The sequence below is a fragment of the Somniosus microcephalus genome, chromosome 13, assembly GCF_052327205.1.
Source record: "Somniosus microcephalus isolate GS21.2 chromosome 13, FLI_Smic_1.0, whole genome shotgun sequence".
Classification (NCBI taxonomy): domain Eukaryota; kingdom Metazoa; phylum Chordata; class Chondrichthyes; order Squaliformes; family Somniosidae; genus Somniosus; species Somniosus microcephalus.
This window is the reverse complement of record NC_140999.1, coordinates 26,492,970-26,781,327: the sequence shown is the minus strand read 5'-3', so window position 1 is coordinate 26,781,327 and position 288,358 is coordinate 26,492,970. Positions and strand designations below refer to the sequence as shown.

Genomic DNA, 288,358 nt, shown 5'->3' with positions numbered 1-288,358 from the left:
TTCTCTGCACCCTCTCCCATGCAGCTACATCCTTTTTATAATATGGCGACCAGGACTGTATGCAGTACTCTAAGTGTGGTCTAACCAAGGTTCGATACAGGTTTAGCATAACTTCCCTACTTTTCAATTCTATCCCTCGAGAAATAAAACCTAGTGCTTGGTTTGCTTTTTTTATGGCCTTGCTAACCTGTGTCGCAACTTTTAGTGATTTGTGTATTTGCACTCCGAGATCCCACCTAGGCTCACATCCTCCAAGTAATAAGTGACCTCCCTATTCTTCCTACCAAAATGTAATACCTCACATTTATCTGTGTTGAACTTCATTTGCCAATTATATGCCCATTCTGCAAGTTTATTAATGTCCTCCTGTAATTTGTTGCAGTCCTCCTCAGTATTGACTATCCCCTTCAATTTGGTGTCATCTGCAAATTTAGAAATTGTGTTTTTGATTCCAAAGTCTAAATCGTTAATATAAATTGTGAACAACAGTGGTCCCAGCACTGATCCTTGTGGAACACCACTACCCACCTTCTGCCACTGTGAATAGCTACCTTTTACCCCTACTCTCTGCTTTCTGTCTTGAAGCCATCTAGCTATCCATTTTATCTATTTTATTTTATTTCCAGTTTTGAAGAAGGGTTTCGACCCGAAACGTCAACTTAAATTTCTCTCCACGGATGTTGCCTGACCTGCTGAGTTTTTCCAGCATTTTCTGTTGTTTTTTAGCTATCCATTCTGCTACTTGTCCCCTGACTCCGCATCTCTGACCTTGTTCATCAGTCTATTACGGGGTACCTTATCGAAGGCCTTTTGAAAATCTAGATAAATTATATCTACTGCATTACCATTGTATACTCTCTCTGTTACCTCTTCAAAAAATTCAATGAGTTTGGTCAAGCAAGACTTGCCCTTTTGAAATCCATGCTGTCTATTCATTACTATGTTTTTGGTTTCTAGATATTCTTCTATTTTCTCCTTTAGTAGAGATTCCATTATTTTTCCTACCACCGATGTTAAGCTGACTGGTCTATAATCCCCTGGACATGTTCTATCCCCCTTCTTAAATATAGGTATTACATTAGCTATCCGCCAGTCCTCTGGCACTACACCTTTTTCTAACAAATTATTAAATATTTGTAGTAATGCCTCTGCTATCTCTTCCCTAGATTCTTTTAAAATGCATGGATGCAATCCATCCAGCCCAGGGGTTTTATCCTCTTTGAGTTTGTTTAGTTTATTTAATAAATATCCCCTCTTTTTATTTTAAATGCACTTATCTCATTACTAATCTCATCACGCAATGTCATGTCCATCTGTTCTATCTCCCTGGTAAATGCTGAAGCAAAATAATGATTTAATATTTCTGCCATCTCTCTATCGTTACCTGTGGTATTACCCTGTTCATCCCTTAATGGCCCTATTCCCATCCCAACCTTCCTTTTTTATTGATGTGCCTGTAAAATATTTTACTATTTTGTTGGATGTTCCTTGATAATTTAGTTTCATAGTTCCTCTTTGCCTTCCTAATTGTTGTTTTGACTTCGCTCCTAATCTCTTCATATTCTCCCTTATCATGCACTCCCCTGCTGTCTATGTACTTAATGTATGCCTCTTTCCTGACCCTCAATTGTTCCCAAATGGCTTTATTCATCCATGGAGTCTCATTAGTGTTTAGTTTGTTCTTTCCTTTTAGTAGAATATATTGTTCCTGGACTCTGTTGAACACCGTTTTAAATGTTTTCCATTGCTGTTCTACATTGTTGTTTGCCAATATTGTTGCACATTTTATTTTCCCAAGTTCTATTCTCAGCTCCTCAAAAACAGCTTTTCTCCAATCTATTACCCTGGTTTTTGTCATACTTATGTCCTTCTCAATTATCATCTTAAAGTGTATTATATTATGGTCACTAGATGTTTCCCTACTTTTACTTCTCTTATCTGCCCTGATTCATTCCCCATTACTAGATCCAATAACGAATACTCCCTTGTTGGGCTTTTTACATATTGTGTTAGAAAGAAGTCCAGTACATGTTAAGTCTGTGTGTTCCAGTTGTATTAAGATTAATTACTGACACAGACTACAAGAATAAAGTTCAACAGGTCTTTACTAGTTGGAGGGCAGGACTATACTAAGTACAATATCATTACACAGTACTTATATACCGGTGGTCACCACCGGTATTACGTATACAGTAGTCAGAGAAAGTAGTACATCTCTTAAGGTGGAACAGGCTTAAGTTCTCTTAAGGTGGAACAGGTTACATACACCACAATCCTCCCTTTTTAGCTTAACAGTCATATCCCCATTTAACATAACATAATAACATATATATACATATATAACTTCAGGTATAAACAGTTCAAAGGTTCAGTCTCTCAGGAGGCCTTCTGATTCGGTTTGGATAACGCCTTTCAGTGGTCTCTGATTCTTGTTGCTGAGGTGACTCTTCTTGTTGGTTTCCTATGTATTGGACGTCATCATCAGGTACAGTCCCTGCCGAGGTAGATGCTTCAGGTTCATTAACGTCTTCCACAGTTGTCTCTGTCGCAACCATGGGTTCGACCCTTGCTCTTGATCCGCATGACGCCTTATCACATTGTTACCAATATCTACTGTGTACATCAGAGGTCCTTGTCTGGCCCGAATTGTTCCGGACTGCCATTTTTCGTTTCCATAGCCCCTTGCCAACACTGGTTGTCCTACGTCGAAACTTCGAGTGGACTTGTTATTAATATGCCGGAACTGTTTGTTTTCCACTTCCCTCCGCACATTTGGTTTTAACAAGTCCAACCTGGCCCGCAACCTCCTGTTATAAAACATCATGGCAGGACTTTGGTTAGTCACTGCATGAGCGGCGTTTCGATATGCCATTAGGAAATTGTCCACCTTGTGTTGTAATGGAATCTGATCATCGTTCATGGCCTTTATTGCCTTTTTGAATGTTTGGACAAATCTCTCGGCCAACCCGTTTGTCGCCGGATGATATGGGGCAGAGGTATAATGTTTCACCCCATTCTTCTTTAAGAATTTTTGGAATTCTTCCGACACGAACTGTGGTCCGTTGTCCAAACATATCTGTTCTGGCAATCCGTTCCTTGCGAATATTGTTCTTAACACCGCAATTGTCTTTTCTGAAGTAGTGGTATTCATCTTGATCACTTCTGGCCATTTGGAATGTGCGTCCACCGCAATTAGGAACATGGAGTCCATGAATGGACCAGCAAAGTCAATATGTATGCGTTGCCATGGGGCTGAAGGCCATTCCCATGGGTGTAGCGGTGCGATCGGAGGTGCATTTTGCACTTTTTGGCACCCAGCGCAGCTTTTTGTCAACTCCTCTATCTGTTGGTCAATGCCCGGCCACCATACATAAGCCCTAGCAAGACTTTTCATCTTAACTCCCCCCAGATGACCTTCATGCAGTTCCTTTAGAACTCTTTCCCGTAACTTGGGAGGAATAATCACTCTTGTCCCGTACATCAAAGTACCATGGCAGACGGACAGCTGGTCTCGCCTTGCCGAGAATGCTGGTAACAGAGGATCACCATGTGTTGGCCATCCCTTCACTGTCACCTCGTAAACTCGGGACAGTGTCGGGTCGTTCCTGGTTTCTCTTTCAATACTTGCATTGGTGAATGGTAAACACTCGATGATGGTCGAATGAAATAACTCAACAGGGTCAACTTTCGTCGTCTCTTCTGCTTCAGGTAGTGGCAGGCGCGACAGCCCATCAGCATTGCCATGCTGCTTTGTACCTTTGAATTCTATTTGATATTGATGTGCCCCTAGGAAAAGGGACCATCTCTGGAGTCGCTGTGCTGTCATCACCGAAACACCCTTCTTAGGGTTAAAAATGGATACCAACGGCTGATGGTCTGTCAGAAGTGTGAATTTTTGGCCCTGCAGGTAATGATTAAACTTCTTCACTCCCCATACAAGGCTGAGAGCCTCCCTATCGATCTGCGCATAGTTGCGCTCAGCGGAGGTCAATGATCTGGATGCAAACGCGACTGGCCTTTCCGTGCCATTTGGCAACTTGTGTGAGAGTACTGCCCCAATATCATATGGAGAAGCATCACAAGCCAACTGAATAGGCAGTGTCGGGTTGAAGTGAGCCAACACTTCCTCTGAGGTGATCAATTCTTTGCTTTTGCGAAATGCCTTCTTACAGTTTTCGTTCCATTCCCATGGTACCCCCTTCTGTAAAGGAGCGTTCAGCGGGTGCAGTACCGTGGATAGATTCAGTAGAAACTTATGGTAATAGTTAATCAATCCCAGAAACGACCTCAACTGAGAGACATTATCCAGAGCGGGAGCCTTTACAACTGCCGCTATCTTGTCAGGAGACTTATGAAGCCCCTCCCGGTCAATGACATGACCACAGTACGAGATCCGCTTCTGAAAGAACTCACATTTCTGCCGATTAACTCTAAGTCCATACTCTTTCAGTCTGTTGAGCACCAGTTCCAAGTTTGCGAGGTGTTCTTCACCACCATCACCTGTAATCAGAATATCGTCCAGGTAACATTGTGTGCCTGGAATTCCCTGTAATACCTGCTCCATGGCCCTCTGCCAAATTGCCGAAGCCGATGCCACTCCAAAAACCAGCCTATTATACCGGTACAAACCTCTATGCGTGTTGATCGTGAGGTACTGGCGTGACTCTTCTTCAACCTCCATCTGCAAGTACGCCTGTGCCAGGTCTATCTTGGTGAAGTGTTTCCCGCCAGACAACGAAGCAAAAATATCCTCAATCCGTGGAAGCGGATACTGCACCATGTGAAGCACCGGATTAACGGTGATCTTGAAATCTCCACAGATGCGAACCTTCCCTGGTTCTCCTGGCTTGTTGCTCGAAGGACGTTTCATAACGGGAACAATGGGCGTAGCCCACTCACTCCAATCTACCTTAGACAGTACACCTGAACGTTCTAGCGCTCCAGTTCCGCTTCTACAGTAGGTCGTATTGCATAGGGTACCGGTCTGGCTTTGAAAAACTTTGGTTGTGCATGTTCATCAATCTTGATGTTTGCCGTAATTCCTTTCAGTGTTCCCAGTCCTTGCTGGAACACCTCTTTAGCATCATCCAATATTTTGGACAATCGTTTAGGTTTGACATCTGTTTCCCCGGAATCTACCGTTAGTGCTTTTAAGGAGTGCCAGTCCATATTCATTTTCCTAATCCACTCCCGTCCCAGTAGTGGTGGACCTCCTTCAGGTAGCACATATAAGTCCATTACTTGGCTTTCTTCGCCCTTGTGGACCACTTTTACCTCTATCTTTCCGATGGGGTACACTCTTTGCCCCGTGTATGTTTTCAATATAATCTCCGTATCCCATAGGGGAATATGTTGGAATAACCTTTTGTAATCTTTCTTATTCATGACCGTCAATGCCGATCCAGTGTCCAATTCCATCTTTACTTGGACTCCTGCTATCTGGAGAGTGACCCAAATTGTCTGGAGATCTGCATCCTTACCAACGTTGTGTACTCTTAAGCTACCCAGTTCATTACTGCTAGCGTCTGAATCTGACTTCTGTTCATTCGAACTGGTCTTTGTCACCTTGTGCACCTTTATGTATTTTCCTTGCGGTGACTTTTTGTTGCTGGTCTTCCTTCCTGACCGGCATACTTTAGCTATGTGGCCAAGCCTGCCACACGTTCTGCATTCTTGGTTTTTAAACCAACACTGGTTCTGATCGTGTGTTGTCTTTCCACAACGATAACATTTTACAGTACTCAAACCCAATTTATTTGTACTGAGTTCCGCTGACCGTAGCTGCATTACTGCCGTGCCTCTCGCTGCGGCTTCGTGTGCTGCTGCCATAGTGACCGCTTTCTCAAGCGTCAGCTCATTCTCCTCGAGCAGTCGCTTTTGTGTATCTTCTTTTAATAATCCACACACAAATTTATCTCTTAGCGCTTCTGTTAGTCCCGTTCCAAACTGACAGTACTTTGCTAGCTTACGCAATTCCATTAAATATTCAGCATTGCTTTCATCCTTCAGCTGCCTTCTGCTGTAAAATTTAAATCGTTCCGCTAGCATCAGCGGCGTGGGGTTTAGATGATTTTTCAGGACAGTAACAATCTCCTCGAACGTCTTATCCGCTGGTTCATCTGGTGATAAAAGGTGTTTCAATTGCCCGTATGTCTTCGCACCCATTAAGTTTAATAAAGTTAGTGCTTTCTCTGCATCTGGGATTTTATTTGCTTTACAATAATTTTGTATGCGTTCTACATACATGGCCCAATCTTCGATGTCGCTATCAAAGGTATTAATGTTCCCATGTTTAGGCATCGTTGCAATTTATTTTATCCCAAGATGGCGGCTTCCCGCTCTTGTCTTCGTCCTCCGCCTACAAAATGGCGGTTTTCCCGCGCTTGGCAGTCTTCACCCACTGGCTGCAATGGCATTTGGCGTGCCGCTGCTGCTCCCCTTTCCCAGCGGTTAGTAACTCCCCCGACGCTGTCTCCGCTTCACCGCGGCTCCCTCGGGCATTTGCGCTTCCCCGATGTCGCGCCTCGCAGCCCTTCTTGCAGCCCGGTTATTAGCACCGGCTGCGTTCGCCTTCACCGCGGCTCTCGCGCCTTCAGTCGCCCCAGACGCTGCGCCTTTTTGGCCCGAAAGCGGCCCGGCCCTTATCTCCGGTCGCGATCGATCTCACCGCCCTTATTCCTCCATCTTCCTCCCCCCCGTCTGTACAGCCAACGCGGCCGACTTTCTGCTCGCGTCGCTGACCGGCTTACCCACCACCGAGGTAGAAAGAAGATAGCTGACTGCCGCTGATGGAGGCTTCGAGTTCAGGATGTCTTCTGCACTCCGGGTTCTCGATGCCTGCCGCGCGACGTGTCTTCCAGCAGGGTGATGAGGGTGGATGCCTCTCTTCGACGCCCATTCTGTGGACGAAGCCGCCGTGGATATAAACTGCCGCAGGGTAAGAATCGGACTCGTCGCCACTGTTAAGTCTGTGTGTTCCAGTTGTATTAAGATTAATTACTGACACAGACTACAAGAATAAAGTTCAACAGGTCTTTACTAGTTGGAGGGCAGGACTATACTAAATACAATATCACTACACAGTACTTATATACCGGTGGTCACCACCGGTATTACGTATACAGCAGCCAGAGAAAGTAGTACATCTCTTAAGGTGGAACAGGCTTAAGTTCTCTTAAGGTGGAACAGGTTACATACACCACAGTACACATTGTAGGAACTCCATTCTCTTATCCCCTTTACCTACCTCTTCTGTCCAATTAATATCTGGGTAGTTGAAATCCCCCTTGATTATTATTCTATGTTTTTTTACTAATTTCCCTAATTTGTCTGCCTATTTCTTCCTCCACCTCCCTTCCACTATTAGGTGGTCTGTAGACTACACCTATTAGTGTGATTGATCCTTTATTACCTTTTATCTCTATCCATATGGATTCTATTTTTGTCTTGCTAATAGCTGTGTCACTTTTTTCTACTGCCATTATGTTATCCCTAATAAGTACAGCTACTCCACCTTCCCTTTTACCCTCTACTTTTTCTAAATATGTTACACCCTGCAATGTTTAATTCCCAGTCCTGATTTTTCTGTAGCCATGTCTCAGTAATCCCTACTATGTCTGGTTCCTCACAACTCATGATCAGCTCCAGTTCCCCTGTTTTATTATGGACACTGTGTGCATTGCTGTACAGAGAGTTTAACTCATTTTTAATAGGATTTCCTCTCACTTTATGTTTATCCATCTTTTTCACAGAATCACAGAAACCCCACAGTGCAGATAGAGGCCATTTCGGCCCATCGAGCCTGCACCGACACATATCCCACCCAATCCCCGTAACCCCTACACCAACACATATCCCACCCTATCCCCGTAACCCCATGTATTTAATCCCCCTAACACTAAGGGTCAATTTATCATAGCCAATCAACCTAACCTGCACATCTTTGGACTGTGGGAGGAAACCGGAGCACCCGGAGAAAACCCACGCAAACACGGGGAGAATGTGCAAACTCCACACACAGTCGCCCGAGGCCGGATTCGAACCCGGGTCCCTGGCGCTGTGAGGCAACAGTGCTAACCACTATGCCACCGTGCTGCCCTGTTTTTTAGACTCCTGTTCTATAACTCTATTTATTCCCTTGCCATCAATGTCCGACCTTACTTTATTCTTTCCTATGCTCTCTTTTCCTGTTTTGTTTACAATTAGGCTGGTTACATTTCTTGTAGATCCTCCCCCCAGCTTACTAGTTTAAAGCCTTTGCCAACTCCCTATTTACCCTTTCTGCTAGGACATGGGTCCCATCCCAGTTCAGGTGGAGCCCGACTCATCAGTACAGCTCCTTCCTGTCCCAGAACTGGTGCCAGTGTCCCATGAAAATGAACCCCTCTATCCCACACCAGCCCTTTAGACACGTGTTAATTCTCCTGATCTGTCTGCTCCTATGCCAATTTGCACATGGCTCGGGCAATAATCCAGAGATTATTACCCTCGAGGTCCTGCTTTTTAATTTAGAGCCTAACTCCTGATAACGTTTCAGCAGGACCTCCTCCCTGTTCCTACCTATGTCATTTGTTCCAACATGGACCACAACAACTGGATTTACCCCCTCCCTTTCCAAGTTCCTCTCCAGCCACCGTGAGATATCCCTTACCCTGGCAACACACCCTTCAGGATTCTCGTTCTTGGCTGCAGAGGACGCTATCTATCCCCCTAATTATAGAGTCCCCTATCACTACCACATTTCTATTCTGCTCTCACCCCCCCCCCCACAGCCTTCTGAGCCACGGTGCCTTGGTCTGCATTGTGGCTGTCCTCCCTGCAGTCTTTCTCCTTGTCCTCACAGGTATAGAGTACGAGTGGAAAGTGGTAAGAAATATTAAGGGGCTAAGCTAATATTAACTCTGATTAATAAGCTTCGATATTTGATATCTCAGCCCATGCAGACTGCCCTTTATTCATGTGATGGGTTGTAGAGAACACATGAACCAGGACATCTTTGCGTCTTTTGGTGGGATTGCTGGATTGTTCTGAGTGAATAATTTACTCGGTATCTCGAAAACGACGCCGTAAACAAAAGTTTGGAGTTTTGACGAGCTCTGACATTTATATATGAATAAAAACAATCGACTGCGTTACCCCTGGGTCTTTAATTTAATGTTACAAGTCGGTAACAAAATAATGACCACTGTTGAAGGGCCTGTACCTGAGGATTTAACCCATCTGTTCCCCCCTTTTCAGAGGCTGGTGGACCTGCTCTATATTTGCAGCATTTTCGGTTTTATTTCTGGCAAATTGCAAAGCGCGACCTGCTCTGTGTGGTCACAGTGACAAGCGACGCTCTCGCCTCGAAAGTAGCCGCTGTAAATAGGGGCGAGCGCCTGCGGTTGAGGACTTTCTGAGACAGTCTCCTGGTGTCTATGACAGTGGGTTCTTCCTCCGCCCTGTCTACTGAGAAGGACGACACCTGACTCGCTCCTTGGTTTCAAGTGGAGAGAGGGGGGGATGCAACAACAACCAAAAAAAAATGTACAACTATCTGGGGAATGTTTCCCGGAAAAGTACCGGCCGACCCCTCAGGAAATACGTGGGGTGGAAACTGACGTCTTATAAAAGGCTCGGCACAGATGGGGAATTAAACTCTGGCACAAACCTCCTCGGATGCACATAGTCTGCAGGGACGAGGCTGGAACTCGGAAAGAGTCTCATAAACCAGTGAGAGAAAGGTAACAGTGTTCGTCTTTTCTGTTTGTTTGGGTGCGAAGATCACATTGGGAATTTTAGAGTTCCCAGTTAGCTGTGTATTGAGAACCTTGGAGGCTGAATGTGTTGGTCACTCGCCTCAACCTCTGTACCATAACATTTGAGGCTAGTCGGTTAGTCTCTGGGCATCATTCTTGTATTAGATGTTAAATGTTGGTCGACATAATTTATATGTGAAGATCTACTTCATTTTCATATGAAAACGATTATTTTATAAATACATAATATTTGCGTATACCGTCGAATTGCAGCGAATTTTGAAAATTGGGCTGATGTAACGTGCAATGATATTTACAAGACGTTTCATTTACAATATATGTTTAGAGTGCTGGGGTTCAGCAGCTAATTATTTTACACATTCTGTGTATTTTTAGCTGGGACTGTTTGGCCAGGGTGGAGATTCAAATTATTTCCAAGGGTCCATCACGGTTTATTTGCCAACAAGGTACAGGCAGAATTGACTATAAAAGTGCTTCAAAAAAAATAACAGGATGCGGGAGGGGGTATATAAGAACTGTTATTACTCCGGAAATATTGAAGTAGTTGGAAGCTCATTAATCAGTTTTTACATCGAGCAAAAGCTAAAGGTAATGCATTGAATCGCAGAGGTACAAGTGACAGACCTAACTGTAGACTAAGGTGAGTTAGAAATTTTGAGCAGAATTATAATAATTGAAATGGAAACAGGGAGTGGGATCGATTTGTTTGTTTATGATGACAGTTCCCGTGTTATGAGTTTTTTTTTTACTGTGGAGGGGTTAAGTGAATGGAATTATCCTTTCTTCAATCAAATGTTATGGCCATTACGTACTTGCTTGGGTTTAAGGGATTTCTATGTTGTTAATACTGTTAAAATGTTAAAATAGGCGGTTCATTACCATTTGTACATCAGTGGGAGTGACTGAGTATCAATACCTTGGACCATTCAGTTGGTAATTGGCATAATGGTACACTACATTCCAGAAAAGCTTCTAATAATCAGTAAGGGCTAGGTTTGTAGGAAAGTGAAAGTTTACATCTAATAATGTTTCCTTAATGAATGAATGAGACTCTGAGGTTGACCTAATTTAAGTTTTTTTTAAGACTAGGTAGGGAAATTGTAAAGCTGACCCAACAAATTGTTTACTGTGGTGAAGGATTCAAATGCCAGGGACACAAGTTAAAAATGAGGTAGAGCTAAAAAGTAAAGTTAGGATGAGCTCTCAAAGTTGGAGCATAAGATGTCATGGAAGGCCATTGAAGTGTAAGAAAGCGGAGCTGGAATCCCACCTTGGCAAGTTGTGCAAATGAATTCAACAAATCTGGTAATTTGTAGCTAGCACCCGAAAATGATTATGAAAGCTGATGAACAGCCATTAAAAGCCCAAGTAGTTCACTAATGTCTTTCAGGAAAGGGACCCTGACACTCTTACCCAGTCTGGCTTACATGTGACTCCAGTCCCACGCTATATTGACTATTAATGCCTTCAGGGCCACCAAAGAATGGGCAATAAATGCTGCTATGCCAGTGTCACCCCATCCCAAGAACAGTTTTTTTTTTAAACTGCTTTTGAAAAAAGGTTGAGGAATATGTTTAGGAGGCAGGCCAATGGGGTTCAGCTCTCTTAATGGGTTGCTTGTTCTTATGGCCTTTTCCTTCTTCCTGGAACTTCTTAAGTTCTTGTGAATGCCTTAATGCCATCAAACTACATAATTGCAAGAAAATTGAAGACTCTGAGACTCTGTTTTCTCTTCTAAGTAAAAAAATAGATTCTAATGTCCTAAGATAATTGGGGGGAAAAATTCAGTATCGCCCCGTTTGGGGCGCCATTATCGGCCATGCGCAAAGTTTAGCGCCTGGCGCTAATTATCGCCTCCGACAGCAAACTTGGCTTCTATCGACCCTGGAGGTGATTGGAGCGCTAAATCAGGTGCTTCACACCTGTCTTAAGGCGCAAAGGCCGAGGAGCGAGGCGCTACCTCAGAGCGCTGGCGAAGCAAGGAAGGGCAAATCAAAATGAACCTGCAAAGTGCTGCTCAGTACCCAAAACTCGTTCACACAGCGTTGAATCTCTCCAGAAGTCTCTCAGAATGCGTGGTGCAAAAATGTCACCAACAAAAAAAGGCAGGAAGCGGTCGCCTTTAAATAACACTCCCCCAGTCCCTTCCTGACTACAAAACGCTCCCCTCAACCTGTCGTTGCTAGTGGCAGGCGGTAAGGCAGGGAGCGCCACTCAATATCCGGTCCAGGGCGCTACCGAGGCGTTGCGCACTCAACTGACGTCACGATCTGCCGGCGCAGGAGATCGTGGTGGTTGTGTTTAGCGCCACCGCAAAATGTCTAGTTAATTTCACGAGCGGCGCAAACATTGCCGTGCCCGGGTGCTAGTTGCTTTGCGCCCTATTAACGCCCACTTAAGGTGCTAACGGGAGGCGCAAACAACTGAATTTTTCCCCCTAGCTGTCTTAACCATTTAAAGTCAGTTTGATGTCCTGGAGCCATCTCAAGTACTCTTGATATAGCTTTGAATTTGCAGTGTAATGCTATTTGCAAGAATACTAATACTGACAGTTTTTCTGCACGGCATTTTAAATGTGACGTGAAAATATATTAGTGAACGACCTGCAAATCTGATCTCTGTGAAGAAAATGTCTTGCCACTTTTCCGGATTGAAAATCATAAAAGGCACAAAATCATACTTTGCACCTCCAGTCCTTCTTCTCCACCCATATCAAAGCGATATGGTATTTACCAGCCTAGCTAGGAGAATTGTTTAAGAATCATAAACAATTTTACATTTTATGAACAATTCACTAAAAATGATAACGTATTTATACTTAAAGAAAAACTTAAAATAGTGGAAATCAGCCCCAACATTTGAATTAAATTAGCTATACAGTCTCCATCGCTTATACCAGGTCTCTTCGTGCAAACGCGATTTGTCCGCTATAAGTGATGGCTGCTATAACGTGGTAGCTTTAATAAAATTATAAACATTCGAAAAGTGGACTGGTAAGGAGTTAAGTTTCCTATTTCCCGACTGTCTGAATTTTGGAGATATAATACTCTACATGGTGATTCATTACAGAGGGACTGAACAAGAAATGGAACTGGCAACAACACTTAACTAAGTGTATCAGAGAGCACAGTGGATATTTAAAGCTTTAGGTAATATGAACTTAAAACAATAACAGAGTCAGCACAGGCATAATGGGCTGAATGGTCTCCTTCTGTGCTGTATGATTCTAATTGCTGAAAATATATGGCAGGGCCTTCAGCACCATTGCCCTTTTCAGACGTTGACGGACTTGCTGTCTATTTCTAGAATGTTGTGTTATTATTTCAATGTTTCAGAGTTTGCCATTTTTTTCTTTATATCTCTAGATTAATATGAGCTGTTAACAACCTTCATTGATTTTTGATTTCTTTTTTTTTTCCTCAACATCTGAGGATTATATCTGAACACAAAAGGACATTGAGAACATTGGCCCACGTGGTGAACCAATCTGTATTTTGAGGGCAATTACTGGAAAACATTGCTGTGGAATTAAATCATCATTGAGCTATTTAACTTGCATTACAAACAGGATTCAGTCACCCATTCTGTTCCTGCAAGGCAAGGCGTATTATTTTTGAGATTGAAGGGGTAATTTTCCAATTTTCCACCTCTGGTCTGCTGCCAACGCATAATGAAAATTTGGCCATTTGTTGAAATTAGATTTTATGATAATTTAAGTTAGTGATTGGAAAATGATTAAGAAAGACTTGCATTTATATAGTGCCTTTCATGACCACCAGACGTTTCAAAGCGCTTTACAGCCAATGAAGTACTTTTGGAGTGTAGTCACTGTTGTAATGTGGGAAACGTGGCAGCCAATTTGCGCACAGCAAGCTCCCACAAACAGCAATGTGATAATGACCAGATAATCTGTTTTTGTTATGTTGATTGAGGGATAAATATTGGCCAGGACACCGAGGATAACTCCCTTGTTCTTATTCAAAATAGTGCCATGGGATCTTTTATGTCCACTTGAGAGAGCAGACAGGGCCTCGGTTTAACATCTGGTCCGAAAGACGGCAACTATATTAGCGGGTTCCTCAAATGAGGCCATATGGGTAGAACTTAAAAACAAAAAGGGGGCAAGCACTTTGCTGGGAGTGTACTATAGGCCCCCAAACAGGGGGAGATAGAGGAACAGATATGTAGGCAAATCTCCGAGAAGTGCGAAAATAATAGGGTAATAATAGTGGGGGATTTCAACTTCCCCAATATAAATTGGGACAGTCAGAGTGTGAAAGGCTTAGAGGGTGCAGAATTCTTAAAGTGCATCCAGGAGAGCTTTTTGAGCCAACATGTAGAAAGTCCTACAAGAGAGGGGGCGGTACTGGACCTAATTCTGGGGAATGTAGCCGGGCAAGTGGTGGAAGTGTCAGTAGGAGAGCATTTTGGCGACAGTGACCATAATTCGGTGAGATTTAAGGTGGTCATGGAAAAAGACAAAGACGGCCCGGAAATAAGGGTTCTAAATTGGGGGAAGGCCGATTTTAATATGATAAGGCAGGATCTGGCCAAAGTGGACTGGGAGCAGCTGCTTATAGGAAAATCCACATCAAAACAGTGGGAGACTTTCAGAAGGGAAATAGAGAGAGTACAACACCAACATGTTCCTGTAAAGGTCAAGGGTGGGACCAACAAGCAAAGGGAACCTTGGATGACAAGGGATATACAGAAATGCATTAGAAATAAGAGGGGGGCTTTTGGCAGTTACAAAAGACTAAAGACAGAAGAAGCCCTAGAGGAGTATAAAAAGTGCAGGGGCATACTTAAAAAAGAAATTAGGAGGGCGAGGAGGGGCCATGAAATAACACTGGCGAGCAAAATAAAGGAAAATCCTAAGATGTTTTATAAGTATATTAAGGGCAAGAGGATAACCAGGGAAAGGGTAGGGCCCATTAGGGACCAAAGTGGCAATCTGTGTGTAGAGCCAGAGGATGTAGGCGGGGTTTTAAATGAATTTTTTGCATCTGTGTTCACTATGGAGAAAGACGATGCAGACATAGAAATCGGGCAAGGGGACTGTGACATACTTGAACATATTAGCATCGAGAGGGAGGAGGTGCTAGCGGTTTTAGCGGGCCAAAAAGTGGATAAATCCCCAGGCCCGGACGAGATGTATCCCAGGCTGCTGTGGGAGGCAAGGGAGGAGATTGCAGGGGCTCTGACACTAATTTTCAGAACCTCTCTGGCCACAGGGGATGTACCAGAGGACTGGAGAACAGCTAACGTAGTACCATTATTCAAGAAGGGTAGCAGGGATAAACCAGGGAATTACAGGCCAGTGAGTCTAACATCTGTGGTGGGGAAATTATTGGAAAAAATTCTGAGGGACAAAATTAATCTCCACTTGGAGAGGCAAGGATTAATCGGGGATAGTCAGCATGGCTTTGTCAAGGGTAAATCATGTCTAACAAATCTGATCGAATTTTTCGAGGGGGTGACTAGTGGGGTGGATGAGGGAAATGCTGTGGATGTGGTGTACATGGACTTCAGTAAAGCTTTTGACAAAGTCCCGCATAGGAGACTGGTCAAGAAGGTAAGAGCCCATGGGATCCAGGGTGCCTTGGCGCATTGGATCCTAAACTGGCTGAGTGGCAGGAGGCAGAGGGTGATGGTCGAAGGTTGCTTTTGTGACTGGAAGCCTGTGTCCAGTGGGGTACCTCGGGGATCGGTGCTGGGTCCCTTATTGTTTGTGATCTACATAAATGATTTGGATGAAAATGTAAAAGGTATGATCAGTAAGTTCGCAGATGACACGAAAATTGGTGGGGTGGTAAATTGCGAGGAGGAAAGCCTCCGGCTACAGGACGATATAAACGGGTTGGTCAGATGGGCGGAAAAGTGGCAAATGGAATTTAACCCTGAAAAGTGCGAGGTGATGCATTTTGGACGGACAAATAAGGCAAGGGAATACACAATGAGTGGTAGGACCCTAGGAAGTACAGAGGGTCAGAGGGACCTTGGTGTACATGTACATAGATCCCTGAAGGCAGCGGAGCAGGTAGATAAGGTGGTTAAAAAGGCATATGGGATACTTGCCTTCATTAGCCGAGGCATAGAATATAAGAGCAGGGAGGTTATGATGGAGCTGTACAAAACGCTGGTGAGGCCACAGCTGGAGTACTGTGTGCAGTTCTGGTCGCCTCACTATAGGAAGGATGTGATTGCTTTGGAGAGGGTGCAGAGAAGATTCACCAGGATGTTACCTGGGATGGAACGCCTCAGCTATGAAGAGAGGCTGGACAGGCTGGGGTTGTTTTCCTTGGAGCAGAGAAGGCTGAGGGGGGACCTGATTGAGGTGTACAAAATAATGAGGGGCATAGATAGGGTAGATAAAGAGGAACTTTTCCCCTTAGTGGGGGGGTCAATAACAAGGGGGCATAGATTCAGGGTAAGGGGCAGGAGATTTAGAGGGGATTTGAGGAGGAACTTTTTCACCCAGAGGGTGGTTGGAATGTGGAACTCAATGCCTGAAAGGGTGGTGGAGGCAGGAACCCTCACAACATTCAAGAAGCATTTGGATGAGCACTTGAAATGCCATTGCATACAAGGCTATGGACCAAATGCTGGAAAATGGGATTAGACTGGACAGGGATGGATGGGCGGCGCAGACACGATGGGCCGAAGGGCCTCTTTCTGTGCTGTAAAACTCTATGACTCTATGACTAACTCCGACAGTGCAGTGCTCCACTGGAGTGTCAGCCTAGATTTTTGTGCTCAAGTCCCTGGAGTGGGACTTGAAACCACAGCCTTCTGACTCAGAGGCCACAATCTCCCTTAGAGAGCCTTCCTGCTATCGCGGTTTCTCCAGTAGTGCCACTCCCTTTAGCCTCATCTCCACTGCTGACTCTTGCTTCCCGTTTCTTCTCTCTCTGGGGCAATGGCGCATCTGCACCTATCTTGCTCCCTTTTGGCTTCTTTGTTTCCCAACTCCCGTCCTACTGCCCCTTTAAGGCTCCTGCCTCTTGCACCCTCTCCTTGTCTTGCCCCCTCCTGCTGCCCAAGATGTCCAATTCCCCGCCTTTCTTTGGAGTACTTACACTTACCCCACACCCGTCTGCCGCCTCCTCTCCCCCCGCGGACACCAGATTCTTTAGGGAGAGCCGAGCTGGCTCGACTCTGCCCTCGACCTGTGCTGCTTACTGCTGTCTTTGTCCTTTTCCACCGTATTTGGTGTGTTTTCCACCATTTCCATCCTGTTCTCTTCTCCGCAATTTTCTGCGTCTTCCTGTGCTCTTTTCTCCTTCCATTCATCAGCTGTGTCCTCCACCTGCCCCGCTCCTCCAGCTGCTACACTCGCACCTAATAAGAACATAAGAAATAGGAGCAGGAATAGACCACTTGGCCCCTCGAGCCTGCTCCGCCATTCAATATGATCATGGCTGATCTTGGAATTCCCCGCCCGCTCCCCATAACCCTTCACTCCCTTATCTTGCAAAAATCTGTCTATCTCCACCTTAAATGTATTTAATGACCCAGCCTCCACAGCTCTCTGGGGCAGAGAATTCCACAGATTTACGACCCTCTGAGAGAAGAAATTCCTCCTCATCTCAGCTCTAAAAGGGCAACCCTTTATTCTGAAACTATGCCCCCGAGTTCTAGATTTTCCCATGAGGAGAAACATCCTCTCTGCATCTACCTCGTCGAGCCCCCTGTGTTTCAATAAGATCACCTCTCATTCTTCTAAATTCCAATGAGTATAGGCCCGACCTGCTCAACCTTTCTTCATAAGTCAACCCCCTCACCTCTGGAATTAACCTAGTGAATCATCTCTGAACTGCCTCCAATGCAAGTATATCCTTCCTTAAATAAAGAGACCAAAATTATACGCAGTACTCAAGGTGTGGTCTCACCAATACCCTGTACAGTTGTAGCAAGACTTCCCTGCTTTTATACTCCAGCCCCCTTGCAATAAAGGCCAACATTCCATTTGCCTTTTTGATTACTTGCTGTACCTGCATGCAAACTTTTTGTGTTTCATGCACAAGGACCCCCAGGTTCCTCTGAACTGTAGCATTTTATAATCTCCATTTAAATAATAATTTGCTTTTATATTTTTCCTGCCAAAGTGTATAACCTCGCACTTTCCCACATTATACTCCATCTGCCAAATGTTTGCCCACTCACTTAGCCTGTCTATATCCCTTTGCAAATTCTTTGGCCTAGAAATTCAGTTGGGCGCCGTTTGGGGCGCCAAGCTCACCTGGGCGCCGGAATTACCGCTGCGAGCGGAGCCACTTGCGCCATCCCGATATTCAGTTTCAGCGCCCCAAACGGAAGCGGGCCGCTACTCGAGGCTCCCCGCGCCCCGCTTGGGGCGCTCACACTGAATATCGCCGCGCTAAGGGCCACAGCGCCACACGCTGCAGCACGGCACGCTGCGGTACTGCAGGCCTTCCTCCCACTGTTAAGGGGGAGGTGCCTGCAACAGCGCGATCCCCACTCGCGAGTGCCGGCAAATGAGCCCGGCACCAAGGAGAAGTGCCGGGCTCTCGGGAAACAGCCGGCAATGCCGCGGGGGGGGGTGGTTTAGGAGGCTGGGGACGGAGGTGCTGGCAGGCGGCCGCCGAAAAAGCGGCCGCCCCGCACCTCCACCTTAACTTGCGCCACTACCGCCACAGGTAGGCCCTGTGAACCGGTCGCGATTTGCGTCCGGCGTTAAAGAGGCGGGCGCGACCAAATATGGTGATGGGAGCGGGGCACTGCGCACACCGATGACGTCATCGGTGGTGGCGCAGCGCTACAGGCTAACGCCGCCATTAGCGCCCCGCTAAATATCGCGGGAGGTGTGGCCAGTGGCGCTAAAGCCACTAAGTGCCCTCTTTGGGCGCTAACTGGTGGCGCAGCCCACTGAATTTCTAGGCCTTTGAGTCCTCTGCACAACTTGCTTTCCCACTCATCTTTGTATCATCTGCAAACGTGGCTACATTACACTCGGTCCCTTCATCCAAGTCATTAATGTAGATTGTAAATAGTTGAGGCCCCAGCACCGATCCCTGTGGCACCCCACTAGTTACCGTTTGCCAACCGGAAAATGACCCATTTATCCCAACTCTCTACTTTCTGTTAGTTAGCCAATTCTCTATCCATGCTAATATATTATCCCCAACTCTGTGAGCTCTTACCTTATGCAGTAACCTTTTATGTGGCACCCTATCAAATGCCTTCTGGAAATCCAAATACACCACATCCACTGGTTCACCTTTGTCCACCCTGCTCGTTACATCCTCAAAGAACTCCAGCAAATTTGTTAAACATGATTTCCCTTTCATAAAACCATGCTGACTCTGCTTGACTGCATTATGATTTTCCAAATGCCCTGCTACTGCTTCCTTAATGAAGGACTCCAGCATTTTCCCAACGACAGATGTTAGGCTAACTGGTCTTTGGTTCCTGCTTTCTGTCTCCCTCCTTTCTTAAATAGGGGTGTTACATTTGCAGTTTTCTAATCCACTGGGACCTCTCCAGAGTCCAGGGAATTTTGGTATATTGCAACCAATGCATCCACTATCTCTGCAGCCACATCTTTTAAGACCCTGGGATGCAGGCCACCTGGTCCAGGGGACTTGTCATCTTTTAGTCCCATTATTTTACCAAGTACTTTTTCCTTAGTGATAGTGATTGTCTTTAGATCCCCCCTCCCCGTGGCCCCTTGATTATCCATTATTTGGATGTTGTTAGTGTCTTCTACCGTGAAGACAGATGCAAAATATTTGTTCAGTGTCTCTGCCATTTCCCCGTTCCCCATTATTAATTCCTCAGTCTCATCCTCTAAGGGACAAACGTTTACTTTAGCTACTCTCTTCCTTTTTATATACCTATAGAAGCTCTTACTATCTGTTTTAATATTTCTTGCCAGTTTACTCTCATAATTCATCTTCTCTTCTCCCATCTCCTCACCACTCAAGGGGCCTCCTTCTGCCTCACACTCACAGCGGGTGGGGCCTTTGTGACACACCCCACAGTTCTCTGCCTTGCAGCTCCGAGCGATGTGTCCAGACTCACCGCAGTTATAATAGTACAAGTCTGGACAGCTTCTTACAAGATGGTCGTGTCCAAGACAATAATAACAAACCTTCACTTGGTTATCATGCAGTACTCGGAAGTACTGCACCCCTTCCATTTTCTCGAATTTCATGCTGTACAGCAATGACTTCACCCCCTCTGGGAACCGCACCTTTACATAACGGGTTCCATCTGCTACTCACGTTCCTGGATAATATCTGCTCTTTATTGCTGAGCAAATTTTAATGTCCCATGACTCCAACTTTTTTATTAGCACATCATTCTCAATATAAACCGGCAGGTTTAAGAATGAGACCACTACCTCTTCAGAATATAGCAGAGTTACTTCCAAGAACTTATCTCCACCCTTCAAGCTCAGTAAAAGTCTTTCCACTGCCTCTCGGCCACTGACCATCACCTCAAACCCAACGTTCGGCTTTGGTCGGCAGGCAAAGCAGCTGCCCTCACCGCAGTCCTCATGTATCGCCTGGATAATATCCCAAGCTCGTATCTCCTTATCCTCACACTGAACCACCACTGTGTTTTCTTTTCCAAACATCCAGGGGTCCCGGCTCAAATCTTTGGGCCTCTTTTTTTCTCCCCTCCCCCAACATTTTCTCCCCTGATTAAATTCATCTTGGGAACATTGTCCTCTGAGGGGCCCAGCCCTCCATCCCCCTCAGCAGCCATCTGGCTGCTGTTTAAGGACCAAAAAGGCCCTAAAACCTGAAAAAAACCCACCACCAACTTGTCACAAACTCACTCCAACTTCCTGCAGCAATCAAGCACCCAGCAGCACCTGCTCCCTCCTCGCCCCTCCCACCTAGAGAGTGCTACACACTGAGCCACAGCTGACACAATGCAGAGAGCATCCAAATTTGCAATGTGTTCTAACTATTGGCAGAGTCTCTTGTTGGAAAATTATTTCTTTAGTTTATATAAATTGATATAATGGGGCAGGATGGCATGTCACACTGGTGCAGCAACTTATGAGTGCTCTAATGTGTTGTGCCATCCAGTGGTAGGACATAGATCATGAAAATGGCTTCCCAAAACACCAATTTCTTCATCTCAACTGTGGTGTTGGAAGAAAGTAAGGAATTTCTCATGGAGCAAAGAGAGATTGGTGGTGAATTTCTTGTGTCACAAACATCATATACCGCCACGTAACCTGATGAAGAGCAGTGTGATAGGAAGCCAACCACTGATAGAATAGGTTAACACACTGTCTTTCCCCCTCTGGGATTTTGGTTCACTTCTAGCCGATAAGGTCAAAATTACTGTCTGGTGGCTGTGCAAGCCCAGTGTGAAGTGAGTTTGTCCGGTCTCAATCCAGCTCCCAGTGGGCACGGAACCACAGTACAAAACTACCCCAATATGGCACCAAATTGGAAATCTTACTCAGAGGCCACAAGGATGGCTGGTATGGGAAATAAAATTGTTACAACTGGTGTAGTGAGGGAGATCTTTAGAGGTTGGGACTAAGGCAAGTTGCTCAGGATAGAATAGAGCAATTTATTTTTTCATTTTCTGCCAATTGTCACCCCTCTCCTTTTCTCAAATTGTTGACCCCTTGCTAGGGGCACTGGTCTCCCTGTGGCGCCTTGCCTTCATGTGTGAACCTTGACAGCGAATGTTGTCAGGCTATTCAAACATGGACAGCATCACTCAATGCCTACACACGTTTATTTCCTTCGAAGGTCACCGGACAGCAATCAGGAGCAGGAAACCTGGAAGAGTGTAAAGATACAAAAAACAATATTTCACATTTCGCATACATGGTGCTTGCAGGTTAAATGTAATGATACATCCAGGTTTCTTGCCATGAATGTGCCTTCATTAGTAGCTATGCGGGTCAGTGAGTTGCGATAACGGCCCAGGTTTTAACTTCCACTGCCTGGTGGAAACCAGACGAGGGTCAGTTGAAATGGAGTGGTGGACTTACCCATTCCATTACCGCCCCAATCAGACTGCCCACAATTTAAAAATGCAGGCGGCGAGAACACCCGCCCCAAGCCGGCAGGGTCCTCTTCAGATATGCAGGTTGAGCTCCAAAGATGTCATTGGGCCCGATCTGCTATCTCAACTTGAGGGCTGAGCAGGGAAACAGTGATTGCTTCCCCATCTGGCCAAACCTGCTGAGAGCTGGATCGTGGGCCAGAAGAGGCCCAGGCAGGTAAGTTATTTTAACATTTTTTAGGTTTTCTTGTGGGCCAGGAGGAACAGGAGTGCTCCTCCAGACCCCAGAAGGAAACCTTGGACCTCCCTTGCCCCGAGCTTCCACTACCCCCCCCCCCCTTCCCCAAACGTGATCGCCCCCCTCTTCACCATTTTCCTGACTGCTGGGGACCATTACAGCGGGTCACTGGCAATAGCCTCCTTCCGCCCAAATGTACGCTTCCACCCGCCAGCCAGATAGTTACTTCTGCCTGGAATCGGGCGGGCGCTGGCCTGGATATGGAAATGAGGCCTGTGACTTAAAATCCTGCTGTACATCGGCATGCCAGCTCACTGCTCCCCAGGCCCCTCGCACGGAAGGATCCCGCCCAGCAATAAAATCGGAGCCTACATCTTTGGTTATGGTTTCTGGAAATTGGCAATCTTAAGAAGACCTATTTGCCTAGACAACAACTGTTGTGGGGTGGTGGGGTAGATCTTTTCGGTAAATTTCCCGCTGTAACTTTTGCAAAAGTTTGGCAGAACCTCCGTTTCCGTGGGTAACAGGATTTCCGCTGTAGTTATGGCGACACAGCGGGAGGTCCCGAGCAAATTCATCCCCTGGATTAATTAAAAATATCACAATTCATGGTATTCTACACCATGGAATTCTTGTATAAATAAATATAATTTAAAATCTTCACCATCTCGTTCCTAGTTCTACTTCAGTCTAGAATGGAAATCATTGGTGGGAAATGTACAAAATTAGCTCTAAACACAGCCTGATATAAATAAACCCACTTGTACAACCAGTCCTGTGTAGCCCACCTGCGAAGCATGTTTAACTTCAGTAACGGTGATTAATACAACACCTTTAAGTACATCCAAATCACACAGTGATTTTTTTAAATGTCTGTTTCATTAAAGGGAGTTTATGATTTTACAAATGGACTCAGTTGAGAAGCGTAACCAGTAAAATACTTTTCAGCTACAGACTTAAAAAAAAGTGTAACTCAGCAAGATTTTCCATGTAATGCTTTATTCATCAGTAAGGAGTTTATTTTCATGTGAGAACAGCTACAGGACTCAAAGTTGTCAAATTTCTTTCTTCTCCGCGGTCTTCGGTATTTCTTCAACAGCATTATTTCACTCACACTGACCTTTGCAACTTGAGGTAAAATGATCTGATCAGAAAAAGATGAAAGGTTACAAGTATAAACACAGCATTGCTTTGTGTCTGACTGTTGAACAGACAATGCTATTGCGTCAATATTTTGGCATGGGTGAGCTGCTGTCAAAGTACTGAACAACTATCATCAAATCCCATAGAATAATGGGCATGACACTTAGGATTGCAATGACTTCAATGATGATGGTAATACAGTGATTCATGCTGCATTTGAATGCAAAACAGATGGAGCGTGTGTGTTATGAATTTGAATATTTATAGGGTTTTAAGGTCAGTAACCAGTAGGCACTTGGCTGATATTTTACGTTGCTTTGAAATTGAGTGCAACCCTCTAAAAGTTGCTTTTAGAATCATAGAATAGTACAGCACAGAAGGAGACCATTCAGCCCATCAAGCCTGTACCGGCTCTTTCGAAGAGCAATCCAGTCAGTCCCACTCCCCCGCTCTTTCCCCATATCCCTGCAATTTTTCTTCCTTTAAGTATTTATCCAGTTCCCTTTTGAAGGCTACTTATTGGGCTGGATTTTGTGAATGGAGGCGAGTTGGAGGCAGGACTGCTGCTTGTCGTGTCAATGTCCCGCCTCTATCCTCGCCTGACCATTCAGAGGGATTTTCCCCTGATTGAGCTTGTTAAGCTTGCCCTGTGGGCTCAGCAGGCCAATTAGGGAGGAAGACAGATCACGTCAACATCAGACGTGCTATCTGTCAGGACTTCTTGAAAGAAGAAATGACAGCGTTTGACAGCTCTGTGAAGCTGTCAAACACTGACATTCTCTTTAGTTTGATGAGACTTTGTGGTGAGGACTCATCATACCTTTTAACTTTGTAAATTTCACATGTCTGTAGGATCGGAGGATCCAACAGCCATTATGTGAAATTGGCAAGGAGAATGTCGGCTCTCCCCATCCAGCGTGGCTAAAGGCTGCAGAAAAAAACAAGGTAAGTGCACACTTTTTTAACCTTATCACTCACCACTCCACACTTGCACCCATCACTCACCTCTGCACCTTACTTCCAGGTGCCCCCGACCGCCGCAGACCTTCTCCATGTCTCCTCCAACCCGATGGGGTTCTCCGAGGTCGGGAAGCCTTCACCTGTGAAGGTAAAATGGCACTAATCCTTTTTTCTGCCTGTTAACTACCTGTTAACAGGCAGTTAAAAGGATTAAATGCCTTTCCCGCCTCCAGGAGACAGGACCCGAAGCTGCACACCCTCCCGCCTCCTGGCTTTGCCATCCGCCCCCACTTTCTCCGAGTTTACCAGCTGTCCCACCTCCATGCCCGCCTCCTCGGGGCTTGGAAAATCCAGCCCATTGACTCTGTATCCACTACCCTTTCAGGCAGTGCATCCCAAACCCTAACCACTCGTTGCATAAAAATGTTTCCCTCATGTCGCCTCTGGTCCTTTAGCCATCTTAAATCTGTGCCCTCTGGTTAACGACCCTTCAGCCATTGGAAACAGTTTCTCTTTATTTACTCTATCTAAATCCTTCATGATTTTAAACACCTCTATCAAATTTCATCTTCACTTTCTCTGCTTGTCTGTGTACTTAAATAAGGTCTGTACATATCTCCAATTATTCACACATAGCAAACTCTGTTTAGTGGTTGGTTGCTCTGGTTAGTGGAGCTGTAGTAAATATCCTCCATTCCAACATGATCATCATCCTGATCTCCAACTTCCCCATCGTTGTCATCCTCCTCATCTAGATCATTGTGCTGAATCAAAGTCAATGTTGGAGAAGCTCAGTTTGAGGTCTCAGCTTTGAGTTCATCTCTTACATCTCAGTCACTTGAGCTATTGCCAGAGGGGATCAACATCTCCCTGTGACCCCAATGACCTGATGACTTTTAAAGCATCTGAAAGGACTTTGACTCATTTTCATCAAACTTTTACTTTCAAATCATTTCCAGATGGAGCTTAAGTTGTCAATGAAGTCTAGTTAAATCATATCACTTTTTCGCAATTCATCTATTACAGTGTTAAAGTCAGATGGACATGGTAGTATTTTAGAAATCTTATATATGTCTACAAAATTGGAAACACAGTCTATGTTTTGGGTGCCTACCCTTCTTCAGAACCCTGCTTGAGTTCTGAAAATTGGCAAGCACATGAAATAGAGAATGCCTCTTCAATCCACAGATGCCGATTGGCTGGCTGTGTGTTTCAAGCTTTTTCTGTTTTTCTTTCAGAATTCCAGCATCAGCAGTATTTTTCTTTTTATATTTTTTTATCATTCATTCTCGTGATATGGGCATCGCCAGCAAGGCCAGCATTTATTGTCTATCCCTAATTGCCCTCGAGAAGGTGCTGGTGAGTCTTCTTGAACCCATGCAGTCCATGTGTGAAGGTACTCCCACAGTTCTGTTAGGGAGAGAGTTCCAGGATTTTGAACCAGCGACAATGAAGGAACGGCGATATATTTCTAAGTCAGGATGGTGTGTGACTTGGAGCGGAACTTGGAGATTGATGTTGTTCCCGTGCACCTGCTGCCCTTGTCCTTCTAGGTGATGGGGTACAAAATGGTAACAACAAGAACCAATTTCAGGGACCTACACCCTGCACTCCAAGGATGCCTGAAAAATGCCCGTCCCAAAATTGGGTTGGGCCATTTTTCAGGTGCCCTGGTGGCCACCTAAAACTGGCGTTAGGTGCCTTACAGATGTAAATGAAGGGACTAATGACTGTTTTAGGCCACATTACGGAAATTGGTCTGCAATGAGTGGGGCAGGGTTCGGGCCTTCCCCACTCAGATTCTTCAGTGGCCACTGCGGCCTAAGTACTGGCAGTCAACACAAGCGTTTTTTTTAATCCTAAAAATGTTGCTGTGGGGACAGAAGGAGCAGGAGTTCTCCCCCGACTCCATAATAGTCACAACTTTGTTGTCATATTATGGCCATAAAACAGACCCAATGATGTTAAATTTAGACCCCAGTGTTTTTCTTCACTGAGTTCATGCAAGATAATGTCAAAATTGGAGCACAATAAAACTTTAATTAAACAAAATCTGATCAAGTTTTTTTTTCCTAGCCATGTTCCAGGATACAGCCATTGATCACTGTCATTGTATGTGACCTGAATGGTAGTCCAAAGTTGGATCCCTGCCAGTTTTCCCTTCCATCCATCTTCAGTCTGTTCTGCCCCAGATAATTAATTGAATTGGGACTTTTTTTTAATTAGTTCCCGGGATTTGGATGTCGCTGGCGAGGCCAGCATTTTTATTGCCCATCCCTAATTGCTCTTGCGAGGGTGGTGGTGAGCCGTCTTCTTGAACCACTGCAGTCCGTGTGGTGAAGGTACTCCCACAGTGCTGTTAGGGAGGGAATTCCAGGATTTTGACTCAGCGACGATGAAGGAACGACGATATATTTCCAAGTCGGTGGTGTGTGACTTGGAGGGAAAGTTGGAGGTGGTGGTGTTCCCATGCGCCTGCTGCCCTTGTCCTTCTAGGTGGTAGAGGTCACGGGTTTGGGAGGTGCTGCCGAAGAAGCCTTGGCGAGTTGCTGCAGTGCATCTTGTAGATGGTACACATTGCAGCCATAGTGCGCCGGTGGTGGAGGGGGTGAATGTTTAAGGTGGTGGGTGGGGTGTCAATCAAGCGGGCTGCTTTGTCCTGGATGGTGTCGAGCTTCTTGAGTGTTGTTGGAGCTGCACTCATCCAGGCAAGTGGAGAGTATTCCATCACACTCCTTACTTGTGCCTTGTAGATGGTGGAAAGGCTTTGGGGAATCAGGAGGTGAGACACTCGCCGCAGAATACCTAGCCTCTGACCTGCTCTTGTTGCCACAGTATTTATGTGGCAACTCACTAACTTGGCAGCGGAACAAAATTACTTTCTGGATTATTTAGGTTTCATCTAAACGCTGATTGCTGGATTCCGCCAGAATTCCTTTTTGCAACAGCATTCCCATTTTAAATCACAGATGTGTTGTTGCTTTCCCCTTCCTCACGCCCCATTACAGCTTTAATCTTTCCTGGGAGCTCTAATCCTTCCCAGACACACTGGCCTAGAAATTAGGTATGGCCCCGCCAGCTCAGTTGCGCCCAAAAGTTTGCGCAGCGCCCGGAGCCCGTTGCGCCCGCCAGAAATTCACTTTTAACGCCCCAAGTCGGAACCGGGCGCTGTTCCAGGGTGTGCCCGCCTCCGCTTGGGGCGCTGAAAGTGAATTTCAGCGCTCCAGCTGCCGCTGCGCCACCCGATGCGGTGCAGCAGGCTGGGGTACTGCAGGCCTCCTCCTTCTCTTAAGGAGGAGCTGCTTGCAGCCGTGAGATCGCCGCTGGATTCTGCCGGCAAATGAGCCCGGCACCACGGAGAAGTGCCGGGCTTGCGGGAATCAGCCACCAATGCCGCGGGGGGGTGGTGGTGTAGGAGGCCGGGGAGGGAGGTGCGGGCAGGCGGCCGCCAAAAAAGCGGCCGGCCGCACCTCCACCTTTATGCGCCCCACTAACGCTGCATGAAGGCCGTGTTTCACGAACGTTGTTTGCGGCCGCTGCGGAAGAGGCGGCCGCAACTGAATATGGGCGTCGGGCCGGCATCGGGGCGGAACCGGGGCGCTGCGCACACCGATGACGTCATCGGTGCTGGCGCAGCACTACCAGCTACCGCCGCCATTAACGCTGCACTCAATTTCCGCGCTACCAACCCCGCCGGCGCAGAAGACCTCTTTAGGCGCTAAGTGGGCGCAAGGCCCACTGAATTTCTAGGCCACTATCCCCACAACTCACAGAAAAAAACCTACCACAGAGATTCCTTGTTTACCCCAACTGACTCTCATTTTTAATTTTGTTTTTCGCCATGCCTTTCCCCTTGCATAAAAATATTTAACCAACATGCTTTTTCTTTTTTTCGAAGGGCAGGGCCTACAAATATGTAAATAAATTGGTTACGCTATAAGCATACAGCTTTGAAATATGAGCCACGAAATTACTGTGGTGATATTAACGTGTGATCGCTTAATGGGAAATTCTTCTGCCCATTTTTTTAATTGAGCTATTTTAGATGGGTTAATAACGCCACTAAAACAGCCCACAGAGGAATATCATACAAACCCGTTAAACAGGCATACACTAACATTTCCATCAATAATTTCTTGGCTATTTATTTCTACGGCACTGATTTTAAATATTTAGCATACTTTGAATTTCAGTATTATATGATTTAACCTTTTTCGTGTTTATGTCAGATATCTCCTTATTTGGTGTTTCATGAGAGTTAGAATATTGAAATTATTCTCATGACATTCTGTTGGCTGCAAATTCCACCACAGTTGTTCACAGTGTGCTGCTGGTTGCAATGGATCATTTATTCCTTTTTTCAAAAGGTGTCCCTACAAAAATGGAAATAAGCACATAGATTTGCTAAATTACTACCGGAGGGAAATCAATTTCACAGACTTGTATTATATAGTAATAATTGGGTTGTTATTTGCTACCAGCCTCTCAGTTTTGTGTCTGTATCCATTAAAAGACTAGTGTGATTGTCATTACGCTTTAACAGACTTCAAAGCCAGCACAAAAAAAACATGGTTGGTCAAAGTTTATATCAAGTAAACAAATTGTCTCCCGAGATTTGTAAAACTCTGTAATTTATCCACATACTTCAATACTTCTGTAGTATACAAATAAAAAGCATTGCTGTCTGGTGATATCATGCTGTTAGCCTCTGTCTGACTAGGTTAAAGCATAATGACAATCACACTAGTCTTTTAACGGATTGACAGGGTAAATGCTGAGAGACTGTTTCCACTGGCCGGGGAGTCTCGAACTAGGGATCACAGTCTCAGGATAAGGGGTCGGCCATTTAGGACTGAGATGAGGAGAAGCTTCTTCACTCAAAAGGTTGTGAATCTTTGGAATTCTCTACCCCAGAGGGCTGTGGATGCTCAGTCGTTGAGTATATTCAAGACAAAGATCAATAGATTTTTGGACACTAAGGGAATCAAGGGATATGGGGATCGGGTGGGAAGGTGGATTTGAGGTCGAAGATCAGCCATGATCTCATTGAATGGCGGAGCAGGCTCGAAGGGCCGAATGGCCTACTCCTGCTCCTATTTCTTATGTTCTTATGTTCCAAGCTTTTTATGGTCTTTCATGAAAGTTGGGTCCATTTCAGGCTAGTTTGTTATCTGTTCTGAGCACAGGAAAAGGTGAGAAAAGACCATCAGACCCATAAATGCTCATGCTATCCACTAGATGGTGCAGCCTTGAGGAATAAAGAACAAAAAGGGACAAGGCCCAGAAAAAAAAATAAAAACACAGTAAGAAATAGTAAAATGCAACAAGAAATGAAGGAGAGACAGAAAGACAGAAATACCTTCAGGTATCAGCACAGGGTTTCAGACTATGCTTCAGAAATTATCTCCCAGAAGAGGATTCATTCCTGATGCAGACTATTGCAGTGGAGAAATGAATCGGCCAGTAACAGAAATTTGCACTTTTAGACCCCTTGGAAAGCACAGTCAGAGATGTAAATTTTGTGGACATAATGAAAGAATTGATAGAGGAAGCATTGTGAAGAGCTTTAGGAAGAGAATTCCAGAGAGCATGGACATAATGGCTGAAGGTTCTATCACCAACAGTGAAATGGAGGGATAGGGCATGCACAGTAATCCAGAACAGAATCAGAGGGACATAGAGGGTGATTTTCTCAATGGGGAGCTTTTAGAGGCGGGTCTCCCACTTGTCGGGTTTCAGTCCCGCCTCCATCAACTTCTGGCTAACCCACGCTATTTTCCCTTGATTGACCAGCGGACTTAGCAGGCCAATTAAGGGGAAGCCGGTTGCAGAGAACGTCAACGTATGACGTTTCATCTGTCAAAAAGCATTTTCTGTAGTTTGATGAGGTCTTGAAGACCTCATCAAACTTCTTTCTTTTGCAGAAATGAGATGGTTGTTGCATTGGAGAATGCAACGGCCATCTGTCATCTCCAACACGGAGATGCGAGACTCTCCGCATACACACCGACTGAAGCCTGCAGGAAGAAACAAAGGTAAGTACACTTTTACTAACACTTTGCACTTACCTCAGATACTCACCTCTCCACTCTTGCACCCATCACTTACCTTCACAGCACACTTTTGGACCCCCCCAACCCCCGCAGACCCAGTACTCACCTCGCTGATCTGGCGGGTTTCGGAGCCTTTGGGAAGCTCGCACTTGTGAGGGCAAAAAGGGAATAATCCTATTTTCTGCCAGTTAACTATCTGTTAACAAGCAGTTAATAGGCTTTAATACATTCCCGCCTCCAAAGAGATGGGAACCGGCGCGGGACGGCTACCCGCCTCCTTTAAAGATGGCATGGAGGCGGGTTGGGCACCCGCCCCCAAATTCTGCCATTTTCCCGGCAGTCCTGCCTCCATACCCGCCTCCCCAGGGCTGGCAAGATCGCGCCCATAGAGTTGAAAAAGATTGCATAGGTTGGGTGGGAGAACACGGTCTGGTTTGAAAATGAGGACAAAAAGGCAACATGCTGGGAGAATGGGGAGCAAACTCAGAAAAATGTAAGGATCAGAGTGGTAGAGGTATGGGACTTAGTGGAGTGTAGAATTGCGGCAGAGTTTCAGATAAATTGGCATTTATGTAAGGAAGAATTCAGGAGGTCAGTGAGAAGGGAGTTGGAGAAATCAGGCTGGGAGGTGGAGAAGTTATTGATTAAGGGTTTTATCAGTAGGGGCGGTGCAAAAACCACTTAGGTGTATAACATTGCATAGGTGGAAGAAGGAAACTTGGTGACGGACTGGATGGAAGCTGAACTCAAAGTCAAGCAGGGCACAGAGACTGCACACTATTAGGCTCAGCTTGAGGAAGCAGTGAGGAAGAGGCCTGAAATAGGAGCTGAGGTTTGCAGTTTCTAGCAGGAGCTGAGTAGGATTGCTCCAGTCTTGATGATGTTCAGCTGGAGAAAGTTCTGGCTCATCCATGACACACTGCCAGACAGACAGTTGGAAGGCACAGTGATGGTTATGGAATCAAGGGAGGTGGTGGAGAGATAAAGTTGCACGCCATTGGCATACATATGGCAGCTTGCCCCATGCTTCCAGATAATGTCACCAGGGAGCAGCATGTAAATGAGGAAAGGAATGGCCAAGGATGGGTCTTAGAGCACACTAGGGATGACCATGTTGGCATGAGAGGAGAATCATTGGTGATTTGTGGCTTTGTTGGTAAAAGTCCAAATGGAATCAGAATATTACACGAGGAGAGGTGATGAAGGAGGATGGAGTGATTGACCGTATTGAAAGCTACAGGGAGACTAAGCAGGAATGGCATGTTGCTGTCACATAGGACATCTTTACTCACTGACATAATCCTCTACCATTCCTCTATGTGAACATTTGTTCTGGAAAATTGCCACGCTGCTGCTTATCGCCCTAAGGATCAGGTCACCACTGGTGTTAATCATTGCCACACTGGTTCCCTCAGCTGGAAGGGCAGGAAGTCTGTGTCTTCTGCACAGTGGGTGTCACCAGCCACCATCACTGCTGTTGAATTTTGATTGAAGATTGCATCTGTGGGGTCGAGGCTGGTTTTGTAGTAGCAGCCATAAGAGAAAGAACACTCAGAGTAAAGGAGTATTCTATAAAGGAGTTTGGCCAAGGTCCAGTAAAACGTATGTATTGAGAATTGAGTGACAATCAAGCTTGAGACTTGAACTTTTACCCTTTGAATGGGAGTCTAGAACTGTAGAACCGCTCCAAGTGACAGCATTCCTTTTTCCTCGACAGTTTGCTGCCAAAACATTAAAGTTTCAAGGCACTCAAATACTGTACTTCATTTTCTTCAGTTGGTTGAGTTCTCAATCTAATAACTGGATTGAAAGCCATGAAGAAGCAGGGTAGCCCAGCTAGTGGCTGAAAGGAGACATTAACCCCAGCCTCCACCCCCAATTCAGTCTGTTTGGATCATGTCTCTTTGTCTGCCAATCACAATGTTAACTACCTTGCCTCTCTAGATAGTAAATTTATTGTGGCAAAAGAACAAAGCTAGGAAAGGAGTAAAAAAGGTTACCGCAAGATATTTTGGGGTAAAAATTGGGTTGATTTGCACCTTCCTTTAGCGCCACCGGGGGGCGCTAATGGGGCGCAAAGCTCCTAGCGCCAGGTGTGGCGCCACTAACGCCTCCCGCGAAATTCAGCAGGAGGTTAGCGGCGGCAGTAGGCAGTAGTGCCCCGCAGCGCTGCGTCGCTGGCGATGACGTCATCGCCGTGCTCAGTGCCCCGCTCGCGCCCCGGCTGCAAACTTGGGTTGTACCCCTTGACCTACCGCCGGACGATATGTCCGACAGGGTCCGGGCAGCGCATTTGCATCCGCGGCGAAGCTACTTAAAGGGCAGGTGTCAGGCGGCCATTTTTATTTGGCCAACTGCCAGCACCTTCCCCTTTTCTCTTCAGGGTGCCGGCTGCGATTGGTTTTCCTGGCACCCCGCTCCCCGGTGCACGCAGCATTAGGCCCCTCCCCTTTAATCAGGGGAGGGAGGCCTGCAATGATGCGGCGCACGTGGCGCTGTTGCACATAGCGCCGAGAAATTCACTGGTAGTGCCCCAAGAAGGAGGTGGAGCACTTCCAGTAGCTACTACTGAATTTATAGCGCAGGGGCGCTAACTTTTTCAGGGCGCTAAACTTAGAGTCCCGGTGACGTTCGCACCCCAGTGAATTTTTCCCCCTTTGAAACCAATTTTAAATAATGCCTCGCACCTAGATTTTAAAAGAAGTACGGTGCAATACCTTACCATAATCTTCAGCAGGAGCCAGAGCATCTTCTGATTCTGAAAATTGGCAGTGTTCTCAAATGGTTTTGATTGCAACAAAACAAACCCTATGGGAAGTAGCTTGCTCGAGGTTTGTGCTGATGCTATTAAAGTTTATCATTGCTGAAAGCGGCCCTGCCCAACATATTTTTATTTTATACTTTAGTAATATTCATTAAAATAATGAGCTTCTGAAAGGAATTGCCCCAAAATGACTTTGTTTTAAAGATAACGTAAAATGATAAAACACAATTACTTTTTACATTTGGATCGATTGGTCACACCCATCTTGGACATATACATGACATCATGTATATGAATGAAAGGGCTCAGTCACCACCTCCGTCCTCACTGGTCTACACCTGGCTCTTTGCCTCACAGAATATTGAAGTTAAAATCTTCAGCCTCATCTTCAAATCCATCCACTGCCTTATTCAAGCTGCCCTCCAGCCTCCTCCAGCCTTGCATCTCTTCCCACACCATTCAATTCTTTGATTCTTTGCTTTCATAGGCTTACAGCACGGAAGGAGGCCATTTGGCTCATCGTGCCTGTGCAAGCCCTTTAAAAGAGCTCTCCAATTAGTCCCACTCCCCTGTCCTTTCCCCATAGCCCTGCAATTTATTTCCTTTCAACTATATATCCAATTCCCTTTTGAAAGTTACTATTTCATCTGCTTCCACCACCCTTTCAAGCATTTTGTTCAAGATCGTAACACCATTGGTGGCAGAGCCTTCAACTGTCTCAGGCCCACTTTTTGGAACTCCTTCCCTGAACTCATCCGACTCGCTACTTCTGTCTTTATCTTTGAAAGCTTTCTTCAAGCCCATCTTTTCGGCTAAGCTTTCAGCCACCTCACCTCTCCTAACTTTCCTTCGCTGGCTCAATATATGAAGCGCTAGTTTGTTGGATTATCTATTTCCCCTCTGTAAAATACCTTGTGACATTTTATAGGTTAAAGGTGCTATATAAGTTCAAGTTGTTGTTGTTTCACAGTTGAAAGGGGAATCTCCAGTACCTGTGTACCTGGGTGTAATATTATTCATTTAGGGCACGGGTGATAAATCAATCTGGAAATGAAAATAGCATATTATAAAATCTTATTTTTCATGTAAAACAATGTGATTCTAAATTTAAACTCCAGGAGACTGTTGTATAATTCTGCTAGAAATTAAACTGGAGCCTTTTGGTCTCCTTACCTAAGAAAGGATATACTTGCCATAGAGGGAGTGCAGCGAAGGTTCACCAGACTGATTCCTGGGATGGCAGGACTGTCGTATGAGGAGAGGTTGGGCCGACTAGGCCTGTATTCACTAGAGTTTAGAAGAATGAGAGGGGATCTCATTGAAACGTATAAAATTCTGACAGGGCTAGACAGACTGGATGCAGGGAGGATGTTTCCCCTGGCTGGGGGGGGGCCTAGAACGAGGGGTCACAGCCTCAGGATACATTTAGGACTGAGATGAGGAGAAATTTCTTCACGCAAAGGGTTTTGAATCTTTGGAATTCTCTACCACAGGAGGCTGTGGAGGCCAAGTCACTGAATATATTTAAGAAGGAGATAGATAGATTTCTAGACACAAAAGGCATCAAGGGAGGAGAGCGGGAATATGGTATTGAGATAGAGGATCAGCCATGATCATATTTGTAATGTATACAACATTGAAGGGACTACTTTGTTTTGCGGATGTACATCCTTAGTTGCGAGCGTATATAACAGACGTGTATCGATTTGTATGTTCAGTGCCGAAGTTCCAGTTACCCAGTAAAGATCACTTGAAGTTACACTCAGTCTCAGCTGCTTTATTATTTTATGTAGTTGTGTATAGCGGTACAAACACAACAAATTGGCGACGAGAATTATGAACCTACGTCTTCCTATTCTGGCATCGCATCCAGAGGACACCGAAATTCGGAAGAAAGGAGCGAGAAGGTAGAGAAAACGGAGCACGCTTGCTAAGCTAGGCAGGGGATACGTAAGTCAAGTGAAAAGTGCACAGGACTTGCATGACACTAGCTAACTAGTAAAGAAAGAAAAACGGGTTTGGAAAAAAATGGCGATGATTGGCACTATTGCAGCATTTGATAGCAGCATTGAAGACTGGGCAACTTACATTGAAAGAGTGGAGTTGTACTGTGAGGCTAACGGATTGAAGGTAGAAAAGAAAGCCACTGTTTTGCTGAGTGTTATGGGCGCAAAGACATACGGGCTGCTACGTAGTTTATTAACCCCTGAAAAGCCAGCAAACAAAACATTCAAACAAATAGTGGACACACTCCAAGACCATTTAAGCCCCAAACCACTGCTCATAGCCGAAAGATTTAAATTCCATAAACGGAACCAGAGCAAAAATGAAAGCATTTCTGAATATTTGGCAAAGTTGCGCAAATGATCAGAACATTGCCAATTTGGAGTGGGCTTATCAGACGCATTGAGGGACAGATTTGTGTGTGGCATGCAAAGTGAAAGCACACAAAAGAAGCTCCTGTCTGAAAAAGACCTCACATTGGAGAAGGCTCTGAGTATTGCAATATCAATGGAAGCAGCAGCACTTGGCGCTTTAGAAATTCAACAAAAATCCCTGGAATATTCAACTAATAAAATGTTACTGAAACAAGAAAAGAAGTGCTATCGCTGTGGCAAAATGTCACATGACCACAATGATTTTGGTTTAAAGATAAAGGCCTAGAAATTCACTATGGCCCCGCCAGCTGGCTAACGGCCAAAAGTTAGCGCTGGGTGCGGAGCCATGTGCGACCGTCCGATATTCACTTTTTGCGCCCCAAGTCGGAACCGGCCGCTATTCCAGGGTGTGCCCGCCCCCGCTTGGGGCGTTGAAACTGAATTTCTGCGCTGTAGGCCCCACTGCGCCACCCGCTGCGGAGCGGCAGGCTGCGGTACTGCAGGCCTCCTCCTTCTCAAGGGGGAGGTGCCTGCAACAGCGAGATCGCCGCTGGATTGTGCCGGCAAATAAGCCCGGCACCACGGAGAAGTGCCGGGCTCGCGGAAAGCAGCCGGCAATGCCGCGGGGGGGGGGGGTGGAGGAGGCCGGGGAAGGAGGTGCGGGCTGGCGGCCGCCGTAAAAGCGGCCGGCCGCACCTCCACCTTAAAGCGCCCCAGTAGCGCAGCAGTACGGCCCCGTTTTTCAATCGCTGTTTGCGGCCGCTGCAGAAGAGGCGGCCGCAACTAAATATGGGGTTTGGGCCGGAAGCGGGGTGGAACCGGGGCACTGCGCACACCAATGACGTCATCGGTGTCGGCGCAGCGCTACCGGCTACCGCCGCCATTACCGCAGCGCTGAATATCAGCGCACCCTCTTACACTGGCGCAGAAACCCTATTTGGGCGGTAACTGGGCGCAAAGCCCACTGAATTTCTAGCCCAAAGACTGCAGACAATGTGGCAGATGAGGGCACATTGAAAGAGTCTGCAAAGCAAATAAGAAGCCGAAAACTGATACAATACAAAGTAACAAAAAGGTACATCAAGTGACTGAAAACAAGAAACCTTTCAAAGATAGATACAAGAAGGTACACTACGTGACTGGAGACAGTTCAGATAAAGAAAAAAGTGACAGTGTGAAAGAGACAGGGGATCACAGAATAATATGGGTTACTCCAGAAGTGGCAGGAGTTAGGCTGAAAATGGAGTTGGACACAGGCTCAGCTTTAACAGTGACCTCGGTACATGACTACAAACGACTGTTTTCACACATACCGCTAAGGCTTACTAAAGTACTGTTAAAGACATACACAGGACAAAGAGTGTGCCCCAAAGGTAAAATAAAAGTGACAGTGACATACAAAGAAAAAAAAATACCGCAATTGAACCTCTATGTAGTGGAAAATGGAGGACCACCATTGCTGGGACGCGAATGGCTCAGGAAAATACAGTTGGATTGGCACACCATCCAAGCACTGTTTGTGTCAGCAAAGGAGGACAGCAACGCCACTCCTGAGAGACTGTCACAAATACTCTCTGACTCTTAGGAAGTGTTCAAGAAGGGAATAGGAACACTTAAGGGCATGAAAGCAAAAATTAAGATTGAGGAGAACGCAAATCCAAAGTTCCGCAAGGCCAGACCAGTGTCTTATGCAATTCGCCCTTCAGTAGAAGCAGAGCTGGAGAACTTGGAGCAGTTAGGGGTCCTGTCCAAGGTGGATTGGAGTGAATGGGCCACACCTATAGTTCCAGTGATGAAGAAAACCTCCAGCACAAAACCAGGAAAGCCAAGAAAAGTGCGCATCTGTGGAGACTTTAAAGTGACTGTTAACCCAGTCCTCCACACAGTACAGTACCCATTGCCTCGCATTGAGGACATCTTTGCTTCCCTGCCAAGAGGGGAACGCTTCACAAAGATTGACTTGGCCCAGGCCTATCTCCAAATGGAAATTGATGATGCATCAAAGAAGTACCTGACAATAAATACGCACGAAGGCCTTTACCAGTACAATCGGCTGGTATTCGGAATAGCATCAGCTCCTGCAATCTGGCAAAGGGCAATGGACCAAGTCCTGCAGGGGATCCCAGGTACTCAGTGTTATCTTGATGACATCATCATTACTGGCAAGAATGACAACGACCACCTTTCCAACCTCGAACAGGTGCTCATCAGGTTATGGGAGTATGGGCTCCGAGCGAACCGAGACAAGTGTGAGTTTTTCAAAAAGAAAATCTCATACTGTGGACATGTGATTGACAAGGACGGTTTACACAAGTCTCCAGACAAGATTGAAGCTGTGATTAATGCACCAACACCTGAAAATGTGTCTCAGTTGAGATCATATCTTGGACTGGTGAACTACTATCACAAGTTCTTGCCCAACCTATCCACAGTGTTACATCCACTAAATGCACTGCTACAGACAGGGTCACAATGGAAGTGGAGTGACAGATGTGAACAAGCTTTTCAAGAGAGTAAAAGACTCATTACTTCAGAAGAGGTGCTAGCTCACTTTGACCCATCCTTACCTATTCGACTGGCATGTGATGCTTCACCCCATGGCATTAGTGCCGTGTTGTCACATAAGTTCCCAGATGGCTCAGAAAGACCAATAGCCTTTGCCTCAAGATCATTGACTACAGCTGAACGCAATTATGCACAGATTGGCCGAGGGGCCCTCAGCCTTGTGTGGGGAGTCAAGAAATTCAACCACTACTTGTATGGTCAACAGTTTACACTGTTAACTGACCACCAGCCTCTCATTTCAATCTTCAACCCAAGGAAGGGCGTTCCAGTGATGACGGCACAACGGCTACAACGATGGTCACTCTTCCTAGGGGCTCACCTGTATGACATTGAATACAAGGGGACCAAGCAACATGGCAACGCCAATGGTTTGTCACGTTTACCACTGCCGGCCTCAGAGAGAACTACAACAGTTGACTCAGCAGAGGTATTTCACACAACAATAGTTGAGCAGCTACCAGTGACAAACTCCCTCATTGAAAGAGAAACATGCAATGACCCTACATTGTCAAAAGTTTATGACATCACTGTGAAGGGATGGCCAGCGCATGGTGACTCATTGTTTCCAGCATTCTCAGCTAGGAGGGAGCAGTTATCAGTGTGTTGGGGAACACTGATATGCGGCTCACGAGTTGTGATTCCTCCCAAGCTTCGTAACCGAATGCTAGATGAACTGCATGAAGGCCACTTAGGTATGGTAAAGATGAAAAGCCTTGCCCGTGTTTACGTGTGGTGGCCGGGAATTGACAAACAGATCAAGGACCTGACAAAGAGCTGCTCAGGATGTCAAAAGATCCAGAACGCACCACCACAAGCCCCTCTCCATCCATGGGAATGACCCTCATCACCATGGCAACGTGTGCACATCGACTTTGCTGGACCGTTCATGGACTCCATGTTCTTGATTGCAGTCGATGCACATTCCAAATGGCCCGAGGTCATTAAAATGAAATTAACCACATCTGAAAAGACCATTTCAGTTCTGAGGACCATGTTCGCTAGAAATGGCCTACCAGAACAAATCTGCACAGACAATGGACGACAGTTTGTCTCTGACGAATTCCAAGGTTTCATGAGGAAAAATGGAATCAAGCACTACACATCTGCCCGTACCATCCAGCTACAAATGGCTTGGCAGAAAGATTCGTACAGACTTTCAAGAAAGCCATCAAAGCAATGTACAGTGAGAGTCTACCACTGCAACACAAGATAGACAATTTCCTCTTTGCTTATCGGAACGCAGTACACGCAGCCACTAATCAGACTCCAGCGATGATGTTTTTCTGAACAGGAACCTGAGATCTCGCATGGACCTTCTTAAACCGAATGTACGTCGTGATGTAGAGAACAAACAGTTCAAACATTTGAATGCTAAGCCAACAAGAAGCTTCAGTGTGGGACAGTCAGTTCTTGCTCGTGATTTCCGGATGGAAAAGTGGCAACCAGGGACAATATCCACAAGAGAGGGACCACTGATGTATACTGTGGATGTGGGAGAGAACGTTTTGAGACGTCATGTGGACCAAATTCTGGATGTTCAGGTGGAAAACACCCCTATACCTTGCCCAGACTCACCTGACATGGAAACAGACACTCCTGATTCATCAGCATCAGCACCAGCCTCATCCACAGCTGAGAGCTCTACCTGTGCTGATAGCTCACCTGATGCACCTGTACCTGTACAGTCTCATTCCCCAAAGCAAAAGAGTCTGGAGAGACGTTACCCAGAGAGGCAGAGGAAGCCTCCCCAGAGACTTGACTTGTAAAAGGACTGTTGACAAAATAAAATGTTATGTTGGAATTTGAATTTTGTTACTTTTAAGAAAACAAAAAGGTTACTGTAAAGACAGGCTCTGTATGTTAATTATAGAAATTTTGCGTTAATTAAACTAAAGGGGGAGGAAGTGTAATGTATACAACATTGAAGGGACTACTTTGTTTTGCGGATGTATATTCTTAGTTGCGAGCGTATATAACAGACGCGTATCGATTTGTATAGTCAGTGCCGAAGTTCCAGTTACCCAGTAAAGATCACTTGAAGTTACTCTCAGTCTCTGCTGCTTTATTATTTTATGTAGTTGTGGATAGCGGTACAAACACAACAATATTGAATGGCGAAGCAGGCTCGAAGGGCCGAATGGCCTACTCCTGCTCCTATTTTTCTATGTTTCTATGTTCGTACAGCTTTAAGAGTGTTATTTTTTGTTTAACAAAATGATATAATAATTTTAAACAGCTGATTTTCTTGCCTCTTGCTGGAGGCCAATTTTAAGCTGTCACAAAATATATAAAGGATGTGTCATTGCCAGTTGTGAGATAAGATAAATGTTTGCAAGTTAAACAGGCTGGCTAAGTCAAGTCATGTCAAACATACGAGAGAGCTATGGCCAACCTCACCAGAAGTAATGTTAGTCCTGTCTCAGTGCTGGTTATAACCTCAGGAGCTCAGCTACTTCTCCTGCCACATGTTAATATTGTCTGATGGAAAAATGTTACTCAAATTTTTTTTTGACGTCAGAAATCTTGTATACAAAACATCTCTCAACAATATGCAAGTGCTGATGTCTGATGTATTTACTTTATTAATCAAGCGGCCGCAAACCATTCGTAACATATCAAACCGTGCAGCTTATCAGAGTGCTTCATTAGAAAGTGTTAATGCGTGACGTTTTCAAATGTGTTGAGTATCTTGTACTAATGACAAGCCAGAAAAGGATTAATAATAGAATGTGATTATGCGGAATAACTAACGTGAATGGAGATAAACAGATACTTAACCTATCAGGAAGAAAAAATTAGAGACACAAAACAATATATTATTAAGGTTGAGTTGCATAATTTGAAGTTATTTTCAATGGAGCTAAAAATGATGATGATCTACTTTGGTTCACAGTCAGCATGGAATAATACCACATTTTTCAACCAGCACAACAATGAGCTGAATAATATATTCTGTGGATGGTTTGCTTCTCTGTCATATCTTAAGCTATCATTCATAGAATCAAATGGTTACAGCACAGAAGGAGGCCATTTGGCCCGTCGAGCCCGTGCCGGCTCTCTGCAAGAGCACTTCAGCTAGTCCCACTCCCCCGCCCTTTTCACCGTAGCCCTGCAGATTTCTTTCCTTCAGTTACTTATCGAATTCCCTTTTGAAAGCCACGATTGAGTCTGCCTCCACCACCCTTTCAGGCAGTGCATTCCAGATCATAACCACTCGCTGCGTAAAAAAGCTTTTCCTCATGTCGCCTTTGGATCTTCTGCCAATCACCTTAAATCTGCGTCCTCTGGTTCTCGGCCCTTCTGCCAATGGGAACAATTTCTCTCTATCTACTCTGTCTAGACCCCAAATGATTTTGAACACCTCTAAGAAATCTCCTCTCAATCTTCTCTGCTCTAGGTGTTTCACTGAGTGCTTCTTCGTAGTTAGCACCTGACATGATCAATATTTGTAAATTAAGCTCACAATTGAGTCACAATTCAGGAAAGTGAAAGGGAGGTGTGTCAGTCTCATAAGTGTTTATATTTACCCTATCTCACGGCTCTCGACAGTTAATAACAGCGCGGGAATGGTAGAGATCTGCCTGCCCTCTCAGCCATTGTATGAGGCAAGGGTGCTTAAAGAGGGAAAAATGATTTAAAATATTTCTAAGAATCACAATTGAAATTAACAATTTACTTTTAAAAGTAAATAGAAAAATATATTTGCAGTTTCTTTCATTACTGTGTATGGAGTAGCAATGCAAAAATGACTGCCTTATTTTAACCTCCGCGTATGTATCCTGCATTTGTCTAGGACAGGTCTGATCAATCAATCAATATTTAAAAAGTAATTGTGTTCTATAATTTTAAGATATCTTTAAAACAAAGTTATTTTGGGACAATTCCTTTCAGAAGCTCATTATTTTAATGAATATTCCTAAAGTATAACGAAAAAATAAGCGGGGAGAAAAAAGACATTTGACACTTTTAAAAGTTTTATATAGCATAACTGACAGGATGGTGGGTAGTAAACCATCAGTTCTGAAGAATATTATTGAGATTAGCTGTAATTCAGCCTAAATTTTGCATTGGCCAGTTAGTGCAAAAGAATAATTTAGGCTCAAAGAGATAAATGAACCACTTCTGTATGTGAGAAGGTGCATGGCCAATAAACAACAATTCATTGACCAAAATAGATTTCTAAGTGTATTGATTGGCTGAGAACCTAACGTATATCCTCTTATACAGCAGTTTGCATCCTGCAACCCTTATTTAAAATTTTAGGAATCTAGATAGGGTGGAACCTAAGGGGGGAGTTTTTCGGGGGGTCAGCCAGCGTGTTTTTGACAACAGGTAAGCAACCACGCTAGTTTCCCAGATGTCGGGTCTGTCATCGCAGAACAGACCCAACACTCAGCGGTGGGGGAGGCAATTTAGATTATGAAGAGCTAGTTAACAGGCATTTTAAAACTATTTTAAGCTCACTTTTAGGTTTTAAGAGTTTGCCCACGGCTTTCCCGCTGCTCGGGGATCACGTCAGTTAAGGAGGTCGGGAGTTGTGTCAGCTTGGGATGATTTCATAACTTGACAGCTGCAAATGGTCTATAAAAGCTCCTATTTCATAGCTGTTCACTTTCCAAGATTTAGAAGCTATTGCTTACTGCATTTGGAAGACAGATTGAGCTTTATGCAGCTTGTAAAGTGTTTGGAGTAAATTATCTATCCAGTGTCGCCTCATTGGAACAACCTCTCTCACCCTTGACAGATCGCTTCTGTCATCTCAACCTCACCTGCCATCTATTCCATCAGCATCAGTGCTCTTGAAACGATCTTACCTTGGTCCTCATAATCCCAACATGCTCAGCCCCAACACCAGCAGCACCAACAACAACACCAATCTTCTCCGCAATCACCTGATGCTGCACAGGACACAGGGCATTAGCACCTGACCACATTGCTGCCTAGGACGCCAGGAATGGCCTCACCATAGCCAGATTTACTTCACTTGACGCTGTACACCCTGGCTGCCACATGATGCGCCAGGTTGGCACCACCCCACACCGACACATAAAGCATCCCTACAATGCCCAAGCCATTCCTTTCACACTCATCGCCATTGCAGGGCGTACCATTATGTCTCACCATTCACTGCAACTCACTAAGCCATTTCCAAAGGTGCACACAAATCTGTCCAAGAATGCAAAGTGCTGAAAATAAAGGTTTCAATGTTCAACAGCACATTAGCAGAAACTTCACATGAACATTGGCTAAAACATCCAAGTGCCTACCCTTGTGTGTTACTTGGTATGATTGGACTAGGATGAGGGTGAGTGTGAGGGGTGGCTAGTGAGATGGGGAAGTGATAATGTAGATAGAGAGGGATGGGTGGAGGTGCAAGGTAAGTTGGTGTCAGTAAGGATGTGCAGGAGTAGGGTAGGGAAGGCAGAGTGATGGGGATGTGATGAATGGCACAGCAGGATGAGGTTGAGTGTGGCTTTGCAGTAACGTTTCATGATCTACTGAGATCGTTGAAAGGTTTGTACCACTGCAGCCTGGTCCTCCTGCCCACATCCCTGCTTGTGTCCTCCTGTGCAATGTGCAACCAGGCTGCGTTGATCTCCTGGGGAGGTCTCTTCTGCCCACTGAAAGGGAAGAGGACCTCCCTGCGTGCTGTGACTCCATAAGCATATGGAAGGAGTCATGGAAAAGCCTGGGTGCAGCCACGCACCTCTGTGCAGTGCTTGTCAGTGTTTGCAGCACCTCAGTGCTGTAGAACACTGACAGCACAAATGTCAAAATCAATTTGGACATGATCCCTTTAAGGAAACCGGCTAATGACGCGTCATCAAGTGACGTCATCAGACCCGCTTCTTTCAATTGGCCGGGAAACATGCTAGGCGGGCTTCACAAGCCCAATCAGCGTAAAATCGCTTTGGACAGCGGGCTGGAGCCAGCAGCGGAGTCGCAACCCGCCACCACGCCAGCCGCACCAGACCCGCCAAGGTAGGGGAAATCATGGCCTAAGCTATGAATAACGTAAGCTGTGCTGTAATTAGGAAAATATGGACCATCTGAGCTGGAACAAAGATAATACCAAATGCAAAGAGGATGTTATGCTCAGAATTAGCAGGCTGAACCCATCCTATCACAGTTCTGGCACAAACTCTTGAGTAGCCTATAACAGTGTCACTCTTAATACCATTCCATATATTTAAAATGTTTTCCATTCTTACTGACAATAAAATGTTACTATTAACATATCTCTGATGTTGGTAGCTCTGTATCCTGGTCCAAACTAAATGTAGCTCGGACTTAATTCGGAGTGAGGCGTTTTACCAAGATGGAGATTTGTTAGAATTGCTATTCCAGTTTAGCAGCAGAAGCACCTATATTTACGTATGCTAAATTAACTCTCTTTTCTTGTAGGAGTCCTGAAAGTAAATCGTCTAGTGCACAGCTCAGAAAAAATAAACCCAGTCTTCAACACCATGAGTGAAGCCACTGTGGAACCACCTATGTGCAATTTTACGATGCTGAGTCAAAACATCAGTTCTAAAAGCAGTACACATGCCTCGCCTTGGTTCTCAACCATATTTTCAGCTGTTGGACTTATCTCTAATCTGGTTGCATTTGTTGTGCTAATAAATGCTTACAGAAAAGCAAAAAGCAGGTCAAGATCTTCCTTCTTGATTTTCCTATGTGGCTTGGTGGTGACAGATTTTTTAGGCCTTGCTACAACTGCATCTATCGTTCTTACTTATCATCATACAGCTTTCAGCTGGGCAGAAGTCGATCCTCAGTGCCACCTTTGTGAATTTTTGGGATATTCAATGGTGTTCTTTGGACTCAGCCCTCTGCTGCTGGGGGCTACCATGGCAGTGGAGCGGTTTTTAGGAATAAACAAGCCATTCCTGCGTACTACCACTTCCTCAAAACGATGTGCTTGGGGTACCGTCTTTCTTGTTTGGCTGTTTTCTTTTTGTATTGGAATGTTGCCTATTTGTGGACTCGGACATTATACACACCAGTGGCCTAATTCCTGGTGTTTCTTTAACATGACAAACAGCACAAGCGATGTTGCATTTTCATTATTGTTTTCTAGTGTGGGATTGTTATCTCTTGCAATGTCTGTTTTCCTGAATACAATCAGTGTGGTTACGCTGTTCAAAGTGTGCTTTAAACGATTAAGTGTTCAAAGGAGCAGAGACCATGAAGTAGAAATGATGGTACAACTGTTGGGTATAATGGTTATTGCAACAGTCTGCTGGGCTCCATTGTTGGTAAGTACCAGTCAATTCTGACTCTGGTTTAACACTTTAATTATTGGATAAATTGCTAATTGACCTTTCCAATACCATTTACAAGTTAATAATAGCAGGCGCCTATATAGTGAGGTGTAGGTAAATGTTATTGAGCACATGTTTCAGCTACTCAGATTAACTGCTAACCTCATTGTGTAGCTCTTTAAAGAATGACGTCCAAGTGGTCACAAGGTATTGGCCTTCCCCTGCTCTTTCTTTCCATCAGACTTTAAAATGTGGGTTTAAGAACATAAGAACATAAGAACATAAGAAATAGGAGCAGGAGTAGGCCAATCGGCCCCTCGAGCCTGCTCCACCATTCAATAAGATCATGGCTGATCTGATCCTAACCTCAAATCTTCTATCACTCTGCATCCACCCGAACCCATGTGATCTCCCGGGAGAGGCGAAAAACCAGATAAAGACCCAATGGCCAATTTGGGAGAAAAAAATCTGGGAAATTCCTCTCCGACCCATCTAGGCGATCGAAATTCTTCCAGGAGATCACTCTGTCCCTATATTTTCTACAGTACTTACCTTCTGTAAAGGCGATCTCCACCCCAGCCAGGAACAGGAATAAAACCATCTCCTGAAATCTAACAGAATTAGAACACAGTAGGAGCAGAACAAGGCTACACGGCCCCTGGGCCCGCTCCACTACCCACAGGGCCATGACCATTCCGAACCCAGACTCATGTCCAATTTCCTGCCCGCTCCCCGTAACCCTTTATTCCCTTTACTTCTAGGAAACTATCTATTTCTGTTTTAAATTTATTTAATGATGTAGCTTCCACAGCTTTCTGGGGCAGCAAATTCCACAAACCTACCACCCTCTGAGTGAAGAAGTTTCTCCTCATCTCAGTTTTGAATGAGCAGCCCCTTATTTTAAGATTATGCCCCCTAGTTCTAGTTTCACCCATCATTGGGAACATCCTCACCGCATCCACCCGATCAAGCCCCTTCACAATCTTATATGTTTCAATAAGATCGCCTCTCATTCTTCTGAACTCCAATGAGTAGAGTCCCAATCTACTCAACCTCTCCTCATATGACCACCCCCTCATCCCCGGGATTAACCGAGTGAACCTTCTTTGTACTGACTCGAGAGCAAGTATGTCTTTTCTTAAGTATGGACACCAAAACTGTATGCAGTATTCCAGGTGCGGCCTCACCAATACCTTGTACAACTGCAGCAATACCTCCCTGTTTTTATATTCCAACCCCCTAGCAATAAAAGCCAACATTCCATTGGCCTTCTTAATCACTTGCTGCACCTGCATACTAACTTTTTGAGTTTCGTGCACCAGGACCCCCAGATCCCTTTGTACTACAGTACTTTCCAGTTTCTTGCCATTAAGATAATAACTTGCTCTATGATTTTTCCTGCCAAAGTGCATAACCTCACACTTTCCAGTATTGTATTCCATCTGCCAAATCTCTGCCCACTTACTTAGCCTATCTATGTCCCTTTGAAGGTTTTTTATGTCCTCCTCACTCACTACTTTCCCTCCCATCTTTGTATCATCTGCAAACTTTGATATGTTACACTCGGTCCCCTCCTCCAAATCGTTAATATAGATTGTAAAGAGTTGGGGACCCAGCACTGACCCCTGCGGAACACCACTAGTTACTGGTTGCCAATCTGAGAACGAACCATTTATCCCAACTCTCTGCTTTCTGTTAGAGAGCCAATCCTCCACCCACGCCAGAATATTACCCCCAATCCCGTGATTTTTTATCTTGAGCGATAATCTTTTGTGTGGCACCTTGTCAAATGCCTTTTGGAAGTCTAAATACACTACGTCCACTGGTTCCCCTTTATCCACCCTGTATGTTACTTCCTCAAAAAACTCAAGCAAATTTGTTAAACATGACTTCCCCTTCATGAAACCATGCTGAGTTTGCCCTATTAAATTATGTTTATCCAAATGTCCCGTTACTGTCTCCTTAATAATGGACTCTAACATTTTACCAACCACAGATGTTAGGCTAACAGGTCTATAGTTTCCAGCCTTCTGCCTACTACCCTTTTTAAATAAGGGTGTTACATTAGCAGTTTTCCAATCTGCTGGGACCTTTGCTGAGTCCAGTGAGTTTTGGAAAATTATTACCAATGCATCCACAATCCCTACCGCTACTTCCCTCAAGACCCTGGGATGCAAGCCATCAGGTCCAGGGGATTTATCCGCCTTGAGTCCCATTATTTTACCAAGTACCACTTCCTTAGTGATTTTAATTGTATTTAGTTCCTCCCCCCCTAGAGCCCCCTGTTTGTCCAGTGTTGGGATATTCTTAGTGTCCTCTACTGTAAAGACTGATACAAAATAATTGTTCAGTGTTTTTGCCATCTCCATGTTTCCCACCATTAATTTCCCGGTCTCATCCTCTAAGGGACCAACATTTACTTTAGCCACCCTTTTTCTTTTTATATAACTATAGAAACTTTTACTGTCTGTTTTTATATTTTTTGCTAATTTACTTTCATAATCTATCTTCCCTTTCTTAATCAATCTTTTTGTTATTTTTTGCTGTCTTTTAAAGACTTCCCAATCTTCCATCCTCCCACTAGATTTGGCTACCTTATATGCCCTTGTTTTTAGTCGGATACTATCCTTAATTACTTTACTTAGCCACGGATGGCTATCTTTTCTTTTACACCCTTTTTTCCTCAGTGGAATATATTTTTTTTGGAAGTTGTAAAATAACTCCTTAAATGTACACCACTGGTCATGTACCGTCTTACCCTTTAATCTATTTTCCCAGTCCACTCTCATTAATTCCGCTCTCATACCTTCATAGTCTCCTTTATTCAAGCTCAGCACGCTTGTTTGAGATCCAACCTTCTCACCCTCTAATTGAATATGGAACTCAACCATGTTATGGTCACTCATTCCAAGGGGATCCTTTACTAGGACATTTTTAATTAATCCTGTCTCATTACACAGGACCAAATCTAAGGTTGCTTGCCCCCTGGTCAGTTCAGTTACATACTGCTCAAGAAACCCATCCCTAATACACTCAATGAACTCTTCCTCAAGGCTGCTCTGCCCAATTTGATTTGTCCAGTTAATATGATAATTAAAATCCCCCATAATTATAGCTGTTCCCTTATTACAAGCCTCAACTATTTCCTGATTAATACTCCGTCCAACAGAGTTGCAACTGTTCGGAGGCCTATAGACTACACCCACTAGTGTTTTTTTCCCCTTATTATTCCTTACCTCCACCCAAACTGTTTCACTATCCTGCTCCTTTGACCCAATATCATTTCTCTGTATTATAGTGATTCCTTCCTTTATTAACATAGCCACCCCACCTCCTCTCCCTTCCTGCCTGTCCTTCCTGATTGTTAAATAACCTGGTATGTTTAATTCCCAGTCATGGTCACCCTGCAGCCATGTTTCTGTAATGGCCACAAGATCATACCCATATGTCATTATTTGTGCCGTTAACTCATTCATTTTGTTACGAATGCTACGTGCATTCAGATAAAGAACTTTCAAATATGTTTTGTAACACTTAGTTCCTGTTTTTTCCCTTTTTAGTACTTTACTTTTTACTCCATACCTTCTGTCCCTTCCTGACACATTCTGTTTTTTAATTCCCCCACTGCTACCTAAGTCTATGACCTTCTCTGTTGTCATTTCTATTATTTGCTCTCTAGAAACCTCCCCCCCACTAATTAGTTTAAAGCCCTCTCTACAGCCCTAGTTATATGATTCGCCAGGACTCTAGTCCCAGCACTGGCCAAGTGGAGTCCGTCCCAACAGAACAGCTCCCTCCTGTCCCAGTACTGGTGCCAGTGTCCCAAGAAGCAAAACCCATTTCTCCCACACCAGTCTTTGAGCCACGCATTTAACTCTTTAATTTTATTTATCCTAGCCAAATTCGCTCGTGGCTCAGGTAATAACCCAGAGATTATTACCCTTGAGGTTCTGTTTTTTAATTTGACCCCTAGCTGCTCATACTCCTTTAACAGAACCGTCTTCCTTGTCCTATCTACGTCGTTTGTACCAACATGGACCACGACAACTGGATCCTCCCCCTCCCACTGCAAGTTTCTTTCCAGCCCAGAAGAGATGTCCTTAACCCTGGCACCAGGCAGGCAACACAGCCTTCGGGACTCCCGCTCTTGACTGCAGAGAACCCTATCTATCCCCCTAATGATACTATCCCCTACCACTACAACATTTCTTTTTACTCCCTCCACTTGAATGGCCCCCTGTACCACGGTGCTGTGGCCAGGTTGCTCATCCTCCCTGCAGTCCCCGCTCCCGCCCTCACAGGGAGTAAGAACCTCGATCCTGCTGGACAAGAACAAGGGCTGCGTCTCCTTCAACACTACATCCTGGATCCCTGTACCTTCCTCACTCGTAGTCACACCGTCCTGTCCCTGACCACGGACTACATCTGCAGTAATTAACTTCATAGGTGTGACCATCTCCTGAAACATAGAGTCCAGGAACTTCTCCCCCTCCCTGATGTGTCGCAGTGTCCGAAGCTCGGTCTCAAGCTCCATAACATGGAACTTGAGTTCCTCTAGCAGCAAACACTTGTCGCAGATGTAATCACCGTTAGCCTCATTTAGCCTCGTTTATTGAGAGTTGTAGGCTTGGTCTGGGTATCAGATTGGATTCACTTAACTAAGTGAAAGAAACCAATTCTGAAACTGAGTGAAAGCAGTGGAATACAAGGCTGGTGTCAAATAGTTTTATAACACCGTTGACTTTGTGTTTGTAATGTTGAAATTTTTTTTGACAATGTTTCTTGATAATATAGAAACATTATCAAAACTCTTCAATTATAAACACAATTGTAGAAGTTAAGGGGGACTAATTTGTGCCATTAATTGTGATTGTGTTATGATTGCCCCTTGCTATCATTGCCTTCTGATAAATGCTTGCACTATTTACCATAATGACACTGAACTCTGTGCTTAACAGCAGGGTGAGAAAGCTCAGGTGAGAAGCTAAACTAATGCCTCATCTAAAGAAAGAAAGAACTTGCATTTATATATCGCCTTTCACAACCTCAGGACACCCCAAAGCACTTCACAGCTAATGAATTACTTTAGAAGCGTAGTGACTGTTATAATGTAGGAAAACACGGCAGCCGATTTGCACACAGCAAGATCCCATAAACAGCAATGAGATGGTCACCAGATAACATTTTTTTTGAGTGCTGTTGGTTGATGGATAAATATTGGCATAACACTGGGAGCACTCCCTGGTATTCTTTGAATAGTGCCATGGGATCTTTTATATCTACCAGAGAGGGCAGACATGGCCTTGGTTTAATGTTTTATCCGAAAAACGGCACTGCCGACAGTACAGCGTTCACTCAGTAATGCACTGAAGTGTCAGCCAGGATTATATGCTTAAAGAGGAGGGGTGGGACCAAAAAGGAGACCTACGCATGGAGGCAGAGTACTTTGCATCTGTCTTCACCAAGGAAGAAGATGCTGCCATAGACATAGTGAAGGAGAAGGTAGAGGAGATACTGGATTGGATAAGAATTGATAAAGATGAGGTACTAGAAAGGCTGGCTGTACTTAAAGTAGATAAGTCACCAGTTCCAGATGGGATGCATCCTAGGACGCTGAGGGAAGGGAAGGAAGAAATTGCGGAGGTACTGGTCATAATCTTCCAATTCTCCTTAGAAACAGGGGTGGTGCCAGAGATCTGGAGAATTGCAAATGTTACGCCCTTGTTCAAAAAAGGGTGTAAAGATAAACCCAGCAACTACAGGCCAGTCAGTTTAACCTCGGTAGTGGGGAAGCTTTTAGAAACAATAATCAAGGACAAAATTAACAGTCAATTGGACAAGTATGGATTAATTAAGGAAAGCCAGCATGGATTTGTTAAATGTAAATCATGTTTAACCAACTTGATCGAGTTTTTTGATGAGGTAACAGTGCGGGTTGATGAGGGCAGCGCAGTTGACGTGGTGTACATGGATTTCCAAAAGGCATTTGACATAGTGCCACATAATAGGTTTGCCAGCAAATTTGAAGCCCATAGAATAAAAGGGACAGTGGCAGCATGGATATGAATTTGGCTAAGTGACAGGAAACAGAGAGTAGTGGTGAATGGTTGTTTTTCGAACTGGAGAAAGGTATACAGTGGTGTTCCCCAGGGGTCGGTTCTAGGACCATTGCTTTTCTTGATATATATTAATGACTTGGATGTGGGTGTACAGGGCACAATTTCAACATTTGCAGATGACACAAAACTTGGAAGTATAGTAAACAGTGAGAAGGATAGTGATAGACTTCAAGAGAACATAGATAGACTGGTGGAATGGGCAGACACATGGCAGATGAAATTTAATGCAGGAAAGTGCGAAGTGATACATTTTGGTAGAAAGAATGAGGAGAGGAAATATAAACTAAAGAGTGCAATTTTAAAGGGGGTGCATGAACAGAGAGACCTGGGGGTATATGTGCACAAATCGTTGCAGGTGGCAGGGCAGGTTGAGAAAGTTAAAAAAGCTTACGGGATCCTGGGCTTCATGAATAAAGGTAGAGTACAAAAACGTGGAAATTATGATGAACCTGTATAAAACACTGTTTCGGCCTCAACTGGAGTATTGTGTCCAATTCTGGGCACCGCACTTTAGGAAGGATGTGAAGGCCTTAGAGAAGGTGCAGAAAAGATTTACAAGAATAATTTCAGGGATGAGGGACTTCAGTTACATGGATAGACTGGATAAGCTGGGGTTGTTCTCCTTAGAGCAGAGAGGATAAGAGGAGATTTGATAGAGATGTTCAAAATCATGAGGAATCTGGACAGAGTAGATAGAGAGAAACTGTTCCCATTGGCAGAAGAGGGTCGAGAACCAGAGGAGACAGATTTAAGCTGATTGGCAAAAGAACCAAAGGTGACATGAGGAAAAACTTTTTTACGCAGCGAGTGGTTAGGATCTGGAATGCACTGCCTGAGAGGGTGGTGGAGGCAGACTCAATCATGGCTTTCAAAAGGGAGTTGGATAAGTACCTGAAAGAAAAAAATTTGGAGGGCTCCGGGGAAAGGGCAGTGGAGTGAGACTAGCTGAGGTGCTCTTGCAGAGAGCCGGCATAGGCTCGACGGGCTGAATGGCCTCCTCCCGTGCTGTAACCATTCTATGATTCTATGAACCTCTGGAGTGGGGCAAAAATCCACACCTGCCTGTTCTGTTTATTGTGCGATGATTGTCCTGTCCAAAATGTCTTCCCCAATCAACACCACCAAAACGAGATTCACCAACCATTCATCACATTGCTGTTTGTTGAATCTTGCTGTTCACAAAAAATGGCTGCCATGTTTGCCTGCACAAAAATAATTTGCTGTCTGTGAAGCATTTTCAGACGTTTCTGCAAGATGTGATAATGCGGTGTGTGAATCAGTCTTATTGTAAGATTTTAAAATTCTCATCCGTGTTTTCAAATCCCTCCATGGCCTCGCCCCTCCCTATCTCTGTAATCTCCTCCAGTCCCACAAACCCGAGATCTCTGCGCTCCTCTAATTCTGGCTTCTTGAGCATCCCCGATCTTAATCGCTCCACCATTAGTGGCCGTGCCTTCAGCTGCCAAGGCCCTCAGCTCTGGAATTCCCTCCCTAAACCTCTCCGCCTCGCTACCTCTCTTTTCTCCTTTAAGACACTCCTTAAAACCTACCTCTTTAACCAATATCTCCTTACATGGCTCGGTGTCAAATTTTGTTCCTGCGACATTTTACTACGTTAAAGGCGTTACATAACTACAAGTTGTTGTTGTGTGCAATGCTTTATCCTTAGTTCTACTAAAGCTTTTACTATACTTTGCCAGTCATGACAAATGGGATTGCAAAGGAGGGGGGGTGGGGTTCTTACCTAGATGCATAATGTGGTCTGTTGCATTTATTTGATGTAACAATGCCCACCTTGCCAAGGAAATAAAATAATCTGAGATTTAAAAAATATTCAATGATATGAATTTTGCAGTTATGTAAATTGGTGTTATTTGAAAAAATCAAAGCCAGTTGACTGCATGTATTACATATGGAGGATGCATATGTTATTAATAACATTAGCTTTTACATAGCCTCGTTCATGTCTCAAAGTTGCTTTACATAATGAGCTTTTGAAGTGCAGTCACTTTTTATATAGGCAAACTCATGCAACAAATATTTAGCCAATGCAAACTTAAATGCAAAAGTAAATAATACTTGTTTGTTGATTCCCACAGGTATTTATCCTCCAGAAGGCTTTTACAAATTCACCGAATGACTTAGATGTGGCAAAAACTCTAATTACTTGCATTCGAATTGCCACATGTAATCAGATCCTGGATCCTTGGGTTTATATATTATTTAGAAGATCGGTTTTGAGGAAGTTCAACCCAAGTCTTCGATCAAGACCTTCAATCTCATCATTATCTCCCACTATAAATGCATCCTATAGTAGAAGATTCACACAAGCATCAGTGATTACCACATAGTGTATTAGTATAGCTGAATTCATCAAACTAGACTATTTGTACTTATTGTAAATAATGTATTTTATATTACATTAAAGCTTGCTTCTTCTAAATATGGGTAAAGCACAGAAGTGACTTGGTGGCCTGACCTTTTTTTTCAGAAGTGCACAGGCCGAGTGGTTTTTAAATAGGTTTCATATCAAATTATATTTTTTATATGAAAGTACTTCCTTAAAATGCAGTGGTCAGCCCTGGCTTTCCCACACATACAGGACTAAACTGAATCATTTCGCAATTTGTCAACCAACCTTGCAATGTGTCCAATTATCCCAGCTGAAGATCGAGTGGCCAGTGAGAAATTCTTAAAAGTGCTATTTTTTTTTAAAAACAAGACATTTTTGTGGTTTTGTGGCATTTCTGTACAATTTGTGTAAAAGAAACTTAATGAACTATCCTTCAGCAAGAAAATTACACAATGGCAGATCGGATATTTCGGACACGGGAAAACTTTTTTTTGTTGCAACATATTAGAATCGTAGAAACTAAGCAAAATATTAGTGATGTGAATTTTTTGAATTTTACTTAACCGTGACATGTGCAAACATAACCCTACTATTCAAGAAAGGAGGGAGAGAGAAAACATGGAACTATAGACCAGTTAGCCTGACACCAGTAGTTAGGAAAATGCTAGAATCTATTATTAAGGACATGGGCCTAGAAATTCTGTTGTTTGCGCCAGCGGTTAGCGCCTAAAGAGACCGAGAATTGGGGCGTAACCTAATGTTGGGGCGGGCGCAATGAAGATAGCGACAACTCCCATATTGACTATACATTTAACGCCTGCGCTAAGTGTTTGCACGCGCCCACGAGCGCAAGCAGATCATGACGTCATTTCATTGTGCAACGCCATTTAGGGGCGCCTGAGCGGATATTGGGTGGCGCCCGGAGCCTTTACGCCTAGCGCTATTAGTGACAGTTCGAAGGAGTGTTAGCAGGCCCTTCTTGGAGTCAGGGGGCGCTATTTAAAGGGGACAGCTCTAGTACAGAAGCTTCAGCCACTTGGCCTGTTCATTGCGATCGTTGGTGGAGAGAGTTGGTGAGCTACTGTGGAGCAGAGTTTTTGGAATTTAGCATTAGAGTACTTGGGACTCTCAAACCTGTCCGGAGCAGTTGGAGCACTAGACCTAACAGCCTTTTGACCAACTGGCATCGGAATGGGAGATGCTTTGGAGGGCGACGGCCTCATGGCCGAACACTATGAAGGGGCAGAGAGACGGCGGGAGAGAGGGCCGGGATTGGCCAGAAGGAGGAGGGGCAATGGAGGTCGGCCAATCCGAGGGCATGCTGCGAGGGTCTTTAGGCAGCAGGTGTCATACCTTGACATGTCGGAGGAGCAGTGTGTGCGAAGGCTCCGATTCGGGATGGACGTTGTTACTGAGCTGTGCCACCTGCTTGCTGAGGATCTGCAGCCGCGTCTATGGTGCATGACCTCTCTGTCGGTGGCCACTAAACTGACTGTTGGCCTCAATTTTTATGGCAACAGATCCTTTCAGTGAGCCATTGGGGACATCGCGAATATCTCTCAGGTTGCAGTCCACTGCTGCATCCGGCAAGTTACAGCTGCCCTTTATAGGCGAAGGCGTCAATTCATCACCTTCCCTCTGACCCTGGAGAAGCAGGCGGAGGAGGAGGAGGAAGATGGAAGGGCTCCTGAAAGTGGAAGGGCCATCCGTCACAGGCTCATGAGGACTCGTATCGAGGCCCCTCTGGCGGAATGATGAGTGCCTTAACTGCTGCGCACTTTGGATGTTTGAAAGCCTCTGAAGGCCAGCATCACTGTAATTAGTCACCTACACCATAGCACATTTAAACTCTTTATTGTCACAAAAGTCTTTCATTACAGCAAAACAACGTCATGTCAACAGAAACCATAACTAACAAAATAACAGTTAACTCTTCGGCAAAGCCGCCAAACTAAACAAACTATTTCCAACAATTCCAACAGATGAGGGTCTCCTTGATTTTGGCCAAAGAAACATCTCAGCACCTCCCTCTACTGCTGGCCCCTTGATGGAGAACGACTTCTCTTTCGCGCTCGGCCCCTTCCCTCCCTGCTGCTCCTAAGTAATTGAACCCCAGTGGCAGGGTGAAGGCTGGGGGACGCCTGCTGACTGGAAGCGCAGAAGCCCCTGAGGGACGGCCTGGCCGACCTCTGGGCTTGGAGGGTGCGGACGCAGGATGCTTGATCTGAGCATGGCTGGAAGCAGTGTGCACTGCAGGTGGTGGCAGCTGCACTGCAGACGTGCCAGCGCTGGCATGTGGAATGGTCACCTGCCGAGAGAGGACATCTGCACCATTGTCGGATGACACACTGGGTCTCTGAGGGGACCGGCTCGGCTCATCCGCCGCAATCGCATGCTCCACTGATTCCTGGCCTTGTATGGGACTGGAAGGGCCCGGGGTGATCCTAGCTGATGCAGATAGGGTGGCTGCAGTGAGAGTTCGCGTTGCCTCAATCTGGGTGTGGACGAGGCCGGCAAGTGACTGCGTGGCAGCAGTGAGGACCTGTGAGCCAGGTGCCAGTGCTTCGGAGAAGCCCTGGACAGTTCTTTCCATTGCTTCGGACAAGGCCGGTGCTGACCGCTCCACTGCCTCGGACAAGCCCTGCACAGACCTTTCCAGGGATTGTCCGAAGCCCTGAACAGTCCTTTCCATAGCGGCCTCGAAGCCCTGGACAGTCCTCTCCATTGTTGGCCCAAAGCCCTCGACAGACCTCTCCATTGTTGCCCCGAAGCCCTGGACAGTCCTCTCCATTGTTGGCCCGAAGCCCTCGACAGACCTCTCCATTGTTGCCCCGAAGCCCTGGAGAGTCCTGTCCATTGTTGCCCCGAAGCCCTGGAGAGTCCTCTCCATTGTTGCCCCAAAGTCCAACACACTCTTTGCCAGTGTATCTATTGACTGAGGCATCCTCCCCACTGCAGCCATCAGCTCAGTGTGCCTGAGCCGGGCCTGGGTGCTCATTTCAGCCAGGCGACGCACCACCTCTGCACTCTGTGCAGCAGTCATCACTACCTGCCTTGCCCTCCGGGGAGACGGTGGCCGAACTTGCCTACCCCCCTTGCGTTGCTGCATGCCGCTTGGTCCGGCAACTGCCTGATCCTCAGAGCCCCCCCACCTCCCCTCCAGGGAACTACTATCCCCAGTCTGTACATGTGTATGCTCCCCTGAGATTGGAACGGATGGTCTGGCTTCCTCCTGATCCTCGCCTCCGGAGGCACTGGCACTGGCAGCTTCAGGGCATGAAGCCCCAGTTGGTGATGCATCATCTGAAAGCAGGGAGGTGGAAGAGTGGCTTTAGCAAAAGGACAGGTTGGCGGAAAGGCATGGCAGATTGCAGCACACTGAGGAAGCATGCTGGCGGGGGGACCAAGTGGAAGGAGACAGCTGCAAAAGGTGAGAGCCTTACCCTCGCTGTCGAGAATGGGGTCGGCAGCTGCAGTGGTAACAGGACCAGACAGACATCCTCCAAGAATCTGGTGCACTCTCTCCTCGAGATCCGTGAGAGTGACCACTTGTGGATGTCCGCCACCGGTTCGATGCTGCTCCTTTTGCATCGCCACCAGCTTGGACTGCAGGGGAAAGAAGGGGAAGTTCTGTAACATGATGCCTTGAGAGATCATCTCATGCCCCCCATGGTGCAAGAGCCCTTACATGATGCCTTGAGAGATCATCTCATGCCCCCCCATGGTGCAAGAGCCCTTACATGATGCCTTGAGAGATCATCTCATGCCCCCCATGGTGCAAGGGCCCTTACATGTGGCCTTGAGAGATCATCTCATGCCCCCCATGGTGCAAGAGCCCTTACATGATGCCTTGAGAGATCATCTCATGCCCCCCATGGTGCAAGAGCCCTTACATGATGCCTTGAGAGATCATCTCATGCCCCCCATGGTGCAAGGGCCCTTACATGTGGCCTTGAGTGAAATGTCCATGTATGTGCCCAGAAAGAGCCATGGGTGCTTGCTGACAGATGGCCATGGCAACAGGGTCCTCGAAGTTAGGTGCAGATGGAGGGAATCAGAAGTTTGCATAACCAACACTCACCCTAACAAACCGAGTGAGGTCGTTGAATTTCTTCCTGCACTGAACAGGGGTCCTGGTCACCATGCTGTTGGAGTTGACCCTCTGAGAAACCTCCCTCCAAGATCGCCGGTAAGCCTTTTGATTCGGCCTCTTGCCATTGTCAGGATACAGAACATCTCGACGGCGCTCAACTGCAGACACCAACTGGTCCAGAGCCTCAGTGCTGAAGCGCTCTGCTCTCTGTCTCACCTTCTCCATCCTCACCAAGTTTCTTGCGCCAGAGAAGGGCGAGCGCCGATTCTGAGGCCTACAGGGCGTTGAGTGTAGCAGCTCAGGCTGACTGACCCACCCCTTTAAGAGCCGGCCGGCGCCCGGAAGTCTCGTGGTTTCCGGTAATTGAGATCACCTGCGCTGCGCCCGTCCGCGCCAATATTGGGTAGCGCCTGAACTTTTGTGCCTTAGGAGCCCCGTGCAACATCTGAGTTCGCGCCTCAATCCCCTTTGGGGGCGATGCAACCCAATATCTCGCCAGGCAGCGATAAGTTTCATCTGGATATAAACTTTGCGCAGCGCCAGTTCTAACGCCTCAAGCGGGGCTATACCCAATTTCTAGGCCATGGTATCAGGGCGTGTAGAAAATCATAATTTGATTGGGCAGAGTCAATACAGATTTGTGAAAGGGAAATCATGTTTGACAAATCTGTTAGAGTTTTTTGAGGTTGTAACTAGCAGGGTAGGTAAAGGGAACCATTGGACGTAGTGTATTTTGACTTTCAAAAAGCACTTGATAAGGTGTCACACAAGAGTTTGTTACACAAAATTAGGGCTTGTGGGATTGAGGGCAATATACTAGCACGGATTGGGGATTGGTTAATGGACAGAAAACAGAGAGTAGGAATAAACGGGTCATTTTCGGGTTAGCAGGCTGTAAATACAAGAAACGTTTTTTTATCTGGCACAGACGGGACCGGAGTGGTGCTGGTTTATCAACAAGTCTGGATTACAGAGAGTTATAATTAAAAGGTACGAGAGCTCGTACACAGCAACAAATCCAAGCTTCCCTGTTGCTTAGCAACAGCTGCAAGAAGTCCGACCACAAACCAAGCGTCCCTGTTGCTCCGATTACACAGCCAAGAATCAAGAAACGGCCACTAATATGAAGAAAAACTTAACTGAACCTACTCCTGAATTTTGCCGGTTAACCGAGATTTCCGGTTGTTTGGGTGCCGGTAAATTGCGAGTTTCCTGTAGTGGGGTACCGCAAGGATCAGAGCTTGGGTCTCAGCTGTTTACAATCTATATCACTGACTTAGATGAGGGGGACTGAGTGTAATGTATCCAAGTTTGCTGACGATACAAAGCTAAGTGGGAAAGTAAGCTGCAAGGAGGATGCAAAGAGGCTGCAAAGGGATATAGACAGATTGGGCAAGAACATGGCAGATGGAATATAACGTGGAGAAATGTGAAGTTATCCACTTTGGTAGGAAAAATAAAAAAGCAGAATATTTTTTAAATGGTGCGAGACTGGAAATTGTTGGTATTCAGAGGGACATGGGTGTCCTTATACACAAAGCACAGAAAGTTAACATGCAGAAAAGCAAATGGTATGTTAACCTTTATTACAAAGGGATTGGAGTATAAGAGTAAAGAAGTCTCACTGCAATTATGTAGGGCTTTGGTGAGCCCACACCCAGAGTACTGTGTACAGGTTTGTTTTCGTTACCTAAGGAAGGATATACTTGCCTTAGAGGGAGTGCAACAAAAGTTCACTAGATTCCTGGGATGAGAATATTGTCCTATGAGGAGAGATTGAGTAGACTAGGCCTATATTCCTTAGAGTTTAGAAGAATGAGAGGCGATCTCATTGAAACATATAAAATTCTTAAGGGGCTTGACAGGGTAGATGCTAGGAGGATGTTTCCTCTGACTAGCGAGTTTAGAACCAGGGATCACAGTCTCAGAATAAGGGGTTAGCTATTTAGGACTGAGATGAGGAGAAATTTCTTCACTCAAAGGGTTTTGAATCTTTGGAATTCTCTACCCCAGAGGGTTGTGGAGGCTCAGTTGTTGAGTATATTCAAGACAGAGATTGATAGATTTTTGGATACTAAGGGAAACAAAGGTGGGAAAGTGGATTTGAGGAAGATGATCAGTCATGATCTTATTGAATGGCAGAGCAAGCTCAAAGGGCTGAATGGTCTACTCCTGCTCCTATTTCTTATGCTCTTATTGTTCTTATGTATGTGGCTGGTTCCTGCTCAACTCTCAGCTTTCAACAGCATTTAATGTTAATTTTAGTTAATATTTAGATCACATCTGTTAATAGTCATCTTACAGAAATCACATTGTTTTCCAGATGTATATTACATTGAAGCGATCACATTATTACTCAACTACTCAAACCAATTGTATGAATAAAATCACAATCCATCCAATAAAACCTGAAAGTCATCCAACAAGAAACATCTTAACATTTGTGTAATTCCCATTATCAAAAGATTTTAGCCACCTGATGCCTGATGAATGGTGATGGTGGGAGCTGGGAACTAATATCACCGGGCAGAGAGTGGGCATGCTGCTATTAACCTTTACCCACCATTTTGTGAACTCTTTGGTTCTGCATTTCCAAAATGGCTTCAATGGAAAGGAAAATCAGGCAGGGTGTATAACAGGTGGCCAATCTGCTACCGTCTGTTTCCTACCCCCACCAAAATTTAATTTTACCCGAACCTTGCAGCTGGACTATTGGGCATTTCATTTGCAACTTCCTTATAGCATTGATGCCATAAGACCAAAATAGACCTTCGTTTTATCTTATAGTTATAATACATTTACTCTCAGGCGGGGCCAATTTTAACTTGGCCAAACTAGCGTTAATAAGGTGCTGTAAAGGAAAAGCCATACTTCAGAAAAATACACCATCCTTTGAACAGATTTCTGATATTATTAAAACATGACATACTGGGTTTAAAAATCTAAAAAGCCTCAACAACACAAGCTGTCAATACAGGCTTCTGAGATAAGATGAAGTGTTAACACAAAAGTTGTAAACACCACACAAGCTTTTGAAATGGGAATTGATTGTTATTACTGAGACAAAGGCCCTATTGAAGAAGCAAAGGCTTGCTTCCAAGGTGTCTGCAGTTTCGAACCAACACAATAGCAATGCCCAAGTAAAGTGTTAAAAACTGACACTTCGAACAGAAAGAAACACAGAACATTAAAAAAACATGTGCCTTTGATAAAAGTAACATCAAATGAGAAACACGAAACATGATTATATATACAACCAATTGAAGTAGCTAAGAAATGCAGCAAACACCCTAGTTGAAGTGTTTTTGATTTGTAAAAGGTACAAAACAGAAGACTTTGAAAATATGACTTCAATAGATGACACCAAGCAATCACATGGTTTTTGTATTGGAAATGAAACAGTTAGGAGACACAACATCTGATTATAACCAGTTAAGCCAATATTAAGAATTGAATTGAAAACCTTTGTAAGAATGACATCAAAGAGATAAGTCTGTAATAACCATTTTTTATAAGTTTTTGAAACACCTACACAGCAGACAGAATTCTGAAAGTTAACAGCTGAAATGACAGTAAGATTAGAAAGAATTCAACAGAAGATGACTAGAGATAATTAGCTTACATCAGCAGAAAACTTCAAAGAGTAAACCACTAAAAAAGAGTATAAAAATAGAGTTTTCAAATAGAAAGTCAGAAGTCGCTGGAAGGGGCAAGTGATTCTCAACTTCAGAGGCAGGCGCTAAGTTTTTAACTCTTTGAGTCTCGGGGATCAAGAGGTACTCTTATTTGATTTTGGTGGATATTCTGAATTAGAAATAATAAGAAATGTAAAAATGTACGAAGTTAAGATTTGAGAATAAGGATCTCTGAGAATAAGAAATGTAAGCTATTTGTATTTTGAACTGTTAAAGTCATGATTGACTTACCAGCTGTTAACTGTATGTCGGCTCTTAAATAAATCTATATATTTTTAGAATTGTCTCAAATAGTATTTCTGTATCAAACTCGCGAACTCAATTTCTGTACATTCATTTTGTGAGGAGTTGCAGAATTCTGGGGGGGTTTTCTGAACCCTCATAATATCCAGAAGTTTACAGTCTAGTTAAACTTATTAAAAGTGCTCTCTGGAAGACGGTAACATCTTCAAGTCATTCCTTTCCTTTAGAAAGAGATAGCCTGGACCTTTAGACCCAATTAAGCGTCTTATAGAATTCGGCTATCTCTAACTTTAGTTGAAGTTGAATGTCTGGGGAATACGCCTGATCTGGGGTAGCCCGAAAAGGGCTAGGACTAGTAATTATCCCTTGAAATAGAAGGCTTTGATGCCGAAGGAGCTGTTAGAACTCATGGCACGATTAATGTTGATCCCCAGAACCAGGGGATACAGAATATCCTGTGGGATAATCAAACAAATACTCCAAATCCACGAAATTCCTTAATGATAAGGTGCACAGCTGCACAATTGGGAGGCCTAATGAACGGTGCCCAAAAAGGTGGTGGCAACCATGGCCGAATAGCAGGACCCGGAGCAGCCTATGCTCTTGGGGGCCATGGATTCCAGTTAAGGTGGCAAACTCATGATGAAATAAATGACAACAATCTTCGAGAAAACTATAGACAGCTTAGAATCCATTATAATCAATGCCAACAGGCACTAGCTCACTCTTATCTAAATGCTGGAGGCGCAATGATTTATGGTCCAGTAAACCAATCCCAGCAACCACACATTGTGCCCCTAGGCCAAGTAAACCTGAGCTCTATCTACACAATGGGCTGGATTTTCCTAAGCCCCTGGAGTCGGGTTGGAGGCGTGCGGGCGATAAAAATTGGAGATCCGGGGGTCCCGACCCCATCCCGCCTCCAACCCGCCTCCATGTCAATTTCATAGGAGTATGGTTGCCGACAAGTGCTGGAACCCGACTCCCAGAGGCGGGAAGGGATTAAAGGCAATTAAACTGCCTGTTAACAGGTAGTTAACAGGTAGTTTTTTGCCTATTCGCGATTTTTATTGCTGGTTTGTGGGCTTCCCGACAGCTCCAAACCACGAAAAGTTTTCGAGGCGGGACGTGGGTCTGAGGTCTTGGAGGGGTCGAGATGCCCAGTGTTCAGGTGAGTGAGGGGTGCAGGAGTGCAAAGGTAAGTGTTTTGCAAGTGTTTAAAGTGTTTAAATAAGTTTAACTTACTTTTACTTACCTTTACAGGAGTCCTGCATTCCAGTGTCGGGAGTTGGCTGCAAGAACCACAGAAGCTCCGATTTAAAAAAAAAAAACAGCTTCTTGGTTTCTGCAGCAAAATGATTTTAAAGTTATCCTGAGAAAGGACTGAGGCTGAATTAGCAGTTTTTCAGTGCTTGACAGCTTCAAACAGCTGTTAAACACTGATCTTTCATCTGCCAAAAGCTTTTGACAGATGAAATGTCAATCTCTGACGTCACCTGTTGCTGGGTGGCCCTTAATTGGCCTGCTGAGCCCACAGGGCGGGCTCAACAAGGTCAATCAGAGGAAAATCCAGTGGGTTGGCCACATCTCCATGGAGGCGGGACAACAAGCCCGAATGTGGGTTTCCCACCTCCAACCCGCCCCCGTAGCAAAATCCAGCCCAATGTGTGGTAGACCAGGAAACACCAGCCAGGAAAAAACCTGCTGGATTCTAACTAACCTTGATAAATTGGAAACCTGTTGCCAAGATTGGAATGCCCAAAAGCTGAGGCAACTACTGCAAATGATACTAAATTCAGATTTAATTCCCCCATTAAACCAGTGCAACAACTGGGTTCAAATATAGGCTTATGTTCTCACGGCAACTCAGGGAGGGCATGTAATGGGTTCAATCAAGGAAATACTCACAAATACAGCCACAACTAAAGGGCTGGTAGCTGCCTACAGATTAGGCAAAGTACTTGCACAGGATAATTGGGACATTGTCCATGGTTGCCTGGCCAATCAATATCAAAATACAGCCATCAAACTTGCCTGTGAGGGTGCTCTAAATGATTATTGAGATGACCAACAAAGATGGGATAATGTCAATTGCATTATCCAATTAAATCATGACCTCTTAGGTCTACCCCAAACTAAACCTATAATGAGATCAGAGACTAGAGATAAAAAAAACGGAGAAGGCACCTTTGGTGCTCAGAAAGAAGGACTGTATAGACCCAAGTCTCAAGTCCACCCCATCCAGACACAAACTCGTGGCTCGGGACCCCCAAGAGGGTATTCCAGAAGGTTTATACCCCCAACTCGCCCACAATATGAGACAGATTTCTCCCCAGAAAGATGTGATAGATGAGGGGCTAGACCTCGAAAGGAAAGCGAAGGACAGTGGACTCCCTATGGGGGCAGCTTTTACACTGACCAAAACTATCAAAGAGCCATGGGAGGGTACCGAGAAAGCCAAAATTGGGATCAAAAAGATTCCCGGCAGAACCAACGTCCACCTCAACAGGAGGATCGTCAAGAAAGTAAACAGTCCAACAAACTCCCTCAGGGATCTGGAAAACATGAAACCCCCAAGAGGGAGGAACAAAAATCAGTTAAAATAATTAAAGATAAAGCAGCAAATGAAGCTCAGGATCCTGAGGATGAACAATCCCAGGATTGAAGGCCTGGCACCCAGCCTGGGCCTCTTGAATTCCCCTATGCCTTAGCAACCTTGCCACAAACACACAAGTGAAAGCCCTGTTTGATACGGGAGCTGATTACACTGTGATAGATCCTGCAATTATAAAAACTAATTGGACAGGTTTGGGAAGCCCAATTTGTAAAAAATCATTAGGGGGATTCACACAAGACAAAACCAAAATAATTAATTTTTACAAGATACCTATTACTATATATGGAATCATGGTGACCTTAGATGTAGGACTGGTACCACAATTGGCCTATTCCCTCATTATAGGACAACCAGACATGAAACATTACCTTAAAATTTCAACCAGACCTGTAGAAGCATCCACAGACCAGGATGACAGGGAAAAACATGTTCGAACACAGCTTGATCAAACTTGCCTAGAGGGGGGAGGCAAAGACCTCCTTGAGCAACTCATTAATAAATACTATCCATATCTACAACACCATCCAAATCAATGTGCAAAGATAGAGCGTCTCCCCATCATGGAGGATGATGATACGAAGGAGGGAATCAGATAAATACCTATGAGACCGCTTACAGAGTACCATCAAGTTATTTACTGTGATGGATCGTCAATGACGATTAAAAAAGAGACATTCCAACAATCCTCAGCTGGGATGGGGATAGTAGTAGGGACTTTTTGAGATTCCTATTCTTTTTATCCAGAAGAATTACTGTCTATACCCCTTGGCCATAAGACAGCGCAATATACTGAAACTGCAGCATTACGGTATGCTTTAGAGAAAGCAGACCTTATTAAACCCACACTGTGGGAAGATATTCTCCGTTCGAGAATGGAGAAAAAGAATTGCCAGGTGATTCATGTAAATGGGCATACCACTGGGACAGTACACTCAAAAGGAAACAGCCTTGCAGACGGACAAGCGAAACGTTCGGTCTGCATGCCACCCCCTCGAGAGGGGTCTGCCAATGTTAGTGTAATCACTAGGGCAGAACGGGCAGCTAATCAGGATGAGGAACTGATTCAGCTATTAGACCCGACAAAAGAGAATCGACCAGGATATCCACCAAAGTACTTTTACTCGGAAACCCCTACGGGCATTGTACTAGTTAAGTTGCCCAAGGGAAACCGACAGGTACCCCCGAGACACAAACGAGAACAGCTTGTAAAAGAAGCTCACGAGGGCATAAGTCAAGCACATTGTGGTGCCAGAACAACATTCTGCAAATTGACCCCCTTATATTGGTGGCCAGGCATGCTTAAAGCCTGTAAAACATACGTGGCAAATTGTGAGCCATGCTATTTAACCAATAAGTCATCACTAATTAAGCCACCACCATTGGCTCCTGTGAAAGCTGATGAGCCAATGGGAAAATTGTTTATTGACTTTATTGGACCACTTCCCCCATCTTTGGGATATAGACATGTTCTTGTTTGTGTAGATGGATGCACTTCCTTCTGCTGGCTGGTCCCCGCAAAAACTGTTTTGGAAAACGCACTTGCCAGGGCTATTACTGACATAATTACTGTAGCTGGTGCACCCAAAATCTTACACTCTGATAAAGGCGGAGCCTTTGTATCTAAGGTCTTCAAAGACTACTGTGAACAAAGGGGGATTGGCTTAGAGCACAGCACGCCACGTCATCCGCAATCAGCGGGGCTGGTGGAACGTAAAAACCAGGAAGTAAAAAAGCTATTGGTCAAACTGTTGAGAATCAGGGGGAATAAATGGACCACCATCATTCCGGAGGTGCAGCTATCACTTAATAATGTGCTCACATCTGCATAAGGGACAGTGTCCCCATAAACTCCATATTATCTGATGTATGGGGTTGAGATACATACACCGCTTACCCATAGTTCTTTTATTGCCTCTACACACTAAGGGGGAAAAATTGGGTGAGTAGCGCCACCTGTTAGCGCCTAAAGAGGCAGTCAGTGGCTGTAGCGCCACTGGCTGTGCCTCCCGTGATATTCAGCAGGGGCGCGAATGGTGGCGTTAGCCTTTTGCGCTGCGCCGCCACCGATGATGTCATCAGTGTGCGCAGCGTCCCATTCGCGCCCCAATCACGATATTTGGTAGTGAACGCTGCTGTAGCGCCGTTCGCTACCCGCGCCCGGTTCACGGGGCCTTGCTGCGCCGGCAGAGGCGCAAGTTAAGGTGGAGGTGCGGGGCGGCCGCTTTTTCGGTGGCTGCCTGCCAGCACCTCCGTCCCCGGCCTCCTGGTCCCCCCCCCACGGCATTGTCGGCTGTTTCCAGAGTGCCCGGCACTTCTCCTTGGTGCCGGGCTCTTTTGCCGGCACTCGCGATCGGGGCTCGCGCTGTTGCAGGCCCCTCCCCCTTAACAGAGGGAGGAAGGCCTGCAGTACCGCAGCGTGCCGTGCCGCAGCGTGTGGCGCTGCGGCACGTAGCGCTGCGAAATTCACTTTCAGCGCCCGAAGAGGGACGCGGAGCGCCTCGAGCCGCGCCCCGTCTCCCTCTAGGGGCACTTCAACTGAATTTGCGGCGATCGCTAATGTGGCGATCGCGGCGCAAATTCCAGCGCCCAGGTGAACTTTGCACTGCTTGGGCGCCTCAGGCCAATTTCTAGGCCTAAGAGTCCTTGATCCAACAGCGACAGTTAGATTTTAAAAAAAGAAGTAACAGAGGAGATTCATTGAATTGATCAGAGGATAAGGGAAGCAAATAGGCAGAAAAAATTGACAAATAAAGCATGGCAACCCATAGTAGGAGAATGGGTACAGAAAAGAAGTTCGAGCAGAAACCTGGTTTAAGACCGAAGTGGAAAAACCTGTTCAAATACATTCTGTTATTAACGAAAGAACAGTTCAAATACATATTAACCAGCCGAATGGCAAGCATATTCTTAAAACTGTCTCCATAGACAATCTCAAAAGATGTCCTGCGGGATACCGAAAAGGAAGAACAATACAAGGTGCAGTCGTACACTGTCTTTCAAGACCCAGCTTGGAGCACGACACAGGAAATGGATGTGATCGAATTACTGACGACAGTCAGTCAGATGGTGTCGCCAGCTCTTCCACAGGTTGCTTGGCAACGCATCAGGAATTGGATTTGCGAAAAGCAACAACCAAAACAAGGAAAGGTCAATGAGTTACTTCAGCGAAGGAGGAAGACACCGCGGATAAAGAAGAAATCAACTGAGTGCCTGGCAAGGCCTTTACGACAACACGCATCTGTACACACACTGGATCGAAGGAACAGCGTATCAACCTTCAACTAGTTTCAACTGATGTCTCCTTGACTCATATGAATAACTCACCTCTACGGAACATACATCTGCCGATTGGACATTCTAAGTACATGTTGTTTCGCTCATTGCATGAATATGTACTTATCATCCTTTTAAATTGTGTTCAATTTAAAATAAGGCAAATCATTGTCCTAGGGTGACTTCAAAGGAATTTTCATGTAGCACATAATTGTGCATCTCGTGAAATTAATATGCTATTGTAACCTCATGAGGAATATTGACCAAACTCTGTCTAGATGTTCCAGCTCATTTTTTGGTCCAGAAGGGGGTGTAAAGGAAAAGCCATACTTCAGAAAAATACACCATCCTATGAACAGATTTCTGATATTATTAAAACATGACATACTGGGTTTAAAAATCTAAAAAGCCTCAACAATACAAGCTGTCAATACAGGCTTCTGAGATAAGATGAAGTGTTAACACAAAAGTTGTAAACACCACACAAGCTTTTGAAATGGGAATTCATTGTTAATACTGAGACAAAGGCCCTATTGAAGAAGCAAAGGCTTGCTTCCAAGGAGTCTGCAGTTTCGAACCAACACGATAGCAATGCCCAAGGAAAGTGTTAAAAACTGACACTTCGAACAGAAAAAGGTACAAAACAGAAGACTTTGAAAATATGACTTCAATAGATGACACCAAGCAATCACATGGTTTTTGTATTGGAAATGAAACAGTTAGGAGACACAACATCTGATTATAACCAGTTAAGCCAATATTAAGAATTGAATTAAAAACCTTCGTAAGAATGACATCAAAGAGCTAAGTCTGTAATAACCATTTTTTATAAGTTTTTGAAACACCTACACAGCAGACAGAATTCTGAAAGTTAACAGCTGAAATGACAGTAAGATTAGAAAGAATTCAACAGAAGATGACTAGAGATAATTAGCTTACATCAGCAGAAAACTTCAAAGAATAAACCACTAAAAAAGAGTATAAAAATAGAGCTTTCAAATAGAAAGTCAGAAGTTGCTGGAAGGGGCAAGCGATTCTCAACTTCAGGGGCAGGCTCTGTAAGTTTTTAACTCTTTGAGTCTCGGGGATCAAGAGGTACTCTTATTTGATGTTGGTGGATATTCTGGTTTAGAAATAATAAGAAATGTAAAAATGTACGAAGTTAAGATTTGAGAATAAGGATCTATGAGAATAAGAAATGTAAGCTATTTGTATTTTTAACTGTTAAAGTCGCGATTGACTTACCAGATGTTAACTGTATGTCAGCTCTTAAATAAATCTATATACTTTTAGAATTGTCTCAAATAGTATTTCTGTATCAAACTCACGAACTCAATTTCTGTACACTCTTTTTGTGAGGAGTTGCAGAATTCTGGGGGGGTTTTCCGGACCCTCATAATATCCGGAAGGTTACAGTCTAGTTAAACTTATTAAAAGTGCTCTCTGGAAGACGGTAACATCTTCAAGTCATTCCTTTCCTTTAGAGAGAGATAGCCTGGACCTTTAGACCCAATTAAGCGTCTTGTAGAATTCAGCTATCTCTAACTTTAGTTGAAGGTGAACATCTGGGAAATACGCCTGATCTGGGGTAGCCCGAAAAGGGCTAGGACTAGTAATTATCCCTTCAGTGCTAATGTCCTCAAAGTGGGGACTTACCGCTCCATTAACGCCACCGCTCTGGCTGCTGCCATCTTGAATGGAGCCTACAGTCCTACCGCTGGATGGCCGAAGTACGAGCTTGACTGGCAATACAACAGAAAAGGCCCCAAAATGATACATTTTTAATTAGTTTTATGAGGCCAGAAGGGGCAAAAGTGCGCCTCCAGGCACCACAAGAATAATGTGAGCTATTACTGCCCAATCCACCCCCCAGCACCTTCCTTGCTGCCGACCAGATCGAATGGCAGTCAAAGCTGAGATTTAAACTGACAATGCTCATTTCAGAGGTCCAATGTTAGAACTGCCTAGTTTATCAAAAAAACAGTCTGTCAAAAGCAGGTACACATATCAAAAAGATAATAAATAATTGGTAATGCCATACTGACAACCAGCAATATTGTTGTCTTTAGTTTACACTAAATCCTTTGGTGCATGTGCTTAAAAGGAAATATGTCCAGTGCACAAGACCAAGACTGCAGGAAAGAGCAATAGCAAAATACTGCGGATGCTGTAAATCTGAAATAACAACAGAAAATGCTGGAAACACTCAGCAGGCCAGGCAGCATCCGTGGAGAGAGAAACAGAGTTAACATTTCAGGACTGGGACCCTTCATCAGAACAGATGAAGTTCTGATGCAGGGTCTGTAGGGGTTCGCAAAATCTCCTCAGCCCCCGCAGATCGGGAAATATTAATCCACATCGTGGACGAAGACTTGTGTGATTTAAATTGTCTCTGGGTTGGACAATGTTTTAAAAACATACCCTGAACCGGAAAAAAGGCTGCGTTAAAAAGGCTCGTAAAAGGGCAGCACTTGGACACTGGAATCAAAGAACTTTGTGAAAATCGCACACTTTAAGATTGTACATTTTATTAAAGGATGCTTGAATGGTTTAAGATGCCCAGGGATAAAAATGGCCGTCAGAAAGCATGGCCAAGGACAAAGGACTTGGAAGCAGCTCGTGTATGTCTGTGAGAAGGGGGAGGATCAAAAATGGCTGACTAAACTGCCAATCAAGAGCAGTTCGGGAGTTCCCTCCCTGCACAGGAAATTGATGTTTGTTTACAGAAACTGCTACTTTGTGTACACAAAGGATTATCCACTTCAGACTGAGGTTTCAGTGACCACAAAACAATGGGTTTCTGTTTACACTCCTCCCAAGCTGTTTAAACTGTAGTTTTACATTCAAGGCTCAGCACAGACATTTGAAAAGAGACACTTAAACTGAAAAGGGAACAGTTTAAAATTGAATGGGTTTGAATCACCCATTACTGGACAATGGGGGCAGTTGGATCCCTTTTGTTTTAGCCCAGAAACTTCCGGATCTGGGCGGGAATATTTCGGCCCCAAAATTGGGGTATAAGAGATAGCTTCTCAGAGGCATCTCTCTCTCTCTGGCTTGCCTCCGTGTGTCCTCTACAGCATGGAGTCTGTCTGAAGAAGTAAAACACCAGCAGTTTACTTTTAAAACACTGGGGTGTTTCTTTACTTCAGGGCAGTGAAGATCTCGTGGGGCACGGAGCTGGCATTGCAGTGGTGAGCATATATTTTTCTGGCCTTCCACAAGGCAACTTAGGGTAGGCTAAGGGGTGCGAGTAAAGTGGGGATTTCGTTAGAATTGTATTTTAGTCGATTTCCCTCATTGTGTCCGTTTTTCCTCCCCTAGTTAAGCAATTTTACCATGATTACTTTGATCGTGTAGTGTAGTTTCTTAGTTTTAATAAAATTTGACTTTCTTGCATCCAGACCATTTGTCCGTTTTAATATATCATTAATTATAAGTTCCTCCAGTCAGAACTGGAAGGAGGGGTTTAGCGATTTGAAACCGCTGATTGGAATTGGTCACAGTGCAGTGGCAAAAAGGCTGCCTGACCAGGTAAATTACCGTAAACCAGGTAAAGGATGCCCCTCTACAGTCCCAGACCTGAAATGTTAACTCTGTTTTTCTCTCCACAGGTGCTGCCTGGCCTGCTGAGTGTTTCCAGCATTTTCTGTTGTTATTGCAGCAAAGAGCAGACTGCTTTGAAAAGTACTGTAAGTTGTTTCCTTGGGGAATCCAGTCCCTGGTGGAGGCCTGGCAGCAGATCACCTGCCCCTTTGCCATCTCGGCCATAGGTGGTACATGGCAGGGCGGACCAAACAGAACAAGATGGAGGCATTTCATTGCCTCACCAAAACCCTCCACAAGGGCAACTTTAAGGTTGGCACAGACCTATACCTGTTTCAATTATTAGGTCAAGGAGATGGATAGAAAGAATTTGCATTTATATCACACTTTATGATATCCTCAACACGTCACATCCAATTAATGACTATTGAAATGCAATCACTGTTGTTCTGTAAGTAAACACCAGAGCCAATTTGCACACAACAACATTCCATAAACAGCAAATGAAATCAATAATTAGTTAAACAATTTCTGTTTGAGCAAAGTGCCGATTAGGTCACTTGTCCACTCACCTTCAACACTACCAGACTAGGCAGATGGGGGCCTCAGATTGAGCTAGAAGCACCTCCAATAATGCAACACTCCTGCAATACTGCCCTGAAGTGTCAGCCTAGATCATGCATTTAAGTTCTGAGGCTTGAATGCACAATCTTCTAATTCAGAGGCAATAGGGTTATCAACTAAAGCCGAACTAATGCATAAGTATTATGGCAAATATGAAATGTTAATCAAACACAATAATTGTAATATTACCATCTGTCATGCTGACATCTTCAAATCTTGGCAATTCACCACGATCTTTGTGAATATAGACCTCTTTGTCTTAACAGGAAGGGCTCTTCTATAGAATTGTTTTTGCACTTATTTGGTTTGCAGAATTCCTGAGCATTTTACTGATGATACCCAAGTGTATAATAAACAGTGACTAAAATGATGGATTTAAATAATGTATTTACCATCCTCTATTAATACCAGGATATTCAGAAAGCATTTGGATGAGATTTTGCATAAAAGAAGTAAAGCTGGGACGGTGAAAGTGAACCAAGTGGGTGCAGTAGGTTATAAACTAATCTTTCACCTCTGGGGCCTGGGTTCAAATTCAGGCTGGACTAACTGGATGAAAGTTTCCTCTGGTTTGAAGGGTCATGTGTAATTGGGTAGCCTCAATCTAGTTGCTAAAGGGTGTGAGGTCACATCACAAAACTACCCCTAATTCCGCACTATTTCGTACAAAATACAGGTCAATGTGATAATGGAAGTGATAACTTTCAGCCTGGTGAAGAAGAGGGTGCTCTTCCAAGGCCGGGGCTAATTCACATTCCTGAGGCAGGGTAAAGAGAGCTGGTACAATGGACTATACTGTACCTGATTCAGGCCTGCCTTATGCTGACTATGGAAGCCACAATTGACAAAAATGCCCCACTCCTCAACGCTAACACAGATTACCTTGATGAGCACAAAATTCACAATTTATTTCTGAACTACTTGTTGACATGTTTGTTGGCTCGTGGTACAAATAGAGTACATTATTTTTTTTTAATGAAAGCAGAAGCTAACGTAATCATGAGGACGCTATTATCCCCAGTGGGAAAGCAGATATGAGTTATGAAAGGGCAAGTTGAGTTGGATAACAAGTAGTAAAGTCCCAGAGATGCTGCTTGTAAGATTCTATGACTGATGATGTTGCTTAATGACTTTGGCAGGCTAAACAAAATTTTAAGGTTTTTGTGGGAAAACTTACATGGAATTACACAGAAATTACAACACAGAAACAGGTCAATTGACCCAACCAGTCCATGTATTTGTTTATCGTCCATGCGAGCAGTAGTCCTAATCCCATGTGCCTGCCCTTTCCCATAACCCTTTATTCCCCTTTAATTCAACAACCTACCTATTCTGTTCTTAAATGTTGACATGGACCTCGGTTTTAAACCCCCTCATCCATCGAGATTGGTGTGGGGGTGGGGTTAAGATTAGGCCGAGCCCACTTACCAGCCTGAGGTTGTGCGGTTCCCGGCCAGCCCCATTTCATCTTCGCCCACTTTTCAGTTGGCCGAGGCTCCCGCTACAGACAGACGGGGGCCTAAATTAAATTCAAAAATCACAGCCCGATGACATCATGGGTATCACAATGTGATTTTAATGTTGAGTCGGGGGAGTCCCGTCCGGTGTATAACCCAACAGCCGAACCATAGCAGGAGGAGCTGACTGGCCAGAAGTGGCCAAGGTAAGTTTTGGAAAATTACTTTTGTGAGAACTCCTTGTGGCACAGGAGGAGCAGGAGTGCTCCCCCCAGGGCCTGGCCTCCGCCCCCCACACCGCCCCCGCTGCATGCTGGCATCGGCTGCCAAAGCCGTTGTACAGCGCTGAGGTTATGCCGAGGACTATTTTGTTAGCCCCCTGGAATTCTAAGGCTCCCGATCCGATTTCCCACTCCTGCCCGCTGGCCCTGACGTCAGACCTGCCAGATTCGGGCGGGAGACAGTACTGGAATACTTAAATGAGGCCCGAAATTAAAATGGCCCAGGCCTCACGCTGAGATCCCCGTGGGAGTTTCCCTCCGACACAGCCCCTCCCAGCCTGAATGCACCCCCCAGTAAAAATCAGGGCCACGGGCTCGCTGCTTCAATCGTGAACTCAAGTAATACATTCCATAGCCTCACAACCCATTGTGTCAAAAAGTTTCTCCCGCTCTCCTCCTAAATCTTAAATCTCATATTTATTCTTATATGTTCCCTCATTCAAGACCCCTTAACCACTGGAAACAATCTGTTTCCATCTATCCTATCCCATTCCTTCATAATATTAAACACCTCTATGAATTCACCCTGTAATCTTCTCTGTTCTAATGAAAGCAATCCCAACTTTTCAAATCTCTCTTTGGCCTAGAAATTCAGTTGGTTGCGCCAGCCGTTAGCGCCTTAGGAGGAGTAGATGTCGGGCGCTAGGCGGCTAGCGCCCGGGCGCAGCGCGATCTGCGCCTCGCCCCAACTTCACTAGAGATTTAGCGCCGGCGCAAAGTCTTTGCGCACGCTCAGCTGCGCGCGCAGATCATGACGTCATTTCCTCGTGCAACGCCCTTTGTGTGCCCTGAACCGGAACTTCAGTGGCAACGCCCCATTGTGCGCCTGGCGCCCCTAGCGACTGTTAGAGTGGAACGGTGCTCAGCCGATGCGGGGCGCGGGGGGCGCAAATTAAAGGGCACTCCTCCTGCACTATAAAAGGCTGCCATTTCGCAGCACACCTTCTTGAGAAACGGATCTTTGGAGAGAGACCAAGGTAGATAGCTTTCTGCTTTGGCCCAACACTCGGACAGGTACTTCTGGCTTCAGGCCACAGCTTTCCACTAGTCTTTGCCTTCATTGACATCTCATTGTTTGCCAGCATATTATGGGGGCTGCAATGGATGTCAATGCTGGCTTTCTCAATTACATCCAAAGGGCTCACAGACGCCGTGAGAGAGTGGCAGCCCTGGCTAGACGGGGAGGGGGCAACAGGCATCGGGAAAGGAGGCCTTACCCACCCAGGGTATACCGCCAGCAGTTCTCCTATCTCAACATGTCTGAGGAGCAGTGTGTTCGGAGGCTGCGATTCAGAAGGGACGTGGTCACAGAGATCTGCCAGCTGCTTGGCGGTGATCTGCAGCCACAGCTGAGGAGCAGGACATCTCTGTCGGTGGAAGTGAAGGTGACGGTGGCTCTCAACTTCTATGCCACCGGCTCCTTCCAATCCGCTGCTGGGGACATTGCCAACATCTCCCAGTTCGCCGTGCATTGCTGCATCCGCCAGGTGACCAATGCCCTTTTCAAAAGGAGACGTCAGTTCATCTCCTTCTCCATGGCCCTTGCCAAGCAGCAACAGCGTGCAATGGGCTTTGCAGCATTCGCGGGCTTCCCCATGGTGCAGGGCGCCATTGACTGCACGCATGTGGCTTTGCGGGCACCTCTGGAGAATGCCGAGGATTACCGCAACCGGAAGGGCTACCATTCGCTGAACGTCCAGCTGGTGTGTGACCACAGGCAGCTCATCCTAGCTGTCAATGCCCGCTTTCCAGGCAGCAGCCACGATGCCTTCATCCTGCGACAGACTTCTGTGGCAGACATGTTCCAGGCACAACCTCACCCACGAGGATGGCTTATCGGGGACAAAGGCTATCCTTTGTGTACCTGGCTGATGACCCCGCTCCGTGCGCCCAGTACCCCTGCTGAAGAGGGATACAACGAGAGCCATCAAGCGACCAGGAACATCATCAAACAAACAATCGGCGTCCTGAAGCAACGGTTCCGCTGTCTGGATCGTTCCGGTGGAGCCCTACAGTATTCGCCAGAGCGAGTCTCCCATTTCGTGGTCGTTTGCTCCATGCTGCACAACCTGGCTATCCGCAGGACTCAGGCACTGCCACCAGAGATTGGAGGACCACCTCAGGAGGAGGAGGAGGAGGAGGAGGAGGAGGACCAGCACAGGAGGGAGGCAGAAAGTGCAAGGGCCGCCCGTCGCCGGCTTATTGAACGTCGGTTCTAGGCCCCCTCTCAGGGAATGGCTTGTGCCAACGTCAGCAGATGAATGTAGCTGCTCCACAAGCCCTCAGCCGAGCAGGGCAACCAGGACTTAACCAAAAAACCATGCACACTGCAATTTAACAACAATAATTTATTGCAAACCTCTGCCCTTCCCACATTACATCCTCATGTGGAGAAGCCCCCTCCAAAAACACAAAACTACCAATCTCGGCCTTACAAAAAGAAAGACACCAGTCTCGGCCTTACAAAAACAAAACAGGCATTTGAGCATACCTTCTACTTTTTGCCCTGCAAGGGCGATGCCTTTCGCATCCTTGCCTGGCCCCTGCCCGCCCTGCAGCTCCTCCTCAATGGGAGCCCAGTGGCTGCAGCAAGGCTGGGGGAAGGCTGCTGAGGGGCAGATGGCGTGACGGCAGATGCCCTTGGGGGTCGGCCTGCACCAGCTCTGGCCTTGGAGTGGCCGGCTGCTGACTGCTCCAACTCTGGCTGGGCGGCAGCAGTCTTTCCAGCGGCTCGTGGCAGCTGCAATGGCGGAGTGGCAGTGTCGGCTGCAGGAATGATGCCAACCTGGCAGATCGCAGGTGCTCGCTGGTCGCCTGATACAGTGGCACTCGCACGGGCCAGCACTGCAGCATGCGCAGCAAACAGCTGAAGGACAGACTGCTGGGCTGCTGCTGCGCGGCGGGTACCCTGGCGATGCCTGGCTGATCCAGCGAGGGTGGCAGCAGTTAGTGCCCGTGTGGCCCTGGTCTGTGTCCGCATGACACCAGCCAGTGAATGGACGGCACGATTGAGCACTTGGCTAGAAGCCGACTGTGCTGCCGCGAAGTCCTGCAGACTCCTGGCCTGTGCTGCACTGAATTGTTGCAGACTCCTGGCCTGTGCTGCACTGAATTGTTGCAGACTCCTGGCCTGTGCTGCTCCGAATTGCTGCACACTCCTTGACAGAGACTCTATGGAGTCAGGCATCCTTGCCACTGCAGCCATGAGCTCAGTGTGCCTGCGCTCAGCCTGGACGGCCATTTCCTCTAGGAGGCGCACCTCCTCTGCGCTGACCGTCGCAGGACTGGAGGCCGCACTCACCCTCTGGGGAGAAGTCCGCCGAGCTTCCCCACCCCTCCCGCGTTGCTGCAGGCCGCTGGGCCCCGGAGCTTCACTCTCCTCTGACCCTTTCCCCCGGCTCCCCTCCAGGGAAGACGTGTCCCCTACATCGCCATGGGCTGGCGCGGCTGAGGGTGGCACTGATGGGCTGGCTTCCTCTTCCTCCTCCTCGTCTTCCGAAGGGCTGACAGTGACAGCTTGAGGGCCCGCCTCCTCACCTGGCGATTCACCATCTGAAAGCAGGAAGGCACAAGAGTAGCTTTAGAGTGAGGACAGGGTGGCAGCGAGGGAGGCATGAGTGCTGCCATTCACTGCATTGGTCGGACAGTGGCAAAGGATGGTGATCTCATGCACAAGTGGAACGAGAGAGGTCCAAAAGGTGATGCCCTTACCATTGGTGCCCAGAACAGGGTCGGCATCTCCACTGGCGACGGGGCCAATCAGCCGGCCTGCCATAATGCGCTCCACGCGCTGGTCGAGGTCGGAGAGCTCTTTGAGGTCAGGACGGCCTCCCCCGGTCTCAGTTCGGTTGCGCCGGTTGTGCGCCACCTTGGCCTGCAAGAGAAAGGACGGCCTCTAAGTACAGTGTGTAGCCCTGATCTTGTCTGCACTGCCTCCCATGGTCGAATAGCTTGTACAGTGTGTAGCCCTGATCTTGTCTGCAATGCCTCCCATGGTCGAAGAGCTTGTACAGTATGTAAAGTGCTGAATATGCAAGTGATTTTCATGCCAGTCCCATAGCTGCTGGATGAGGGCTGGCCATTAGGGCTTTCGGGTCCCTTTGCCCATAAAGTGAGGTGCACATGCAAGGATGAGGAGGACACTGGAAAGGGTACTCACCCTGACAACCCGAGTGAGGTCGTTGAACTTCTTCCGGCATTGCACAGGAGTCCTGGCAACCACGCTGTTGGAAGACACCCTGTTGGAGACCTCCCTCCAGGCTTTCCGGTAGGCGCTGGGCAGCGGCCTCTTGCCACCTTCTGGAAACAGAACATGGCGCCTGCGCTCCACTCCGCCAACCAGCAGCCTCAGGTCACCGTCGCTGAAGCGCTGCGCTCTCTCCCTGGCCTTCTCCATAGCCCTGGGCATTGTGCAGGTGAAGCTGAAGTGGTCAGGCCTAGGTTGAGGGCTGCAGTGTGCAGGGCGTGGCAGGCAAACAAATCGACCCTCCCCCTTTAAGAGCTGACCGGCGCCAGAGTGTCTGCCGTCAATCAAAAACTCACTGCACCGGCGCTGTGCCCGGCCTCGGGGCTATCGCTCAGCACCGCCGGCTTAGCGCCTAAAGATAGTTGTGCATCGCCTGTTTTAGCATAGCAGCAACCTCTTGGGGCGATGCGACTGAATATCGGCGAAGGGGGCGCAACTTGGCGCCGGGCGCAAACTTTAGCGGCCGCCCGACTTTAGCGCCCCAAAAGTGGCTATACTGAATTTCTAGGCCTTTGTATTTGTACATATTGGCCTAGAAATTCGGTTGTTTGCGCCAGCGGTTAGCGCCTAAAGAGACCGAGAATTGGGGCGTAACCTAATGTTGGGGCGGGCGCAATGAAGATAGCGACAACTCCCATATTGACTATACATTTAACGCCTGCGCTAAGTGTTTGCGCGCGCCCACGAGCACAAGCAGATCATGATGTCATTTCATTGTGCAACGCCTTTTTGGGGCGCCTGAGCGGATATTGGGTGGCGCCCGGAGTCTTTACGCCTAGCGCTATTAGTGACAGTTCGAAGGAGCGTTAGCAGGCCCTTCTCGGAGTCGGGGGGGCGCTATTTAAAGGGGACAGCTCTAGTACAGAAGCTTCAGCCACTTGGCCTGTTCATTGCGATCGTTGGTGGAGAGAGTTGGTGAGCTACTGTGGAGCAGAGTTTTTGGAATTTAGCATTAGAGTACTTGGGACCCTCAAACCTGTCCGGAGCAGTTGGAGCACTAGACCTAACAGCCTTTTGACCAACTGGCATCGGAATGGGAGATGCTTTGGAGGGCCACGGCCTCATGGCCGAACACTATGAAGGGGCAGAGAGACTGTAGTGTATGTAACCTGTACCACCTTAAGAGGATACCTTAAGGTGATGGACCACTTTTTGATGGCTCCTGTACATTGTAGTACCGGTGGTGACCACACCGGTATATAAACCCTGCGGAGCAAAGTGTATCCCAGTTCAGCCCTGACCCTCAATCACTAAAGACCTGTTTACTTACTTCTGTAGTCTGTGTCCTGTTATTCAGTATAACTGCATTTGAAAACACAGACTCAACAGTGGCGACGAGTCTGATCTTACCCAGCGGCAGTTTTGCATCAAAGGAAGCTTCGTCCTCAGAAACGGGCGTCGAACAAGGGCATCCGCCCTCAACATCCTGCTGAGCACTGCATCGCACGGGAGGCCATCGGGAACCCGGGTTGGTTTCTGGCCACGAAGTCAAACATCAGTGAGCATCCCTTCGACGACAGCGGCGGGTAAGCCAGATCGAGCGGCACAGGGGGGAAGTCGGCCGAGTTGTCAGTGGGAGAAGGGGAGGGAAAACAATGAAAAGGGCAGAGAACACGACCGCAGCCGGTGTCAGGGGCCGGACTGCAATCGGGGCAGAGGTGCGCAGCAGCCAGGAAAGCATTTATGGCCACAAGAACCGCGGGAGCGGCGGGGAACAAGAGCAGCAGCGCAGGGGAAAATAAAGGACCGCTGGGAGGCGTGGACGGCAACAGTGTGGGAATCGCCATTTTTAGTCGGCGGGGGAAGAAGACAAGCGCGGGAAAAGCCGCCAAGCGCAGGAAAAGCCGCCATCTTGAATTTAAAATTTTTTTTGAAAACAATAATAATATCCGAAGGGAAAGGAGAAACTCAGCAAGGATGCCAAAAATGGGTAACATCACTGCTTTTGATAACGATGTGGAAGATTGGGCCACTTATGTGGAACGCATCGAAGTTTACTGTACAACGAATGAGGTACCGGATGATAAGAAAGCACTAACCCTATTAAACTCGATGGGTGCGAAGACGTACGGGCTATTAAGGAACCTTGTAACCCCAGACAAACCGGTAGGGAAGAGTTTCACGGATATTGTTACTATCCTGCAAGAGCATTTAAACCTCACGCCGCTGCTGATAGCGGAACGATTTAAATTCTACATAAGAATTCAACTTAAAGGCGAAAGCAACGCTGAATTCCTACCAGAACTGCGCAAGTTATCAAAGTACTGCCAGTTCAGAACAGGACTAGCAGACGCACTGCAAGATAAGTTTGTGTGTGGGCTCCTAAGGGAAGGAGCCCAGAAGCGACTGCTAGAGGAAAAGGACCTTACGCTGGACAAAGCTTTCAGCATTGCAGCATCCCACGAGGCAGCAGCACGGGGCGCTGCAGAGATACAGCAAAGGCCATTGGAATTCAGCACCAATGAAATGGCATTGGGCGCAGTAAAGTGCTATCGTTGCGGAAGGACAACGCATGACCAGAACCAGTGCTGGTTCAAAGATAAAGAATGCAGGCAATGTGGCAAACTTGGTCACATAGCGAGAGTATGCCGGTCAGGAAAGAAGACCAACAGCAAAAAGTCACCGCAGGAGAAGTACAAAAAAGTACACAAGGTGACAGAGGACAGTTCGGATGAACAGAAGACGGATTCAGACTCCAGCAGTAAGGAAATAACAACAGAAAATGCTGGAAAAACTCAGCAAGTCAGGCAACATCCGTGGAGAGAAATTTGAGTTGACGTTTCGGGTTTGACCCCCGAAACGTCAACTCAAATTTCTCTCCACGGATGTTGCCTGACTTGCTGAGTTTTTCCAGCATTTTCTGTTGTTATTTCGGATTTCCAACATCTGCAGTATTTTGCTATCGCAGCAGTAAGGAACTGGGTTGTCTGAAAATACATAATGTGGGTAACACAGCAGACCACCAAACTATCTGGATCATGCTTCGGATAGCAGGAGTCCAAGTGAAGATGGAATTGGACACTGGGTCGGCATTGACGGTCATGAATAAGCAAGATTACAAAAGGTTATTCTCGCACATTCCCCTGAGGGATACGGAGATTGTATTGAAAACATACACGGGGCAAATAGTATACCCCAAAGGAAAGATAAAAGTAAATGTGGTCTACAATGGTAAAGAAAGTCAGAAAATGGACTTGTGTGTGTTACCTGATGGGGGTCCGCCACTACTTGGACGGGAATGGATCCGGAGAATAAATGTGGACTGGCATTCCATACAAGCACTGACTGTAGATGCCTGTGAGGAGGACGACGTCAAACCTAAACGACTGTCCAAAATCTTAGACGATGCTAAGGAGGTGTTCCAACAGGGACTTGGAACACTGAAAGGAATTACGGCAACCATCAATGTTGAAGTACATGCAAACCCAAAATTTTTCAAAGCCTTATGCAATACGACCTGCTGTGGAAGCAGAGCTGGAAGGGCTAGAACATTCAGGGGTACTGTCCAAGGTGGACTGGAGCGAATGGGCTACACCCATTGTTCCTGTCATGAAGCGTTCGTTGAGCAACAAGCCGGGGGAACCTGGGAAGGTTCGCATCTGTGGCGATTTCAAGATCACTGTTAATCCGGTGCTTCACATGGTGCAATATCTGCTTCCGCGGATTGAAGATATCTTCGCTTCGCTGTCTGGCGGGAAACACTTCACCAAGATAGACCTGGCGCAGGCGTACCTACAGATGGAAGTTGATGAAGCGTCACGTCAGTATCTCACGATCAACACACACAAGGGCTTATATCGGTATAATAGACTGGTTTTTGGAGTGGCATCGGCTCCAGCGATTTGGCAAAGGGCCATGGAGCAGGTATTGCAGGGAATCCCAGGCACACAATGCTACCTGGATAACATTCTGATTACAGGAGCAAACGATAAGGAACACCTCGCGAACTTGGAGCAGGTGCTCATCAGATTGAAAGAATATGGGCTCAGAGTTAATCGCCAGAAATGCGAGTTCTTTCAAAAGCGAATCTCGTACTGTGCCACGTCATTGACCAGGAGGGGCTCCATAAGTCACCTGACAAGATCGAAGCTGTTGTAAAAGCTCCTGCACCGGAAAATGTATCCCAGTTGAGGTCGTTCCTTGGGTTGGTTAACTATTACCACAAGTTTCTTCCAAATTTATCCACGGTGTTACACCCGCTGAACACTCTTTTGCAAATGGGAATACCATGGAAGTGGAACGATGATTGTAAGCGGGCTTTTCAAAAGAGCAAGGCACTGATCACCTCTAAGGAAGTGTTGGCTCACTTTAACCCAACGCTGCCTATTCGCTTAGCTTGTGATGCTTCTCCATATGGTATCGGGGCAGTGCTCTCACATAAATTTCCAGATGGTTCGGAAAGGCCAGTCGCGTTCGCATCCAGATCATTGACCTCCGCTGAGCACAACTATGCTCAGATAGATAGGGAGGCTCTCAGCCTCGTGTGGGGAGTTAAGAAATTTAACCATTACCTGCAAGGCCAAAAGTTTACGCTGCTGACAGATCACCAGCCGTTGGTTTCCATTTTCAACCCTAAGAAGGGTGTTCCGGTAATGACGGCGCAGAGGCTTCAGAGATGGTCCCTTTTCCTAGGGGCACATCAATATGATATTGAATTCAAAGGTACAAAGCAACATGGTAATGCTGATGGGCTGTCGCGCCTGCCACTACCTACAGCGGAAGAGGCACCGGCAGTTGACCCTGTCGAGATATTTCACTCGACCATCATCGAATGCTTACCAGTCACCAATGCGGGTATTGAGAGAGAGACCCGAAATGACCCGACACTGTCTCGGGTCTACGACTTGACAGTGAAGGGATGGCCAGCACATGGCGAACCATTGTTACCAGCATTCTCAGCCAGACGAGAACAGCTGTCCGTATGTCAAGGAACATTGATGTATGGAACAAGGGTGATTATTCCTCCTAAATTAAGGGAGAGAGTTCTGAAAGAATTGCACGAAGGTCACCTGGGGGGAGTCAAGATGAAAAGCCTTGCTAGGGCTTATGTGTGGTGGCCAGGTATCGACAAACAAATAGAGGATCTGACTAAAAGCTGCTCAGGGTGCCAAAAAGTTCAAAATGCACCTCCAATTGCACCGCTGCATCCGTGGGAATGGCCTTCAGCCCCATGGCAACGTGTGCGTATCGACTTTGCAGGTCCATTCATGGATTCCATGTTTTTGATAGCAGTAGACGCACATTCTAAATGGCCCGAAGTGAATAAGATGTCGACCACTACCTCTGAGAAGACGATCGCAGTTCTAAGAACCATATTTGCAAGGAATGGATTGCCGGAGCAAATATGTTCAGACAACGGACCACAGTTCGTGTCAGAAGAATTCCAGAAATTCATGAAAAAGAATGGGGTGAAACACTATACATCTGCCCCATATCATCCGGCTACAAATGGGTTGGCCGAGAGATTTGTACAAACGTTCAAAAAGGCGATAAAGGCCATGAGTGAAGACCATATTCCACTACAACATAAGGTGGACAATTTCCTGATGGCGTATCGAAACGCCACGCATGCAGTGACAAATCAAAGCCCTGCCATAATGTTCTATAACAGAAGGTTGCGGTCCCGGTTGGATTTGTTAAAACCCAATGTGCGACGGGCAGTTGAAAACAAGCAATTCCAGCATGTAAATAACAAGGCCACTCGTAGTTTTGAAATAGGACAACCAGTGTTGGCCAGAGACTATAGGGATGATAAATGGCAACCTGGAACAATTCGTGCACGACAAGGACCCTTGATGTACACGGTAGACGTTGGAGAGAACGTAATACGATGTCATGCTGACCAACTTGTAGAATCGAGAACAAGGGTCGACCCCATGTCTACGGCAGAGACGCCAGTTGAAGAACTTATTGAGCCTGTAGCATCTACCTCAGACTCGAACGTATTGGATGATGTTAAATCCATAGGAGATCAAGTGGATGAGCCACCCCAGCAACGAAAACCAGAGACCCCTGAAAGGCGTTATCCGGTCCGGATCAGGAGGCCTCCTCAGAGACTGAATCTTTGAACAGTTCTTGTGTGTAAATTGTATATATGTTATCCATGTAATGTTTAATTTGGGGTGTACACTGTTAAGCTAAAAGGGGAGGAATTGTAGTGTATGTAACCTGTACTACCTTAAGAGGATACCTTAAGGTGATGGACTACTTTTTGATGGCTCCTGTACATTGTAGTACCAGTGGTGACCACACCGGTATATAAACCCTGCGGAGCAAAGTGTATCCCAGTTCAGCCCTGACCCTCAATCACTAAAGACCTGTTTACTTACTTCTGTAGTCTGTGTCCTGTTATTCAGTATAACTGCATTTGAAAACACAGACTCAACAGAGACGGCGGGAGAGAGGGCCGGGATTGGCCAGAAGGAGGAGGGGCAATGGAGGTCGGCCAATCCGAGGGCATGCTGCGAGGGCCTTTAGGCAGCAGGTGTCATACCTTGACATGTCGGAGGAGCAGTGTGTGTGAAGGCTCCGATTCGGGATGGACGTTGTTACTGAGCTGTGCCACCTGCTTGCTGAGGATCTGCAGCCGCGTCTACGGTGCATGACCTCTCTGTCGGTGGCCTCTAACTGACTGTTGGCCTCAATTTTAATGGCAATGGATCCTTTCAGTGAGCCATTGGGGACATCGCGAATATCTCTCAGGTTGCAGTCCACTGCTGCATCCGGCAAGCTACAGCTGCCCTTTATAGGCGAAGGCGTCAATTCATCACCTTCCCTCTGACCCTGGAGAAGCAGGCGGAGGAGGAGGAGGAGGAGGTGCATGCGGACGAGGAGGAGGAGGAGGAGGAGGAGGAAGATGGAAGGGCTCCTGAAAGTGGAAGGGCCATCTGTCACAGGCTCATGAGGACTCGTATCGAGGCCCCTCTGGCAGAATGATGAGTGTCTTAACTGCTGCGCACTTTGGATGTTTGAAAGCCTCTGAAGGCCAGCATCACTGTAATTAGTCACTTACACCATAGCACATTTAAACTTCTCTTTATTGTCACAAAAGTCTTTCATTACAGCAAAACAACGTCATGTCAACAGAAACCATAACTAACAAAATAACAGTTAACTCTTCGGCAAAGCCAGCAAACTAAACAAACTATTTCCAACAATTCCAACAGGTGAGGGTCTCCTTGATTTTGGCCAAAGAAACGTCTCAGCACTTCCCTCTACTGCTGGCCCCTTGATGGAGAACGACTTCTCTTTCGCGCTCGGCCCCTTCCCTCCCTGCTGCTCCTACGTAATTGAACCCCAGTGGCGGGGTGAAGGCTGGGGGACGCCTGCTGACTGTCTGGAAGCGCAGAAGCCCCTGAGGGACAGCCTGGCCGACCTCTGGGCTTGGAGGGTGCGGACGCAGGATGCTTGATCTGAGCATGGCTGGAAGCAGTGTACACTGCAGGTGGTGGCAGCTGCACTGCAGACGTGCCAGCGCTGGCATGTGGAATGGTCACCTGCCGAGAGAGGACACCTGCACCATTGTCGGACGAGACACTAGCTCTCTGAGGTGACCGGCTCGGCTCATCCGCCACAATCGCATGCTCCACTGATTCCTGGCCTTGTATGGGACTGGAAGGGCCCGGGGTAATCCTAGCTGATGCAGATAGGGTGGCTGCAGTGAGAGTTCGCGTTGCCTCAATCTGGGTGTGGACGAGGCCGGCAAGTGACTGCGTGGCAGCAGTGAGGACCTGTGAGCCAGGTGCCAGTGCTTCGGAGAAGCCCTTGACAGTTCTTTCCATTGCTTCGGACAAGGCCGGTGCTGACCGCTCCACTGCCTCAGACAAGCCCTGCACAGACCTTTCCAGGGATTGTCCGAAGCCCTGAACAGTCCTTTCCATAGCGGTCTCGAAGCCCTGGACAGTCCTTTCCATTGATGGCCCAAAGCCCTCGACAGACCTCTCCATTGTTGCCCCGAAGCCCTGGAGAGTCCTGTCCAGTGTTGCCCCGAAGCCCTGGAGAGTCCTCTCCATTGCTGGCCCGAAGCCCTCGACAGACCTCTCCATTGTTGCCCCGAAGCCCTGGAGAGTCCTGTCCATTGTTGCCCTGAAGCCCTGGAGAGTCCTCTCCATTGTTGCCCCGAAGTCCAACACACTCTTTGCCAGTGTATCTATTGACTGAGGCATCCTCCCCACTGCAGGCATCAGCTCAGTGTGCCTGCGCCGGGCCTGGGTGCTCATTTCAGCCAGGCGACGCACCACCTCTGCACTCTGTGCAGCAGTCATCACTACCTGCCTTTCCCTCCGGGGAGACGGTGGCCGAACTTGCCTACCCCCCTTGCGTTGCTGCATGCCGCTTGGTCCGGCAACTGCCTGATCCTCAGAGCCCCCTCCCCTCCCCTCCAGGGAACTACTATCCCCAGTCTGTACATGTGTATGCTCCCCTGAGATTGGAACGGATGGTCTGGCTTCCTCCTGATCCTCGCCTCCGGAGGCACTGGCACTGGCAGCTTCAGGGCGTGGAGCCCCAGTTGGTGATGCATCATCTGAAAGCAGGGAGGTGGAAGAGTGGCTTTAGCAAAAGGACAGGTTGGCGGAAAGGCTTGGCACATTGCGGCACACTGAGGAAGCATACTGGCGGGGGGACCAAGTGGAAGGAGACAGTTGCAAAAGGTGAGAGCCTTACCCTCGCCGTCGAGAATGGAGTCGGCAGCTGCAGTGGTAACAGGACCAGACAGACGTCCTCCAAGAATCTGGTGCACTCTCTCCTCAAGATCCGTGAGAGTGACCACTTGTGGAGGTCCGCCACCGGTTCGACGCTGCTCCTTTCGCATCGTCGCCAGCTTCGACTGCAGGGGAAAGAAGGGGAAGTTCTGTAACATGATGCCTTGAGAGATCATCTCATGCCCCCCATGGTGCAAGAGCCCTTACATGATGCCTTGAGAGATCATCTGATGCCCCCCATGGTGCAAGAGCCCTTACATGATGCCTTGAGAGATCATCTCATGCCCCCCATGGTGCAAGAGCCCTTACATGATGCCTTGAGAGATCATCTCATGCCCCCCATGGTACAAGAGCCCTTACATGATGCCTTGAGAGATCATCTCATGCCCCCCATGGTGCATGAGCCCTTACATGATGCCTTGAGAGATCATCTGATGCCCCCCATGGTGCAAGGGCCCTTACATGATGCCTTGAGAGATCATCTGATGCCCCCCATGGTGCAAGAGCCCTTACATGATGCCTTGAGAGATCATCTGATGCCCCCCATGGTGCAAGGGCCCTTACATGTGGCCTTGAGTGAAATGTCCATGTGTGTGCCCAGAAAGGGCCATGGGTGCTTGCTGACAGATGGCCATTGGGGCATCATGGCAACAGGGTCCTCGAATTAGGTGCAGATGGAGGGAATCAGAAGTTTGCATAACCAACACTCACCCTAACGACCCGAGTGAGGTCGTTGAATTTCTTCCTGCACTGAACAGGGGTCCTGGTCGCCATGCTGTTGGAGTTGACCCTCTGAGAAACCTCCCTCCAAGATCGCCGGTAAGCCTTTTGATTCGGCCTCTTGCCATTGTCAGGATACAGAACATCTCGACGGCGCTCAACTGCAGACACCAACTGGTCCAGAGCCTCAGTGCTGAAGCGCTCTGCTCTCTGTCTCACCTTCTCCATCCTCACCAAGTTTCCTGCGCCAGAGAAGGGCGAGCGCCGATTCTGAGGCCTACAGGGCGTTGAGTGTAGCAGCTCAGGCTGACTGACCCACCCCTTTAAGAGCCGGCTGGCACCTGGAATTCTCGTGGTCTCCGGTAATTGAGATCACCTGCGCTGCGCCCGTCCGCGCCGATATTGGGTAGCGCCTGAACTTTTGTGCCTTAGGAGCCCCGTGCAACGTCTGAGTTCGCGCCTCAATCCCCTTTGGGGGCGATGCAACCCAATATCTCGCCAGGCAGCGATAAGTTTCGTCTGGCTATAAACTTTGCGCAGCGCCATTTCTAACGCCTCAAGCGGGGCTATACCCAATTTCTAGGCCATAGTATACAAGAGCTAGATATTATTCAGTTAGTTTTTTGCAGTCTTAGTACTTGCGCAGATAAATTGCATTCAGTATCGATAAATGTAAAACTAATTATATACATGCTAAAATAAATACACAATTAGCATAGTCTTGCAGAAAAAATTACAGGAAAATATCTTCATCGCATGAGACTATGATTGACACAGCAGAGGGTTAGTATGTGTAGCTAAAGGAATGAAACACAAATTTAAGAAAGTACTCATAACTATGATCAGATCACATTTCAGGTATTCCTTCCAATCCTGGTCACTACCCCTTCCGTTTAAGTACAACAGATACATTTTAATTTGCTTTGTCCCAGACATTTTTTAAGAAGTATCTCAACCTGGCTTGTGAAAATTCAGAAATTCTTCTGACACTATCGGAGTGAGGTAGATAGGTCAGAAAGTGTCAGACTCGGGTGAGATGTCAGACAGGCTGCTGATTTGCTATTACCCGTTTTACACAATTGCACTTTATTCTGCAGTATCCGGTGTCCAATTTCCCAAAGTACAGGCCTCACTGACAGCAGCCATGTGGCTATCCAGCCAGCTGGTTCCTGCACCTCCTCTGCCAGCGCCACTTGCTGCTCTTCACCTGGCTCGTCACTGTGCACTTTGCTCGTCTGCTGCTTCGCTCAGTAAGCTGGTCCTTGCAGAAGTTGGTGAGAAGATCCAGGACGCTGAGAGGTGCTGTCTTGTTCTGCGCCAGGCGGCTGTTCCAGGCCTGCAACAACAGAAAAGAAACTAATGTTAGAAGGCTGAATCTAAAACGCATTGTCAAATGTACCTCTCATTTCAGGATACTAACTTGGGTGATGTTTGTGTGGGAGTGAGCGAGAAAGGGAACTAGACATAGCTTGGGGGCTAATACCATCTTCCCCATCTCTTTCCATGTTCTCATGTGCAAAGATTTCTAGGGTGGCCTTCCTCAAGAATGTAAGGCCTATATTTCTGAGACGTCCTCTAGTTCAGATCTCCTATATTTCATGTGCCATCTTCCCATACAAGAGGAATAGTAGTAACATAAGAAACATAAGAAATAGGAGCAGGAGTCGGCCATATGGCCCCTCGAGCCTGCTCCGCCATTCAATGAGATCATGGCAGATTATTGACCTCAACTCCACTTTCCTGTCCAATCTCCATATCCCTTGATTCCCCTAGAGTCCAAAAATCTATCTATCTCAGCCTTGAACATACACAAAGACTCAGCATCCACAGCTCTCTGGAGCAGAGAATTCCAAAGATTGACAACCTTCTGAGTGAAGAAATTCCTCCTCATCTCAGTCTTAAATGGCCGACCCTGTGGTGTATGTAACCGTTCCACCTTTAAGAGAACTATTTTAAGAGCTGCACTACTTTATCTAAGCTGCTGTATACTGTAATACCGGTGGTGACCACACCGGTATATAAGTGCTGTGTAATGATTTATTGGGCAGTTCAGCCTGACCTCCGACTAGTAAAGACCTGTTGAATATACTCTTGTGGTCTGTGTACAGTGATTCTTATTAACAATAACTAGAACACACAGACTTAACAGTGGCGACGATGACGATCTTACCCTGCGGCAGAGATATATCCAAGGCAGTTTAACGGGCGTCGAGAAGAGGCATCCGCCCTCATCATCCTGCTGAGAAAAGACTCGGGTCTGAAGAGCAAGGAAGAATCCTGACACGAAGCCTTCCATCAGCAACAGGCAGTGATCATCCCTTCTATCACGGTGGTGGGTAAGCCGATCAGCGATGAGCAGCAAGTCGGCCACGTTGGCTGTGAAGTAGGGGAGGGAAAAATGGAGGATATAAGGGCGGAGAACTCGACCACGGCCGGGGAAAAGAGCCGGACAGAAGTCGGGGCCAGAGGCGCTGAGACTGGGGCAGCGTAAGGCACGGGAGCCGCGGTGAATGCAAACGCAGCCGGTGTAAAAGACCGGGCTGCAAGCGGGCTGGGAGACGCAACAGCGTCGAGAGAGAGCTCGACCGCGACCGGGGAAAAAGGCTGGGCAGCTACCGAGGCCGCGAGGCGCAGGATAAAAAAAAAATTAAAAACGCGGAGAACTCAGCCGCAGCCGGGGGAAAGGACCAGACTGCAAGAGGGGCTGGGAGGCACGATTTGAGAACAGCTGAGGAGGGCGAACGCAGTAATACGGCAATCGCCATTACAGCCAGCAGGGGAGAAAGGCAAACGGGGAAGCCGCCATTTTCGTAGGCGGGGGAAGAAGACAAGCGCGGGAAACTGCCATTTTGAAAAAAAAAAAAAAAAATTCTCTTTGTTTCTCAAGAAGATTGCGAGGATGCCTAAGCGTGGTACCATCAACGATTTCGATCCCGATGTTGAAGATTGGGCCACGTATGTAGAACGCATAGAGATTTATTGTAAGGCAAATAAAATATCAGATGAAGATAAAGCACTAACCTTACTAAACTCAATGGGTGCGAAGACATACGGGCTATTGAAGCATCTTCTATCACCAGCTAAACCGGCGGATCAGGCTTTCGCTAATATTGTTGCTCTCCTGAGAAATCATTTGAACCCCACGCCGCTGATGTTAGCGGAACGATTTAAATTTTATGCGAGAACGCAACTGAAAGAGGAAAGCAACGCGGAGTATTTAATTGAACTGCGTAAGCTAGCGAAATACTGTCAGTTTGGGGAAAGACTGACAGAGGCACTGAGAGACAAATTCGTGTGTGGATTGTCGAAAGAAGGAACACAAAAGCGGCTGCTTGAAGAGAATGATCTTACACTTGATAAGGCTGTCACTATTGCAGCATCGCACGAAGCCGCAGCGAGAGGCACTGCGGAAATGCAGCTGAAGGCAGCGGTACTCAGCGTAGATCAAATGGCTTTGGGTACAGCGAAATGTTATCGTTGTGGAAAGACAACACACGATCAGAACCAATGCTGGTTTAAAAATCAGGAATGTAGAAAATGTGGCAAGCTTGGTCACATAGCTAAAGTATGCCGGTCAGGAAAGAAGACCAGCAACAAAAAGTCACCGCAGGAAAAGTGCAGAAAGGTACATAAGGTGGCTGAGAAGAGTTCGGATGAACAGAATTCGGATTCAGACTCCAACAGCAAGGAACTGGGTAGTCTGAGAATTCACAATGTGAGTAAGGAAGCTGACCTACAAACTATCTGGGTCACACTTCAGATAGCAGGAGTCCAAGTGAAGATGGAATTGGACACCGGATCGGCGTTGACGGTCATGAATAAGCAAGATTACAAAAGGTTATTCACACATATTCCCCTACGGGATACGGAGATAGTATTGCAGACATACACGGGCAAAGAGTATACCCCATTGGAAAGATAAAAGTCAAGGTGGTACACAAGGGCAAAGAACACCAAGGAGTGGACTTATATGTACTACCTGAGGGAGGTCCACCACTTCTGGGACGGGAGTGGATCAGGAAAATAAATATGGACTGGCACTCCCTAAAAGCAATAACGGTAGATTCCGGAAAAAAAGATGTCAAACCTGAACGATTGTCCAGAATATTGGATGAGGTTAAAGAGGTGTTCCAACAGGGACTGGGAACACTGAGAGGAATTACGGCAAAAATCAAGATTGCAGAACATGCAAACCCAAAATTTTTCAAAGCCAGACCGGTACCTTATGCAATACGACCTGCTGTGGAAGCTGAGCTGGAAGGGCTAGAACGTTCAGGAGTACTGTCTAAGGTGGACTGGAGTGAGTGGGCCACGCCCATTGTTCCCGTCATGAAGTGTTCATCGAGTAACAAGCCAGGGGAACCAGGGAAGGTCCGCATCTGTGGAGACTTCAAGATCACGGTTAATCCGGTGCTTCACACGGTGCAATATCCGCTTCCGCGGATTGAGGATATCTTTGCTTCATTGTCTGGTGGGAAACACTTCACCAAGATAGACCTGGCGCAAGCGTACTTACAGATGGGAGTTGAGGAAGAGTCGCGCCAGTATCTCACAATCAAAACGCACTGAGGCTTGTATCGATATAATAGACTGGTTTTTGGAGTGGCTTCGGCTCCAGCAATTTGGCAGAGGGCCATGGAGCAGGTATTACAGGGAATTCCAAGCACTCAATGTTACTTGGACGATATCCTGATTACAGGAGATGACGATGAGGAACACCTTGCAAATTTGAAACTGGTGCTCACCAGATTGAAGGAATATGGACTTCGAGTTAATCGCCAGAAATGTGAGTTCTTTCAGAAACGGATCTCGTACTGTGGTCATGTCATTGACCAGGAGGGGCTGCACAAGTCACCTGACAAGATCGAAGCTGTTGTGAAGGCTCCCGCTCCGGAAAATGTATCCCAGTTGAGGTCGTTCCTAGGGTTGATTAACTATTACCATAAGTTTCTGCCAAATCTATCCACGGTGCTGCACCCGCTGAATGCTCTTTTGCAGAAAGAAGTGCCATGGAAGTGGAGCGAGGACTGTAAGAAGGCCTTTCGCAAAAGCAAGGCATTGATCACCTCAGAGGAAGTGTTGGCTCACTTCAACCCAACGCTACCTATTCGTTTAGCTTGTGATGCTTCTCCTTATGGTATTGGAGCAGTACTCTCACACAAGTTGCCAAATGGCTTGGAAAGGCCAGTCGCATTTGCATCCAGATCATTGACCTCCGCTGAGCGCAACTATGCTCAGATAGATAGGGAGGCTCTCAGCCTTGTGTGGGGAGTAAAGAAGTTTAATCATTACCTGCAGGGCCAGAAGTCTACACTGCTGACAGACCACCAGCCATTGGTATCCATTTTTAACCCTAAGAAGGGTGTTTCGGTGATGACAGCACAGAGGCTCCAGAGATGGTCCCTTTTCCTAGGGGCACATCAATATCAGATAGAATTCAAAGGTACAAAGCAGCATGGTAATGCTGATGGGCTGTCGCGCCTGCCACTACCTACTGAGGAGGAGGCACTGATGGTTGACCCGGTGGAGTTATTTCACTCGACCATCATCGAATGTTTACCTGTCACCAATGCAAATATTGAAAGGGAGACTAGGAATGACCCGACACTGTCCCGGGTCTACGAATTGACAGTAAAGGGATGGCCAGCCCATGGTGATCCACTGTTACCGGCATTCTCAGCAAGACGAGAACAGCTGTCCATCTGCCAGGGAACATTGATGTATGGAACAAGGGTGATTATCCCTCCTAAGTTAAGAGAGAGAGTTCTAAAAGAACTACATGAAGGTCATCTGGGGGGAGTCAAGATGAAAAGCCTTGCTAGGGCTTATGTGTGGTGGCCGGGTATCGACCAACAGATAGAGGATCTGACGAAAAGCTGCTCAGGGTGCCAAAAAGTCCAAAATGCACCTCCAATTGCACCACTGCATCCATGGGAATGGCCTTCAACCCCATGGCAACGTGTACATATTGACTTTGCTGGTCCATTCATGGATTCCATGTTTTTAATTGCGGTGGACGCACATTCTAAATGGCCAGAAGTGATTAAAATGACTACCACTACCTCGGAGAAGACGATCGCGGTGCTAAGAACGATATTTGCAAGAAATGGATTGCCAGAGCAAATATATTCAGACAACGGACCACAGTTCGTGTCAGAGGAATTCCAGAAATTCCTGAAGAAGAATGGGGTGAAACATTATACCTCTGCCCCATATCATCCAGCTACAAATGGGCTGGCTGAGAGGTTTGTACAGACGTTCAAAAAGGCAATAAAGGCCATGAGCGAAGATCAGATTCCACTGCAACACAAGGTGGACAATTTCCTACTGGCATATCGAAACGCCACCCATGCAACAACAAACCAAGGTCCTGCCATAATGTTCTATAACAGGAGGTTGCGGTCCAGGTTGGACTTGTTAAAACCAAATGTGCGGAGGGAAGTCGAAAACAAACAGTTCCAGCATATCAATAACAAGCCCACTCGGAGTTTTGAAATAGGACAACCGGTGTTAGCCAGGGACTATAAAAACAAGAAATGGCAATCTGGAACAATTCGGGCCAGACAAGGACCCCTGATGTACACGGTAGATGTTGGTGAAAATGTAATGCGACGTCATGCTGACCAACTGGTGGGATCGAGAACAAGGGTCGAGCCCATGGTTACGACAGAGACAACCGTGGAGGAAGTTAGTGAACCTGAAGCATCTACCTCAGAAGTGAATATACCTGATGATGATGTCCTATCCATAGGGGATCAACTAGATGAGTCACCCCAGCAACGAGAACCAGAGACCCCTGAAAGGCGTTATCCGTCTCGGATCAGGAGGCCTCCTCAGAGACTGAATCTGTGAACTGTTTTTACATGAAGTTGTGTATATATGTTATTATGTTATGTTTAATGGGGAATATATACTGTTAAGCTAAAAAGGGAGGATTGTGGTGTATGTAACCGTTCCACCTTTAAGAGAACTATTTTAAGAGATGCACTACTTTATCTTGGCTGCTGTATACTGTAATACCGGTGGTGACCACACCGGTATATAAGTGCTGTGTAATGATTTATTGGGCAGTTCAGCCTGACCTCCGACTAGTAAAGACCTGTTGAATTTACTCTTGTGGTCTGTGTACAGTGATTCTTATTAACAATAACTAGAACACACAGACTTAACAGACCCCTTATCCTGAGACTATGCCCCCTAGTTCTAGACACTCCAGCCAGTCTTGACATGTTGTAAGTTAAAGGGGCACATGCGTAGTGAAAGGTATACAGTCAACCTGAAGCCCGTCCTGTGCAAGATTCCATTAGAATGATTTTATATGTGAAGCCCTTTGAAGAGGTGAGTGTGACAAATTTAGTTGTAAGTTGCAGTTTGAATCCGTGCCATGCTGACATATATATATATGTATGGTAAGCATTGAAAGTTATCTCATTAGGAATAACACACACAGGTATTTGACATACATTTAGTTTCACTTTAACCAGCTCATAAAATGCATCTTCCAAGGTAAATATTTGAAGACATAAGGCAATGGGGAGAGGGCAGGACAGTAGAATTAGTTACACAGGATGGTGTGAGCAAAGAGTCGACACAGACACAACGGGCCAAATGGCCTAATGGCCTCCTTCTGTGCTGTAAACCCCTATGGTTCTATACTTTGAAAAACTACATAATCAAAATAAACTTCTATAACAACAGGTTTTGTATTTGCAGTGGATGTCGACTGTCTGTCATGTTCTGTTTGTCTGTCAGTTATTGCAGATTTTCTTTGTTGGCATCTTTCACTGACAGGACTGTTGACCATCGAGATGAAAGATAAGGTGAAGCCCAACCACCAAGCAGTTATAGTACGCCACAGACCTCAGACAACTGGAACAGGCAATGTGGCTACCAAAAGAATTTTTGAGAAGCCACTTTTTCCAGATAGTTCTCATTGTGCCATTTCTGGCCTGTGTTCACCTGACTGCCTTTCCCTCCCAGATATCACTAGTGCTTCACTCCCCTTGTCCAGGACAACCCTCAGCTTGTGCCCCAATCAGAGCCCCTCTGCTCTGCACTCCAACTGGTAGTGCTTTATTTCTGAACCGCTGCCAAAATAAACAAATAAAGTCAGCCTACATAAACGTCCCACTTTATTTATTTCACAAGTGCTGCAGCTCAGGGTACAGAGTACACAACCAGAGAAGAGAAAGAAAGAGACAGATACAACAACAACAACGTGCATTTATACCGCGCCTTTAACGTAGTAAAACATCCCAAGGCACTTCACAGGAACGTTATCAAACAAAATTTGACACCGAGCCACACAAGGAGATGTTAGGACGGGTGACCAAAAGCTTGGTCAAAGAGGTAGGTTTTAAGGAGCGCCTTAAAGGAGGAGAGAGAGGTAGAGATGCATAGAGGCTTGGGTAGTAAATTCCAGAGCTCAGGGCCCCTGCAGCTGAAGGCACGGTCACCAAGGATGGAGCGATGAAAATCGAAGATGCGCAAGAGGCCAGAAATGGAGGGGTGCAAAGATCTCAGAGGGTTATAGGGCTGGAGGAGGTAACAGAGAAAAGGAGGGGTGATGCCATGGAGGGATTTGAAAACAAGGATGAGAATTTTAAAATTGAGACATTGCCAGGCCGGGATCCAATGTAGGTCAGCGAGCACAGGGCTGATGTGTGAATGGGACTTGGTGCGAGTTAGGATACGGGCAGCAGAGTTTTGAATGAGCGCAAGTTTAAAGAGGGTGCAAGGTGGGAGGCCGGCATGGATGATGGTTTCAGCAGTACTGAGGCAGGAGTGGAGACGGGCGATGTTATGGAGGTGGAAGTAGGCGATCTTGGTGATGGAGAAGATATGGGCTCGGAAGCTCATCTCAGTGTCAAATAGGACACCAAGGTTGCGATTGGTCTGGTTCCGTCTCAGACAGTGGCCAGGGAGAGTCATAGAGTCATAGAGTCATAGAGTTTTACAGCACAGAAAGAGGCCCTTCGGCCCATCGTGTCCGCGCCGCCCATCCACCCCTGTCCTGTCTAATCCCATTTTCCAGCATTTGGTCCATAGCCTTGTATGCAATGGCATTTCAAGTGCTCATCCAAATGCTTCTTGAATGTTGTGAGGGTTCCTGCCTCTACCACCCTTTCAGGCAGTGAGTTCCAGATTCCAACCACCCTCTGGGTGAAAAAGTTCCTCCTCAAATCCCCTCTAAATCTCCTGCCCCTTACCCTGAATCTATGCCCCCTTGTTATTGACCCCCCTACTAAGGGGAAAAGTTCCTCTTTATCTACCCTATCTATGCCCCTCATCATTTTGTACACCTCAATCAGGTCCCCCCTCAGCCTTCTTTGCTCCAAGGAAAACAACCCCAGCCTGTTTAGTCTTTCTTCATAGCTGAGGCGCTCCATCCCAGGTAACATCCTGGTGAATCTTCTCTGCACCCTCTCCAAAGCAATCACATCCTTCCTATAGTGAGGCGACCAGAACTGCACACAGTACTCCAGCTGTGGCCTCACCAGCGTTTTGTACAGCTCCATCATAACCTCCCTGCTCTTATATTCTATGCCTCGGCTAATGAAGGCAAGTATCCCATATGCCTTTTTAACCACCTTATCTACCTGTTCCGCTGCCTTCAGAGATCTATGTACATGTACACCAAGGTCCCTCTGACCCTCTGTACTTCCTAGGGTCCTACCACTCATTGTGTATTCCCTTGCCTTGGAGTTACGGGCTAGGGAATGGAGTTTGTGACGGGGAACGAAGACAATGGGCAGGATTTTCATTGGCCCATGGAGGCGGGATTGGAGGCATATGGGGGGTTAAAATCTCAAAATCGGGAGGATCGAACCCATCCCGCCCCCAACCTGCCACCATGCCAGTTTCAAAGGAGGCGGATACCCGACCTGTGCTGGGACCCACCTCCCCGAGGCAGGAAGAGGATTAGTGCCAATTAACTGCCTGTTAACAGGTAGTTAACAGGCAGTTTTTAGCCTAATCCCTATTTTTATTCCTGAAGTGTGGGATTCCCGACGGCTCCAAACCACGCCAGGTTAGCGAGGTGGGCCGTCGGGCTGAAGGACTTGTAGGGTTCGAGATGTCCGGTGTTCAGGTGAGTGATGGGTGCATGAGTTCAGAGGTAAGTGTGTTTGGTGTGTGTGAAGTGTTTAAAGAAGTTTTACTTACCTTTACAGCCTTCCTTCCTTCAGGCCTCGGGAGTCCCTCATCTCACCGGCACAGAAAGCAGAATGGCCACGAGCTGTCAAAAGCTGCAGCATTCAGCTTTCTGTTCTGGAGAGATCTCTAAATCAGCCTGAGAGGAAGGAATTAACTTAGTGTACAGATTGTCAGTGTTCGACAGCTTCAAAGAGCTGTCAAACACTGACATTTCATCTGTCAGAAGCTCTTGACAGATGAAATGTCAATCTGAGATGTCACCTGTTGCCGGCTGGCTCTTATTTGGCCTGCTGAGCCCGCTGGGCGGGCTCAACAAGGTCAATCAAGTGAAAATCACGTGGGTTGGCCACAACTCAATGGAGGCGGGACTATTACCCCGAAAGTTGTAGTCCCGCCTCCTACACGCCTCCAGAATCAAAATCCAGCCCAATGGCTTTGGACTTCCTAATATTTAGTTGGAGGAAATTTCTGTCTCATCCAATACTGGATGTCGGACAAGCAGAGTGATAAATCAGAGGCAGTGGAGGGGTTAAGAGAGGTGGTGGTGCGGTAGAGCTGGGTGTTGTCAGCATACATGTGGAACCTGGCATTGTGTTTTCCGATGATGTCGCCAAGGGGCAGCGTGTAGTTGAGAAATAGAAGGAGGGCCAAAGATAGATGGTTGGGGGACTCCAGAGGTAACGGTGCGGGAGCAGGAAGAGAAGCCATTGCGTGTTATTCTCTGGCTACAACTGGAGAGATAGGAATGGAACCAGTCCCACCCAGCTGGGCAATGGAGGAGAGGTATTGGAGGAGGATGGTGTGGTCAATCATGTCAAAGGCCGTGGACAAGTTAAGAAGGAAGAGGAGGGCTAGTTTACCATGGTCGCAGTCACATAGGCTGTAATTTGTGACTTTGATATGGCCCGTTTCAGAGCTGTGGCAGAGGCGGGAACCTGATTGAAGGGGTTCAAACATGGAGTTGCGGGAAAAATGAGTTCTGATTTGAGAGGCAATAACATACTCAAGGACACTGGAGAGGAAAGGAATGTTGGAAATGGGGCAGTCATTTACAAGGATAGAGGGATCTAGGGTGGGACTTTTGAGGAGGGGGCGTGATGACGGCAGATTTGTAGGGGAGGGGGACAATATTTGAGGAGAGGGCACCATTAATAATATCAGCTAACATGGGAGCCAGGATTGGAAGTTGTGTGGTCAGCAGTTTGGTGGGAACAGGGTCGAGGGAGCAGGAGGTGGGTCTCATGGGCAAGATGCGTTCAGAGAGGGCATGAGGGGAGATAGGAGAGAAACTGGAGAAAGATGCGAGTTCAGAGCTAGTGCAGGGGGGAATCTTAGGGGAAGTTTGGCTTGGTGGGCTAGGGATAGGGAGAGAAGAGGCAGCGGCAGCTGAACGGATGGCCTCAATCATAGTGATACAGAAACAACTGCAGTGGGGAAGGGGAGAGAGAGAGGTGGGAAAGACAGACCATTTTAGGGAAAAGGAAAGGTAGAGAGACCTTCTCAAGTGGTGTCACAGAGAGGGGTCATGAATATATGGCTGTGCTGTGATTACAAAGTCTGGTTGGCATTTACTGAGCCCAATTTTGTAACACAGATTATCTCTGACTCATTATAAGAAATGTCAGAGAGCAATGCTATTTGCAAAGAACCAGCTTATCTCCAAAGCAGCAGATTTTACAACAATCAGTAAAGCCTCTGATTGAAGGGAGCAATTTGAAGGGTATTTTTGGGCTGGTTCTGTTCCTGGATTCGATCGGATAAATTTCTGTATCTGGTTTGCACCAAGAGAAGGAAAGCAAGAATTATAAACCAAGAGCAGCTTAACACTTTCCAAGACACAATTTGCTCAAGCTGTAATGTTCAGGAGAGCAGTTGCTGTGAAGCACAATATTATTTGTCTGAACCAATACATATTGTACAAGGCGTGCACAGCACCGATATGACCAAGTATATAAAAAATGGACAAAATCTCATTAAAAAAAATGTCAGGGTCTAAGTATAAAATGTTCTTACATAAATCTGTGCCTCTGGTATGTACCTATGTATGGTCTATGCCCAGTATATTTACGCAACCAAGAATTTACCTAGGGATCTTTGTCAATAGGTCCCAGAGGCTGGATTCTGTTTGAACTCTGAACAAGATTCTCAGAAATTGAAAATTGACCTCATTTCAACCAAATAAAGCAGGAATCTTTAGTGTCTGTCAGATTCAAAAACATCATTTACAAAGAGAAGGTGCACTCTACTAAATAGTTGCATAATCCTAAATGTTATAAAACAGATGTCTATATATATATAAATGTTTCTTTGCTGAATTAACACTGTAGCACACTGCAAAGTCATTTTGCTTGGCACCAATTCTAAGACCATTTAATTTAAGTCTAAAGGCTCCTCCAGAAGTTTTTACTTCGATTCACTCTGGAGTCAGATTGGAATCAAACTCCGGATTTCCCCAAGAATTTTCGCATTAGTGTGAAACTGCAATTCACCAACTCTCTCAGAAAGAAACTGTTTCCACTGGTTGGGGATTGGAGGACTAGGGGGGCATAGTTTAAAAATTAGAGCCAGACCTTTCAGAAGTGAAATTAGGAAACACTTCTACACACGAAGAACTCTCTACCGCAAACGGCAATTGGTGCTAGATCAATTGTTAATTTTAAATCTGAGATTGGTAGTTTTCTGTTAGCCAAAGGTATTGAGGGATATGGGCCAAAGGCGGGTATATAGAGTTAGGTCACAGATCAGCCATGATCTCATTGAATGGCGGAGCAGGCTCGAGGAGCTGAATGGCCTACTCCTGTTCCTATGTTCCTATGTTCCTAACTCTAAACATGGCCTTTGTTACCAGTTTTTAACACTACCAATTAGAAGTATTTTGTGACAGCAGTAATATCATAAACAGGAAAACTCCCCAAAGTCCAGTATTTATATTCTTGATGTTGCAGAAGAGAATCATTAGGGGAGTTCTGCATAAAATATTCACTCCTAAACTGCCCCTAATTGCTTTCCCAAAGCTTATAGATATGGTAACAAGAGAAGGCTGAGAGAGTAATAAGCATGCTGATACCTCCCTATATAACATTTAGGATCCTAGGACAGGCTCTGAGAGTGCACGTGCGAAGAAAGAACATTTATATAGCATTTATATAGCACCTCTCACAACATTGGAACATCCCAAGGTGCTTCACATCCAATGAAGTACTTCTGAAGTGTAGCCACTTTAATGTCGGGAAACGCAGCAGCTAATTTGCTCACAGCAAGGTCCCACAAACAGCAATAAGAAATGACCAGATAATCTGTTTTTGGTAGTGTCTGTTGAAAGAGAAATGATGGCAGGACACCAGGAAAACTCCCTTGCTCTTCTTGGAAAAGTGCCCTGGGATCTTTTATGAGACAGCAGACGAGGCCTCGGTTTAACTTTCTCATCTAAACTCTGGAAACACAAGTCACAGTATTCAGCAAGTAGGCTGGCTCACCAAAGGCTGGGGAGCACAATTCTGCAATCTGCATTTTTATTACTTTTTCAAGGCTTCCTGCGCAGTGTTCGAGGGTTTTACTGTACTCATAATGTGAACCAATTCCACATAAATATTCCATACCAAAACTGCAAATTTCTTCAAGTTAAAGCTCCATTCGTATAAAACAACCACTGCAGAGATTTGAAATCCTGTTTTTTTGGCAGTTGGCTTCTTATAAGTGTGTCGGACCTGTTATTGTTGGTTGCAAATTTTGATTTTTTTTTTGGTCTGGTTTATTGGATACTCTGATCTGCATTTTGAGTGTTGTACTGTTTGCTGCAAAAGGTTTTCGCCATTGCTTTTCCTATAATAGTCTTGTTGACAGCTGCTTATTTCAATTGCAGTAAGCAAATTGGTCAGCATGGGAACCTCTTTGGGGAATGCAATGGCACTCCTGGATTTGGATCAGAAAGAAACAAATGAAGGTGAGTTGTAGGCAGGAAGATTTGTATTATAATGGTCACTGATTGACAAGCCATTGACCTAAGTGTCTAATTCAACTCCTCCACAAAAAGTTCTGTCCCATTGTTTACAATACAGTGGCCCAATCAACACCAAGTGCTGCATTAGCATCTACTATATCTCAATTACTGAACATGGTCAGCGATACTTTAATATGCTCCTTCTCAAATGGAAAATTATTTTCCTTGTGTTTAACTCTCACCGTGGCCTCACCCCTCGCTATCTCTCTAAACTTCTCCAGCACTCCCATTCCTCTGATTCCAGCTCCTTTGTCTCCCTTCAGCACACTATTGGTGGTCCTGCCTTCAACCATCTAGTCCACACTGGAAATACCTCGCTAAAGCCCTTCATCTCTCCACCTCCCTCTCCTTCTTTACGACCCTCCTTAAAACCCTTTTCTTTGACCAAGTTTTTAGTCAGCCCCATTAAAATCCTCTTCTTTGGCTCCACGTACATGTTTCCTTATGCTTCCATGAAGCACATTGAGACATTTTCCTGTATTAAAGGTGCTATGTAAATGCATGTTGTTGTTCTTGTTGATGTTGTTCTAGTTGTTGTTATGATACTGTAATTAAAGGGTAGTTGTTAGTCTTATAAAATTCTAACAGGACTAGACAGACTAGATGCAGGAAGGATGTTCCTGATGGTGGGGGAGTCCAGAACCAGGGATCACAGTCTAAAGATAAGGGGTAGGCCATTTAGGACAGAGATGAGGAGGAATTTCTTCACCCAGAGGGTGGTGAACCTGTGGAATTCTCTACCACAGAAGGCAGTTGAGGCCAATTCATTAAATATATTCAAGAAGGAGTTAGATATATTTCTTAAGACTAAAGGGATCAAGGGATATGGGTAGAAGGCAGGGACCGGGTACTGAATTTGGATGATCAGCCATGATCTCATTGAATGGCGGAGCAGGCTTGAGGGGCCGAATGGCCTACTCCTGCTCCTATCTTCTATGTTTCTAGTCCTGTGGAATGCTATCCCATTCATACATGCATCAGGGTGCAAGTTTCATTTCATAGGAAACTTGATCTGCTAGGAAAATTACCTTTCTGTACAGATAAAATCTAAAATGTTGAAAAGAAGCCTGAATCATAACCTTCATAATCTCTGAACTCTTTTGGGTTCGAGACTTGAATCTAAGCCAGGCTGATGGGATGAAAGTATCCTCTTGGCCAACTACAACAAAAACAGTCCACGAAATGACACAAACTCAGTTAACTTGATAACCTCACAAAATGAGAGGCCATAACAAAGATAAGTGATGTAGGAAATAGAGAACATTCCACTGGGACATTGTGTCATTTGAGATTGAGATTAAGGCACACTGCTGGGCCACAGTAGAAGGAACTTTACTCCTGGTTCATGAATAGCTGACCTGTGAGTACTTAATGCTGGCTACAATAAAAATGGAATTAAAAAGCTAGTTTCAGTAATGGTGACCATGAAACTACCAGATTGTCATAAAAACCCATCTGGTTCACTAATGTCCTTTAGGAAAGGAAATCTGTCATCCTTACCTGGCCTGGCCTATATGTGACTCCCGACCCACAGCAATGTTGTTGACGACTATTAAGTGCCCACTGGCCTAGCAAGCCACTCAGTTGTATCGAACCTCTACAAAGAAATATCATGGTCTGCAGTGGTTCAAGAAGGCAGCTCACCACCACCTTCTCAAGGATGGGCAATAAATGCCAGCGACGCCGACATCCCATGAATGAATAAACAAAATCAATGCTCCAAAAATGTAAAGCACGTTTTATTCTCCAGCGCTGAAATCTCTCAGCTTGATGAAGGGAAAGTCAGAAGAAGAGTTACATGCAACACATTCATTTATCTTTTCTCCTTACCAAGCTGATTAAAGTGCGGTGTATTTCCAGCATTTTCTGTTTTTGTTGAAAAGAAATGTAAATTTACCTGTAGTTGCCGGCTGCCGGGGCCACTGAGGAAGACTGGGTGGAGCAGGCCCGACATCAGCCTTGCTCATCAGGCCCTAATTTCACCAAGGCGTCCTTCAACAGGCGTTAAGCCCATAATTGGCATATTTAAGGGTCCTAACTCCTGTTTTAGGCGTTTGCCTGGACGCCTGACAAAAGGACTCAACAGATTTAGCAGTGGGACCAATGCTTGCATAGATTGGACCAATGCTAAATTGGTGTGCTTAAAATCTGTTATGAAAAACGGGCACATCGTGTACCAATTTCAACCCAAACACTATTTCAGCGCCAAGAAATATTATCTTATCTAAGTTGAATAACTACTATTAAGGAACATGGAAAATACCTACATTTATTTAAATTTTAAAGATATTTGACATTTTGACATTTTTTTCCTCTTACTGAGAAAAATGCTTTTAAGGAGCTTTTTATGATTTCCATATTACAGTTATAATTGAACTTGTCCCAGTTTATATAGAGGTCAAGGTCTCATTCTATTTCTTCCCGCAGGGTTTAAAGTGTTTATATTTTTACATATCCTGTACTCAGTATGGGTGTTTATTTAGTTAATTAAGTTTTTGACCATGTTAGACACATTTCCTGTTCCAGTTGCACAGTGGTACTAGTTATGATGTTATGTTATAAGCCTTCTGTGATTTTTGGTCGGATTAGTTTGATGTTGTAGCCTGGATAATGAGGGCACAGAGTTGCGTTAGTGGTTGACATTCTAGTTCGTGATCAATCTATTGCTGAATTTAGGATTTTAGCAGGGGATTCTTTACATATGTTTCTGTGTGTAACGAAAGCTAATTCTTTGAAACACCTGGCCTTGGAATTAATTATTCGGTGCATTTCATTGCGTCCACAGTGCAATTAGTACTCGCACCAGGCTGTTCTTCCAACATATTTGTCAGGGTATTATTTATAACCTTAACAGAATGAAACAAAAAGAAGTTCTAGCGACAGTTACAAAACACATTCTGCTCACATTAACTGTACACCGCCTTTTCTTAAAGGACTGGGTACAAAGTAAATACGGTAACATAGGAACAGGAGTAGGCCTTTCAGGTCCTCGAGCCTGTTCCGCCATTCAGTTAGATCATGGCTGCTCTGTATCTTAACTCCATTTACCCATCATGTAATAATTCAACATGTTAAAAGTCTGTGAGATGGGCTAAATGACTTCTTACCCCGCAGACTGTGGATTCTTACTGTGTATTCTAAAGCATCTATGGATTTCTGCGAGTTAAGGGCTATGGCTATGAGAAAGTCAAAGTCACAGTGAGCATGTGCAACTGAGTGTGAGAGGGTGCTTTAATTATGTATGGTCAGGTAGTGGTGTTCCCACTTGCCCAGTCTGATTGAAACATATAATAATATGTAAGATCCTGAGGGGTGGATGTGGAGAGGATGTTTCCTCTTGTGGGAGAATCTAGAACTAGGGGTCACTGTTTAAAACAGAGATGAGGAGAATTTTTTTCTCACAGAGGGTCGTGAGTCTTTGGAACTCTCTTCTTCAGAGGGCGGTGGAAGCAGAATATTTGAATATTTTTAAGGCAGAGGTAGATAGAATCTTGATAAGCAAGGGGGTGAAAGGTTATCGGGGGTAGGCGGAAATGTGGAGTAATCAGATCAGCCATGATCTTATTGAATGACGGAGCAGGGTCGAGGGACCGAGTGGCCTACTCCTGCTGCTAATTCGTATGTTCGTATGTATGAAGGTGGAAGTTATTTCCTCCCACCTAGAATCTAGGTTTGTGAACATGAATGTCTATAAGGTTGAGCTATGTGCAAACAGAGAATTTAATGAAGATATTATGATGGGATGTATTAGGGATTAGCAAAAATGCTGGAATGTGATAACAAAGGATGTGTATGTTGTGCCTTGAACCACATTTAAGAACATAGGAATAGGAGGAGGCCATTCAGCCCCTCAAGCCTGCTCCACCATTCAATTAGATTCTGGCTGATCTGTATCTCAACTCCATTTACCCACCTTGGTTCCATATCCCTTAATATCCTTACCTAACAAATAACTATTGATCTCAGTCTTGAAACTTTCAATTGACCTGGCCTCAAGGCAGAGCCTGATGAAACAGACCTAAGGAGGTATTGCTATGGTTTGGTCCTGATGGGTGTGTCCCTAGAGTTGGCAGCACAGTTCTCTCCATGTTCCATAGTTTTTCTCCAATTAAATATTGGGAAGACCGAAGCCATTCTTTTCGGTCCCCGCCACAAACTCCGTTCCCTAGCCACTGACCCCATCCCTCTCCCTAACATCTGTCTGAGACTGAACCACACTGTTCGCAACCTTGGTGTCATATTTGACCCTGAAATGAGCTTCTGACCACATATCCGCAGCATAACAAAGACCACCTATTTCCACTTCCGTAACATTGCCCGTCTCCGCCCTTGCCTCAGCTCATCCGCTGCTGAAACCCTCATCCATGCCTTTGTTACCTCTAGACTTGACTATTCCAACCCACTCCTAGCTGGCCTCCCATATTCCACCCTACATAAACTTGAGGTCAGCCAAAACTCGGCTGCCAGTGTCCTAACTCGCACCAAGTCCTATTCGCCCATCTCCCCTGTGCTCGCTGACCTACATTGGCTCCCGGTTAAGCAATGCCTCAATTTCAAAATTCTCATCCTTGTTTTCAAATCTCTCCATGGCCTCGCCCCTCCCTATCTCTGTAATCTCCTTCAGCCCCACAACCACCCCCCCCACCCCCGAGATATCTGCGTTCCTCTAATTCTGCCCTCTTGAGCATCCCTGATTATAATCGCTCAACCATTGGTGGCCATGCTTTCTGTTGCCGAGGCCTAAAGCTCTGGAATTCCCTGCCTAAACCTCTCTACCTCTCTTTCCTCCTTTAAGACGCTCCTTAAAACCTACCTCTTTAACCAAGCTTTTGGTCACCTGCCCTAATTTGTTCTTATGTGACTCGGTGTCAAATTTTTTGTCTTAAAATACTCCTGTGCAGCGCCTTGGGACATTTTAGTACGTTAAAGGAGCTATATAAATACAAGTTGTTGTTGTTGTTGTTGTGGTTATAGTGGGTGTTGTCCTTGTGGTTCACCAGACTTTGCATCAATATCCCAAATGTGTCCATTGCTTTCCCATTCACCTACTAAGATTAACAATGGTGGTTTTACTATCTATATATCATTAAAACGGGCATGTCCTGCCATCTTTCCATTCAAAAGTCCTATGCCAACAATGTTAATTAATGGTTTCAATGCACATCTGATGACCCTATTGTCATATTTTAATCGGATTTTCCCATTCATGTGACAGCCTGTGATGTTGCAGCTCCATACTTTGGTTCTGCTGAGCAATTCCTGGCCTCGTAAACAACCCCAGCAACTATCTTTGTGGAAAGTGAGCTTTTTAGACTTTGTAATAACAGTTTTAGAAATTTGTAGCACCTTGTTTTTTAACATTGAAGCTTTTTCCCCTGAGCAACCAGCCCTGAATTCAACCCCCCCCCCCCCAACCCTACCCCCCTACCTGAGAAGCTGAATATCATTTATGGGTTATGCTGATCCTTTATAAACCACTGGTAGGCCTCAGCTGGAGTATTGTGTTCAAGTATCAGCCCAACACTTTAGGAAGGATGTCAAGGTCTTGGAGAGGGTGCAGAAGAGATTTACTAGAATGGCGCCAGAGATGAGGGACTTCAGTTATGTGGAGAGACTGGAGAAGCTGGAGTTGTTTTCCTTAGGGCAGAGAAGTGTTCAAAAAAAGAGCTGTTTCCAGTGGCAGAAGGGTCTGTATCCAGAGGACACAGATTTAAGGTGATTGGCAAAAGAACCAGAGGTGACATGAGGAAACATTTTATCTATACAGCGAGTTGTGATCTGGAATGCACTGCCTGATAGGGTGGTGGAAGCAGATTCAAAAGAGAATTGGATAAATACTTGAAGGGGAAAAAATGACAGGGCTATGGGGAAAGAGCAGGTGAGTGGGATTAATTGTATAGCTTTACCAAAGAGCTGGCACAGGCACGATGGACCGAATGGTCTTCCTCTGTGCTGTATCTTTCTATGATTCTATTTGTGCCCCTAGTATCCACATTGTTCCCTCCCACCACTACTCAGAACAATAACTGCCCTGCACTGAGGGTACTTCTCAGGCCCTTGGTCAAATCATGCCCCCACTGACATTTTTTAGCCCTAGGTCATCCCCCCCAGGGCGAAGATATGTAGCATACAGCTTACCACCACAAATCTGGAGACTCTCTCGGGCCTGCACTGAAGGATGCCTTCAGATCCATCCAGACAGCGGAAATTCTGCTTTAGAATGCCAATCGTTCTCTCAATCGGAGCTCTGGTGGAGGCATGGCTTTCACTGTGGCGCTTCTCAGCATCTGTGTGTGGGTTCCTGTTAGGAGTCATGAGCCAGGTGGTTAGGGTCCTCAAACAGCCAGCCTGACACCTGATGGTCTGTGTGGAAGAGAGGGTAGGATTGAGGACTGGTGCAGGATAAACGCATCATGACTACTGCCAGGAAACTGGCCACAGACCTGCAGGATGTGCTGCCTGTGATCGCACACCAACTGCACATTCAAGGAGTGGATTTTAATCGCTCCACCATTGGCGGTCGTGCTTTCAGCTGGTTCCAAGCTCCGGAATTCCGAAATGAGATAATAATTGTCCCCGGTCACAGTGGAACACATCTCCGATGCCTGGGTCATTAATATATAAACTCCTCTTTGTCTCAGTGGCTGCAGTGTATGACTGTAAGCTGTGTGAAGCCACTTTAATTTAAAACACACTTAAAATGTAATTCATTTCCAAATCCTTCCTATTGAAAAACGTTTTAAAAATCTGCACAGACGATCCAATAGCCCCAAGCACAGGAAAAGGAAAATCTGCCCCATTGTCAGGTATCCAAAGAAGAACAGTGCTTTAATTTCAGAAGATATTTTATTAGAATTAATGTGGTAGTGAGTTAACTGTATAAACTACATGTGGAAATATTAGTGGACAATTCCCAACGAGTAGTATGGCCTAAATTTGCCTGCTATATTATTGGAGTTGTTAACCTGTTTAAATATAAGGGGGAGAAATTCAGTTGCTTTGCGCCTCCCGTTAGCGTCCTAAGAGCGGGCACAGCACCACCAAGGCCTCCCGCAAAATTCAGCAGGAGGTTAGCGGCGACGAAAACCGTTAGCGCCCTGTGGCGCTGCGCCGCCAGCAATGACATCATCACCGTGCGCAGCGCCCCGCTCGCGCCCCAGCCGCGATCTTCGGTAGTGCCCCGACTTACTGCCGGACGCTATGTCTGACGAGATCAGGGGGGCCTACCTGCGGCCGGGGCGGCACTAATTAAAGGCAAGGTGCCAGGCGGCCATTTTTGTTGCTGGCCGCCTGCCAACACCTGCCGTCCATGGCCTCCTGAGCACCACCCCCCCCCCCACCCCCCGCAGAGTGCCGGTTGTGCTCCATGAGCCCGGCACTCCTCTTGAGTGCCGGGCTCTTTTGCCAGCACTCCAATCCTGGTGGCCCAGCTGGGCCCTGGGTCACGCTGCGAAAAGCCCCTCCCCTTTAAGAAAGGGAGGAAGGCCTGCAATACCGCGGCACGACATGCCGCAGCGCCCGTAGCGCCGCAATATTCCCTCGTAGTGCCCCAAGAGGGAGGCGGGGCGCTTCCAGTAGCACCCCGCTTCCCTCTTGGGGCGTTACCGATGAATTTCAGCCGCGGGGGTGCTAATTTTTTCAGGGTGCTAAAAGTAGCGCCCCAGTGAAGTTAGCGTCCCAAAGGGGGCGCGACTCAATTTTTCCTCCTAAAGGTTTACTACCTGTGTTAAAAAGCAGGCAGAGAAATTTCATACAAATATGTTAAACATTCCTCTGCTAATATCACCAATGGGAATTTCTAGGCTATAGAACACAGAATACTCAAGAGAGTGCTTAAAGTGTGGAATGTTTGGCGCTAGATAGATAGATATGTGTTGACCTTGTGATCTAGATAAGTGAGCATAATGAGCTCGGATGAGAGGAATAATAACAGCTGAGAAACATTTGCAGTAACCAAATGGAGAGCATAAAAGGGTAGAAAATTGGTCCTCATTGTGTCCATTTTACGGGCAGAATTTGTGGGCAAAAAGGATCAATTTCAGGGTGCAATGTCCCACGTCGGATTTGTGCCTCTGTTACGGGTGCTGCCATATTGCTAAAGGTGGCTTTGCAGGCATCCCGGGTGGCCACTGTAAAAACTAAGCTCCTTGAATATGTTAATTGAGGGGCCTATTACCCATTTAAAGAACTTGGCGGGAATTTGTTGGTGCTGAACAGAGCAGGAGTGGCGCGTTGGGCCTGCTCCACTCAGTATTTTAGTTCTACATGTGGCCCAGCCAGTGTTCCTTAAAGGGCCCTCTGCAGGCCACCAAAAAGGTGCGTTCATTTTTTTTAAACTTACCTTTCTGTGGAGTCGGGGGGGTGGGCAGGTGTGCTCCTCCCGGCTCCACAGCCCTCCTGAAGGTCACTGTCTGCCCTCGCTCGGCCCTCCTCCTCTTCTCCTGCAGCGGCTCGAAATTGGCCTCTGCTTCACCAGTGAACTGCCTGGTGACTTGTGGTTGGCGTCGGAAGATCACCGGACTTACTAAAATGAGGCCCGAGCACCAATATCGATCAGGCCTTGGGCATAATTGTTCGGGCACAGGGTTTTTCTCCTTACGTCTGGTTCGCGCCCGGCCTAATGGCATTAACTAATTTAGACTCCAAGTTGTCATGTAATTAAGAATGTGGCTTTTCGATAGAACTAAGTCAAACTTAAGTGAATCAGCTGGAGTTATTAACAGACTGATCCTGAAGACAACATTCTTGAGTCTATGATATAGATCTTTTGTTCTGGCTGATGCATTTCATCATTATACACGTTTCCAGTTAATCTGGCTGACATGACTCTCCGCCTGCCTTGTTAGTTTCAAACACAAAATAACTTTAAAAATGTTGAATTAAGAAGCAAACACAGTTTTATTGCAGCCATGTTATTCATTACACTTTAACTGCAAGCCAAAGTTAGATACACAAAGAATAAAAAGAACATTACTACGTAAATACAATTCACACATAGTAGGATTAATGTCTGTGTTGTGCTGAAAGGTTATGGTCCTTGCTACAGTAAATGTTTATGAAAAGCCTCGATCCGAGAATGACCCTAAATCATAGGTGACATGTAGTCATTTATTTCAGTGAATGCCTTCATTCAAAATCAGGTCCCAAGATGAAAATCCAGCATTTACAGAGAATGTGTCCAAAAAAACAGCTCCATTTAAAACCATTTAAAACAGTTGCAGCATTGAAGAAGTGGATAACACTGTGTGTCACATTGAGAACATTACCTCCAAACCCAGAATATTATTTTTAGTGGCATACAGGCACTTGAAATTTCACATAAGAAGATAATAGCTTTAGGCAGACAGTTTAACAACTGGCAGTTATTACAGATTTAAAGTCTGTTTATTTATCGTAATTATATGATTTGAAGTTTTTTTAAAGTATAATTATAACATGCGACTGACGGCGCAATGCTTTGATGTTTTATGCTACCAACTTGGGTTTATATAACTGATTCCCTATTTGCCGCGATCATAACCTGCGCCATTAGGTGGAGGTTCAGAGCGAAGCCCAAATGCCTCTCCATCACAGTCTGCACTTGCCTCATACAGCGCACTAGATGCTCACAGCTTCAAACTTGATATGATATGGACCAAGCTTCTATATTAAGATATAATTTTCCCCGAGTAAGATTCACCATTTAAGAGGAAATCTAATATATGCTACCTGTGTGATCTGCAGGTGGGACCTTTGATGTATTCTTCATGGGATTGTTCAAACATTGGTATTCAGAGGGATTTGGGGGTCCTTGTACACGAATCACAGAAAGTTAACATGCAGGGACAGCAAGCAATTAGGAAGGCAAATGGTATGTTAGCTTTTATTGCAAGGGGGTTACAGTATAAGAGTAAGGAAGTCTTGCTGCAATTATACGGGGCTTTGCTGAGACCACACCTGGAGCACTGTGTACAGTTTTTGTCTCCTTACCTAAGGACTGATATATTTGTCTTAGAGGGGGTGCAACAAAGGTTCACTAGATTGATTCCTGGGAAGAAAGGGCTGTCTATGAGGAGAGATTGAGTAGATTGGGCCTATACTCTCTGGAGTTTAGAAGAATGAGTGGTGATCTCATTGAAACATATAAAATTCTTAGAGGGCTTGACAGGGTAGGTGCGGAGAGGCTGTTTCCCCGGCTGGAGAGTCTAGAACCCGGGGTCACAGTCTCAGGATAAGGGGGCAGCCATTTAGGACTGAGATGAGGAGAAATTTCTTCACTCAAAGGATTGTGAATCTTTGGAATTCTCTACCCCAAAGGGCTGTGGATGCTCAGTCATTGAGTATATCCAAGACTGAGATCGATAGATTTTTGGACAAAGGGAATCAAGGGATATGGGGATAAGGCAGGAAAGTGGAGTTGATGTAGAAGTTCATCCACGATCTTATTGAATGGCGGAGCAGGCTTGAGGGGCCGTATGGCCTGCTCCTGCTCATATTTCTTATGTTCAAACATGCAACCTTTCTGGACCATCATTTATCAGCAAATTCTGAAAATGCTTAAGATACATATCCACTCATGTCTGGCAACAGTCATTCTCAGTGTCCTCTCTATGAGCTAGAGATTCCGGATGGCGATAGTGGATGAACGCTTAACGCATTCTACATGACATTCCTCTGTCTGCTATTTTAACAAAATTAATAACCTGTTTAAAGTAAATAGGGTAATGCCTCCAGTTAAACAATGGTCAGAAAAATATAAGAACATGCTAAGTGTTTATCTGCCATTATCGCTGGCAGTAATTTCTAGCCTTATCAGGTTTTTAGTCACCCTTTAAATCTCTCCTACTTTGGATTGGTGTCCATTTTCCTCATACCACTGTGAAGCACCATGGGATGACTTCCTGTGCTTAAGGGTGCTATGAAGTGTAAGTTGTTGATGTTGTTTTATATGTGGAAACCAGAAAATTATAGACCTGTTAGTCTAACATCTGTTGTGGGGAGGTTATTGGAATTTATAATTAAGGACAGAGTGACTGAGCACTTAGAGAAATTTGAACTGATCAGAGAGCCAGCATGGATTTGTAAAGGGTAAGTCATGTCCAATGAAGTTTTTGAGGAGGTAACTAAAGTAATAGACAAGGGAATGTCTATGGATGTAGCTTGTATGAACTTCCAGAAGGCATTCAATAAGGTTCTACATAAGAGCCTGTTAGCTACAATTAAAGCTCATGGAATTGAAAGCAAGTTATTGACCTGGTTAGGAGATTGTTTAGCTGGTAGAAGACAGAGGGTAGGGATAATGGGTTGGATTTTGTCAGCCCCGAGGAGATGGGTATGGAGGCGGGACTGCCAGTAAAGTTGCAGAATTTGGGGAACGGGTGGCAAACCCGTCACCATCCCGCCTCCGTGCCCTCTTGCCAGGAGGCGGGAAGCCGCCCTGCCCTGGGTCCCATCTCCTCGAGGTGGGAAAGGGATTAAAGCCTATTAACTGCCTGTTAACAGGTAGTTAACAGGCAGAAAATAGGATTATTCCCATTTTACCTTCCCAAGTGCAGGCTTCCCGACCTCAGGGAACCCCGCCAGGGTGGAGAAGACGAGTAGGAGGTCTGCGGGGGTCAGAGGGGTCTAAAAATGCTATGTAGAGGTGAGTGATGGGTGCAAGTGTGGAGTGGTAAGTATGCAAAGTAAGTGTAAAGTGGTAGAAAATGTTCACTTACCTTTGTTTCTACCTACAGCCTTCAGCCGCTGAGAAGCTGGAGTCCCCGACATCTCCATTGTAGATTTCACAGACTGGCTGTTGGATCCTCCGAACCAGCAGCCAGGTGATTTCTGCAAAGTTGAAAGGTTTGATGAGTCCTGAACACAAGGACTCATCAAACTACACAGAATGTCAGTGTTTGACAGCTTCACAGAGCTGTCAAACGCTCACATTTCTTCTTTCAAAAAATCTTGACAGATGGCATGTCATACGTTGACGTGCTCTGTCAGTGACTTCCCCCTAATTGGCCTGCTGAGCCCGCTGGGCATGCTTAACAAGGTCAATCAGGGGAAAATCCCTCTGGTTGGTCAGAAGCTGATGGAGGCGGGATTGAAAGCCGGCAAGCATCAGTCCTGCCTCCAAAAACTTCCCATTGGCAAAATCCAGCCTAATGGGTATGCACTCGTATTGAAATGAAGTGACTAGTGGTGTCCCACATGGATCTGTACTAGAACCTCAACTATTCACTATATTTATTAATAACTTAGATAACACAATAGAGAGCTATATGTCCAAGTTTGCTGATGACACAAAGATTGGTGGTATAGTAAGTAGTGTAGATGGGGGCATAAAATTACAAAGAGACATTGATAGATTAAGTGAGTGGGCGAAACTGTGGCAGATGAATTTCAATGCAGGTAAGGTTTGGACCAAAAAGGGATAGATCCGAGTATTATTTAAATGGTGAAAAGCTAGGAACAGTGGAGATCCAAAGAGATTTGGGGTCCATGTACACAAATCTCTAAAATGTAGTGGTCAGGTATAAAAAATAATCAAAAAGGCTAATGGAATGTTAGCCTTTATAACTAGAGGGCCAGAATATAAAGAGGAGGAAGTTTTGTTACAGCTATTCAAAGTCCTGGTTAGACCATATCTGGAGCACTGTGCACAGTTCTGGGCGCCGCACCCTAGAAAGGATATATTGGCCTTGGAAGGATTGCAGAGCAGATTCACCAGAGTGGTACCAGGACTCCAAGAGTTAGATTATGAGGAGAGATTACATAAACTGGGCTTGCATTCCCTGCAATATAGAGGGCTAAGGGGTGAATTGATTGAGGCTTTTAGGATTTTGAAAGGAATGATAGGGTAGATAAAGAGAAACCTTTTCCTCTGGTGGGGGAGTCTAGGACAAAATCAGAGCTGGGCCATTCAGGAGAGAAGTTAGGAAACGCTTCTTTACGCAAAAGGTGCTAGAAGTGTGGAACTCTCTCCCACAAAAAGCAGTAAATATTAGCTCAATTAATAATTTTAAGTCTGAGATTGATAGATTTTTGCTAGACAAAAGGTATAAAAGGATATGGAGCCAAGGCAGGTGGATGGCGTTAAGATGCAGATCAGCCATGATCTCATTGAATGGCGGAACAGACTCAAGGGACTAAATGGCCTATTCCTGTTTCTATGTGGTTCCCTCCACCCAATCCCCAACCGCCCCCCCCCCATCACTCCCCCACACCCCCATATCATCACACACATATAAGACTGAACTTGTTCTCTCCCATCTGTTAGAAGTTTGGAGAATTATACTAAAACACTGACAAGGGGTCAAGAGGTCGCCAAGGTTAATGAGTGGGTGCAGACCTGGCAGATATTTGGAAAAACCTGCAGCTGCTTTGCACAGTTTTATATCCTTTGATACTGTTTGTGGACATCTTTGGGATCACCAAAACTTTACAGCAGCAATACTGCTATTTCAGAGCAACAAGAGTTGAAAGGTCACCATATGCCCAGTTATTGCAAGCATAGGTTCTCATCTCGCTACAAGACTCTAGACTCAATGCCAAACAGTGACAATTATTAAGTTCTTGCTTGAAGTGATACAAGTCAGATAGGTATCTGTTTGTTATTCATGAGCAGTTTGTTATTCATGCTGCTAATGTCTTTAGTAACATTGGAGTCTGGGATCGATTATCTTTTTGGGCTCCTCTCCAAATATTTCATATATCCATCAGCTTGGGATAATTTCCACATGAACTGAATACTTGTTTCAAACCAGCTCCAGAGTGTGTTTTTTAAAAATAGTAATGCAAATAACTTAAAAAAATCCTGGTTACAATTAAGCTCATGTGGTATCAATAATATTACAAAATAAGTCACCAAGCATAGGCCATCATTCAGATAACATGCAAGGCATGAAGTGAACATATATCAGTGCTTTAGTGACACATTGCTGGAGAATAATCAGTGGCTCAGTCAGTCTTTGTATAGTTATGCCTCTTGATTCCTGAGATGAGGGGGTTGACTTATGAAGAAAGGTTGAGCAGGCTGGGCCTATACTCATTGGAATTTAGAAGAATGAGAGGTGATCTTATTGAAACCTATAAGATACTGAGGGGGCTCGACAAGATAGATGCAGAGAGGATGTTACCCCTCGTGGGGAAATCTAGAACTCGGGGGCATAGTTTCAGAATAAAGGGTCGCCCTTTTAGAACTGAGATGAGGAGGAATTTCTTCTCTCAGAGGGTCGTAAATCTGTGGAATTCTCTGCCCCAGAGAGCCGTGCAGGCTGGGTCATTAAATACATTTAAGGTGGAGATAGACAGATTTTTGCAAGATAAGGGAGTGAAGGGTTATGGGGAGTGGGCAGGGAAGTGGCTTTGAGCCCAAGATCAGCCATGGTCTTATTGAATGGCGGAGCAGGCTCGAGGGGCCAAGTGGCCTATTCCTGCTACTATTTCTTATTTTCTTATGTAATACAGCACTTACAATCAAAAGGTTAATGCCAGTTAAAAGTTCAATTATTCAAACATGGCAATGCTGCTGTGTAGATTTATATCAATTCATTATTGCACATCTTAACTTGATCACATTCAAAATGTAAAATCAAACTGGATATAAGCAATCCAAAATCTTCTAATATGTAATTTTGCAACAGGCAATACATTTTCCAAATTTCCTTGATTCATGGATTACACAAGGTTTTTTTCTTATAGCTCCTTCATTATATTTTCACAAAATGGAGATGTCTTCATTGCTACCAATGTTTAATTTTTTTAAAAAGCTAGAAAAAAAATCTTCCAGATAGAACCAAACTCTGTAAATCCCAATCCAAAGCTGTAATTTTGTAAACATTCTCCTTTGAGCTGAAAGCTTGGAGACCGTCATGCTTTTGAGGCCGACATCTCTGCTATATAAATTCAACGATTGTTTTGCTTGGAAATATTCACAAAATGAAAGAAATAATTTTAACTCTTAAATCTAAGCTAAAAAATTCATTTTCAAGATTAACACCACAAAAACAAATCTGAATATGATTACAATAACAATGGTCATTATCAATTGCCTTTGCAAAAAAGTATTATATTTCTTCTATTTCTTTGTCTCGTTAATTTTCTTTGCTCTCCTCTTGAAGATACCTTTTGGGGTACAACTTCAAAGGGCTGGCCATCATTCATGTGTGAGTCTCGACAGTGAACGCTAGTAGGCTATTTGACCATGGGAGGAGCAACATTACAGCTGTGCCCAATCCTGCCCTGGCCCAATGTCCATGCCCTTCCTGTGATCAGGAGCGGGAATCCTTGGCTGATGTTTCTCTCTGCAATCCAGGGCTAACTGCGCAGCCCCTAACCTCAGCCTGGAACAGTCCTGTTCTGTGTCATAGACCTTCAAAATCATGAAGGGTTTCGATAGAGTAAATAAGGAGAAACTGTTTCCACTGGCAGAAGGGTCAGTAACCAGAGGGCACAGATTTATGGTCATTGGCAAAAGAACCAGAGGCGACACGAGGGGGGAAAAAATTTCAGCAGCAAGTTGATGTGATTTGGGATGCACTGCCTGAAAGGGTGGCGGAAGCTGATTCAATAGTAACTTTCAAAAGGGAATTGGATAAATGCATGAAGGGGAAACATTTGCTAGGAGATGGAGAAAGAGTAGGGTAGTGGGACTAATTGGATAGCTCTTTCAAAGAGCCGGCACAGGCACAATGGGCTGAATGGCCTCCTTCTGTTCTGTATCATTCCATGCTTCTTTGTTATGCAGCTACTTAATGATACATGAGAGATCTATGAAAGAATTTTAATTTCAGAAAGGAATTGTTGCCCAAACTATGTGAGCCACACTGATGTTGTTTGTGGTTTTATAAATTACCACATTGTGAATTAGGATATAAATTAACAAAACTAGGATGAGAATACAAACGATGTCATAGGCCGAAGCTCAAAGAAGGGCAAAAGAAACGTTCCATTTATGGAACAAAGTGTGCAAATCAGGGCCTAGAAATTCAGTTGCGTTCGCCAGCTGTTAGCGCCATAAGAGGAGCAGATTTCGAGCGCTAGGCACTTTGTGCCCGGGCGCAGAGCGATCTGCGCCTACGCCCAACTTCAGTTGACATTTTGCGCTGGCGCAAAGTGTTTGCGCGCGCTCAGCTACGCGCGCACCTTATGACGTCATTTCGTCGTGCAACGCCGTTTGTGCGCCCCAAACCGGAACTTCAGTGGCGCCCGCCCAATGTGGGCGTGGCGCTGTTAAGAACTGTGAAGTGGAACGCAGCAGAGGCCCTGCGGGCCTCGGGGAGCGCTAATTAAAGGGCACTTAGACTGAGGTATAAAGGCCAGCCATTTTGCTGCAATGACTTTAGTGCTTTGGATTTCTGGACAGAGACCAAGGAACAGACCTTACTGATTTGGGACAACATAGGAGAGGTATTTTTGGCTTCTGGCCAGAGCTTGGAAATTTGACTCATTGTGATTTGACTGTTTGCAAGTATATTATGGGGGCTGCATGGGGTTCCAACCCTCAGTTCCAGCATTATGTGCGAAGGGCTCGCAGACGCTGTGTGAGAGGGGCAGCCATGCCTAGACGCAGAGGGGCCATCAGGCGTCGGCAACGTAGGCCTTACCCACTCAGGGAATACCGGCAGCAGGTGTCCTATCTCACCATGACTGCCGCGCATTGTGTGAAGAGGCTGCGCTTCAGAAGGGAGGTGGTTGCAGAGATCTGCCAGCTGCTTCACAGAGATCTGCGTCCACAGCTGATGTGCAGGACGTCTCTGTCGGTGGAAGTGAAGGTCACGGTGGCTCTGAACTTTTATGCAAGCGGCTCCTTCCAAGCCGCTGCTGGGGACATAGCGAACATCTCCCAGTTCGCCGTGCATCGCTGCATCCGGCAGGTCACCGATGCACTTTTCGCAAGGAGACACCAATTCATCTCCTTCCCCATGACCCTAGAGAGGCAGGAGCAGCGTGCAGTCAGATTTGCCAGGATCGCCGACTTCCCCATGGTGCAGGGCGCCATTGACTGCACGCATGTGGCTATGCGGGCACCTATCGACAATGCCGAGGATTACCGCAACTGGAAGGGCTACCATTCCCTCAATGTACAGCTGGTGTGTGACCACAGGCAGCGCATCCTAGCTGTCAATGCCCGCTTTCCAGGAAGCAGCCACGATGCATTTATCCTGCACCAGACTACTGTGGCTGACATGTTCCAGGCACAGCCTCCCCCAAGGGGATGGCTTATCGGGGACAAGGGCTACCCTTTGTGTACATGGCTCATGACCCCGCTCCGCGCGCCCAGGACCCCTGCAGAGGAGGCATACAACGAAAGCCATCAAGCCACAAGGAACATCATAGAGCAAACGATTGGCGTCCTCAAGCAACGGTTCCGCTGCCTGGATCGTTCTGGCAGATCTCTACAGTATTCGCCGGATAGAGTCTCCCAGTTCGTCGTCGTTTGCTGCATGCTGCACAACCTGGCTATCCGCAGGACTCAGGCACTGCCACCTCACGTTGGACCACCACCTCAGGAGGAGGAGCAGGAGGAGCATGAGGAGGAGGAGGAGGAGGAGGAGGAGTACCAGCCCAGGAGGGAGCCACAAGGTCCCAGGGCCATCCGCCGGCGGCTTATTGAATGACACTTCTAGGCCCCCTGTCAGGGAATGGCTTGCGGCAATGAACGCACCTGAATGCAGCCGCTCCGCAAGCCCTCAGCCGGTTAACGCAACAACCACTTGAAACATGACACATGGACAAGCTGAATAAATAAAAAGCTTTATTTAACAAACTCAGGGCCCTTCCCACATGAAACACAAAAACAGACAAGACCCCCAAAAAACAGTCAAAAACATATCTCACTCCCACAACCTGGGGAGGAATAACAAAACTTGTCCATCCAATTGGCCTTCATCCTCGGCCTTACCAAGACAAACCCCCCCATACAGAACACAAACACCCCCATCTAAAAAAACATTTGCCATCATCTTCGGCCTTACCAAAATAAACCCCCCCCATACAGAACACAAACACCCCCATATAAAAAACATTTGGCAACACACTCTACTTGGTGTGCCGAGAGGGCGAGTCCTTGTGCAGGCTTCTCCGGCCCCTGCCCGACCTGTTGCTCCGCCTCAACCTGGGCCCTGTGGGTGTTGCAAGGCTGGGGGAAGGCTCCTGAGGGGCACAAAGCATGACGGCAGATGCCCTTGGGGGTCGGCCTAGACGAGGTCCGGCCCTGGAGGGGCCGGCTGCTGACTGCTGCAGCTGTGGCTGGGCAGCAGCAGTCTCTCCAGCAGCTCGTCGCAGCTTTGCTGGGGGAGTGGCAGTGGCGGCTGCAGCAATGGGGGCAAGCTGGCTGATGCCAGGCGCTCGCTGGTCGCCAGAGACACTGGCACTCGGCCGGGCTGGCACTGCAGCAAGCGCAGCAATCTGGTGAAGGCCAGACCGCTGTGCTGCAGCAGCGCGGCGGGTGCCCTGGCGATGCGTCCGTGACACAGCGAGTGTGGCAGAAGTGAGTGCCCGTACTGCCCTGGTCTGTGCCCGCATCAGACCAGCCAGTGTCTGCACGGCACCACTCATGAACTCTCGACTCGCGTCCTGTGCTGCCGCGAGTTGTTCGACACCCCTGGCCTGTGAGTCCCCGAAATCGGCCACACTATGAGCCAGGGACTCAATGGCCTGAGGCAACTGTCCCACAACCCCCATGAACTCGGTGTGGCGCCGCTCTGAATCCACGGACATTTGATCAAGGAGGCGCACCTCCTGGGCGAGGACCGTCTCCGGACTGGAGGCCGGACTCTCCCTCTGGGGAGAAGGCCGCCGAGCTGGCCGACCCTTCCCGCGTGGCTGGACGCCACTGGGCCCAGCAACTGCCCTCCCCTGCAACAGTTCCCCCCTCTGGGGAGAAGGCAGCCGTGCTGCCCGACCCTTCCCGCGTGGCTGGACGCCACTGGGCACAGGAGCTACACCCCCCTGCAACACTTCCCCCTGGCTCTCCTCCAGGCAAGACGTGTCCCCTCCATTGCCATCCCCTGGCGCGGATGAGGGTTCCCCCGATGTGCCGCCTTCCTCTTGGTCCTCGTCGTCCTCCTCTTCCGAGGGACTGACACTCGCAGCTTCAGGGACCTCCTCCTCACCAGCTGAAAGCAGGAAGGCGCAAGAGTAGCTTTAGAGTGAGGACAGGGCGCCAGCGAGGGAGGCATGAGTGGTGGCATTATGCGCATTGGTGGGACAGTGGCAAAGGATGTAGATCTGAAGCGCAAGGGGAACGAGAGAGGTCCAAACTGTCATGTCCTTACCATTGGGGCCCAGCACAGGGTCGGCATCTCCAATAGCAACGGGGCCAATCACCCGGGCACACATGAGTCGAGCCACGCGCTCCTCCAGGTCACTGAGCTCCTGGAACTGGACACGGCCTCCCCCGGTGACAGTCCGGCTCTTCAGATTCTGCGCCAGCTTGGCCTGCAAGAGAAAGGACGGCCTCTAAGTACAGTGTGGTGCCCTGTTGTTGTGTGCACTGCCTCCCATGGTCGAATAGCTTGGCCAGTGTGGTGCCCTGTTGTTGTGTGCACTGCCTCCCATGGTCGAATAGCTTGGCCAGTGTGTCAAGTGCAGAAAGTGCTACTGATGATCATGCCAGTGCCATAGCTGCTGGAGGAGGGCTGGCCATTAGGCCTTTGAGGTCCCTTTGCCCATAATGTGAGGTGCACATGCAAGGATGAGGAGGACACTGGAAAGGGTACTCACACTGACCAACCGAGTGAGGTCGTTGAACTTCTTGCGGCATTGGTCACCAGTCCTGGGGACATCGCTGTTGGCTGTGACCCTCTGGGCGATTTCCCTCCAGGCTCTCCTGTACAGCCTCTTGGGAGCCTTCTTGCCACTGTCCGGGCACAAGATATCTCTTTCCTTCTCCAAACCCCTAAGCAGCACCCTCAAAGCATGCTCTGAGAAGCGCTGCGCTTGTTCACGGGCCTTCTGCATGGCTTCAGGCGCTATTTGGGTCCAGCTGCAGTGTTCAGGCCTAGCTGGAGGGCTCCACTATCCAGGGCGTGGCAGCAGACCAAGTCGACCCTTCCCCCTTTAAGAGCTGGCCGGCGTCAGGGTGTCTGCTGTCAATCAAAACATGACCGCACCTGCGCTGCGCCCGGCCTTGGCGTTATCACTCTGCACCGCCGGCTTAGCGCCTAAAGATAGGGGTGCAACGCCAGTTTCAGCGCTCGCCCAAACTCCTTGGCCAAAGCTACTGAATATCGGCAAAGTGGCCTCCACTTTCCGGCGGGCGCTAACTTTAGCGCCCGCCCGACTTTACTGCCCCAAAAGTGGCTATACTGAATTTCTAGGCCCAGATATTTTATGCATAAGATTCCTTAGCAACAGCTGGAATTTAAAAAGTTATGATTTGATTACATTTTTGAGATTTTTTGAAAGTTTCTCAGTGTCTTTAAAAGATTTACTGCATCGTAGGTGTAACATTGACGCTTTGTTCAAAATAAGAGTCTCATTGTCACCTGTCACCTGTCAGAATAGCAACAGGTCCTCCTACAGATTGAGACGATCAGCTTGCTGTTAGTATCAAAACTGGCTAGAGCGGGACAGTTATGCTAGGCTCGGACTCTCGAAGGACCAGTCAGCTTTGCGTATTGTTGCGGATTTTTCTATACAGATGTTAATGGAAATGACATTGGTTCATTGGTTTTTGTTAATAATTTAGGAAAATATGTTTTCATTAAACTTACAAACGGAGGAGAATATCCACTTGATTTTTGAAGGGTAAAAAAATAACAATACTGTTTTCATCAAAGTATGATAAAGATCAGGAGTATGATATCTCCTGTAGTAAATGACTCACTGTAACTAATCTTTGCCAATAGGATTTTCGGTCCACAATTGCATCATTATAAATGAAGAAAAACAATATGGACTTATTGTAGACTTCAAAAGTACAAAATCCATGTGAAGTCTTTCGTGCAAGTAACTTTGTAGAGCCATGCCAGATGAAATTAGGCTATTATTTTAAGCAACTTCTTACTTTAACCATGACTTGATCAGGTGAAGCTGCTCTTTAAATCAGACAAAAATCAGTTTTGAAATCTAATGGGTATCAAATATTGCCATGTTATCCACTATCAGCAACTTATGTTCTGTCCTATATACAAACATTAAAGAAAGAAGATTAAGTGGGATAGAAATTCATGTTGGGTGGTAGGGCACAAACAGGCGGTATCACGTCAAGCAGTTCAATCTTATTTAATCTTAATTATGAAATATGATTCATTGTCACTAAAAAAATGCTAATTCAAGTGTTTATTCTTACTCAGAAATTTTCTAATGCGTATTTACTAACAGTGTACTTCCATTTCTTTTCCATTGCTATTTATGTATGGTAATAATGGTCTAGATATTAGCTAGCATTAAGCTAGTTTTATTAAACTTACCTTCTTTTGAAAAAAATGAAAAGTCAAGGAGTTAAACTATAGCCATAGTTGGATGAATTTCACACAGAAAGTACTAATTATGCTAGATTCGACCATTCTTGGCATCTCCTATTGCTCCCCAAACATCAAACACAAATTCATCTGGAAATGCGAAATCACCAAGGACTGAGTCCAATGCTTCTGCAAACTCATCTGGATTCTTCTTGTCTTTTCCAGTTTCCACCATTGTTGCAGCTGGAAAGAAAAAGAATGAAGACAGTGGGTGACTCTTGTTCCATAGTGCGGATGCAAAGGGACTCCTCTTACATTTAACGGATCTTCTCTAAACACTCAGAAACTCAAACTTACTGAAGAGGAGTCCATTACAAAGTATTAGCAGTCCAAAAATAAATGTACTTAAGCTTTTTTTGATTATATTTAAAATAATAAAACTGTAAAGGAAATTTAAAAATATTACCTAATATTCACACTAGTGTACACCCATGTACATGTTGAACATTTAGTTTTAAACTGGTTGCATTAGATGGGCAATCAGTAGCAGAGGTGAGACAGGCAATATAGAGTGCCAAAACGTTATGTGAAAATTGTCATTAAGACAGGATTCCACGGAATTGAACACAGTACGATGCTGGCTTTCCTAATATTATCAATATTCTTTTTAAGAATCAAGTTAAAAGAATGATGAGCTCTTGTGTTATTTTGGAATAGCAGAGCTGAATTAACAGTAGATACGAGCATCACCCAAAGTCGTTTCTGTTAACTGTTCACACTGCTACCCTCAGCTGTGGCTCAGTTGGTAGCAGTCCCACTCCAGAGACTTAAACACAAAATCTAGCCTGATATTTCAGTGCAATACTGAGGGAGTGCTGCACCATCAGAGGTGCCGTCTTTCAGATTTGACATTAAACCAAGGTGCTGTCACCCCTCTCAGTTGGAGGTAAAAGATCCCATGGCACTATTTGAAGAAGAGCAGGGAGTTCTCCCCGGTGTCCTGGACATAACTAATCGCACAACCAACAGTACTAAAACAGAAATAACAACAGAACGGTGGCATAGTGGTTAGCACTGTTGCCTCACAGCGCCAGGGACCCGGGTTCGAATCCGGCCTCGGGTGACTGTCTATGTGGAGTTTGCACATTCTCCCTGTGTTTGCGTGGGTTTCCTCCGGGTGCTCCAGTTTCCTCCCACAGTCCAAAGATGTGCGGGTTAGGTTGATTGGCTATGATAAATTGACCCTTAGTGTTAGGGGGATTAAATACGTGGGGTTACGGAGATAGGGTGGGATATGTGTTGATGTAGGGGTTACGGGGATCGGGTGGGATATGTATCGGTGCAGGCTCGATGGGCCGAAATGGCCTCTATCTGCACTGTGAGGTTTCTGTGATTCTGTGATTCTGTGAAAATGCTGGAAAAACTCAGCAGGTCAGGCAACATCCGTGGAGAGAGAAATAGAGTCAACGTTTCAGGTCGAAACCCTTTGTCAAGACTGAAAAAGCTCAGGAAGTGAAACAGATTAAAAGGCCAGTTTGGGGGCTGGGAAAGAACAAAAGAGAAGTGAAGAGACATTGAGAGGTATTCAAAACCAGACGAGGTGGTGATAGGACTAGTGAAGACAAAAGACGGTTCTAGATTAGATGCGAAATGCGCTGGCAGAATGGGAGACAGCTGCCATGTGGGAGAAAGAAAAAGGGGGGAGAGCCAAAAGAAAGGTGTGGATAAAAAATATAAGTAAAAATGTAATGGGGGCCAAGATTATAATCTGAAATTGTTGAACTCGATATTGAGTCCAGAAGGCTGTAAAGTGCCTAATCGGAAGATGAGGTGCGGTTCCTCGAGCTTACACTGAGCTTCCGTGGAATAATGCAAGAGCCCGAGTACGGTGAGGTCTGAGTGGGAATGGGGCGGTGAATTAAAATGACAGGTGACCGGAAGCTCGGGGTCATCCAAGTACTAAAACAGATTTTCTCATCATTATCACATTGCTGTTTGTGGAACCTTGCTGTGCACGTTTCTTACATTACACTTCAAAAGTACTTCATTGGCTGTAAAGCGCTTTGGGACATGCTGAGGTTGTGAAAGGCACTATATAAATTCAAGGTCTTTCTTATTTCTTTAATACTTCTTAGCCAGCTCTCTAATTACTATAATACTCCCAACCACAGTGGAGATATCCTCATTTCTGTGGAATATTTCTGGCTTCATTGAACTCTTTTCCTCTCCCTGTCTGAGCCATCTGGTTTGGTGATTTAGATTTAAGGGGGTTGCCTGTGTTATTTTCTGGAGTGGGTCCAAGAAGTGTTTCAGACCTGGGGGCCATTCAGAGACATCCAATGCTGGGAAAATTACTACCAGCTGAGAATGCAGCAAGAAGGAACGCAGACCCATAGAGCACCACTATACTATCAGGAAAACAAAGATATGGACCACCACTGTGTCACACAGATCATCATATTATGCCTGGGAATCAGACGAACTGATTACACTGTGCAGTTAAGGAATCACCGCCATAGAGAAGGAATCCTTAGCTACTGGATCACCACAGAAATATGATTATTGGCGAACTAACATTAAAGGACAGCATGTAAATAGATATTGTTTAGTACCTACATGTTAGAAATCACTCTCCTTCAGTTGTAACGCCCATGTAATCCAAAATTGTTGTGCCCAATGGTTATGAATGAGCACAAAGTCTAGTTTATGGAGACAGCCTTCTGCACACCCTACAGTGTGCAGAATGGAAATAAATAGGAAAAATGTCTCACCGTGCAGGCATCCCACCATCCTGTAAAAAAGAGCTTAAGCTTGAACTAAAATCGGGCCAAAGTTAGGATTATTCTATCCAAATTTGTCCCAATTCATTCTTATTTTTGCTTAACCCCAATCCAAACTATTTTAACCGGTAGTTTTTCTTTCAGAATGTTGGGGAACTACTTGGTTCATGAGCAACTTTTTCCCCTTTGTGAACAATTGCATTTGCTGCATGCCCATAAACAGTCGGCCTCGAACTCAGCTTTCAGTTCCCCTGAAAATAAAAGAAGAAAAGTGGCTAGCTGACAGTTATTTCTCATCTTTTAAAAGTTGCTCCGACTGAGGCAGGGACTGAAAGAATTTGAGGATTGATGATTCCTAATATGGTAAAGTGTGGATCAGTCGACAGCTAGACGTTATAGGCTGTGGGAAAACTGTCCGGGCTTTTCTCTGTGCATCAGCCAGCAATTAACGAGACAAAACATGTCTTTCTTTAGTTATGTTGTTCTACCAGTATAGAATCATAGAATGATACAGCACAGAAGCAGGCCATTCAGCCCATTGTACCTGTGCTGGCTCTTTGGTAGAGCTATCCAAATAATCCCACTCCTCTACTCTTTCCCTATAGCTCAGTAAATTTTTTCCCTTCAAATATTTATCCAATTCTCTTTTGAATGTTACTACTGAATCTGCTTCCGCCACCCTTTCAAGCAGTGCATTCTAGATCACAACAACTCTCTGTATAAAAAATGTTTCCTCGTGTCGCCTCTGATTCTTTACCAATCACCTTAAATCTGTGTCTTCTGGTTACCAATCCTTCTGTCACTGGAAGCAGTTTCTCTTTATTTATTCTAACTGTGATAAATCCATGTAGTGAGACAAGGACTCGAAGAGGCGATATCGTAGAATTAGCACAAGTACTTTATTAACAGAGTAACAAACATCATTCCTGCATCCTAGCATTCCACCTTTGCTGACCTTGACAGGAAGCAAACCTCTGACCTTAACAGGAAGCAAACCTCTGACCTTAGCAGCAGCATTGGCTATAGCACCACCTGGTGGATAACCTTAATCATAACATCCCAGATTACTATATCCCTCCCCCCTTAAGATTTCAGTATGAATTTCTTAACAAACAACCATTCCTGAGGGTCACATAAGGAGTCTCCATTCATCATGTTCCATACTTGACAAATCTGACAGTTCAGTATCAATCTCTCTGGTGGCTTGCGAGCCCTTTGTGAACGTCTAACAGTAAAGTCCCTGCTTGTTTGTGGTGAAGCCACCAGCTGCTCCTGAGCAGTGCTTAGAGTATCTGACTCTGCAACGATGGTTTCCTCTTGACGAATAGGTTCCTGTGGAATTCTCTCTGTCCCTGGATGGTGGCACCACAAATGCACTTGGATAACTGGGGGCAATCCTGTCTTCAGTCATTGCATCTGGAACCTTCATTTCAATTTCCCCTTGTCTGGGAAGTATCTGATCTACATGTCTGCGTACTACCCTACCATCTCCCAACATGACCTTGTATGATACTGGACCTGTCATTGAGTCTGAAGCCAGGAATCCACTTTGGTCCATAACTGAAATTCCTGGAAAGGACCGCATCTCCTTCTCCAAAACTTCGGCTCTTTGTTCTTTTGTCATGGTTCTCTTTTTGTTTGTTTTGTCTGTTTTCCATTTTCCTTTTTAGGTCTGGGTGGACAAGGTCAAGAGTGGAGCGTAGTCAACGACCTAATAACATCTCAGCAGGAGAGAGTCCTGTGGTGGATTGAGGTGTTATTCTGTAGCTGAACAGAACCCGTGACACTTTGGCTGCTAAACTCCCTTCTGCACTTTTTTTCATCATCTCCTTAAATGTTTGTACGGCTCTCTCCGCAAGTCCATTCGAGGACGGATGATATGGAGCCGAGGTCACCTGCACTATGCCATTTTTTCGCAAGGACTCTTTTGTCTCTGTACTCACAAAACAAGTGGCATTGTCACTCACCATGATCTCCAGTAGCCCTTGATTACTGAAGCTCCAATGCAGGCAGTCTATAGTAGTAGTGGCGGAAGCAGAATTTACAGGATAAACATCCATCCATTTGGAATGTGCATCAATGATTATGAGGAACATCTTCCCCATGAATGGACCCGCATAATCTAAGTGCAATCTTCTCCATGGTTTATCCGGCCACTCCCAGGGGTGGAGAGGAGCCGCTGCTGGTGCCTTCCGGTGTTCCTGACAAGTGCTGCATGTCTTGACTAGATTTTCTATCTCCTCATCTAGCTTTGGCCACCACAAATAACTCCTATCCAAGGCTTTTATACGCGAGACCCCAGGATGACACTGATGTAGTTGCTCTAGGATAGACTGTCGTGCTGGCTGTGGAATAATCACTCGTGCTTCCCACAACACGCAACCATCCTGCACACTCAGCTCTGTTTTCCTGACACTGTAGGGTGTGAAGTCAGCCCCTTCCGGATGCTGTGGCCATCCCCTCAGCACATATTCTTGAACTCTAGACAGTACTGGATCTTTACCTGTCCATGTTCTTACTTGCTCTGCAGTCACAAGTGCCGTGTCAGTGTCCTCCAACATCAAAACTCTGTCCTCTGGAGCTGCACGGATAGGTGTGCCTGGCAGTGGAAGATGGCTCAAGGCATCTGCGTTCCCATGGTACTTGCCCGCCTTGTAGACAATGACATACTCATATGCCCTCAACATCACTGCCCACCTCTGGATCAGGGGTGACACCATCTGTGGAACTGCTTTCATTTCATTGAAAAGAGAGAGAAGAGGTTTATGATCGGTGCATATGGTGAACTTCCTGCCATATATGTACTTGTGGAACCTCTGTAACCCAAACATTACTGCTAACCCCTCTTTGTCTAACTGGGAATAGTTTTTTCCCGCTGGTGTTAGAGTTCGGGACATAAACCCTATTGGTCTTTCAGTTCCATCTTCCATGCAGTGTGAAAGAACTGCCCCCACCCCATAAGGTGAAGCATCACAAGAGAGAATGATGTCTTTCTCTGCATTGTAGTGAACCAGCACATCCAACGACAGCATCAGTTTCTTGGACTGTTCAAATGAAACCCCCTGCTCCTCTCCCCACTGCCACTGTGTCTCCTTGTGCAGTAGTTTGTGAAGAGGTGCTAACACAGTTGACAAGTTTGGTAAAAACCTGTTATAATAGTTCAGCAGTCCCAGGTAAGCTTTTAACTCAGCCACATTTGTAGGAGCAGGGGCGTCCTGCAGTGCTTGTACCTTCTCCTTGAGTGGATGGAGCCTGGTGGCGTCCACTCTGTGTCCCAGGAACACTGCCTCATTCCCCAGGAAAGTGCACTTACTCCTCTTGAGCCGGAACCCTGCCCTCTCCAATCTCTGTAGTACCTCTCTCAGAGTGCTCAGATGCCCCTGGTCAGTTCTTCCCATCACCAGAATGTCATCCAGATAGATGGAAACATGTGGAATCCCTTGCAGTACACCTTCGATTGTCCTCTGGAAGATAGCTGGACTAGATGAGACACCAAACGGTAAGCAGTTATATGTAAACAAGCCCTTGTGTGTATTTATGGTGACATACTTCTTTGATTCATCATCCAGTGTAATCTGCAAGTAGGCATGACTCATATACAACTTTGTGAATTTCTTTCCTCCAGCCAGGTTTGCAAAGAGATCCTCTGTTTTGGGAATCGGATACTGCTCTAGTTTGGACACCCGGTTGACTGTCAATTTATAGTCTCCACAGAGTCTTACCGAATTGTCCAGTTTTAAAACAGGTACTATGGGAGCTGCCCATTCCGAATATTTCACTGGCTCCAGTATGTTCTCTCTCAATAGACGGTCAAGCTCAGCCTCTGCCTTTGGCTTCATGGCATAAGGCACAGGTCGTTGTTTAAAAAACCTTGGCGGTGCCTCCTTGTCTACATAAATCTTAGCTGCGGGGCCATCAAATGTGCTAAGTTCCTCCTTGAACACATTCTCATGTTCACTCAGCACTTCTTGCAAAGTCAACTGGTTGCCCGCATCTATTTGATGTACTGCTCCCCAGTCTAATTTAAGTTCTTTCATCCAGCCCCGACCTAACAGGTTTGGTCCAGTACCCGATACTATAACTACAGGTAGCTGTTCCACTGTGTCCCTGTGTTGCACAGTTACCTTAGCTGTACCTAATGTCGCTACTCGTTCACCTGTATATGTTTTAAGATGCAGGGAGCAAGGCTTTAACTGTGGAACTTTTGCACGGTTCCACAATTTTGAGTACTCTGCCTTGTTCATTATGGTCACGCCGCACCCTGTATCCACTTCAAAGTTCACCTTAGAGTCATTTACTGTCAGTTGCAATGTGATAAGAGCCACTTTTGGAATGTTCTCTAACATGCTATACATTATGAACAAGTCCTCTTCTTCCTCAGCTTCCCCGCTGATGTGGTGTGCTCCATGTTTTTTCACTTCTCTCCCTTGGTTTTGCTGTCCTCCCCCTTTTGGCTTGGATTCCTCCACAGGTGATTTCGCCCTGCAAGCTCATTTTATGTGTCCTTGTTTCCCACACTTGTAGCACTTTTCCTCCAGAAACCGGCATTCACTCGCCAGGTGATCGCCCTTGCATCTATAACATGCCTTCACATGCTCACATTGTGGTTTCTGACACATGTTCAACTTGTGCACAACAACCTGACCTGCAACTTGCGTAGCATTAGCCCTGTCTGAACCCTGTATTTCTTTTACATCTCGGTTCACTGTCTCTATGGCTTGAGCAAGTTCCAATGCTTTTTCATAAGTAAGCCCAGTCTCGGATAATAATCTACGCTGCATTCGGTCGTCCATAATTCCGCAAACTAGCCTATCTCACAGCATTTCCTTCAGGTTGTTCCCATAATTGCAGTCTTGTGCTAATTTACGCAACACCGCTACATAATCCATTACGCTCTCTTCCTCTTTGCTGTTCCTTCAATTAAACTTGAACCGCTGTACAATCTCACTAGGCTTAGGGTTGAAATGTTCTTTTAGCAAAGCCACTAATTCAACAAATGATTTGTCTCCAGGCTTTTCAGGACTGAGCAGATTCTTCATCAAACTGTAGGTTTGGCTTCCCACTGAACTAAGCAGAATGGCTTTCCTTTTTCTGGCATCATTTATTTCATTTGCTTTGAAAAAATAACCCAACACTTCACAGTATTCCTCCCAGGTTTGTGCTTGACTATCAAAAGCGGAAACCGTTCCTACCGTGGCAGCCATGCTCTCTTCCAACTGGTAGCTAACTGCAGCTCATGATTTTGTTGTTTAAACGTCCTGGCAGACTTCTCTTCTTTATCCAGGGTCCTGTTTTACCTCGTCGCCAAATGTGATAAATCCATGTAGTGAGACAAGGACTCGAAGAGGCGATATCGTAGAATTAGCACGAGTACTTTATTAACAAACAGAGTAACAAACATCATGCCTGCATCCTGGCATTTCACCTTTGCCGACCTTGACAGGAAGCAAACCTCTGACCGTAACAGGAAGCAAACCTCTGACCTTAGCAGCAGCATTGGCTACAGCACCACCTGGTGGATAACCTTAATCATAACATCCCAGATTACTATACTAACAAAACGATTCATGATTTTGAACACCTCTATCTAATCTCCTGTTAACCTTCTCTGCTCTAAGGAGAACCCCAGCTTATCCAGTCTCTCCAGTATTTTGATGTAATTTTGGTGAGATTAAAATAACCATGATACAGCCTAAAACAAAGTATTCTGTTGGACTCAGTTTCAACCAGAGGGCATTAGATAAACTTACTAAGAAGCAATTATGATGGAATATTATATAATTTTTGGATGACCTTACATCCCTGGGGTAAGCTAGTGAATAGTTAGATATTGGGCAGTATGAGCGCACTCCAAAATGCAAGATGCTCAGACCACTTACAGGAGTGAATAGTATTCTGTACCTGTGAGAATACCTAGGACCAGATCCTAAACTTGTAATTGGTTAGGAACATAAGAACAGGAGTAGGCCCTTCAGCCCCTCAAGCCTGTTCCACAATTCAATGACATCATGGCTGACCTGTTTCTTAATTCCATCCACCTGGCTTGGCTCCATATCCTTTAATACCCTTATCTAGCAAGAATCCGTCGATCTCAGATTTAAAATTATTAATTGAGCTAATATCTACTGCTTTTTGTCAGAGAGAGTGCCACACGTCTACCACCCTTTGTGTGAAGAAGTGTTTTCTAACTTCTCTCCTGAATGGCCTGGCTCTGATTTTAAGGTTATGTGCCCCTTGTCCGAAACTCCCTCACCAGCAGAAAACGTTTCTCTCTAGCTACCCTATCATTTCCTTTCAAAATCCTAAGAACCTCAATCAAATCACCCCTTAACCTTTTATATTGCAGGGAATACAAGCCTAGTTTATGTAATCTCACCTCATAATGTAACCCTTGGAGCCTTGGTAACATTCTGGTGAATCTGTGCTGCACTCCTTCCAAGGTCAACATATCCTTTCTAGTGTGTGATGCGCAGAACTGTGCACAGTGCTCCAGATATGGTCTAACCAGGGCTTTGTATAGCTGTAGCAAAACTTCCTCCCCTTTATATTCGAGCCCTCTAGTTATAAAAGCTAACATTCCAGTAGCCTTTTTGATTATATTTTGTACCTGACTGCTACATTTTAGTGATCTGTGTACATGGACCCCTAAATCTCTTTGGATCTCCACTTTTCACCTAGCTTTTCACCATTTAAATAATACTCAGATCTATCCTTTTTTGGTCCAAAATGAATGACCTCACACTTGCTTGTGTTGAAATCTATCTGCCACAGTTTCACCCACTCACTTCATCTATCACTGTCTACTTGTAATTTTATGCCATCTGTAGTGTATGTACTTTGAAGAAGGAACTATATTCTGCAGCCCCTGTATACTGCAGTACCAGTAGTGACCACCCCGGTATATAAGCCTGTGTAGTAACTTTGTATAGTAGTGATATACCTATCAATTCGTCCAATAAAAAGCGACGAGTTAGGAACGTAACTAAAGGTTTTTATTGACTAAATAACAGAGCCCACCCTCGTGGGTGATCGGGTCCAACAAGGAGGAATACCAGCCAGTCGACTACCTTTATACCTGGGCAGGTAGGTGGAGCCATGGGCGGAGTCGGAGGTGGTCAGCCCAGGTATAACAGCGCGACAAGAGGCGACCTCGTATAGTGATACAACAGTGAGAACAGTGATAACAATACAACAGTGATAACTATAGTGTAACGATAGTGAACGATAAAAGTGGTTTACCACAAGTAGTTCCAGTTTTGTCTCCATTCAGTAAACACCTGTTATAACCAACTCCTGCAGTCCATGTCTCAATTACACACGGACGTTACACCATCAATCTTTGTGTCATTTTTGCAGCTCTTACTATCTTTTTCGTTTTCCTTTGGTGTTCTTTATATCTCTCCCAGTCCCTTGGATTTACACTATTCTTTGCACTTTTATGTACTTTTTCCTTTAGTTTTATGTTATCTCGCACCTCTTTTGTCAACCATGGCTGTTTTATTTGGTAAGCAGAGCTCTTTCCCCTTAGGGGTATATATTGCTCCTGAATTAAGTTCATTTCTTTTTTGAACACCTTCCCACTGTTCATCTGTAGTTTTACCCGATAACAGTTTTGACCAGTTTGCTGTCGTCAGTCTCTGTCTCATCCCGTTAAAGTTAGCCTTACTAAAATCTAGAATCTTAGGGGGCGATTTTCACAGCCCTGAGGCAGGGGGTTTGGAGGCGGGACAGTTTGTAAAATCTGCGCAATGCTGCACCAACACCTGGAGCCCAGAGGAGCGGGTGGACACCCCTTACCAGTGGCTGTCAAAGTCACCATCGCACTCAACTTTTTTGCTTCAGGCTCCTTCCAGGGATCATCAGCAGACATCAGCGGCATCTCCCAGTCGGCCGCCCACAGTTGCATCATGCAGTTTACCAATGCTCTCTTCGCAAAGGCGCACAATTACATCAACTTTTCAACTGATGAAGCAAGTATAACCGCGTGTGCGGTTGGATTCACAAATATGGCAGGCTTGCCAATGGTGCAGGGTGTTATAGACTGCACACATGTGGCCCTTAGGGCACCCCATCATAACCCAGCTATTTTTGTCAACCACAAGGGCTTCCACTCCCTCAATGTACAGCTGGTGTGTAGCCACAAGAAGGAAATTTTGCATGTTTGCGCTGGTACTGTGCCAGTTCCCATGACTCGTTGATCCTGCGGCAGTCTAATGTGCCTCCGCTCTTCAATCCACCAAACCAACTTAACAGATGGCTACTTGGAGACAAGGGATACCCCCTGAAGATGTGGCTAATGACGCTGATCAGGAGGCCATCGAAAAAAGCTGAGGAGCACTACAACGCCAGCCACATTTCAACCAGGTCCATCATCGAACAAACCATCGGCTTGCTGAAGATGCGATTCAGATGCCTTGACCAATCAGGTGGAGCCCTGTAGTACTCAGCAGCCAGGGTGTCCAGAATGGTCGTGGTCTGCTGTGCGATGCACAACATCGCACAGCATCGTGGCTTGCAGCTTCCTGATGAGCAAGTGGCTCAGTACATAGCCTCCTCAAATGAAGAGGAGGAGGAGGAGAATGATGACCGAGCGGAGGCGCATCAACCAGCAGCAGCAGCAGAGTGCGAGCACATTGCTGCTGGAATGCAAGGGATGCACTCATCTTGGCCAGATTTGCTTAGGTTGCCCGTTCTAGCACATGTGCTTGGCTCCTTAGCACAAGATAGACAATGGACATGACTCTCTGGCTTCCTCTCACTCTGACCACCAACCTGACCAAGCAAGTGTCGCTGAGGCCTCAATGTGGAACTTCTAAAACCAAAATTACAGAGGCCATAACGCCAACAGTTTGCCATCGCCAGAGTTTAATACATTGACAAAGGGATGGCATTTAATCATTAAACACAAAAAAACACCCAAGTGACTGCCTGTGTGACTACTTGTGCTTTATCTTCCTCTTATGCATGCTCCTATGTGGTGCTTCCCCTGTGGCTTCAGCAGAAGTGGAAGCCCCTTGCTCACTTTCATGCTGCTCCTGCTGCGACACCTTTGGCGGGCGTCCTCTGGGTTTGCGAGCCTGTGAGGGCTCACCAAAAGTCTGCTCCTCCTGCGGCTGTGCAGGGGCTGAGATGCCCATCTCAGTTGTGTGAGGACTCTGGTGGGGCTCTGACCGAGGGCAACGCAGTGGCATGGAAGTGTGAGCGCTTGGAGAGAAGCCCCCACTTCCTTGTTCTCTGCCACCAACATCCCTCTCATGGGTCAGCCCCACCTCATTGGTAGCAAGTGGCTTGAGAGCACCTTGCTGCACATCAGGGGGGCCATGAGGACCCGTGTCTGCACTGGCAGTCCTACTGCTGAGGACTTCCATGAAGCTTTGGTGTCTCTGATCAATAGCTGCCATCGCTCCTCCAGAGATGTCAGTCTATTCTGAACATTGACCATGTTTTCAACACTCTGGTGACTTATCTCCTCCATGGCCGTGGCCATTGCCTGCAGAGACAGCCATCGATACCACGGAGGTAGACATCGCTTTCACGGAGGTAGCCAACCTTTCTGAGGAGATGCACTCATGCGCCAATGACTCCACAAAGGTTCTGCTCATATTCGAGTTGGACTCCTCCATCCTCTGCACACAGTGACCCTGAAGACAAAACCTGCTAGAGACTCCTGCACCTGGTCCTGGAGTTCCAGCACCGCTCTCCTTCTGGATGGACCCAGAGGCACAGGGTTGACATGCAGCTGAGCAGAGCTAAGAGAGTCCTGCGACCTCCGACGAGGACTCTCCACTGCTGTCCCTGTCTCCACCACCTGCTGATGCTCACTTGTGAGCTGTGATACATCAGGTGACAACACTACTCTATATCTCGAAGGTCCCACTGAGGTGTGTGTATCTGCGCTGGTGCTGGGTGTGTTTACATCTGCTGACGCTGCTCCCTCAGAGGTTGCAGGTTCCTCTGAGGAGTCTTCCACCTCAGGCTCTTCCTCCTGGACAGTGGGGAGGCTGTCTGTCGATGGTCCTGTGGGGGAGTAAAGGAATGAGTTAGAGATGTTATGGTAGTATGGGATGCAATAGCGCAGATGATCAATTGCCATTCTATAAATGTACATCAGCAACCATTTTAGTGACTTCTGCAATGTAAAAGAGAGAGATGCAAAACTATTCTGTCACCAGCTTACTCTGCTGCGCCCGTCTGTCCATCCCCCACTTCCACCTCCACCTCAGCGCCAATGATTTCCAGGGCTGCCTCTTCAGCATGGGTCAAATGGGCGAGGGAAGGTGGCCCTCCTCCAGTCTTCGCCATTTCCCTTTTATTGTGGGCTCTCTTTTCCTGCAATGAGGGAGACAAGTGGAGTTTGAGTGAGAATGATGGAGTGAGTGTAGAGAGTCCAGAGCATAGATGCTTAGAAGGAGACAAAGATGGAGTGAGGTACCATTTCCAAGGGCCCTCCCTGTGTGTTGTTAGTTTTTGTCATTGCATAACATTGATAGGGAGTGTGAGGGCAGCATAGTCGAATAGTGAAGTGATTGTGTTCATAGAGTGAGAAGGATGGTGAAGGGTGCAAGGGTTGTAAGGGTAAAGTGGGATGTGTAGGAGGAGGTTGACAATGCAGAGTGCTGGTGATGAGAGGAGAAGGGGAGCAGAATGAGGGTCAAGCTGATGGTATACTCACTTTGGCTGATCTTACAAGGTCATTGAACCTCTTGCGGCACTGCAGCCATGTTCTGCTGCACACAGACCTGGAGGTGACATCCCGCACCAGTTGCACCCAGACAGCCTTGGTGTGCACGGGAGGCTTCTTTATCCCAGATGAGGGGAAGAGCACCTCCTTGCTAGCTCTTACCCCCTCGACCAAAATACTAAGCGACTCATCTGTGAACCTCGGGGAAGCCTTGGCTCTGGAGTTGGCCATCTCTTCTCAACGCAAATGTGTGCAGCATCCACAAAACAGCAGTGAAATGAGCCAAGGAAGCAAGCAGCCCTGAAATGAAGTGGCATAAGTGAATCATAGAATCATAGAAAGTTACAGCATGGAAGGAAGCCATTTTGGCCCATCGTGTCCGCACCAGCCAACAAAGAGCTATCCAGCCTAATCCCACTTCCCAGCTCTTGGTCCGTAGCCCTGCAGGTTACAGCGTCACAAGTGCACATCCAAGTACTTTTCAAATGTGGTTAGGGTTTCTGCCTCTACCACCCATTCAGGCAGTGAGTTCCAGACCCCCACCACCCTCTGGGTGAAGTGACATCAGCAGAGGCGAGTTTCAGTCCAAAAAGAGTAATTGGCCCAGGGGAACCCACACGCCCGGAATTAATTGGGCAATTCGGGGAAAATCCAAACTTTTTCCCACCTGACAGTGGAGGCGGGTTCGGCACCCACCCACCCCCAAACCCGCTCCCAACCCGTCTCCAATGGGAAAATCGCCCCCTTAGTAACTGTGTTAAGTTTCTCCTGTTCAAGCCTAACATTGAATTCAATCATATTATGATCACTGTAAGATAAATGTACCTTTACTGTTAGATTATTAACTAATACTGGCTCATTACTCATTACTAAATCTAATATGGCCCGCCCTCTTGTTGGTTCTAGAACATAATGCTCCAGAAAACTGTCTTGAATGTATTCAAGAAATTTGCTACCTTTCTGACTTGGGCCACTCTGAGCTTCCCAATCTATATGAAAATGAAAGAGCTGGATTTTACCAGCCCTGAGGAGGCATGTTTGGAGGCAAACCTCTCCCAACCCACCTCAAACCAATCTTCCCGGTAGTTGGGTCCCCGATTTGTGCAGGGACCCGACTCCTAGCGGCAGGAAGAGGATTATAGCCACTTAACTGCCTGTTAACAGTTGGTTAACAGGCAGTTAAGAGGCTTTTTTCCATTTTTTGACTGCTGCTGAGGGCTTCCCGACATCGGGGAACCCCGCATGGGTAAGTGAGGCATGCTGTGGGTCTGTTGTTATGTTGGTGTATAGATGACAGCTGCAGAAGTGGTGTGAAGGATGCAATGGGACACTGGTTAGTATCAGAGGTAAGGAAATGTTGGGAAAGTCATTTTTAATGTGTGTAGATTTATCTGTAGGTGACAAGCTTTGAAGTGTTTGTGTGGCCTCACATCAATGGGAGAAGTGACAGATCGCTTCTGTACCCTCACCTGCAGCTGCCATCTGTTTCATCCCTAAGGAGAGAGTCACTGGAGAGCCTGGGTGAAAGGGCTCACCTTTGTACAGTGATTGTCAGTGTTTGACAGCACCTCAATGCTGTCAAACACTGTCAAATCATGTCAAAAATTTATGGTTCATGTGCCTTTAAGAAAACCGGCAGATGACATGTCATCCACTGACGTCATCTGACACCGGCTTTCCCTTAATTGGCTAGCAAGCCCACAGGGCGGGCTTAACAAGGCCAATCATTGGAAAATAGCATCTGTGCATCGGACATTGCTGGGGGCAGGACTAGAACCCAGAAGCCAGCAGTCCCGCCCCCAATGCGTCTCGGTAAGTAAAATCCAGCCCTATGTCTCCCATTAAAACAACTTTGCTTTTGTCAAAAGCCACTCTAATCTCTGAATTAATACATTAATGCATTGGTATATATATACTGTTCCTTCATCATTACTGGGCCAATAGCCTGGAATAGCGCCATTGTAGGGCACCATCACCACAAGGGTTACAGCACTTCAAGGAGAAGACCCATCATCACCTTCTCAGGCCAAAGAAGGGTGGGCAATAAACACAGTCTTGGCAGCATCACCCACATCCCGAGAATAAATTTAAAAAAAGCACTGGCTCACTCGCAACATCAATTGTGTTGCCTTGGGGAGGCATTGAGTGAACGCACCCTACAAGAAATACCAGAAAATTGACAAGCATGGGAACCAAATGCTGCTCTCACTCAGCTCAGGAGTAGAACCCATCTAATTTTGTCCTTGGATGTCATGAAGAGAATGCATTCTGGCCCTGAGTTTGAACATATTGGTCCATCCACTTAAGAGGGTCAATCGTATGAGCAAACACCAACCTACAACTATGAAGTAGATGGTCTTTAATTTCATGGTTTCTCTTAACTGTCAGTGGTGATTGACAGGTGAATAGTATTAAGGGCAACTGGTGAACAGAATTTAATTTTTTTAACTGCACCCCTGGTAGAGAATAATTAATCAAAGTATTGTCACAGAACCTCAGGGCTCTATTTTAATAGCCATGAGGAGGCGGGTTTGGAGGCAGGTCGGAAAAAATGGCTTCAGACTGCCAACCCGCCTCCATCCCACCCCCACGCGATTTTCGTGAGTGTCGGGTCAGCTGCTCCCAAACTGACCTGACTGGAACTGGTGGGACAGGTAGTTAAGGCAGTTAACAGCCTGTTAACTGCCTTGCTAATCCTATTTTCATAGTGGTTTCCCATTTTCCTGCTTCTGGCTCCTGTTTCCCGTCTTGTCAGAAACACGCCAGCTGCAAGGAGACGAGTTTGTCGAGGACATGATTTGTAGTCATTGGTGCAGCACTTTAAAAGTGTTCCTGTAACATGGCTGATATTCAAATGCAACAACTTTGTTGGTGGAGGTTTGGGATAAGATTTTGCAAATCTACTGAGCTTGTGACTGGTCAAGCTGACATCCATCTGCAGTGTGACCTGATTGGAATAATTTCAGGCCACTTTGAGTGTGCGCTTGCAAGCTTCTTGCCTCAACTGAAATCTATAGCAACGGGATGGAAACCATTTACATCCTCTCATCCTGGCCATCAGGTTCGGAGGAAGAGCAGCCGCGGCAGCACCAGCACCAGCCACAACAGCAGCATCAGCACCAGGAGCACCAACCTCCTCCCCACCCACCCGAGGGCCTCAGTACAGGGCTGCACCTCACCGCAAGAGATACCCCCAACACAGGGTTTACAGGCAGAGGATCAGCTTCCTCAGCATGACTGAGCAGCAGTGCCAAAGGGGGCTGAGACTTTCAAGAGAGGTAGTCGCTGACATCTGCACAATGCTGCACCAAGACCTGGAGCCCCGAGGAGCGGGTGGCCACTCCTCACCAGTGGCTGTCAAAGTCACCACCACACTCAACTTCTTGGCGATAAGGCCCATCCCCTGAAAAAGTGGCTTATGACACCGATGAGGAGGCCATCAAACGATGCTGAGGAGTGGTACAATGTGAGTCACATATCCACCAGAAGCATCATGGAGCAAACCATCGGCTTGCTCAAAATGCGCTTCCGATGCCTAGACAGATCTGGTGGAGCCTTGCAGTATGCACCAGCCAGGGTATCCAGAATTGTTGTGGTCTGCTGTGCCCTGCACAACATCGCACAGCAGCATGACTTAGTGCTGCCGGACGAACAAGTGGCTCAGCACACAGCCTCCTCGGAAGAAGAGGAAGAGGATGAGGAAGAGGACAAGGAGGAGAACGAGGAGGAGGATGAGAAGGAGGATGAGGAGGAGGACAGGGAAGAGGATGAGGAGGAGCATGAGGAGGAGGATGAAGAGGAGGACGGGGAACGACGCCTTGCGGGGCCGGATGTGGCCAATCCAGCAGCACGCGACCACATTGCTGGCCGTCAGGCAAGGAATGCACTCATCCATACCAGATTCACGTAAGCTTACGCTTCAACCACAGGTGGCTGGCACATGGAGATGAATATAAGTCCGACATTCTCAAATGCCCAGGCATCATCTGCCCAATAAACGGTGGTTTGCGCTCAGTGTCACCACCAACATTCTAAATGGAATTCGCCCTGAGTCCTCACTCTTGAGCTTCCATTTCCCAGAGCACAGAGGCCACACTTTAGGTGATCTCAGCAGATCATTAAACCTTTTTCGACACTGAACCCATGTGCGTATGCACACAGACCTCGAACTCACCTCCTCAGCAACTTGCAGCCAAGCGGCCTTGCTTTGCTGAGGAGGCCTCTTCCTTCCATTTCCAGGGAAGAGGACTTCCTGACGTCATCTAACTCCCTCCACAAGAGCATGGAGGGAGCCCTCATTGAACCTGGGTGTAGCCATAGTTTTTGGAGATGCCATTCCTGAAGAAGCCATCACTTTTAACACAAAAAACAAATGCTTCTGCAAAGGGGGCATGGCCCCTTTAAATCTTACCTGAAACAGTGAGTCATCAGAGGTGAGAATCTGACACTCTGCAAACAATTGCCTGGAGGGGCCCGCAGGTCGGCCGTAACAAGGCCAGTCAACCTAAAATCTCATCTGTGGGGGCGGCGGCAACCGGGAGCAGCGGCATACCCGCTGTCAACTTGCCTCCTTTATTGAAATCGCGGCTATAGAGTCATAGGGGGAAAAATTGAGTTGCGCTACTTCACCAGGGTGCTAACGGGAGGCGCAAAGCAACCAAATTTTTCCCCCATAGAGTCATAATGGCACAGAAGGAGGCCATTCAGCCCATCGAGTCCATGCCGGCTCTCTGTAGAGCAATTCAGTCAGTCCCACTCCCCTGCTCTATCCCCCGTAGCCCTGCAAGTTTATTTCCCTCAAGTGCCTATCCAGTCTCCCCTTGAAAACATTGAGTGTCTCCGCTTCCACCGCTTCCGTCGGCGGCGAGTTCCAGGTCCTCACTACTCACTGCATAAAACAGTTTTTCCTCACATCCCCCCTGTGTCTCTTGCCCAAAACCTTAACTCTGTGTCCCCTAGTCCTTGTACCATCAACTAGAGGGAACAGCCTTTCCCCATCTAGCCTATCCATACCCGTCATAATCTTGTACACCTCTATCAAATCACCCCTCAACCTCCTTTGCTCTAATGAAAACAAATCCAGCTTCTCCAACCTGTCCTTGTAGCTAAGATCCCCCATCCACAGAACCATTCTGGTAAATCTCCTCTGCACCCGCTCAAGGACCTTCACATCCTTCCTAAAGTGTGGTGACCAGAGCTGGACGGAATACTCCAGTTGTGGCCTAACCAGCGCTTTATAAAGGTTCAGCATAGCTTCTCTACTTTTGCACTCAATACCTCTATTTATGAAGCCCAAGATCCATATGCTTGATGGGACTGAAGGCCGATAAATCCCCAGGGTCTACATCCTAGGGTACTTAAGGAAGTGGCCCTAGAAATAGTAGATGCATTGCTGATCATCTTCCAACATTCGATGGAATCTGGAACAATACCCATGGATTGGAGGGTAGCTAATGCTACCCCACTATTCAAAAAAGGTGGTAGAGAGAAAACGGGGAATTATAGACCGGTAAGCCTGACATCGGTAGTGGGGAAAATGCTAGAGTCCATTATAAAAGATGTAATAGCAGAGCACTTGGAAAACAGTGACAGGATCGGACAAAGTCAACATGGATTCACAAAAGGTAAATCGTGCTTGACTAATCTACTGGAATTTTTTGAGGATGTAACTGGTAAAATAGATAAGGGAGAATCAGTGGATGTGGTGTATCTGGACTTTCAGAAGGCCTTCGATAAGGTCCCGCATAAGAGATTAGCGTGTAAAGTTAAGGCACATGGGATTGGGGGCAAGGTATTGACTTGGATAGAGAGACTGTAGGATTCGCAAAATCCAGGAAAATACAGCCTACATTTTAAAACCCCTGAAATGGCCACATTTTTAAGAGCACAAGATGGAGTCGGCAGATCACATGACTCATTTCAGAAGGACATACCACTGCAATACCTTAAAGAAACTTGAGTCACCACCGATTGGAAAATTCCAGACTGACTGCAATTGATATGGTAATAAAGGTAGCAGCAGTAACGAAGTCAAAAACAAAGGACTTGCACTTGAAAAGGTCATGTTAATCGCCAGATAAACGTAAACCCATCACTGAAATCACAGAGCACAGACAAGACCCATTATCTGCATCAAACTCAGCGGGACACGGGACATAACCCATCAGTTTGGTTTCGGCCACGATTAAAGTCGTTAAACTAAAGTACCAGCTTTTGTCAAAGTAGCCGGCCCAAAACTTTGACAAAAGAAAACCCCTGATTTGGCGCCAATGATAAGGGCAAGGAAACGGTATAACTGTTGGGGGAAAATCAACGGGCAGAAGGTACGATCGGAGGCAGAGAACAACGAGAGGTTAAGGTTAAGTCGAACGGTTCGAGTGGAGAGGTCCGATTAGGAGGTTCGATTACGGTTCGAGGAGCACAGAGGTTCTACAAGTTCGAGCAGGAGAGCAGGTTCAGGAGCCCGTCCCAGAAGGAAGATCAATCGGGAATCCCGGAAGCTACAGGAGCACCAAGGTCGAGGACAGTTTTAAAACCCTGGTGAGCATAGAGGCCCAACTCCACCTAGCTGACCGAATAGAGGGATACTTTAGAGACGGGAGGGTTTTTAATATTAAGGGCTTTGTAATCGGGAGTGTTATTTATCCTTTGTTGTACCGCGCGCTTTCCCCACCCCCGTTTTATTATACCGCAGCTAATGAATTGATGTATTTTAAGATAGTCAAAGTAATTCTTGTGTGTTAAATTTTAGTTCCCATTGGGAGGCGTGTTAATGATTTTGTCTGTGTTGTTTCTTTGTTCCCTGTGTTTTTATTCTCCTTATAAATAAAGAAACCATTAGTTTTAAAACTTACCTTGTCTCACCTGATCCATTTGTCTTCCGAGTCACAAGTTGGGCCAACACATCAAGGTAGTCTGGCAATAAGTCCAGTGTCTAGAATCAGTGAGGGGGGAGCGCTTCGAAACCGCTCACGAGCAGTGTGAAATCAAGAATCGATCTCGCACACCACAAGCTCGTTAAAAAGACACCTTACAATGTAAATGGTAAAATAGATAAGGGAGAATCAGTGGATGTGGTGTATCTGGACTTTCAGAAGGCCTTCGATAAGGTCCCGCATAAGAGATTCGCGTGTAAAGTTAAGGCACATGAGATTGGGGGCAAGGTATTGACTTGGATAGAGAACTGGTTGGCAGGCAGAAAGCAAAGAGTTGGAATAAACGAGTCTTTTTCCGAATGGCAGGCAGTGACTAGTGGGGTACCGCAGGGATCGGTCCTTGGACCCCAGCTATTCACAATATATATAAATGATCTGGACAAGGGAACTAGATGTAATATCTCCAAATTTGCAGACGACACAAAGCTGGGTGGGCGTGTGTGCTGTGAGGAGGATGTCGAGAAACTCCAGGATAATTTGGACATGTTGGGTGATTGGGCAGAAACATGGCAGATGCAATATAACGTGGATAAATGTGAGGTTATCCACTTTGGTGGCAAAAACAGGAAGGCAGATTATTATCTAAATGGCAATAGATTGGGAGAAGGGGAAGTGCAACAAGACCTGGGCACCAGTCGCTGAAGGTAAGCATGCAGGTGCAGCAGGCGGTTAAGAAGGCAAATGGTATGTTGGCCTTCGTAGCGAGAGGGTTTGAGTACAGGAACAAGGATGTCTTGCTGCAGTTGTACAGGGCCTTGGTGAGACCACACCTTGAGTATTGTGTGCAGTTTTGGTCGCCTTATCTGAGGAAGGATGTTCTTGCCATGGAAGCAGTTCAGCAAAGATTCACCAGGCTGATACCTGGGATGGCAGGAATGACTTATGAGGAGAGATTGGGTCGATTGGACTTGTACTAGCTGGAGTTTAGAAGAATGAGAGGTGATCGCATTGAAACTTATAAAATTCTGACAGGACTGGACAGACTAGATGCAGGAAGGATGTTCCCGATGGTCAGGGAGTCCAGAACCAGGGGACACAGTCTAAGGATAAAGGGTAGGCCATTTAGGACAGAAATTAGGAGGAATTTCTTCACCCAGAGAGTGGTGAACCTGTGGAACTCTCTACCACAGAAGGCGGTGGAGGCCAGTTCATTAAATATATTCAAGAAGGAGTTGGATATATTTCTTAAGGCTAAAGGGATCAAGGGGTATGGGGAGAAAGCAGGGACCGGGTACTGAGTTTGGATGATCAGCCATGATCGCATTGAATGGCGGAGCAGGCTCGAGGGGCCGAATGGCCTACTCCTGCTCCTATCTTCTATGTTTCGATCTTGCTAAATACTCTCTCAATATGTCCTGCCACCTTCAGGGACCTATGCACATTAACTCCCAGGTCCTGTACACTCTTTAAAACTGTGCCATTAAGTGTATATTGCTTCTCCCTGTTCCTTCTGCCAAAATGCATCACATCACACTTCTCTGTATTAAATTCCATTTGCCATTTGTCTGCCCATTCTGCTAGCCTTTCTATGTCCTGTTGCAGTCAATTGGTATCATCCTCACTGTTTGCCACACCCCCAAGTTTGGTGTCATCGGCAAACTTAGGAATTCTGCTCTGTATTCCAATATCCAGGTCATTTATATATATCAAAGAAAGCAGTGGCCCCAGCACTGACCCTTGGGGAACACCACTGTCTACCACCCTCCAGTCTGAAAAATAGCCATTTATCATAACTCGCTGTTTTCTGTCCTTAAGCCAATTCCTTATGCAAGCTGCCACTGACCCACCTATTCCATGAGCCTCAATTTTGTTAACCAGCCTTCTATGTGATACTTTGTCAAACGCCTTCCTAAAATCCATGTGGACAACATCCATTGCATTCCCTTCACCAATCCTCTCTGTTACTTCATCAAAAAATTCAATTAGATTAGTGAAACACGATCTGCCTTTTACAAATCCGTGTTGGCTCTCCTTAATTAGCTTAAACCTCTCCAAGTGTCTGTTAATTTTTTCCTTGATTATTGTTTCTAAAACTTTACCCACTACTGATGTTAAACTGACTGGCCTGCAGTTACTTGGATTGTCCTTACACCCTTTCTTGAACAATGGTGTCACATTTGCCACTTTCCAATCCTCAGGCACCTCCCCCACATCTAGGGAAGATTGGAAAATTATGGCAAGCCCTTCCGCTCAATCCTCCCCCAATAACCTTAGCAACCTGGGATGCAAGCCATCTAGACCAGGCGACTTGTCCACTCTAAGCATACCCAGCCTTTCTAGTACATCCTGTCTATCAATTTTCACCCCTTCCATTGCTTCTACCTTTTCCACTTCTACCGATATTTTGTTAGCATCCACCTCCTTAGTAAACACTGATATAAAGTACTCATTGAGTATTCTAGCTTTGCCCTGCACCTCTAAGGGACCTTCTTTGTCCCTAATAGGCCCCACCCTGCCTCTTACTACCCGCTTACTGTTTACATGCCTCTTTGGGTTTTAGAGTTCCCTTTTATGTTAGCCTCCATTCTACTCTCATATTCTCTCTTTGCCAAACTTATCAAATTGAGAAAGCTGTAGAAGTTGAGAGAGCTAAGTCATGCGGAATTATGCTGTGTCTAATTTATAGTAATTAGAATTATTGTTGCCTTTTCACGATTTGATAATGTCCAAAGAAGCACAGCTGGGATCAGACAATAGGCTGAATTTCCCAAAGTAATTTCCCATAGAAGTCTTATCAACAGCTGTCATAATGAGGCGCCCTAGTTTCCATCTCTCTTGATTGGACAACTGACCCCAATCTCAGAGGCAAAAGGGCAGTGATCTAAACTGCTGTGCTCTCATTAAGAGCTAACATACGTGCTCTGTAGAACTCTATTACACATCTGTCTTATAAGGGAACACTGTTCTGCAGAGCATCATTCTGTTATTTCAATCACTGCATCAAAGGAAAATATCTGGATGTAATTAAGGGTTGGAAAATGGACAAAGATGAATGATCTGGAACTTTCATTAGTCTAGTTTTTACAAAAATATAGTACAGTATATGGTTAATTTCTCCCACACACAAAGAGCCAACAACATACAATCCCTCCCAGTAAATATGTTGCTGACTCTATGACATGTGCATAACATTTATAGAACCACCCTTCTATAGTGGAGTGTGCTTTATAAGATATTTGACCAGCTAGATGGTTGTACTTGGCAAACAGACTAAATTCTGTTCTGTTGAGAAGAGTAACCAATTGTAGTTTGCTGTGATTGGATTTGAGAGGTAAAGAATTTTGATTGCCTTCTGGTTATCTACCGGCAAAAAACGTTTATCCTGTCATTGACGTGGGAGGGAAATGGGAAAGAAATAGCGTAACACAGGATGTCATTAGCAAACACTATTTTCTCCACATCTTTAAACAAGCCTTTTCCACACAGAAAACTGCAATAAAAATAGCCAGTTTCATGTATTTGGTAAACTCTTTTTACAAGACTCACCTAACTCTACATCTCTGATGCCCATGTAACTTTCCAGTAAATCATCCACCTTCTTAGTTGCTCGCTCTTCAAACTCTGTTGGCTAGAGAAATGGAAACTTTGGCTCTTTGCAAATACAAAAATGAACAGATTCCCTTTGAAACCATAAAGCACACTTGGTATCATGTTTTCTATTTGTTGCATTTTTCTGTTGTTGGGCATACAGTGAAGTATACGCAAGAGCATATTTATCCATGAAAGCCTTGGCCAGCTCTGCTACCAGGTTACGGTGTACATGTGTGCACTAATTCTGAAGACAACAGTGAGGCCAGTTTTGGCCTCTTCACCACCCTGTTTACACCCACTAATGAGGCAGTAGCGGTTAATCGGCAGGATTTGCCCGCTTTACATCAGTCTCCAGGGGCACATCACTTTCCAGGGGAGTGGTGGGTGCTTCTTGCCACACAGAAATCCTGTCTGAAGTAGGTGGGGGCTTCTTTTGCGCATTTAAAAAGGGGCGGGGTAGAACGGCGTGCTTTTTTCCTACTAGTGGACATGCTGAACACCAAGGAGCAAATTCGGCAGAAACGCCAGATAAACAGCGTAAACAGCCGTTTATTCTCTTTCTCTGGGTTTTCCACTGAACTGCTGCCAAAGTTAGGGGGAAGATCAGGAGACCCCTGTGGAGATTTCAGGCAAAAGTCCCCAGCGCACCCATGAAAACCTGGCAGGAATGAGGCCTGGGGTAGGCCTCAGGCAGGAGCACCTTTAAAAGGCCCATAGGTTTTCCATGTATTTTATACCTTTTGCTTTCCCATTATTTTTTTTTTACTGCTGCTACTTAGGCTTTCACATGTCTGTGGCAGTTATGATTATTTTCTTTGCCCCAAGCTCCATAAATTAGCACCAGTGTGTTTGCCAATAGCGATCCTTCAAGCTGATATGTTTGGAGAAAGAGGAGATGCTCCAGAGAGATGTCATACAGGTCAGGCTATTTGAGAGGTGCTCTATGCCTTCCAGCTCTTACCTGCACCCCTGTCTCTACAGGGAAAGGTGGAAGACCTCATTTTGGCAGATATTGTGCTGGTGGATAATCTTCTTCTCAAAGAAGATTGTGCCAGCAGAGCCCTGGTGCCAGCACTAGGAGACGTGAATGCCTGACTTGCCGTTCTGCTGGAAGGTTCTACAGAAGCATCCCAATCATAGCATGCCATGCTTTACATGGTACTGCATGAAAGAAGGCATGCCAGGGTGATCAGAAGCCAGTATTGCCCATTTGACTGCACCTGCCCAAGAGGCCGTCAACCATTTCACTGGCAAACCTATCTGGAAATGGCCATAGGAACCTGTCTTCTGGCAGTCTGGGTCAACAGAGAGGCAGATGTTAAACTGTGCCCTCTGCTGTAAGGGTTGCAATGACTAGGTTGCATAGAACTTGTGCATACAGAGGGGCAGTAATGGTTAGTTGTGGCCTGAAACTTGGCTGTACCTTTTTGTAGGCATGTTGCAGTGCTGACCAAAGGGATGGTGCTGTGGATAGGTACACAGGACAATCCACCTTGTACAGTAGCTCACATAGCACCACCTCAGCAACCATCAAAGGGAGGGAACAGGTGCTGTGTTGCACCATCACTTATCTGCAGACTCATGCCTGCACCTAGGGCTGCATCTTGGCTGCCACTTCCTAATTCCCTACACTTTCAGCCTTACTGAAGGCTGCTGATGGGTTGAGATGGTTTTTAAGGCTCTTCAGACGTTTTCTGGATTGCACCCCACTTGTAGCATTCCCTTTTAATTGTCCCCATCACTGTTTCTTTTAAACTGTCAATCCTGCCATTAAAATAGTGGGCATAAAAATATGAATTTTATAAGTTTGGGGTTCACATGCTGTGCCACTCCATCATATCCTCAAAGATTCCATTTCCTGCCTCCACATTTTTTCAGTCATCCCCTTCTTTTGGCCCTTACAGCCTTTAGAAAGGCTAAAAAATAAGTCTCTCCAAGCAACCACTTCACCTTCAACACCACATCACCTTAATTCTGACCTGCAGCCCTTTATGGGATGATGACGTGCATTATTTCCTGCCTTTTTTTTGGCAACCAGCCACCTGCAGGTTCAATCCAAGCCAACAGCTTGCCTTGCTTATTAAGTACAAGCCTATCTTGGGAGGTCTAGCAGTGTTGGCTTCTGCTGATTCATGCAAGCGAAATGCTCATAGTGTTCCTGTCCCACCACTTCACTGCCAGAACTGGAACACCGCCCTACAGTACTGTTAAAAAGAAATTGCATTAAGACTGTGCTAAAGTGCCATGTATTGTGGTAGTCTGCTCCATTAAACATCGTTGCAAAACACGGCAGTTCCCAATTTATTTATCTCAAATCTAAGATAAAAGATATGGCTAAACTTTTAAGCAGCTTACTACTATAATAGCACATGGCTTACTTGTACATTGATTTGAACCACTACTCGCCTGGTTCCAGTCTATCAAGTGGTAACCAGATAATCGCCGGCAATGGCTTCTCTTCCCACTCCCACACTGTTACCTCGGGAGTCCCCAAGCATCTATCCTTGGCCCCTTCTATTTCTCATCTACATGTTGCCCCTCGGCGACATCATCCGAAAACATAACTCCAGGTTCCGCATGTACACTGACGACACCACCTCTCTTGACCCCTCCACTGCCTTTGATTTGTCGTGTTGCTTGTCTAACATCCAATATTGGATGAGCAGAAATATCCTCCAGCTAAATATTGGGATTGTCTTTGGTTCCTGCCACGAACTCCATTCCCTAGCCATCGACTCCATCCTTCTCCCTGGCCACTGTTTGAAGCTGAGCCAGACTGTTCACAACCTTGGTGTCCTATTTGACCCTGAACTTAGCTTACGACCACATATCCTCTCCATTACCAAGACCGCCTACTTCCACCTTCGTAACATCGCCCATCTCCATCCCTGCCTCAGCTCATCTGCTACTGAAACTGTTGTATCCGTGTGTTAATGGAGACACGGAATGCAGGAGTTGGTTTAACAGGTGTTTACTGAACAAAGTCTGGAGGTGAACTAAAAGATACAAGACGCTATACAGGCTTATATACCCGAGTGGTCACTACCGGTATTACAGTACACAGGGGCTCTTAAAGGTACATACACTACAATTCCTCCCCTTTTAGATAATTAGTACATAACATTTTAAGTAATCATTAATTAACATGTTTACAAGAACAATAATCTACACATTTGCTGCAGTTAATCAATTATAAGTCACTCTCTCTGGAGGCTTCCTGACTCGGTCTGGATAACGCCTCGGTGGTGTAGTAGTTTTCGGTGGTGTAGTAGGTTCTTTTGGCAAGGTCGATTCAGCTTGAATGCCAGTGTCGGGTTCATCTGGTTCCAGTATCACTGGATCGGAGGTAGATACTATGGGTATCTCTGCTTCATCATTAGGCGTATAGAGTTGTGGTGTAGGTTGTCCCTTTTCGGATGACTATGATCTGGTCAGCATGGCGCCTTATTATGCTTTCACCAATGTCCACGGTATACATCAGCGGTCCTAGTCGTGTGCAAATAGTTCCAGGCTGCCATTTCTCGGTACGGTAGTCCCAGGCCAAAACTTGTTGACCTATCTGGAAGGTTCTAGTTGGCCTTTCATTCATGCCTTGAAATTGTCGGTTCTCTACGTCCCTTCTGATGTTTGGCTTGATCAAATCCAGCCGGCATCTTAGTCTTCTATTGAAAAACATCATGGCGGGAGTTTGGTTTGTAACCACATGTGTTGCATTCCTGTACGCAAACAAGAAGTTATCTACCTTATGTTGTAGATTTATGTCTTCATTACACATGGCCTTTATGGCCTTCTTGAAGGTCTGGACAAACATTTCAGCTAATCCATTGGTGGCGGGATGGTATGGGGCGGACGTGTAGTGCTTAACCCCATTGTTTTTTAAGAACGTCCTGAATTCTTCGGACACAAATTGCGGTCCATTATCAGAACAGATCTGTTCAGGCAGCCCATTCCTGGCAAATATGGTCGTTAATACTGTGATGGTTTTTTCCGTGGTGGTGGAGGACATCTTTATTACCTCCGGCCACTTGGAGTGTGCATCAACCGCGATTAAGAACATTGAGTCCATAAATGGACCAGCAAAGTCGATGTGTACCCTTTGCCATTGAGATGAGGGCCACTCCCATGGATGTAGAGGGGCTTGTGGTGGGGCGTTTTGGACCTTCTGGCATCCTAGGCAGCTCTTGGTCATTTCTTTGATGTCTCCATCGATACCTGGCCACCACACAAACGCTCTGGCTAGGTTCTTCATTTTCACTCCACCCAGATGCCCCTCGTGAAGCTCCTTTAGAACTTTATCCTGGAGTTTGGGTGGAATCACCACTCTGGATCCACACATCAAGGTTCCTCGGCACACTGACAGCTGTTCTCTTCTTTGCGAGAATGCTGGCAACAATGGTTCGCCATGTGCTGGCCATCCCTTCACCGTTAAATCGTAGACTCGTGAGAGAGTCGGGTCATTTCTCGTTTCCTTTTCAATGGTAGAATTTGTTACTGGTAGACATTCCGCTATGGTTGAGTGGAACATCTCCACTGGGTCCACTGTAGGTGCCTCTTCTACCGTTGGCAACGGTAGGCGCGATAAACCGTCAGCATTCCCATGCTGTTTTGATCCTTTGTATTCTATGTCATATTGGTGTGCCCCTAGGAAAAGGGACCACCTCTGTAGCCTTTGCGCTGTCATAATGGGAACGCCCTTTTTAGGGTTGAATATGGAGACGAGGGGTTGATGGTCAATCAACAAGGTAAATTTTTGTCCGTGTAGGTAATGGTTGAATTTCTTCACTCCCCATACCAGGCTGAGTGCTTCCCTGTCGATCTGGGCATAGTTACGCTCAGCTGAGTTCAATGAGCGTGACGCAAAAGCTATCGGCCGCTCCGAGCCATCAGGGAATGTATGCGATAATACCGCTCCTACGCCGTAAGGGGATGCATCGCACACCAGTCTGATTGGCAGTGATGGGTTGTAATGAGCCAACACTTCCTTGGACATGCTCAAGCCTTTGCATTTATGGAAGGCACGTTTACAGTCTTCGCTCCATTTCCAAATTACTCCCGTTTGTAGCAGTGCGTTAAGAGGGTGCAGAACAGTTGACAAGTTCGGTAAAAATTTATGATAGTAACTTATCAATCCCAAGAACGACCTTAATTGTGAGACATTTTCAGGTGCTGGGGCTTTTATGACCGTTTCAATTTTTTCAGGTGACTTATGCAACCCTTCTTCGTTAATTATATGGCCACAATATGATATTTGTTTCTGGAAAAATTCGCACTTGGGCGATTTGCTCGTAGGCCCCGTTCTCTCAGCCTAGTGAGCACCTGCTCCAAATTGGCAAGGCGCTCGTTGTCGTTTTCTCCTGTTACAAGGATGTCGTCTAGGTAGCATTGAGTCCCCGGAATCCCTTGCAGGACTTGCTCCATAGCTCTTTGCCAGATAGCTGGAGCTGATGCTACTCCGAAAACCAGTCGATTGTACTGGTACAGGCCTTTGTGTGTGTTTATCGTGAGATACTTTTTAGAGGCCTCCTCAACCTCCATCTGTAGATACGCCTGTGCCAAGTCAATTTTGGTGAAACGTTTCCCTCCGGATAGTGAGGCGAAAATATTTTCTATCCTCGGAAGAGCATGCTGTACAGTGTGAAGGACCGGGTTTACAGTCACCTTGAAGTCCCCACAGATGCGAATTTTTCTCTGTTCTTCAGATTTATCATTATTCAACGTTTTCTTCATGACCAGGACGATGGGTGTTGCCCACTCGCTCCAATCTACCTTGGATAACACGCCTGCCTTTTCCAAATTCTCCAGCTCTGCCTCAACTGCTGGACAAATTGCGTATGGCACCGGCCTTGCCTTAAAAAACTTGGGAATTGCCGCATCTTCCACTTTTATTGAGGCGGTGACGCCTTTCAAGGTTCCTAGTTCCTGTTGAAACACTTCTTTGGCATTCTTTTAATCGTTCAGGTATGACGTCATCATCATTTTTTTTCTTACTGGTCACCGTCAGCGCCTGAATGGAGTGCCAGTCTAATCAGGGCTGATCCTGTATCTAGCTCCATTTTAACTGGGGACCCCGCTATCATGAGGGTAACCCAAATGGTCTGGTAATCTTCTTTGGCAATTACATTATGTAATTTGAGACAGCTTAGTCTCTTGTTTCCGGAGTCGCTATCGCTCTTCTGGTCTTCGGGGCTACTGTCCATCATCATTTGTACCTTTCTGTACTTTTCCTTATTGATTTTTTTTCTGTCAGTGGATTTTTTGTTTCCAGATCGGCATACACGTGCTATGTGTCCCATCTTTCCGCATTGCCTGCGTGCTTTGTCCTTGAACCAGCAGTCCCTCTTGTCATGGGTGGATCTGCCGCAGCGATAACATCTCTCGAAACCCCATGTCATTTCATGGGTGCCGAAGTCCTGTGGCTTTTGCTGTATGTCTGCAGCTCCTCTTGCTGCTGCTTCATATGATACAGCCACACTGAAAGCCTTGTCCAGTGTCAAATCTTTCTCAGAAAGTAGCCTTTTCTGTGTTCCTTCACTTAGGAGACCGCAGACGAATTTGTCTCGTAGAGAATCTGCCAGTCCTGCCACGAATTGGCAGTGCTTTGACAGCTTTCTTAATTCGGTGAGGTAATCAGTGTTACTTTCATTCTTGTGCTGATTCCTCCTGAAGAATTTGAATCGTTCCGCTATCAGCAGCGGTGTTGGGTTTAAGTGCTCCTGTAGGGTATCAACAATTTCCTTAAAATTCTTGTCCATCGGTTTGGCTGGAGTGATTAATTTTCATAACAGCCCGTATGTCCTTGCGCCCATCAGATTTAGAAGTACCGATGCCTTTTTATCATCCTCTACTTCATTTGCTGTGCAATATACCTCCACCCTTTCCACATATGTGGTCCAATCCTCTATATCACTATCGAAAGCAGTAATATTGCCAGTCTTAGGGATCCTGAAAATCAAAAATGGCGCCTCCCGCGCTTTCCTTTCTTCCCTGCCGAAAAAAAATGGCGCCTCCCGCGCTTTCCCGCCGCTGCCGCTGCTGACAATGCTGTTCTCCGCGGTTTTTATTTACAGAGATATTTTTAATAGTTGGACACTCGTTCCCGCCGGACTCTCTGGGACTTTTCCCTCCCTCTGCTTGGTCTGAACGCTGACCTGCTTTGCAGCGCCGGCCGTCTCCCGAGTGCTCCACCCTCCGTCTCTGTTTGCCTCCGCCTTCCGACTCGCTGCTCGGCCCCGCTGCAGAGCCACCCGATCGAGCCCCAGCCCGCCGCCCAGGAAGGATTAGTGCAGTACCTGCCACCAGCCTGGCTAGCTGGTGAAACCACAGTTTGTTTGTTTTTTCGTTTTTTTTTTCTTCGACCTTCGCCTGAGGAATCGATCTCCTTGAGGTGCAGCCGAATTGCAGGTAAGTCCGTTTCCAATTCGTCGCCACTGTTGTATCGTGTGTTAATGGAGACATGGAATGCAGGAGTTGGTTTAACAGGTGTTTACTGAACAAAGTCTGGAGGTGAACTAAAAGATACAAGACGCTATACAGGCTTATATACCCAAGTGGTCACTACCGGTATTACAGTACACAGGGGCTCTTAAAGGTACATACACTACAGAAACCCTCATCCATGCCTTAGTTACCTCTAGACTTGACTATGCCACGCTCTCCTGACCAGCCCGCCACCTCTCACCCTCCATAAACTAGAGCTCATCCAAAACTCTGCTGCCCATATCCTAACTTGCACCAAATCCTGTTCACACATCACCCCTGTGTTTGCTGACCTACATTGGCTCCCAGTCCAGCAAACCCTCAATTTTAAAATTCTCATCCTTGTTTTCAAATCCCTCCATGGCCTCACCCCTCCCTATCTCCGTAAACTCCTCCAGCCCTACAACCCTCTGAGATCTCTGCGCTCCTCCAATTCTGGCCTCTTGCACATCCTCGATTTTCTTCGCTCCACTATTGGCCGGCATGCCTTCAGCTGCCTGGGTCCTAAGCTCTGGAATTCCCTCCCTAAACCCCTCCGCCACTCTCCTCCTTTAAAATGCTCCTTAAAACCTACCTCTTTGAACAAGCTTTTGTTCACCTGTCCTAATATCTCCTCGGTGTCAAATTTTGTTTGATAATCGCTGATGTGAAGCACCTTAGAATGTTTTACTAGGTTAAAGGCGCTATATAAATGCAAGTTGTCGGTGTTGCTGAAAAAAATCACATCACTGGGAAAATGGAAAAAAACATGTGACTTAAGTTAGATTTGAATTCAAGTTCCAGTTTTCATTGGAACTTCTGTTCCATACATACAAAGCACACTCATTTGCCTATACACCTCTCAGTGACACTTTATATGAGGAAATGGACATGTTTTATGACTGAAGGCCCCAGCTGGTGTATAAAAACGATAGTATTACTTACAGCCTCTTCCACAGTTGCAGAGCCTTTTGACCTTAAACGCAAAGTTTCCCTTCCACTTCCAACTTTTCCCTCACCTGTAGATTTGCCACATTTTGTCCTTTGTGCAATCATATCTGTAAAATTCAGGTGAAAAAGTTATGGCAACAATAAGCTGAGGGAATGGTATACAGCAGCCCTGGTGCAGCACCGAGGCCCAGTAGTATAGCATGGAGTTTCTTTAGTCCTAGAATTGTAGGAGATGTAACGCAGAGGAGGCTATTGAACCCATCATGCCTCTGTGGAGTCAATGGAAATAAAAATCAGGAGAGATGTAAACTGGGCTGTTAATTCGCTATCACCCGCTCTACACTATTGCGTAAAGTCCAAATTACCCCCAAGACCTTTAAATGTAGGAGTGCAGATAGAAGTGGCTCTAGAAAGGCATATAGGATCCTGGGTTCTTAGACAGGTGCATTGAATACAAAAGCGAGGAAGGGATGTTGAATTTGTACATTATTAGTTAGACCACAGTTGTAGTGTTGTGTCCAGCTCTGGGTACCACATTACAGGAAAGGTATTAGTCATGGAAAGGCTTTGGTGAAGATTCACTAAATCATATTATGAATGAGAGATCATAGTTATCAAGAAAGGCTCAAATATTGAGGCTAGTTTGACTGGAACAGAAAAGGTGGTTGTACGAGCAGTTGTCAAAATTATGAAAGACTCTGAGGGGATAAATAGTGAAAGATTGTTTCCACTGGTTGGTGAATCCATAACAGCAGGACATAAATGCAGAAGTATCACGAGATGAATGTTTTCAACTGGGGGGTTTTTGGAGCTTGGAATGCTTTGCAGCAAGTGGCAGAAGCTGGATTTTCCACTTTGGTGGAGACCTGGCATAAACTCATCATGAGGCTTTGTGGCTCCCTGTTTGTCTCAGCGTTGACCCTGCACTTTTCACTCACAGTCTCCTGGTGGGATTCCCATCTTTGTAGCCTGCAGACTGCAGTTGGCATTCTTGGGCTTCAAGAGAGTGATTGGTTGCCCCATGATTGATTACACTCCCTTGGGAATGGATATAAGTTAGGATTTTTAAATCCCCTTCACTCCCGATAGCAATGCTGGATGCCAGTATAAACCAGTGCTTCTTGTGTCAACATTGCTCCAGCAGTAATGGTGAGATAGACATTTTATGATATCATTCTGCCATTACTGCTCACTGTTGGTGTCGGGTTGCAGTCGGGCTTCATTTCTCTCCGATTTTAAGTATGCACGCCACCTTTTCTGCCCAGTTAAAATCCCCCCCATTTCTTTCTAACCTGCTGAAGTTTCAGTCTGCTAAGTAGTGATTAGTGGTTTTAAGCCCATATCATTTTTGAAGCTTGTTCTGTTAAGTATGTGGCATTAGAAGTGTTGCAGTGACCTCATCCTCACCTTTGTATCTTGTAAACCTGTTAACACATCGTCCAAACACATCAGCTTAAACCTCATTAACTACTTCAGTCTGTCACACTTGTGAGCTCTTGAGGCTATCCAAACTTGCTCTAAATTTCTCTATTGCTGTAAGTAAAACAAAATTGTTTTCTAATGCAGTTGATCTCAGTCACAAGATGGCTGCCACTGTATCAAAATCAGTAGAAAGGAGTTGAGTTTAAGAGAATTGATAAATGAAATCACTTAATTTTCAGCACAGTCATAGGGGGAAAAATTCAGTTGTTTGCGCCTCCCGTTGGCGCCTTAAGAGGGCGCTAATGGGACGCAAAGCAACTAGCGCCCGGGCGAGGCGATGTTGGTGCCGCTCGCGAAATTAACTAGACATTTTGCAGCAACGTTAAACACTACCGCCATGATCTCCTGCGCCGGCAGATTGTGACGTCAGTCGAATGCGCAACGCCCCGTTAGCACCCCGGACCGGATATTGAGTGACGCCCCCTACCTTACCACCTGCCGCTAGCAACGACAGGTTGAGGGGAGCGTTATGCTGTCAGGAGGGACTAGGGGAGCGCTATTTAAAGGCGACCACTTCCTGCCTTTTTTTGTCGGTGACATTTTTGCACCATGCATTCTGAGAGAGAGAGAGAGAGAGAGAGAGACTGACTTCTGGAGAGATTCAATGCTGTGTGAAGGAGTTTTGAGTACTGAGCAGCACTTTGCAGGTTTATTTTGATTTGCCCTTCCTTGCTTCGCCAGCGCTCTGAGGTAGCGCCTCACTCCTCGGCCTTTGCGCCTTAAGACAGGTGTGAAACGCCTGATTTAGCACTCCAATCATCTCCAGGGGCGATAAAGGCCAAGTTTGCTGCCGGAGGTGATAATTAGCACCAGGCACTAAACCTTGTGCACGGCCGATAATGGCGCCCCAAATGGGGCGATACCAAATTTTTCCCCCATAGAGTCATGGGCTGGATTTTGTCAATGGGGAGTTTTTGGAGGCGGGACTCCCACTTGTTGGGTTTTAGTCCCGCCTCCATCGACTTGTGGCCATCCCACGCTATTTTCCCTTGATTGACCTTGTTAAGTCCGCCCAGCAGGCTTAGCAGGCCAATTAAGGGAAAGCCAGATACAGGTGACGTCAGCTAGTGGCGTTTCATCTGTCAAGAGCTTTTGACAGATGAAATGTCATCGTTTGACAGCTCTGTGAAGCTGTCAAACACTGACAATCTGTCTTCTAAGTTATGTCTTTACTCAAGACTCAATTAGAAAGCCTTCCTGACCAGAAAACAGAAGGCTGCAGCTTTTGACTGTTCAGCGGCCATTCCACTTTCTGTGCCGGTGAGCTGAGGGACTCCCGAGACCTGAAGGGAGGAAGCCTGCAAGAAGAAGTAAAGGTAAGTAAAACTTATGAAAACACTTTACACACACCTCACACACTTACCTCTGCACACATGCACCCATTACTCACCTGCACACCGGACATCTCGGCCCCTCCGACCCCTGCAGACCGACGGCCCACCTCGCTGACCCTGGCGAGGTTCAGAGCCGTCGGGAAGCCCACACTTCAGGGCTCAAAATAGGGATTAGGCAGTTAATTGGCATTAATCCCCTCCCCTTCCCACCTCAAGGAGGCGGGACCTGGTGCGGCGCGGGTCGGCTACCCACCTCCTGGCAAAATCCAGTCCTGAGTGTCTCTGCTTCCACCATTTCCATTGGCAGCGAGTTCCAGGTCCTCACAACTCGCTGCGTAAAAAAGTGTTTCCTCACATCCCCCCTGTATCTCTTGCCCAAAACCTTAGATCTGTGTCCCCTAGTCCTTGTACCATCAACTAGTGGGAACAGCCTTTCCCCATCTAGCCTATCCAAATCCATCATAATTTGGTACACCTCTATCAAATCACCCCTCAACCTCCTTTGCTCTAATGAAAACAAATCCAGCTTCTCCAACCTGTCCTTGTAGCTAAGATACCTCATCCCTGGAACCATTCTGGTAAATCTCCTCCACAGAATCTCAATTGACACACTTCAACCGTACTCCAAGCTTTATATGTCCTCCCCTTTAATGTATATCATATAAATAAATCATGGGAACCATTTATTTGTTTAATATGATTACTGGCTGTAGACAATCATGGATTGTGTGTCTCAGTACTCATAATCTGAGGATGAAAGAGCTGGCTGACTGTATAATAGGAGTGAACTCAGCTGCTGCACCATCCCATGAGCTGGTATGACTTAGGTTTGAGCCTGAGATTGTCTACATGTTGAGTTTCTGAATTCAACTGCAACTGTCTGGGAATATTGCAAGTTGAAGTTAAGCATTAGCAAAGAGAATGAAAATCACTAAGTAGAGTTGATGTGTATCACTTATTAGCAGCTGGTTTTAGACCTGTGTCAGTGACCCCTAGGAGTGACCCATGTGCTGCTGTCACTCAGAGAACGTTCAATGGGAAGACAGAGCTCAAATAATTAGGAAGAAAATATCTAAAAAACTGAATGAACAAATTTCAATGAGATGAAGGACAATCCTGAAGAGAAAGTATGACACAAGGAAGCATTATTGTTGTATCCGTGTGTTAATGGAGACACAGGATGCAGGAGTTGGTTTCACAGGTGTGTAAAGTCTGTGGGTTGTTTAGTTAATTAATACACAGACTACCAGAGTAACTTAAAACAGGACTTTACTATTCGAAGGTCAGGGCGAATCTGCCCAATAAATCCTGACACAGCACTTATATACCGGTGTGATCACCGTCGGTATTACAGTATACAGAAGCCAACAAAGTAGTGCAACACCTAAAGTAGTTCTCTTAAAGGTGGACGGTTACATACAATAGTTCTCTTAAAGGTAGATGGGTACATACACTACAATCCTCCCTTTTTAGCTTACAACATACTGATTCCCCATTAAACATACATTATAACATATATACAACTTTATGCAAGACAGTTCACAGAGTCAGTCTCTCTGGAGGTTTCCGGACACTGTCCGGATAACGCCTCGGTGGTGTCGTAACACCCGGCGGGGTAGTAGGTGCTTCTGGCAAGGTCGATTCGGCTTGAAGGACAGTGTCAGGTTCATCTGATTCCAGTATTACCAGATCGGAGGTAGGTGTTCTGGGTATCTCTGTCTCAACATTAACCGTGTAAGGTGGTGGAGTAGGTTGGCCATTTGTGGCTGACCCTATGATCTGGTCAACATGGCGCCTTATTATACTGTCCCCAATGTCCACCGTATACATCAACGGCCCTAGCCTTTTTCCAATAGTTCCAGGCTGCCATTTCTCGGTACGGTAGTCCCGGGCCAAAACTTGTTGACCTATCTGAAAAGATCTAGTTGGCCTTTCATTCATGCCCTGTAATTGCTGGTTCTCTACGTCCCTTCTGACGTTTGGCTTAAGCAAATCCAGCCGGCATCTTAGTCGTCTATTAAAAAACATCATGGCGGGAGTTTGATTTGTGACCGCATGTGTTGCATTCCTGTACGCCAGCAAGAAGCTATCCACCTTATGTTGTAAGTTAATGGCTTCATTACCCATGGCCTTTATGGCCTTCTTGAAGGTCTGGACAAACCTTTCAGCCAATCCATTGGAGGCGGGATGGTATGGGGCTGACGTGTAGTGCTTAACCCCATTGCTCTTTAAGAATTTCTTGAATTCTTCGGACACAAATTGCGGTCCATTATCAGAACAGATCTGTTCCGGCAGCCCATTCCTAGCAAACATGGTCCTTAACACTGTGATGGTTTTTTCCGTGGTGGTGGTGGACATCTTTATTACCTCCGGCCACTTGGAGTGTGCATCCACCGCTATTAGAAACATTGAGTCCATAAATGGACCAGCAAAGTCGATGTGTACCCTTTGCCAAGGAGATGAGGGCCACTCCCATGGATGCAGAGGAGCCTGTGGTGGCGCGTTTTGGACCTTCTGGCATCCTAGACAGCTCTTAGTGATTTCTTCGATGTCCCCATCAATGCCTGGCCACCACACAAACGCTCTTGCTAGGTTCTTCATTTTCACTCCACCCAGATGTCCCTCGTGCAGCTCCTTTAACACCTTCTGTTGAAGTTTGGGTGGCATCACCACTCTAGATCCACACATCAGGGTTCCTTGACACACTGACAGCTGTTCTTTTCTCTGCGAAAATGCTGGCAGTGTTGGTTCGCCCTGTGCTGGCCATCCCTCCACCGTTAAATCATAGACTCGTGAGAGAGTCGGGTCATTTCTCGTTTCGTTTTCGATCATCGAATTTGTTACTGGTAGACATTCCACTATGGATGAGTGGAACATCTCTACCGGGTCCACTGTAGTCGCTTCTTCTGCTATCGGCAATGGCAAGCGCGATAACCCATCAGCATTTCCATGCTGTTTGGACCTTTTGTATTCGATGTCATATTGGTGTGCCCCAAGTAACATGGACCACCTCTGTAACCTTTGCGCTGTCATGGTGGAAACGGCCTTGTTAGGGTTGAATATGGACACCAACGGCTGGTGGTCTGTCAGTAATGTGAACTTCTTGCCCTGCAGGTAATGATTGAATTTCTTTACACCCCACACAAGGCTGAGGGCCTCCCTATCTATTTGAGCATAATTTCGCTCCGCGGAGGTCAATGATCGGGACGCGAATGCCACTGGCCTTTCCGAGCCATTTGGTAACTTGTGTGAAAGTACTGCTCCAATTCCATAGGGGGAAGCATCACAAGCTAGACGAAGAGGTAACGTTGGGTTGAAATGAGCCAACACTTCTTCAGAGGTAATCAACGCCTTGCTTCTGCGAAAGGCCTTTTTACATTCCTCACTCCACTTCCATGGTACTTCTTTCCGCAACAGAGCATTCAGCGGATGCAGCACCGTGGATAGATTCGGCAGAAACTTGTGATAATAATTAATCAACCCCAAGAATGATCTTAACTGTGATATGTTTTCCGGAGCGGGGGCCTTCATGACAGCTTCTATCTTGTCAGGTGACTTGTGCAGCCCCTCTCGGTCAATGACATGACCGCAGTACGAGATCCGTTTTTGGAAGAACTCACATTTCTTGCGATTAACTCGAAGGCCATATTCCTTCAACCTAGTGAGCACCAGTTTCAAATTTGTGAGGTGTTCTTCCTCGTCTTCTCCCGTAATCAGGATATCGTCTAAGTAACACTGCGTGCTTGGAATTCCTTGTAATACCTGCTCCATGGCCCTCTGCCAAATTGCTGGAGCCGAAGCTACCCCAAAAACCAGCCTATTATAACGATACAAGCCTCTGTGTGTGTTGATGGTGAGGTACTGACGCGACTCTTCCTCGACTTCCATTTGTAAGTATGCCTGTGCCAGGTCTATCTTGGTGAAGTGTTTCCCTCCAGCCAACGAAGCAAAGATATCTTCAATCCGCGGAAGCGGGTATTGTACCGTGTGAAGCACCGGATTCACTGTGATCTTGAAGTCTCCGCAGATGCGGACCTTCCCCGGTCCCCCTGGCTTGTTACTTGGTGAAGACTTCATGACGGGAACAATGGGCGTGGCCCACTCACTCCAGTCCACTTTTGACAGTACCCCTGATCGTTCAAGTTCTTCCAGTTCTGCCTCCACAGCAGGTCGTATCGCGTAAGGTACCGATCTGGCTTTGAAAAATTTTGGGCTTGCATGTTCTGCAATCTTAACCTTTGCTTTAATTCCTCGCAGTGTTCCCAGTCCTTGCTGGAATACCTCTTTAGCTTCGTCTAATATTCTGGACAACCGTTCAGGTTTGACATCTTCCTTTCCGGAATCTACCGTCATGGTGTTTAGTGAATGCCAGTCTATCTTTATTTTCCTGATCCACTCCCGTCCCAGAAGTGGTGGACCTCCCTCAGGCAACACATACAGGTCCATCCTTTGGTGCTCTTTGTCCTTGTATCTCACCTTGACTTCTATCTTTCCGATGGGGTATACTTTGTGCCCCGTGTATGTCTTCAATACTAGTTCCGTATCCCGTAGGGGAATATGCTTGAATAACTTTTTATAATCATGCTTATTCATGACCGTCAACGCCGATCCGGTGTCCACTTCCATTTTCACTTGGACTTTTGCAATCTGTAGTGTGATCCAGATAGCTTGTCGGTCAGCTTCATTACTCACATTGTGAATTCTCAGACTATCCAGTTCCTTGCAGTTGGAGTGTGAGTCCGAATTCTGTTCTTCCGGACTCTTCCTAGTCACCTCATGTACCTTTCTGTACCTCTTTTGTGGTGACTCATTATTGTTGGTCTTCTTTCCTGACCGGCATACCTTAGCTATGTGACCGAGCTTGCCACATTTCCTACATTCCTGGTTTTTAAACCAGCATTGGTTCTGGTCGTGTGTTGTCTTCCCACAACGATAGCATTTCATTGTACCCGAAGTAATTTGCTGCACCCTGAGTGCCGCTGCCTTTAGCTGCATTTCTGCCATTCCTTTCACTGCGGTTTCGTTCGATGCAACAATAAGGACAGCCTTCTCAAGTGTAAGATCGTTCTCTTCGAGCAGTTGTTTTTGTGTTTCTTCCTTTGCCAATCCGCACACGAACTTGTCTCGCAATGCCTCTGTCAGATTCCCTCCAAACTGGCAGTATTTCGCTAGTCTACGCAGTTCGACCAAGTATTCTGCGTTGCTTTCGTCTTTCCATTGCGTTCTCGCATAGAATTTGAATCGTTGATGTTACCACGCTTAGGCATCTTCCTCTCTTCCTGATAACACCACGGATTATTTCTTTAAATTTTCTTTTTTTTTTCAAGATGGCGGTTCCCGCGAAAATGGCAGTTTCCCGCGCTTATCTTCTCTCCCCGCCCACTTCAATGGCGGTTTCCCGCTTCTGTCTTCTTCCCCGCCTAATGGCGGCTTCCCGCGTTTCTTCCCTGGCGGGAGGGGTACACTTTCCCCACGGGCGACGGCCGCTGGCTTTCAGGTTCACAGCCTGCGCGTCGGCTTCAGTGCTTTCCCTTTTCTCGGCAGGGCAGCCGGCGCTGGGTACACCCCGTTGACGGCGAACAGTTTCAGCCGCTGGCTGGCTCTCGCTCAGTTCCCCTTGCTCGGGCTCTGTCTCTCTCCCGCTCGCTCGGCTCTACCGGCGCTGGGTACACCCCGTTGACGGAGAACAGTTTCAGCCGCTGGACTGGCTCTCGCTCAGTCTCCCTTGCTCGGGCTCTGTCTCTCTCCCGCTCGCTCGGCTCTACCGGCGCTGGGTACACCCCGTTGACGGAGAACAGTTTCAGCCGCTGGACTGGCTCTCGCTCAGTCTCCCTTGGTCGGCTCTGCCTCTCCCGCTCGCTCGGCTCCCAATCGCGCCTCCCAGCCCTCTCGCAGTCCGGTGCTTCCCTCCCCGGCTGCGGCTGAGTTTATCTCTTCCCGCGCCTACGTTCCCGGTCGCAGCGCTTCGTGGCTTCGGTCGCTGCCCGGCCTTTTTCGCCGGTCGCGGTCTAGCTGTCTCACGACGCCGTTGCGTCCCCCAGCCTGTCTGTACCGCGGCTTCCTTGCTCCACGCTGCCCCAGTCTCAGCGCCTCTGGACCCGACTTCTGTCCGGCTCCTTTCCCCCTCGACCGTGGTCGAGTGCACCGCCCTTATCCTCCGGTTATTCTTTTTACTTTCCCTTACTCACAGTCACCGTGGCCGCCTTGCTTCTCGTGCTGATCGGCTCACTCCTCACCGTGGCAGAAGGGACAGTCAGTGCCTGTTGCTGATGGAAGTCTTTGTCTCTAAATTCTTCCTCCTTTCTAGTTCTGCAGCCTCGAGTTTTCTCCCAGCAGAACGACGAGGGCGGTTGCCTCTTCTCGACGCACGTTAACTGCTTCAGAAGTATTGTTGCCGCAGGGTACGATCGGACTCGTCGCCACTGTAATGTCTGTGGGTTGTTTAGTTAATTAATACACAGACTACCAGAGTAACTTAAAACAGGACTTTACTATTCGAAGGTCAGGGCGAATCTGCCCAATAAATCCTGACACAGCACTTATATACCGGTGTGATCACCGTCGGTATTACAGTATACAGAAGCCAACAAAGTAGTGCAACACCTAAAGTAGTTCTCTTAAAGGTGGACGGTTACATACAATAGTTCTCTTAAAGGTAGACGGGTACATACACTACAAGGTGTTTACTGAACAAAGTCTGGAGGTGAACTAACGGATACAAGACACTATACAGGCTTATATAGCCCGAGTGGCCATTACCAGCATTACAGTACACAGGGGGCTCTTAAAGGCACATACACCACAATTCCTCCCCTTTTAGACAACCAGTACACGACATTTTAAGTAATCATCAATTAACATGTTACAAGAACAATAATCTACACATTTGCTGCAGTTAATCAATTATAAGTCAGTCTCTTTGGAGGCTTCCTGACTCGGTCCGGATAACGCCTCGGTGGTGTAGTAGTTTCTGGTGGTATAGTAGGTTCTTTTGGCAAGGTCGATTCGGCTTGAACGCCAGTGTCGGGTTCATCTGGTTCCAGTATCACCGGATCGGAGGTAGATACTATGGGTATCTCTGCTTCATCATTAGGCGTATAGAGTTGTGGTGTAGGTTGTCCCTTTTCGGATGACTCTATGATCTGGTCAGCATGGCGCCTTATTATGCTTTCTCCAATGTCCACGGTATACATCAGCGGTCCTAGTCGTGTGCAAATAGTTCCAGGCTGCCATTTCTCGGTACGGTAGTCCCGGGCCAAAACTTGTTGACCTATCTGGAAGGTTCTAGTTGGCCTTTCATTCATGCCTTGAAATTGCCGGTTCTCCACGTCCCTTCTGATGTTTGGCTTGATCAAATCCAGCCGGCATCTTAAGCTTCCATTGAAGAACATCATGGCGGGAGTTTGGTTTGTAACCACGTGTTGCATTCCTGTATGCAAACAAGAAGTTATCTACCTTATGCTGTAGATTTATGTCTTCATTACCCATGGCCTTTATGGCCTTCTTGAAGGTCTGGACAAACCTTTCAGCCAATCCATTGGTGGCGGGATGGTATGGGGCGCACGTGTAGTGCTTAACCCCATTGTTTTTTAAGAACTTCCTGAATTCTTCGGAGACAAATTGCGGTCCATTATCAGAACAGATCTGTTCAGGCAGCCCATTCCTGGCAAATATGGTCCTTAATACTGTGATGGTTTTTTCCGTGGTGGTGGAGGACATCTTTATTACCTCTGGCCACTTGGAGTGTGCATCAACCGCGATTAAGAACATTGAGTCCATAAATGGACGAGCAAAGTCGATGTGTACCCTTTGCCATGGAGATGAGGGCCACTCCCATGGATGTAGAGGGGCTTGTGGTGGGGCGTTTTGGACCTTCTGGCATCCTAGGCAGCTCTTGGTCATTTCTTTGATGTCTCCATCGATACCTGGCCACCACACAAACGCTCTGGCTAGGTTCTTCATTTTCACTCCACCCAGATGCCCCTCGTGAAGCTCCTTTAGCACTTTATCCTGGAGTTTGGGTGGAATCACCACTCTGGATCCACACATCAAGGTTCCTTGGCACACTGACAGCTGTTCTCTTCTTTGCGAGAATGCTGGCAGTGGTTCGCCATGTGCTGGCCATTCCTTCACCGTTAAATCGTAGACTCGTGAGAGAGTCGGGTCATTTCTCGTTTCCTTTTCAATGGCAGAATTTGTTACTGGTAGACATTCCACTATGGTTGAGTGGAACATCTCCACTGGGTCCACTGTAGGTGCCTCTTCTACCGTTGGCAACGGTAGGCACGATAAACCGTCAGCATTCCCATGCTGTTTTGATCCTTTGTATTCTATGTCATATTGGTGTGCCCCTAGGAAAAGGGACCACCTCTGTAGCCTTTGCGCTGTCATAATGGGAACACCCTTTTTAGGGTTGAATATGGAGACGAGGGGTTGATGGTCAGTCAACAAGGTAAATTTTTGTCCGTGTAGGTAATGGTTGAATTTCTTCACTCCCCATACCAGGCTGAGTGCTTCCCTGTCGATCTGGGCATAGTTACACTCAGCTGAGTTCAATGAGCGTGACGCAAAAGCTATCGGCTGCTCCGAGCCATCAGGGAATCTATACGATAATACTGCTCCTACGCCGCCAGTCTGATTGGCAGTGATGGGTTGTAATGAGCCAAAACTTCCTTGGACGTGATCAAGCCTTTGCATTTATGGAAGGCACGTTTACAGTCTTCGCTCCATTTGCAATTTACTCCCGTTTGTAGCAGTTCTTAAAGAGATAGGGTGGGATATGTGTTGGTGTAGGGGTTACGGGGATCGGGTGGGATATGTGTCGGTGCAGGCTCGATGGGCCGAAATGGCCTCTATCTGCACTGTGGGGTTTCTGTGATTCTGTGATTCTGTGAGGGTACAGAACAGTTGACAAGTTCGGTAAAAATTTATGATAGTAATTTATCAATCCCAGGAACGACCTTAATTGTGAGACATTTTCAGGTGCTGGGGCTTTTATGACCGCTTCAATTTTTTCAGGTGACTTATGCAACCCTTCCTCGTTAATTATGTGGTCACAATATAATATTTGTTTCTGGAAAAATTCGCACTTGGGGCGATTTGCTCGTAGGCCCTGTTCTTTCAGCCTAGTGAGCACCTGCTCCAAATTGGCAAGGTGCTCGTTGTTGTTTTCTCCTGTTACAAGGATGTCGTCTAGGTAGCATTGAGTCCCCGGAATCCCTTGGAGGACTTGCTCCATAGCTCTTTGCCAGATAGCTGGAGCTGATGCTACTCCGAAAACCAGTCGATTGTACTGGTATAGGCCTTTGTGTGTATTTATTGTGAGATGCTTTTTAGAGGCCTCTTCAACCTCCATCTGTAGATATGCTTGTGCCAAGTCAATTTTGGTAAAATGTTTCCCTCCGGATAGTGAGGCGAAAATATCTTCTATCCTCGGAAGAGGATACTGTACCGTGTGAAGGACAGGGTTTACAGTCACCTTGAAGTCCCCACAGATGCGAATTTTTCTCTGTTCTTCAGATTTATCATTATTCAACGTTATCTTCATGACCGGGACGATGGGTGTTGCCCACTCACTCCAATCTACCTTGGATAACACGCCTGCTTTTTCCAAATTCTCCAGCTCTGCCTCGACTGCTGGACGAATTGCGTATGGCACCGGCCTTGCCTTAAAAAACTTGGGAATTGCCGCATCTTCCACTTTTATTGAGGCGGTGACGCCTTTCAAGGTTCCGAGTTCCTGTTGAAACACTTCTTTGGCGTTAGCCAAGATGTCTTTTAATCGTTCAGGTATGACGTCATCATTTTTTTTCTTACTGGTCACCGTCAGTGCCTGAATGGAGTGCCAGTCTAAACGTATCTTCCTGATCCATTCACGTCCCAACAACGGTGGACCACGATCTTGCAGAACGTATAAATACAACTTCTGTATTTCCTTGCCGTTGTATACAACAGGCACCTTTATTTTCCCTCTGGGGTATAATTTCTGCCCCGTATATGTCTTCAAGATAATGGATGTGTCTTTCAAAGGTATATGCGGAAATAGCCGCTCGTAATCCCGTCGCCTTATGACTGTCAGAGCTGATCCTGTATCTAGCTCCATTTTAACTGGGGACCCCGCTATCGTGAGGGTAACCCAAATGGTCTGGTTATCTTCTTTGACAATTACATTATGTAATTTGAGACAGCTTAGTCTCTTGTTTCCAGAGTCGCTATCGCTCTTCTGGTCTTCGGAGCTACTGTCCGTCATCATTTGTACCTTTCTGTACTTTTCCTTATTGATTTTTTTCCTGTCCGTGGATTTTTTGTTTCCAGATCGGCATACACGTGCAATGTGTCCAATCTTTCCGCATTGCCTGCATGCTTTGTCCTTGAACCAGCAGTTCCTCTGGTCATGGGTGGATCTGCTGCAGCGATAACATCTCTCGAAACCCTGTGTCATTTCATGGGTGCCGAAGTTCTGTGGCCTTTGCTGTATCTCTGCAGCTCCTCTTGCGGCTGCTTCATATGATACAGCCACACTGAAAGCCTTGTCCAGTGTCAAATCTTTCTCAGAAAGTAGCCTTTTCTGTGTTCCTTCACTTAGGAGACCGCAGACGAATTTGTCTCAAAGAGAATCTGCCAGTCCTGCCCCGAATTGGCAGTGCTTTGACAGCTTCCTTAATTCGGTGAGGTAATCAGCATTAACTTCATTCTTGTGCTGATTCCTCCTGAAGAATTTGAATCATTCCGCTATCAACAGCGGTGTTGGATTTAAGTGCTCTTGTAGGGTATCAACAATCTCCTTAAAATTCTTGTCCCTCGGTTTGGCTGGAGTGATTAAGTTTCGTAACAGCCCGTATGTCCTTGCGCCCATTAGATTTAGAAGTACTGATGCCTTTTTATCATCCTCTATTTCATTTGCTGTGCAATATACCTCCACTCTTTCCACATATGTGGTCCAATCCTCTATATCGCTATCGAAAGCAGTAATATTGCCAGTCTTAGGCATCCTGAAAAAAAAATGGCGCCTCCCGCGCTTTCCTTTCTTCCCCGCAGAAAAAAATTGGCGCCTCCCGCGCTTTCCCACCGCTGCCGGTGCTGACAATGCTGTTCTCCGCGGTTTTTATTTACACAGGTATTTTTAATAGGTGGAGACTCGTTCCCGCCGGACTCTCTGGGACTTTTCCCTCCCTCTGCTTGGTCCGAACGTCGACCTGCTTTGCAGCGCCGGCCGTCTCCCGAGTGCTCCACCCTCTGTCTCTGTTTGCCTCCGCCTTCGCTGCTCGGCACCGCTGCAGAGCCAGCCGATGGACCCCCAGCCCGCCGCCCAGGAAGGATTATTGCAGTACCTGCCACCAGCTCGGCTAGCTGGTGAAACCACAGTTTTTTTTTTTTCTTTCTTGTTTTTTTCTTCGACTTTCGTCTGAGGAATCGATCTCCTTGAGGTGCTGCCGAATTGCAGGTAAGTCTGTTTCCAATTCGTTGCCACTGTTGTATCCATGTGTTAATGGAGACACGGAATGCAGGAGTTGGCTTCACAGGTGTTTACTGAACAAAGTCTGGAGGTGAACTAACAGATACAAGACACTATACAGGCTTATATAGCCCGAGTGGCCATTACCGGCATTACAGTACACAGGGGGCTCTTAAAGGCACACACACCACAATTATATTTATATAGGTGTAGGAAAGGAGGTTCCTAGCTGAAGAATTGAGATTGACGCAGAGAATCAAAAACAATAAAATTTAATGAACAAACGAAGTTAAACAGTAAACTGCTGGATACAATGCAAATAGATCTGGTCTGGTTGAAAGCCTATCTAGAACTGCTAGAAGGTTCCGAGCACTGACGTCATGACGTCATCACGTTCTTCCCGCCGTTGGGGGATCACGTGATGGGCGGCATGACATCATCATGCGGAGTAAAGGAAAGAAGCCATAGTACAGTTAACAGATACATTAAAGGTGCAGCCCCCGGTAGCAATACATTGCTGTTAAAGGAATTATAAACAATTGTCCTGAATCCCCTGGTGGCTCCGCCACATACGCCCCCCCAGAATTGTCTTTAACAGAAAAGGTAAGATGAGAAGGGGGTCTGACGAGTCTGTCTGACCAACTGCGATACTCTGGCAACTGGAACGGAGCGCTAGAAGATGAACTGACAGTTGGCCGTGGTTGGGATGGTGCCGCAGGCGTAGGAGAAGAAGTGGCTGGCTGTGGTTGACCCGATGAGGCGGGTATGGGCGACCCAGCGGCTGACTGTGGCTGTACTGGACCAACGGTCGACGGTGGACGCCCATGACGAGGCGGTTGAGCGGTGACGACTGGCTCGCTCAGATCCAGATGAGCCGGTTTTAACCGGTCGATGGAGATGTGATCAGGCTTACTGCCGACGTCGACTGTGAAAGACTTTTCACCTGACGAGATGACGCGGAACGGACCAGTGTAAGGCGGTTTCAGCGGGTCTCTGTGAGCATCTTGATGAATGAAAACGTATTCGGCGCTCTTAAGCTCCACCGGGACATGGGAGCGCTGCAGTTTGTGATGAGACGTAGGCACTGGGATGAGATTCTTAGCCGCCTCTTGGTGGCTGACGAGCTGCTGAGCTGCGGACCAGGGTTCTGTGTGAGGAGGAAGAAAATCGCCAGGAACTCTGAGTGGTTGGCCGTAAACCAGTTCTGCAGAAGAAGATTGCAGGTCGTACTTAGGAGCCGTGCGAAGACCCAGCAGCACCCAAGGGAGCCTGTCCACCCAACCAGTCCCACGAAGACTAGCACGCAGTGCAGCTTTAAGGGACCTGTGAAATCTCTCGCACAGACCGTTTGCCTGTGGATGATAGGCGGTGGTGCGATGAAGCTTGGTACCCAAACCCTGAGCCACGGCATTCCAAAGTTCCGAGGTAAATTGAGCTCCTCGGTCGGAGGAGATGTCAGCCGGTACCCAGAACCGAGCCACCCATGACGAGATGAAGGCTCTGGAAACGTCCGCCGCTGTGGTGGCAACCAAAGGAATTGCCTCTGGCCACCGGGTGGTGCGGTCTACCACGGTGAGGAGATGCGTGAAACCACGAGAAGAAGGGAGAGGGCCAACCAGGTCCACGTGAACATGGTCAAAGCGACGCTCTGGAACTGGAAAAGTGGCCACTGGGGCCTTAACATGGTGTTGGATTTTGGACTTCTGGCAACTCACGCAGGTATTGGCCCAGTCACGGACGTCGAGATGCATGCCTTTCCAGACGAACTTCTTTGCCATGAGTCGTTGTGAAGCCCTCATACCAGGGTGCGACAAACCGTGGATTGCGCCGAAAACTCTCCTGCGCCATTCGACTGGTACAATTGGTCGGGGGACTCCCATCGAGATGTCGCAAAAGGAGTGTGGTCCCTGCGGCCTGAAAACTGACATCAGCCACTTGTAAGCTGGAAGGTGTGGTCCGGTATGCCTGCACTTCAGGGTCTGCCATCTGTTCTTCTGCCAAACCAACATAGTCGATTCCCAGGTGGACTGCGTGGACCGGGGCGCGGGAGAGACAATCCGCCACCAGGTTGTCCTTGCCAGGCACATGTTGTATGTCTGTTGTAAATTCTGATATGAACGTAAGATGACGTTGTTGCCGAGCCGACCATGGTTCCGCTGTCTTGGCCATGGCAAACGTAAGTGGCTTGTGGTCTACGAAAGCCGTGAATGGGCATCCTTCCAGTAAGAAGCGAAAATGGTGGATGGCCAGGAAAAGTGCCAACAACTCCCTATCAAAGGCACTGTATTTGCGTTCATTTTTTCGCAATTGGCGGCTGAAGAAAGCCAGTGGTTGCCACGTGCTGTTGCTCCTGCACTGCTCCGATGGCATAGTCAGATGCATCTGTGGCAAGGGCGATGGTTGCACCTGGAAGAGGATGTGCTAACATGGTCGCATCAGCCAAAGCGTCCTTAGTGTTGAGGAATGCCTGGTCCATCTGGGGTGTCCAGCCGATGGGGTCTTTACCCGATTTACCTTTTAGAGCCTCGTACAACGGTTGCATTAACAGGGCCGCCTTGGGGACGAAACGATGATAAAAATTGACCATCCCCAGGAATTCCTGGAGAGCCCTGACGGTCTGAGGATGCGGGAACGAGGTAACTGCCTCCACCTTCGTAGCCAGCGGAACGGCGCCTTCTGAGGTGATTCTGTGTCCCAGAAAATCAATGCTTTGTAAGCCAAACTGGCACTTGGCCGGGTTGATAATAAGGCCATGCTGGCTGAGACGAGAAAAAAGGGTACGCAAGTGTGTAATGTGCTCTTTCTTGCTGGTACTGGCGATGAGGATGTCATCGAGGTAGACAAAGATGAATGGCAGATCGCGCAACACAGAATCCATGAGACGCTGGAAGGCTTGCGCTGCGTTCTTCAACCCAAACAGCATACGAAGGAACTCAAAGAGCCCGAAAGGCGTGATGACAGCGGTTTTGGGGACATCCTGAGGATGAACGGGCACTTGATGATACCCCCGGGCAAGGTCTACTTTGGAAAAGATGGAATTCCCTGCCAGGTGGGCTGAAAAATCCTGTATGTGAGGAATCGAGTACCGATCTGGAGTAGTAGCTTCATTCAGGTGTCTGTAGTCGCCGCATCATCGCCATCCGCCGCCTGGTTTAGGAACGATGTGTAATGGTGAAGACCAAGGACTATTCGATCGTCGAATAATTCCCAGGCGCTCCATGGTATGGAACTCCGCCTTTGCGGCTGCGAGTTTACTGGGTTCCAGCCTTCGAGCCCGTGCATAAACTGGGGATCCTGTCGTGGTAATGTGGTGTGCCACACCGTGCCTCATGACTGAAGAAGAAAAAGTGGGCCTGGTGAGCTCCGGAAACTCACCGAGGAGATGAGATAACTCATCTGGAGATGGGACTGCACAGGCAACTGACCAAGACACGGCAGTGCTGCGGTGGCAGTGGACCGAATGAAAGGTGGCCGCGTTGATTAACCGGCAGTGCCGGACGTCGACGAGAAAACCATTGGCGCAAAAAAAATCTGTCCCCAGGATGGCCTGTGAAACTTTCGCCGTGATGAACTCCCAAACGAAATGCAGGCCACCAAAACGCAACTGGACCCTACGCTTTCCGAACGTGCGGATGGCCACACCATTGGCTGCCTCGAGGGAGGGACCGTGACCGCCGGATTAAAGATCGAGCTTCGACGCTGGTAGGATACTGCAGTGGGAGCCAGTATCACAGAGAAAACGTCGACCTGACAGGGAGTCTGTGATATAAAGGAGTTTCCCTGCGGAACCAACGGCCATCACAACTCCGGCGTGTCCCTCAGGCCCTGTCACCCTTCTCAGAAACCGCTGGTGTGAGGTAGGTTTTTTTTGGGGGGGAAAAACTGCAGGGAGGACGGCAGCATCGGGCTTTCATGCCAAAACGAGCGTGGTATGCACACCAGCCTGCTGGCGGAGGAGTCAGCTTCGCTCTTGTGGGGGATGGGCGCCTCGTGGCCGCACAACATTGTTGCGTGACGGTGAAAATTTTATCCGCTTCTACAGCGAGTTCAGCACAGTCCGTGATCGCGGAATTGGCCAAGGCCGTCTGTACTGGCTCTGGCAACTGGCAGAGAAACAACTCCCGGAACAGAAAACATTCCGATTCCGAGCCCAAGAGCGTGAGCATCTGGCTCATGAGCTCTGATGGCTTTGAGTCCCCGAGGCCGGGCATGAAGATAAGTCTGCGAGCGCGCTCCGACTTGGACAGACCGAAAACCTGCAGTAGCCGTGTTTTTAAAGCTTCGTACTTGCCATCGTCCGGAGGACTCCCGAGGAGGCTGACGACCCGCGAGGCTGTGGCGCTGTCGAGGGCAGAGACCAAGTAATAATAACGGGTCGAATCCGCTACTACTCCCCGGATTGCAAATTGGGCTTCCACCTGGAAAAACCACGCGGCTGGTTGTTGCTCCCAAAATTGCGGCAGTTTGAGGGTGACGGCGTTCGTGTCCATGATGTAACTTCAACGAAAATTGTTCGAAGAAATCGGGGTCACCAATGTAGGAACGGAGGTTCCTAGCTGAAGAATTGAGATCGATGCAGAGAATCAAAAACAATAAAATTTAATGAACAAACGAAGTTAAACAGTAAACTGCTGGATACAATGCAAATAGGTTTGGTCTGGTTGAAAGCCTCTCTAGAACTGCTAGAAGGTTCCGAGCACTGACGTCATGACATCATCACGTTCTTCCCGCCATTGGGGATCACGTGACGGGCGGCATGACGTCATTGTGATGAAATATATGCCTTCATCAGCCCATGTGTTTTACCTGCTTGTATTGTGTGAACCGCCCCCTTTTGTTCCTATTGTGTGTATTGGCTACGCCCCTGTCTTTTGCCATATAAAGGTCTCAAGAGCTGTATGAGTCATTCCTACCAGATGAACCCGATTTGGGAAGACCTGCAATGCTGCAATGTTCTTAGTGATTAAAAGCCTTCAGTTGAATCTTTGTCTTTGAGTTATTGATGGCATATCAATTTTAATCACTAAAACACCAAGATGGATCGACTCCTGAAACCAGAGCGCTTGGATCTGGACCCCCATGCCTCAGACGCAGCCACACAGTTCGGACACTGGTTCCAATGCTTCGAATTTTTCATTGCAAACTCATCCACCGCCATAGCAGCCGCAACCGCTACCGGAGACATGAATCTGGGAATCCTGCGAAACTGGGTGAGCCATCGGGTCTCCCCTCTCATCCAAGATGCCACCAGCTACGGGGATGCCTGCACCATTCTGAAGGCCCACTACGTGCGGCCAATAAACGAGGTGTACGCCAGGCATCTTCTGACTACTCGCACGCAGCGGCATGGTGAGTCACTAGAGGACTTTATACTAAGCCTAAAAGTACTGGGCAGAGACTGTAACTGTAAGGCCGTGTCTGCCATCGTGTACACGGAGGAGCTGATTTGACTCTCCCTTATTGCGGGCCTCAGTTCAAATTACATTCGGCAGAAACTGTTTGAAAAGGAGGGACTGGACTTAAAACAGGCTATAGATATAGCGCGATCGCTGGATATGGCCCAGAAGAACTCTGAATCCTGTTCCCCAGGCCACGCGGCCCACTCCACCTCGTGCGCGCCGCCATCTTGGAAGCCATCTTCACCTCCCAGGTCTCAGGCCAGCCCAGCACCATCGGAGCCCCAGCCCCCACCCAGGAGCCCCACTACTGCCGCGATGCATCGGGGCCCGAAATGCTACTTCTGCGGCCAGGACAAACACTCCAGGTATCTGTGCCCAGTGAAGGGCACCACCTGTTTTAAATGCGGGAAGAAAGGACATTTCAGCAAAGTCTGCAGAGGGAACCCCGCCTCCAACTCCACCACCGCCGCGTGCGCGCCGTGGGAGCAGCCATCTTGGAAGCCATCTTGTCCACCCTCATGGAGTCCACCATCTTGCCCCGACTACACGGACCTCCAGGACCCACTGGTGGCCTCGATCACAGTGGATCAATCCAGGCCGCATCCGTTGTCTAAATCGATGATGGACATCGAGGTAAACGGGAACAAGGTTAAATGCTTGATTGACTGAGGGAGCACCAAAAGCTTTATTCATCCTAGCCTGGTAAAACGACTTTCACTAACGATAGTCCCCACTCAGGGCAAAATCGCCATGGCCGATAAGACTCATACCTCAAAAATTACAGGTTTCTGCGCGGTTATGTTGTCGGTAAAGGGCAATGATTACAGAGATTTTAAACTATTGATAATGCCAGATCTCTGTGTGAGCGTGATCTTGGGTCTGGACTTCCAGTGCCACCACCAAAGTATCACGCTTACCTACGGTGGGTCCCAGCCGCCCCTCACAGTGTGCGGTCTGGCTACCCTGAAGGTCAAGCCGCCCTCTCTGTTCGCCAACCTCGCACCCAACTGTCGACCCATAGCAACCAAGAGTAGGCGGTACAGCTGGGAGGACAGACGGTTCATTGCGTCTGAAGTAGAAAGGCTCAAGCGGGAGGGTATCATCGAATGCAATACCAGCCCGTGGCGCGCCCAGGTAGTAGTGGTTAAGGGTAGCGAAAAGAAGTGGACGGTGATAGATTATAGCCAGACGGTTAATCTATACACCCAGCTAGACGCCTACCCTCTGCCCCGCATAGCGGATATGGTTAACCAAATCGCGCAATACCGGGTGTTTTCCACCATCGACCTAAAATCGGCATACCACCAGCTCCCCATTAGGCCGGAGGACCGTCCATACACCGCCTTCGAGGCGAACGGATGTCTCTACCACTTCCTCAGAGTCCCCTTTGGGGTAACGAACGGGGTCTCGGTCTTCCAGCGGGCGATGGACCGCATGGTCGATGAGAACCAGTTAACAGCCACCTACCCATACCTAGACAACGTCACCATCTGCGGCCACGACCAGCAAGACCACGACTCGAACCTCGCGAGATTTCTGAAAACCGCCCTCAGACTCAATCTCACCTACAACGAGGATAAGTGTGTCCTTAGCACCACGCGCCTCTGTATCCTGGGCTGCGTGGTGGAAAACAGGGAAATCGGTCCGGACCCCGACCGATTGCGCCCCCTACGGGAGCTACCCCTACCAAACACTCCCAAGGCCCTGAAAAGGTGCCTGGGGTTCTTCTCCTATTACGCCCAATGGGTCCCCAATTTTTCCGACAAGGCCCGTCCCCTCCTGAAATCAACGTCCTTCCCGCTCACGGCCGAGGCCCACGCCGCCTTCAACAGCATTAAACACGACATTGAGAAGGCCGCGCTGCGGGCAGTGGACGAAAACATCCCTTTCCAGGTCGAAAGCGATGCGTCCGACTTCGCTTTAGCAGCCACCCTCAACCAGGATGGGCGGCCCGTAGCCTTTTTCTCAAGAACCCTCCAAGGGCCCGAGATCAGGCACTCCTCGGTAGAGAAGGAGGCCCAGGCCATAGTGGAGGCAGTGCGGCACTGGAGGCACTACCTAGCCGGCAAACGCTTCACCCTGCTTACCGACCAGCGGTCGGTAGCCTTCATGTTTAACAACAAACAGAGGGGGAAGATCAAGAACGACAAAATTCTCAGGTGGCGGATCGAACTCTCCACGTTTGAGTACGACATAATATATAGGCCAGGGGCCCTCAACGAATCCCCCGACGCCCTATCACGAGGGATGTGTGCCAGCATCCAGGGGGACAGGCTACAGGCCTCCACAATGGCCTCTGCCACCCGGGGGTCACCCGGCTATTTCACTTTATAAAATCCCGTAACCTGCCCTATTCCATCGAGGAGGTCCGGTCTATGACCAGGGACTGCCGCACCTGTGCGGAATGCAAGCCCCGTTTTTTCAGGCCCGACCGAGCCCACCTGATCAAAGCTACACAGCCATTCGAGCGCCTGAGCTTAGATTTCAAGGGACCACTCCCCTCCACCGACCGCAATGTGTACTTTCTCAACATTGTGGACAAGTACTCCCGCTTCCCATTCGCCTACCCCTGCCCAGATATGACCAGTGCCACGGTCATCAAGTGCCTCGGCAACCTGTTTTGCACGTTCGGCATGCCTAACTACATCCACACTGACAGGGGGGCGTCGTTCATGAGCGATGAACTGCGCCAATACCTGCTGTCGAAGGGGATAGCCACGAGTCGGACCACTAGTTATAACCCCCGGGGTAATGGGCAAGTGGAGAGGGAGAACGCGACGGTGTGGAAGGCGGTCACCTTAGCACAAAGGTCTAAAGGCCTCCCCACCTCCTGCTGGTAAGAGGTCCTCCCAGACGTACTCCACTCGATAAGGTCGCTACTGTGTAGTGCTACTAACGCCACTCCTCACGAGAAGATGTTTGTTTTTCCCCGCAAATCAACCTCAGGAGTATCCCTACCCTCATGGCTCTCCACCCCAGGGACAGTCCTGTTACGGAAGCATGTGAGGGGCCACAAAACGGATCCCCTCGTGGAGGCAGTACACCTACTCCACGCAAACTCACAGTATGCGTACGTCAAGCACGCCGACGGGCGTGAAGACACCGTGTCCATAAAGGACCTCACCTCGGCAGGAAGCGACGACGACGACCCATCACCACCACCCCCAGAAGAACCTCCACCATCCCCAGAGGTATCCTCACCACCCCCAGAAGTACCTGCAACATCCCCAGCACATGGGTATGCCGAGGAGGGCACCACGGACTCCCGGTCGGAACCCGAGGTACTGTTGCGACGTTCAGGAAGGACTATCACACCCCCGGACAGACTAAATCTGTAGAAGGGGTGAATGTGATGAAATATATGCCTTCATCAACCCATGTGTTTTACCTGCTTGTATTGTGTGAACCGCTCCCTTTTGTTCCTATTGTGTGTATTGGCTACGCCCCTGTCTTTTGCCATATAAAGGTCTCAAGAGCTGTATGAGTCATTCCTACCAGACGAACCCGATGTGGGAAGACCTGCAATGCTGCAATGTTCTTAGTGATTAAAAGCCTTCAGTTGAATCTTTGTCTTTGAGTTATTGATGGCATATCAGTCATCACGCGGAGTAAAGGAAAGAAGCCATAGTACACAGCCCCCGGTTGCACTACATTGCTGTTAAAGGAATTATATAAACAATTATCCTGAATCCCCTGGTGCCTCCGCCACATAGGGATCCTTTTTATAAAGGAAAAAACACATTTAGTGTCGCCTTTTTGTCATTTATGTGGTACTGCTAAAGATTTGGCACAGATTTTTCTCAATTTATTTTGTGAGGGAATGGTTGCTTATGTATTTTAACAAAGCTGTAATGCAGACAGTATAAATATTACAAGTACTGATATAATTTTGCTAAGGTTGTATCAAAGCGAACAAAAGAACAAGGCAGCTATAATATTCACTGAATATTTGTACGCAACAACAACAACTTGCATTTATATAGCACCTTTAATGTAGTAAAATGTCCCAAGGCGCTTCACAGGAGCGTTATCTAACAACATTTGGCACTGAGCCACATAAGGAGATATTATGACAAATGACCAAAAACTTGGTCAAAGAGGTAGGTTTTAAAGAGTGTCTAAAAGGACGAGAGAGAGTTAGAGAGGTGGAGAGGTTTAGGGAGGGAATTCCAGAGCTTAGGGCCTAGGTAGTTGAAGGCACCATCACCAATGATGGAGCGATTAAAATCGGGGATGCGCAAGAGGCCAGAATTGGTGGAGCGCAGAGATCTTGGAGGGTTGTAGAGCTGGAGGAGGTTACAGAGAGAGGGAGGGGCGAGGCCATGGAGGGATTTGAAAACCAGGATGCGAATTTTTAAACTGAGGCATTGCCGGACCGGGAGTCAATGTAGGCCAGCGAGCACAGGGGTGGTGGGTGAACGAGACTAAGCGCGAGTTAGAATACAGGCAGCAGAGTTTTCGATGACCTCAAGTTTATGTGTGGTGGAAGATGGGAGGCTGGGAAGGATGGGATTGAAATAGTCTACTTTAGAGCTAACAAAGGAATGGATGGAGTTTTGCGTTCGGGAAACCCAGAAGAACGGGTTTCCCTCAGGTACTGCCGAATTTAATGGGCTGCAGCCGGGGAGCAGAGAGGAGGGAGGGAGGGAAAGGAAAGGCCAGGGGGGAAGGAAGATCGGAGGCCGGTGTTGGGGCAGATCAGTGGGGGGGAGGGGGTTCAGATTGCGGGGGGTTGGGGTGGGAGCGAGATCGCGGGGGCGGGGTGTTTACTGGGCAGCTTGTTGGGCCTGGAGGAAACACTCCTGCTCCTCCTGGCCCACAAGCAGTGCTGTAAAGGCACTTATCTAATGAATACAGCCCTTCTTGTCTCCTTTTACCCACCCCCACTTTTCCGATCTCCCCCTGACCGTTCTGATCTCACCCCCTCCTGCGGCCCTTCCAGACTCCACCCCCTCTCCCCCCGCCACCGTCCTCTGAACCTGAGGCCCATGAAACCCAGCCAGCATGGGTTAAAAATAGAAACACTGTTAAAGTGAAGACCCGCAGCCTCCTTAAAAGGTTTATATGACTGACCTGCCTCCTGCGAGCAGATTGGTCCTGCCTCTGTTGTAGTGTATGTGCCTTTAAGTCAGAACTACTTTTACAGCTCCTGTATACTGTAGTACCGGCAGTGACCACACCGGTATATAAGCTTTGCGCATGCCTCGGTACCCCCAGTCTTGAGACTACCCTCCTCCAGTAAAGACCTGTCTATTGTTAATGTACAGCATCCGTGTGATTATTTGATAACAGCATATCCACTGAACCACGGATCCAACAGTGGCGATGAGTGTCGATTCGAATCTACCTGCAACATAAAAAAAAAATAGTTGAGGCCAGGAACACAGGCGTCGACCACGAGCAACCGCCCAGCCGTCAGGCAGAGATTGACCTTTGCAGGGGAGGCTGTGGAGAGCCGGGCTTGGTTCCCCAGCCACGACGAGCAGCAAGAGACCGACGACAGGTCCAGCGCAGACCCTTCCCGAGCAGCGGCGGCTGGAGCCGACCGACGGCGGAGAGAAAGCCGAGCAGCGTCGACGGGGTAAGACAGAGGGTGAAGAGCGCAGGGCGCAGCCGGGGGTTGAACACCGAGCGGCGTCGAGAAAAAGAAAACAAACCGGAGAGAGAGAGGGTAAAGAAACAGCCGGGTTCTAGACTGAGCGGCGTCGAAAAATATAAAAAGAACGCGTAGAGCACAGCCAGGGCTCACGGGCTGAACAGGGTCCGCGGGGCGAAGAAAGGGGAGTGCAGGAGACGCCATTGAGCCGTGGAGAAGAAGGAAGAGCGCGGGAGACGCCATTTTTAGAAGCCGCAGCGGAGAAGAAGGGCGAGCGCGGGAAGGAAGGAAAGCGCGGGAGACGCCATTTTGTGCCAGCGGAGAAGAAGGGGAAGTGCGGGAGGCGCCATTTTTGACAGTTAACTCACACCCAAGGATGCCGAAGAGTGGCAGTATCTCTACGTTCGACAATGAAGTCGAAGATTGGGCGACATATGTGGAACGTATTGAGGTGTACTGCAGGGCGAATGAAGTGCCAGATGCTAATAAAGCACTGGTTCTGTTAAATTCCATGGGTGCAAAAACTTATGGGTTACTGCGAAATTTAATAACCCCAGAGAAGCCGGTAAACAAGAATTTTGAAAGCATAGTAGAAATCCGACAGGACCACTTAAACCCCACACTGCTGCTGATAGCAGAAAGATTTAAGTTCCGTTCCATAAAAGGAACCAACACAAAGACGAAAGCAATGCTGAGTACCTAACGGAACTGCGCAAGCTTTCGAAAGACTGCCAGTTTGGAGCGGGACTAGCAGATACGTTAAGGGACAAGTTTGTGTGTGGGCTACAGAGTGAAGGAACCCAGAAACGGCTTCTGTCGGAAAAGGATCTTACACTGGACAAAGCTTTCAGTATGGCAGTATCACACGAAGCAGCCGCAAGGGGCGCTGCAGAGATACAACGGAGACCGCAAGAATATGGCACCAATGAAATGTCCTATGGAACAGGGAAGTGCTAACGCTGCGGCAGAACAACACATGACCAGAAAGATTGTTGGTTCAAGGACCAAGTGTGCAGACAGTGTGGGAAAGCAGAACACATAGCAAGAGTCTGCAGGTCTGGGAAGAAAACCGACAGTAAGAAATCTCCACAGGAGAAGTACAAAAAGGTACACCAGGTGATGGACAGTGGTTCAGACGAACAGAAAAGTGACACAGACTCCAGAAGCAAGGAGCTGGGTTGTCTGAAACTACATAAGGTAGCCGAAATGGAGGATCACCAGACTATCTGGGTTACACTCAAGATAGACGGAGTCCAAGTGAAAATGGAATTGGACACAGGGTCAGCTCTAACAGTCATAAATCAAAGAGACTACAAGCGGCTATTTTCACACATACCCTTGAAAGCTACAGAGATTGTCTTGAAGACGTATACGGGGCAAAAAGTCTACCCCAAAGGAAAAATAAGGGTGAAAGTGACATATAAAGGCCAGGAAATACCTAAAATGGATATATATGTATTGCCAGATGGAGGACCACCACTGCTAGGACGTGAATGGATCCGGAAGATACAATTAGATTGGCATTCCATACAGGCACTGAAGGTTGAGGCCAAAAAGGATGACGACGTCACACCTAGACGACTGTCAAAAATGCTAACTGACGCAAAAGAAGTGTTCCAGGAGGGACTAGGAACACTAAAAGGAATAACAGCAACGATTAAAATAGAGGGAAATGCAAGCCCAAAGTTTCTGAAGGCCAGACCAGTGCCTTATGCGATCAGACTAGCTGTTGAAGCAGAGCTGGAAGGGTTGGAACATTCAGGAGTACTGTCCAAAGTGGACTGGAGCGAGTGGGCTACACCCATCGTTCCTGTAATGAAGAGGTGGTTGAGTAATACACCTGGAGAACCAAAGAAGGTCCGCACCTGTGGGGATTTTAAGGTGACAGTGAACCCAGTCCTTCACACGGTACAATATCCGCTTCCACGAATTGAGGATATTTTCGCCTCGCTATCTGGAGGTAAACACTTCACCAAAATTGATCTAGCCCAGGCGTACTTGCAAATGGAGGTAGAAGAAGCTTCGAAACAATACCTTACAATCAACACTCATAAAGGTCTCTATCAATACAACCGGCTGGTGTTTGGAGTAGCATCAGCTCCGGCTATTTGGCAAAGGGCAATGGATCAAGTCCTGCAAGGGATTCCAGGGACCCAGTGTTATTTGGACGACATCTTGGTCACGGGCGAAAATGACGGTGATCACCTCGCCAACTTGGAGAAGGTGCTCACCAGATTAAAGGAGTATGGGCTACGAGCTAATCGCCACAAGTGCGAGTTTTTCCAGAAACAGATCTCGTATTGTGGCCACGTCATCGATGAAGAGGGGTTACATAAGTCCCCTGACAAGATTGAGGCAGTAGTCAAGGCTCCAGCACCGGAAAATGTGTCACAACTGAGGTCGTTCCTCGGGCTGGTAAACTACTACCACAAGTTCTTACCAAATTTGTCTACGGTATTACACCCACTGAACACCCTACTGCAAACAGGGGTACCATGGAAGTGGGATGACGAACGAAGACGAGCTTTCCAGAATTGTAAATAATTGATCACATCAAAAGAGGTGTTGGCCCATTTCAACCCAGCACTACCAATTCGTTTGGCATGTGATGCATCACCCTATGGTATTGGAGCGGTGCTGTCGCACAAATTCCCAGACGGGTTGGAGAGGCCAGTAGCCTTTGCGTCTCGGTCACTAACCTCAGCCGAGCGCAACTACGCCCAGATTGACAGGGAGGCCCTCAGCCTTGTATGGGGAGTAAAAAAATTCAACCACTATCTGCATGGGCAGAAGTTTACCTTGCTGACTGACCACCAACCACTTGTCTCCATCTTTAATCCTAAGAAGGGCGTTCCAGTGATGACTGCACAGCGGTTAAAAAGATGGTTCCTGTTTCTAGGGGCGAATCAATATGAAATTGAATATAAAGGCACGAAACAGCATGGGAACGCTGATGGGCTATCGCGCCTGCCACTGCCTACTGTGGAGGAAGCACCAGCAGTGGACCCTATCGAGATATTTTATTCGTCAATAATTGAACGATTGCCAGTAACAAACGCGGATATAGAGAAGGAGACCCGCAATGATCCGACGCTGTCGCGGGTATATGAATTGACAGTGAGGGGATGGCCAACACATGGCGACTCACTGTTGCCAGCATTCTCATCCAGAAGAGAACAGCTGTCAGTATGCCAGGGGACAGTGATGTGTGGATCCAGAGTGGTGATTCTACCCAAGTTAAGGGAGAGAGTGCTAAATGAGCTACATGAAGGTCATCTGGGGGGAGTGAAAATGAAAAGCCTTGCTAGGGCTTATGTGTGGTGGCTGGGAATCGATCAACAAATCGAAGACCTAACTAAGAGCTACTTAGGATGCCAGAAGGTCCAAAATGCACCACCACATGCCCCTCTACACCTATGGGAGTGGCCCTCCTCTCCATGGCAACGGGTGCATATTGATTTCGCTGGTCCATTCATGGACTCAATGTTCTTAATAGCAGTGGATGCTCATTCAAAGTAGCCTGAGGTGATAAAAATGTCTTCAACCACTACAGAGAAAACAATTGCAGTCCTACGGACCATATTTGCCAGAAACGGTTTGCCAGAGCAGATTTGCTCTGATAATGGACCACAGTTTGTGTCCGACGAGTTCCAAAAATTTATGAAAAGTAATGGTGTAAGGCATTACACATCCGCCCCGTATCATCCAGCCACAAATGGATTGGCTGAGAGGTTCGTACAAACCTTTAAGAAGGCGATAAAGGCCATGTGCGACGATGAAATTTCACTACAGCATAAGATGGACAATTTCTTATTAGCCTACCGAAACGCGACACATGCAGTTACCAACCAGACCCCGGCCATGATGTTCTTTAACCGAAGGTTGAGATCTCGTCTGGACTTGCTCAGACCAAATGTGCGAAGAAATGTTGAGGACAAACAATTCCAGCACATCAATGAGAAGCCGACAAGGAGCTTCAATGTAGGGCAACCAGTCTTGGCCCGTGACTATCGAACAGAGAAATGGCAACCCGGAACGATATGTACAAGGCAGGGGCCATTAATGTACACAGTGGATGTCGGGGAGAACATTGTGAGACGCCACGTCGATCAGATCTTAGCGTCACAGGAACGCGTCAATCCCATGTCTCGAGTACCTGGGGATGAACCCGACATACCAGTAGCATCTACTTCAGACCCAGTAGCAGTGGAACCCGATGAACTACCCGATGAAAAGGGGTCAGAATCGCCTCTGCACCAAGAACAAGAACCTCCGGAAAGGCGCTATCCCAAAAGGGTCAGGAAGCCGCCCCAAAGACTGAATCCATAAATGGACTTTTGTTGTTTAATGTACATGTTGAAATGTTAATTGTTATTTGAATATTAGGGGTATTACTAATTTTAAAAGGGGAGGAATTGTAGTGTATGTGCCTTTAAGTCAGAACTACTTTTACAGCTCCTGTATACTGTAGTACCGGCAGTGACCACACCGGTATATAAGCTTTGCGCATGCCTCGGTACCCCCAGTCTTGAGACTACCCTCCTCCAGTAAAGACCTGTCTATTGTTAATGTACAGCATCCGTGTGATTATTTGATAACAGCATATCCACTGAACCACGGATCCAACATCTGTTATAACCAGAAGTGGGCGGGTACAAGGTGTGTTGGGTTCCTGTTTCAGACTTTTTACTTTTTGACCTCCCACCCGAACCAAACCCACCTGTTTTGGGGGTTATAATTACCCCCTTGGTAATACTGAGACTTTTGGGCCATGATTTTACTGGCGCTCAGAGGGCGGGTTTGGAGGCGGGTCGCGAGTTAAAATCAAAATGATTGATGGTGGGTTGCGAACCCGCCACCATCCCACCTCCACGCAACTTTGCAAAGTGTCGGGTCTGCGACTTCCGATCAGACCCGACACCAAGCGGCAGGAGAGCCAGCTAAGGCAATTAACAGCTTGTTAACTGCCTGGATGATCCTATTTTGAGAGGCTCTTCCCATTTTGCAACATTTTCAGGGTGTTGCACGTCGTGCGACAAACTCGCCGGCTGATTGTGTCAGGTTCAGCAACTCGCTGATTGGTTGACAGCTGCTCCTGCAGCATAAAAGCTGACCTGTGACATGCGTTCATTTTCAGATGGCAGAACTTTCTGTTTTGAGGTTTTGGGACACGTTTTGCAGGTGTATTGAGGTTGTAAGTGTTTAAGCTGAGATCCATATGCACTGTGACCTCCTTGGTAAACCCTCTCCCCACATTGACTGAGCGCTTATAACATCTCTTCCTCAACTGAGATATGTAGCAGCGGAATGGGAACCATTTATACCCTCTCATCCTGGTCCTCAGAATCGGAGGAAGAGCAGCTGCGGCAGCAGCAGAACCAGGCACAGCAGCAGCACCAACAACAGGAACGCCAACCTTCTCCTCAACCACCTGATGCTGCACAGGGCAGAGGGCGTCAGCACAGGGCTGCACCGCGCCACAGGAGATACCCCCAACACAGGGTTTACAGGCCGAGGATGAGCTTCCTCAACGTGAGTGAGCAGCAGTGCCAAAGGAGGCTGAGACTTTCGAGAGATGTAGTCGCTGACATCTGCACAATGCTGCACCAACACCTGGAGCCCAGAGGAGCGGGTGGACACCCCTTACCAGTGGCTGTCAAAGTCACCACCGCACTCAACTTCTTTGCTTCAGGGTCCTTCCAGGGATCATCAGCAGACATCAGTGGCATCTCCCAGTCAGCCGCACACAGTAGCATCACGCAGGTTACCGATGCCCTCTTTGCAAAGTCGTACAATTACATCCACTTCTCCGCAGATGAAGCAAGTGTTACCGTGTATACAGTTGGCTTTGCAAATATGGCAGGTTTCCCAAGGGTGCAGGGCGTCATAGACTGCACACATGTGGCCATTAGGGCACCCTATCACAACCCAGCCGTATTTGTCAACCACAAGGGATTCCACTCCCTTAATGTGCAGCTGGTGTGTAACCACAGGAAGATAATTATGCATGTTTGCGCCAAGTTCCCTGGCAGTTGCCATGACTCGTTCATCCTGCGGCAGTCCACTGTGCCTCAGCTCTTCAATCTGCCAACCCAACTTTCCGGATGGCTACGTGAAGACAAGGGCTAGTCCCTGAAGACGTGGCTAATGACACCGATGAGGAGACTATCAAACAAAGCTGAGGAGCGCTACGAGAGCCACATTTCCACCAGAAGCATCATAGAACAAACCATCAGCTTGCTCAAAATGCGATTCAGATGCCTGGATAGATCTGGTGGAGCCCTACAGTACCCACCAGCCAGGGTGTCTAGAATCATCGTGGTCTGCTGTGCCCTGCACAACATCTCACTGCAGCGTGGCTTACCGCTGTCTGAGGAACAAGTGGCTCAGCGCACAGCCTCCTCCTCAGAGGAGGAGGAGGAGAAGGAGCCGAATGAGGTAGCAGATGAGGAAAATGTTGCGGAGGTGGCTGTGCCAGTTCCACCAGCACACGAGCACATTGCTGGTCATGAGGAAAGGGATACACTAATCCATGCCAGATTTGCTAACTTTATGCAGGACCTCCATTACACATCAGACAGCATCTGTACAATAAACTGTGCATTCCTATCACTCTCCCCACCATCACTACAGATGAAAGGCACTCTGACCCCTCACTGTGACACTTCCATTTCTGAGCACACATAGGACAACTCTTTGAATTGTTGACATTGCATTTCCTTAATACAATTGAAATAACGATGAGAAACGTAACTTTGTATTATATCAAAACACCCAAGTGACTACCCTTGTGACTGTTTGTGTGTTAACTTTCTCTTACGCATGCTTCTACGTGGTGCTTCTCCTGTGGCTTCAGCAGATGTAGAGGCAGCTTGCTCACTTCTCTACCGCGCCTGCTTAGACGCCTTTGGCAGGCGTCCTCTGGGTTTGGGAGACTGGGAGGACTCCGCAATAGTCTGCTCCTCCCATGGCTGTGCAGGTGCTGAGACGGCCATCTCAGTTGAGTGAGGAATTTGGGGCTCTGACCGAGGGCTCCGCAGTGGCATGGTCGTGTGAGCGCTTGGAGAGGAGCCCACACTTCCTTGTTGTCGACCACCAACATCCCTCTCATGGGTCACCTGCACTTCACTGCTAGCAAGTAGATGGAGAGCACCTTGCTGCACATCAGTGGGGCCATGAGGACCCATTTCTGTACTGGCAGTCCTCATAACAAGGACGTCCATGTACCTCTGGTTCCTCTCCACGATAGATGCCCATCTATCCTCCATAGCTGATCATCTATTTAGAAGTGTCACCATGTTCATTTGAGTCTGCCGATTTATGTGTGCCATGGAGGTTGCCAACCTTTCCATGGCAGCACCTACATTCGCCATTGCGTGCACTACAGCATTGCTCATGATTGAGATGGACTCCTCCATTCTCTGCACACTCGCAGTTACCGTGGTTGCAAACCCTGTCAGAGCCCCCTGCACTTGTTCCTGAAGCTCCAGCTCCACTCTCTTTCTGGATGGCCCCAGAGGCTCAGCGCCTACATGCAGCTGAGCAGAGCTAGGAGCATCCTGCGCCCTCCGACGAGGACTCTCCACTGCTGTCCTTGTCTCCACCATCTGCTGATGCTCACTTGTGAGCTGTGATACACCAGGTGACAACACTACTCTATCTCGCAAAGGACCCTCCGAGATGTGCGTCTCTACACTGGTGCTGGGTGCGCTCATTTCTGCTGACGCTGCTCCCTCAGAGGCTGCAGCTTCCTCTGAGGAGTCATCCAGCACTTCCTCCTGGATAGTGGGGAGGGGGGCTCTCAATGGTCCTGTGGGGGAGTAAAGGCATGAGTTAGACATGCGATATTTAGGTAGCAGACATATCCCATTGTGCATATGATCAGAACTTAATCTGTCTGAACATCAGATGCTATATTAGTCACTCATGAAATCTATATGAGAGGGTTGAAAATCTATTCTGTCACCAGCTTGCACTACTGCGCCCATCTCTCCGTCCCCCGCTTCCAGCCCCTCTGCATCTCCGACGATCTCGATAGCAGCCTTCTCCGCATTGGTTAAATGCACCATGGAAGATGGGTCTCTTCCTGTCCTCCCCCTCTCCCTCTTATTGTGGGCTCTCTTTTCCTGCAATGAGGGACACAAGTGGAGTTTGAGTGAGAATGTTGTAGTGAGTGTAGAGAATCCATAGCATAGATGCTTAGAGGGAGACAAAGATGGAGTGAGGTGCCAATACCAAGGGCCATCCCTGTGCATTGTTACTTGTTGTCATTTCATAACAGCGAGAGCGAGTGTGAGAGGTGCACAGTAGAATGGTGGAGTGATTGTGTACATAGAGAGAGAGGGATGGTTAAAGGTGCAAGGGATGTTAGGGTAAGTTGGGATGTGCAGGAGTAGGTTGACAATGCAGAGTGCTGGTGATGAGAAGAAATGGGGAGCAGATTGAAGGTAAGTGTGATGTTATACTCACTTTTTCTGAGTGTAGCAGGTCATTGAACCTTTTCCTGCACTGAACCCAGGTGTGACCACACAAAGACCTGGCGCTCACCTTCTCAGCAATTTGCAGCCAGGCTGCCTTGGTTTGCTGAGGAGGCTTCCTCCATCCATTGGAGGGAAACAGAACCTCCTTGTGCCCTCTCACTCCCTCCACAAGAGCGTGGAGGGAATCAGCATCAAATTGGGGAGAAGCCTTGGTTCTTGCAGCAGTCATCTCGCAAACAATACCACTGAGGAGCATCAGAAAGTGAATAAAATCCAAAGGCTGCATGGGCCCCTTAAATGCAGCTGAATCGAAGACATCAGCAGAGACGAGTAGCAGACCCGAACCCACTGATTGGACCGGGTAACATGCACGGCGGGCTTAATAAGCCCAGTTAAATGAAAATCGTTATCTGAGTGCGGCTGAAACCAACAGCGGGACCGGAATCCGCCGAACAGGGAACTCGACACGAACCCGCCTCTGCTGGCAAAATCCAGCCCTTGGAGTTTGATAATAATTTGTATTGTTAATTTTTATATTTTTTGTTACTGAGACCTGCACGATACTTAGCCAAAGTGCTGTCGGTCTCAGTACACACAATTATTTTCAGACCCCGGCACTCCCCCATGCGTTCAGAGGACTAAGCAGCTGGAATGGCCATTCCGGTGGGCATAACTCTGCATAATAATGGTAGAGAAAGCCGAGCAGCAAGAGCAATGTTAAAGAGGTCTGACCATGGAAATTGATTGGGCATTCGGTCGACTCCATTGGTTGGTCTCTATTCTGCCCACCACCTGCCCAGAATAGGCACAAACTGAAAGTCACCCTGTTCAAATAGTAAATGAAGATTCACTTATGAGTCCATTCAAAATTCTGTTTATTGTAAAATCACAGTGGCTTCACTCTTTAATTACCTTTGATAGTGGAAATCATGAATTCTATAAAGTAGTTACACATGCAGTAATGCTAACTGCAATTTCTTGCAGAGCAGTCTGGACTTTAATCCACAAAAATGACATTATTATCTTCTAAAGCTTAAGCATATGCATAGCAAATGTGCAACAAGAAAAATTAGAGTTCTGAAGAAGGGAGACAGAAATGATCATGATAAGGATCGAGCTGAGTTCTAAAAGGTGCTCCAGCCAGAAAGTCTCTTCACTCACAGAAACAGTGGAGCCATTTAGTTATGGCTATCATTAATCTTGAGAGATTAGCGTTTAGACAGAACAGAAATACCTTGGTTCAAACAAATCTGGGGCCCACTTGAGCAGTGTGTAAATACTGAAAAGGAATGGAGACCAGAATGATAAGTGGAACTAAAAGAAACAGTGAATATTTTGGAATAAATGTAAGGGCCTAAAATATGAAGTAAGGGGAGCTAATTATAACTGAAATGTTTGCGAGGGCCAATTTTCTCGACTCGTTGCTAAGTCAATAGGACAAGGTCATAGTGGGAGGCTAACCTCACAAGATTTTGAGGAATCAGTTCATTTAAATAGGCCCTGAAAAGCTATCTGCCCCAGATTGGGCTTGTGGCCTGCAGCTCTCTGCTTATGCGGGTAGGATATACTGTACAGTAGCAGCAGTTAAAGGGTTGCTACTGCTATTTAAAAGCAAACAGCTATCTGCAACTTACAGGAGGAAAACATGGAACACAGAAGATTTTGCTACAGTTTGCCCCTTTTAAAGTTGCTGCACTTTAATTGCATCTCCAAAAGTGCAGCAATGGGGCAGCGAGGTATTCCTCACATTATAGCAGTCCACACTGCATGCAAGGAGGTGACTAAGAGGATCGATGCCATCTCCCATGTTCACTGGTATGGGAGCAATCAAGGGATATGTTAGCCAGCCTCCACAAGCCTACAAAACCCAAAATAAATGGGCATAGTCTGCATGCCCCAAAGATTCTCCTCTCAACGACAAAAACAACAGCTTTCATTTATATAGCACCTTCAATGTAGTAAAACATCCCAAAGGGCTTCACATGAGCACTATCAGGCAAAATTTCGCGCCGAGCCACATAGGGAGATATTAGGACAGGTGACCAAAAGCTTGGTCAAAGAGGTAGGTTTTAAAGGAGGAGAGAGAAGCAGAGAGCTTTAGGGTGGGAATTCCAGAGCTTAGGGTCTAGATATCTGAAGGCATACTCGCCAATGGAGGGACAATGGAAATCAAGTTGCACAAGAGCCCAGAAGTGGAAGAAAGCAGAGTTCTCAGAGGGTTGTAGAGGCTGGAGGAGGTTACAGAGATAGGGAGGGGTGAGGTCATGGAGGGATTTGAACACAAGGATGAGAATTTTAAATTTGAGGCGTTGCTAGACCGGGAGCCAATGTAGGTCAGCAAGCACAGGGGTGATGGGTGAACGGGATTTGGTACGAGCCAGGATACAGGCAGCAGAGCTTTGGATGAGTTGAAATTTACGGAGGGTGGAAGATGGTGCAGTTTAGCTTGTCTGAGGCCACAATGCAAAGTTGTTGCATACATGCACATACATTTTTTTTTGGATGTCAATGTTTGTACTCTTTAAACTTCAACAACCCAACATTTTGTATCTGCTTGTCGGAGAAGGTTTCCCATATTTAGCCATAACAGGAGAGACCTATGACATACTGGAGGAGTGAGTCACAGTTGGAGGTCCTTACGCCGATCACTTTACAAATCAAGAGCTTGGAAGCCATAGGCAAAGTGAAGTCTAAACTGTTTGGAGGCTTCCTTGAAGCTCAGATTAGTACCAACCTTTGTTTATTCTTCTTCCTCGTCTTCCTCCTACTCACTCACTCACAGCATACACAGAACCATAGTAGCATGACACACAATACGGCGTGTCAGCTCTTCTTGAAAGAATTTCCTGTTGTCTGAAGGTCCAGGTCAAGGAGATGGCATAACCCCGTGACTGCCTTCTTTATGAAGCAGAGGAGGCAAGGACGGATCTCCTTTAACATAGCCCAGTCCTTCTGCCTTGGCCTATAGACACAGCTCATGTGGTAAAGGCAGGTGTGGCAAATACACCTGCCTCTGATCCCTGCTCAGATACTGCTTCCTTCAAATCTCCCAGTACAAGAGGAATATCCATCAGGAATTCCCATCCATTTATTTTGGTTGCTGTAACTAAAGTTAAAGCTTCCAGCAACCTGCAAATTTGCAGCTGATAAAAAAATAACATTAATTTACGTACATTCGGGGGAGTTAATGTGGCTGTCACACATTTTCTGTGAGAGCATGCTTAGCTCAATAAACTCCCCACTAGAAAATCCTGTTCCTTAGATACTGCACGAGAAACAGACTCAATTTTCCTATCCTTTACATCTGACCATGCCAGCACAAGTGTTGAAATGGATCAGAAAATCTACCCTATGTGCACTATTATGTGGCCACTGTCTGAGGCTGAAACAGACTGTTCGCAATCTTAATGTCCTATTTGACCCTGAGATGAGCTTCCCACCCCATATCCACTCCATCACCAAGACAGCCTACTTCCACCTCTGTAACATTGCCGTCTCTGTCCCTGCCTCAGCTCATCCACTGCTGAAACCCTCATCCATGCCTTCCGTACTTCTAGATTTGACTATCCAATGATCTCCTGGCCGGCCTCCCATCTTCCACCCTCCATAAACCTGAGCTCATCCAAAATTCTGCTGCCCGTATCCTCATTCGCACCAAGTCCCGCTTGCACATCACCCCTGTGCTCGCTGACCTACATTGGATCCTGGCCCGGCAACACCTCAATTTTAATATTCTCATCCTTGTTTTCAAATCGCTCCCTATCCCTGTAACCTCCTCCAGTTGTACAACCCTCCGTGATCTCTGCGCTCCTCCAATTCTGGCCTCTTATGCATCCTCGATTTTAATCACTCCACCATTGGTGGCCGTGCCTTCAGCTGCCGAGGGCGTAAGCTCTGGAATTCCCACTCTAAACCTCTCTGCCTCTCTCTTCCTTTAAGACACTCCTTTAAACCTACTTCTTTGACCAAGTTTTTGGTCATCTGTCCTAATATCTCCTTATGTGGCTCGGTGTCAAATTTTGTTTGCTAACACTCCTGCGAAGCACCTTGAGACATTTTACTATGTTAAAGGTGCTATATAAATGCAAGTTGTTGCTGTTGTTGTTGTACTTTAATAAGTGTTGTTAAAATGCTACATAATTGAGACATTCAGAGGGTAATTTTAACCCCCAAAAATGGGTGGGTTTGGTTTGGGTGGGAGGTGAAAAAGTTAAAACTCTTAAACTGGAACCCAACCCGTCTCGAACCCGCCCACTTCGGTTTTAATGAAGTCGAGACAAGGGGTGGGCAACCAATCAGCTTGCAGGGGGTGGATCAGTTGGTAAAACATTTTAAGGAGGCTGCGTGCCTCCATTTAAACAGTGTTTCTATTTTATCTACAGTCGGCCAGGTTTCCCAACCCAGCAGGTAAATGGAGGTGAGAAGGACTGGATCCATCAAGTGAGTGCCTTTACACCACTGCTTGTGGGCCAGGAGGAGCAAGACTGGTTCCTCCTGGCCCAAAAAGCAACCCTGTAAACTTCCCCCCCACCACCCGCAATCTGTCTGCTACCCCCCCACCCCTGCAATCAGACCCCACACAACCACCATCTCCACCCGCCCCCCTGTGATCTCTCCCCCCCCCGACCACCATCTGCTCCAATCTCCTGTGGTCGGACGCCCCCACCATGAGCTCACTCCCCCTGACCACCATCTCCCCCACCACCCCATGATCAAGCACCCCCCACTACCACCACCATCTGCTCCCCCCCCCACCCCCCCACAACCACCTTTTAAAAAAAATTGTTTATAGGATCTGGGCGTCGCTGGCAAGGCCAGCATTTATTGCCCATCCCTAGTTGCCCTTGAGAAGGTGGTGGTGAGCTGCCTTCTTGAACCGCTGCAGTCCGTGTGGTGAAGGTACTCCCAGAGTGCTATTATGGAGGGAGTGCCAGGATTTTGACCCAGCGACGATGAAGGATCGGCGATATACTTCTAATTCAGGATGGTGTGTGACTTGGAGGGGAACTTGGAGGTGTTGGTGTTCCCATGCGCCTACTGCCCTTGTCCTTCGAGGTGGAAGAGGTCGCGGGTTTGGGAGGTGCTGCCAAAGAAGCCTTGGCGAGTTGCTGCAGTGCATCTTGTAGAAGGTACACACTGCAGCCACGGTACGCCAGTGGTGGAGGGAGTGAATGTTTAAGGTGGTGGATGGGGTGCCAATCAAGCAGGCTGCTTTGTCCTGGATGGTGTCGAGCTTCTTGAGTGTTGTTGGAGCTGCACTCATCCAGGCAAGTGGAAAGTATTCCATCACACTCCTTACTTGTGCCTTGTAGATTGTGGAAAGGCTTTGGGGAGTCAGGAGGTGAGACACTTGCCGCAGAATACCTAGCCTCTGACCTGCTCTTGTTGCCACAGTATTTATGTGGCTGGTCCAGTTAAGTTTCTGGTTAACGGTGACCCCCCAGGATGTTGATAGTGGGGGCTGCCCTGAACGGCTGGCTGTTGGGTGGGAAACCCGGAGAAACAATTTAAAGATGTCCATGCAGTTCCCCTACTCCGAATGCGCCTCCGAGGTAATACCGGGGCCTGAAGCACTGAATTCTTAGAAATCAGCCATGATCTTATTGAATGGCGGAGCAGGCTCGAGGGGCCAAATGATCTACTCCTGCTCCTACGTCTTATGTTCTTACGTTCTTATGTAAAACTATTAAAGCACTCACAGTAAACTGATGATAGAGTGAGATTAATACTTGTCATGCAATTCGCACAATTATTCCTAGTGTGTCTCTTTGCACAGTGGACGTTATTAATCTACTGTAGGTGGAATGATAGGGTTCTCTGTATGTGTGTATGTGTAATAAAAATATTGAGCTGAACATACACATTGGCCCAGTAATTCCAAGCCCAACACGTGAGTACGGATGGGGTACTCACGCGTGGGCCCGATGGAAGTGCCAGTTTTCAGCATGCACAGCGCATGCATGGAAAACCGGCATTTCCTGTCCTCTCAACCAAGGGGTTCAGAGGACGAACGTGTGCGCGCAGGAGTCTGCGCGTGCACGCTGAAATTCCTTTTTTTCCACAGGTTTGCACGTGTGCAAGGGCCTAAAGGAGACATAAGGACTTCATTCTTTAAGGTAAGTGGTCTATTACTTAAAATTATAACATTTTTTCCACAGCTTTATTGTTTTTAAGGACTTTACAGTAAGGTAAGTGTAGTTTTAGACCCGATTTTTAAAAAAATTATTTTTTTCAAAAATTTGATTAATTGTTTAAAATAGTTTTTAAAAGTTATTTATAGTTTATTTAATTATTGGGATGTTTTTTAAAATTTTATTTAAAGTTAAACTAGTCTTTTGGGCGCTCGTACTTTTCATGAGTTTGACAGTTCTTACTATCAAACTCATGAATGAAGTTTCCCCTCCCCTGATTGGCTGCACAGTGCTCACCTGATCCCAGCCGGCACATCGAACTAACTACGCCGCTGGATCAGGTAAGTACAGCGCGCCGACATCTGAACCGGGCCAGTGACAGGAATTCCAAGCAGGCCCAGGCTTCAGATGTCGGCGCGCCGGGTGAGTGCACATCGGGGGCTTGCACGTGCGGCAAGCCCCCGAACCTAATTTCTGGGCCATTATGTAAATACGCTGGCATGTATGTGACATTCGAGAAATTACCAACTAATTTTTGTCATTTTGAATTGAACCCAACAGTGGATGAGATTAGAACTTGGCAAAGTTTAGCAGACACATAAAAGGAATGGACATCTCTGAGTAAACTGAAACAGATGATCAGACTGCTCTCAATGATAAGAAGCAGACACACTCTGAGATGTCAATTCCACAGTTTGCCTGCTTGAGTGGAGAATAGAGAGATCATAGAGATGGGAATATTTGGAACACTATTTTGTTTAGAGATAGGTACCTTAGGGGTGATTTTAAACCAGCCAGAGTGACGGAAACCAACAGGCAGACAGTTAAAATCTCCTGGGAGCGTTCCTGACTGACATCCCACTTCCTAACCGCAGTCTTTCATTTTACCCTGCTCTTCTGAGTAGGTGTAAAAGGATACCTTCTGGAAACCGGCAGGGTCCTGCTTTAAATATGCAAATTGGGTTCCGATGACTTCATTGAGGCCCGACTGCTATTTTAACCAGTGGCCTGAGCAGGACAGTGGTTGTGTCTTTCCCACCAGGTGAAGCTAGCGTGAAAAGGATTCGGGGCCAGAAGAGGCCCAAAGAGGTACTTTTTTAAACTTTTGTATTACTTTCCTTGTGGGGCCAGGAGGAGCAAGTGTGCTCTTGTATGCCCCATAAGGAAAGTTTAGGCCTCCCCTACCTCAGGCTCACTTCCATCCCCTTCCAAATCTTCCGAAACCCCCTCTCCATGACTTACCTGAGTACCGGGGTCCGTTCCTTCAGTCCCCACTGTGGCCGCTTGCCACCCGACATTCTATTCCTACCCGGCGGTTAGCTGCTATTTCTCACCAGTTTTGGACAGATGAGGCCCAGGAGGTAAAATCCAATGAGGACAGCTGTGTGCCTCTTCCAAATCCAGACCTCTTCGTCTAGCTAGGCTGTGCAGGATGCAGTATAGCACTATGATGTAGGAGACTCTTTCTGGGGCATATTGTAGGAGAGCCCCAGATCTGTCAAGACACCTTCAGCAGCCAGTGTGCTCGATAATCAGCCTGGTGGTCTCCTGGGTTTGATGATACCTGTGTTGCCAGGGTGTGGTAGGGGTAGCAGAGAGCTGCAATGAGCCATATGTGTACGGGTCCCCCAGGAGCTTCCTGCATCATTCCTAGAAGGGTCGAATATTGGGGGGGAGAGTAGGATAAATGCAGCGTGACAGCTGACTGGGTACCTTGCACACACTTGCATGAACCTGGATGGAGCCAGTAGAAAAGAAGTTAAAGGCTGTGGTGCCTTTGACAGCCATTGGAAAAGCAAAGCCCCCCCCCCCCTGGTCCAGCAGGCAGCAAGTCCTGTTGCAGGAAGCAACAGAGGTCTCCAACAGCCCACCTGGAGAAGTGCAGCCTCCTGATGCACTGCTCTTTAGATAGATCCAAGCTTGGCCTGTGTGTTGGATACGGCCTCCTACAAGCAGCCCTCTCCCCTGCTGTCTTCTATTAGACCCAGCTTCTGCTCGTGCTGGTTGCTGTTATATGAAATTGGCAATAATAGCACGCATGATAAGCAGATAGAACTTACTGAGGGTAAGCAAGGCACAAAAAGTGAGAAAGAAGGGATCTGGAAACTGGAAACTCTCCTGGCCACCCAAGCAACAGAAAAGCACAGAGATCTTATAGTCCACTTCCCTGCAGTTGAATGCCCCTTTAAATACAGTTTCACTGGCTTGGAGAGACCAATCCTGCTAGCTTTAACTGGTGGGCTTGGCACTGGGTGGGATCTCCGTGATTTCACTTTAAAATGGGGTTGAGGTACTAATTGTGTCAAAGATCCATCAATTTACATGTTTTCAGGAGGCTCCAACCTGCCTCTGGCAGACACCTCAGCTCAGAAAACAGCGTGGTTAAGATGGCGGCAGGCAGGGCGCACATTAGGAATGCAGCAGTAAGTACCGCTTGTTGGCATTACTTGAGTGTGGCCCTCTGTGCCTTTCAAATAAGCAGAACTAAGTGCTGTTTAGACGCGATTTGATTACTGGAAATATGAACTGCCCTGCACCTTTAACCATTCTGATACATGAGTTATTGCATTATTATATTTGGAATATTGCAATTGTTAATTATAGTATTGATTTAGACAGTTTTCTTATATAAATATAATTTAAACATATGCACACAGCAGGTAAACATCAGAATATTTATTTATAGTGGAGCGAACTTGAATTTATTCTGTGTTCTAGAGCTGGTCTTATAAACATTTATTAATATTATTGTTATGAATAGTCATTTTTCTTTCTCTGTTAAGAAGTCAACCCCAATTAAGCTCATATTTCCTTTGAATGCTTTCAGACATCACTGAATCTAAGTTAATATTTATACCACAGCATGACCTCACCATTGTCTCCACCAGGATTGTAATATTTAGATTTGAACCTCCAAATGTAGCTAATCTGCTTTGTATGCAATTAATTAAAAGTCATAAAAACGGTTCCTCAGGATTTCTAAATATAAATTCACAAGAAAAGCTGAAGCAGTTCCGACAGTTAATTCACAAATTAGACTAAACCTTGAGGGCATGAACTACAAGGTGTCCTGTTTTTAATCAGTGAGTAAATACCATCTGTCGCACGCACTGGAAACTCAAGAATTTCTTTGTTTTAATGCAACAAAGAATTTACTTAAGAACATCAATGTCCGGAAGTGCTTCTAATCAGCAAAGCATCTGCAAGGTCAACACTTGGAATGTTACTTCATTCCAGATCCAAAACTAGGCAGAGTCTTGATACAGCAAAATCATCACTATGTGACTGGGAATTAAATGAGAGACTGGTAAAGTTTCTGAACTCCAACTTTTTCCTTCATGTCCCATCAAGGAAAGAAAACATACCTGGGAATGGAAACTCTGAGCAGAAAACCACAATACATGACCACCTGAGAGGCTTGGCTTCAATCTAAAAACAATGGTTCACCCTCAACCAGCCTAAACTGATAAAGATTACGAGGCCAATTTTCCATTCACGGTCCTGATGAGGATCTTTGCCAGATGGCAGTGCATATTGGAAATTTAGATGCACCTGATTTTTTGACCACTTAAGTTATAAAATGATGTACTATTTGCCCCTGAATTTCAAATATGCACTCCCGCTGGGCAAGACTCCTCGCTGGGAGTGTGAAGTTCGAAAATTCCCCTATATGCTGTCCTTGTGCCTGTTTCACAAATTATATCCTGTGTCACTGCGTCCATGGTGCACCTCCTCCTCCATCTCGACTGCAGCCTTTGACATGATCCACCACACCATCCTCCAGTCTCTTGGAGGGTTTGATCATTCATGTTGACATTTATAACAACACCTTCAATCTCTTTCATAACCAGATATTCAGAATATTTCACTCTGAAAGCGATACAACCAGTGGCTATATTTTCATGCTATTTTATTAGTGGAGGCCTTATAATACCAAACTGATATCCGAATAGCCTCAATGTACATTACTATCTATTATATACAGTATATAAAGGTGGTAGTATAAAGAAGATTGATGAGAGACAGAAACAAAGGATTCATACAAACACTCAAACAAAGCAAACAATAAATCATTGTTTATGATCATTAAAATATTCAGAAATTAGTAAACCATTCTGCAACTCAATGTTAGCCACAACACACACGGTGCACTAACTGAATTATTCTTCAGCTGAATTCTTTTGGTCTTGCCTGGCTTGTATGATTCATTGAGGGAAAGCTTTCTGGAAGTGCAATGGCTTGGATAAAGAGCCATAAAAACACAACACTATTAATGGCTTGTCTCCGTCTATGTTTTGTTAAACATCTTTTGCAAATCTGTGACAAATGGCTGGAACACTTACTGCAGTGTATTGTTAAACTGGACAGTGAGCAGGACAACAGCAGTGAAATACAATGAAAATAGAGACTAGAGGAGTAATTAACAACAACAACTTTTATTTATATAGCGTCTTTAACGTAGTAGAACGTCCCAAGGTGCTGCACAGGAGTATTTTAAGACGACAAATTTGATACCGATTCACATAAGGATAAATTAGGGCAGGTGACCAAAGGCTTGGTCAAAGAGGGAGGTTTTAAGGAGCATCTTAAAGGAGGAAAGAGAGGTAGAGAGGCGAAGAGGTTTAGGGAGGGAATTCCAGAGCTTAGGGCCTTGGCAACAGATGGCACGGCCACCAATGGTTGAACGATTATAATCAGGGATGCTCAAGAGGGCAGAATTAGAGGAGCGCAGATATCTCGGGTTGTTGTGGGGCTGAAAGGAGATTACAGAGATAGGAAGGGGCGAGGCCATTGAGGGATTTGAAAACAAGAATGAGAATTTTGAAATCGAGGAACTGGTCATTCTGGTGTACAGACTGGCGCTGAAAACGCTGTTTATAATATTGTTATGATTTCACATTCTTTACGCATAGACAACTGTGACAACCTAAAATACATTGCTTAAACTGAAAAAAAAAAGTTCTTTACAGTTGGCTCCAAAGCAAATGGCTTTGAACAAAACTAGTTTAAACAGACTGGTTAATGTACCAGAAATTTCTCTAACCAACCCCAGCACCCTCGTGCACCACCGCCCCCGCACCACCCCACCCCCCGCCCACCCCCCACCTCCCCCAGCAGTGTGTTGAACGCACAGTAGAAGCATAAGATTAAGGACATAATATAGAGAATTGCGGGAAATTCAGCTATCGATAAACAATAGGGGCAGCCAGAAAACAAAAAAAACGACATTGCGGGAGAGTCAAGCCACTTTACTTTGTGTGAGTAATTATAAGGGCTGTTGAATTGAGTAAGCAGAATAAAATGTGAGCTGTTTTATGCATAGAAGGAAAGCTCATTGATATGACTGAAACAGTGTCCAAATGTTAATGGTTTATTTACAAACTACTTCCTAACTTAAGAACCAGACGTGAGTTAATCCTTCCAGAATTGCAGTCACATTTTTACATCAAAGTAAACGGGAAATAGATTTAAATTTGCTAGTGCAGTGATATAAAAGTTTGCGGTAACTTTTCCTAAATAGTGAATGGATTAAGACCACTAAAGGGGTAATTTTGCCAATGGGGAGCTTTTGGGACTCCCACTTGTCGGGTTTCAGTCCCACCTCCATCAACTTCTGGCCAACCCACGCTATTTTCCCTTGATTGACCTTGTTAAGCCTGCCTAGCGGGCTTAGCAGGCCAATTAAGGGAAAGCCGGTTGCAGAGAACGTCAACGTATGACGTTTCATCCGTCAAAAATTTTTGACAGATGAATTGTTATCGTTTGACAGCTCTGTGGAGCTGTCAAACACTGACATTCTCTGTAGTTTGATGAGGTCTTGTATTCAAGACCTCATCAAACCTCTTTCTTTTGCAGAAATGGAGAATGCAACGGCCATCTGTCATCTCTACCGCGGAGGTGCGAGACTTTCTACATACCCACCGATTGAAGCCTGCAGGAAGAAACAAAGGTAAGTACACTTTTTCTAACACTTAGCACTTAACTGAGATACTCAACTCTATACTCTTGCACCCATCACTTACCTTCACACTTTTGCACCCCCCCCCCCGCCCCTCGACCCCTGCAGACCCACTACTCACCTCGGTGACTCTGGCGGGTTTTGGAGCCTTCGGGAAGCCCACACTTGTGTGGGTCAAATGGTGATAATCTTATTTTCTGCCTGTTAACTACCTGTTAACAGGCAGTTAAGTGGCTGTAATCCCTTCCCTCCTCCAAGGAGACGGGACATGGCACAGGATGGCTACCCAGCTCCTGGCAAGATGGCATGGAGGCGGGTTGGGGGCAGGTTGGGCACCCGCCCCCGAATTCTGCCATTTTCCCAGTAGTCCTGCCTCCAATCCCGCCTCCTCAGGGCTGGCAAGATCCAGCCCCAAGTGTTTAGGGATGCTACAGCTGTGTTGAAATCTGTTAAAAGCGCACAGTACTCAAAGAGTTATAGATGACCACATGCATACTAAACCATCTTTAAACATACACAAGCTCCAGGTCGTTTATTTGATTTAGTTTTATTCCAAAAACTGTTTTTTAATAAAATCATGATAAAGACTTGCTGTTGGACATCTGACAATTGTAGCACGGGTCTGATCTCTCTGCCAACAGGATCCTTCGGATTCAGTAGCCTTTTGTACCGGATTTCAATGCTCAAAATCACAGGGCACATGACATTTATAACAATTTAGCTAAAAACATTAAACATTAGTGGACAATGGGAGTTGTGGTTTACTGAGAATTATCAAGTGAAACATAGAAACATAGAAGCTAGGAGCAGGAGTAGGCCATTCGGCCCCTCGAGCCTGCTCCGCCATTCAATGAGATCATGGCTGATCATCCAAATTCAGTACTCTGTCCCTGCTTTCTCCCCATATCCCTTGATCCCTTTAGCCTTCAGAAATATATCTAACTCCTTCTTGAATATATTTAATGAATTGGCCTCAACTGCCTTTTGTGGTAGAGAATTCCACAGGTTCACCACTCTCTGGGTGAAGAAATTCCTCCTCATCTCTGTCCTAAATGGCTTACCCCTTATCCTTAGGCGGTGACCCCTGGTTCTGGACTCCCCCGCCATCGGGAATATCCTTCCTGCGTCTAGTCTGTCTAGTCCTGTTAGAGGTTGGCTTAATAGCTCTCGTGACTTAGTATTGTTTGGGCATTTTTTTTGCCTGTTGCCATTTTGCCATAGGGAAAACACATTAAACTCATTGGCCCAGAAATTCGGGTCTCCACGGGTGAGTACGCTCTGGGTACGCACCCGTAAGCCCGATGGAAGTGCCGGTTTCGTGCATGCACTGCGCATGTGTGGGAAACCGGCACTTCCATTCCTCTGAACGAAGGGGTTCAGAGGTCGAATGCGTGCGCAAGGGAGTCTGCGCGTGCGCTTTGAACTTACGTTTTTTTTTACAGGTTTTTCCGTGAGGGTAAGTCTTTATAATTTAGAAATTTAAAAAGCAGGCGTAAGGCCTGCTTTTTACAAGGTAAGTGGTCAATTAATTAAAATTAAAACATTTTTTCCACAGGTTTATTATTTTTAAATGCTTTAAAGCAAGGTAAGTTTATTTTTAGCCCTGTTAGAATATAAAATTATTTTTTCAAAAATTAAAATTATTGTTTAAAATAGTTATTTAATGTAATTTATAGTTTATTTAAAAAATGTGACTTTTTAAAAAAAAATTATTTGAAGGTTTACTGCTATTTTGGGGCCATAGTATTTATAAGTCTTGACAGCTCTTCCTTTCAAGACTTATGAATGGGCTTTTCCCTCCTCCGATTGGCTGTCCATGGCCCACGTGATCCCAGGGGACGCATCGAACTAACTGCGCCCCTGGGACACGCAAGCACTGCGCACCAGCAGCTGGGCCAGGCCCCGGATCGGAATTCCACGGGGCCCTACAGCTCAACTGCTGGCGCGCAAGGTAAGTGCAGGTCGGGGGCTTGCACCGGCGGGAAGCCCCCGACCCGAATTTCTGGGCCAATATTGGATCAGATTGTGTAATGACAGGAGTGCGTTGGAGATGAAGTTCAGAAGCTCCACCTATCTCTGTTTTAATTCTCCACTTTATTCTAATAAGAACATAAGAAATAGGAGCAGGAGTAGGCCCTCGAGCCTGCTCTGCCATTCAATAAGATCATGGCTGATCTTCTACCTCATCTCCACTTTCCTGCGCTATCCCCATATCCCTTGATTCCCTTAATATTCAAAAATCTATCGATCTCTGTCTTAAATATACTCAACGACTGAGCCTCCACAGCCCTCTGGGGTAGAGAATTCCAAAGATTCAACACCCTCTGAGTGAAGAAATTTCTCCTCATCTCAGTCCTAAATGGCCGACCCCTTATTCTGAGACTCTGACCCCTGATTCTAGACTCCCCAGCCAGGGGAAACATCCTCCCTGCATCTACCCTGTCGAGCCCTGTAAGAATTTTTTGTTTTGTATGTTTCAATAATGCGGCACTTAATTATAATTCTCAGGAAAGAATCCAGGAGAAGTCAGGCAGATGCAGAAGTGAATCTTGGCCTGGATTTTCTGATATTTTTGCAGCTGATTTCAGGTGGTTTCAGGGTGGATGGGAATGCAGAATGGGCCATGGAGACAAGATGCCCATTCCTCACTCACAAAAATCATTTTGGAACGCTTCCACCAGAAATTGCTTTGGTGGCAGGAAGCACCCGTCCACTAACTGGCCTACCACCCCTACCTGGTCGGGCCTACATATATGACTCCAACCCACACTACCCGTTGACTCTCAATGCTTTCTGAGGTGGCCTAGCAAGCCGTACAGTTGTAAATGCTCGCTATGAAGTTCAGTAAGTGGAGGAAAATTAGATGGACCTGTCAGCAACAACCCAGGCATCCTATCAGGCTAAGACTAAGGCAATCTCTGTTCAGTCGACCTTGCTAAGCTCTCCTCACTAACAGCTGGAGGGAGAACTGCCTCACAGATTAATCAAGCTACAGTTTGACATAGTCATACTTGCAGAGTCGTATTTGTCAGCCAACATCCCAAACTCCACCATTACCATCTCAGTTCTCCTCCATGTAGAACATTACTTGGAAAAAGTTCTGAAAGAACGAAGAGAACAGAATGTACTCTGAATGTGGGACTTCAATGTCCACCACCATCTGATTTGATAGAGGCACTTTAAAATCAGCATTGTATGGGACAGAGAAGATAGGAGCAGGCTGTTTCCAGTGGTTGAAGGATCTAGAGCAAGGAAACAATGATATAAGATTAAATATGAGGTTTAGGACAGAGTGCAGGAGAAATCTTTTTACACAGAGGGTTGTGAGGCTGTGGAATGCACTACCAGTATTAGTGATTGAAGCAAAGTTAACATGGGGGGAATTTTGCTGGCGCTCAGTGGGCGGGTTTGGAGGCGGGACTGTTGGCAAAATTGCAAAGATTGACAGCGGGTCCCAAACCCGCTGTCAACCCGCCTCCATACAATCTTCCCAAGTGTCGGGTCCCCGATTTGCGCAGGGACCCAACACTGAACGGCGGGAAGAGGATTATAGGCACTTAACTGCCTGTTTAACAGGTAGTTAACAGACAGTTAAGAGGCTTTTTTCAATTTTGACAGGTCGACTGCGGGCTTCCCGACGTCTGGACACCACGCCAGGGTAAGTGTGGCATGCTGTGGATCTACTGTGAGGTTTGTGCATTGATGACAGCTGCAGAAGTGGTGTGAAGGATCCAATGGTACACTGGTGAGTTTCAGAGGTAAGAAAATGTTGGGAAAATCATTTTTAATGTATTTAGACTTTTCTGTAGGTGACAAGTTTTGAATTGTTTGTGCAGTCCCACCTCATTGGGAGAAACTCTCTCACCAGTGACAGATCGCTTCTGTAACCTCACCTGCAGCTGCCATCTGTTTTATCCTAAGTAGAGAGTCACTGGAGAGCCTGGGTGCAAGGGCTCACCTTTGTATAGTGATTGGCAGTGTTTGCAGCACCTCAATGCTGTCAAACACTGAAAAATCATGGCCCCGATTTTCGGGCAGCCGTCGGGCGGCTTTCATGCAGCAGTGGTCCGAAAATCGCGGAAAAAGTGGGTCGGGACCCCCCCCCGCCTGATTCCCCGCCCCGTCCGACTTTCGGACTGACGTTTTCACGCGCCCCGCTTCAGTCCCGCCCGCCGCTGGCGGGACTGGTCATCGGAGCACTAACAAGCAATTATCTGCTTGTTGAAGTGGATTTTCCCATGCCGTTGCAACTTTGGGGCTTTCCCCACCTGAAACCCGACTGCGGGGAACCCCGCCGATGAGAGCTGGCGTGAAAACAGCTGGCTTGCTTGCTTGCAGCAGCAGGTCGCTGAGGGCTGAAGATATTTAAAGAGGCAGCATTTGCAGGCTGCAGGACCTTGTTGATCAAGGCTTGGGGGAACTATTTGAAGCCTTAGGAGCCGCTGCAGAAAGTTGGAGCCTCACACACTTCTTCAGTGTGAGCTCCTGGGAAGCCCCTCTCACCACCCTAACTCAGGACCTCCTCAACCGAGGCATCTGCTAGAAGCATGGAGGCCTTTGGCACCTTCCCTTCCTGGCATTAGAGGATCTCCAACAGCAGAGGTGGCAGCAGCAGAACCAGGAACAGCAGGATGATTACCAGGAGCACCAGGCTGCTGCTCACTCATCTGAAGCTGCACAAGCCAGAAGTGGCCAGCGCTTGGAAGTGGCTTGAGAGCACCTTGCTGCGCTTTAGGGGGCCAGTGGGACCTGTTTCTGCACTGGCAGTCCTACTCAGAAGGACTTCCATGAAGATCTGGTTTTTCTGTTCAACAGATGGCCAACGCTCCTCAAGAGATGTCATTCTCTTATGAGCACTCACCATGTTTTCCATATGCTGGCGAGTTATCTCCTCCATGGAGGTTGCCAACCTTTCCATGGTGCTGCGTTCATGCACCAATGACTCCACAAAGGCTCTGCTCATGGTCGCTATGGACTCCTCCATTCGCTCCACACTCGCAGCGACCCTGGAGACAAAACCTGCCAGAGACTCCTGCATCTGTGCATGGAGATCCATCACCTCTTCTCTTGCGGATGGACCCAGAGGCAGAGGGCCGAGATGCAGCGCAGCTGAGCTGAGCTGGCAGAGCCCTGCGCCCTCCGACGAGGACTCTCCACTGCTGTCCCTGTCTCCAGAATCTGCTGAGGCTCACTTGTCAGCTGTGAAACACCAGGTGACAACACTACTCTATGTCCCAAAGGTCCCCCCGAGGTGTGAATGTCTGCGCTGGTGCTGGGTGCGCTTACTTCTGCTGACGCTGCACCCTCAGAGGTTGGAGCTTCCTCTGAGGAGTCTGGCTGCACAGCCTCTTCCTCCTCCACAGTGAGGACGGGGGCTCTGGATGGTACTGTGGGGGAGTAAAGGAAGGAGTTAGAGATATAATGCCAAGGTTCCTCTGGTGACTCCCAGCGAGTTGGCACCTGCTGACACCTGCATCCATGCAGCATTGGTCTCAGTGGGAGGCCTCTTCCTCCCTGACCTAGGGAAGAGGACCTCCCTGTGGGCCCTAACCCCATCCAATAATGCCTGCAGTGAAGCCTCGTCGAATTTGAAGGCAGCTCGGGGTCTGGCACTGGCCACAGCTGCTGCAGGCTCCTTATGCCATCCTGTATGGTTCATTTGGAAGCCTTCCGAGGATGCAGTGCTTGCCATGGACCTTGAAAGCACCACGAATGATGACATCATAGTGTGGGGATTCCTGACTCAATTTAGACAATTAGCAAGGCTTCCCACATGCTGGGAATTAATTGGCCAATTGAGGGAAAATTGCGTGGGGCTGGTTGACACTTTTTTATGTGTGTCAGAAACCCCACATTCGGGGAAATCCGACCATTTCCCACACAAGCCGAAAATCGGGCCCCATCTGTCCAAAAAAAATGTGTGTCCCCTTTAAGAAAACCGGCAGATGACGCGTCATCAACTGACATCATCTGACACCGGCTTTCTCTTAATTGGCCGGTAACAAGGCAATTGACGTAAAATTACGCCTATGCGTCGGCCGTCGTTGGGGGCGGGATCGGAACCCGGAAGGCAGTTGACCCGCTCCCAACTCGCACCAAAAGGTAAGATCGCAGCCATGGTCTCTGCTTAGATTCAATGGGGGAGAAATTGGGTGGAGCCGCAAACGGGGCGCCAAGCTCGCCTGGGCGCCGGATTTTGCGCTGCGATCGGAGCAGTAGCTGAAACTGAATATTGCAGCGCAACGTGCCACAGCACCACACGCTGTGGCACGGCGCGCTGCGGTACTGCAGGCCTTCCTCCCATTCTTAAGGGGGAGGGGCCTGCACCAGCGCGATCAGAGATCGCGAGTGCCGGCAAAAGAGCCCGGCACCGAGGAGAAGTGCCGGTCTCTCGGAAAACAGCTGGCAATGCCGCGGGGGGCGATCAGGAGGCTGGGGATGGAGGTGCTGGCAGGCGGCCGCCAAAAAAAACGGCCACCCCGCACCTCCACCTTAATTTGCGCCAGTGCTGCCACAGGTAGGCCCCATGAACCGGGCGCGATTAGCGAACGGCGCTAGAGAGGCGGTCGCTGCCAAATATCGCAATCGGGGCGGTAGTGGGGCGCTGCACACACCGATGACGTCATCGGTGGCGGCGCAGCGCAACAGGCTAACAACGCCATTAGTGCCCCAGCTAACTATCGCGGGAGGCGTGGCCAGTGGCGCTAAAGCCACTGAGTGCCCTCTTTAGGCGCTAACTGGTGGCGCAGCCCACCGAATTTCTAGGCAAATAGGTAGTTGAGGAAAGCAGACTAAAGAGATATGGGAACACACCGGGCATATGAGTTTAGGACTACTGTTCACATGGAGGATACAACACCAACAGGAACAAAAATCTATCTCCACTTTGAAATTTTCAATTGATCAATTTTAGTTGGACCAAATAGCCAGTTTCCATGTAATTTTGAAGTAATTCTATAGATGCAAGAGATGAATGCCAAAGGAGAGGCAAGAGTAGCAGGCCTTAACATTGCGACCACATTCAACCAAGAATGGCACCAAGGAGCCCAATCAAAACTGAAGTTAATAGGAGTCAAAGGGAAAACTGCAATGGCTAGAGTAATATCTGAAACAATGGGTGTTGTAATTGTCAGAGGAAAGTCAACACAACCCCAGGGCATTACTGCAGGAGTTTGTCAGGAAGCGTCCTCAGGCCAGCCATGTTCAGCTGCTTTATTCATGGTCTTCTCTCCAACATAAAGTTAGGAGTGGGGCTGTTCATTGATGATTCACAGTGTTCAGCTCAATTCCCAACTTTTCCATGCCAGCCTACAGCAGGACCTGCTTAACTTCCAGGCTTGGGCTACAAGTGCCAGGTAATGACCATCTCAAACAAAAGACAGCCCAACCATCTCTGTAGACCCATCAACAACATCAACATCGCTGAGTCCCCTCCATCAACATCTTAACCAGAAGCTTAACTGGACAGGCCTGATCATGTCCGCACACATATCAATACATTCTCCAGCAAGTGGATCACTGTACAGCAATCAGGAGTGGAGACTCTAGTTGATACTTTTCCCCTGCCTAGTCCAGAGGCACTGAAGCAAATTGTCAAGTCTATACTCCTACCCAGACTGAGATGAGTTAATTCAGTACACATCAACGAATGAATTGAACTTTCCTGATCTCTATCATGCCAATCAGTGTATCTACCTACCAAACTATTTGGGGCACAAATAACCTGTTCTGAACATCCATCAAAACTGAGATTAGGGGCTGGATTTTATTGATCCTGTCCCAACCCCATCATGACTTTGGCCCAGTTTCCTGCATAGGGATCATTATCTATTAATGGCAGGCTTCTAGCGGGGTTCCTGACAACAGGAAGGAGCCTGCAAGATTCCCCCCAGGAAAATACAAGCAGTGCTGTAGTGTGACTGCTACAGATCAAGAAAAGGCCCATAGAAGACTTAAAGGGGTCACAGGGCCCTGAAGACTCCAAGAAGTCATCCACTGATGGCCATGGCCAAGCCTAAGCTCTTAAGGAGGTAAGGCATTGTGGTAAAATAGAGGAGAGGAGACCTCCACTACGCCCTCTACGTCCATTTGGAGCATTTGGAGTCATGGTACGCCAGGAAATCACTGGGAAATTGGTGGGAATTGGTTTGGATGTAAGGGAAACGCAGGTGGCGGGCCGGGGAGGAGTGGCCCACAGTAGTTCTGGCAGAGGCAGGGGTAGGTAAATTCAGGAGAGAGTGGGATAGCAGAGGAAGATTCACCCCTTAAACTTGGGTCCAACAATTTAGCTCCAGAGATAGTAGCAGCACAAACAAAGCTGGAGGATTTTATTTTTGCTGTTCAGCCTAAATATAGACTTATACAACTGAATGGATTCCACTATGTAAAGAAACCTGAAGTCATGATTTAACTCAGCGAGTGAATATATGGCTGACCATCCGATATCTTCTATCTAAATGCAACGGTCTGCAAGCCAGATTGATCACGTTAACAGACCATTCAACAAAACGTCGCAAAGAATAAATTGCACTGCTCACCATCTGACGCCAGAACATATGCTTTTGGAACAGAATGACGAGAATGCTATGGAAACCCACAGTTTAAGTGTCAAACAGCACAGCCACATTGGGATCAGAGCACAAGAAGTGCAGCTACAAGGCAGCGGAATGCCTAATGCGGCATTGTTGAATTGTTAACGCTATATTGCAATTCTAACTCCAGTGATCCACCAAACAAATACATATATTTAAAAATACCAAATCAAAATTAAAGAACCAACATCATCGCATATTCAGAATATTCCACAGCCTCAGTTGGTCTAAATCGTGCTACTTTATTAAACTTTGTGCTAAAATTATCACTCTACTTTACTTGGCACTCAATGGAAAAAGTTTTTAATTTAGTTTTAAAACTCTTTTGCTGGTATATTTTGGTTAAGTTGTACATCCAGTATGTTATTGCTTTCATGAGTGTTTTCTTTCCCAGTTTGTTTCCTCTTTGCCGATGATAATGGTTTTCCGGTGGTGCCCTCTCCTAAGGCACTATTACACTTGAAGTTTCCAGCCAACAGCAAACGTGTGATTCCCTGACAATTGGCTGTGGTTACAAATATAAACTTGTCAACTTACCTCGTTCCAGTGACAGTGGGAATTCATTTTTCTGTGAATCTTAGGAGCTGCCACTGGATTCATTGGCTCCACTTCTGTCCATCACTTAATGGAAAACAGCGGGAGGTGGAGGTGTAAAATGGAGAGGGGTGCAACATTGGGAGGCCAATTTAGTGTCAGTCTCTTGAACCCCCGCACTGAAATGTAAAGGTACCTTGCTGCAGGTTTTGCTATGAAACCACTGCCCTTTTGTCACCTGTTCCAGTTTCTCTTCTTTTTGTACACTGCCCTTTCTTTGTCCCAAAGGTGCCCTGAAGACCTCTGAGGGTTTCTACATGCTATTTTTCGCACACTGGTTGTCATGTGGGGGAATTTTAACATGGGTGAATGGGTGGGAATGGGTGCAGGTTGGAGGTTAAATGGGTAAAAAACCGAAGCGTGTCAGGAAGCTGGCTCCAACCTGCCGACTTCTGAGTTTTACTGAGGTGGGATAAGGGGCAGGAAGCCAACCCGCTCCCAGAAGGTGGGTTAGCATTTGAAATATGTTAATGAGGCTGGAAGCCTCGGATTTATCCTGCTTTGCAGGTTCAGCTGCGGCCAGCCGGGTTTCCTGGACCTTGGGAAACCCGGCAGCTGCAGTGAGGCGAGGACAGCCTCTGGAAGCCTCCTTGTGGGTCGGGAGGAGCAGGAGTGTTTTCTCTCAGCCCCCCAGGCTCCCCCACCATCATACCCGCCCACTCATACAACCCGTCCCCCGGGATCGGACACCACCCGGTGGGTCATGGATTGGATTCCCAGGGAAATGGAGCTGAGCCCAAGATCAGATCAGCCATGATCTCACTAAATGGTGGAGCAGGCTCGAGGGGCCAAATGGCCTACTCCTGCTCCTATTTCTTATGTTCTTGTGTCGCCCGGCATCAGGGACGGTCCCCCCTCCGGGATCAGGGATCGGACATACCGGGTCCTGCGGTCTCCTCTGGAGCATTCCCCACCCGATGGAAGCCAAGCCTGTCATTCAGGCTGACATCCAGGTGGGGAACCTTTCAATGATGAAAGACGCACGCTGTGGAGTTAAATCAGACTTCCAAGTTTCCCGGGCGCTACCGGACCCCCGCACTCCCAACAGGTTGGGAAATAAAAATTCCCCCACATGTTTATGTTCTCTTCCTGACAGTGTTATTTTAACATAAATAACATGTTTAAAATAAATGGGTTTACAGCTGCATTAAATAGTGCAAAACAGGAACTCGGGGTGATTTTGCCAATGGGGCGTGTAGGAGGCGGGACCACTGCTTGTCGAGTTTTAGTCCCGCCTCCATCGACTTGTGGCCAACTCACGCTATTTTCCCTTGATTACCTTGTTAAGCCCGCCCAGTGGGCTTAGCAGGCCAATTAAGGGGAAGCCGGTTACAGAGAACGTCAACGTATGATGTTTCATCTGTCAAAAACTTTTGACAGATGAATTGTCATCGTTTGACAGCTCTGTGAAGCTGTCAAGCACTGACATTCTCTGTTGGTTGATGAGTCCTTGTATTCAAGACTCATCAAACCTATCTGCTGAGCAGAAATCAGATGGTTGTTGCATCGGCGAATGCAGCAGCCATCTGTCATCTCTACCGCAGAGATGCCGGAGCCTCCGGTTCTCCAACGGTTGAAGCCTGCAGGAAGAAACAAAGGTAAGTAAACATTTTCTATCACTTTTCACTCACCTCACATACTCACCTCTCCACACTTGCACCCATCACTTACCTCCACAGCGCACTTTTGGACCCCTCCGACCCCAGCAGACCCATTGCTTGCCTCAGTGACCCTGGCGGGGTTTCCTGACGTCGGGAAGCCCGCACCTCTGCTGGAAAAATGGGGATAATTCTCTTAACTGCCTGTTAACTACCTGTTAACAGGCAGTTAAGTGGCTGTAATTCCCTTCCCGCCTCCAGGAGACGGGACCCGGCGTGGGTCGTGTAACTGCCTCCTGGGAAGATGGCACGGAGGCGGGTTGGGGCGGGATGGGTACCCGCCCCCAGATTCTGCCATTTTCCCGGCGGTCCCGCCCCCATACCTGCCTCCCCAGGGCTGGCAACATCGCCCCGTAGTGTCAACTCATTAACCAATGCATTACAAATAGTGCACAGAGGAACTTAAACTTATTAAGTCATTTTACATGTGGGCCCTGCTCAGTCGACAGCATTGCTGAAGCCAAACCTACTGCTGGTCACAAGTCCAACAGCAGCACAAACCCTGATTTTCCCCATCTGCTGCCAGTTCCTGGACTCCGTGGGCAACCCTGTGAATGAACTGAATTCGGTATTCCTGGTCATTACGTACATTATGATGTTGGTCTTTCAGCCATTTGCGTAATCATCAAAATGGCACAGAGACTAGTTGTTATTCCACTCAGGAGCCAGCATGCACTGATGCTGGTTCCACTGTACCACGTGAAATGTGGGAGATCCTGACTTGCAGCCCAACACAATACAAAAACAAGCACTGAAGTACAGCCTAATGCCAGCCCTAATATGGAATAGATAGAGTCATCTTAATCAAACTTCGGTTACCAGCTAACAACCATCAATTGCCAACGGCTGGCAGGTAGTTCAGCTCCAAAAGGTAGATGCGGAGAAAATAAACATTGGTCAGACATCTGGGAATCACTTTTTTTTCATTCTTGCCTGAGTTTACAGAGGAAAATAATTTCCCTGCAGGCAGAGGTATGAAGAAAAAGCAAAATTCAGTTTAAAAAAATATAGTCCTAGAAATTATTGTTGGCAATATTAGTGGACAAACGCTTCAATATATTCGTAGGACAATCCTTTTCCCATTGTTTTAACACAGGCACTAACCAGCTTGTTTGAAATGGGTAATGTTATCAGCTAAAGTAGGGAACAAACATAGAAACATAGAAGATAGGAGCAGGAGTAGGCCATTCGGCCCCTCGAGCCTGTTCCGCCATTTAATGAGATCATGACTGATCATCCAAATTCAGTACCCTGTCCCTGCTTTCTCCCCATATCCCTTGATCCCTTTAGCCTTAAGAAATATATCTAACTCCTTCTTGAATATATTTAATAAGTTGGCCTCAACTGCCTTCTGTGGTAGAGAATTCCACAGGTTCACCACTCTCTGGGTGAAGAAATTCCTCCTCATCTCAGTCCTAAATGGCTTACCCCTTAGTTTAGACGGTGACCCTGGTTCTGGACTCCCCCGCCATTGGGAACATCCTTCCTGCATCTAGTCTGTCTAGTCCTGTTAGAATTTGATAAGTTTCAATGAGATCCCCTCTCATTCTTCTAAACTCCAGCGAATATAAGCCTAATCGACCCAATCTCTCTTCATATGTCATTCCTGCCATCCCAGGTATCAGTCTGATGAATCTTTGCTGCACTCCTTCCATGGCAAGAACATCCTTCCTCAGATAATGTTATGTGAATGCATTACGGTATGGCTGCAGATATTACCAACAGTAACTGACAAGCTACAATGAGAGAAGTAAGAAGAACAGATTGACAGAAGGCAGCGCCAATAAATATAAAGGGGTTGAATTTCCACAGCGGTTCTCCCAATCGGCCATTATAACATCAGTGAATGATCCGCAGATACCCTGTAGAAATGGCAATTTTAAGGTCATTGCGGTGGGGAGGGGCAGATAACGGTGGAATCTACATCCTCAAGGCGCCTGCCCCTTTGAGGCTACCCAGCAACTGCTCCAAGAAAGACTTGCATTTATATAGCGCCTTTCACGACCACCAGACGTCTCAAAGCACTTTACAGCCAATGAAGTACTTTTGAAGTGTAGTCACTGTTGTAATGTGGGAAACACGGCAGCCAAATTGCACACAGCAAGCTCCCACAAACAGCAATGAGATAATGACCAGATAAACTGTTTTGTTATGTAGATTGAGGGCTAGATATTGACCAGGACACCGGGGAGAACTCCCCTGCTCTTCTTCAAAATAGTGCCTTGGGATCTTTTTCATCCACCTGAGAGAGCAGACGGGGCCTCGGTTTAACATCTCTGTAATGTATATACCTTTAAGGGGGGAATTATCTTTTACAGCTCATGTATACTGCAGTACCGGCAGTGACCACACCTGTATATAGCACTGAGTAGTAATCTGTACAGATCAGTTCCAGTGTGAGCCACGTTGAGTAAACACCTGTTGTACCGTTCTCCTGCAGTCTGTGTCTTATTATACACGAACACAACATTGGCGACAAGGCAAGTTCGAACCTACCTGCAACTCTGCATCACCTCCCGGGGATTCGTTCCTGGAGATCAGTGGATTGGAGGTCAAGGCCAGAGACTCGGGCGTCGATCACGGGCAACCGCCCAGTCATCCAGCAGAGACTCGAGAATTGCGGGGGAGGCTGTCGAGAGCCAGGCTTGGCTTTCCAGTCGAGGTGGTCCAGCGAAACGGGCTGGCAACAGGTAGTGTGCAGACCCTTCCCGGACAGCAGCGGGCTAGAGCCCGACCGAGCGGCACAGCAAAGGGCCGAGCAGCGTTGACGGGGGAGAGAGAGAGAGGGCAGAGCGCACAGGGCGCAGCCGGTGTTCAGGGGCCGAGCAGCGTCGAAGAGAGGGAGAGAGAGACGTGCAGAAACCCGCGAGGCGCCGCCATTGCCACGAGGACCGCCGAGAGCGGCGTTGGCAGCAGCACAGGAGAAGCGCGCGAAACCTACAGGGTGCCGCCATTGCCACGAGAACCGCCGGGAGCGGCGTTGGCAGCAGCGGGAGAGGAATGAAAACGCGGGAGACGCCATTTTAAGCCATTGGGAGACGCCATTTTAAACCACACCCAAAATGCCGAAGAGTGGCAGTATCACGGCATTTGACAATGAAGTCGAAGATTGGACTACATATGTCGAACGAATAGAGGTATAGTGCAAGGCAAATGAGGCGTCAGATGACAAGAAAGCGTCGGTGTTGTTAAATTTAATGGGTGCAAAGACGTATGGTTTATTGCGAAATCTAGTAACCCCAACGAAGCCAATGGAAAAGAGTTTTGAAGACATAGTAACGATACTAAAGGAACATTTAAACCCCACACCGCTGCTGATAGCAGAAAGATTCAAGTTTCACAAACGGAACCAGCATAAGGATGAAAGCAATGCTGATTATTTAACAGAACTGCGCAAACTATCGAAACACTGCCAGTTTGGAGCGGGACTGGCAGATACCTTAAGGGACAAGTTTGTGTGCGGGCTTCAAAGTGAAGGAACTCAGAAACGGCTTTTATCTGAAAAGGACCTTACGCTGGAAAAGGCTTTCAGCATTGCGGTATCATATGAAGCAGCAGCACGGGGCGCTGCAGAGATACAACAGAGACTGCAAGAATATGGTACAAACGAAATGTCATATAGAACAGAGAAGTGCTATCGCTGCGGCAGAACAACACACGACCAGAATGATTGCTGGTTCAAAGACAAAGTGTGCAGACAGTGTGGAAAAGTAGGACACATAGCACGAGTCTGCAGGTCGGGAAAGAAAACCAGCAATAAGAAACCTACCAAAGAAAAGTACAAGAAGGTACATAAGATGACGGAGAATAGTTCAGACGAACAAAAGAGTGATAATGACTCCGAAAGCAGGGAACTGAGTTGTCTGAAACTACATAATGTGATCACAATGGAGGATCACCGAACCATTTGGGTCACTCTCAAGATAGCAGGAGTTCAGGTAAAGATGGAATTGGACACAGGATCAGCCCTAACAGTCATAAACCAACGGGCCTACGAGCGGCTATTCTCACACATACCCTTGAGAGACACAAAAATTATTTTGAAGACGTACACGGGGCAAAAAGTCTACCCCAAAGGAAAAATAAGGGTGACCGTTATATATAACGGTAAGGAAACACCAAAATTAGACCTGTATGTATTGCAAGATGGAGGACCACCATTACTGGGATGTGAATGGATCCGGAAAATACAACTGGATTGGCATTCCATACAGGCACTGACTGTGGCTGACAAAAAGGATGATGACGTCACACCTGGGTGACTGTCAAAGATCCTAACTGACGCGAAAGAAGTGTTCCAGCAAGGACTCGGAACACTAAAAGGCATGACAGCGATGATTAAAATTGAAGAAAACGCAAGCCCCAAATTTTTTAAGGCCAGACCGGTACCTTATGCGATCCGCCCAGCCGTCGAAGCAGAGCTGGAGAGTCTGGAACGTTCAGGTGTACTGTTCAAGGTAGACTGGAGTGAGTGGGCTACACCCATCGTCCCTGTGATGAAAAAGTCATTGAGCAGCACGCCTGGGGAACCAAGGAAGGTTCGCATCTGTGGGGACTTTAAGGTAACAGTGAACCCGGTCCTTCACACCGTACAATATCCACTTCCGCGGATTGAAGATATTTTCGCCTCGCTATCTGGAGGGAAACGCTTCACTAAGATTGATCTGGCCCAGGCGTATCTGCAAATGGAGGTAGAAGAAGCATCAAAAAAATACCTCACAATCAACACCCATAAAGGTCTCTACCAATAAAACCGGCTGGTATTCGGGGTAGCATCAGCTCTGGCTATTTGGCAGAGGGCAATGGAACAAGTCCTGCAAGGGATCCCAGGGACCCAGTGTTATTTGGACGACATCCTGGTCACGGGCGAAAATGACAGTGATCACCTTGCCAACCTGGAGCAGGTGCTCACTAGATTGCAGGAATATGGGCTCCGCTAACCGCCCCAAATGCGAGTTTTTTAGAAAACAGATCTCGTATTGTGGCCATGTTAACGATAAAGAGGGGTTACATAAGTCCCCAGAGAAGATTGAGGCAGTAGTCAAGGCTCCAGCACCGGAAAATGTGTCACAACTGAGGTCGTTCCTCGGGCTGGTAAACTACTACTATAAATTCTTGCCAAATTTGTCTACAATACTACACCCACTGAACATCCTACTGCAAACTGGGGTGCCATGGAAGTGGAGTGACGAATGTAGACGAGCTTTCCAGAAGAGCAAAACACTAATCACATCGAAAGAGGTATTGGCCCATTACAACTCAGCATTACCAATTCGGTTGGCATGTGATGCGTCACCCTGCGGCATTGGAGCGGTGCTGTCGCACAAATTCTCGGACGGCTCAGAGAGGCCAATAGCCTTTGCGTCACTATCACTAACCTCAGCCGAGCGTAACTACGCCTAGATTGACAGGGAGGCCCTCAGCCTAGTGTGGGGAGTGAAAAAGTTCAATCACTATCTGCACGGGCAGAAATTCACCTTGCTGACTGATCACCAGCCTCTTGTCTCCATTTTTAATCCGAAGAAGGGCGTTCCGGTTATTACTGCGCAACGACTACAAAGATGGTCACTTTTTCTAGGGGCGCACCACTATGAGATTGAATATAAGGGCACGAAACAGCATGGAAATGCTGATGGGCTATCACGCCTGCCGCTGCCTACTGCAGAGGAAGCACCAGCAGTGGATCCTGTCGAAATATTCCATTCGACTATAGTTGAATACCTACCGGTAACTAACGCTTGTATCGAAAAGGAAACCCGAAATGACCCAACACTGTCTCGGGTATATGATTTGACGGTGAAGGGATGGCCAGCACATGGCGACTCACTGTTGCCAGCATTCTCGACAAGGAGAGAACAGCTGTCAGTGTGCCGGGGGACCTTGATGTGTGGATCCCGAGTGGTAATTCCACCCAAGTTAAGGGATAGAGTGCTCAATGAGCTTCATGAGGGTCATCTGGGAGGGGTAAAAATGAAAAGCCTAGCCAGGGCTTATGTGTGGTGGCCGGGAATCGATAAACAATTTGAGGACCTGACCAAGAGCTGCTCAGGATGCCAGAAAGTCCAAAATACACCACCAGAGGCCCCTCTACACCCATGGGAGTGGCCCTCATCTCCATGGCAACGGGTGCATATAGATTTTGCTGGTCCATTCATGGACTCAATGTTTTTAATAGCCGTGGATGCGCACTCGAAATGGCCTGAGGTCGTCAAAATGTCCTCCACCACCACGGAGAAAACTATTGCAGTCCTACGGACCATTTTTGCCAGGAATGGCTTGCCAGAACAGATTTGCTCCGACAACGGACCACAGTTTGTGTCCGAAGAGTTCCAGAGGTTCTTGAAAAAGAATGGGGTAAGGCATTACACATCCGCCCCGTATCATCCAGCCACCAATGGATTGGCTGAGAGGTTCGTACAAACCTTTAAGAAGGCAATAAAGGCTATGTACAATGACAACATTCCGCTGCAGCACAAGGTGGACAATTTCCTGTTCGCCTACCGGAATGCGACACATGCAGTCACCAACCAGGCCCCAGCCATGATGTTCTTTAACCGAAGGTTAAGATCTCGCCTGGATTTGCTCAGACCAAACGTACGAAGAGATGTTGAGAGTAAGCAATTCCAGCACATCCATGAGAAGCCAACAAGGAGCTTCAATGTAGGGCAACCAGTCTTGGCCCGCGACTACCGAACAGAAAAATGGCAGCCAGGAACAATATACACACGGCAGGGCCCACTAATGTACACAGTGGACGTTGGGGAGAGCATCGTGAGACGCCATGCTGACCAGATCCTAGAGTCACAGGAACAAGTCAACCCCATGCCTCGCCCATACGTACCTGGTGATGAACCCGACGTACAGGTCGCATCTACCCCAGAAACAGTAGCATCGGAAGCTGATGAATCAACCGACGACAGGGGGCCAGAATCGCCTCCGCACCAAGAGCAAGACAGTCGGGAAAGGCGCTATCCAGAAAGGATCAGGAAGCCTCCCCAAAGACTGAATATATAAATAGACTATTTTCAGCTAATGTTGCATGTTAAAAGTGTTAATTGTAATTAGTTTGATATTTAATTGTTAAATGAGTGTTATGGTATTGTTAATCTAAAAGGGGAGGAATTGTAATGTATATACCTTTAAGGGGGGAACTATCTTTTACAACTCATGTATACTGCAGTACCGGCAGTGACCACACCTGTATATAGCACTGAGTAGTAATCTGTACAGATCAATTCCAGTGTGAGCCACGTTGAGTAAACACCTGTTGTACCGTTCTCCTGCAGTCTGTGTCTCATTATACACGGACACAACAATCTCATCCGAAAGACAGCACCTTCGACAATGCAGCACTCCCTCAGCACTGCACTGGAGCGTCAGCCTAGCTTTATATGCTCGAGTCCCTGGAGTGGGACTTGAGCCCCCAACCTTCTGACTCAGAGGCGAGACTGCTACCAACTTTTTAAAAAAATTTTTATTATACTTTATTGAACATTAAGAACATTTACAACATCGTGATCATTACATTGTATGATACAAATCAATTCCACCGCTCTGCACAGCCATTCCGCTACCACCTTTTAACATCAAAACCTGAAGTTTAATTTGTCACCTGCAACATATATTAATCGATTGTACTTTAAAGATTGGTTGTAAAATACTGTCCTTAAATTCCTTTCTGAATAAAACATCCACAGAACCTTATAATGATCTTTTAGCTTATATTTAAAATACTCTTTTAGATTGATTCTCCTCCCCTTAAAAAAGAGCATTCCTTCTTTGCACAATCACGAATCTAGCCAAACTGAACATTAAATTAATTGCCGCTCAGCTAGACTCTGGCAGACTCTCCTGCAATCCCCATCTCAAAATTGAGTCCCACAGAATTCCCATTCTCGCTCTTCAGTCCCCACCCAGCAAAAAAGCTTCACACAACTGTCGAACATAGTACTTAAAGTCATTTAACTGCGGACATAACACCAGTAAATGGGACAGAGTCTCATCCTGTGTCCCACACATTGGGCAAGTTGCCGCCTCCACCCGTCCAATCTTGCACAAGACCGTCATGGTAAAAATCCGGTTATGAGCCAATTTGAAATCCAGTTCAATCCATTCTGGGCATTTAAAATTCACCCACACTCCCTTCCAAATCCTGTTGAAGTCCAGCTGTGGGTATATACTCTGCCAAAACTCCTGACCAGCAGGTGTCTTGAATCTCCATTCTCTGAATACCTCATAGAAATCTCGAGTATTACAGTTGTCAAATTGGACCGACTCTCCCCCTTTCTCCAGTACAAAGCTTGGAAAAGCAGGACGCATTTTACTTCCTTTGGAGATTTCCGCATTTATTTCTTCCATCCAATCCTGTGGCATTGCCCTCACAATCTTCTCATACATGATTCCTATTGCTTTTCCTTCTACCTCCTGATCCTCCTCCCACACCATGTCCCTCACTATCGCTTCTGGCAACCAACCTTGTAGGATTCGCAAAATCCAGGAAAATACAGTCTACATTGTAAAACCCCTGAAATGGCCACATTTTATGAACACAAGATGGAGTTGGCAGATCACATGACTCATTTCAGAAGGACATACCACTGCAGTATCTTACAGAAACCTGAGTCACCACCGATTAGAAGGTTCCAGAACTGACTGCAATTGATATGGTAAAATGGTTACAGTAGTAACGAAGTCAAAACAAAGTATTTACACCTCAAGGTGTGTTAATTGCTAGCAAAACGCAAACCCATCTCTGAAATCGCAGAGCACAGACAAAACCTATTATCTGTACCAAACTCAGAGGGACACAGGACAGATCCCATTAGTTTCATTTACAAGACATTAAATTAAAGTACCCCCTTTTGTCAAAGCAGCCTGCCCATTACTTTAACAAAAGAAAACCCCTGATTTGGCGCCAAGATAAGAGCAAGAAAACAGTATAACTGTTGGGGGAAAAGAGACAAAAACACAGTTACACACAGACACGAGGAAAAAGGCAGAGCGAGTGGAGAGGTTCGATTACAGTTCGAGGAGCATGGAGGGCCTACAAGTTCGAGCAGGAGAGCAGGTTCAGGAGCCGGTCCCATAAGGAAGATTGGAGATCCCGGACGATACAGGAGCACCAAGGTCAAGGACAGTTTTTTTAAACCCCTGGTGAGCATAAAGGCCCAACTCCACCTAGCTGATCTAGTTGAGGTATACTTGAGACGGGAGGGTTTTTAATATTAAGGGCTTTGTAATTCGGGAGTGTTATTCATCCTTCGTTGTGCCGTGCGCTTTCTCCACCCCCGTTTTATTATATCGCTGATCTAGAATTTATGTATTATGATAGTCAAGGTAACTCTTGTGTGTTAAATTTTAGTTCCCCTTGAGAGGCGTGTTCATGATTTTTGTCTGCATTGTTTCTTCATTCTCTATGTTTTATTCTCCTTAAAAATAAAGATACCTTTGATTTTAAACTTACCTTGTCTCACCTGATCCATTTGTCTTCTGAGTCACAAGTTGGGCCAACACATCAAGGTGGTCTGGCAATAAGCCCAGTGTCTAGAACCGGTGAGGGGGGAGCGCATCGGAACCGCTCACGAGCAGTGTGAAATCAAAAACCGATCTCGCACACCACAAGCTCGTTAAAACGACCCCTTCCACCTGGAATCACCTCGTATAATACATCTTTCACAGATATAATCCCAGCTTTTATAAAAGCTTGATTAAATAAAACCTCTCCTTCGATGTTGACCCACCTATTCAAAAATAAGGGCTGTTCTAAAAATTCCTCAGCCCCCTTGGGCATAAACTGCACACGTTTGAAAAATTGAGCCCAAGTCTCTAAAACCCCCTTATAAAACCTAGGGAGAAGTTTAATCGATTTCAAAAACATATTATTGTATTCCATATACAATATCCCCTGGCCTCCTATCCCACTTCATTTAAAAAAATGCTCAAAACAACTCTTCCAAAAACTTGTATTTGACTTCTGAAGAAATCTCTTCACCCATTTGATTCTAAAGGATTTTTTCTTCAAATCAATATCTGGGAAATTGAGTCCTCCCTGATTTCTCCGTCCAATGATGGCATTGTAAGCCACCAAGGCTGGTTTCGCTTCCCATAAAAACCTCACACAATCCTCTCGGATGGACTTTTCTGCCCACTCAGGAATATCCTCCACCGTCAATAAGTACCATAGCTTAGATAGCAGGAGAGCAGACACCACTGTCGCTCTTCCTTGCACTTTCAACCACCTTCTTTCCCATCTTCCCAAAATCTTTTTAATTTTCATAACCTTCGGTTCCCAATTTAATCGATCCACTTCTTCCCTGTCTTTCTTGCACCCCATAAACCTCCACCACCTTAAAGGGACATACCCCCAACCATTCCCCCCTACCCCTCCCTGCAACCAGGCATTGGGACTTACTATAATTCACTCTGGCACCTGAAGATCTACAATATTCCTCCACTACCTCCATAGCTTTCCTCACTGACTCCCCATTTCTCAATGTTAAGGTTGTGTCATCTGCATATTGGTGTATCACCGACACCAGCCCAGAACTGGGTACCACAATCCCAACTACACCTTGGCCTAGAAATTCAGTTGGGCGCGCCAGCCGTTAGCGCCTTAGGAGGAGTAGATCTTGAGCGCTAGGCGCTTATCGCCCGGGCGCAGCGCGATCTGCGCCTCTCCCCAACTTCAGGACACATTTAGCGCCGGCGCAAAGTCTTAGCGCGCGCCCTGCTGCGCGCGCAGATCATGATGTAATTTAATAGTGCAACGCCCTTTGTGCGCCCCAAACCGGAACTTCACTCGCGCCGGCCCATTGTGCGCCGGGCGGCCCGAGCGACTGTGAAGTGGAACGGTACACAGGCCAGCCGGGCCGCGGGGAGCGCTAATTAAAGGGCACTTACCCAGCAGTATAAAGGCCAGCCATTTTGCAGCATTCACTCTTGTGCAACGGTTTTTTGGACAGAGACCAAGGAGGAGAGTTTACTGGTTTGGACCAACACTTGGACAGGTATTTTTGGCTCAGGCCAGAGCTTACCAATTATCTTTGCCTTCATTCAGAGCTCAGTGTTTGCCAGCATATAATGGGGGCTGCATTGGGTGGCAACGCTGAATTTCAGCCTTATGCCAGAAGGGCTTACAGACGCCGTGAGAGAGTGGCAGCCCTGGCTAGACGCAGAGGGGGCAACAGGCGTCGCCAACTGAGGCCTTACCCACGCAGGGTATACCGCCAGCAGACCTCCTATCTGACCATGTCTGCCGCGATGTGTGTTAGGAGGCTGCGATTCCGAAGGGAGGTGGTTGCAGACATCTGCCGGCTGCTTCAGAGAGATCTGCAGCCACAGCTGATGCGCAGGACGTCTCTGTCGGTGGCAGTGAAGGTGACGGTGGCTCTCAACTTCTATGCCTCCAGCTCCTTCCAATCCGCTACTGGGGACATCGCTAACATCTCCCAGTTCGCCGTGCATTGCTGCATCCGCCAGGTGACCGAAGCCCTTTTCAGAAGGAGACATCAATTCATCTCCTTCCCCATGACCCTGGACAAGCAGCAGCAGCGTGCAGTGGGGTTTGCAAGAATAGCGGGCTTCCCCATGGTGCAGGGCGCCATTGACTGCACGCATGTGGCTTTGCGGGCACCTCTTGAGCATGCCGAGGATTACCGCAACCGGAAGGGCTACCATTCCCTCAATGTACAGCTGGTGTGTGACCACAGGCAGCGCATCCTAGCTGTCAATGCCCGCTTTCCAGGCAGCAGCCACGATGCCTTTATCCTGCGACAGACAACTGTGGCTGACATGTTCCAGGCACAGCCTCCCCCAAGAGGATGGCTTATCGGGGACAAAGGCTATCCTTTGTGTACCTGGCTCATGACCCCGCTCCGCGCGCCCACGACCCCTGCTGAAGAGGCATACAACGAGAGCCATCAAGCGACGAGGAACCTCATAGAACAAACAATCGGCGTGCTCAAGCAACGGTTCCACTGTCTCGATCGCTCCGGGGGAGCCCTCCAGTATTCGCAGGATCGAGTCTCCCAATTCATCGTCGTTTGCTGCATGCTGCACAACCTGGCTATCCGCAGGACTCAGGCACTGCCACCTCACGTTGGACCACCACCTCAGGAGGAGGAGCAGGAGGAGCATGAGGACGACGAGGACGAGGAGTACCAGCCCAGGAGGGATGCACAAGGTCCAAGGGCCGCCCGTCGGCGGCTTATTGAACGTCACTTCTAGGCCCCCTGTCAGGGAATGGCTTGTGCCAATGATAGAACATGATTGCAGCCGCTCCGCAAGCCCTCAGCCGGTTAAGGCAACAAACACTTCAAAGATCAAACATGGACAATGTGAATAAATAAAATGCTTTATTGTACAAACTCTGGGCCCTTCCCACATGAAAACCAAAAACGGACGAAACCCCCAAAAAACACTCAAACACATTACTCGCTCCCACAACCTGGAGAGGATTAACAAAATAGGGCAACTAAAATGGCCGTCATTCTCGGCCTTCGTCAAAAACAAACATCACATCATCGGCCTTCAAAAAACAAACATCCAATTCTCGGCCTCAAGAAACAAACACAAATGGCCACACATTCGACTATTTGGCCCGCTAGGGCGATGCCTTGGCCATCTTTGGGTGGCCCCTGCCCGCCCTGCTGCTCCGCCTCAAAGTAAGGCCATTGGCTGCTGCAAGGCTGGGGGCAGGCTCCTGCGGGGCACATGTCGTGACGGCAGAAGCCCTTGGGGGTCGGCCTAGTCGAGGTCTGGCTGTCGAGCGGGCGGCTGTTGATTGCTGCAGCTGTGGCTGGCCAGCATCAGTCGCTGCAGCAGCTCCTGGCAGCTCCACTGGGGGAGTGGCAGTGGTGGCTGGAGGAATGACGGCAAGCTGGCGGATGGCAGGCGCTCGCTGGTCGCCTGAGACACTGGCACTCGCCCGGGCCAGCACTGCAGCATGCGCACCAATCTGCCGAGGGACAGACCGCTGTGCTGCTGCAGCGCGCCGGGTGCCCTGGCGATGCCTGGCTGACACAGTGAGTGTGGCAGCATTGAGTGCCCGTGTTGACCTGTTCACTGACCGCAGCAGAGCAGCCAGTGACTGGACGGCACCACTGATCACCTGGCCAGTCGCTGACAGACCTGCCCGGTATTCCGCCCGACTGGTGGCCTCTAAGGGCCCGAACTCGGCCACACTCCGAGAGAGGGAATCGATGGACTCAGGCAACCGTGCCACTGCCGCCATGAGCGCCGTGTGCCGGCGCTCCGAGTCCGCGGACAAGTCTTCGAGGCGTTCCATCTCCTCGGCGAAGAGCATCTCCTGACTGGAGGCCGGACTCTCCCTCTGGGGAGAAGGCCGCCGAGCTGGCCGACCCTTCCTGCGTTGCTGGAGGCGGCTGGGCCCAGCAATTGGACTCCCCTCCGATGCATCCCCCCTCTGGGGAGAAGGCCGCCGAGCTTCCACCCCCCTCCCACCTTTCTGCAGCATGCAGGTCCCAGGAGCTCCCCTCCCCTTCGACACTTCTGCCACGCTGCCCTCCAGGGAAGACGTGTCCCCTACATTGGCCTGGGTGGCCACGGCTGAGGGTTCCCCTGATGGGCCGCCTTCCTCTTGCTCCTCCTCCTGCTCCTCCTCGGAGGGTCTGTCACTGGCAAGTTGAGGGATCTCCTCTTGACCATCTGAAAGCAGGAAGGCACAAGAGTAGCTTTAGAGTGAGGAGAGGGCGTCAGTGCGGGATGCATGAGTGGTGGCATTCAGCGCATTGGTCGGACAGTGGCAAAGGATGTAGATCTGATGCGCAAGTGGGACGAGAGAGGTGCAAAAGGTGATGTCCTTACCATTGCTGCCCAGAACAGGGTCGGTATCTCCACATGCAATGGGCCCAATCACCCGGCCACACATGAGGCGCTCCACGCGATGTTGCAGGTCGGTGAGTGGCTGGATATGGGGTCGGCCTCCCCTGGTCACAGTCCGGCTCTTGCGATTATTCGCCAGCTTGGCCTGCAAGAGAAAGGATGGCCTCTAAGTACAGTGTGTCGCCGTGATCTTGTGTGCACTGCCTCCCATGGTGGAATAGCCTGGCCAGTGTGTCGCCATGATCTGGTGTGCACTGCCTCCCATGGTGGAATAGCCTGGCCAGTGTGTCGCCATGATCTGGTGTGCACTGCCTCCCATGGTGGAATAGCCTGGCCAGTGTGTCGCCATGATCTGGTGTGCAATGCCTCCCATGGTGGAATAGCTTGGCCAGTGTGTTAAGTGCAGAATTTGCAATTGATGCTCATGCCTGTCCCATAGCTGCTGGATGAAGGCTGGCCATTAGAGCTTTCAGGTCCCTTTGCCCATAATGTGAGGTGCACATGCAAGGATGAGGAGGTCATTGGAAAGGGTACTCACCCTGACAATGCGTGTGAGGTCATTTAACTTTTTGCGGCATTGGGCACCGGTCCTGGGGATGTCGCTGTTGGCTGACAGCTTGCTGGCGACATGCCTCCAGGCTCTCCTGTAGACGCGGACCGTCGCCTTCTTGCCATTGCCCGGGTACAAAACATGGCGCCTCTTCTCCACAGCAGCAAGCAGCACACTCAGATCACGCTCTGAGAAGCGCTGCGCACGTTCACGGGCCTTCTCCATGTCTTCAGGCGCTATTTGGGTCCAGCAGCAGTGTTCAGGCCTAGCTGGAGGGCTCCACTATCCAGGGCGTGGCAGCAGACACAGTCGACCCTTCCCCCTTAAGAGCTGGCCGGCGCCAGGGTGTCTGCTGTCAATCACGAGATGGCCGCACCTGCGCTGCGCCCGGCCTCGGCGCTATCGATCACCACCTCCGGCTTAGCGCCCAAAGAGAGGCGTCCAGCAGCAGTTTTAGCGCTCGCCCGAACTAGTAGGGCGAAGCTAATGAATATCGGAGAAGTGGCATAGATTTGGCGGCGGCCGCAAACTTTAGCGGACGCCCCACTTTAGCGCCCCAAAAGTGGCGTCAATGAATTTCTAGGCCCTTGTTTCTTTCGCATCATGTAACCTAATGGTTCTGCTACCAATGTGTACAGCAATGGGGACAGGGGACAACCCTGTCTCACTGATCACTGTATCGGAAAATACTTAGATAAAAAACCATTACATTTAACACAGCTAAATATGTTTGAATAAAAAATCCTTATCCACTGAATGAAATTTTCCTTGAAACCAAATGCTTCCAAAACCTTCAATAAAAACTCATGAGACACCCTATCAAAGGCTTTCTCTTGATCTATCTTTAATACATAAGCCTCCCTCCCACTCTCTTCCATGAGCTCTATCGCATCTCAGATTGAGACCACAGAGTCTGCGATGTCCCGGCCTATGACTCCATAGGACTGAGAGGGCCAAACTATCTCCGGTAACACCTCCTACAAACGATTTGCCATAACCCTTGCCAAGATCTTATAATCCACATTTAATAGTGTGATGGGCCTCCAATTCTTCAGATCCCATCTATCCCCTTTATTTTTATATAAGCTAAGCTTATGATACCTCTCCTCATAGATGGGGCCAGGCTTCCCTCAATATTAATTTCCTTAAAAACTTCTAAGAGCAATGGACTTAAAATCTCAAAGAATTCCTTATAAAATTCTGCACTTAGTCCATCGGACCCTGGGCTTTCCCCCCCCCCCCCCCCTTCATTCCACTTATTGCTATTTTTATTTCTACTAATCCTACTTCTTTATCACACATGCTTCTCTCATCCTCCTTTAAACCCTTTTCAATAAAAGCAGTAACCTTCTCCATCTCCAAATTGGAAATGTCTTCTTGTGTATATAGCTCTTGATAAAAGCTGCTAGCCGCCTCCAAAATCTCCTCACTTTCATGAATGATCTTCTCCCCAACCTTCAACTCTTCAATTAACGATAATCTCTGTCGCAGCTTCTCTTGCTCCAGAAAATATCTAGTGCATCTTTCGCCCTCCAATGCATCTCTAGCCTTTGCACGGAGAATGGCCCCCTTGCATTTTTCAGCTTGCAATAATTCCCACTCTTCCTTTAGCACCCGGAACTTAGTCTCAGCTCCCTTATCCCCTCCGTCAACTGCTTTACAGACATCCGTAAACCTTTTGTTTATATTCTCTTCTCGATGCCGGTTAGCTGCCGCCCTCTTTTTCCCACAACGTACCGAAAAAACTTTTACCTCATATTTGAAATTGTCCCACCAAACTCTTCTTTCTTTCAAGAACAAAAGTTCCTTCCGAGCATTCTTTATTATATTTATAATCCCTTCTTTATAAGCACTTTCTTTCAGGTATTGATTGTTTAACATCCACACCCCTGAACCGATCTTAACTCTGCTGTTCCTAATTCTAAGAACCAAAGCCGAGTGATCACTAAAAAATACTTTTTTATAATAAATCTCCATCACCTCCGAACTTAACCCTTCCCGCATTAACACAAAATCTATTCGGCTCTGTTTTAAAACATCACCCACCCAACCTGCTCTGGAGAACTCCCTTTTTATGGGGTTCCAGTCCCTCCATAAGTCTCTCAAATTTAAATTTGCCATCATTTTTACAATCATCCCTCTGGAGTTATCATCTTTAAAGGTCATCTGGGCTGAAATGTCCATCCAAGATAAAAATACATTAAAATCCCCCACTATACAAGGATTTTCCACCTCTGCCACTTCAGTGAATAACCCCCGAAAAAACTCGCGACGCTTGCAATGGTCGTTCGGTGCATAGATATTAAAGAGATCACAATTAAATCCCTCCAATTTTACCCTTAGCCGTAAAAATCTCCCCTCAGTGTCCTTGTCCACCAAGGCAACGTTCTCTTCTATGGACGGACTCACCAAAACAGCCACCCCTCTACGGTTATTGTTTGCACAACTTGCAAACACCTCTCCCTTCCAAACCTTCTGAACTCTTTCTAGAATATCCTCATCCTAAAAGGTTTCTTGCAGACACAACAAGTCCATGCCTTTAAAACCCTGCAACAACTGCTGTAATTTCTCCTCGCCCCTCAGTCCGTTCACATTAATCGAGACCAATGTAATCATGGCTCCAAAGAAGGGAAGTATGCCCAATAATCTCCCCATCATTTAATCTCTGGCTCTTCCCTCCTCTCATGCTCCTTCTCAACTTTTCGGGCAGCTGTTGCTTTTTCCTGCAGCCTCCGGCTCTTTTTCACCTCCTGTTTGACCCCTCCTTGCTGTTTCAGCCTCTTCCTTGCCTTAAGTTTGGACCCAGGAGCTGCCCTTTCCCCCTCCTTCTGCCCCTCACTAACCTTTCCCTTTCCACATGATGCCACCCCATCCCCGACTTCCATGTCTCTGTCCCCCTCTAATTCCTCACACTCAAGCTCTTCTGCAACCCCCTGTGCCTGCTCCCCATCAGATACATAATCCTGCTCCCCGTCAGATACTTCATCTCCCATAGAGAGTCTTCCTGCTATCGCAGTTTCTCCCACTGTGCCGCCCCCTTCGACCACGTCTCCACCTCTGACCCTTGCACCTTGTTCCCTCACTCCATGGGACAATGGCGCACCTAAATTGTTCCCTTCTGACGTCTCTATCTTGCCGATCCCATCCTGCTGTCCCTTTAAGGCTCCTGCCTCTTGCACCCTCTCCCCGCCCTGCCCCCTCCCGCTCACCAAAATATCCGACTCCCCGCCTCTCCCCGGAGCACTCACTTCCACCACACACCCCACTGCTGCCTCCTCTCCCCCCGCAGACACCAGACACCCCAGGGGGAGCCGAACTGTGCTAAGGCTCGAGTCTGCACTCGACCCTCGCTGCCCGCTGCTGTCTTTGTTCCCCTCCACAGCCCTCACCGTGTTTTCCACCATCTCCATCTCAATCTCTGCTCCGCCATCCTCTGCCTCTTCCTGTGCTCCTTTTTCCTTCATTTTACCGGCAGTGTCCTCCGACTGCACCGCACCTCCGGCCATTCCACACTCCTCTCCTGCTCCTTCTCCCATCTCCTCATCACTCATTTCGCTCCCTTCTGCCACACACTCACAGTGGGTGGGGCCTTTACGACACACCCCACAGCTCTCCGCCTTGCAGCTCCGCGCGATATGTCCCGACTCACCGCAATTGTAACAATACAAATCAGGACAGTTTCTTACGAGATGGTCATGTCCCAGACAATAGTAACACACCTTTACTTGGTTATCGTGCAGCACACGAAAGTACTGCACTCCTTCCAGTGTCTCGAACTTCATACTGTACGGCAAAGACCTCACCCCCTCTGGGAACCGCACCTTTACATACCGGGTTCCGTCTGCTACCTGTGTTCTCGGATAGTACCTCCTCTTTATTTCGGAACAGATTATAATGTCCCACGACTCCAACTTTTTGCTCAGCACTTCATCCTCGATGTACACAGGCAAGTTCAAAAATGAAACCACCACCTCCTCTGAATATAGCAGAGTCACCTCCAAGAATTTCTCCCCAACTTTCAGACTGAGCAGCAGTTTTTCCACTTCCTCACGGCCACTGACCGTCACCTCAAATCCCACATTTGGTTTTGGTCAGCAGGCAAAACAGCTTCCCTCACCACAGTCCTCATGAACCGCCTGAATTATATCCCAGGCTCGAATCTTCTTATCTTCACATTGCACCACCACTGTATTTTCTTTACCAAACCTCCTGAGGTCCCAGCCCAAATCTTTGGGCCTTTTTTTCCCCCTTCCCACCACATTTTCTTCCCTCAAAAAATTCCTCTCGGGAATATTGTCCTCTGAGGGGCCCGGCACTCTGGGCCCCTCAGCAGCCATCTGGCTGTTTTTTGTGGGCCAAAAAGGCCCTAAAACCTGAAAACAACACCCCAAAACCCTCTACCAACTTTTTGCAAAACTCCCTCCAACACCCAGCTGCAATTAGGCAACCAGTCACACCTGGCTCACTCCTAGCCCCTCCCACCTAGAGAGTGCTACCCACTGAGTCATTGCACAAAAGGGACAGTACAATCCCTGGTCTCCTGAGACTAAAGTGGTCTAAAGCCTGTAGGTCAGAAGGTTGTTGGTATGATCCCTAGATTAGAAACATGAGCTCATAATCTAAGCTTCAATGTCTGTGGGTCATATGGGCAGCACGGTGGCATAGTGGTTAGCACTGTTGCCTCACAGTGCCAGGGACCCGGGTTCAAATCCGGCCTCGGGTGACTGTGTGGAGTTTGCACATTCTCCCCGTGTTTGCGTGGGTTTCCTCCGGGTGCTCCGGTTTCCTCCCACAGTCCAAAGATGTGCGGGTTAGGTTGATTGACCCTTAGTGTTAGGGGGGATTAAATATGTGGGGTTACGGGGATAGGGCTTGGGTGGGATGGCTGTCGGTGTAGGGGCCGGGTGCTAGGGTTTGGATGATCAGCCATGATCTCGTTGAATGGCGGAGAAGTGCCAAATGGCCTGCTCCTGCTCCTATGTTTCTATGTACTGAGGGAGGGCTGCATTGGTGGGAGTGCTGTCCTTCCAATGAGATCTTAAACAGAGGTCCTGTTTCAAGTTTGAATCTAATACCAGAGCTTAATCTGGTGCAAGAAGGGCTGCGAGGACTCAGTGGGCACAACTTGTAGTTGGGAAGGGCTTCAGGTTTTGTTATTTACTTCAGCTACATGATATTTTAGAATCTTGCAGAAGGTTCGGGTAGGATCACAAAATGTTATTGAGATTTCCATGTTAAATTAGAAACATTCTAATTCATTTGTACCCCTTGATTCTATTATTTTGCGTAATCATTTACTGTAATGTAAGATTGCTTCACGTCAGTTGTTCCCTGTAATGTAAGTTTTTTTTCCATGTGATCACTGTAAAAATAAACCTGGAGTGAGACTTAAGTAAACAGTAATCCGCAATTGGTAACCAAGAAACCAAAACTAGAAATGCCAGTCTGTGAAAGAGGAAAGAAAGCCACCTTAGAGTTTGTTTTCCTTTCAACACAAACAGACAGATGAGAGAACGGTAAATTGGATAATACTATCCGTTACTGTTCACTGTCATTCTGTGGGTAACACAAGCTACCAAACCTTTCCGTCTCTCTACTTCTTTCTCCTCCTTTAAGACGTTCCTTAGTGAGAAACTATGAAACATTGGTGTTCAGCGAGATTTAGGTGTCCTTGTACAGGAAACACAGTAAATTAGCATGCACGTACAGAAAGCAATTAGGAAGGCAAATGGCACATTGGCCTTTATTGCAAGGAGGTTGGAGTATAAGAGTAAGGAAGTCTTACTACAATTGTACAGGGCCTTGGTGAGACCACACCTGGAGTACTGGGCACAGTTTTGGTCTCCTTATCTGAGGAACGACATACTTGCCTTAGAGGCGGTGCAATGAAGGTTCACTAGATTGATTCCTGGGATGAGAGGGCTGTCCTGTGATGAGAGATTGAGTAGATTGGGCCTATACTCTCTGGAGTTTAGAAGAATGAGAGGTGATCTCATTGAAACATACAAGATTCTGAGGGGGATTGACAGGGTAGATGCTGAGAGGTTGTTTCCACTTGCTGGAGAGTCTAGAACTAGGGGGCATAGTCTCAGGATAAGGGTCAGCCATTTAAGACTGAGATGAGGAAGAATTTCTTCACTCAGAGGGTTGTGAATCTTTGTAATTCTGTACCGCAAAGGGCTGTGGATGCTGAGTCATTGAGTTTATTCAAGGCTGAGATTGATAGATTTTTGGACTCTAGGGGAATCAAGGGATATGGGGATCGGGCAGGAAAGTGGAGTTGAGGTCGAAGATCAGCCATGATCTTATTGAATGGCGGAGCAGGCTTGAGGGGCCATACGGCCTACTCCTGCTCCTAATTCTTATGTTCTTATGTTCTTAAAACCTACTTCTTTGACAAAACTTTTGGTCACATGTCCTAATATCTCCTTATTTGGCTCAATGTCAAATTTTGTTTGACAATGCTCCTGTGAAGCAGCTTAGGACATTTTACTACATTAAAGGCTGTTGTTGTTGGAGATGGGTAAGATTTTTTCTCTTTGGCTACGAGTTTTATTATGTTGCCTGTTACTGCACTAGAAAGGGATGATGTACTTGAGGGTTCAAAGACAGAATCTATTTGGTTGGAATTAAGGAACAATAGAGGTGCTATTACACTGCTGGGCGTATACAATAGACGACCAAATAGTTGGAAGGAGATAGGGGAGAAAATCTTCAGGCAACTTACAGAAAGATGCAACAACTTTAGAGCAGTGACAATGGGGGACTTCAATTATCCTAATATAGGGCGCGATCCTGCCAGCCCTGGGGAGGCGGGTTTGGAGGCGGGACTGCCGGGAAAATGGCAGAATTTGGGGGCAGGTGCCGAACCTGCCCCCTACCCGCCTCCATGCCATCTTGCCAGGAGGTGGGTAGCCATCCCGCGCCAGGTAATGTCTCCTTGGAGGCGGGAAGGGATTACAGCCACTTAACTGCCTGTTAACAGGTAGTTAACAGGCAGAAAATAGGATTATCCCCTTTTTGCCCACACAAGTGCGGGCTTCCCGAAGGCTCCGAAACCCGCCAGGGTCACCGAGGCAAGTAGTGGGTCTGCGGGGTCCAAAAGTGTGCTGTGGAGGTGAGTGATGGGTGCAAGTGTAGAGAGGTGAGTATCTGAAGTAAGTGGAAAGTGTTAGAAAAAGTGTACTTACCATTGTTTCTTCCTGCAGGCTTCAGTCAGTATGTATGCGGAGAGTCTCACCCCATCTCATTTCTGCAAAAGAAAGAGGTTTGACGAGGTCTTGAATTCAAGACCTCATCAAACTACAGAGAATGTCAGTGTTTGACAGCTTCACAGAGCTGTCAAACGATGACAATTCAAAAATTTTTGACAGATGAAACGTCATACGTTGACGTTCTTTGTAACCGGCTTTCCCTTAATGGCCTGCTAAGCCCGCTGGGTGGGCTTAACAAGGTCAATCAAGGGAAAATAGCGTGGGTTGGCCAGAAGTTGGTGGAGGCGGGACTGAAACCCGACAAGGGGGAGTCCCGCCTCCAAAAGCTCCCCATTGAGAAAATCACCCTCTTAGACTAGGAAAAGAGGGGGACAAATTCCTGAAATGTGTACAAGAGAACTTTCTTGATCAGTAAGTTTCCAGCCCAATGAGGATGGAAGTAGTGCTGGAACTAGCTCTGGGGAATGAAGTGGGGCAAGTGGAGCATGTTTAGTGGCATGCTTACAGAGCATTTGTGAAACAGTGATCACAATATCATTAGGTTTAGAATAGTTATGGAAAAGGACAAGGAAAAATCAAATGTGAAAATATTCAACTGGAGGAGGACTAATTTCAGTGAGCTGAAAAACGATCAAAAGGGCCTTAAAATCTTTATTTCTTTCATTCTTATGGGACTAGGAGGACCAGGAGTTTTCACGCTGGATCCACAAAAATATTGTGGCCCACTGCCAGCATGTGCTTGCCCCTCGCACCCGCTGGGATTTGCTCCTTCCCTCAGGCTCAACCTGCTGGCTGGCAGACAACATAATACCTCAGATTCCATTGTGGGTTTTAAGTGTAGTCTGGAATCTATAATTAAGGACAGAGTGACTGGGCACTTAGAGAAAATTTGAGCTGATTAGAGAGAGCCAACATGGATTTGTAACGGGTAGTTCATGTCTAATGAACCTAATCGGCCAGGACCGATGTCCTAGGGGGAGTGTTTGCTAGTACTGTGGGGGAGGGTTTAAACTAAAATGGCAGGGGGTTGGGAACCTGAGCGGGGAGACAGAGGAAAGGGAAACAAGGATAAAAGCAAAAGGCAGGAAGGAGAAAAACAAAAGTGGCAGGCAGAGAAATCAAGGGTTTAAATCAAACATGGCCACAGTAAATAATAATTCTAAAAGATCTAAGAGCGTTAAAAAAACAAGCCTGAAGGCTTTGTGTCTTAATGCAAGGAGCATTCGTAATAAGGTGGATGAATTAGCTGCGCAAATAGAGGTAAACGAATATGATATGATTGGGATTACGGAAACATGGCTCCACGGTGGCCAAGGCTGGGAACTCAACATCCAGGGGTATTCAATGTTCAGGAAAGATAGGCAAAAAGGAAAAGGAGGTGGGGTAGCGTTGCTGGTTAAAGAGGGGATTAACACAATTGTAAGGAAGGATATTAGCTCTGATGATGTGGAATTTGTATGTATAGGACTGAGAAATACGAAGGGGCAGAAAATGTTAGTGGGAGTGGTATATAGACCTCCAAACAGTAATGCAGAGGTCGGGGATGGCATTAAAAGGGAAATTAGAGAAGCGTGCAATAAGGGCACAGCAGTTATCATGGGTGACTTTAATCAACCTATAGATTGGGCTAACCAAATTAGTAACAATACTATGGAGGAGGAATTCCTGGAGTGTATACGGGATGTTTTCCTGGACCAATATGTCGAGGAACCAACTAGAGATCAGGCCATCTTAGACTGGGTATTATGTAATGAGAAAGGATTAATTAGCAATCTTGTTGTGCAAGGCCCCTTGGGTTGGAGCGATCATAATATGATAGAATTCTTCATTAAGATGGAGAGTGAAGTAGTTGACTCAGAGACTAGGGTCCTGAATTCAATTAAAGGAAACTACGATGGTATGAGGCGTGAGTTGGGTAGGATTGATTGGGGAATGTCACTCAAAGGGTTGACGGTGGATAGGCAATGGCAAACATTCAAAGATCACATGGATGAACTACAGAATTTGTTCATCCCTGTTTGGCATAAAAATAAAACAAAAAAGGTGACTCAACCGTGGCTAACAAGGGAAATTAGGGATAGCATAAGATCCAAGGAGAGGACATATAAATTGGCCAGAAAAAGCAGTAAACCTGAGGATTGGGAGCAGTTTAGGATTCAACAAAGGAGGACAAAGGGATTAATTAAGAGGGGGAAAATAGAGTATGGGAGTAAGCTTGCAGGGAACATAAAAACTGACTGTAAAAGCTTTTATAGATATGTGAAGAGAAAAAGATTGGTGAAGTCAAGCATAGGTCCCTTGCAGTCAGAATCAGCAGACCAATTAAATACATACTTTGGTTCTGTCTGCACAAAGGAGGACACAAATAACCTCTCAGAGATGTTGAGGAACATATGGCCTAGAAATTCAGTGGCCTGCGCCACCAGTTTGCGCCCAAAGAGGGCTTTTGCGCCACTGTGCAAACCTACCACGATATTTAGCAGGGCGCTAATGGCGGCGTTAGCCATTAGCGCTGCGCCGCCACCGATGACGTCATCAGTGTGCGCAGCGCCCCACTATCGCCCTGCTGGCCATATTTGGTTGCCGCCGCCTCCCCCGCGCCGGCCGCAAACAGCAACCGGTTCACGGGGCCTACCTGTGCCGGTAGTGGGGCGAGTTAAGGTGGAGGTGCGGCCGGCCACTTTTTCGGCGGCTGCCTGCCCGCACCTTCTTCCCCGGCCTCCTACACCCCCCTCCCCCCGCGGCATTGCCGGCTGTTTCCAGAGAGCCCGGCACTTCTCCTTGGTGCCGGGCTCATTTGCCGGCACTCGCGATTGGGGATCGCGCTGTTGCAGGCACCTCCCCCTTAAGAATGAGAGGAAGGCCTGCAGTACCGCAGGCTGCCGTGCCGCAGCGGGTGGCGCTGCGGCACTTTACACGCCGATATTCAGTTTCAGCACCCCAAGCGGGGCGCCGAAACCCTTGTTTAGCGGCCGGCTTCCACTTGGGGCGCTGAAACTGAATTTCCCGCTGGCGCAAGTGGCTCCGCGCGCAGCGGTAATTCCGGCGCCCAGGCGAGCTGGGCGCCCCAAAGTGAATTTCTAGGCCATAGGGTCTAATGAAAGGGAGGAACTTTTAATTCACCGCTCCATTCCCACTCGGACCTCACCGTCCTTGGCCTCTTGTATTGTTCCACGGAAGCTCAACGTAAACTCGAGGAACAGCACCTCATCTTCCGATTAGGCACTTTGCAGCCTTCCGGACTCAATATCGAGTTCAACAATTTCAGATCATAACCTCGGCCCCCATTGATTTTTTACCTGTAATTTTTCCACTCCTTTCCCCCCCCCCCCCTTTCCTTTTGTTTCACTCTCCCACCTGGCAGCTATCTCTTGCCCTGCCAGTACACTTCACACCTAATCTCAGCCTATTACCATCTCGTCTGGCTTCGAACACCTTTTATTGTCTCTTCTACTTCTTTTGTCTCTTTCACTTCTTTTGTCCGATCACAGCCCTGCCTTCGATCTATTTTCTTTTCTTTCCAGTTTTGAAGAAGGGTTCGACCCGAAACGTCAACTCAAATTTCTCTCCACGGATGTTGCCTGACCTGCTGAGTTTTTCCAGCATTTTCTGTTGTTATTTCGGATTTCCAACATCTGCAGTATTTTGCTATCCCACATCTTAAGTATTGTGTGCAGTTTTGGTCGCCTTATCTGAGGAAGGATGTTCTTGCCATGGAAGGAGTGCAGCGAAGATTCACCAGGCTGATACCTAGGATGGCAGGAATGATGTATGAGGAGAGATTGGGTCAATCGGGCTTGTGCTCGCTGGAGTTTAGAAGAATGAGAGGGGATCTCATTGAAACTTATAAAATTCTAACAGGACTGGACAGACTAGATGCAGGAAGGATGTTCCCGATGGTCGGGGAATTCAGAACCAGGGGTCACAGTCTAAGGATAAGGGGTAAGCCATTTAGGACAGAGATGAGGAGGAATTTCTTCACCCAGAGAGTGGTGAACCTGTGGAATTCTCTACCAAAGAAGGCAGTAGAGGCCAATTCATTAAACATATTCAAGAAGGAGTTAGATATATTTCTTACGGCTAAAGGGATCAAGGGATATGGAGAGAAAGCAGGAACAGGGTACTGAATTTGGATGATCAGCCATGATCTCATTGAATGGCGGAGCAGGCTCGAGGGGCCGAATGGCCTACTCCTGCTCCTATCTTCTATGTTTTCTACGTAATTGAATTTTTTGAGGAAGTAACTAAAGTAGTAGATAGGGATATGTTTATGGATGTAGTTTATATGGACTTCCAGAAGACATTCGATAAGGTTCCACATAAGAGACTGTTAGCTAAATTTAAAGCTACCAAAATTGAAGGCAAATTATTGACCTGGTTAAGAGATTGTTTAGGCAGTAGAAGACAGAGAGTAGGGATAATTATGTACTCGAATTGGAAGGAAGTGACTAGTGGTGTCCCAAAGGATTTGTGCTGGGGCGTCAACTATTCCTTGTATATATTAATAACTTAAATAACACAATAGAGTGTCATATATCCAAGTTTGCCGATGACACAAAGATTGGTGCCATTGTAAGAGTGTAGATGCGAGCATAACATTACAAAGGGGTATTGATAGATTAAGTGAGTAGGCGAAACTGTGTCAGATAGATTTTAATGCAGGTAAATGTGAGGTCATCCATTTTGGACCAAAAATAGATAAATCCAAGTATTATTTAAATGGTGAAAAGCTAGGAACCGTGGCGGTCCAAAGAGATTTAGGGGCCCATGTACACAGATCACTAAAATGTAGTAGTCAGATACAAAAAAATAATCAAAAAGGCTAATGGAATGTTAGCCTCTATTTCTAGAGGGCTGGAATATAAAGGGGAGGAAGTTTTGCTACATCTATACAAAGTCCTGGTTAGACCATATCTGGACAGCTCTGGGCGCTGCACCTTGGAAAGGATATATTGGCCTTGGAAGGAGTGCAGCGCAGATTCACCAGAATGTTACAGGACTCCAAGGGTTAGATTATGAGGAGAGATTACATAAACTAGGCTTGTATTCCCTACAATATAGGTTAGTGGGTGATTTGATTTAAGTTTTTAGGATTTTGAAAGGAATTGGTAGAGTAGATAGAGAGAAATGTTGTCCTCTGGTGGGGGAGTCTAGGACAACGGCACAAAACCTTAAAATCAGAGCCAGGCCATTCAGGAGAGAAGTTAGGAAACATTTCTTCACGCAAATGATAGTAAAAGTGTGGAAATCTCTCCCACAAAAAGCAATAGATATTAGCTCAATTAATAATTCTAAACCTGAGATTGATAGCTTTTTTCAAGCCAAGGGTATCAAGGATATGGAGCCAAGGCAGACGGATGGGGTTAGGATACAGATCAGTCATGATCTCTTTGAATGGCAGAACAGGCTCAAGGGCTGAATGGCCTCCTCCTGTTCCTATGTAGTCACTGTGTGTTGTAATGTAGGGAAATGTGGCAGACAATTTGTGCACAGCAAGGTCCCAAAAATAATAATGAGATAATTGACCAGATATTCAGGCCTGGATTTTAGCCCAGAAATGCATTCCGTGCAGGGGCAGGGTGCTGTTTTGAGGTCAGGAACCCTGGAAAAATGGGTTTCCCAAACATCTTGCAGTTTTAAACTGCAGAACACTTTTAATGTTTTTTCTGTCGGTTTCCCTCAGGCAGCCTGTTTGACAGGCTGGAGGCCTGTTGGACGGGGAAACCTATAGCACAAAGCCGCAGCCGAGGGGAGCAGGTTGGTCTAGTGGGGGGGGTGGGAGAGATTGTGGGGGGAGGTCCCAATCACGGGGGGGTCCCAATCACAGTGGGGGGGGGTTGCTGGTGTCGATCGCAGTGGTGGGGGGGTGGTCCACTTGCATGGGGGGGTCCTGATTGTGGGGAGGGTTTCGATAGTGGTCAGGGGGGAGCAAATAGTGGTTGGGGGGCGGATGGTAGTCAGGGGGCCAGATAGTGGTTGGAGGGGGTCTGATGTTGGCGGGGGGGAGGGCGGGGGAGAGCAGACAGATCACGGGGAGAGGGGGAGGCATTTACTGGGTAGCCTGTTAAGCCTGGAGGAAACACTCCTGCTCCTCCTGGCCCACAAGCATTGCTGTAAAGACATTTACCTCATGGATTCAGCCCTTCTCACCTCCTTTCATCTGATGGGCTTCCCGAGGCCTGGGAAACCCAGCCGACATGAGTTAGAAATAGAATAACTGTTAAAATTAAGGCATGCAGTCTCATTATAATGTTTAAATTATCAACCCGCCTCCCGCGAGTGGATTGGTCGCCCGCCCCTCGGTCTGCCTCTGTTAAAACCGGAAGTGGGCGGGTTCAAGGAGGGTTGGGTTCCTGTTTCAGACTTTTTGAATTTTAACCTTTGATCCGACCCCAACCCACCCATTTTAGTGAGATAAGATTCAGCCCTCTGATCTTACTGATATTGGTTGGGAGATAAATATTGACAAGGAGAACGCCCCTGCACTTCTTCAAATAGTGCCTTGAGATCTTTTACGTCCAGCAGAAAGGGCAGGCAGGGCCTTGGTTTAACGTCCCAGTCATAAGAATTGTCAGTCTGGATTTTGTGGTCAAGTCTCAGGAATGGGGTTTAAACTGACTAACATCTGATTCAGAAGCAAGATTGCGACCACTGAGCTATGGCTGACATATAAGTCTGGTTACTTCCACATAAAAGGAACATTCCGATTAATGCAAATTCTTTAGAAATCTAGTCAGTACTGGTATACTCAGAGGGCTCGATTTTCCAAGCCCAGAGGAGGCGGGCATGGAGGCGGGACAGCCGGTAAACTCGGAGAAATTGGGGGCGAGTGGCAAACCCGCCCCCATCCCGCCTCCATGTCCTTTTGCCAGGAGGCGGGAGGATGTGTAGCTTTGGGTCCCGTCTCCTGGAGGCGGGAAAGGCATTTAATCCTTTTAACTGCCTGTTAACAGGTAGTTAACAGGCAGGAAAAAGGATTAGTGCCATTTTACCTTCACAGGTGAAGGCTTCCCGACCTCAGAGAACCCCGTCGGGTTGGAGGAGACGTGGAGGAGATCTGCGGCGGTCGGAGGCACCAGGACGTAAGGTGTAGAGGTGAGTGATGGGTGCAAGTGTGGAGTGGTAAGTACGCAAGTTGAGTGATAAGTTTAAAAAAGTGTTCACTTACTTTGTTTTCTGTGATATCTTGAAGTGGCCATAGATGGAGACAGACACAGGTTAACTCCTTAACATGATTTAATCAACACTTGCACATAAAAGCTTCTGCCATGAGGCAGCAAAAACAAAGAGTACCACCAGTACAGATCAGACTTAACTCAGGAGAGCAATTGCCACAGCACCACCGGTAACTCATAGCCTCCCAAGTTACTACACTCCTCCCCCCTTAAGATTGCCGTATGCAATTCTTAAACAATAACCCTTACTAGGTACTACATTTTAATTAACCAGTATGCTCTAACCATGGTTAACCCCTGACTAATTTAACAGGTTTGTATAAGTCTTTCTGGTTGCTTGGGAATCCTTTGTGAACGTCTTAATTCCACTTGTGGTGGATTCTCAGATTCATTCGCACTTGAGATTGGAGTAGTCTCTGATGTTGGTTTTACTCTGCCCCGCTGTGGCCTGGCAGTACCAGTGTCCACTGGCACCTTATAAGCCGTGCTGGGTCCTGGAACAGTCTCCTCTACTGCCCTTTGTTCCATCTGAGGCAGTTCCCCCTGCTGCCGGCTGAAAAGTTGATCCACATGCCGACAAACCCCTCGACCATCCCCTAGTAACACAGAGTATGACACAGGTCCTGTAATGTCCTGGATTAGTCCTGGTATCCATTTCGGTCCATAACCAAAGTTCCGGGTGTACACAGAGTCCCCTATGGCGAAATGGCAAGCTTTAGTATGTTTGTCATGGTACGCTTTTTGGTTTGTTTGTTTTGTCTCAACCTTGCTTTTGAGATCTGGGTGTATCAGGTCTAACATGCACCGCAACTTTCTCCCCATCATCAACTCAGCCGGAGAAAGCCCCGTGGTAGCTTGGGGTGTTATACGATAACTAAACAAGGCTCTATTGAGCTTGGTCTCCAGGGTGTCACCTGAGCTCTTCTTCATGAGCTCCTTAAAAGTCTGCACGGCTTGCTTGGCTAACCCATTTGAGGCTGGGTGATATGGAGCCGAGGTGACATGTGTGATTCCATTCCTTACCATGAATTCTTTGCTCCCTTCACTAACAAAACACTGTGCATTGTCGGATACAATCAATTCTGGAATATCATGCATGCTGAAGCTGTTCCTGAGACAATTCAGTGTGGCATCAGTCGTTGCAGAGCTCACTGGATAAACGTCGATCCACTTTGAGTGAGCGTCTACCAGCACCAAAAACATTTTGCCCATAAAAGGTCCCGCACAGTCTATGTGAATTCTCCTCCAGGGTTTGTTGGGCCACTCCCAGGGATGGAGTGGTGCCCCGGCAGGTGCTTTCCTCTGTTCCTGACATATAGTGCATGACTTTACCTTTGACTCAATTTCAGCATCCAAGTTAGGCCACCACAGGTAGCTCCTAGCCAGTCCTTTCATTCTAGTCATTCTTGGGTGCGATTGATGCAACTGTTCCATCAAAGTACAGCGTCCCCGCTCTGGGACTATGATGCGTGCTCCCCATAGCACACATCCATCTTGGACACTGAGCTCGTGCTGTCTCTGTCTGTACGGCGCGAACTCCGGTCCCTCACGGTGATCTGGCCAGCCTTTCAACACATACTCACGGACCCTTGACAGAACGGGGTCCTTGGCTGTCCAGCCCTGGGTTTGCGCTGAAGTCATCAGGGGACTGATCTCCTGATCCAGCATCAGGACATGCTCCTCAGGGGAAGTACTGTGAGGAGATTTTGAGAGGGGCAGGCGGCTGAGAGCATCCGCGTTCCCGTTTTCCTTGCCGGCTCTGTACGTGATCACATATTCATAGGCTCTTAGTATTACTGCCCATCTCATTATTCTCTGTGATGCCATTTGAGGCACCGCTTTCATCTCATTCAGTAAGCTAATAAGAGGCTTGTGGTCAGTACTGATTACAAACTTCCTCCCATATATGTACTTATGGAATTTCTTTACTCCAAATATAATGGCCGACCCCTCTTTATCAAGCTGTGAATAGTTCTTTTCCGCAGCTGTGATCGTGCGTGAAACAAACCCGATGGGCCTTTCCGCTCCATCTGGCCTGCGGTGGGCCAACACTGCCCCCACTCCATAGGGTGATGCGTCGCAGGACATTATCAGCTCCTTCTTCTCGTCATAATGCACTAACACCCTGCTGGACTGAAGTAGCTCCTTTGACTGCTGAAACGCTTTCGCTTGCTCTGGCCCCCAACGCCATGGCTCCTCCTTTCTCAGCAGTTTGTGCAGGGTGCCAGCAGCATCGATAAGTTTGGAAGAAACCGGTTATAATAATTCAGGAGCCCTAGATAAGCTTTCAGTTCAGTCACTGAGGTGGGTGCCGGTGCATCCTGCACTGCCCGCACTTTCCCTGGTAATGGATGGAGGCCTGTGGCACCCACCCGATGTCCCAGGAATGTAACTTCCTTCTCCATGAAACTACACTTACTCCGTTTCAGGCGTAGCCCCACCTCTTCCAGCCACTGTACCACTTTGTCCAGTGTTTTTAAGTGATCCTGATCGTCACTTCCTGTTAGCAGAATATCATCTAAGTACACGGCCACCTTTGGAATGCCCTGCAGAATGCCCTCCATAGTCCGTTGGAATATTGCTGGGCTAGAACTGACACCAAATGGTAACCTGGCATACGTGAACAGCCCCTTGTGCGTGTTCACCGTGCCAAACTTTTTTGATTCTTCATCTAGCAATATCTGCTGATACGCATGACTCATGTCCAGTTTGCTGAATCTTTCTCCCCCAGCGAGCGATGTTAACATGTCCTCCATTCTCGGAATGGGGTATTGTTCCAGTGATGATACTCTGTTCACTGTTAACTTATAGTCACCACACACCCTTACGTTACCGTCGGGCTTCAATACCGGGACTATTGGTGCCGCCCAGTCTGAAAATTTCACTGGTTCTATTACTTTGTCCTTTAGCAGGCGATCTAGTTCCGCCTCAACCTTGGTTTTCATTGCAAAAGGTACCGACCTTGGTTTAAAGAAACGAGGCGTGGCATCACTGGCTACATGAATCTTGGCTGTGGCTCCCCTTAAGGTGCCCAGTTCGTCCTTGAACACTAACTCATGCTTCATCAGCACTTCTTGCAGTGCCTCTGTACTGTCCTCCATTTTATTCATTGCCTGCCAGTCCACACTCAGCTCACTGATCCACCCTCGCCCTAACAGGTTTGGCCCTGACCCTGCTACCACTACCACCGTAAGCTCTTTGGTGACTCCTTTGTGTTCCACTTGTACTTCGGCCACCCCTAAAATGTCCACCTTCTGTCCTGTGTAGGTTTTGAGACTAATGGGGCATGTACCTAGCTCTGGTACTTTTGCTTCCCCTCATAGCTTGGCGTACTCAGTCTGCGACATTATGGTTACACTACATCCGGTGTCAATCTCAAACTTTACTTGACCTCCGTTCACTATCAAATACTGAGTGAGAGGGGGTACGTTGGGCCTTGAAGTGTCTATACTGTATATAGTGAAAACCTCCTCACTAGACTCACTAGACTCTTCCTCTTGTATGTAATTTGCCCACTTTGTGTACTTCTCCCTCCCCCCTTTAGCATGCTTTGCCCCTTTAGCACTGCTTCTCTCACTCACTGCCCTTTTACAGACTTTCTTTAAGTGCCCTATTTTTCCACAATTGTGGCACTTTGTCTTTGCAAACCTGCAGTTCTTTGCATAATGGCTCGTCCCGCCACATCGGTAGCAATCCCCAACCCCGACTGGTGGACTTTTCGCGCCAGCTTCCATCTTGACAACAGTTCCTCCCACTGGTTTACTCCATTTCTCCTTGCTCATACTGTTTAAGTCCTTAATGTCCTTGTTAGCCATCTCCATGGCTTGTGCTTTTTTAAGTGCCGTCTCAAACGTTAATCCTTCTTCTGACAGCAACCTTTGCTGTATACTGTCGTCGTTAACTCCGCATACTAGTCTGTCCCTTAACATGACTGCGAGCGCATTTCCAAAATTACAGTCCTGTGCGAGCTTCCGAAGCTCCTCCACATACTCAGTAACGCTTTCTTCCGGCCTCCTAATCCTCGAATTGAATTTCCATCTCTGTACTATTTCACTAGGTTTCGGATTGAAATGGTTCTTTAGTAGACTCACCAACTCGTCAAAAGATTTTTCTCCTGGCTGCTCCGGGCTCAGCAGATTCCTCATCTGTGTATAGGTTTGCGCTCCCACACAACTCAGTAAAATGGCCCTTTTCTTTTCAGCACTGTCCACCTCGTTTGCCATAAAGAAATGGCCCAGTGTTTCACAATACTCCTCCCAAGACTGCGACTTGCTGTCAAAAGGTGCCACGGAGCCTACCGTTCCTGCCATCCTTGGAGTCCGGTCACTTCAGCCAAAAAATCAAACTCCGTTTCGACTCCCGCGGCCTAGCCTCGTGCTTTTCCGACTAGTTTGCTAACCAACCCGAGCACCTCTTCCGAATACTCCAAAACTCTTCCGTCCTTTATTCTCATCGCCATATGTGGTATCTTGAAGTGGCCATAGATGGAGACAGACACAGGTTAACTCCTTAACATGGTTTAATCAACACTTGCACATAAAAGCTTCTGCCATGAGGCAGCAAAAACAAAGAGTACCACCAGTATAGATCAGACTTAACTCAGGAGAGCAATTGCCACAGCACCACCTGGTGGATCAGGTTACTCATAACCTCCCGGGTTACTACATTTCCTTCCATAGCTTTTAGCCACGGAGGATCGGGAGAGCCAACATCCTGCTTGTCAATTTCAGGTAATGGCTGATGGACCCTCCGATCCATCAGACATCTGAAATTTACAAATTTGCAATGTTTGATGAGTCCTCACCTCAGAGTGTTTGACAGCTTCACAGAGCTGTCAAACGCTGTCATTTCTTTTTTCAAGAAGTCTTGACAGATAGCATGTCTGACATTGACGTGATCTGTCAGTGACTTCTTCCCTAATTGACCTGCTGAGCCCGCAGGGCGGGCTTAACAAGCTCAATCAGGGGAAAATCCCTCTGAATGGTCAGGCGAGGATGGAGGCGGGACCTTGACACGACAAGCAGCAGTCCCGCCTCCAACTCGCCTCCATTCACAAAATCTAGCCCAGAATGTGTAACTCTAGTTGCAAGTAATTTTGTGTGCCCCAGGATTTTACATATAATCGTGCTTCCTCAGGCAATAAACTTGAATTTAGCGCTGCTAAAAGTCAGTCTGCCGAAAAACTAACATTTTATCCAACGTCTTTCCTTTATAGAATAGGTGGGAGTGTACTACAAAGCTGTAATGCCATACAGGGGTTCTGATGTCTTCATAAATTGCAACTGTAAACCTCACAATATATTTGCCTGGATTAGGACAGCCTGTATCTGCTTGGGAAACCTTTTAGACTTAATGGCCTAGAAATTGGCCTAGAAATTGAGTGCCCTTAGCGCCGATTTTGCGGCGCTAGAGGGCCTAGCGCTGCAATTGGCGCCGGCGCCGAAATTGCCTGGGGCCCTTCCGCCGCGGTAGACCGGTAGCGCTGCGCCGGCACCGATGACGTCATCGGTGTGCGCAGCGTCCCGGTTGCCATGCCGACGGGCCCCAGCGCCGAAATTCAGTTGCGGCCGCCTCGCCCGTGGCAGCCGCAACTAAGACTCTGGCAACAGAGTCTTACAAGTCTTTGCGCCGGCGCATTAAAGGCCCCGCGGCGGCCGGCCGCTTTCCCGCCGGCCGCCTGGCCGCAGCTCCCTCCCCGGACTTCCCCCCCCCCCCCCGCCCCCGGAACAGAAGCAAGCCCGGCACTTGTCCGAGGTGCCGGGCTCATTTTTAAAAAGATTTTCGCGGGCCGCGGCCGGGTGCAGGCAGCTCCTCCTTAAGGGAAGGAGGAGGCCTGCACTTCCCGAGCCTGCCGCACCGCATCGGGTGCCGCAGCGCCGGAATTGCGGCGCGAAACGGCAGTTAGCGCCGATTTACCGCCGCAAAGACCCTTCAGTAGCGCCGGCAGCCGTTTGGGCGCGGCCCTGCTGAATTTTTGGCGCGCGCAGGGGGACTTAGCGCCAGCACTAACTTCCGGCGCTAAAGCCCTGGCTAAGCCAAAACTCAATTTCTAGGCCATTGAGTCAGGTCATGGCTCAAGAGTCATCATATCTTTTTATAGTTCTGATAACTTGATCTATTGTATTTGATTCTACTTTGTAATATTGATGTGAGACTTTGTCAATATGTTTGGGGGTTTTACTACGCTCTTGTAATCAGTGAGTGTCAGCCGTGGCTTAGTGGGAAGCACTCTTGCCTCTGAGTCAGAGGGTTGTGGGTTATCTCAAAGAAGGCAGCTCTGACAATGCAGCACTCCCTCATCACTGCACTGAAGGGGGCGATTTTGCCAACCCTGGGGAGGTGGGGATGGAGGCGGGACTGCCGGGAAAATGGCAGAATTTGGGGGCGGGTGCCCAACCCGCCCCCAACCCGCCTCCATGCCCTCTTCCTAGGAGGCAAGTAGCCATCCCGCGCCGGGTCCCGTCTCCTTGGAGGCAGGAAGAGATTAAAGCCTATTAACTGCCTGCGAGTACTGGGTCTGCAGGGGTTGGGGGGGTGCAAAGGTGTGGTGTGCAGGTAAGTGATGGATGCAAGAGTGTAGAGGTGAGTATCTGAGGTAAGTGCAAAGTGTTTTTAAAGTGTACTTACCTTTGTTTCTTCCTGCAGGCTTCAGTCGGTTTGTATGCGGAGAGTCTCGGACCTCCGTGCTGCAGATGAGAGATGGCCGTTGCATTCTCAGATGCAACAACCATCTCATTTCTGTAAAACAAGGAAGTTTGATGAGCTCTTGAATGCAAGACCTCATCAAATGCAGAGAATGTCACTGTTTGACAGTTTCACAGAGCTGTCAAACGATGACAATTCATCTGTCAAAAATGTTTGATAGATGAAACGTCATATGTTGACGTTCTCTGCAACCGGCTTTCCCTTAATTGGCCTACTAAGCCCACTGGGTGGGTTTAACAAGGTCAATCAAGGGAAAATAGCGTGGGTTGGCCACAAATCGATGGAGGCGGGACTAAAACTCGACAAGCAGCAGTCCTGCCTCCAATGTGCCCCCATTAACAAAATCACCCCCAAAGTGTCAGTCACCTTATGAGCTCAAGTCCTGAAATGGGGCTGGAAAGGACAGGAAAGGAAACAAGAGGCAAGTTAATGAACACGTTAGTCCCTGAATGCAACAGTCTGATGTACCGCTGCCTCTGATATAACATGCATCATATATGGATTATGGCTTTAGTATTGAATTTGCATCACTTTGGTGGCACTAAAAATCAAGGGGGAGAAATTGGGTGAGTAGCGCCACCTGTTAGCGCCTAAAGAGGGCAGTCAGTGGCTGTAGCGCCACTGGCTGCGCCTCCCGCGATATTCAGCAGGGGCGCTAATGGTGGCGTTAGCCTTTTGCGCTGCGCCACCACCGATGACATCATCGGTGTGCGCAGCGCCCCATTCGCGCCCCGATCGCGATATTTGGTAGCGAACGCCGCTGTAGCGCCGTTCGCTACCTGCGCCCGGTTCACAGGGCCTTGCTGCGCCGGCAGAGGCGCAAGTTAAGGTGGAGGTGCGGGGCAGCCACTTTTTCGGCGGCCGCCTGCCAGCACCTTCATCCCCGGCCTCCTGGTTCCCCCCCCCCCCGTGGCATTGCCGGCTGTTTCCCGAGAGCCCGGCACTTCTCCTCGGTGCCGGGCTCTTTTGCCGGCACTCGCGATCGGGGCTCGCGCTGTTGCAGGCCCCTCCCCCTTAACAATGGGAGGAAGGCCTGCAGTACCGCAGCGTGCCGTGCCGCAGCGTGTGGCGCTGCGGCACGTAGCGCTGCGAAATTCACTTTCAGCACCCTAAGAGGGACGCGGAGCGCCTCGAGCTGCGCCCCATCTCCCTCTAGGGGCACTTCAACTGAATTTGTGGCGATCACTAATGTGGTGATCGCGGCGCAAATTCCAGCGCCCAGGTGAACTTTGCGCCGCTTGGGTGCCTCAGGCCAATTTCTAGGCCTTCAAGTGTAGATCTGTTGGGGCAGTAATGGTCTTAGCTGTGTTGACCAGAGTAAGTCCAATCCAAGATGATGGTCCTCCATTGGATTTGCATTATGTGGACTAAAATCTAAAAGCTAGAATCAACATAATACTCCCACATTCCATTGTGAGATATGACATTATTGGTTATATTTACCTGCCAACACAAGCCCCACCCCTTGGACTGACAGATAATCCACTGGATCTCAATTTATTTATAACTATATAAAGTATCACTGCGCATGTACACACAGAAAGATACATGACACAGTGTGTATGTGCCTGTGTATGTGCAGTGCTTCATGTTTCAGAGGAAGTCAACATATATGTTTCCCCCTCCCCAATAGTAGGATCTGCACTGTAACATACACATAACAACAGCAAAATAGAGAAACCCTATAAACTCGATAATATGTTCCTCAGTATGACATAGGATCTGGTGTAATGGAAACATTTGAAGATCCCATACCCTTAGGAGCACTATTTAATTTCAAGGGCTGATATAAAGCAACCAACTTATTTTCTGCTTCCAAATGTGCAATTGTCAGGACTCTCATCCTTACTTAAATCTACATACGCAAGAGGCAAATGAGTGTGGGGCGTCAATGGGGGGCAATGGACATGCGATTGCATTGCAAGCCTCACACTAAGAACAGTTTCAAAGATGTGATCTGCACAGAAAAGCTTTTACATGAATTGCAGCACTTCATAAATAAATAAAAAGCTGGAGATAAGTAATGAATAATGGAATGTGTTTGTGCTCTGTTGTTCACAATTAAATCTGCATTTAAGATCTGAATGTGTTTAAACTAACAAACAATAAATACTATCATAAAATCAACGCTACTTCGAACACCATCTTGAAACAACCTTAAATGTTAACCTGCAATTAAGCCTTTATCAATCAGCAGCAAAACCTTCTTCCACTCTATTTTTACCAACCCAAATTAAAAATGCAGGTGCCTAAGCAATCGTCTTTCAAGATAGCAGGTTAAATTTCAAATTTATGCAAATGGTGGTAGTTTAAATAGATCGGATGGGGTTACAACTGGGCTGATGAACAGCTGCTACAGGAGGAGGCAAGATTTTATTTAGGAGAGTTTTGAGGAGAAGGAGCATTCTCTAAATCATTAAAAACTGTTAAATGGCACCAACTTGGGGAAAGAAAGAATACTTTCATTAGTGTCGCTAGGCTCGAAATGGACTTCAATAACCAGAGGGTAAAGAATGAGACCTGCACAGCATCAGTCAGCAGCAATGCTCCCGTTAAGCTGCACGGCCGCGTGGCGGTCTTGAGGTCCCGCACGAGCCGTTCACCGGCTTTTGTATGGGAAAAACCGCGCATGCGCGGAAATTTTAATGGACCACGCAGCCAGTTAAAGGGCCCGCGCACCGGAAAACAAAATAAGAGGGAACAGTGGTCAGCAGTATAGCCTATTCTCATTATGCACTTAATCAACACTGTCTACTGAAACTCTACAAATGGTGGAATCAGAAGATGTCAATCAATGGGCGGACGGACAGACAGACAGTCTTTGTTATTGCAAAACTGAAACAACCAGCAATAGTTATTCTAATCAGTTGTTCGTCAGATTGAGGTTTGAGTTATATAGCAGGGACTAAACCATACAGCTTCAACTGAGTTGAGGAGATTAGTTTGTCGAAATGCTTAACAACTGTAGATAGACAGCTAGATACAAGATTTTTCAACTAGAGATGAAAGCATATGCAGCAAATGTAGATGTACAAAAACATCAACACCATCATTTATAATTTAAAACCAATCATTTGGCAAACAAAAGTGCAGTTCAAATTCAAATTTGCAACAGCCAGACATTATTCTGCTGTTTCAGTAAAGGGGTCAAAGGTACAGAGCTAATCGGTTAGGATGTTGATAGGTAATAAAATAGGGGGCAGGGCAAATAAAGAGGAACAATGCAACCAGGTTCAAAAGCATTTCATTTTTAAAAAAAAACAATTTTGTCCCTCTCTCTCCTCTCCATCCATCTCCTGGAAGTGTTGACTCTTGCTGGGGTATGGTCCTGTGGTCGTGGATTGCCCTCCCATGTGGTGATTATTCTTCATCTTGAAGCCTATATAGTGCATGTCAGTGGGCTATTTTATCATAATGGGGAGTGGGATGTGGACATTACAACTATGTCTGATCCTGTCCACATATGGGACATCCATAGGAGCCATTGAACAGTGATCAGGAACATTTTGTTTCCTTACCCAAGGATGCTGATGTCAGTTGCAGCACCCCTACCTGTCCCAACACAGCCAGCACATCTCCAGCAATGGCTTCTCTTCCTAACCCTGCATAATTACCTCTCGAGCTCCCCAGGGATTTGTCCTTGGCCCCCTCCTTTTCTCCATCTACATGCTATGCCTCAGTGAGATCATCTGCAGGCATGGGTCAGCTTCAACATTGCCCACCTCTGCTGCTCGACTCCTTATCTGACAGTAAGTCGTGGATGAGTCAAAGCATCCTCCAATTGAGCATTGGGAAGACCAAAGCCAACATTTTCAGGCACCGTCATAAAATCCATTCCTTTGCCAATAAATCCATCCTCTTGCCTGTCCAATTACCTAGCTAAAGCCGTCTACTTCCACCTCCGCAGCATCACCCGGCCCTGCCCCTGCCTTATTCCACCCCCCACCCCCCCAAACCCTCATCTACACTTTCCTTATCTCAGTTGCTCCTATCCTCTCTTTGCTGCCCTCTGAATCGCCACCCTCCGCAAACTCCAACAAACCTTAAACTCAGTCGCCTGAATCCTGTCCCACACTAAGTCCTAATCACACATCACTCTCACCTTCATTGTTCTACACTGGCCACCTGTTTTCCAATTTAAAATCCTTGCCCTTGTCTTCAGTTCCCTGTGCTGACTTGCCCTACCCTACCTCTGAAAAAAAAATAATAGCACTAAAGACTGACAAATCCCCAGGACCTAATGGTTAGCCGCCCCCCTGGGTTTTAAAGGAAGTAGGTGAGGAAATTGCAATATTGTAGGCATAATCTTTCAAAGTGTAGATACGACCAGCACTTTACAAATTCATGTTGGCTCTCTCTAATCAGTGTTACTCACATTTCTTGTGGGGCCGAACAAGTATGACACAAAGCTAAGTTGGGAGCTGTTGCATCCTCTAGGAGATACCATTTCAAGCATTGTACATGACCACTGCTTTTTGGCACACTCTCTTTCATTGTTCCATAGGAGCATGAAATGCTTACCTTGTAGGGTGGAGGAAGCACGTGGACATTGGGATTGCCAGGCCGAGGTGCTCCTCCAGTGGTAGGGGGCTTCCCGGTGGTGCCAGCTAGCATAGGAAACGTTTGCCATTTTTCCCCAGTTCACTGCGCACTCAGCTATGAGCAGCCTCATCAATCCAAATTGACCAGTTAGCATAACATCTGTCGTTGGGAAAATGCTGGAGTCCTTCATTAAGGAAGCAGTAACAGGGCATTTGGAAAATCATAATGCAGTCAAGCAGAGTCAGCATGGTTTTATGAAAGGGAAATCATGTTTAACAATATTTGCTGGAGTTCTTTGAGGAGGTAACGAGCAGGGTGGACAAAGGTGAACCAGCGGATTTGGTGTATTTGGAATTCCAGAAGGCATTCAATAAGGTGGCACATAAAAGGGTACTGCATAAGATAACAGCTCGCGGAATTGGGGGTAATATATTAGCATGGATAGAGAATTGGCTAACTAACAGAAAGCAGAGAGTCGGGATAAATGGGTCATTTTCTGGTTGGCAAACAGTAACTAGTGGGATGCCACAGGGATCGGTGCTGGGGCCTCAACTATTTACAATCTACATTAATGACTTGGATGAAGGGACCAAGTGTAATGTAGCCACGTTTGCAGATGATACAAAGATGGGTGGGAAAGCAAGTTGTGCAGAGGACTCAAAGAACCTGCAAAGGGATATGGACAGGCTAAGTGAGTGGGCAAACATTTGGCAGATGGAGTATAATGTGGGAAAGTGCGAGATTATCCACTTTGGCGGGAAAAATTAAAAAGCAAATTATTATTTAAATGGAGAGAGATTACAAAATGCTACAGTTCAGAGGAACCTGTGGGGCCTTGTGCATGAAACGCAAAAAGTTAGAATGCAGGTACAGCAAGTAATCAAAAAGGCAAATGGAATGTTGGCCTTTATTTCAAAGGAGTTGGAGTATAAAAGCAGGGAAGTCTTGCTACAACTGTACAGGGTATTGGTGGGACCACACCTTGAGTACTGCGTACAGTTTTGGTCTCCTTATTTAAGGAAGGATATGTTATGTATTGTGTGTTCTCCTCCCACCTGTGGTGGTGCTGTCACAGCAGATAAATGGTTGAGTGTTCTCTTGGTTAAGTTTAGCTCTCTTTGTTCGGAACTCTCCAGAACTTTCCTTTCCTTTCGAATAAAGCACTTCATATTTGAATCTCTGGGTTCTGAGTTCTAATTGTGTCTAGGTAGAAAGGTGCCGACACAACAAAGTGGCAACGAGGATCGGATGAACCTACATTGTGGGAACTTTCTTGTTTTCGACTACAAAACACTCGGAACAGAGATTGCAGCATTACATTAACGTTACGGGTGCAGTGAGTAAGCAGAAATTTAAATTTGAAACGTAAGATGGCTACTATATTAGGAAACATTGGTGATTTTGATGAAAATGTGGAGCAATGGAGCGCTTATACGGAACGTTTTGACTATTTTGTATTGGCGAATGCGGTGGCAAACGAAAAGGTCGTGCTTACCTTTTTGAGTGTAATGGAGCCGAAGACATTCAATTTACTTCGCAGCCTTGTGCAGCCAGATAAGCCAGGAACTAAAACATATAAGCAACTAGTGGAAATTCTTGGAGCACATTTTTCACCAAAACCTCTGGTTATTGCTGAGAGATTTAGATTTCACAAACGGAATCAAGAGGAGGGGGAATCAGTGATGATGTTTATTGCTGCTTTAAAAAGGTTGTCAGAACACTGCGAGTTCAAGGAGGTGCTGAATGACACCATTAGAGACAGACTTGTGTGTGGTCTGCAAAGTGCAGCCACACAGAAGTGCCTTCTTACTGAGGCCAACCTTAATCTTGAAAAGGCCATTGAAGTTAGTGTCTCCATGGAGATGGCGGAAAAGGAGGCTCACCAGTTGAGTTCAACAGGGAGAGTTCACAAGGTGTCATCTGAGCCTAAAGGTGCGGGGAACGGCACATGTTACCATTGTGGGAAAACGGGCCATCATGCTAATGACTGCTGGTGTACGGAGCTGGAATGCCAAAATTGTGGCAAAAAGGGTCACATTGAACGCGCCTGTAGAGGTAAAAGAAGAACAGACAGAGCTGGGGAGCATGAAAGCAAAATGTCTGTATTTGGACAAGAGAGGAAAAGGAGTGTTCATTCAGTGCAGTATGATGGAACAAGCAAAACAGAGGGGAGCGACACCTCTGAGGAGGAAGAGGTGCACATACTGACAGTTGCAGGTGGTTCAAATGGCTACTGGGTGTCACCACTGGTGGAGGGACAATCAGTGCGGATGGAGGTGGACACAGGCGCGGCTGTGTCCCTTGTATCAGACACTGTCTACAACAAAATGCTAAAGCATCTTACCCTTCAGCCAACAAACATTGTGCTAAAGACATATACCGGCAAACCTGTGGCCTGAGAGGCGCCATTGAGGTGACAGTTAAATTGAACGGACAGACTGCGAAACTGCCACTATATGTGGTAAAGGGAAATTACCCATCGCTACTGGGACGTGCGTGGCTAGAGAAAATCATGCTGGACTGGCCTGCAGTCCGCATGATGTCAAAAGGGGAGTCAGGTCTGACTGCAGTGTTAAACAAACATGCAGAACTCTTCAATGGGGAACTTGGGAGCATGAAAAAGATCAGCGTGAGACTGGACATTAAACCTGACAGCAAGCCGAAGTTTCACAAAGCCCGATCTGTACCCTATGCAATTAGGCCAAAAGTTGAGGCTAACTTGGAGGCCTTAGTCGAGAATGGAGTCCTGGAGCCTGTGAGCGTGAGCAAATGGGCCACACCCATTGTTCCTGTCCTGAAAAAGGATGGATCTGTTCGAATCTGCAGGGATTTTAAAGTGACTATTAACCCGGTGTTATCTGCGGAACAGTGCCCTCTTCCCCTCATTGATGATCTTTTTACGGGCCTGGCAGGAGGGCAAAAGTTCAGCAAAATAGACTTATGCCAGGCTTATCTACAAATGCATGTCGATGACAAATCAAAGGAGCTGCTGACAATTGTGACACACAAGGGGCTATACAGGTACTGCCGCCTTCCGTTTGGAATTACGTCGGCCCCTGCTCTATTCCAAAGGGCAATGGATCAGATTTTGAGTGGACTGCCAGGAGTCCAGTGCTACCTGGAGGACATCCTTGTTACTGGGACAAATGAGGAGGATCATCTTCTGAACTTGGATGCGACACTACAACGACTGAAAGAGTACAGACTCAGAGTTCGTAAAGACAAATGTGAATTCTTTCAGTCTTCAGTTGAGTACCTGGGGCATGTGATTGACGCTACTGGCCTGCATAAGATGCCGTCAAAGGTCAAGGCAATCATGGAGGCCCCAGCACCCCAGAATGTGAGCCAGTTACGTTCATTTCTGGGGCTACTTAACTACTATGGGAAGTTTATTCCAGATTTAGCAACATTGCTGAAGCTGTTACATCAGTTGCTATGTCAAGGCAAAACATGGAAATGGACTGAACTGTGCAACGAAGCTTTCGCCCAAGCAAAGAAAGCATTGCTGAAGTCGGAGGTCCTGACACACTTCGACCCAAAGCTACCCGTGCAGCTAGCATGTGATGCATCACCATATGGTGTGGGAGCAGTCATATCCCACATCATGCCTTCTGGTGAAGAGAAACCTATCGCCTTCGCATCACGCATCTTGAACAAGGCCGAGAGTAACTATGCACAGATTGAGCGCGAGGCCTTGGGAATTGTTTTGGAATTCGAAAATGTCATCAGTACCTGTTTGGGAGAAGGTTCACACTCCTGACAGACCACCGTCCATTGACTTCAATCTTCGGGCCCCACACCAGAATTCCGTCTCTTGCTGCAAGCAGGATGCAAAGGTGGGCTTTACTGTTGTCAGGACACACATATGACATCAAATATCGCAAATCAGACTTGCACGGCAACGCAGACGGTCTCTCGAGGCTGCCCTTGCCTGTTACTCCCCCAGAGCCTCGTCAGATAGACATCTTCTACTTTAGACAAGTGGAGGGAGCACCTGTCATGGCAGTTCAGGTGCGAAGGTACACCCGCAACGATCCAGTCCTGTCTGAGGTAATGGACAATGTCATTTGAGGGAGAGCTATAGGAGATTCTCCTAGTTTGAAAGCTTACGTTTCAAAAAGAAATTAGCTCTCCGTCCAGGCAGGTTGTCTTCTTTGGGGATGCCGTGTCGTCATTCCGCCACCTCTGAGGGAACCTATACTGCAACAACTTCATACAGGCCACAGTGGGATGGTTCGGATGAAGGAAATGGCAAGAAGCTACTTCTGGTGGCCAGGTCTCGATGGAAATATTGAGAAGAAAGCCAAAACATGTTCCCCATGTCAAAGGGTCCAGAATGTTCCACAGCTGGCAACCCTACACCCCTGGGATTGGCCTGAAGAAGTGTGGCAGCGAGTACATGTGGACTTTGCCGGTCCTTTCGAAGAGAAGATGTTTATGCTGGTTGTGGACGCTCGTAGCAAGTGGCCGGAGGTCGCTGTGATGAGGTCTACCACGGCAGAGAAAACAATTGAGAAACTTGGTGAGATGTTCAGCCGTTATGGCTCACCGGAACAACTCGTAAGTGACAACGGTCCACAATTTGTATCACAGGAGTTTGCAACCTTCCTGCATGTGAATGGTGTCCAACACATCAGGTCTGCGCCCTATCATCCCTCTACTAACGGCCAGGCAGAAAGGTTCGTGCAAACTTTGAAGCACGCCTTGAAGGCATCGCAAGGTCAGGGCTCAATCCACCAATGTCTGAACAGCTTCCTGTTGTCCTACAGGAATGAGCCGCATGCCACAACCAAAACTTTCCCCGCTTCGCTCATGATGAAGAGGCAGTTGCGGACAAGTTTTGACTTACTCAAACCTCCAAGGGCAGAACAGGTTGTCCATTGTCAACAACAAGCTCAAGTTGAAAAGAGAGAGAAAAGAACCAAGGAGAGACGGTTTCACCCTGGAGAGCACGTCCTAGCTCGAAACTACAACACTGGGCCATAATGGGTTCCTGCTACGGTGATCGCGCAGACGGGCCCTGTGTCTTACACGGTTGAGACTGCTGAGGACGTCGTCTGGAGAAGACACACAGATCAACTGTTGCTAGGAGCAGAGACAGCCACAGAGGCTCCAACGGCTGGTTGGCCTGAACTGTTTCCGGATGATACCGCAAACCAGCATCCTTTGCCACAGTGCTCTTCTCCAACACAGGAAGTCAAAGAGACTGTTCCACCTGTGCAAACTCCTGACTTTCGACTGACACAGGCACCTTCTCCATCCAGGCCTGTGTCAATGCCTACTGCTGTGGAAGTCAGCGATGACCGCCGGTATCCTGTCAGAGAGCGGCGGCCTCCAAGACGCTTGGATCTGTAGGCTTAGTGACTTACCCACAAGACTGGGGCAGAATAAACCCCAGGGTAAAGTCAGGGTTTGAGGCAGTCTACCTCTACCCTTGGTTAGTTGAGTGCATTGAAAGTAACTTACCTGTTGAGGAATAACGTGGACCTTTCATTTAAGAGGGGAGGAATATGTTATGTATTGTGTGTTCTCCTCCCACCTGTGGTGCCGCTGTCACAGCAGATAAATGGTTGGGTGTTCTCTTGGTTAAGTTTAGCTCTCTTTGTTCGGAACTCTCCAGAACTTTCCTTTCCTTTCGAATAAAGCACTTCATGTTTGAATCTCTGGGTTCTGAGTTCTAATTGTGTCTAGGTAGAAAGGTACCGACACAACAGGATATACTTTCATTGGAGGCATATCAGAGATGATTCACTAGGTTAATTCCAGAGATGTGGGGGTTGACTTATGAGGAAAGGTTGAGCAGACTGGGCCTATACTCATTGGAATTTAGAAGAATGAGAGGTCATCTTATTGAAACATATAGGATACAGAGGGGGCTCGACAAGGTAGATGCAGAGAGGATGTTTCTTCATGTGGGGAAATCTAGAATGCGGGGTCACAGTTTTAGAATAAAGGGTCACCCTTTTAGAACTGAGATGAGAAGGAATTTCTTCTCTCAGAGGGTCGCAAATCTGTGGAATTCTCTGCCCCAGAGAACTGTGGAGGCTGGGTCATTAAATACATTTAAGGTGGAGATAGACAGATTTTACAAGATAAGGGAGTGAAGGGTTATTGGGAGCGGGCGGGGAAGTGTCTTTGAGCCCAAGATCAGCCATGATCTTATTGAATGACGGAGCAGGCTCGAGGGGCCAAGTGGCCTATTCCTGCTCCTATTTCTTATGTTCTTATGTTCAAATAAGTTATGAAGCAGCCTTTATCCACTCCACTGTGTTTGTTATGATTGGAACATCTCTCATAAAAATAACAAGGCCAGACATCTGGGGAAGGATATTCATTGGGCCGTGGAGGCGAGATTGGCGGCATGTGGGGGGTTAAAATTGCATAAACTGGCGGGCGGGCCCAAGCCCGCCTCCATCCCGCCTCCAAGCAATTTAAAATAATTTGTGTCTAGTGGTCCTGTCTGCGTCCTGCCTCCAAGAGGCGGGATAGGCCGTTAAGGCCCTTAACAACCACTAAATTGGCTCTGTAATACCATTTTAAAAGGCCTTTGTGAGTTTAACCCTTTTCCCACGTGAAACATGCCTGTTCTGAAACACGACGGTGAAACCTGGCGGGAGCACAAGTGGATTGCTGACTATCAGCTGCAGCTCAAACATTAAAGAGGAGATTTGATCAGCCATCATTTGCAGGTGGCAGGACTTAGTTGTCTCAGGTCTGGGGGAACATTTAGAAGGCATAACCACAGCTGTGGAAGTTTGGAGCCTGACACCCATCTCCAGTGTGACCTCCTGGGAAACCCCTCTCGCCACCTTCACTCAGCGCTTCTTCAACTGAGGCATATACCAGAAGCATGCGAGCCATTTATTTCCTTCCCTTCTGGGCATTAGAGGAGGAAAAAGAGCAGCTGCGGCACCAGCAGAACCATGAACAACAGCAGCACCAACAACAGCAGCACCAATAACAGCAGCAACAACAGGAGCGCCAAGCTGCTGCTCACCCACCTGAAGCTGCACAGGCCAGAAGGGGCCAGCGCATAGAAGCCCGTCGGCGCAGGAGATACCCCCCAAACAGGATCTACAGACACAGAGTCAGTTACATCAACATGTCTGAGCAGCAGTGCCAAAGGCGGCTCCGACTTTCGTGAGAGGTAGTGGGTGACATCTGCGCAATGCTGCAACAAGGCCTGCAGCCCAGAGGACCAGGTGGATAACCCTTACCAGCGGCTGTCAAAGTCACCACTGCACTCAACTTTTTTGCCTCAGGCTCATTCCAGGGATCAGCAGCAGACATCAGCGGCATCTCCCAGGTGGCTGCACACACTTGCATCACGCAGGTAACTGATGCCCTCTTTGCCATCACGCACAATCACATCCATTTCACCAAGGATCAAGCAAGTGTCACAGCATGTGCGGTTGGATTAGTTAATCTGGCAGGCTTTCCAAGGGTTGCAGGGCATCGTTGACTGCACACATGTGGCCCTTAAGGCACCCCATCACAATCCAGGTATTTTTGTCAACCGCAAGGGCTTCCACTCCCTTAATGTTCAGCTTGTGCGTGACCACAAGAAGGAAATTTTGCATGTTTGTGCCAAGTACCCTAGCATTTGCCATGACTCCTTCATACTGCGCCAGTCTAGTGTGCCTCCGCTCTTCAGTCTGCCAGACCAACTTAACGGATGGCTACTTGGAGACAAGGGCTATCCCCTGAGGACGTGGCTAATGACGCTGTTGAGGAGGCCAGCCAACGAAGCTGAGGAGTGCTACAACTCCAGCCACATTTCCACCAGATCCATTGTCGAGCAAACCATCAGTTTGCTGAAGATGCGCTTCAGATGCCTGGATAGATCAGGTGGAGCCCTGCAGTACTCAGCAGCCAGGGTCTCCAGAATCGTCATGGTTTGCAGTGCACTTCACAACATGGCACAACGTTGTGGCTTGCGGATTCCTGAGGACCAAGTGGCTCCTCACATATCCTCCTCAGATGAGGAGGAGGAGGAGGAGAGCGAAAACGAACATCTTGCACAGGCCCATCAATCAGCGGCAGCAGTATGCGAGAACATAGCTGCCCAGGATGCAAGGAACGTACTCATCTTTGCCAGATTTGCTTAGCCTAGCCACTCAAGGACTTTAGCCTCGCATCTTCTTACCTGAGCATTGACAATGGCCAAGAACCAGCTGACTCCTAGCAATTTGACCACCATAATGACAATTCCAAGTAATCCTAAGCCCTCAATGTGAAAGTCCCATTCGTGAAATGACACATGCCACAACTACAGCAGCAGCCATCAGATTTTTTATTAACATTATTGATCTGATGTCTTTTTCACATAAATCATCAAATTTCACCCAAGTGATTACCCTTGTGACTATTTGTGCAGTATCTTTCTCTTACGCGTGCTCCTATGTGGTGCTTCCCCTGTGACTTCAGCAGATGTGGAGGCCCCTTGCTCACTTTCCTGTTGCTCCTGTCTCGACACCTTTGGCGGGCGTCCTCTGGGGTTGCAAACCTGTGAGGGCTCGTCAACAGTCTGCTGCTCCTGCGGCTGTGCAGGGGTTGAGACGCCGATCTCAGCTGGGTGTGGACTCTGGTGAAGCGCTGACCGAGGGCTCTGCAGTGGCATGGAAGTGTGAGCGCTTGGAGAGGAGCCCCTACTTCCTTGATGTCTGCCACCAACTTCCCTCTCATGAGTCAGTTCCCCCCTCAGCGCTTGTAAGTGGCTTGAGAGCACCTTGCTGCACATCAGGGAGGCCATGGGGACCCGTATCTGCACTGGCAGTCCTACTCAGAAGGACTTCCATGAAGGTCTGGTTTCTCTGTTCAATAGATGCCCATCGCTCCTCCAGAGACGTCATTCTATTCTGAGCACTCACCATGTTTTCTGAACTCTAGCGACTTATCACCTCCATGGAGGTTGCCGTCCTTTCCATGGTGATGCGTTCATGCGCCAATGACTCCACAAAGGCACTGCTCATGTTCGCTATGTCCCGAAGGTCCGACCGAGGTGTGAGTGTCTGCGCTGGTGCTGGGTGCGGTGAATTCTGCTGATGCTGCGCCCTCAGAGGTTGCAACTTCCTCTGAGGAGCCTGAAAGCTCAGGATCTTCCTCCTGGACAGTGGGGACGGAGGCTCTCGATGGTCCTGTGGGGGAGTAAAGGAAAGAATTAGAGATGTGAGGTCAAGGTTACATGCACATTGCATATTGCAGATGATCATAAGTCCATCTGTTAGTGTTAAGTCTGTGGGTTGTATTATAAATAATCACAGACTCCACTGTTAACAAAATAAAACACGTCTTTACTATTCAGAGGCTCGGGCGATTCTGCCCTAGTTAACGTATCACAACCCTTATATACTGGTGTGGTCACTATTGGTATTACAGTATACATGAGCCAACAAATAGTGCCACACCGAAAGTAGTGCTCTTAAAGGCGAACGGTTACATTCTATAGTTCCCTTAAAGGTAAACGGTTACATACACAACACTCCTCCCTTTTTAGCTTATTACTTACAGAATCCCCTTTAAACATACAATCTTCAAGTTCATATAACAGTTTACAGATATACTCTCGATGGAGTCAACGTCATATAACAGTTTACATGTTTAGTCTCTGTGGAGGTTTCCGGATCCTCTCTGGATAACGCCGAAGTGGTGTCGTCATTCCTAGCGGCCCAGTAGGGGTGCCTGGCAAAATCGATTCAGCTGGAACAACAGTGTCAGGTTCATCTGAATCCAATGTTACTAGATCAGCAGTAGGTGTTCTAGGTATTTCAGTTTCAACATTACTCGGGTCAGGTGGTGAAGTCGAGTGCTCATTTGTGGCGGACTCTATGAGCTGGTCAACATGGCGCCTTATTACATTGTCCCCAATGTTCACCGTGTACATCAACGGGCCTAGCCTTTTTTTAATAGTTCCAGGCTGCCATTTTTCTGTACGATAGTCCCGGGCCAAAACTTGTTGCCCCATCTTGAAAGACCTAGTTGCCCTGTCATTGATGTTCTGGAATTGCCGGTTCTCCACGTCCCTTCTGACATTGGGTTTAAGTAGATCCAGCCGGCATCTTAAGCGTCTGTTAAAAAACATCATTGCGGGAGTTTGATTTGTGACCGCATGTGTTGCATTTCGGTATGCCAACAAAAAACTGTCTACCTTATGTTGTAGACTTATGTCTTCATTACTCATGGCCTTTACGGCCTTCTTGAAGGTCTGGACGAACCTTTCAGCCAACCCATTGGAGGCGGGATGGTATGGGGCTGATGTGTAATGTTTAACCCCATTGCTCTTTAGGAATTTCTTGAATTCCTCGGACACAAATTGTGGTCCGTTATCGGAACAGATCTGTTCCGGCAGGCCATTCCGAGCAAACATGGTTCTTAACACCGTGATGGTTTTCTCCGTCGTGGTGGTGGTCATTTTAATTACTTCCGGCCACTTGGAGTGGGCATCTACCGCTATCAGGAACATCGAGTCCATAAATGGACCAGCAAAGTCGATGTGTACTCTTTGCCAAGGAGATGAGGGCCACTCCCATGGGTGCAGAGGAGCCGGTGGTGGTGCATTCTGAACCCTCTGACATCCTAGGCAATTCTTGGTGATCTCCTCTATGTTCCCGTCGATGCCTGGCCACCACACAAATGCTCTCGCTAAATTCTTCATCTTTACTCCACCCAGATGTCCTTCGTGCAGCTCCTTGAGTACTTTCTTTTGGAGTTTGGGCGGAATCACCACTCTCGACCCACACATTAGGGTTCCTCGGCACACCGACAGTTGTTCTTTCCTCTGTGAGAATGCCTGCAGTGTTGGTTCGCTCTGTGCTGGCCATCCCTTCACCGTTAAGTCATAGACTCGTGAAAGAGTCGGGTCATTCCTTGTCTCCTTCTCAATCATTGAGTTTGTTATCGGCAGACATTCCACAATGGACGAGTGGAACAACTCCACTGGGTCCCCTGTACTCGCTTCTTCTACTGTCGGCAATGGTAAGCGTGATAACCCATCGGCATTTCCGTGTTTTGTTGACCTTTTGTACTCAATGTCATACTGGTGTGCCCCAAGTAAGACTGACCATCTTTGTAGCCTTTGTGCTGTCATGTTGGACACGGCCTTGTTCGGGTTAAATATGGACACCAACGGCTGGTGGTCTGTCAGCAATGTGAACCTCTTACATTGCAAGTAATGGTTGAATTTCTTCACACCCCACACAAGACTGAGGGCCTCCCTGTCTATCTGGGCGTAATTTCGCTCCGCGGTTGTCAAAGATCGGGACGCGAAAGCCACTGGCCTTTCCGAGCCATTTGGAAGCCTGTGCGAAAGTACTGCTCCAATTCCGTACGGTGAAGCATCACACGCCAGCCGAAGGGGTAATGCTGGGTTGAAATGAGCCAACACTTCCTCGGAGGTAATCAACTCCTTGCTTCTGCGAAAAGCCTTTTTGCACTCCTCACTCCACTTCCATGGTGTCTCCTTTCGCAACAGCTCATTCAGTGGATGCAGCACCGTGGACAAATTTGGTAGGAACTTGTGGTAGTAATTGATCAACCCCAAGAATGATCTTAACTGTGACACGTTCCCTGGAGCGGGAGCCTTCACGACCGCTTCTATCTTCTCCGGTGATTTATGTAGTCCCTCGCGGTCAATGATATGACCGCAGTATGAGATTCGTTTTTGGAAAAACTCACACTTATTGCGGTTAACCCTAAGGCCATACTCCTTTAACCTGGTGAGTACCAGTTTCAAATTCGTGAGGTGTTCCTCTTCATCCATTCCCGTGATTAGGATATCATCCAAATAGCACTGTGTGCTTGGAATTCCTTGTAACACCTGTTCCATGGCCCTCTGCCAAATTGCTGGTGCCGAAGCCACTCCAAAGACCAGTCTGTTATAACGGTACAAACCTCTGTGGGTATTGATAGTTAGGTATTGGCATGACTCTTCCTCAACCTCCATCTGCAAATATGCCTGAGCTAGGTCTATCTTCGTGAAGTGTTTTCCTCCAGCCAACGAAGCGAAAATATCTTCAATCCTTGGCAGCGGGTATTGCACCAAATGAAGCACTGGGTTCACTGTGATCTTGAAATCCCCGCAGATACGGACCTTCCCCGGTCCCCCTGGCTTACTACTTGGTGAGGATTTCATGACGGGTACAATGGGCGTGGCCCACTCACTGTAGTCTACTTTTGACAGAACCCCTGATCGTTCAAGTTCTTCTAGTTCTGCCTCCACTGCTGGTCGTATTGCATACGGTACCGACCTGGCCTTACAAAACTTTGGGCTTGCATGTTCTGCAATCTTAACCCTTGCTTTAATACCTCGCAGCTTACCCAGCCCTTGTTGGAATACTACTTTCGCTTCATCTAATATTCGGGACAACCGTTCAGATTTGACGTCCTCTTTCTCGTGCTCCACCGACATGGCGTTTAGCTCATGCCAATCCATCTTTATTTTTCGGATCCACTCCCGTCCTAGAAGTGGTGGACCTCCCTCAGGCAGTACATACAGATCCAGACGGCGGTAATTTTTGTCTTTGTATCGCACATTAACTCCTGCCTTCCCAATAGGGAATACTTTGTGTCCCGTGTATGTCTGTAGTACTAATTCTGTATTCCGTAGTGGAATATGTTTGAAAAACTTTTTATAGTCATGCTTATTCATGACCGTCAATGCCGATCCCGTGTCTACTTCCATTTTGACTTTGGCCTTTTCAATCCGCAGCGTCATCCAAATGGTTTGTCTGTCAGCTTCGTTGTTCACGTTGTGAATTTTTAGACTGTCCAGTCCCTTGTATTTGAAGTGTGAGTCGGACTTTTGTTCCCTTGGACTCTCCTTGTACCCTTTTTTTGCGGACTCCCTCTTGTTGTCCGTCATTCTTGACCGGCATACTTTTGCTATGTGCCCGATCCTGCCACATTTCCTACATTCTTGGTTCTTAAACCAGCACTGATTCTGGTCGTGCGTTGTCTTTCCACAACGGTAGCATTTGGAAGTGCTTGCAGTAATTTGATCCTTCAGCACTGCTACGATCTCTTCGAAGGTCTGGTCCACTGGTTTAACTGGTGCTATTAGATGTTTCAAGAGCCCGTATGTTTTTGCTCCCATCGAATTTAACAAAGTTATTGCCTTGTCGTATATGGCTACGCAATATATTCCTATGCGTTCCCCATACGTGGCCCTGTCTTCTATTTCAGCATTAAAATCATTAATATTTCCTCGCTTAGGCATCTTCTTCTCTTTCCGAGAACAGCACAAGTATTTCTTTACTTATTATTAATTTTCTTCTCTTCTTGAGAACACCACAAGTATTGCTTTACTTATTTCTTGTTTCTGAAAATTCTAATTAATTTTCTAAGATGGCGGTTTCCCGCTTCTGCCTTCTTCCCCAGCGGTTTTCCCGCGAAAAATGGCGGCTTTCCCGCGCTTCTCGCTCTCCCCGCCCACTTCAATGGCGGTTTTCCCGCGCTTGACGGTCTTCACCCGTCCCCCGACGCTGTCTTTCAGCCTGAGTGCGGCCCTTATCAGCTCTCCCGATCGGTGGCCCTGTCTTTGCAGCCAACGCTGCAGCTTACCCACGAGGTTATGGAGGCTTCAGGGTCCTAATGCCTGTCGCTTCCAGCCTGTCGGTTCCAGACTGGTGAGGATTGAAACCTCTCTTCAACGTCCTGTCTTCGGACGAAGCCGCCGTGGAACAACTGCCGCAGGGTTCGAATCCTGACTCGTCGCCAATGTTAAGTCTGTGGGTTGTATTATAAATAATCACAGACTTCACTGTTAACAAAATAAAACACGTCTTTACTATTCAGAGGCTCGGGCGATTCTGCCCTAGTTAACGTATCACAACCCTTATATACTGGTGTGGTCACTATTGGTATTACAGTATACATGAGCCAACAAATAGTGCCACACCGAAAGTAGTGCTCTTAAAGGCGAACGGTTACATTCTATAGTTCCCTTAAAGGTAAACGGTTACATACACAACAGTTAGAGCTTCAGAATCATCATCAGTGACTCATGCAATGTCAATGAGAGAGATGTAAAACTATTCTGTCACCAGCTTGCTGTGATGCACCCGTCTGTCCATCCCCCACTTGCGCATCTTCTTCCACTCCGATGATTTCCAGGACCGTCTCCTCCCAGGTGGTGAGCTGGGCTACTGATGGTGGCCCTCCTCCTGTCCTGGCTCTTTCCCTTTTATTGTGAGCCCTCTTTTCCTGCAATGAGGGAGACAAGTGGAGTTTGAGTGAGAATGAAGGAAACATAAAACATAGAAACATAGAAGATAGGAGCAGGAGTAGGCCATTCGGCCCTTCGAGCCTGCTCCGCCATTCAATGAGATCATGGCTGATCATCCAAATTCAATACCCTGTCCCTGCCTTCTCCCCATATCCCTTGATCCCTTCAGCCTTAAGAAATATATCCAACTCTTTCTTGAATATATTTAATGAACTGGCCTCCACCGCCCTCTGTGGCAGAGAATTCCACAGGTTCACCACTCTCTGGGTGAAGAAATTCCTCCTCATTTCAGTCCTAAATGGCTTACCCCTTTATCCTTAGACTATGACCCCTGGTTCTGGACTCCCCGGCCATCAGAAACATCCTTCCTGCAGCTAGTCTGTCCAGGCCTGACAGAATTTTATAGGTTTTAGAGTGAGTGTAGAGATTCCATAGCATAGATACTTAGAAGGAGACAAAGATGGAGTGAGGTGGCAAGACCAGGGGCCCTCCCTGTGTGTTGTCAGTTGTTTTCATAGCATCACAGTAATAGGGAGTGTGAGGGCTGCATAGTCAAAAAGTTAGGTGAATGTGAGCATAGAGAGAGAGGGAATGGGTAAGAGTGCATGGATGTCAGTGTCAAGTGGGATGTGGAGGAAGAAATTGCTAAAGCTGAGTGCTGGTGAGGAAAGGCAATGGGGATCAGATTGAGGGTGATGGGAAATGCATACTCACTTTTCCAGTACGCAGAAGGTCATGAAATCTCTTCCTGCACTGTATCCAGGTTCTGCGGGTAACCGTTAAGGAGTTGACCTCCTCTGCCATTTGCAGCCACACAGCCTTGGTCTGCTGGGGAGGCTTCTTCCTCCCTGATGAAGGGAAGAGCACCTCCTTATGAGATCTAGCTCCCTCAACCAGAGCCTGTAGGGCAACGTCGTCGAACCTGGGAGCAGCCCTAGGTCTGTCGCTGGCCATTGTGACTCCAGGTTCCTCCAACAGTAAATGCCAAAAGGTTGGCAGCCTGCAGAAGAAGCAAGGCTTGTTGCAGACCTTAAATGCAGCAGCAATGATGACGTCATAAGATGCGACTTTCTGACTGGAAAACTTCATTTGCCAAGGGTTCCCACACGCTGGAACTCAATTGGACAATTAAGTTAAAATAGCATCAATCTCCCACATCGATTTATATTCGTGTGGATAACACAAAATGCGGATTTCAGGACCCCAACCCGCCCCTGAATGAAAATGCAGCCCCTGATATTTTATCCACGTTCTCTCGAACACAGCCATCAGCATCTGCCTCACTGATAGAAGCTTCCAATTAAACAAGACTTTCATCTATTCATTGGCTCATGTGGAGTGTATAATCCTTTGCAAATAATGCAATAATGAACTTGTGTTGCAAAATTAGGGCAGCTCCAACCCTACTTGTAAACGGATGATAACACTGTCAGTGAAAATGAAAAAAAGTTAATAAATCTTACGATTACAATGGAATTTTTACATCATCCATTAGTAAATTGTTGCACTATTACATGATGGATTGGCTCCAGAGAATGGATCATGAATGTAGTCTTAACAAAATAAATGATACCTTATATATAAAATATTAATGGTGTGTAATTAGAATGTGGGGCTGGTTTATTGATTGACTCACCAAAAGCCTTCCTTGGTTCCACTAACCCAAGTATGAACGGTTGGCCTTTAGGCAAATCTTTCAACATCTTGGCAACTTCATAGTGTCGACAACCGGCTATAGTTTGATTGTTTATTCCTTCTATGTGGTCTCCAACGCAGACTGTCTTGATTCTGTCAATAGTACTGCCTTCTTTTATCCTCTGTGAAATCAAAAGTTATTGTTTAGTAAAAAACAAATTTAATTAGCTGTATGAAAGAAATGAAACTTTTCATAATGAACTGCAAAGTTCATTAGCGAGGCACAGTTTACGTGCTTAATCAACGACTGAAAGAAGCCATTAATCTGACTTTAGCTGGCAGTTATCCTAAAGAACTATTCTTTGACACGTGGAAGTAAGGTTTGAATCCCATCCAGAGATGAGATGAAGACCTTCTCTCAATGATTGCTTAATGCTCACAAATGTAAATGGATCTAGCATTTCACAGCTTCATATGGTTATTTGGCCGAGTCAGTTCTAGGAAATTTGATTACTCAACCATTTGATTAATTTCCTACTGTAATATTATGCTCAGAAAACTGTCCTACAGTCTGTAATCAGAGGAATTTAGCCCCTCAAAAATGACTAACTTTTAGTGTAGTGATGCAGAGTGGAGCTACAAAACCGTATCAGCCAGATGTAGGGAAATAAATAAGAAAAGATCAGAGGAGGACATAAAAAAGCATGAGAATATGTTTTCGACTGCTAGAGCCCATAAAGCACAGCATTAAAATGAGCAGGAACCCAAGAAACCAGCAATCGCAGCATCAACTAGGCCCAGTTTTTTGGCCCTATGTAGACAGAACTTATTACCACACGTGTTCTGGCATTAATTTAGCATCTGCTGCTCACTAAAGCCATTTAAGGAGTTGGTAGGTGTTATTGACACTGACTGGTGCCTTTTCCTGACGGATGGAGTATTTACTCACATAGAAAACATGCAAAACGCTACTAACCCAAAGGATCACAGAATGACACATCTGCTCCAACCATCAGCCCCTTAACGTTAATCAAGTGTGTGTTTAAAGTGCTGGTGCTCTGAGATAGATTGTTTATTTTTAGTAACTCAGTGACCCATTTTAGGAGTTTATATTGCTGCGAGATACAGTAATACAAAACTCTTACTGCTCGCGCCTTATCCCAATCAAAATCCACTTGTTCACTTTGTTCAGCTGGGGAGCGGCAGAGCACCAGCACTTGGAACAGGCTGCTCTTATGATCATTTCAAATGAGTAGCTGTTTAGTTACAGCTATGGTTAAATAAGATTTTACAGGACTGCTGAAATTAGTGAATATAGTGAAAATGTATTGAGTGCAAATATAATCAGTTTTACAGTACAAAGTACCTGAGCTGCTCTTCAAATTCCATTTGCGTGGGGCAGGTCAGGTAGGCAATGCTACCGGCTAGCAAATGGTCAATGTCAGTTGCTGACAGGTGGGCAATGCCAGTTACTGACAGGTGGGCAATGCCAGTGGCAACATGGACAGAATTCCTCCAAAAGATGCCACTACTGAGGACATTTTTAGTCCTCCCCTCAACTCAAAAATGGGTGCCCCTAGGTTTTATATTCATTTTAGCTAGTCTCCATCTAGTGGTCCACTTTTGCCACTTGTTGCCATGAATGGTGCCCTGGAGTCCTCTGGGGAGGGTGCCCTGAAGTGCCAAATTGGGAACCCTCATCATACTCACCTCATGCAGCTGCATGTCCATTCAGTCATCTTTAAAACAGGGGAACAGCTACATTTACCCACAGAATCAGTTTTGTGATTCTACATGGGGTTTCCTTTCACTTCACCTACATCTGACACTTCTCTCTCTTTCCTTCAACCCAGCTTTGGCCCAGGTTGACAAGTAGCTGAAATTGATTTTGAAGACTGATAAAGCTGAAACAACTATTTGCCTCCATATGCTTGCACCCACCTTTAATTGAACACATCCCTTTAATTTGGACTTGACAATGCATCTCTGCACTGGGCCAGTTTGTACACAAAAGCCATCTCTTGCATCACGAGCACAATTCCAGGATTTGTTACTTTAAGTTCCTTGCCGTTTTTGTTTAGTTTCTTTTGAACAGTAGGAAAGACTTTTGGGCTAGAAATTCATCTCGGCGATGCCGCAAAACAGGCAGTTTCGGATCGGTCGCCTGTTATACGCCCCACCTGATATTCAGTTCCATTGACTGCATTTCTAGGCCCATATATCTACGACTACAATCCTGTTTTTGTACTTCATTCTTTATATCATTATCCTAACCCCCCTCGACCCATGGTTTATTGAGCCATACTCGAATGACAGTGCCCACAATCTGTACTGGTGGTACCTTAATGAAGGCATAGCCTGTTCCATTGTCAGTGATGGTCAGACCAAGCGCATCCTCGGATTTTGTCACCTCCACTTCTTTCATTTGTCCTTTGACATGGGCAAAGATAAAGTCCTCCAGTCCAATCTGGCCTCCAAGTAATTTCTGCATGTCTACTTTGTGAGTATTTAATGTGCAGAAGAGAATCTGCTGAGACAAAAAAAAGAAAGTACTTAAAATACAGCAATCAAAACAGTGGAAATGTAAAGCAGGGTCAGTGTTCATTGGAAAGATAAAGATTTGTGTTTCAGCTGTGACCTTTATATAATAATGTTGGGTATGTGAATATTTATCCGATCAAACTGAGCTGGATATTTACCACTGCTTTTATAGAAACATAGAAACATAGAAGATAGGAGCAGAAATAGGCCATTCGGCCCTTCGAGCCTGCTCCGCCATTCAACGAGATCATGGCTGATCATCCAAACCCTAGCACCCGGTCCCTACACCGACAGCCATCCCACCCAAGCCCTATCCCCGTAACCCCACGTATTTAATCCCCCCTAACACTAAGGGCCAATTTTTATCATGGCCAATCAACCTAACCCGCACATCTTTGGACTGTGGGAGGAAACCGGAGCACCCGGAGGAAACCCACGCAAACACGGGGAGAATGTGCAAACTCCACACAGACAGTCACCCGAGGCCGGATTTGAACCCGGGTCCCTGGCGCTGTGAGGCAACAGTGCTAACCACTATGCCACAATGAACCATTTTATCTGACCGTTTTCTTTAAGAGACACAGAATCATTTGAAAATAAAGATGCGTATTACTTATGGTGCGAAAAGCAATACGGATAAAAAGCATAGTATTATCACATGAGGAATACCCGCACCCTGTTATTTATGAGACACATTTGAACAGCCAGATACTGCCTGAGACGTGACAGAAATTCTTCGGTATAATAATTTTATTATAAGTTTATTTATGGTCACACAATTCCAATTTTTCTAATGGTTTCTCCTGAATCTATCACATTCAATATCATAAATTGTTCTATATTACAGCCCCTCAACCAGATACAACTATCCTGAGTTTAATATCTGACCTGACCCGTATGTGAATTTCCTGATCAGTTCCACGAACTCGCTAATGTGTATCTATACAGTTCATTCTTGAATCACTTTGCCTTTGTTGCTGCAATATTTCTTTTATTCTGACTTATTTATCTCTTTAAATAGGACTTTAAATGATTTAAGTGCCTTTTATGCTTTTTTTTTGCAAGTTCATTTGGGGGTTAAAATACTTCGAATGAACAGGTTAATGACTCTGTTGAAATACTACGCACAGGAATGTGATGCTGACGTGTTACTAGGTGACCCTAAAGGCTTGAGCATACCGAGAAATTTTAACCATCTAATCTCATGTCTCAGGCAGTATCTGGCTGTTCAAATGTGTCTCATAAATAAAAGATTCAGCTGTGATATTCCTCATGTGGTAGTGTAATACTATGCTTATTTGTATCACAAAAGAGGCCATACCAGGGTAAAACAAAATGAAAATGGGCAGGGATTAGTGCAGTACATCACTTCATTTTGATTATTTCAACATATAATTGCGGTTTGCACAACTGATAGTTAGGAGAGACCATTATTATTATTATACAGTGATGATTCAGTGACATTGATAAATTGCTGTGCTCCATGACATAATTTAAAGTCCCAATTTTCCTGTATATCTCTAGAATGCCGTCCAGCACGTCCGTTGTTCATACATAACAAATTCTAATAACACAACTTCGATAATGGAATAAATTACATTTGTAAAAATGTCACAATTTTATTTTATTGAAAATGATATAATTTGCCTGATTTTTTTTTAAAAAAACAAGTCTCCCTGTTTTCTTCTGTGTACCCTCTGTGTTACAATAATGTTTTTGGAAATTATTTTTCATGGAAAATTAAAGACTAATAATTATAGACATACTCTCGAACGATTTAACTACATGTGTGCATAGCGAAGCTGTATCTGACTAACCCCTGAGGATTGCAGAAATATTTCTGCACGAACATTAAAGGGGTGAAGAAGCCAAAGTTGATAATGTGGGTGTGTTTTCAATGATGAATGTATGGCCCCCATTTTATCGCAGGGCGGCATCCTTCCGGGCATGGGGCCTGGGCAAGCAACAAACCTGCATTGTGAGGCCCGGAGGGATTTTAACTCCAGGGCCTTATTTCCATATCCAGGCCCCGACACCTGCCCAAACTCTATAGAAATCACTGCCTGGCCTATGGGCAGGAGCAAAATTTGGGCAGCAGGAGGCGGTTGCCAGGGTCTCGTGGAACCAATCTCCGGCAGTCCGGTAAGTGGTGAGGAGGGGAAGTCAGGGGACAATCATAATCGGGCAAGGGAGAACCAAGGTTTCCTTGTGGGTCCCAATGGAGCACTCCTACTTCCCCTGGCCCTCAAGGAAACTATAAAAAAACAAATTTTAAACTTCCCAGCCTGGGCCTCTTCTGACCATTGATCCAGCTCCCGGTAGGTTCGGCCCGGCGGAGAAGCCGTCACAGCTCCTCTGCTCAGGCCTCCAGTTAAAATAGCAGCTCAGGCCCCAATAGCGTCATCAGAGCCCGATCTACACATTTAAGGAGGACCCCGCCGAAGGTGGGAGGAAAATTCTGCAGAGGTTTGTTCTCAGTTCCTTGTCGGTCACACATTTTGAGAAGAATACTTCTTACAATATTACACATGCAAGTTTTGATGAAGGCTCTACAGCTGGATTGTTAGCCTGTTCTCGTCACAGATACTGTTGGATCTGCTGTGTATTTGCAGCATTTTCTGTTTTTATTTCAGATTTCCAGTATTTGCAGTTTTGTCTTAAAGTAGCAGATTAGTTATGGACTGAAACCTTCAATATTTCACAGGACACCACAACTTCGGTTTATATAGCACTCCTCGTGTACAGAGCACTTTAGGTGCAAAGGGATACATTGGTTACTGAGCATTGAGAAATGGAGGGAATGGAGAGGCTAGGATTGGAAATAAGGGCACTGATGAAAACAAGGGTCTTGCAGGAGGTTTTTGAAAGCAGGGAGAGAAGTGGCAGGGCAAAGGGAACTGGGTAGAGAATTCCAGAGAGCCACCAGTGGTGAGGTGAAGTGAAGTAGGGGTGAGGTTAAGTCCAGTGCTGAAGGACTGGTGGGTGCACGCAGAGACATAAAGAAAGACATCGCTAAGGTAGGGTGCAAGAAGCCAGGGCAGAGACGCTGCTAATGAGGATGAGAATATTGAAGTGAACATGCTGGGGGCCACATGGGCTATAAAAACTGACCAGGGAGCCACTGAAGGTTGGTGAGGATAGGTGAGGATGGGAGTGATGGGGCTTTGAGACTTAATGTGGGTGAGGACCAATGTTCCTGCTAAGCTTTGCACACGCACTGCTGCACAGTCATCTGCAAGGTCCCCCGTCGACTGCTCACCGGCTTTTATATTGTAAATACCGAGCATGCACGGGATTTAAAGGGACCACGCATTAAAAGAAACAGGCCTAGAAATTCAGTTGTTAGCGCCAGCCGCTAGCGCCTTAGGAGGAGGAGAAGTGGGGCGCTAAGCGGCTAGCGCCCGGGCGCAGCGCAATCTGCGCCTCTCTCAAAATTCAGTTAAGATTTAGCGGTGGCGCAAAACCTTTGCGCACGCTCAGCTGCGTGCGCAGATCCTGACGTCATTTCATGGTGCAACGCCCTTTGTGCGCCCCGAACCGGAAATTCAGTGGCGCCGCCCTTCTTTGCGCCTGGCGCCCCCAGCGACTGGTAGAGGGGAACGGTTCCCAGTCACTGCGGGGCGCTATTTAAAGGGGACTCCTCCTGCATTATAAGTGGCAGCCATTTTGTGCCAATCCTTCTGTGTGAGAGACGGATATTTGGAGAGAGACAAAGGCAGAGAGCTTTCTGCTTTGACTCAGCACTCGCACAGGTACTTCTGGCTTCAGGCCAGAGCTTTGCACTTGGATTTCACTTTCAGTGCCATAGCCTTGAGTCGCCACATATAATGGGGGCTGCAATGGGTGGAAACGTTGGCTTTCTGCATTGCATTCAAAGGAATCAGAGATGCCGTGAGAGAGTGCCAGTCATGGCCAGACGGAGAAGGGCCAACAGGCGTCGGCACAGGAGGCCTTACCCACCCAGGGTATACCGCCAGCAGTTCTCATATCTCTTATGTTCATTAATAACTAGACATTCTTATTATGAACACAGCTAGCTTCTAGCTAGTCATTTATTCAGTACACGTTCTCTAGGTACAGTATCTGTAGAGATGCAGCATGTGTGCTCCTGTGTGCAGGCTGCCATCTTGACTGTTGCCTTGTGGGTAGCCTAGTGCCTCATGGGTAATGTAGTCTTAATATATATACAGCTGGGTAGTGTAGTCTTATACATACAGCTATATACAGCTCTACGCAGCTCTACGGCTCCACCTAGTGTCCACTATAGAATGACATGTTATTGATCACTACACCCCCCTTTCTTTGAGGTTTAACAAAATCAATATCAATCAACTTTCAAGAAAACAATAAAGATAATATCAGTAACACTTTTGTTAGTGCTCTATAAACATAAACATTTTCAAAACAGTCAACACATTTTCAAAGCTTTACATTTTACTCAAAGATTAAGTCTATCAGGCTTTTTTACTTCACGTGTGGATCTTCTCAACACGGGTAAGTCTGATGTGTCTTCATGAGATTGTTCTGGCGGTGAATGACAAGATGCAGTTGCGGCATTGTCATCAATCTGCTCTTGTATAGATCGAGGTCTCCTTGCGATCTTTGCTTGGAGAGGGTTTCAGTGTTTCCTTCACTCTTCATGCCATAACTCTCAATGTAGTCAATGCACTCTCGAAAAACTGCTGGCAGCTGGATCCCATCATACAGCATAGTCCTCTCAGCAGCCTCGGCTAATGGAACACCAAAGATTGGCCTGAGGGAAGAAGGAGTATCCACCGGAACTGCTTCCTGCTCTGGTGCAGGCTTCTTCTTTTTCTTTTTCTCTTTCCACTGCTTAACAACATCTGCTGCGGTTATATCTTTGGACTTTTTCTCCTTGTGTTTTTCCTCTTTGTGCTTTTCTTTGACCTTAAAGTCTTTTTCTTTCTTCTTGGAGAAACTAGGCTTTTTGAAGACATGGATACCCTTTGGCCTTTTCATCCTTGATGGGCTCTCTGCTTCATCACCTGAGTCATCTGGTCTGCTTATGGCACAGTTTATACGGTAGACTCTCTTGACCAGTTCTAAGTCTTCACAAGCTTTGTCACCTAGTATCGAATCAAGTCTTTCAGCCACAACAGAAAACATGAGATGATGCACTTTGTCTTTGACTGTCACTTTAAGTCTGCATACACCTAAGCTATCTATTTTCTGTCCATTATAGTCCTTCAGTAGTACTGACTTTTTCTGTATTTTGGGCTTTTCTTTCATATTGTTAATGTCACTCATACTGATTAAGTTTGCTTTTGCCCCAGTGTCTAGTTTCAAGGTAACTAATGCTCCATTTACCTGCAGTGGGATCATCCATTTGTCCTCTTTTACTGCATTAACTTTATGTTCAGCATTGTCCATTTCTGAGGGCTGCACATTTTCTGTATCCTTTTTGATATTGTCACATGACACCATTCGTACAAAAAATGTCTCACTTAAATCAGTGTCCTCAATTACATTAACTTGTTGCCCTTTCATTGTTTTTACTTTTGAAAAGCATTGTTTGGCAAAGTGATTCTTTCCATTACACTTTGTGCACATTTTTCCAAATGCTGGGCATTGTCTTAACTGGTGTTTGTAACCACAGTGTTTACAATTCAAAATTTCATCCCCCGATTGCTTTTCATTTCTGTTCTGCCCACGTTTCTTCCACTTGTAGGACATAGCACCGACAGCAGCATTATCACTCATTACAATCGCATCATTATTGATTTCACTGAAAGTCTTCGCGTGCTTTCGAGCTAGCTCACTGGCTTGGCATGTTTTCACCGCATTTTCCAAATTTAGTTCGGTTTCTCTCAACAGACGTTCCCTGACTTTTTTATCATGAATACCAAACACAATCTGGTCACGAATCATGGATGCTTTGAGCGCAGAGAAATTACATGTCTGTGCTTTCAGTTTCAGATCAGTTATAAAGCTATCAAAAGTCTCATTTTGTTGCTGTGTCCGAGAACGGAAGATGTATCTTTCATACATCTCATTCTTTTTGGGAGAGCAATGTGCATCAAATTTTTTTAGCACATCTTCTAATTTTCCTCTGTTCTCCTCTGGATTAAATACAAATGTATTAAATACCTCTATCGCCTGTGGGCCTGCAACCGTAAGCAGCAACGCTATCCTCCTTGCGTCTGGCTTCGTACCGAATCCGATGGCTGCAATGTAGAGTTCGAATTGTTGTTTAAAAATCCACCAATTGTAGTCGACATTTCCCTCGAGATTCAAACGCTCTGGTGGCTTCAAATTCTCCATGTCGCTTTTCACAATTTTCAGCAGATCTTCACCACCCTGGTACCATCTTATGTTCATTAATAACTAGACATTCTTATTATGAACACTGCTAGCTTCTAGCTAGTCATTTATTCAGTACACGTTCTCTAGGTACAGTATCTGTAGAGATGCAGTATGTGTGCTCCTGTGTGCAGGCTGCCATCTTGACTGTTGCCTTGTGGGTAGCCTAGTGCCTCATGGGTAATGTAGTCTTAATATATATACAGCTGGGTAGTGTAATCTTATACATACAGCTATATACAGCTCTACGCAGCTCTACGGCTCCACCTAGTGTCCACTATAGAATGAAATGTTATTGATCACTACAATATCTGAACATGTCTGAGGAGCAGTGTGTTCGGAGGCTGCGATTCAGAAGGAAGGTGGTCACTGAGATCTGCCACCTGCTTCGCAGAGATCTGCAGCCACAGCTACAGCTGAGGAGCAGGACGTCTCTGCCAGTGGCTGTGAAGGTGACGGTGGCTCTCAAATTCGATGCCACCGGCTCCTTCCAATCCGCTACTGGGGACATTGCCAACATCTCCCAGTTCGCGGTACATTGCTGCATCCGCCAGGTGAACAATGCCCTTTTCAGAAGGAGACGTCAGTACATCGCCTTCCCCATGACCCTGGACAAGCAGCAAGAGCGTGCAATGGGATTTGGAAGAATAGCAGGCTTCCCCATGGTTGAGGGCGTAGAACTGATGAACCAGCAATGGTCAGGCCTTGCTTCAGGGCTGCAGTGTGCAGGGCATGGCAGCCAAACAAGTCGACCCTTCCCCTTTAAGAGATGACCGGCGCCAACGTGTCTGCCTTCATTGAGCAACTCGCCGCACCTGCGCTGCGCCCGCCCTCGGTGTTAGCGCCCCGGATCGCCAGCTTAGCGCCTAATGGTAGTCGTGCATCGCCTGCTTTTGCACAGCAGCAACCTCTTGGGGCGATGCAACTGAATATTGGCAAAGGTGGCGCTAAGTTGCGCCGGGCGCAAAATTTAGCAAACGCCCGGCTGTAGTGCCCCAAACGTGGCTATACTGAATTTCTAGGCCACAGACTGCGCAGAACAAAGCATAGCTTACAGTGAACATTGATGAGTACATGAGCTGCAGTATTTTGACTGAGTTAAAGATTATGGGGGTAGTTTGAAGCAGGTAGATTAGCTGGAGGTGATGAAGGCAGTGGAGTAGTCAAGCCTCAAGGTGGTGAAGGCATGGATGAGGTTTTCAGCAGCATAAGGGGGGAGATAGGACTGGAAGCAGGCAACATAAAGCAGTTTTGGATGGCAGGGGTGGGGGGGGTGGGAGGAAGCTGATCTTGGGATCAAGCAGGACACCATGGGCCCCGATTTAACTCCAGGTGGATTCCCCGCTCAGACCGGAGTTAAAATTACAGTCGGGTCTCAATGATGTCATTGGGCCGCAACATGCATCTGTAAAGAAGGACCCTACTGGCTCTGGGTGCCTGTCCTTGCTGCCTGCTCAGGAGAGCAAGTTAAAATTGCAGATGTTGCGATCATGGCGGCTTTCGGACTGGTACGAGCTGGGGTGATTTTAACTGTCCACCCGCCAGGTTTCTGCTGAGCGAGTAGGGTTAAAATCGTCCCCACGCTTCCTGACTCAGCTTGAGACAGCAGCCGGCGGGGTGGGGGGGGGCAATGGACTTGCAACCAGAGGCTGAGGTCTTACGTAAGCCAAAGAAGATAGCCTCAGGTTTGCTGGCATGCAGCTGAAGGAAGTTTGGCTGATCTCGGTTTTGATATTAGACTCAGTAGCTTCTCTCCAGATAGGGTTGGAGGATTCCATGGAGGGAGGAGGCCAGGATTGAATAGTGGAGATGGGATAAATAACCAGGAGCCTTTTTGATTAAATGTGCTGATCAGGAAGTATTTATGCAGTACATTCCCTCAATAGATTGAATTCATGGGGTACAGTCCATGATAGTCTTTGGGAAGAACAGGACTGATAAACCAAATTGTCTTTCTCATTTCAAGCTTTCTTAAATCCTTTCTCACTCCTTTACGCTCTTTCAGCTTGTATTACCTCTGACTCTGTGCATTTCTATGCTACTGTGTCTCTATTTTGCTTTCTCTCTCTTTGTCCCGGCCTACATTCTTCCCTCTCAGTTTTAATTCTCTTTTAGTCACTATTGCTCTCATTTAATTTAATTTTGATCTTTTAGAAAGAAGAAATGTAAGAAATCTTACATTTGTCCACCCCAGTCCAACACCGGCATCTCCACACCAGAAAGAAGAAAGACTTGCATTTCTATAGCGCCTTTCATGACTACCGGACGTCTCAAAGCGCTTTACAGCCAATGAAGTACTTTTGGAGTTGAGTCACTGTTGTAATGTAGGAAACACAGCAGCCAATTTGCACATAGCAAGCTCCCACAAACAGCAATGTGATAATGACCAGATAATCTGCCTTTGTTATGTTGATTAAGGGATAAACATTGGCCAGCAAACCAGGGATAACTCCCCTGCTCTTCTTCGAAATAGTGCCATGGGATCTTTCACGCCCACCTGAGAGAGCAGACGGGGCCTCGGTTTAACGTCTCATCCAAAACACGGCACCTCCGACAGTGCAGCACTCCCTCAGCACTGCACTGGCAGCCTAGATTTTTGTGCTCAAGTCTCTGGAGTGGGACCATGAACCCACAACCTTCTGACTCAGAGGCAAGAGTGCTGCCCACTGAGCCACTGCTGACACTTTTAAGTAAGTACTTCTGACCTCCTGTTGTTAGTCTCAGTGCCACACTTAATGCAAATGAAGGCTAAATGAAATAGGTGCATGTGAATAAAATGAACAGATAATATTGGCCTGGAATTTCCTGAAAAATAAGCGGCATAGTAATTGCGCATATAACCGCCATGGCTCTAGCGCACAAGTTCCAGGAAATAATTTCCTGGTGACCTGTCAGCAGCGTGATTTATTGCTCATAGATCGGTTCCTTTAAGCTCACATAAAATATTTATCACCAGCTTCAGCAACAGCAGTTGGGCTGGAAGTTTCGCACCTGTGGCTAGAAAACAGGCTCAGCGCGCGCTCGGTGGAGCAATGTTTGGTTTATCTAATGTTATTACTTGATCTTGCAAGATCTGGCAGCAGAGCGAGCTTCTTCCGTATCATCAAGAAGGCATCTTGCTCATGCCTTTGAAATTTGAAAATCCCACCCACCATCTTCCTCTTCCGAGGTGCAGCTTGCTCCCCTGTGGACGTATAAGTCACTGGGAGGATCTAAATGTTGTTTAGAGCTTCTTTTTCATGGAAACAGCAATAAGCTAATGAGTGAGGCAGCAAGTGTGGTGTTTTCAAGAGTTTGCTGGCCATAAAAGCAGAGCTGAGGAAGAGGTCCCATTGCAAATGCATCAAATATCTTTCAGATATTGGCCTAGAAATTGGTCCGTGCATTCGGGCGCTGTTTAGACTACTAAGTCCCCAATATGGTAGGCAGGAAGCATGCACACATTTCCGGATGGAAGAGCACTGCCCGCCATATTGGGTAAGGACAAACGAGAGGCATCCTTTACCCATGCCTGAAGCAGGCATTAGGCCCATGAATGTTGACAGACTTCTGGCCATTATTTATGCATGAGACTATACAGTGACTTTAGGCAGGTTATTCAACCACAAAGGGTCTCATAACCAAGCCCAATTCTGTTCCAATCGCATTTACTGACCCTGTTCCCATATTCCCTCAATCCACCTATCCAATCTAATCTTGAATGTTGACATAACCCTGGAAGTGAATTCAACAGCCTCACAACTTTGTGTGTGAAGTAGTTTCTCCTGCCTTCTGTTCTAACTCAGTGTTGTCCAATACATTAACCACGAGCTACACGTAGCTAATTGGTAATCCAGATGTGACTAACTGCATTTCAGATTAGTAAATAAAAACTGAGTAATAGGCATTGTTGTTGGGCATGTGATCCCAATATTTATATTTACAAGGCGTGTGTATTTTAACCTTTTTGTGCGTTTGTTGGTAAAACGGTAAAACAAAAAGCAGAGTGTGCGAGTGGGTGCTTTACTTCCTTGGTTGCTGAATGGTGGTAGATGTTTGCTAAGTGAATATACAAATGTGAAGTACATTTGTGTGAGTGCATGTATGGCGTTTCCACTAAAATGAGTGCATGTGGCTAAAACTGTGCTGCCATAGCCATTCTTAAAGTTAGTCAGCGATTTCTGTTGGACAACACTGTTTTAAATCTCTTACATTTAATCGTGTACCTATGACCCCTTGGGGGAAAAATTGGGATGCTTTGCGCCTCACATTAGCGCCCTAACCGTGGGGCGCAAAGCAACTAATGCCCGTGCGCGGCGCCGCCCACGCCTCCCGCAAAATTCAGCGGGAGGTTAGCGGCGGTGCTAACCGGTAGCACCCCACGGCAATGCTCTCTAGAGAAACTAGAGAAAGACATGGGTTGAGGTCTGGAGGAGGGAGGAATCTGGGGGGGTTTTGGCTCGGTGGGCAAGGGAAAGGGGGGACAGCAGCAGAGGCAATGGAACGGATGGTCTCCATGTTGGTGACAAAGAAGTCCACAAGCTGCTTACACTTGTTATTGGAGATGACGGTAAAGGGGCAGGAGAGAGGCGTTTAAGGACACCGTTGAAAGTGGAGAAAAAAGGCTGGGGGTTGTCTTTGCTCTCCAGGATGAGCCTAGTATGTGAGCAGTTTTGACAAAGGAGAGTGAGCCTTGATGTGGACCAGCCAAATTCTGATGATGGCTGGCCAAGCCACATTTGATGAATGGCGAAGCAACATTGGGTGATAAGTGGCTAAGCAGCATTTATGCAGCTAGCGGCCTTAACTGAACATTACACACTCTTGACTTTGTTGATATCTGTATAAATGATATGCCCATATCACATGCAAATATAACACATGAGCATAGATATTACTGATGCCAATATTAGTGGATTCTCACATAATGGCCTAGAATTTCAGCCGTGCAGCACCTGTTTTTTTGGGCATTAAATGTACACCTAAGCCTCCAATATGGCAGGCAGGAAGCGCACACTCATTATAAGTCGGAACTGCACTGCCCGCCATATTGGTAAAGGCCAAAAAAACGGTATGCAGTACCCACACCTGAAACAGGCGTTAGGCCCTTTGCATATGCAAATAAGGGGCTTAACGCCTGTTTGAGGCCCTCACTGCACGATTGTTTACTCTGAGTCACTCGGCATTGGCTGCGCTCAAGAAAACCAGGCCACAACCAAAAAGATAAGATTTTAAAATATACTTACTTGAATGTGGAACCGGGAGGTGCGGGATTGCACTTCCCGACCCCACAGTAAAAGAACGCAGGCCCCCTCCGCTCCGGCTACCGAATCCCCCCCACCGCCCGCCCCCCTCCCACCCCCCCACAGCCGGTCGTCCCCACTCCTCACTTACGCGACTCCTTCTGCTATCGTCACAGCGGCTCGATTTTCAAGCACGCTCTGCCGAGAGTAAGAGGCAGCTCCCCCGCTTCACGGAAATGAGGCCCAAAGCCGAGTACCAGGGACGACTCGGGCCTCACCATTCAGGCACAGGGATCGTAATCTGCTCCCCTCCCCCGCCCCAAAATGGGCATGCCCCGAATTTCTAGGCCAATGTGTTGATATAACATTTCTCCATCGCAATTTTAACACGGCCATTAGCCTGTTTATTTTAAATGAGTTAACTCCTCCACTGAAGTAGTGGAGAGAGGAATATCATACAAATGCATTGGGCATTCATCTCATATCACCAGCAGAAACTTCTAGTCAATATATTGTCAAATGTAAAAATTACAAATGTCTATTTGTGACATCTATGTGAAACATTCATAAAATATCTATTATAATATCTGTTACTTCGTATAAGTTCTGAAATCTAAATAGCACACAATTAGACCAGTACCCAGAAATAAACCCCTTTACTAGAACATTTTGGCTCTACATTGATTAAGTCTTGTATAAAAAAAGATCTCCGACAGGCAAAGTATTTTGATACTGAAGCAAAAGGCCAATACACTAATCCACAACTGACACGGAGTGCCAGAAAATGCCAGCTTGGTCTCTCTGCTGTACCCACCTCTGCTGGTGAGATCTCAAAGACCTCTGCGATTTTGGTATACAGTTCCTTAACATTGGTGAAGCCTTCAATCCTGCCAGTAGGACTGCCGTGAGCCAGCTGTGTGTGAAATATCAGTCTGGGCCTAATCCGTGGAGCAGGAGGGGGAGGAGGAGGAGCAGGAGGGGGAGGAACCCCAGATTCAGCAGTACCCTGCCCTTGTCCTTGCACCATGGGACTCATTTGGTTTTCATCAGCAACTCCGTTCTCCATCAGTTTGTTCTCTTCCGATTTTGTTGCTTTTTTACATTTCCTCCTAGATCCACGCAGCATCTTGGTCTGGAAACTAGAGTTACCTGCTCCTGAATTAAAGATGGCTTTGCCACACGTTGGAAGCGTACATGAGTAACATGAGACCTCCGAGCACAAAACCTTATACATAACTTACCAAGTAATCTCATTAATGTAAAAAGAGATGCTACAGTATCCCTTCATTAGAATGTTGACTGCAACACCAATTGTCATAAGACAAATTCTACGGGGGGAATTTTTCAGGGGGTCAGCGGGCATGACCGGTGGTGGGTCAGGTGGGAAAAAAACATTTTGACAGCAGGTCGGGAACCCGCTGTCAACCGGCTGCCACGGGACTTTCCCAAATGTCGGATCTGTCAGGGCTGAACAGACCCGACACGCAGCGGTGAGGAAGGAAATCCAGGTCATTATGGCCTTGTTAACAGCCCATTAAAAAGTATTTTGAGCTCAACTTACCATTTTATGAGTTCGCCCATGGGGTCCACGCTGCTCGGGGATCACATCAGGTAAGCAGGCCGGGAGTTGTATGACCATGGGATCATCTCATTACTTGACAGCTGCAAATGTGCTATAAAAGCTCCCATCTCACAGTGTTCACTTTCCAAGCTCAGAAGCTGTTGCTTACTGCATTTGGAAGACAGATTGAGCTTTATGCAGGTTGCAAATGTTTGGAGTAAACTCTCTATCCAGTATCACCTCATTGGAACAACCTCTCTCACCATTGACAGATCGCTTCTGTCATCTCAAGTTCACCTGCCATTTATTCCATCAGCATCGGTACCCTTGAAACTATCTCACCTTGGTCCTCAGAATCCCACTACAATCAACCCCAACATCAGCAGCACCAGACACACCAGCAGCACCAACAACAACACCAACCTTCTCTGCAATCAACTGATGCTGCACAGGGCACAGGGCATCAGCACCCAACCACATTGCTGTCTGGGGGGCCAGGGATGGCCTCACCATGGCCAGATTTACTTTACTTGATGCTGTACACACTGGCTGCCACATAATGCGCCAAGTTGGCACCACCCTACACCAACACCATTAAACATCCCAACAATGGCCAAGCCATTCCTTTCACACTCATCGCCATTGCGGGGGGTACCGTTATGTCTCACCATTCACTGCAACTCACTAAGCCACTTCCAAAGGTGCACACAAATCTGTCCAAGAATGCAAAGTGTTGAAAATAAGGGTTTCAATGTTTGACACCACATTAACAGAAACTTTACATGAACATTGCATAAAACACCCAAGTGCCTACCCTTGTGTGTTGTTAGTTGATATGATTGCACTAGGATGAGGGTGAGTGTGAGGGGTGAGATGGGATGTGATAATGTAGATGGAGAGAGTTGGGTGGAGTTGCAAGGAAAGTTGGTGAGAGTAAGGGTGTGCAGGAGTAGGGAAGGCAGAGTGATGAGGATGTGAAGAGTGGCACAGCAGGCTAAGGTTGAATGTGGCTTTGCAGTAACGTTTCGTAATCTACTGAGATCATTGAAAGGTTTGCGCCATTGCAGCCTGGTCCTCCTGATGACATCCCTGCTTGTGTCCTCCTGTGCAATGTGCAACCAGGCTGCGTTGATCTCCTGGGGAGGTCTCTTCTGCCCATTGGAAGGGAAGAGAACCCACCTGCGTGCTGTGACTCCTTCCATAAGCACATGGAGGGGGCCATTGGAGAGCCTGGGTGCAGCCGTGCACCTTTGTGCAGTGCTTGTCAGTGTTTGCAGCACCTCAATGCTGTAGAACACTGACAGCACAACTGTCAAAATCAATTTGGACATGGCCCCTTTAAGGAAGCCGGCTGATGACACGTCATCAAATGACGTCATCAGACCCGCTTCCATCAACTGGCCGGCAAACGCGCTGGGTGGGCTTAACAAGCCCAATCATCATAAAATCATTCTACAGAGCGGGCTGGACCCACCACCGACGTCGCCCGCACCGGACCTGCCGAGGTAGGTGAAAGCATTTGAGTGAGTTTTGCCAATGAATGCGACTGTGTGTGGATTCAGAAGCGGCACCTGAAGTAATGCGTCGATCTACGAAGACAATTTCTGTAATAGAATTATTTGCCACAGGATTTTTAGTCAGCCCGCTGTTAAAGAAGCTCATTTACCAGACTTTTTTGTGTGGCAGCGCCTATGTTTGTGCCTGCTGACGGTCCTGTTAATACGATAGGGGTAAAAGGGATGCGCAAAATAACGTCAATTTGTTAAGGGGCTGAGAGGCCAGGGATCTAATTAGGATTGGCTATTTTTATGGTGACTGGTTTTCAAAGAAGAAAGTAGATGGGAAAAATTGGGTCACGCCCCCTTTGGGGCGCTAACTTTGCCAGGGAGCTACTTTTAGTGCCCCGAAAAGATTAGCACCCCCGCGGCTGATTTTCCCAGGTAGCACCCCGAGAGGGAGGAGGGGCACTACTGGAAGCACCCCGCGTCCCTCTTGGGGCGCTGCGAGGCAATATCGCGATGCTACGCGCCGCGGTATTGCAGGATCTCCTCCCCTTATTAAAGGTGAGGGGCCTAGCGCAGTGCGTTCCGGCACCCAGCTGGGCCACCAGGGATTGGGAGTGCCATCAAACGAGCCCGGCACTCAAGAGGCGTACCGGGTTCGCAGAGAGCAGCTGGCACCCCGCGGTGGGGGGGCCTTCATGGGGGTCGGGGGCAGTAACGGGGGCAGGTGCTGGCAGGCAGCCAGCAACAAAAATGGCCACCCGCCACCTCCCCTTTAACTAGCGCCGTCCCGGCTGCAGGCAGGCACCCCTGACTCCGTCAGACATAGCGTCCAGCGGTAAGTCAGGGGGCGCTACCGAAGATTGTGGCAGGGGTGCGAGCGGGGACTGCGCATGGCGATGACGTCATCGCCTGCGGCACAGCGTGCAGGGCGCTAACGATTACCACCACCGCTAACCTCCCTCCGAATTTCGCGGGAGGTGTTGGCAGCGCCGCGCCCGGGCGCTTGTTGCTTCAGGGCGCTAACGGGAGGCGCAAAGCAACCAAATTTTTCCCCCTAAGTCTTGCAGGAAATACTTCCAATTCAATTTATCCCAGTCAGTGTGTCCCACAACCTCCTTTAATTTTTGAAAAGCAAGGCCTTCTGAAAGTCTATTTTTATATAGAGGTTAAGCTGCTTGACACTTTATTGCCCAAGTTTTACTTTGTTTTTATCACAGCGTCAAGAAGACTCAGTTGAGGCTGCTTCAAAACAAAACCCACATCCAAGCAGGTTTTGGGTGAGTGGGCGGTGGGGAAAGTTTGAAGCTCGTCTGCTGCAACAGAAAACAGGCCCCGGCTATTTTAACTCCCAGGCCTCATTGTAAATGCTCCAGGTCCACTTCCCACCCGGAATGGGAGGAAACTGGATAGGAAGTGACTGCCAGCCTATGGATAATCGGGCAGCTCACCAGCATACAGGTAGGTGTGGGGGAGGGCATTCCAGGAGGTTCCCTTGGGAGGGAAGGGGTGGAATCCAGGGAAGGGAAGGCCTCAATTTCTTGTGGGGCCCAGAGGAGCACTCCTGCTCCTCCTGAACCCACAAGGAAAGTAAAAAAAAAATCTTACCTAAACTGGCCTCTTCTGGTTCCAGATCTTCTTCTCACTTGACTTTAGCTGGCAGCAGAGTGAGACTTCCTCGCTCAGGCCAGTGTTAAAAGAACAGTTGCGGCCCAGTGATGTAATCAGACCCCTATCTGCATTTGTCATTAAGGTTTGGCCACCTGTCCTAAAGCCTGAATTAAAATCGTGGATGGTGGGAGCCGGGCAGCTCTGGGGCCGGCAAGTAACCCAGGCATTTTAATTTCTCGCTTGTCTGGTTTCCGCTGGGCGGGTAGGATTAATATCACCACCCCCCGCCCCGCCATCCCACATTACTACATTAAAGGCACTATATAAATGCAAGTTGTTATTGTTGTTTAATTTTAATGGATGAAAAATCAGGGGAGCACACTCCAAAATTCCTGATGAATGCTCTATCCTCATAGTGCAAACTCATAAAGGTATCTCTACACTTTCATGATGGCTTCAATCATCAATTAATTTCAGTGCTTTACTCCTATTTTTATATCGTTTTCTTACTGCTTTTTCTTTGCATTTCCTTTTCCATTTTGCTGCTTGAAGTTCAATTTTATGTTTTCTGCAGAAGTGCATATCTATGATACATTAAAAAATCTTACGTCTGTGTGCACTTCCTGTCTATAAAACCCTACTTCCTGTCACCACATTTTTGTCGTACTTTTATGCCAACTTTTTTCGCCATCAGAAATTCATATGGCCACGTGATAAGACAAAGCTCAAACATAAATTGAGGCGTGCAAAGGGACATTTCCCTCACAAGCCCAAATAATGCAGTGAAAGGGTGAGAAAGATATATCAACAACTTAACGAAATGAAGCTTACTGATTATTTATCTATAACAAAGCAAAGTTGCTGGTGTTAGAATTATGTATCATTCACTGGGACTGTTGGAGAATAAGGTGACTTTATCATCATCTTTTCTCAGAATTGTGCCCTGATCAATTTGACATTTTACATAAACGGATTCAACACCAAAAAATCTATTGAACTGTGCGATAATCATTGAAGCCATTTGAGGCCACTCTTTCCAAATTAGAGACAAAACGGCAGGTAAGTAACACAATACCAAGTTTATTTTAATATTGTACTGCTAGCAGGCTATGGGTATAATTTTACTGTAACAGGATATGATAAAGTTAGAAAGTACCCTGCCACTTATTCACAGTGAATAATTTGCAAACTTTTATAGAGTCATGGAAGCATAATGTTATACAGCACAGAAAGAGGTCCTTCGGCCCATCGTGTCTGCACCGGCCATCAAGCCCTGTCTATTCTAATCCCATTTTCCAGCACTTGGTCCGTAGCCTTGTATGCTATGGCGTTTCAAGTGCTCATCTAAATGCTTCTTGAATGTTGTGAGGGTTCCTGCCTCTACCGCCCTTTCAGGCAGTGAGTTCCAGATTCCAACCACCCTCTGGGTGAAAAAGTTTTTCCTCAAATCCCCTCTAAACCTCCTGCCCCTTACCTTGAAGCTATGCTCCCTGGTTATTGACCCCTCTACTAAGGGAAAAGTTCCTTTCTATCTACCCTATCTATGCCCCTCATAATTTTGTACACCTCAATCAGGTCCCCCCTCAGCCTTCTCTGGCTCTAAGGAAAACAACCCCAGCCTGTCCAGTCTCTCTTCATAGCTGAAGCACTCCAGCCCAGGTAACACCCTGGTGAATCTCCTCGGCACCCTCTCCAATGCAATCACATCCTTCCTATAGTGTGGCGACCAGAACTGCACACAGTATTCCAGCTGTGGCCTAACTAGCATTTTGTACAGCTCCATCATAACCTCCCTGCTCTTATATTCTATGCCTCGGCTAATGAAGGCAAGTATCCCATATGCCTTTTTAACCACCTTATCTACCTGTCCTGCTGCCTTCAGGGATCTATGTACACGCACACCAAGGTCCCTCTGATCCTCTGTCCTTCCTAGGGTCTTACCATTCCCTTGCCTTGTTAGTCCTCCCAAAATGCATCACCTCACACTTTTCAGGGTTAAATTCCATTTGCCACTGTTCTGCCCATCTAACCAACCCGTCTATATCATCCTGTAGCCTGAGGCTTCCCTCCTCGCTATTT

General features: G+C 46.9%; 2 protein-coding genes across 2 annotated transcripts; one reads left to right on the top strand and one right to left on the bottom strand.

The window, feature by feature from the left end:
- Positions 1-9,372: 9,372 nt before the first annotated feature.
- tbxa2r (thromboxane A2 receptor) lies at positions 9,373-61,668 on the top strand. Its single transcript, XM_086004677.1, has 3 exons — positions 9,373-9,722; positions 44,268-45,121; positions 53,346-61,668. The coding sequence occupies exons 2-3, from the start codon at positions 44,330-44,332 to the stop codon at positions 53,595-53,597; spliced, it is 1,044 nt and encodes a 347-aa protein (XP_085860803.1). The 5' UTR covers positions 9,373-9,722; positions 44,268-44,329; the 3' UTR covers positions 53,598-61,668.
- A 61,048-nt stretch (positions 61,669-122,716) lies between these two features.
- On the bottom strand, positions 122,717-270,012 carry LOC147108157 (PDZ domain-containing protein GIPC1-like). The gene is made up of 5 exons (XM_086006026.1): positions 269,863-270,012; positions 267,523-267,703; positions 154,953-155,065; positions 146,508-146,589; positions 122,717-122,868 (listed from the first exon to the last, which is right to left on the bottom strand). The coding sequence occupies exons 1-5, from the start codon at positions 270,010-270,012 to the stop codon at positions 122,717-122,719; spliced, it is 678 nt and encodes a 225-aa protein (XP_085862152.1).
- Between the last annotated feature and the right edge of the window lie 18,346 nt (positions 270,013-288,358).

Coding starts and splice junctions, on each gene's coding strand:
- tbxa2r (XM_086004677.1), top strand. CDS start 44,330: ATGAGTGAAGCCACTGTGGAACCACCTATGTGCAATTTTACGATGCTG. Junction 45,122..53,345: donor TCTGCTGGGCTCCATTGTTG/GTAAGTACCAGT, acceptor TGATTCCCACAG/GTATTTATCCTCCAGAAGGC.
- LOC147108157 (XM_086006026.1), bottom strand. CDS start 270,012: ATGCAGAAATTACTTGGAGGCCAGATTGGACTGGAGGACTTTATCTTT. Junction 155,066..267,522: donor GGAACCAAGGAAGGCTTTTG/GTGAGTCAATCA, acceptor TGAATTTTACAG/ATATGATTGCACAAAGGACA. Junction 146,590..154,952: donor CTGCAACTGTGGAAGAGGCT/GTAAGTAATACT, acceptor CCATTTCTCTAG/CCAACAGAGTTTGAAGAGCG.